Source organism: Toxotes jaculatrix, chromosome 12 (genome assembly GCF_017976425.1).
Source record: "Toxotes jaculatrix isolate fToxJac2 chromosome 12, fToxJac2.pri, whole genome shotgun sequence".
In the NCBI taxonomy this organism is placed as follows: Eukaryota; Metazoa; Chordata; class Actinopteri; family Toxotidae; genus Toxotes; species Toxotes jaculatrix.
The window spans coordinates 4,358,603-4,627,477 of NC_054405.1; the positions used below are offsets into that span (position 1 = coordinate 4,358,603).

The 268,875-nt window shown below is 41.2% G+C and overlaps 5 protein-coding genes across 5 annotated transcripts; 2 read left to right on the forward strand and 3 right to left on the reverse strand.

Moving 5' to 3' along the window:
* Positions 1–9,034: 9,034 nt before the first annotated feature.
* LOC121190428 (myb/SANT-like DNA-binding domain-containing protein 2) lies at positions 9,035–14,580 on the forward strand. Its single transcript, XM_041051143.1, has 4 exons — positions 9,035–9,481; positions 10,898–11,153; positions 11,243–11,306; positions 12,048–14,580. Exons 1-4 carry the CDS (start codon positions 9,050–9,052, stop codon positions 12,967–12,969), a joined length of 1,674 nt encoding a protein of 557 aa, XP_040907077.1. The 5' UTR covers positions 9,035–9,049; the 3' UTR covers positions 12,970–14,580.
* Positions 14,581–18,014: 3,434 nt separating this feature from the next.
* esama (endothelial cell adhesion molecule a) lies at positions 18,015–65,937 on the forward strand. The gene is made up of 7 exons (XM_041051142.1): positions 18,015–18,454; positions 59,571–59,722; positions 60,946–61,147; positions 61,247–61,402; positions 63,236–63,358; positions 63,570–63,702; positions 63,907–65,937. Exons 1-7 carry the CDS (start codon positions 18,388–18,390, stop codon positions 64,442–64,444), a joined length of 1,371 nt encoding a protein of 456 aa, XP_040907076.1. The 5' UTR covers positions 18,015–18,387; the 3' UTR covers positions 64,445–65,937.
* Positions 65,938–67,830: 1,893 nt separating this feature from the next.
* Positions 67,831–83,312, reverse strand: fez1 (fasciculation and elongation protein zeta 1 (zygin I)). Its single transcript, XM_041051648.1, has 10 exons — positions 83,122–83,312; positions 79,595–79,966; positions 76,214–76,301; positions 72,532–72,618; positions 71,225–71,390; positions 70,651–70,964; positions 69,957–70,037; positions 69,382–69,457; positions 69,217–69,282; positions 67,831–68,867 (listed from the first exon to the last, which is right to left on the reverse strand). The coding sequence occupies exons 2-10, from the start codon at positions 79,933–79,935 to the stop codon at positions 68,851–68,853; spliced, it is 1,236 nt and encodes a 411-aa protein (XP_040907582.1). The 5' UTR covers positions 79,936–79,966; positions 83,122–83,312; the 3' UTR covers positions 67,831–68,850.
* Positions 83,313–88,274: 4,962 nt separating this feature from the next.
* cfap58 (cilia and flagella associated protein 58) lies at positions 88,275–98,303 on the reverse strand. Its single transcript, XM_041051986.1, has 18 exons — positions 98,298–98,303; positions 97,619–97,888; positions 97,222–97,370; positions 96,976–97,126; positions 96,475–96,669; positions 95,995–96,132; positions 95,293–95,452; positions 94,060–94,142; positions 93,651–93,842; positions 93,370–93,531; positions 93,049–93,195; positions 92,687–92,827; positions 92,374–92,597; positions 91,886–91,994; positions 91,618–91,722; positions 91,140–91,259; positions 88,535–88,659; positions 88,275–88,386 (listed from the first exon to the last, which is right to left on the reverse strand). The coding sequence occupies exons 1-18, from the start codon at positions 98,301–98,303 to the stop codon at positions 88,275–88,277; spliced, it is 2,589 nt and encodes an 862-aa protein (XP_040907920.1).
* A 10,756-nt stretch (positions 98,304–109,059) lies between these two features.
* igsf9bb (immunoglobulin superfamily, member 9Bb) lies at positions 109,060–216,160 on the reverse strand. Its single transcript, XM_041051744.1, has 20 exons — positions 215,956–216,160; positions 188,767–188,958; positions 180,459–180,605; positions 169,448–169,599; positions 165,682–165,799; positions 154,679–154,820; positions 149,390–149,535; positions 144,965–145,107; positions 144,623–144,763; positions 144,354–144,470; positions 143,603–143,753; positions 140,972–141,083; positions 139,181–139,356; positions 135,635–135,861; positions 132,533–132,617; positions 129,216–129,380; positions 128,520–128,565; positions 119,064–120,701; positions 113,869–113,996; positions 109,060–109,274 (listed from the first exon to the last, which is right to left on the reverse strand). Exons 1-20 carry the CDS (start codon positions 216,017–216,019, stop codon positions 109,060–109,062), a joined length of 4,305 nt encoding a protein of 1,434 aa, XP_040907678.1. The 5' UTR covers positions 216,020–216,160.
* Between the last annotated feature and the right edge of the window lie 52,715 nt (positions 216,161–268,875).

The window sequence follows — 268,875 nt, forward strand, 5'->3', positions numbered from 1 at the left end:
CCTCTGCACCCAGTGCCTTTTAATTAGGCTCACAGCAGGGACCCTGCACCGACACACACGCCGCTCATCACTCACACACAGATGCATGCACGAACTCACATAAACTGACAGTCACATACATTTTTCTGCTTCATTATTCCAGCGTATGTGTCGTCTCCATTTTCTGTTAAATTAGGGGCTTGGATGTCAGGGGAGCTCAGAGGGTGTGTTCTGATTTTCTGTAACCTTTCTTTCAGGTAACCCTGCTCTGTCATGGGCTCTTTGTCTAACAAAGGGATTAGAGGTGTCATATATGTTCAGGGGCATCAATTTATGACCTCTAAGGTGTCTGTATTTAATATCCGCCTCCAAAATGTATGACTCTACATGTTTTAATTTAATTGCGGAGGACAAAGTGGAGAAATGATGATAAACATATTATTATCCCTACAGTGTAATCAGTTATTACACGGCAACAAGATATTGTTATTTGGATTTGTTCTGGTGATGCATGTGGCTGTAAGCTGGACATTACTTTACTTTATTTTGTGTTTATATTTTTTAAATTTTTCATAAGTGTTCTTTTTTTTACTTTTTGTGTTATTTATATGTGTGCCTTTAAGCCGGGAATCTCCGCAAAATTTTGCTATGCTTGCATAATGACAATAAAGAATATTGAATCTTGAATTGTGTCTGAGCTCATCTCATGCTCTTTTGTGTGCTGATTTCAGGAAGTTTGTGTTGTGTGTTTGTTAAAGAATTAATCATTAAAAACTGCAGATCAAATCTCAGCTCATTTCAGCAAGAATTCCTCATTTTTCCAGTCTAAAAAAAATCAAAAACAATCAAAAACCAAAATCACTAAAGTAGAAGTTCTAAATCTGTAATCCTTCGGGGGAAAATAACCACTTTGAATTTATCAAACCATCACAGCTGCACAATTTCAAACATAAACTTTAGTATCTTAGCTAATTAGATTTATTGACATGATCTTTCTTTTTTTTTTTTTTTTTTAACTGAGGCACTGAAATGCAGCTCGCCATCTGCCTGGACTCCTCTGTTTGCTGACATTTGGCCACTGACCTTTCACCTTGCATGGACATATCATGACACCAAGAATGAAACTGAAATGATAGGCCTTAGTTAATAAACTCCTAACTGCTAAAAAAAAAAAACATTCAAATTGACAGGATATTATTGGATCCAAATGTGTTGCCACACAAAAACAAAAACCTTCAACTGTGTGTAAGTTTGAGTAGTGCATGCCAGGTGCACACTTTATGTGAGCATTTATCAGCAATATAAATGACAGTGATGACAGTGAATAACTATGCAGGAAATGGAGAGAGGAGGGTCTTTGATACATGAAGGTCAAAAATAAGACAGTCTTACAGTCTTATCCATTTCATTTTAGTCACATTAAGACATTAAGGTAGGATTTAATATGAATGCCAAGGATATCATCAAAACTTTTTTTTTCAACCTGGGGTCTGAAAATAGTCCTTTGGTGAGCGGAATGTGAAAGTATATAACCACATTCACTCATCTGTGTAATTATAGCTAATTATGCTGAATAGTCTGTTATGCTGAGACTAAGGATCAGGCCAGGACCCAAAAGCAATAACCCCCAAGACAGGCTAGGAGTAACTTAAAGTCTTTTAATGAACCAAAAATCATCCACGAAGGAGAAAACCATTTAGGAACAAACTAAACGAAAATACAAAGTCCTTACTTGAAACAAAGGAAATCAAGGTAAGTCCATGAGGTGGGGAAAAAATGCAGGGCACAGGTATGAGAATGAACACAGGGAAGACATAGACTCAGGCAAGGAAACAGACTCGGGCGTGGAACACAGATGAATCGACAAGGACACAGGGAAATAACGTAACTTAAATACACCAGGCAATGGGCAACAGGTGAAACCAATTAGGGCGGGGCAGACAATCACAAAAGGAGGGCAACAAGACAAAGACAGGAACAGTGAACAAAACTTAACTAAACAAGAATCTGAAAAGGTCCAAATGTCCACAAAAGAGATCCAAACAAAACAAAAGGGTTCAAAGAACAGCCCCCTTAGGGGCTAGTCATGACATAGTCACTTTAACTGTTTTCACTTGTTACCTGTCAACTGACACATTTTTTAATTTAGTTCAAACTCAATCAGATCTTACACTTCAACATTTCAACTGCTCAGCGGCAGAATTTCAGCAGCAGGCTCACATACATTCATCATGTCTGAAGTGATGAAGATCTGCTGTGCAGAAAAAATATTTTTTCTCGGTTATATTACATAATTCTTTCCAGGGATCCATGTGGAAATCATAAAGAAGACATGAGAGACCTTTAAAATAAAACTACATGAACAATTTATACACTGCTCTGCCATTAAACTTTACCCAATAGCAGGCACCAATTACTGTGTCTTCCAGACTGGACGGTAGAGTTGGCCACACTGGTCAGGTCAGCTATATAGGCTAATGGTGTATTGAGCTGTGGACAGGCTGCGGGTCAAGAGGCCTTGGTGGTTCAGCTGCTCCACACCTGGGGTCCAGCAGTGATAGGTGGGGGTATGGGAGGGTGGGTGGCAGATCTCAGCACTCCTCTCCACCATGAAGAGGTACATTCATCTGTAATGAAGTCTATCTCTCCAACCTCCATCACCTCATGAATTAGCCTCCCCCAGAACAAAGCTCAGTGAGGGGGGCTGAGGATCAGGAGACAGTGATGACCATTAGCGATCCTTCAGTCACTTAAATCAGCTGTTTTCCTTTGTCTTTCCACTGATGTCTGACATTCAGGGAATAGCATACCAGTCCAGTCCCTCTCATATTGCTGACTGCAGGTGTACCTAAAGGGGGTGTTTGATCTGAGAGTGTGCATAAATCTCTTTATGAAATCAGCTTTATCTGTTTGCCAAGTTAACTCTGCATAAAATATCACAAACTGCGCTGTTTTGCGTTAAAAATCAAACAACTAGAACAAAAGCATCACATTCAGACTGGGATTTATGAATTTCCATTGTGATGACACGGCAAACTATAACATCAGCAACCAATTATTTGCATCTTGATTTAACATTCATGAGATGTTAATGAGCTGAGAAATGCTCCTAATTCAAAAAGCTGCCTGTGATATTGAGATTTAATTAGGTAATGGTACCCAGCTGCTGACCATTTTGGATGGCATGAAAACTTTCAGCTGCACTGGTGAGCTGGTTAGAAAATCAAACACCCCCCACTGCACCTCCAAGTCATGCAAAGTTATAAATAAGACAAATAAGGCAACATCTGCAGAAGAGGCTGATTTTGAAAGAGGTGGGGCAGATCATCTTTGGTAGTTTTTGGATAACACAAACTCAAGACACGGAAAATATGTGGTGATTTACAAACAAAGAGGCCTGAACCATGAATAAACCCAATTCACATGAGACCCACTAAAAAATCTGGATGGATTAGATTTAACGGATCCAGAGGACAAAGGATGCCTCTTCACTAAAGTATGCTGCCTTGTCACTGCCCTTTCTTCTCTTCTTCATACGTGCTTGAACTTGGATTCCCTCAGTCCCCTTCCACCTCCCTCAGAGGCAGGGAGGCGTGACATGACTTTGGCCCTGACCCTGGGCCATACCTGGATGTTTTGTTTTGGAGCGGGTGGAGATCAGATGTTTTTGGTCATTACACCATCTCTCATTAGGCCTCCCGTTTCGTCCAAATAAACCTAATGAGACATTGTTTAATGTCCACAGTCCCTCCCTGCCCCTGATATAAGGACGCTGTGTGTGTTAGGGCACGTCGAGCCAAATTACCCCTACGTCTCGCTCATTGATGGCACCTGGGCCCCTTTGTCGCTCAGGGGAAGGGGAATCAAGGAAGGGGAATCCACTGGGGGGAATTGGAGCCCAGCTGGAAGAAGTTAAAGAGCTAAATGCTGATTGGGGTTGCTTGAATGAGAGAGGTGTTTCGGCATCAGGAGAGTCAACGTGGGGCTCATGGGGGTTCTTTTGTTTGAGGACATGTGAGAGAATCCAACACAACCGTCCTGTGGAAAATTCCAGACTTGGGGTGAATGCGTTAATTTGGTGTTTTTTGCGAATGCACTATTTTGAAGTAGAATACAGAAGACTGTGAAAAATGTCTGAGGTAAATGTAATTACTAATGATAGAGACAAGAGCTGAAAAATTACTCAATGAATTTGTTATATTTACAAAAAATAAGCTGCAATAATTTTGATAATCAGTTAAGTTCTTTCTTTAACTTCATAGCAGCATGGCTCTAGGCACAGTGGCGTCCACTACTTTTGTCCAAATGGAATTTATTTTTCAATATGAAATTTTGTACAGACATTCACTGGCCTATCCTACCAACTTTGGTGATTCTCATGAATCATTGGTGGTTCTAGATGACTTTTCATCTAGAACCACCAATAGGTCATCATTTGTGGTTTTTGTGTGTGTTTTTTAGTGAAATATCTCGACAGCTACTGGATTTTATCAAATTTGGTACAGAACCTACTGTGTGATGTCCAGAGGATGAAGCCTAATGGTCTCATGACTTTTCCTGTAACACGTCTAGCAGGTAGAACAACAGTGATGCTGACATCTATGGTTTTGAGTGAAATATCTCAACAAATACTGAACGGACTGTCATGAAATTCGGGAGGATAGATTGTTTCAACTTTGCAGACACTTAATCCTTTAATAGCACCATCATCAGGTCCATGTTTCCACTTGTCCAATACTTTGGTTTATGACCAAAAACCTGTAAAGGTAATGATGTGCCATTTCATGCCTTTGATACACTTGTTAGGGAATAACACGTCCATGGTCAGACTTGGACCGGGGATGCTGCAGTTCAAGGTCAATACTTTAAATTTTCAAGCAACCAGAGTCCATTGCTTAATTTCTCCAGCAAAGCTGACAAACATTCACTTGTAAAATGTGAATATGTGCTAGTTTTTATTGGTCTTCTATAAAAGCAAAATTACATTTTTCAGCAAAAGAACCCAGTTTAAAAAAAAATGCAATCAACTACGTCACAGCTTCACAGCTTTCTTCCTTTTTTGATAGACTTCTCAGTCCTGTCTGAAGTCCTGGAGTGATGCCTGCTGAGAAGGCACAGAGACATGATTCCCACTGTGACTGCTCTTTTTCAGTCCGGTGTGCCTAAGATGACATGTCTACCGCAATCAGTATCAAGGAAGCAGCCCACGTAATGGCCATTTCACACCTATCTGGTAATGATCCAATCGGACCACAGAGATGATGGGAGTGAGATGACACTGAAATTGTTGGAGGATGTGAAAAGCCTTCTCTAAAACTGAGGGCTCATTTTCAAAGACTACATGAAAAACAGTAGAGAGAAAAGTCTGAACAACTGAATATGTTAGCACTTGTGTTATTTTAGCTTATAAGTGAAGTGTGTTCATTGCTTTTAGCACCATTTTGATATTGGATGAATTTTTAATGTGACAATACAGGAACAGACTGGGCTGCTAGGTTAAGAAAGCTTACAGATGATGTTGGGATACATTTTAGCGGAGTGGATCAATCTATTGATTAGTTAATCAATAAATCAAATCCATTTTGCAAACAATTAAGTGAGTGAAGTCAAATTCTAATTTCAATAATGCACTGCATCCAGGGCAGAGGAACCATTCTGGAATCAGTGTGCCTGATAAAGAGTTTCAAAGCAGCTCAAACAGTCAGTCCTGGCTAGCTTTATAACTGAGAACTTTCAGTTTTCAAGTCATTTTTGCACAGTTTTTCATGTTGCTTCAATTCATTGCCAAGCACAATTTGGACTGAATCCTTACAGAGACACACTGAAGTGCAAAAAGGATGAGAAGAACACCTGAGAAGTGAATATGATGAGTGAAGGTGTTTAGACATTTCTAATATATGAGTATTAGACTCCTGTGGAATCCTAATTGGACCGTGTTGGGCAGCTGCAGCAAAGAAATTATTCTACATTAAGACTTTTCAGCATGTATGGGAATACGGCTCCTGTATCAAATTCTGCTTTAAAGTGTCTGTACCACCCGATGACTTGTACCAAGTTGAACTAAGCAAACAAAAAAAAGGCCTGCAGATGCCTCCCAGATCATCTGATGGCAGACATCATCAAAACACCATCAAATTTAAGCTGACAGGCGGCACTTTAACTTCAGAATCGTCCTGTCACTTCACACATGTAAAGTAATGAGTCTGGAGCCATGAGTAGGACTGCACTCGGATACGCTAAAATGAAAACACTTGAGGGCATTCCTGGCACTGTCATTAATACTGAGGTTCATGGGTAACAGATGTGGCCCAATCAAAGATGAGCAAGGACCATCACCCAGCTGAAGGGGAAAATGAATGATGTTGCTGCCTTCGGCAATACAAAGGCTGCTTTTTAAACCTTCTTTCACAAATAAGCCTTAAATCTAACTTTATATGCAGTCTCAGACAAACAAAAACATCCCTCCCATTTGAAATTAAGCCACATAAACAATATTATGTAAACACTACACCAAAAGAAAGTCATCATTCAGCAACATAGAACTACTGGTATTCACACTAACATCCTCCTCCCTCCATCTCTGTCAAAGCCAATCTCTTAGCAATCATTTGCAGCCTGAAAAAGCAAATCGTCCCTCTGATGATAAGCCTGGGATTACGATCACAACCATTTTCTAATTATAAAAAGGAAAAGCTATTCTCAAACTTCAAATTCATGAGGCATCAGCAAAGCTGAAGGTACTAAAAGGTGAAGTCAGTGTCCTGAACATGTGCAAATAAAGTCCCATCTCATTAACTTTAAGTTATGTCTGTACATGTCCCCAGAATATAATGACGGTCTCTTGATGGTACATAGATTAACACAGATCCTCACTATTTTGTTCAGATGTGCTTTCTGGAATATTAAAACACAAATGAGGCCACAGAAGACTTGACCTTTCTGCTTTTGGATGTACCAGTGAAAAATCCGAGACCCACTTTTTAAAACCTTCATTTCTCACTGGGATCTCAGCTAATGTAAGCTTTAAGTAATTGCCCTGAGGATAAGCCATGTTAATTGTAATTAATTTAATTAATTTACAGTTTATTTAATTGTATAGTGAGAATTGGGATGAAATGAACTTTAAGAAAAAATACGTTATGACTTCAAGTTAAGAGCTGAACGCTAACATCAGCATACTCACCTGAAAATAATGACAATGCAAACATGTTGTTGCTTAGAAGATGTTTGCTATGTTCAGCATCTTAGTTTACTTTGTTAAGCGTTACTGAAATATTTTACTCTGAACCAAAGGAGGAAAAGTCAGAGGATTCATCCTCTGGGAAGGGTCAATATCTGTATCAAACATTGTGCCAGTCTTTGTAATTGATGTCAAGATGCTTTGCTGAATAAGTGAAAATAATTGCCAGCTGGGGGCGCTACAGGAAAGATCAAATAATCACCAAAGTCAGGAGAATTAATCCTCAGACCACCATGAATCTCTGTACTAAAATTCATCACAGTCGCCCCTATAGTTATCCTTTATATTTCACTACAAACCAGACATGTGGTGGCACTGGAGGAACAATCAAGGAATTACCAAAGTCAGCAGGACACCTCTGCCCCCCTAAAGCCATCCTGCTAGTGTGGCTAAAAATGGCTGGATAATAATTATAATTAAATCAGATGGGAACAATAGTTTTTAGCTAACGTTACTCAAATAGCACTAAGTACTGCATTTGTTAGGTGCTATTTTCAGACATGGATTAATGACTGTTTACAGCAGTAGGATGGTGTGTGTGCGACTGAGTCAAAATAAACTGCAGTGTGTGTGTGTTTGTGGTAATGAATGAACGTGTCACCCACTGCAACTGTGAGGCTCATTAATGGGTTTTTAATAGTTTCTGGAGAACCATGGAGCTCTATAGCACAGAGGAGTGACACTTAGGACACACACACTGTAGTTGTTAGGAAGATACATTCATTGTTGGCTTATTACTTGTTCACAATAAGAAACATAAAGAACATCACCAGACTTATTGTTTAATTTGAATCAGAGTATAAGCCACACTTTCAGAGACTTTTATCGAGTCTAAATGCAAATCCACTCATAAATGGTACTTTTCATCTCTTCCTGACAGCAGACGTGACAACTAATTGACAGCTGCAGTTTTGACATGTAAAGGTTAGACTGACCAGTGTTTCCTGTCTTTGACCTTTCTTGGACAGCCAGTGTGTCGACCTCATCCAAAAAGGATCCTACTGTCCCTTTTGGCCAGGTCAAGACCCACAAAACCCCAAACACGCACACCGCCAACCACCAGACAGATGGCAGATCAGGCTGGAATGACTTGTAGTCCCTGAAGGACACCAATCAAACACTGTCACAGAAAAGATGAAGTAAACAATGACACAATCCATCAATCGAGCCATCAAATGACCAATTATACACTGAAAATCCAATAAAAGGTCTCATTCACTGGCCACTGATGACTGTGTCCTGTTGGACTTTTCACCCTTGGTGCAGTAATGGGGAACAACACAGGGATTCAGCAATTGATATCAGACTTTCTGGAGTGATTCTTTTTGTGTGTTGTGATAGTTTTGTTTTGTTTTTTTGTTTTTTTGTAAAAACTGTAAATTCTGATTTGTCTTGTTAATGTGTGAGAGCAACCTGAATGTTGTGAGATGAGTTAGACATACTGTATGTATATGAGGACTTAATAAGGGCTGTTTTTTTAGTCTTTGTGTTGAGGTTGAGGAAACAAACACACTCCAGCATGTTGTTCATCCACCATGCTGCATTATTGTCTGCCACAGCGTACACCTCTGCACTACCACTGGCTTTGGGTGAAAAGCAGTTGACTGCTCTGAGGCGTGGTGGTGACCAGTCCTACGCCCCTGTATCTGTCTTAGGGTGCAGAAATGACTCTGAGGAGAGGTGCTGGTTTATTTGTTTACCTAAAACCCAACTCTTCCAGGATCCACCCTCGCAGCTCTGCTCGGATCCACGCCGTATTTTTCTCCACGCTTTCCAGCGTAAAGCCCCGAACGTCACAATCCCTCCCCTCCCCTTAGCAACAGAGGCAACATGGCGGCGTCCAGTAACGCGGAGCATTCTCCAGAGATATCGACGCCGTTAAAGATACCGAAAACCGAGGTGCCATCCCCCGAGTCGGAGGATTTGAGTGACAGTAATCAATACCACTCCAATCCCTCGACACCTAACCGCTTCTCGCCTTTGAACGTGGGCTCAGGGACCGCGGGCCGGACGGCGGCCTCATCCTCCTCCAACAGCTTCACCGCTTGCCGGGGGATGTCGTGGACCCCGTCGGAGACAAACGCCCTCATCGCGGTCTGGGGCAACGAGAGGCTGACGGAGGCGAGGATGCAGCAGCTGGAGGTCGCGGGGACCGTGTTCTCCGGTAAGGCCCCCGGTCCTGCCATGTACGAGCGGGTGTCCAGAGCCCTGTCGGAGCTGGGATACGAGAGGACCCCCTCCCAGTGCAGGGAGAGGATGAAGGTAAATAAGGTTATGAGGACACAACAATGGCTGGAGCGCTGCATGTTCATCCTCCATCACCAGGACCTCTACCTGTAGCTCTGAGACTTAGCTGGAGCTGCTAACAGTTGCTGTCACGCTTTGTTGTACGGGTTATAGACTCACAGGATCCGGAGAGGTTCAGAAAAAATAAATCAGATCACATTTTCTCATCCCCAGTTGCTGACCTGACATGCAGCTAAAACACACTGACAACACACTAAGCCAAAATCAAGCCTCCTAATAAGCCCAGAGTGTCAGTCTGTTGACACTGGGAAAAATAAATTTGATGGCAAACCTCACCTCTCAAGCAGGGATGCTGTGATCTCACTCAGATTAAACACTTTATAAAAGCCTGATGTGTTTTAATACTTATAATACTAAATAGTGACCAGGTTTAGTTAATATATGATGATCACCAGATGAATTAGCAATGTGGTTATGAATTAAATGTAATGACATTTTATTCTTCAAAATTGGAATCTGAATTGAAGCAAATAATCACTATATCTATTTATATTATCAAATTTCCCAGAAAATACTCAGTACTAATCCAGCTTCACATCTCAAAAATATGTTTTGCTTCTTGTTCCTTCACTCTTTCCTCTGCTTGAGCGTCCCTGTGCAGCAGGATGTATGTGCAGAGTTGGACACTAGAAGGCTGTTCTCACATTCATCTGCTCATTGATATTGGATTATTTAATTAGGGAGGAGGAGCAGAGGTGCTCACGAGTTTATTTAACTTGTCAAGCATTTATCAGACATAAAAAAACACAGAGATGATCATAGACTTCAAGAAAGAGTAGGAAACTGTCTCTTGAAATCACAGGAAACCAGTGAGTGATGTTAAATTTCATGACATTCTAGTCTCTGCAGGCCTTAAACAGAAAGCAACGATCACAAAACTGATAAGCAGGCTCATCATAGATTATGCTTTTTGCACAAACTCAAGAAAAGCTTTGGTTCAGTTTTCACCAAAAGACTCTGAACATGGTCAGAGATGATTCTCACCCAGCTGCTCCTCTCTGTGAGGAAATACCCTCTGGGAGGAGATTCAGAGCATTCTGTTTTATAACAGTTTAGTTGTGTTCTAACATGTGTAGGCTGTTTGACTTCTGAATTGCAAACTGGACAGCACATACAGGAAGTAACAGCAGCAGTGTTGTATTGAACGTGGATCTGAGATGTCTGACCAGTGTCTGCTCCACTCAGTAAAGTCAGTCTCACAGCGAGACTAATTCATTTGCTATTAAACATGAAAACTCCTCAGACTTGCTGTAAGTAACCAGGCTCTTTCTGTGAGTGTAGAACTGTCCCAGCAATGCTGAGTAATAACACTTTGCTTACAAACTCTAATATCAGCCTAAAATCACTGACTTATTCTCCCGTCTCGTACAGACGCTCCGGCGCTGTTACAGCCGTGTCAAGGAGCATGGCATCGGTAAAAGGAAGAGCAGCTACACTATAGAGCAGCTGGAGAAGGTGTTTGGTCAGGGAGGCTGGGACTCCCAGAGCTGTGCCCCAGTGCTGATCAACAGCAGCGGGCTGTATCAGGAGATGGAGTCTGATGGCAGCACCCTGGAAGACTTCTCCCAGGAGGACTGGTGCAACCAGGTGCTGGACTCGGCTTTCCAGGAGGGAGACATGGAGACTGGTGAGTCAGTGAGAAAGCAGTGATTTGATCACAGTAAATGACAAAGACTGGTGCGTTTGAACTCATTTTTGTTCTTGTTTTCCCTTCAGAAGAAATCCAGGTGCCTAAAAACAGAGCTCTACAGATTCAAGCAGAGCTGTCAGAACAAACCCAGTAAGTCACCGAGAACAAAGGCTCACTTCACTTTGTCTCTGTAAACTGAACATGTTTGATATAAAGCTTTGTAACTGTTGAAAAGCCTACAGTGTAATTTGAATGACATTACTCTGAATGGGATGTGCTTAGCAAAAGTCTTGTTGCAGTTATTGTTTCCATGTTCATTCTCATGTTGATAAAGTGATGAGGGAGAGATAAAGATGGTCTTAGTACATACATTTAATGATTCTCATATCTACAGTATGTGTCTGCAGTGCTGTCTACCACAGTGTCTTCTTTGATGCTACCACTGGGGGTCGCCAAAGTCTTAATTTTTCAGATCCTACTCACCGGGGCTAAAAGGAATCTCCATGTTACTTCCTGTTGTCTTTTTGTTTTAAAATTGTACTTTATTCCCTTTATCCCCTCCGTCAGACGGAGACACAGGAGACACAAACATTATCATATATTGAGAGACAAATTGATTTGTTTATCACCTGTAGAGATATTGGTGGATTAATATTTATTGAGGCTGTGATTTCTCTAAAACTGAGCTCTTATAACCCTCTGGTGGCCTGACAAAAATCAAAATCAACAAATGAGGCAGAGAGAACAGAAATATTTAAATCCACAGTAGCTCCAGAATCTAATAAGGAGCTGCTTGTTTTGTCCGGCATGTCTCCGCTTGTATAAAACTTTCTAATGTAGAAAACATGTTGTAGTGCTTTGTCCTTATTTTGTGTTTGGGGTTCTCTGCAGGAAAAGGGACATGATGCAGACTGTGATGCGTATCCTTGAGTCAGTGGAGCTGAAATGGGAACATTTCCAAACATGGACTGAGTTTTCACGGCTGCACCTCTCCAACAAACTGGCCATCTTTGGCGTGGGCTACAACACGCGCTGGCGCGAAGACGTGCGTTACCACTATGCTGAAATCAGCTCGCAGGTGCCGCTGGGCAAGAGGCTTCGCGAGTACTTCAACCCAGAGAAGCCCGAGGGCCGTATCATCATGACCAAAGTTCAAAAGATGAACTGGAAGAATGTCTACTACAAGTTCCTGGACATTACTATCAGCGAGGCGCGCTGCCTGGAGCTGCACATGGAGGTGGACTGGACCCCCGTATCCCAGTCCAAGACAGCAAGCTGCAGCAAAGGCACATCCCACTACCTCCTTCCTGGGGACATCCCCAAGGCGTATGGACTCTATGCTGTTGGCTATGAGGCTGTGTCGCCCTCTAACGACACCACTCAGACCTCTCCCCAGGGCGACAGTGAAGACCATAGCTTACCTCAGAGCGAGTCAGAAAATGCAACTCAGAGTCAGGCTGATGGAGAAGGAGCAGGGCAGGGTGACAGGACTGGGGCTAAAGTCACTTACTGCTACTTAGGCATAGCTGAGGATAGGACCATACAGCAGTGTCTCTTCCAGCACTTTCAGGGTTCTGGCAAACACTATGTCCACGGTGAACCGTCCGCTGTGACGCGTTTCCTGCAGGAGAACTGCCGCGGTGGCGTCACATGTCAGGATGGTGAGGGAGGTGGAAACTCATCTCAACGTTTTGCCATTTACATAAAATTCATTGAGGTGGAGCTGGACTTCCTCTCTGCAGGGTCCCTGGTGGAGTGCCTCGAAACCGCTGTGGGTTATTCCTTGAAATACAACAACAAAGAAACATCATAACTACGCACCACACTACAGTGTTAATGATTTGTATTCACAGACATAATTACCAAGTGTTACAGCCAGTAAGGCAACAAGAAAGGTGACCAGTTCTGTTACAAAGCATGGATGTGTGCAAGACTCCAGCATATTTTTGCAGTCTTTTCAGCTCCTTCGATCTGACGTTTCATTAGATCCTTCTTAAGTCTAAAAAGAATGACAGTGCACAATATGTCAATTATATTGTGTGGAAACATGGGAAAAGTAGCTTAACTCTTACAGAACTGCAACATCCGAGAGATATGTACTTGTTATTTTTAGGCTAATGTGCACTACGAAGGTTTCTGCTGCTTGTTTAGTGTAGATAAATATTGCCTCATCAGGGAGCATGGGGTTGGCAAGGTGACTACTGCAGTATGCGTCTGTCTACCTCAGTAGGATGTAGCAAACAAGGCAGCGAGGGGACCATAGTGTGTATTTATTCTGAAACTGCCTTTACTTTGACTGTTGAGGTCTGGACCTGAATTCGCAGAGCATCTAAGAGTAACGGTTGATTTATGTCTGGTGGTTTGCACGTGTAACTGGGCCGCAGCTAGAGATGCCTCTTTGCAATTTAAGGGACAAAAAGCAAAGAATCAGAATGGGTCAGTGTGGATACCTGTTTGTGCAGCAGTGTGAACATTGGATGCACTCTGTAACTCTGACCAGCACCGGACACGGTTTGTGCCAGATGGGTGTGATTTTCTCTCCATTTCTGCTCAGCACATGAAACAACACACGCTGCTTTAGCCAACCCATGCATGATCTCTTCTAACTCTAATACACATTCTAATGCTTGACTATGTTGGTAATGTTCAGAGTTTCTTTTTTCTCCTGCACAAACAAAATCTGCTGTATACAACACTGAATTTTGACTTTGTTAAATATTCTGAAGTACAGCCAGATCAGTAAGGATATAATTAATCTGCTATTTATGTGGTTTTGGTGTCACGCTATCAGCCAAAATAAGAAATCCCTGCTAATACACTGGAGAGTAAATATACTATAAATATATAAATTGGTGGCCTGTACTTTGGAGCATCTCTAGCTGCAGTTGTGAGGTTGTGTGTGTATCAATATATAGCTGTGCTTATGAATTACCAGCACCTCCCAGATACACTGGTATTTCAAATGCACCCGTCTCGCAGATGACACAGAATCAGCAGGCGTTTGTCTTAATCTGCTTACGTGCAGGTGTAAACCAGGCCTAAGAGCACTGATCTACGACTTCTAGTCAGGTTCAGACTATAAGCTGCAGAGGCGGACTTACTTTTGACCAATAATCAAACATGATTCCTGAGGTTATGTGCAATGTGCCAGGAAAGACTGTGTAGAGAAAAATCAAACAATGGAGAAGTCCATATTGAATCTATGTATATGAAATCTACCTTATATATCTAAAATATATATATTTAAGAATATCAATGTTCTCGAGCATTCCGGCTTTTGCAAACTTGCAATGTTCATTTGTTTGGGTATATACAGTATATAAAGATAAATATGATATTTTCTATTTTATTGGTTGACACAATGTCTTGTATGTGTCTGTTTTGAAGTCACCGTCTTGTATGTTTACATGTTTGAGAAACAATAAATGGGGGCACTCACTGTCATTTGCCACACAGTGGAAACGGGTTCGTGTGTGTTTGTCGGAGCCGTGGCTTGGCTTAAGTGCTGCAGCCTAAACGCTGTTAGATGTCTCATGTGCCTTTAGAATTTCAGAAATAGCTACAGATGAATCATGTTATGTCCTCAATAATGTAATGTACTAAAATATGCATATTAAACAAAAAAAAGGGGGGGGGGGGGGGAGTACTGAAATGCCAACAGGGGTTCCTCTAGATGAAGGAATGTGTGGTAGAAATAATGTCTCTGGAAACACTGTTAACACTGTTAGCCTGCTTATCATCAGCTTTGAAGCATCGCTGAAATTTCAGCGGCTGTCGACTGCAGCGGCTGAATGAGTGTGGATGAAGAACCAGAGGGTGTCATTTACCCATGTGGCCAGGAGATGGCCACAGACAGCCACTGTGGAAAATCCCTGCATGGTAATGTCGAAATGACTGGGAGCTATGGTCACTGAGAACTAAAATCTATCAAAGGCAGCTTAGAAAGGCGTTAATGTGTGATAAAATAAAAGAGCTGACTAATCTTAGGAAAGGGCCCCTGAGAGAGGCAGAGCCGCAACTGACACTGTCTGTGTGTGTCTGTGTCTGTGATGTGTGCGAGGAGACAACGCTACTGACCTTTTGGAAACCAGCTTTTGGAACTGAAACAAATATCTGCACATCCAAAAACAATATCATAGGAATTTAACTGGAAAACAAATGTGAAATTGATTTGGCTATTTTTAGATTTAATAGTATGTGCACTAAGACACTGACACTAGATAAAAAGGCGTGCACTGGATTCTGCTGTTAATAATTAATGCTACATTTTTCCATTCACTATTTTATTTACATTGTAGGTGCAAAATATTCCTGACTCAGTGAAGGAAATTACACATACATAGTCTACATAAATATTTCATTGTATCCTGCTGTTGTATATTTGATATTTACTTTTGTTCATAATGAATGTGTAATAGGTTTCTATTCACGCAGTACAACCTGCAGGAAACAACAGGAATTTTCTTTTTTGCAAAAAGAAAAAAAAAATTAATCATTAACCTTAGTGTTTTGTCATCAAAGCTTTAGACTGGATCTGCAGAAAATATTGAATTAAAATGTATTTTCTGTTGCAGTTTGGAGGTGAACCCTTTAAATGAGTCAGTCCACCATCACAAGCTGTGAACATATTCTACTGTAAATCCTGATTAAAAAAACAAAAATGTGACTTGAACTGATCAAAGTGTCCTCTGTTCTTCACCCTCTGTATGTATTTCTACTGTATGTCCAGAAATCAGAGGACAGGTCTTTGATCAGTGAGCAGGGGCCTGGATTTTATACCATCTCTACAGTATGTAGGGCAGTGATGAAAGCTGCTATAAGCCAATGATACTCTTCTACGGGTTTATGTAGATTTCACACATCTACCCTACAGAATTTAATCTCAGATAATCTGATCACAAAAACAATGCAGCCTATTGGTTTTTCATCTGCTTTATTCTTATCTTAAATATACTCACTTCTCACGAAATGTCAGTGTTGAATTACAGAATGTACATCATGGAGGGATGCAGGTGACACAGTGGTGTTAGACTGCAGGTCTAGTCCAGCTGAGATTTAGAAGAGCTTGTGTTGAATGACCAAACATCTCCAGATGACGCCAGCACTCCTGCCCCTCTACAGCCTGTGGGGAGTGCCAGTCTTAATGCACACACCCTAACTGCACAATGATGGCTGCTTGAATGTGGTATTTTCTCAGTGTAGAAATACAGAAAACAAGCTCCGAACAGGTATGATGGAAAGGTGACAGCACTCTGGGCTGTTCTCCATTCTACAAATATTGAACTACCATTACCAAGGTTTTTAATAAACGCCCTCACAATGTGCTATGTTTATATATATATATATATATATATATATATATATATATATATATATATATATATATATATATATATATATATATATATATATATATATATCTTTATTATATTATAAATCCTTCAGTAGATGATTTAGTGGTGTGAGCAATTTCTTTGTGGCCTCCAGGTGTCAGGTTTGCTCACTATTTGACCAGACTTCATTTTGTTTGTTTGGATTATGGCAGTCTAGTCCAGAATCCAGTATTAGCCTCTCTGCCCTGCTCAAATTATTTTTGCATCAAAATAAAAACAGGCCTGTTTTGACAGCTTTCCCCTGACTGCTGTAGATTTCAGTTGGAAGCTCAGATGCATTTTACAGCAACACAGCAAAATCTCATCCCCAGGAGGACTGGACCCTGCTTCTTTGGATTTAATCAGAGGAATAACCCTTGTTCACCTCTCATAATTGAGCAGTCCTCTTGCATTACCCTCACCCTTGTTGCTGCGGCAACAGGGCGTAGCCCGTCTATCCCCTATCTTCACTATGTAGACGGGGCCGTGAGTTCTCACATTTAATATGATAACTCTGGCTATCTTAATGTTATGGGTCTTGAGTCACTGTAGCAAACCTTAGAAAATGAAACAAAGGGGTCTGACCACCTCAGGGAGCACAGGTCAGTCCATATTTTTACATCAGGGGGGTGAGTTCACCTTGGGAATTCACGTCAAGCTGAGTCCAGTGTGTTTCTCTGCTTTCAGACCCACACCTTTTCACACATGACAGAACAGGAGCTGAGGATTTTCAGGGGAAGACTGGGGAAAACGTCGGAGCTTTAGTTGTGTGGGTTTGAAAATAGGCTTATTGTTGAAAAAGACTGGGCCAGGGTATTTGAAACGGGCAAGCTGCACGTGACTACGTCTGGCTGGATTTGTGTGAAACCTTTTTCTTTTTTTTGGGTCACATCAAGTCATTGGAGAGATATTATAGAACAGTTCTTATGAGGAAAGTATTTTATAATCAATTATTTTATTAGTGACATGAGGATCATTTTAAACCGCGTAGCTTACATTTCTGCCGTTTGATGTGTTTTTGTTGAGTGTGTGAAACAGTGTGGCCTGTGGTCAAGACACATTTCAGAAAACATTCTGACAATGAAGTGATGATAAATTCAAATCAAATATATTCAACAGTGTATCCGAAATTCTGTGTGGAAAACAGTGTTTACACCTGCACACACAGCGGCTAATCAGCGAACAGGTGTACCTAGTCATTTTATAACACGCAGGCGGAGAAATCCCGGATGTCAGTTAAAGTTTCTTTCAAAATAAAAGCGAGAGCGTCTGTCAAAGCGTTCACCAACACCGTGTTCGTGCACAGTGGGTTTTTCTTTTGAAAGCTCTTAACCGGAACTTATCACTGATATTGAGGCACACTTGATGCCTGCTCGCTCGCTCAGGCGACACCGCTCTCTCTCTCTCCTCTCTCTCTCCTTTCTCTCTGTAGGTCTCTCTCTCTCTCTCTCTCTCTCTCTCTCTCAGGAAAGGACACAGCATGACAACTTGCAGAGTTGTACTCGCCGCCGTGTCGATAAGGAGGGAATTGCAGATGCAGTCGAGTGTTAAGAGGAGGAGGAGAAGAGCCGCGGAGGGTCGTCGGTGTCGGAGGTCGTGATCCAGTTCACACTTCACTTTATTACCGTCTCAACGCAAAGTCAGGGAAGAGGATTCCTGTGGCTGTGGGATAAGACGGCTTCCACCTTTCCTCACCTGAAGTGTCCCTTACCTTCCCCGGCAAACGTCTCTGCTGCTGGCAGCCTGAAGGAAAGCCACTTGACAGACTTGAAGAGCTTTGCCTGAGGCGAAACAGAGCTCACAAAGCTGGGTGAAGGACATTAACCCGCTGAGAAGTGGAAACTGTGGCCGCATCAACCATGGAGGTCTATACTACTTCGAGGAAACTTACTCTGCTCTCATTTACCTTCATGTGGGGGCTCTCAGGTCAGTGAAGAGCTCGTTGTGACACATTTCCTAATGAACTCATAAGTGTGTATTCTTTTTTTTTTTTTTTTTCATACACCAAATAATACTCTACTTATAGAATATTGCAAATATTGGACCTAAATTTGGGCTAATGATGTGACATTCATTCAACATTTAGACTCATTTGACACTGGACACACATTTTCATCCTCTTTATCTGTAAATCAAAGCCGTAGTCCATCCTCCATGAGTTCTTTTAGGCATCAATATAAAAATATCCTCAGTCTTTCAGTTCTTAGATGAATGGCACTGAAACCATCCAGACATTAGTCATAATCATAACCTAGTAACTAATGGGAAAATGACAGAAAAGGTCTGTTTCTGGGGGTGGTGGTGGTGGTGGTAGGGGGGGTCTCTCATGTATGTGTGCCAGAGGATGAAGCGATGAATTTAAAGCCTAAACACCTGTTTGTTTTTCACGGGATTTGAAACAAGTGTGTTACACATGATTATGTCTTCCAGGGAAGAATAATCCCTTTATAGCTGCTGCAACATTGGCTCAGCCATCGGTCTCTCTAGCAATGTATTAAACTCCTACTTTCACTGATAGCTGTACAGTACATGCAGCCTACTTTTCCCCTGCCATCTCTTTGATTTTGAAATTGGGGCACGGTACAGCTGCACAAGTATTTTGCAAATGTTTTAAGAAATGAGAAGTTCTAAATGATTCATTCAGGTAAAAATTTGAACAGCGTTATCCAGAGGGGAGCGTCATTTTGCATTTTACAGGAGAATATTGTTAAGATCTTTCACGATTTTCCAAAAGATGCATAGTCAGATAGTTGTCTTCTTGAGACAAGTTTTGTATGGCTTCTTCCCACAAGGCAGAAACCTCAAGAAACATTTAGCCTCCATTAGACTGCATGAATGAAGGTCATATAAAGGCACATGCTTCTGATTTAAGGGAAAATCATCTTCCTTAAATAGTAACAAGGGATTGCTGTATGTTCAAATTCATCTGGTCATGAATTTTGAATCCTCATTTTTATGGTCCCTCTTGTCCTCGCTCAACTCTCAGCATCAACACAAACAGCATTTTTGTTGATGGCATTCAAACATTCAGGTCCTCTCACGAACCCGCCTGCTCTCATATGGAAAAAAAAAGAAAAAACAAAAAAACAGGAGATATCCATTTAAGTTAGAGGACTCCATCTGCTTCAGGTGAGTGCGTATTAGTTCCAAGAGAGAGGCTGGTGACTTTCATTTGGCCTGTGAGACATGACAGTCAGCACTAGCTTCACAATTTGCCTGAATTTGCTCTGGGTTTCCCAAAGCCCATGTGTGTTCTTCAGCGCTGTTGCCAAAACAATCACTTGCGCTGACGCTGGCAATCTCAGGCTTGCTTGTTACACCCTGAGGGTGGTGTATTACCTGAGAAGCACTACCATTTTACCACCCAGACCCCTGTGGTGACATTATATAGTTTAGGCACCTTGAAGACATTTCAAGCCATGATTGGTAGTAATGTTTCCTGGTGACTAATCTGGAGTTTTAAAAGCAGGCTGTGATTCAGTGTCACAGTACAACAGGACAATACAAGCACAGTAGCTGACCTTGACCTCAGCATTTAGCTCACCATCACTCACCCTGCAGGTGTGTCCTGAAAACACGGAGTGGTCAAGATACAGAGAGGAAACGTTCATGAATAGGGGCCTGTAGCAACAGGAAAGCCGTGGGCTCCTTGAGTCCCTGATGTAGCTGAGTGCGTTAGAGCAGGAAGTGAGAAAACGTCGTCCGACAAACAAGATAAGACCTCATTTGGTGTTTCAGTCAAAAATCAGAGCAGTGCTGAATGTAATCACAATGTCGGCGACAGAAGAAATCAATGAGTGATTGTGGACAAAAAAAAGTATGTGGATGTGTTTTTCAAATTAAGAGCTCTGCTGACTTTTGACTGTTTTGACATATGCAGCGAGTAGAGCTGGACAATTAATCTTTCAATGAATTGGCAGAAAATGAATTGGAAACTATTTCGATAATTGATTGATCATTTAGGTCGTTTTCCAAGCAGAGATGACAAACATTTAATCATTATCTGTTTGATTCATTGTTTCTTTGACTCTGTGTCCTCTCAGCAGTTTGTCTTCTTTTTTTTTTAGTTTTAAGCTTTTTGTTCATAATAGTTCACAGTGCTTCACATCATCACATGAACCCATTATAATTGTCTCAGTGAAGTTGTGTTTGGATCAGCTAATTTGATTACACTGGCTTCAATAGGCTTCAGGTTCAATAGGTGGTGTGCCTAATTATGTGCTGTATTCTGATTGCTTAAATGAATTTGCCCTCCTGTAATCTGTTCTTAGTTCACTCTTTCCAGTAAATGTGTGGAAGACGTTCTTTTCATCTGCAAGCAGGGTTTTATCCACGGTCATCTGATTGGTGTTATCTCAATCAGCCTGATTAGGAACATAAAAGTATTCACTGTCCAAATATGTGATACTTTTTGCTGACTCCAACACAAACTTGTTAGGAAAGTGGCGTGTGTGCCAGGACAGCTGTAAATGGTCTGAGCGATTGCATTGACACTTGGTCCCCTCAAGTGGAAATCTGGACAACCCCAATTTGTACTATTTTTAGATGGTCCCAGCTCCAATAAAATGGACACTGTGCAATGGAAAGAGGTACTTTTTTAGTCCTGGCATGAGCTCTGTGTTTTTGTGTGTGTGTGTGTGTGTACGTGTGTGAGATGTGATTGCATTTACATGGGCACATGTGGTAATCTTGAAACTAGACGTCCCTTATCAAAGGCCAGTTGTTCATGGCAGTAGTATATAAGCCATGCCTTATCTCTGAAGCAACCGCTTTACAATTATTCTTCTACCCTGGACACACCATCTGGCAAAAGAACATCTTCATTTGTTTTCCAGGTGGGTCTCACCATGGACTTTACTTATTTAACAAGGTCAATCCATACAAGCTTCAAAGGCTCCATTGGGATGGGGGGAGGAAGGCTGCTGCCATCGCTGATTTTCTATGTCAGTTCTCAGTGATTTAGAGTAGTGAGTGAGAGGGTTACAAGAATTATTTTTAGATAAATGTATTATTTTAACACACAGCCACTGAGGGCACTGACCCTTCCCCCATTATAACATAACATGTCTTAAAGCTTGGCATACTCATTTACTCTGTATACGACAACATGACAACATGGGTTTGTTTCCTGTTTCACTCCCTATTGTCACCCTGACAACACTTCATCCCAAAATATATTATATGTCCCATAAGACTGCCAAAGGGAGAGCCATGCAATGCAGTTCATCCAACTTACAACTATGGCCTTATCTCTAATTGCCTATTTCTTAGAATAATACCAAATGGATGTGCAGCAAAGCCCCTTTCCACTTTGAGCCGGGATTACAGCAGTTTGAAGCCCACAGTCCTCCATGTATGTGTCCCAAGCAACTGGTGCAATTTTGATTTGAAGAAGGAGATTGTGGGATTTATCAGTACATACGTAATGACACAGAAATACAACAGTGCACTTTTCCCTCCCCAGCGAGGCAGTTTGCTGTCCAATCATTAGTCTGTGCGAGTGCGCCAGTGCCTCTTGTAATCCTGTGTATTTACACCCACTGGCACTCTGTACAAGGCCCAGGAGAACAAGAACCTGAAGGGAGATTAGTGCAGGTTCAGCCTCACAGTGATGGATAAAGAGAGAGCCATCACTGTTCAAGAGATGTCATACGTAGTTGAAAAGTCCCTACCAGTACTTCTAGATTTCATTTTTTTCCCTCATATCCTTTGAAATACTACTTACTAGTAGTTTGTATGTATTTGTGGTTGCCTTGTGTCTTGTTGTCTTCATTTTCCATCTCTTTGTGGTCATTTTGACAGTCACTTCAGCAATAAAAGTTAACAGTCCCTGGTGTGAGGCTCTGGTATGTACATGGATACTTCAATCTTAGTTTGATTCTAAAAATACTGCACTTACTCCTGGGGTCATGTAAACACCTTAATATAATTATATTACCTTAATTAAAGTCACATTCACAGGATTAATGCTGTGATTAAAGAATGTGGAGCACTGCAGAATTAGCTGCATTTTTAAACACTGCTTTGACCTCTAAAGACCATGTTCAGGCTAACCATTAGAGGTTTGACCAGTTGCAACTCCTGCCCCACATTCACTGACTTACTACTGTAAGTAACAAGCATTCATACGTTTAGTGTCAGTGTGGGATAAACTGTGGGAAAGAGACAGACGAGTGACATAAGTAGTAATGTACAGAGTGTGACAGATGTGTGGGTGTGTTGTTGTCACAAAAATAGGAATTTATGAATTATCCTCCCAGCGACAGTGAGAACAGTAGTAAGAGTGTGCAGGTAAACGGAGACAGTGAGACCAGGTGTCTCACTCTTGTCCTCCATGCTGGGATGTGAGGATGTGTTGGATGTCCCTTTCCAGGGTTTTCTGTGACGTCCCATCTCTGTCCATGTAGCCAGGAGGAAGAAGGCCTCCTCTCAGGGGTCATGAGAAAGGCACTGGGCGACTTTCCCAACATTCGGCCCTAGCCTAGGGACTCTTAAAGGCACAGACACACTTACTTTCTTCCTCCATCTTTCTCCTTTTCTGTCTTTTTCTCACTATCTCTCCTCTTAAACCTTTCTTGAAAAGAAGGAAACACATAAGTAGCCTACACACACACAGGCAGAGTGATTGTATATGGGAGTTGATATTTATGCCACATGAGTGATTGATGCCTGGAAAGATGCCTGCAAGTTCTGATAGAAATCTCTCGTAGACAGTAAAACACGGTTTTGTCTATTGTTTTGAATATGGGCTACATAAACAGAGTTATTCTGAGCTGATGGTTGCCTCTGGCAATGTACAGGCAATAATAGTTTCCTTCAACAAGGCATTATGTATATAAATACATACAAGACATATATTCTATTTATAGAGACGCATGGGCTGATGAATTGCTCTTTACAAGGCAAGACTGCAGCGTCAGCCTCAACTCCAGTAACGTAGGGTTTCCAATGACGCTACTTTAGTCAGGCTTTGACACCGTACACTGGCTAGGAGCCGCAGGGAAATTTACAGGAGATGCTAATATTATGGCACTAACTCTGCATTGTGTTGTTTAGCAGCACTCTTCCAGGGCGTCTTTGAGCACTTTATTTCAGTCAGCATAACTTCCCGGCAAGTTTAGAGAAACAAAGCATTCATCAGATCTCTCGTGCATAAATGTTCTCTGTGCTGTCTCAAGGAGAAGTCCAGAATGAAATGGAGAAAAGAACATAATACGTACACAAATATTTGAAAAGATAAATACAGTTCTCATAAAAAAATAGGAATGTTTAAAGTCACATAGCAGCAGCTGAAGAGAAACTAAATATTCACAGGGTCTCCAAAACTGGATCTGTGCTCTTCGATTCTTACAATACAACAGACTCCTGACAAATCTATTCAGGGTCTATACTGTTATTTAATTTTAATTAGTTAAGTGATCTCTGCAGACAAGAGGAGGTAGAAAACTAACCCTTTTTTGTTGGTTTTAGTTGAACACTTATTACTGTTGTCTAATTCAGAAGGCCAAGGTTTCAGAATGTCCTCAACTCACAGGGGACCACAGTCACCAAAACTGGAGCTATAAAAGCCCTGATACTGTCTGCTAGCCAGCCAAGACAACACTGCTGTGAAACAAACACAGTTTGGTTTCAGTGCCGCGGACAGATGTTGCAGGCAGAAGTCAACAACAACCACAGCCGCACATCCTTCTGACCTGTCCTTCAAAAAAAAAAAAAAAAAAGTTAATAAAGCTGTGGACAGACGGGAATTGAGGGCATGGGCTTAGACAAGATAGGCTGTGTTAAATTATTCTTACTTGGAGGTACTTAGGTGGGGGTGGGGGTTAGAGCCTCATGCACTTATGACTTCAGGGACACTGACGTAATCCTGGTTTTCTTCTTGAAGTGTTTAGGCAGCTCATAATCACACACTGCCGATCAAATCTCCATTTGTGAGCTGTTGTGCTGTACAGAGCAGTCGCAGTAATACGTGTATTACCATTACAGGCAAAAGCTGCTCTATGGGTTAAATAGGAGTGTTTGTTTTCCTCAAGAAAGTGTCCACCAGCCAGAAAAGTGACTTTGATTTGTGATATTGCTGTGCTCAGGCATTTTAGTGGATTATAAAAACATTAACTAGTAGGATTCCCTCAGGACACTGGATAGCACCCCTGCCCCACCCCCTGTCCCCTGTAAATAAAATACAATACAATACAATAGTTCAGTACCCAGGGGGAGTGTTGGGCCAGTTAAAAGAAGCATTAGCTGCCTTTACTTGGTTTATCTTGATGACTGAGGATCTTCTCAGACTTTTTACTCTGTTTACTTACATGTTTATTGATGATGGATTTTGCGTTACTTGCCATGTGTTGACTGCTCCTCTCACAGACTTTCTTAAACAAGCAGCGATGCTTTTTAGTGCTACCAGAATATTCTATGGTACAGCTGCACATTTTGAAGGCAGCAGATATGATGTAAAGGTATCAGGCAGCTTTGTACGCGGTTGTCCGACATTTCTTTAAGCGTGTGAATGGTGTGGGTGTCTTAAAGCAGCGTGTGATTGGACGATCATAGCTGGCTAGCAGTTGCAGGGTGGTTTCCACACACTGATACACACTGAAGGCCCAGGAGTGCAGGGAGAGAGTTATTTATAAAGATCTTTTTTTTTACGACCATATTGATTTTTTCAGAATTGTGTGCAGAATTTGGTTTGGATCTGGAGCCGTGTGGTTGTCTCTCACTCTTGTAAAGGTTTTTCAGTACGCAGTGGTTAATTGTCACCCGTACTTTTCTCCTGACATTGTGAGCCGTTGCTCTGATTGATCACGTTGAAGCGAAAACGTGATCAATCAGTCACTTCCTGAGTCGAATCAGACGAATGCTGACACATCTCATTTTGCTATCGATGTAGTTACAAGATGACAGTTTAAACACTCATAAATTACATGGGCTTTTTTTTGTTAGAACTGGTGTTACTGTTAATCACAGAAGCTTAATAAACCTATTAAATTTATTTATATCGATATTCTTCAATTTTTATTTCATAAAATCCTTTCTTATTTTGATGTAAATGGAGCTGCTCTTTATTTGGGGCGACATGCTTCTGCCATAAAACACTGCAGGAAACCCTCAACTGATGTGGCAAGTAGCAAGAAGTTAAGTCACTTGTATGTGGAATGAGGTGAATCCATCACCTACTTAGGCCTACATTTATTTTAGTAGCAGCAAAGTGACAAACGTGAAGATAAGGGTCATATTAGGAAAACAGCTTTTTTCCGGTTGGTTTGTGAAGTATCAGGCCAATACAGCATGCCTGCACACACACACACACACACACACACACACACACACACACACACACACACACACACACACACACACACACACACACACAGAGTCACTTTCTTTTACATAGACAGGAACTGATTCCTCTGCAGTGAGAAAAAAAATTCTTTAACATTAGCAAAAGTACAATTGGCCCAGTGAAAGCCAGATGGAGTAATTGTGTATGAGGTGACAGTGGCAGCAGGCAGCTATGTGGAAAAAGTCATTATAGTCACACTATTAAGCCGAAGCCTTTAGGGCATCAGAGCTGTATTGGTGTTCTCAGTGAGGCAGAACAAGTGAAGAAGAGCCATTATAAAAGACCGTGGGAGACACAAGTAAGGTTTATGCATCTTGTCTCCTTCAGACATTGCTCGGGGAAAAATCCCTCTCACCTACTCACCTCTGACACTGCTAAATATCATTTATCTAGTGTGACATAGAATGATCTCCATGTCCAACAACACGCACACACTCATAGTCCCTCATTTGGTGTTTTAATGTCCAACACTTTAGTCCAGAATTGGATGGTAACTGCTTAATTGTACCATACAGTTCTTCTGTGTGGAAGCAGCATGCATGTTTCTCCACTCAGTTATTAAGGGTTTTCCTTTGATTTGTGACCCGTTTGTATTTATTTAGATGACACAGGCACACATGGAGGTACAGATGCTCAGTTTTGCTTTAGAATAATCGGAGAAGTTCAGAGATTGTCATGAAAAAGCAACAGCATAATGAGTATGTGACGAGCTATAGGGCAGTTTGATCAGAGTCGTGACTTCTGACAGTGACAAGAGTTAAAGGGACTGAACAAGAGACCTTATAGTGAAACTGTATGACACATGATATTACATGATATGAACTGAAAGTGGGAGGAACGGTGCGTTAAGGAGGATGTCAGTAATGATCAAGCAGTACAGTGCCATTTGGTGTCATGGATTACTGAGATGTGCGCTTCTATTGCCCTCCCACTCAGAAAAGGCCAAAGGCATACAGATCAAGGACTAGCTGAATTCAGATCTATTTTGGTGGTTTTCAAGCATAAAGATCACATTTAAAAACTTTTTGGAGATGAAGTGTCTGTAAATTAGTGCAGTGCAGATGCAAGCTAGGATCAGTCAGAGATGTTCAACATAGTTCACTTACTGTTCACCATTCCAGACCTTGACCCCCTCCTGCTGCTGTTATGATAAAATCAGTGTTATTCACTTTATCTGTGAGTGGTCCTTATGTTGATATGTCTTGATGAAGGACTGCACTGTTAATCCAGCTGATTTAAAAGCACAGTTTTGTGGCACACTGAAAAAAATGTTTCGTTGAATTTCCTCAATTTTTATGTTGAAAGTGGTTGCACGCAATACATTCATCTAAATCCAGACATATTTTTTAAGTTGGCTGTACTAGTAATTTCAAATAAATTATAGAAACACTTTCGGCACGAAAATTCTGAGTATTTGTTACTTTTTTGTATTTCCTTAGTAATTCTAACTAAACCCATGTTTAATTTACTTAAATTCATTATGTAATTCATATATTGTGGTTACTTAATTTGTTATTGTGCTTTAAATTAAATTGTTTTATTCTACATTATGTAAAATATGTTAATTCAATTCACAATTTTATTTAAAACAATCAAAATGCATATGTAGATGTGGGGGTGGCTGAGAAACCCGGTATACAACAATGGGTTGTGGCAGTCTGGAGCAATTCCCAATTCCATTTTATTTGACAAAATTAGAATCTTGTTCAAAAACTCCACAGTAAAAAATGCACATTGGGCCAACCAGAAAGATAAAAGTAAGCAAAAAGGGGGGAAAAATTCTCAAGAGCACTTCTCAAGAAGAATCAAAATAATTAAATTGTTTTATGCTACTGTGACAGGGAGACCCCGTGCACTAAAGTAAGGCACATGTGCTACACATGTGCCTTACATGTGCTCTTTCTCAGGTAGATTTTATCAGAATGTTGATCCTGGTGTGAAGTGCTGGTGGTGATGTGTGTGGTATGAACATTTGGAGGAGGGGGTGAAGGAGAGAAGTCACACTGTGATTGTGTATTTGATTTATTGAATTTAAATTTTGTTGACCTGTCTCCTTTGTTGCACTTCTTCCTCTGTCAGACCAGGAGCAGCCAAACCTGAGCTGGAGTGGTCCATTTGGTTAAATAGGGGGGTTCACAGGGGAAGAAACCAAGTGTGGTAGAGTGGGAGGGGTGTTTTGTCTTTTGTGGTGAAATGACCTGTATAAGTATCTTGTTTAAAAAGAAATATGTGTTTTTAAAGTAAGTTTAACTGAACTTCTATTTGATAATATGTTATTTAGTATTGGGATTATTGTAAGTGTGCTGGAAGAGATAATTGATATTGATTTCTTGGTGCAGTCCACCAGTATAAAAGTGAGGAGGCTGTGGTGGCCTGAGCCTAAAGGAGAGAAGCACAGCTCCTGAACACAGCTCCAGATTATAGCTCCTGCCATGGGCCCAAACTTTAAGGGTATAACCAGAAAGGCAGTTTAGAGCCAATTCTTTTGTTCTGTATTATTTTGATTCTTCTTGAGAAGAGCTCTTGAGAATTTTTTCCCCTTTTTTCTTACTTTTATCTTTCTGGTTGGCCCAATGTGCATTTTTTACTGTGGAGTTTTTGAACAAGACTCCATTTTATTTTGTCAAATAAAATGGAATTGGGAATTGCTCCAGACTGCCACAACTCATTGTTGTATACCGGGTTTCTCAGCCACCCCCACATCTACATATGCATTTTGATTGTTTTAAATAAAATTGAATTAAAATATTTTACATATGTAGAATAAAACAATTTAATTTAAAACACAATAACAAATTAGCTAACCACAATATATGAATTACATAATGAATTTAAGTAAATTAAACATGGGCTCAGTTAGAATTGCTAAGGAAATCAGAGTAACAAATACTCAGAATTTTTGTGCTGAAACTGCTTACATAATTTAATTGAAATTACTCAAAAATATAGTATAGTATTTTTAAGTTGGCTGTACTTTATAGTATAAAGTACAGCCAACTTAAAAAATATGTCTGGATTTAGACGAATGTACTGCGTGCAATTACTTTCAACAATAAAATTGAGGAAATTCACCGAAACATTTTTTTCAGTGTAGTTAGTCCAAGGTGAAGTTCTTCTACAGGAGACATACTGACTCCAACCTACACATCACAAACCATAGCAACAGATTCCACACCTCCAGAGCTCGGCTCACCTACACGTGATTTGAGATATGAATGAAACTGGAGCCTTTCATGAAGCACAGGGGTAAGCCAGGCTTTTCTGCAGTCTCAGTCCTTAAAGTCCCGTGCCCACCAGCATGAAAAACTGTCCGCTCCCCCGATCACATTATTTCAAAAGCTCATGTCTGTGATGTTCCACAGGGCAGGACCTCCTGTCACCTCAGCACTCACTGCATTAAATGGTTTTCTGTTCCATCATGCATCACAAGCCATTTCATTAATAACATTTGTTGTCATCGTTTATTGACAGAGTAAACTATCTCTTATCAATGCGTCTCCTCTTTCTTGTCTCTCTTACTTCCACTCTTTTTCTGCTCACACACATCTTCCCTGTCTTTTATCAACATTATTACATCTCTACCTCCCCCTCCTCTTCCACCTTGTCCTCTTCTTTTTCTCTTCATCTTCTCATGCATCCCTACTCCTCCTCCTCCTCCTCCTCCTCCTCTTCCTCGTCTCCTTCATCCCATCTCTCCTGAGGTCTGCAGCTCCAGCATCTCATCAACATCAGTGTCTCGGGTCAGCCGGGAGGGTTACAGCGAGAGGGCTTTGTTAAATCAGTGTGTGTGTGTGTGTGTGTTTGTGTTTTTTTGTGTTTTTTTGTGTGTAGAGTCCCTCATACATCAGACACACACACACACACACAGGCGTGTGTGTTTGCGTGTATTCAACCCTTCCTCTTCACTCCTCAGCCCCACACCACGTTTATGTGTTTACTCTTCTTACTTTCAAATCATTTCTCCCTCCACCTCTCTTCTCTCTTCACTGCTCCTTTCCTCCCAGGGTGGTGTATGTAACTATAAGCTCTTATCTATTTTTCTGTCACACGCAGCTACACTCTGGAGAGAGCTCAGTTGATGTCATTATCTCCGATAATGGCTCAGAGGTGCAGCGCCCCCCCCCCCCCCCCCCCCCCCCCCCAGCCCCATCACACAGCCCCCAATCCTCACCATGCTCCACCATATACAGTATAATTGCTATTTATTGAAAATATCTCCCACATCGCTGCCCTCCCCCCTGTACTCTCTTTTGGCTAATGCACCATGAGTCATGAGAGTGGATATGTTTTAATATGCTGCTAATATGCTCCTTTTTCAATATGCAGGGGGATCTCCGCCAACACTGTCATAATTGGATTTCTCTTTCTTCATTTTCGGTCCAAGTGACAACTGCCCTCAGAGAAAACATGCTTGCCGTCATCAGATTAAGTACCAAAGTGCTTTTAACAAACTAATACACAAATGGACAGTAATTATCCAGAACAAGACTCTAAATTAAACAAAAATAAGTTCTGTGTCTGGGTCCTCCATAACTCTCACAAATCACTGAGGTAAGGTTTGGTTACACAATACACATGCTGTGTAGCGTGTTAGCAAAGCAGCAGCAGCTTCAGTCCCTCCATCGCTATCTACACAGGATGTGTTCAAGCCCAGTACTGAGAGTAGGTCACTGGAGTTTTGGCAGTGTTCAGAGCCCAGCACATAATCACTTTAGTTACACAAGGAAATAGACTTGAAGTTTAAACATCCACTTTGGATCACAGTTACGTGCAGATAGCACGAGTGAAACATGAACTTTTGCACGGCCTATGTGAACAGCTGGACTGATTTAAACAAGAGCTGATCTGTTCTGAAAAATGCGGCTGAAAACACCTCTGTCGCTCAAACGTAAGAAACGACTGATGCTGCTGTTCTTCTCCAGAGGACAGTCAGTCTCCTTCTCAAAGTGGGCTGCTTCATTTGGAACAAACGGTTGTATTTCTGTCCTCGCAGGGACACTTCCCCTCGCAGTAAATCCCCTCACAAGGCATTGATATCCCCTCCTCTTGTCCAACTGTCCTCACATGCAACCATTGTTAATTGTGAAAGTCACCAAGGATCTGTGGCCCAGCGAAAGGCAACATCGGGTTCCTTGCAGCGCTTGTCTGACGTAATCTCTATTTTCTGACTCTTTAGCCAAGAACAATAACACATAAACTGATATGAAACCCTGAGACAGGAGAGTGCAAAGGAAATACTAACTTTTACAGAATGCTATGTGCTGTGTTGAATGCCAGCTTCCACCTAAATGTCACTGTTGCCTTTTCTGTGTCCCCTACTGCCACAGAAAGCACACAGGACCCCTCCTTCGTTCATTTGTCCTCTCGTGTATCTGCATGCAGCAGCACTACTGTACATGGGCTCTGAAGTACAGTACAGCAGAGGCACAGAAAGCCCCTATAATCTCCCCTGCACATGTGTTTGAAGAGGTGGAAGTCGCTCAGCTGAATGCTAAACAGGATCTATCAGGATTAAGTCTGGGTTTGAAGCAGTTTAGCTTATTGCTGACTCTGTTTCACAACTGGAAATTGGGAAAAGCTTGTCGCTTGAACCACAGAGCGACAGATTCCTCTCATGTCGCAGGCGGCGTCTCGCTGAGACGCTGTGGCAAACCTGGCTCTTTTTATTTTTTTAGCCTGCACCATCAGACAGAAAGCCTTTCAGCTGAGTATCATCATTGATGTTTTGAGCGTTCATTAGTGACTGGTCATTACGTTCACTGATTTCCTGAGGCCAACCATCCGTGAGAGCCCATTAACCTCAGACATTAAGAGTAATTAGGCAAAGTGCTCACTTTTTGTGCAGAAATTTTTGCTCGGCATATTGTTTATGTGGATATATGCATGAAGTCCTAAAGGCAATTGGCAATTTACATTAGAGAGGCAACTGACCTCTTAGCACTCCATTTATTCATTCCCAAGAAACTGGAGTTCATATAAGTTGTGATGTAGATTTGACTCTGTGAAAGAAAAGGATGTTAAAGGGGAAAAGGATGAAACTGTGTAGTTGTGGTAGTGAGAGGAGGGATCCTGTCATATGCTGTAGGCCGCATTCACATACACATATACACTGTACCTACATACATGCACACAAAGGCCTTATTAATCTTCATCACACTGTCATATGAAATGAAAATCCTCATTTAAATGCAACATGTTTTTGTCCCTCTTGGAGATCCTGAGCTTCGGTTCATTTCCCCCTGCTCTTGTTGTACACCCCCATACCATTTCCACAACACCCCCGCCAATTCCCTCGATGGGAACACTTTAATCATAGTGGCAGATCCATATGTCCCCACCCCCTCTATCCACGTGCTCACACACACACACACACACAGACACACACACGCACAATCACTCACTCACTTTAACACACATCCTCTGGGAGGACGAAGGGCGAGCCTTGTCTGATCCGTAATCGCTCCCACCCCCCCCCCGCCCCCCGCGTAACTCGTCCTATCACGATCATCAGGAAAATAACTTTACAGATTCCGTTTAATAACAGCACCGGCATGCACACGGAGCCCACAGAGGAATACTAGTTTCTGTCTCATCTTTCCTCCTGACACTACCTGTCAGTGAGCAAGACATCACACAGCAAGGCGCAGGAGAAACGATCAGAACTCCCCTTAACCGCCGAAAGTTGTCGCTCATCTGTCTTTTACCTCCTCCCCGCGTTAAAAATAGACCCTAGCTGTCAAATGCCAACCACAATTTTTTTCCTGTCTTTCTCTCCCTCTTTCCACCTCTTCCACTCACTTTCCCCAGCTGTTCATAATTCGCTGGCTTCAGCAGATTTGTTGGTCATTACCAGCAGCACGACAGGATCATGCATGGCTTGTCAATATAAACAGTTTTCCCATTTTTCTCCATGTCAGTCTCTGATAATGTGTGCACTTGTCAAGGCAAGGCGTGAACAACGAGATGAAAAACTGCTCAGAATATAAAGTGAACATAAAGGCAGCAGCGCGGACACATCCGTGACAGTGAATGTCAGTTAGGTTTCAGCTTTTAACAAAATCTTCCACATGTGAGTCGTCAAGGCAACATGGGACGACGTCCATCAGTGCTGCCGTCCTTTGGTGGCAGGTGTAGAGGTGAGAGTGTGATGTCATTTCCAGCCTAACAGTTGTGTTCTGCAAAAAGTTTAACAGCTTGTATCACAAATGTCCTGGGACTGCCTGACAGAAAGAGGTGATGCTGCTAATATGATTTTTAATATTTATATAAATGTGAGCCTATGTGTTTTACCTTTGCACATATGTGACAATAATCTATAATAAAAAGGACAGAGAGGACAAAACATCTACAGTATCTGAAACATGACACATCATTAATTACATGTCGAATAAAACATGACAAAGTAACCAAAGTTAGTGGTGCTCAGGCTGGACATAAAGATTTTATTTTTAGTGAATTTTTCAGTAGTTCTGAGTGAGTCAGCAGCAGCCGAGCTTCTTAAAAGTACATATATATATATATATATATATATATATATATATAGACACGCACACTCACACACATATATAACTGTTCGTCCAGCTGTAATACTGGTGTCATTTCCACACCAGTTTCAGTTTTAACTGATGAAAATATACATCCTTCAGTTTCTTCTTCTTAACATTAATGCGTACATTCATTTAAAATACAGCACTCATGCACAGATCCAGGGTAACGCCCCCTTTTCAGAATAGGTTCCTTTGTATATGTGTGTGGACCTGTTTAGCAATAGTGGACTCAAATTAGTTTAATTCTGTTTGACTCAGACATTAAAGGGTCACACACACAACCAATAAAATCACTTTTAAGAGATTCATTTTGTCTCGGCTGCAGCGTTAGTTTGCATCTGTTTAATTATGAGTGGATTGAGCCAAAGCAGGGAATCAAAGTGTGGGTGGAATGTCCACTGCTTTCATTATGACAGATGATGATTAGACTGTTGTCCTTCATCAAACTTTTGTTTATGTTTGTGAAGTTGTGTAATCAGCTACTGGTACAAGCAACATTTGGAGCATGTGATAAGACTGGAGACGTGTTCATGCTGGTGTACTTGTGAAGACCTCTGTGTAGCGGTAGTACACAGGTTCAAACTTGCAGGCTTACACATACACACACACACACATAAACAGAGAATTTTAATCTTTGATTGTTATCACTAATGGATGGCTCATTTATCTTCCCCTCAGTGTGTGATGAATGGTTTATGTAAACAGTCAGCAGAGCGAGCGTGTGTCTGCACGTCCAGATAGAGACGCTTCTGAAATTCACCCCTAGTGTCCCGGGTTTTATTTTAAAACATCACGTCTTCATTGTGTCAGGTCTTTAAAATGCAAAAACTAAATCCTTGCCTCAAAGGTGAAAAAAGTATAAACTAAAAGTATAATGTATTAAAACCAGATCACAGGACTTTTAAAAGCACATAACAGGAGAGCAGATTCAGAGAAAGTGCATCCACCGTCCTTTTCTGGTTTGTGGATGGGCTGAACCTTCAGACTGGTGAGAGTTCTCTCATTTGGCTGGTTCCTGAGGTCCATCTTCTCATTATCAGCCGACTAAGTGAGAGTGGAGTGACACTGAGTGCACTGAGGCTGATTTGTTCCAGCCTAGTTTAACTTGTACTCAGTGGGGTGATGTCAGCCCAAGGTTATGCACACTAAGGTGGTGCGTGACACCACCCAGTGCTTTTTAATAAATCATAAATCCACAGAGAAGAGAAAGGCTGGAGATGTGGTGTAAGAAAACAACTTAGAGCACATTAAATGTTACCACAGTGTTACAGCGGATGTGATAAAGGACAAGAGAATAGGTGGGATACCGTGAATGAAGTTTGGGTCTGTTGATCCAGAAACTGGACTTACAGGTGGAGGTGGCTCACCCTGTCAGGTGATGTGGGTCATGTTAATGCTCGGTGCTGCGCTTCAGAAAACCATTTTACCTACAGCCTGCAGCTGCACTTGGCGATGCATGAATTCATCCAAGTTGCATGTTAGAAAACAAGGTTCTCCACAAGTCTTAACTCACTGTGGAGAGCTGCAACAGAAGTGTTTAAAAAAACAATGTTGATGAAATGAAGTTAACTCTCCAGATTTTAACCACATCTCATGGCTTACTTTTTTTATATTTTCAAGAGACATGAGTCACTAAACTCATTGAAAGTCTAAGCTCCAGAACCTGTACAGTAGGATCTTTCTAAAGCTCCACAACAAGACCACTTTTTTACCAACTTACGGCTTCAGACTGCTCACATAAAGAGAGACGTGACTGGAAATGTAGAAAAAGATGGGGTTCTCTAAGAGTTTACCAAAAGTATCTCAAACCCATGTGAAGGTGACCTCATGCTTGAGGTCCAGTTCAGTTCAGGTTTAATCCAGAAGCCAGAGGGAAGATGTGACAGAGGCATGTCAGCAACGCTGAGGCTGAATGAGAGTGTATAAAAAAGACAGTGGAAAAATCAGTGGGAGAGCGCGCTGAAAGAGAAGAAGGCAAACGACGCAAAGAAGATAAAGAAGATTTTGTTGCGAGTCAAGAGGTGGAGGGGAGGGCATGGAAAGAGAGAGAAAGGAAGGGCAGGGAGAAAGTGGAGGAGAGCGAGCACAAATGAAGAGTGCAGCAGATAGAGCCAGATACTGAGCTGGAGATTTGGCTGCTTAATCGAGTCCGTGAGGATTAGAGCTGGATTATGGAGGAATTGCGATATAGCAGCAAATTAGCCTGGTAGCTTTAATCTGAGAGGCGGACAAAGCCAAAGTACTTGACCAGACAGCAGTGTGTGTGTGTGTGTGTGTGTGTGTGTGTGTGTTACACGTAAGTAATGAGGTGACACAGTTTGTGGTGTCTGTTAAAACACACCTTGTCAGAGGGTGCACTGACACAGACACACACACACACACAGATCCAACTCTCTCTTGCTGTATTGGGAAACAGCACTGTAATCATAACTTCACAGCCTATGACTGATTGCTGTAAAAAAAAAAAAAAAAAAAAAAGTTATATTTCCCGTACAAAGAGATTTTCAAAACAAATCCTCCATCTTAACACATTTAGGCTCCAGTTTTGACACTGAGTCTGGATTGGAGCTACAACAGCTACTCCAATATTTGACTGGTCGAAAAATTGGTGATTATTTTGATAATCAATTAATAATTTAAGTTATTATAAAAGGAAAAATGCCACTGTGCTGTTGATTGGACTGTATAAAAGATTCAAGGACGTCAGCGTGTGCTCATGGATACTGTGATGGATAATTTACACAGTTTTCTACTGATAATGAAAACAGTTGTATTTGCAGCCTTCTGGATTACAGTGCATAAGTAATAGAAGAAACAAGGTTACACTGCAATGATGAAATTAAAGATGTTGGGGGCTGCCATGACATATGGGTGTCATGGCAGCCTAATGGTTAAGGTGCATACCCTCTCTCTCTTCCCTAACATGACACCAGAGTACAAGGACTCTGATGCTTCTTATGCTAATTTACAAGCCACTTTTAACAAGCCTGGCATTTATATAAAGCTAATTTGCTTTAAGGATTTCTGCAGAAAATTCACCTCTAGAAGAAACATTTTTTTTGGAAGCTTTTCATAACCACTGAGCTGTAAATACACGGGGACAGCAGGAATTACCATCCAGTAAAGACCTGAGCTGAAGTGAATAATTCCAGTCCTGTGAGCAGTCCAGTCCAGATGAAACCTGATCAGAGCAGGTAGGTCAGGCACCCATGAAGGCACAAACGGTCCAGTGAGTCCTGCATGCGCAGTCTAATCAGCAGTGACACAACATGCACTTAAGCTCACACAGACTCACATCTGAGTGTGTCGCACAGTTAACACGCACTTTATGTAACACACACACACACACCTGGTACACTATAGCAGGTTTACTGGTGGTGGAAGAGGAAGAATTGCCTGCCACTCACCTCTGCCTAACTAACTCTGCACCTCGGTAAATGAGGATAGATGGGGTATAGAGGAGAGCAAAACATCTGACTTATGACTTATTAATGCTGCAAAGATGGGGGGGGTGAGGGTGGTGGTAGGTTGGATTATGGAGAACAGGATGAAGTTGCTTATATAAGAGTTCATTTCCAGCCTACAGTAGCACCTTGGATGTTTTTCCCTCCTACTTAGCTTCAGTCCTGTCCCTTGCCCCTGGAGTTGCGGCCGCCCTCGTGTCCACTTGAATCACTGTCCGTTCACTAGGACCCTGCGTCTTCGTTTCCCGCCCGAGCGCTCGGCAGGACTCACTAACAGGCTGCAGACATCGTCTCACATTTGCGCACGCCATGGCTCACACACACACACACACTTCACAGGGCTTGTTGGTAGTCGTTTTTTCCGTGCCAGACAAATGCTTGTGTTTGTTTGCTGCTCTTCTAACCCATTTTTCATCCTGTGTGGTGAGATGGGACCTGACAAAAAATGGGGGAAGCTACAAGAACAATCAGAGCTGCTCTTTGTTCGGTTCCCTTTGGGCTCTGAGCATTCACAGTATGTTAGGAAAAGAACAGCTAAATGTACTGAGGACGTCATCTGAAGATGTGATGGAGGCTCTTCCCTGTCCACAAACACTACATATGGTTTAATGTCATTATTTTTTATATGTGGCCAGCCAGAGATACTTTAACAGCCCCTAGATATTTCCAAGTGAAACCAAACATGTTTGTGAGGTAAAGTTACAGCAGCTTGTCACCTTAAATCTCATTTTATTACATACATTTATAGACATACACCACCAAGTTCATGATAAGTCACTCAAAAGTATAATACAGTAGGAGCAGGTGATTCTACAATTTGTAGAATTGACAGACAGTTTGTGCTGGTGAATAATACAGTGCGTTTATTGTGTGAATTTTCTGAACTAGCATGGTGATTTCTGTGCACATGACATGTACAGAACATCAGGCAGTGCGCTCAAACAGATCGTAGCTGGAAATGTAATATATAAACTCTCAAACATTATTTTGTTGTCATATATTTTACATGGAGAACACTTGGAACGTAGATTATTTCACTGTGTCTTTAATGAGTACAACTACCGAACATAAAGCACATTAAATAACCAGATGTCATCTCGTGGCTGTGATGGCCCAACATCTACTGCTTGTCTTTCTACATTGCTGATTTGTTTGTTTAACAATTAAACAACATGACAGAGTCATTACTGCCACCCGTGGGACTCACTGGGCAGATCAAGTGAGAACAAGTCACTTCTGAGACTGGAGCAGGATATCGCTATCACTACCGGCCATCACATAATTACAGCCCCTTATCCCAACGGACGCTCACTGTCACAGGATGATTGTTGTCTGTGAGGTGAGATGTACAAACTGTTAACACCACCCCCCCCCATCGGCAGTGACTGGCTTTTTAGGAGGGACAGCAACGTCCTGGAGAGTCCAGAGTGCTTGGTTCAGTGGAAGAAGAGCGTCTTGCATTATACATGGCGGTTGTTATTTTCATCACATGGTGCGGTCAGGCGTCATTGTCGTTCCTGCTCCGTCAGCACAAATTGCAGTGTGTTCACAGATTGCTGTTTTGGTGTCTACTCCAACCTGCTCAACCTTCTGACTCTCTCTTACTTCTCTTTACTTTCTCTGTGTTATGGAAATGGAGGCAGAGGACCCAGTGGGTTCCATTAACTGGTCCTGTCTCCAGAGTGGTGTGGATGCTGGTTTGAGGGAGTGGGGGTTGGGGGGGGGGGCTCTGAGTCGAGCTGGTTGTTGTGACAAAGCTGGCCCTCGCTGTCAGGCCACTCAGGAGAATGAGAGGGAGAAAGTGGCCCTGCTCTGGAGCCCATGCATTATTTCACACAGCAAGTGACAGCCCAGCACACAGGCACAAATGCCAACAGACGCCAGGGTGTCAGTGTGAGGTGTGTGTGTTGATGTGAGTGTTTGTATATATGTACTCACTGTGTATGTGTGTGTGTGTGTGTGTGTGTGTGTGTGTGTGTGTGTGTGTGTGTGTGTGTGTGTGTGTGTGTGTTTGAGTGCATGTTTTTCCGGCTCTATTCCACTGCTACACTGAAAGCTCATAGCATATACAGTATCCTTTTCAGCCAAATAACCCAGATTATGACCGGGCAGGATTTAGTGAAGTTGTTGGAAGTCTTTTGAGGCCGTGTCTGGTAAAAGATTAGTTACAAAATGAGCTGTTGTCAGGTCTCAGGGCTTTCCTTAACAAGGTGTAGATAGCTGAAAACACAAGACACAAGCTAGAAAGGCAGGCATTTTGAATTTCTTGCACTTTATGCAGTTATACTTTTACTTGTCATCCAGATTATTCAGATCCATCCACCTGCACTGCACTTGGTGTGTTTCTCATTGATGGTCGTCTTTTTTCTGTGTTTTCCTGAGCCGCTTATTATGTATTATGACCTTGATCCTCTGAGCTGTTTGTTCTGTGGCGTCTGTTTGTTCTGTAAAGGTTCATTGCCTGTAGAAGTTACTCATTCATTTGAAATGGGAAAATGATGCTTCATTAGACTGTGGCTGCTCACATTTCACACTACACTTGGATGGCAGCATTAGGTGACGTCGGCATCTGGTTAAATGGTTTAAGAAAACTCTTATTTTTACTTCATCAGGGGCTCACTGATCACTCTCATTTAACACCTCATATGGAGTAGATGGAGTTCAAGGTGCATCACAGGCTCAGGTTGTTTTAAAGCTGGTGGAAAGTCACCAAATACATTTACTCTTTCTAGTTAGTGTTTTCTAAAACTGGTTCCTGATCACTATACATTGTTACTGTACCATACTGTACACTTATATAAAAGAAATAGCCTTATAAACAATTGTTTCATAGGTGTAATGAACACACACATAGGAACCTGCTAAGATCAACCTGTGCACACAGTTCTCACGTGAAACCTATTTTATCCAGTTCTGTCGTTTTCCTTTAGTTTGATATTCAGCAGTCCTTGAGCATCCTAATGTTGCAGTTTCCCTCTTTGTCCCCTCATTCAATTTAAAAGCAGCTGATAAAGACACAGGGAAACAGGAAGAGAGAGAGAAGGAAAAGGAATCTGGAGATAGAGGAAATAAAATTGAAATCACAGAGAAAGATTGGAGTTGTCTGTCGCACTAGCGTTGCCGATTAGGCGGGAAAGGCTATGTGCTTGTGTGCAGGCGTGCTTGGATGTGTGTATTTGTGTGTAGCAGCCCATGTGTGTGTGTGTGTGTGTGTGTGTGTTTGCGTGTTACACCCTAGCCTACTTCCTCTTTCCCCTCCTGACATTCCACTTCCCGTCACAGCGGCCTGGTGCTCCCAGATAAGGCCTTCCAGTACATTCCTCCTTCCTGTCGTCGCTCTCCCTCTCCATCCAGCACCAATCCAGCCCACAGCGATCAATCCCACCGATAACAGCAGCCGACAAAATAAATAAATACATTCTGTCTTCTCCACATCTCAATACGAAGCTCGTGAGGTTGTTGGGGAATAGCAGCTTCTATTGTCGTAGCAGGGTGGAGTTAAAAAAAACAACAACCTGTCTTGGGGGATCTGGTGAAGAATGACACATGGAGAAGTGAGTGTGGCGTCTGCTGCTTTTATCATGTCGAGGTGGCAGAGACCTCAGCTGCTCAGAAAGCACAGATCAATACTTTGTAACCTTTTGTGGGTGATGGATATATTAAGGTGCTGGAATGTTTCTGTGCTGAAACTGGGCTAGTCCTCAATCGAAGAGGGATTGTTAACTTAGCCAGTGTGTTGTCGGCACCACGCCCTTCCTTCTTGCAACTGGATCCCTGCCGTGGTAGCTAGTGAAGGGACAAGGGGGGTGGTAGTGGGGGGGGGGGGGGGGGGGGGGTCTGAACTGTGTGAGTGTGTGTGACTTTCTGTCTCCTGTTTCTGCACAAGTGTACAGGTGCTGGGTAACTGGAGTCGGACCCCATTGTCCATTGTCCTGAGGGACTGTGGGTAGTGGAGCTTGGCTGTGGCTCACACAATCGCTTGATTTATAAAACGGAGGCTCTTACCTGGAAAGGAAGGGTATTGAGGTCTTTACTCCTGCTCCAGCACTGGATCAAACACCAGCTGCTTCTGAGGCTCTCAGTAACAGAGCAGTGAAGAGAGAGTTACTGAGAGAGGGAGAAACGTGTGGGAAAGAAAAGAAGATGATCAGTATCTAGCAGAAATGGATGGGAGGGTGTATAGTTAGCTTTTTCTCATTACATGCATGTGGGACAAACTTTCAAGCCATGAAACTACGTGCCTGACATTTAATGTAAACTGATTATTGTGAATTATTATACAGTAAATTGATGTCAGTAGTTCACAAATGCTGTGAAAGGCACAGCTTGTAATGGTGATGGAAATTGATGTTATTGAATCAGGTTTGGGCCGTAAATAGATTTGTATTTCTCAAATTAACCATGATATATATATATATATATATATATATATATATATATATATATATATATATATATATATATATATATATATATATATATATATATATATATATAAACACCTGCCACAGATGTGTGCACTGCTGCAGGATAGAGAACATCTCCACAGTGTCATGGTAGCTCATGTACAGAATGGTTTTTATGGGAAGATTTGTACACAACACTGGTCACTACATCTCTGAAACTTTCTTTAGTGCATGTTGACAGTATCTGTTGCTAGGGAGATTAGTGAGGTTTCATACCAGGTTACAAGGACAGCAGCCCACTTTACTTTATTCATCATACATCCTGCTGTTTACTGTCACAATATACCAGACGTTACATAGATGCCAGATGTCTAATGTTAATTGCGGAAACCTACATGACATCAACCTGATGAAACACCTGTCAAACTGATCACCAAAGCATTTATCAAGGGTCCTAAAAAAGTTTTACACTATACACATTTAACACAACAGTGTGAGCTGTCTTACCTTAAAACAGGTATATTAAAATCTAGCACTCTGACCAAATTGCCAAATGCTAAGAGCTGATTATCACCCAGAACCAGCAGGGAGCTTTCTTGTGTCTCAACAGATGGAAATCCATTAACATTATTAATTTTTATTATTTTTATTTCTTTGTCATTGCCCAAAACAATGACTTAGCTGCCTGAACTTCACAATAAATTACAGATATTACTTTGATGTTGTCAGGATGTTAAAGACAGTGGTATAGTCCTGTTTCATTCTAAAAAAAAAAAAAAAAAAGAGCCGTCTCCATGTTCTCACGTAGCAATGTGGGGAAAGTCATTCACATTTTGCCTGCTGCAGCTCAGTGCTCTTCCTTCAGACGCTGTGTGTTCAGGACACAGCAGCCAGAACGTCTGCTCATGCTGACAGAACAGATCACATCACACCAGTTCTCACAGAACCTCATGGGTTACTTGTTGGTCTCAGAGTTCACTGTAGGATTTAAAAGCTCAGGTTTTTATTTCAGACCTTTTTCCCCCACCATTGTTTCGGCCTTACTCTTTTGTGTGTGACCTTGTTTTTGTCTCCATTCAGAACTGACCTTCTGTTATATTAAAAAAAAATCTGAAATTTGGTACAAATATTCATGTCACCTTCAGGATGGTTTATGGTAACTGTATTAGATTTAGTTATACAAAAATCACATCAGTCACCTGAGTGTTACATCTAGCAAACATCTGTCCATTACCTATAGTGGATTAGACACTTTTTAAAGCATGGGTTGGTTTGACTCATGCATTTATGCATAAAAAGCTTCTTTGTGTAGCTTTAATCAATGATAACAGACGTTCACAATATGTTTAGTGCTCACCAATCGCTTCGTCTTTTCATTCCTCTTTTCTTTCATTTTCTTTTCCATTTTCATCCACCTCATTTCATTTCATCTCATTAAAAGTACGTCTCCTGGAGACAGGTTGACAGTTTGCCTGATGATTGATAACGCTTGACAACTGTGCAGCTCAGCTGTTGGTCTTCACTGTGGCAGTAGCTACTAATATTCCTCACCATGAGTTTGATTTCCACCAGTGACATATTTACTGTCAGTCACCTTTTTTATAGCTGGTAGACTCATCAGTTACATGTGTTAGCAGGTGGATGTCGGTGCACGGTTCGGTGTCGCCATATGTACGTCTCTGTCTCCCTGTCCGTCTGCTGCTTCCATCCCTCCACCTCAGCACCAGATGTGCTCGTCTCTTTGGGGAGCCTTACCTTTAGCACTGCCTTTGAACACTGATAGGATTAGGAGTGTTGAGGCTTAGCACAGTCCTCGCTGCTTCGCCATCTAACCCAATCAACTCTGAGTGCAGCAGAGATGAGATGGAGTACCGTGCTAACACCTCTGTCCACAGGCTTTTATGTTGTATCTCCTCTCAAAATACAGAATGCATTCCTACCCAGTGTGCTCAGAGCACAACAGCTCAGTCTTTTTTCTGTCAAATGTCCTCATGGTTTTGCTTCAAATGGATGTACTAATGTCTAAATCAAGACTGTGTCTATAGCACATGAACATTTGCTGGAGTCAAAGTGCCAAGATCGCCCCTCCCCCCGTACTCAAGACTAACTACGCGTTTGATGTTTTAGATGTGGACAGTGAAATTACTTAGAATAAAAAAAAGTAGACGGCTTAAAATTCTCCTGCAGCCTGAAGCTTTGTGATTGTTGTCTCACATGATCATGATTTCAACTTTGTATGTTGTCAGTTTCCATAGCTGGCCAAGAATTCCTCCTCTAATCTGTCTTGATTTAATTCTAACTCAATTAGGATTCAGGTGTAGCAACACTACTGTGCGTTCACTATTCTACGTAATTTGTTATTGTGCTTTAAATTAAATTTTTTATTCTACATTATGTAAAATATGTTAATTCAATTCACAGTTTTATTTAAAACAATCAAAATGTATATGTAGATGTGGGGGTGGCTGAGAAACCCGGTATACAACAATGAGTTGTGGCAGTGTGGAGCAATTCCCAATTCCTTTTTATTTGACAAAATTAGAGTCTTGTTCAAAAACTCCACAGTAAAAAATGCACATTGGGCCAACCAGAAAGATAAAAGTAAGCAAAAAGGGGGGAAAAATTCTCAAGAGCTCTTCTCAAGAAGAATCAAAATAATTAAATTGTTTTATGCTACTGTGACAGGGAGACCCCGTGCACTAAAGTAAGGCACATGTGCTACACATGTGCCTTACATGTGCTCTTTCTCAGGTAGATTTTATCAGAATGTTGATCCTGGTGTGAAGTGCTGGTGGTGATGTGTGTGGTATGAACATTTGGAGGAGGGGGTGAAGGAGAGAAGTCACACTGTGATCGTGTGTTTGATTTATTGAATTTAAATTGTGTTGACCTGTCTCCTTTGTTGCACTTCTTCCTCTGTCAGACCAGGAGCAGCCAAACCTGAGCTGGAGCGGTCCATTTGGTTAAATAGGGGGGTTCACAGGGGAAGAAACCAAGTGTGGTAGAGTGGGAGGGGTGTTTTGTCTTTTGTGGTGAAATGACCTGTATAAGTATCTTGTTTAAAAAGAAATATGTGTTTTTAAAGTAAGTTTAACTGAACTTCTATTTGATAATATGTTATTTAGTATTGGGATTATTGTAAGTGTGCTGGAAGATATAATTGATATTGATTTCTTGGTGCAGTCCACCAGTATAAAAGTGAGGAGGCTGTGGTGGCCGGAGCCTAAAGGAGAGAAGCACAGCTCCTGAACACAGCTCCAGATTATAGCTCCTGCCATGGGCCCAAACTTTAAGGGTATAACCAGAAAGGCAGTTTAGAGCCAATTCTTTTGTTCTGTATTATTTTGATTCTTCTTGAGAAGAGATCTTGAGAATTTTTTCCCCCCTTTTTGCTTACTTTTATCTTTCTGGTTCCCAAAATTGAGTAAATTCAGCAACATTTTTTTCAGTGTCCCTTACTAACAAGAGATCCAAGAGATCCTTCTGTAGTCAGTGATTTTAATGGCACATCTTCTGATGTGAATACTGGACATGTGTTCCTGGACAACATGTTGAGATATATGTGACATCAGTGTGGAAATTTCTGAGGACCAACCCAGGCTGTGTTTATTTTGGAAAAACATGGCGTACTTGACTGAAGTGTGTTTATACAGCAGAAGCCTCTATCAGACAGACCACAGGTCAGCTCACATATTGAAAGCAACAGATGACAGATGTCATCTGTATCTGGGCAGTTTCTCTGTTCTACCTGTTGTCACACCAGTTAGTAAATTTAAAAAGTACACATCTAAAAACTAGAGGAGCATTTCCTGAGGAAACTCCGAGTGACTAGCAACAAATGATTTCATAATAACATGAAAACTCATTGAGCTTAATGTATTGGATGAGCTAAAGATCCAACATAAACTGTGCTTGTTATCATAACAAACTGTTGTAACAATATTCAGAGAGCACTACTAAGCATTATGAAACATAAATGGACCTTATAGCTGAGATAGTAAACAGATGTCGCTGAGATTGTGTGACGTCTTGATAATTCAATCGGAATTTGATTTTAAAAAATTTAATTTTAAAAATAGCATAATTTATATGTACTCAAACAAAAACAGGACACACGTAAAAGTACACATTTTGATATGCCAGGGGTTTACAGCCTGTGTGCTGTATGGTGATCATATTAATGAACAGTCTATGAGTCTATGCTATGGCCGTAAACTGGAAACAAAGACAAGCTTACATTTTGTGACCTCAGTGAAAAACATTACAGATTCATTCAAACTCTTCCACTTGGCAGCCTTAACATAACACTAATCACTCAAACCATGCGATCAGAGGTTGTAAATCAAACTCACACAGAGAGTGATGATATAGTCTCGTAAAAGTCTTTTCCATTCATTGAGAGCAGCAAGACGATGAAGTCAGGGACTAAAGTGTTGGGCCCACTGTTATCAGTGTTAGTACTGTGTGTATTGCCATTAGTGTAGTAATGTCTAGCTTTCTGTCAGTGACAGGGGCTGTAGTAGGATAATTATCTTCAGTAACAACAACAATTACAGCATAAATATAGGTTTTCATTCTATACTGTATTCACACACTCCAGTTATAGCCACGCTGACCCAGCCCCCCCCCCCCCCCCCCGTGGGCCACACCATCTACAAGTAACCATGTAATTATGTGGCACAATTGCTATTATTATAATACATTTTTCATACAGTATGGCACGACCACTCATTATGACATGTGAGCCACACCTCGTTCCTGAACTCAGGCACTGGAGGACAAACAAAAGAGTTTTAGCTCTTGACTTCAAACATTATACAGTCAACACAGTTAAGCTTTATATTTATTGCCCAAATTATTTGTGACAGCCACAAAATCCCCCGGACACAGTGATAACATCAGATCGCTGTAGACAGACTGAGCCAGAGAGCAACAAAAGGGAATTTAGAGTGTGTTATGATTCTTTATGAGTCTGATTTACTCTTAATGAACCAGACAGGCAAGTTAAACACAGTGTCAGGAAATATTCTGGAGCTGTCATGATTTCTGTCCACAGTATGTGCCATAATACAGTCACACCGCACTGTAAAAATGAACACAGGCATTAGCAATTGAACAGTATGTTGTTGGTTGTGTTGGAACAATTTTTAGTTAAAACAGTGGTAGTTTTTATAATTTTTTTAATTTATAATACCATTTATGGCTATTTATGATAACATCCTTTGTTATGTTGGTAAAATCTTATCTGATAAGTTTCTTGTAACTACAGCTTCATATAAATATAATGGAGTAAAAAGTACACCATGTAGTAGAAAGGAGCATAAAATGAAAATACTTCAGTGAAAGCACCTTAAAATTTAAGTAACTTGAGTAAAGGTATTACCTTACGTAACACCACTGTCCAGCTTTTACTTTACTTTTCAACTCCTGATAACAAATGCTGGTCATAAAACATGTGTAGTTGTCAGTCATGTATACAATGGAGTAAAGTGAACTTTATACCTGTGGCCTGAAGGTGAGATTGGTACTAAATCCTCTGAGTGTGGAACGTGTCAGGTCAGGTTTTCCTTTGGAGCACTTGATGCATCTGCTCGTAGATTACAGGCTTCTTCTTTAGCTCTTAACTGTCACTTCCAAAGCCACAGGTACATTAAGATGCAAATAAATAGCACTTTTATCTCCGTTTTAAAGCTTTTATGAGGCTTGGCATGTTCGAAAAAAAAAAGACAGTTCCTTGCTGAAAGAAAATTATTCTCCAAATCAGGTTATGTTTTAACTTCATGGACATCGGTGCAGTGCCTTTTTTTGCTTGTATGTCACTTAAAAGAATCTAACAAGAGCTAAACCGTCTTAAACGTGCACCCGAGCTGCAAAATAAAGGAATGTTTTGTTGTTGTTTTTTTTTCATAAAGAGTAGCACACGCTTTAGATGGCCGTTTTTGCATATTTCTTTAACACAGACCGTTTGACGTTTCTATCTTTGGTCTAAGTTGTCGCTCCTGGCTCTCTGCCAACAGAAAGCTGACACTGAGAAAACTGGTATTTTTCCGTAAACAGCTCCTCTGAGTTCAGAGACTTAGCTTTATCAGAGACGGATGTCCTTCTGAATAATCCAAGCAGCTCTTTGATAGCTTGTCATAAACACACAAGGGACTGTTTCTCCTCTGTCTTCTTGCCGTCTCTTGAGGCTAATACTGAGCAAGAATACCAGCCATGCTGATTTACTGGCTCCATCCTCAGGTGTTTTATATATTTATTTATTTATTTATTTATTTTAATTTTATGGATGTCTCCATCTCCAACCCAAGATCCACTGTGGACAAAAAAAGGGACATTCCCCCTGCTCTCAGGCTGCAGGGGATATCAAAGACCAAACAGCAAAATAACCGTTTCCTCTGGAGACGGTGAACTTTGCCTTCCACTTCCCGCTTCTGAGAGGTGTTTTGTTTGTTTTCGATGCCCCTACCCCCCCACATGCTCTCTCTGGGATTGTGAGTTTGCTAATTAGGATATGCAGCATGTTCTGTTAGAAGGAGAGACAGGATGTTATCAGAGGATGCTGAAAAAACTGAAACGCAAAAGTCGAATTTCTTTTGTCAAAGCATGGAGCTGCCACACGCTGCTGTTCTTCATGCTAAGCTAAGCTAAACACCTCTCAGCTGTAGCCTCATATTTAACGGATACATATGAAAGTAGTATTGACTTTTTCATTTAAATCTCAGCAAGAAAGGGGATAAGCATATTCTCACAAATGTCAAAGTTTTTTTAATGCAAAGTAATCATGACATTTTTCTTTTTGTGTGTGTGTGTGTGTGTGTTTTTACCCAGAGTGCCACTTTAGTGCTGACTCACATGGCATGGCGTGGGAAAGCCACTAAACTTTTGGAGACTGTATCCTAATCCAGCTCCTCATGTGGGGCCTGTCTCATGCTCTGTGCCATGGCAGGTTTCATTTTACAACACGTCCCAGCTGACTGGAGCTTTTTTTTTTTTTTTTTTTTTTTTTTTTTAAGGAATCATCATCATTTTTTCACCATCTGTTTGCAACCACTGCTCCACCAGCGAGGATATAATCCAGAAAATACATTGCCATGTGTTTCTTTAATCACTGAAGGGGAAGGGGGCGGGCAGCTACTGTCATTAGATACTGTAGCGTAGCAACATATGATCACATTTAAAACTGAGGAAAGTTCCTCCCACATTCTTTCGTCACTGCTGTATCAAATCAGCATGTTAAGATGTTGGACATCTTCAATTAGCGCCACTACACGGCAGACGGCTTCATCCCCGCTCCTCTTCCAGTGCCCCAACTACCCCCCCTACAACTACCAATCCTATACGTTATCAGTCTTTGTGTCAAAACAAGATGAATGCCTCTCCCTCTCCCACTGCAGAGCCCTTATCTTTGATTCTAAGCGTCGTCCTCTTCTCTCCTTCCTCGCCTTGTTCAAGGGTATGCAAGACCGGGCTCTTAATTATGGAGAAACCCATTTTCAACAACAAAGAGTTACATCTTTAAAGATATGTGACACTTAATATACCAAAAAAAAAAAAGACGGAAGCTATAAATCCTAATAAGAGGAAGTCATCAGAATCTCAGCATCCTTTGGGAAATTAAATGAACTTGGAAGAAAAAGCAAATCAAGACTGAATTAGACTATGATGAGGAACCTGTGTCTTCACTGTACATTCACACACACCTGATTCCTCAAGTCTTTCTTCCTAATAAGGCATGTGAGTTTGTCTCTCTCACACAGACACACACACACACACACACACACTGATCTAACCATCCAAACATCAACATCTGCTGCCTCTAGTTCTGAAAGAGAGGAGGCGGACCGAACGCAGGGTGTGCATTGCACCATGGGAGGACCAAATGGCGTCATTATGGAGCTTGTCCGCTCCTTCAGTGCCAGACAAACTGCTTTCATCTCCCCAAAAACCAAGTCTTTCTTCCGCTCTTGTGTCTTTAAAGCGCATCTCTCCGCGGCTCGATGTTCCCCGAGGAGCGGTTGAATTCCTGTGCTTTTTGTGATGAAAGCGTTTTGTCAGAGAATCGAGTCGAGTTAAAACGAAAGTTTATGCTGATGATCACCGTCTCTAATCAGTTTTACCTCAGCCTGGCTTTGTGTTGGCTCAGAGCTCTGCACTCAAAGCTGGCCGCAGCACAAATGCATTATGGATCAAGTGTGATGTCGGGATAATACGGCAACTAAACACCCACAACACATGCTGTACATGAGATGGCATGTATTAGAGATACCCTGCATATCATAGTGCACACAGCTGCTTACTGCTCATCCATCCTGCACACTTCTACACAGCAATCACGTAGCTGTCCTCACTTCACTCATCTCTGGCAGAATCCCATGTCCCCTGTTTGACTTAACCCCCTGTCCACTTCCAAACATGCTACCACATCTCTTTAATGGCATCCACTGACAACACACACACACACACACATACTGGTGAGATCACATCTCTGTCCATCTTCCTTGACACAGCAGAGTCACTTGGTTCCATAATGTTTCCCATCTTTTGATTAAAGCGGAGGAATGAGACCCAAATTCCCAGATTGAAGGCTGCTGGGTTTCTGTGTCAACACACTCATTCTCTCTCATGTCAGGTCTTATTCTAATGGGAGGAGGGGAGTGTGGTAGAATAACCCTTGGCTGAATTCACCATGATCCAGTGGTGTCCTGAGAAGATCGTGTCACCTGTCATCTCTCCGTATTGTCCAGATTGATGTCTGCAGCTGTCAGTGGCTCCCTGGACAAATCAAGTCTTTACTGTATCTGTGTGTGTGTGTGTGTGTGTGTGTGTGTGTGTGTGTGTGTGTGTGTGTGTGTGTGTGTGTGTGTGTGAAATGTTCTGTTTTATGACACCGTGCAGTCACATCTTGCCTCACTCTTTGTTATTTACGCTCTTTTGGTTGCCTGGTGCTTTGTGGGTGCTGATTTTGCATAAAATCAGGAAATGTTGCCTCACACTTCCTGTGTTTTTCAGCTTGAGACTGATTAACCCCAGGGTGTCACTGCAGTTACAGGTCCAAGCACGGCAGCATATTTATCACTGATTGGTCCACATGGCGGATTTCGTGGTGCATGACATATTACCGCTTGCTTTGTTTTGTGCTGTATAATTCCACATTTGTGGATCACATAAGAAGAGTTACTGCGTTGTGCTGTATAGCTGTAACTGCTTGTTCATGGTTACTATGTGCCAGAGCCTTTCACATTCACATAACATTCACACATACATAACAGTGACGTGAAAGGCAAACGTCATGCTTTTGGTACGTCAGTGGACATTTCCCAGTCCACAGGGAGGAACTGTCAATGGTTTATTTTTGGAACTGTAGGCGTGGAGTAAACTTACAGTTCATTCTTCGTGGTATTAGCTCTTTATCCGTTGTACAATGTTGATGATAACATTACTATGAAGAGCAGTGACTCAGTATTCAAACGTTAGGGCAGTCAACAAGCAGAGAGTGTAAAGGCTGTTGGTGCCTCAGTGTGGGCTACTTCCTGTCTGACCCTGACTACTGGACTTCACTGTGTGACCAATACAAACAGGCTAATCCTGGAATAAGGCTCCATCACTGCACTATCAGGACGCCCAGCTTTTTCCGCTCTGGCATCATCCACACAATGCAGAGGAAGTGTGTATGTGTGTGTGTAGATGGATCTGAGGATGTCTTTGATTTTTGTTATAGACAATGTGAACTTTTGCTTCTTCTTCTTTTTTTTTTTCTTTTTTGTCCAGTCCCACTTTTAATCAACAAAAGCGTAGTTTTAGACTTTTACTGTCAAGTTAAGGCCAAGCCGGCAGGCATGACTTTTTTTTTTTTTTCCTGGTCTAAAGCTGGATTGGAATTGAGGTTCCATTGTTTCCGTCACCTGATAAGACTGATTGCGTCAGATGAACGTGGTTGGGTTTTTATCTGCAGCATGTGTTTAATAAGAGCTTCAGGCTCTGTCAATTGACAGATTTTTAGTAATTTCTCCTCTCTAACAGTTCCCATGATGTCTGGATCAGATGGAAGGAGGATCCAATTAACCAAAGCACTCTCTGTTCTTGCTAAAGGCTCAGCTGCTATCAGAAACCTGCACATCAGCCTGGAACATGAACACCACTGTGACAGAGATATGAGAATAAGAGCTGTGTTAAATGTCAAACACAAAAATGTGGAGAAATTTGTCTTCTTCAGGAGCTATAATGTCATCTGTCTCAGTGTGAGCATGAAGTGTAAACTCACCCAAAGTTAAAGCACTGACAGTATAATTCAACCACGGTCCTGCTCCTGACCCGAGCTGACCTGGTAAAGCTGCCTCTCACTGCTGGATTACTGCCAGATTAGATACAGTATTACGTTACTTATATTATTTTACTGAGAGACAACAACTGGCTGACATGTGTCACAGGACAACAAAGCTCCTTCATCGCAGACTTCATAATGTGACCTATCCAATGCAAACCTGTGAGTAAATGAAGCACACACCACTGGCTGACAGTTCAGCCACAGAGAGGTCTCACATGCCGGAGAGTGAACCTCTGGCAGTGTTTTACTGAAGACCACATTAAGGTGTGATTGATCAGGTACCAATAAGGAAGCAAAACCTCATTCAGAAATCCCACTGACATTTGTAACTGACCCAGCCTTGGAGCAGAACTGTTCTCAGTAGCAGATGCATGTTCACAGGAACTGAAGACAGCTGAGCTGTGAGCTGCTGCAATGAGCATCCAATCCATTTTTCATTTTCCACTCAGACTCATTGTTTATGAAATCAAATACTATCAGCAGGGAAGGAACTGTCATCTGATTGGCTAATGGCTGACGGTGATGAAAACCTCATCCATGGCCTCCATGTCCTCTCTGACAAACATGCTGACCCTCTGCCAGAACTTAACTTGCTCTGAACGTAGGTGGCTTCATACACATGGCCATTGTGAGCATGATAGATAAGTATATATATATATATATATATATAATATGTGCAAGGACAGCGGGGCCTTCCACACAGTGCAGCAGACTATAGACTCTACATATCATTCTGTATATTTAGCAGTCAGAGTACAGGATGAATTCAGACTCTGAAGCGTTCAGTATGCATCCCCAGACACATTTGCAGCAGTCGAGGGAGACAATAAGAGTCCAGCATTGGATTGGAGATGTGTATCGTAGGTAGATAGAAACGCACATACATATACATGTGAACACACATGCAGACTTCGACAGGTACAAACACACACACACTGCTGACCCTCCTGGCCTCACACTATCTGTTCCCCCAATTAAGCAGATGCTTCCCTCCTCCTCTCCTCCCTCCCTCCCTCTCTCTCTCTCTCTCTCTCTCTCTCTCTCTCGATGTACCCAGCTGATGAGTGGCTGGTAGTTTTGCTGCTCGAGGACAGCGATGACACATTCTTCTCTCCAAGAGTCCCACCGCTGTGTCTCTACTTTAATTATACTGGAAGGAGCGGCACACTCGCACAGTTATCAGATGATGGGCTCTGCCTCGCTCTCCAGCCCCGAGTCCTCTCTGTGAAGGAGAAGCTGTGTGTGTGTGTGTGTGTGTGTGTGTGTGTGCGTGTGCGTGTGTGCGTGCGTGCGTGCGTGCGTGCGTGCGTGCGTGCGTGCGTGCGTTTGAGTACTCTTGTACTGTTTTTTTGGGTTTTTTTTTATTTTTTGTCCTCACAGCAACAGTAAGATACAGAAAAACCTCTAAAGTGATTTTTTTGATTCTCACTGTATTGAGTGTATGCAACAACACAACACTGTATTGGTTTATTTCTGTGTGTGTGGGGAGTCAGACCATGGATTGGGAGAAAATTTGGATCAGTGCAACCATGGTCTGTGTCAAATGCTCACCACCTTTACTTACAATACACGAACACTTTGAATTTGATTGGTCTTGAATGGAAAGGCTTTTTGCAGTTTCCAGGTTTGTTTCAGTATTCACCTTCATTCCCTCTGAAAGTATTTTAGCATCAGAGTGTAGATATAAAAGCTTCAGTCTAAAATGGAGCTTGGAGAGCTGTTTGCTCTAACTGATTTTAAAGCAGATGTTTGGACTCGATTTGATTGTACGTGGACTGGGCCACAGTTTCACGAGTGCGTCTTTTTTCCTCTGCTCTCACTTTTCTCCCATCAATTATTCATGATGAAATGCTTTTGTTCTGTCTGTGTGTAAATGTGCTGCTAATGTTGCACTTGACAACAAAAAAATGCTGGATCCCAGTGGAACTAACCTGCTCTACTCTTAAATTCACTCTGAAAATGTCGTCTTTTCTGTCTCAGTGAGTTTGACATGTCTTGACACAACAATGCATCGCTCCACTAAATGATATTAACTATAAATTTGAAAGTTCGCATTGAAGACAAATTTTGAATGTAATCTAGTTTTAAGGCTTATTACCTAATTACATTATATCCACCCTTGGAATTGTACCTATAATCAGTGCTTATTGGTTTGTTTTCTCTAAATATGAACTAATAAATGTTCACATATTTTTACATGTTAGAGGTGATGGGTGACACTGAAAGCATTTTCTACATGTGTTTCAGCAGTGGATGTGTGACTAAATAATTTAGCGACGAATATAAAAGATATTTCTGTGACTAATGTTCAGTCCATAAGGTACTACTGTACTGTGCGTGAGTGGTTGGAAATGTGTGTGCAGTACAACAGATAAAAAAAGTAATAAATCAGTGATGTAGTAGGGATATATACATGAACAGGTAACAGTAGCCACGTTTTTACAGTAGTACTGCAGTAGCACTGGAAGTCATTCACTTTTTTTGCTCAGACAAGTTTTTACACACATTTTACTGACAAATCAAACAAACAGGTACAGTAGCCTGTCAATGAGAAACAACTCTCAGGCTTTGTTTGTGAGACAATGAAGCTCTTCCACCTCAGAGTAATGTCAGCTTCTTGACACAGGCAAACACGAAACTCCCACATGCCAACATTCGTCTAAACGGCGTGGCGTGTTTTTGTCATCTGAGTTTAACTCCTGATAGCTGCTCGTGCATGTGTGCTCCTGCTTTGATGACAGAGGAATCACCGATCCAGAGTCAGATCTGGAGGAATGCGGTTGAGTTGGTTCGGTAGTTTATCTCCATGAGAGAGCACAGCGTCACATCTCCACCCAGCCTCCAGAGAGAGGACTCAGTTGCCCTCCATGGGGACATAATTTCAAACTGAACTACTTCTCACCTCTGATCGTCCGGATCACATCATCTTCTCCTCCTCCTCTCTCTGACTTTAATCACTTGTTCTCATCCTGTCATCATCTCGTCTCTTCCCTCTCATTCTTTAATGAGGCTGTTAGTTTTTAGATTTTTTTTTTTTTCTGAAGCTTCTCCTTCACACATAACACCATCAAGAGATGTTTGAAATTAGGATTTAGAAAGAAACCTCACGACATCTTACCTGTGGCATTCTTATTTTTCATTTCCATCTCCACCTCACCCGCTGTACAAGTTTACTCAAATTAGTTGATAACGCTCTCAGAGGAAGCGACCGACCCACCCCACCCATCTTTTTAACATGAAAGATGCTTGTTAAGGTCATCCTCATCAAAGGCTGCTTGGCTTCTGTTTTATCTACAGTGAGGCCATGGAAGTAAACAGGCTCAATCTAAACTGTTTCCTGTAATTAGGAGGATTGAACATACAGAACCACACAAACACACACAGCAAACTATCATCAAGGGAAAGAACAAGCACTGTTGTGCCTCCTTAGTGTGCAGAGGAATGCCAGCCAACTCATGTGTACAATATACACTTGGCTCTGAGGCTCAAACGCTGAAGCGAGGAATCTGATGACAGTTTCATCGGATTTGTTCAGCACTCAGATGCTGGCTCTTGTCCTACCCATACACTTGTTCTGTGAAACTGTGGTGAATTCAACACATGCTGACGCATGAATAATGCGTGGCCAACGTCCTCTCTGGTTGTTTTTCCAAAGGAAAAGGAAAAGCTCCAGCACGATCAGGAACCTCAGCACAGTAACGTCTCGGAAATGACCGAGACTGTTCGAAATGAGGCAGAAAACCGCGTGTCATGGAGGAGCTCACTGCTCAGAGTTAGCACCTGAGTGAGAAGACAGAGCCTTTAATGAGATTAGATACTAAGATGGTGGAATGGACTTATTCTGTTATTCTTTAGGCTGATGAAGCAAATGTTTTCTGTCACTAAATGATACGGTGGTGACTTTAAGTTTTACACATAATGCATGCACGCATTATTTTGAATGTTTTGTACCTTAATCCTACTGTGATTTGTTTTAAAGTGTTGGGCCTTCAAGTCCTGTTACGAGTACATAGTCAGCTCTAAAGGCAGAGAGGTGAATAAAGGCTTGTCCACCTAACCATGAAACACCTTGTTAAATCAGACTTAGTGAAATTCCCTCATCACACCCAGTGAGACCCATCCAGACCTCATTACTCCCTTCATTCTCTTCACACTGAGCGAACTGGCTCCCATCTGCCTTGCCATCAGTCACCATGGAATATTTAAAGCCAGTCGTCCTGGAGCGTGCAGACTGGATTTCAGACCTGCCACAGTGGGAAAGATTAAGCCTCACTGACCAAATTAAGAGTGAAGAGTGAATGTTATGAATGTGATCCCCGTGGCTTTGTTCTTTTCTCTATTTATCCCTCCCTTTTCCATCTCTCCATACATTCATTCATCGTTTCCTCTGGTGTGGCGCACTCTCATCGGAATCAGGGAGGATTTCTGACAGGAAATCTTCTTAAAGCAGCACTTGGCAAGATTTTTATGGAAAAAAATAAAATAAAATATGCCCATCTGATCAAGCTAAATCATGAAGAGCAGCCCATCCACACTAATGAAGAGCTGAAGATTTGGCCCATTTTCTCCAATGAAATGTTGGTGTGTGTGGGAAGTCTTGTTTGTACACCACGGGTCTTAAATTGCAGTTTAAGAACAAAATACATTTTATTTTCCACAGGAGTGAGTAAGCACCTTATCCCTGCAAAGCTGTTAAAGGGACAGACTGGTACATTACCCCCGAATTAAACAAACAGATAAAAACGTGCTAATTAGTGAGCTTTAGAGGTGCTGGTGGGTGGATGTAGTTATGTTTGGGTTAGCTTTCCACCCCTGTGTCTTGTCTTTATGCTAAGCTAAGCTAACCAGCTGTAGGATTGAACTAGTGAGGAGAAATGAATAGCTGTATTTCCCAAAGTGTCAGACTTCCTGTCATTCTGACCAGGCATTGCATTCATTCAAGTCTCACAAGTTCATATACAGGTCAGTCTTCAGTCTTCCTTGTCCCAGAGATTCTTAGTTTATATCAGTACATACATCTTACCCATCCATTCATCCGTCCTTTTCTCTAACTAGCAGCAGCCTCTGAGTGGAGCCTGTTACAGACTTACTGCAATCATCGGAGAGCTGCTCCACAGTGACTCATTGCATTTATGTTTAAGCCTCTTTCTCTCATCTCTACATGTCCACCGATCCAACCGTGCACCCATCAGTCAGCACCTCTCCACACAAGAGGTCTGGCTCTCACTGCAGCAGCAAATCTTCTTAAGGTCTAAAGAGCAATTGACACAGTGACTCTCTTCGTGCTGTTGGCCGTCTCTTGTCCTTCCTTTTTCCTCTTATTTTGTCTTTTCTCCTTCCACTAAGGTTCCTTTCTTTCCTTTACTCCATATCGTAATGACTTCATTAGTATGAGTCTTTATTAAAAACAATGTTCCCAGAGGAGTATAGCCTACACATTCTCCCTCTCTCATCACTGTCACTTATCTGCTCCATCTGTCTCCACGGTGACAGAGAAACTGATATCTACACCTCCCTCTGTAGGGATCTCTTTACGTGGTGTGTTGTTGCAGCTCTAATTTCACCTGTGCTGAGAAAGTATAAGAGGTGTTCATCAGAAATCTCATTCTTCACAGCAGGATTTTACTTAAAGCCACAGGGGAAAAAAAAGGTTTTAAGCGTTATAATACTTTGCTGATATTCTGCAGGTTCAAATGCAAGATTGTATTTTGTTTGTATTTATTACATGAATACATTTTGTTTTATTTTAGACATTTCAAATCATCCATCCACCATCCAATATTCTGTTTCAGAGGGAAACAGATTAACCTAGAAGGACGCTTCTAAAATGCAGTTTCATTGAGACTTTAAAGCAGCACCAGGGAACTTTGCAAGTTTCTGGCCCCAAATGGCAGCAAGCCTGAGGCAACTATCTGAATACTGGGGACTTCAATACCCACAAGTCATGTACCATGAGATTAGCAGACCAAGTTACTTCTTTGTAGTGTCCAGCTGGTGCAGAGGTAGTGCAGAGGTTCAGCTGTCACTGATGAGTCTGGACAGAACCTTTTGCTCAGCTCAGAAAAAAAAAACACTTTTGGGTGCGACTTAGCACTTACATTTAATTGCATCACTTCCTGTGCATGGAGAAATATTCGGGTTAGTGACAAACAATGGGACTAATTAGTAGGAATGTCTTGCTGAAGCAGACTAATACAGTATGCATGGTGCATGCTTGTGTTTGTGCACGCGAGTGGATGTCATTAGCTAGATTTCCCTGTTTTGAAAGGTCATCGATCATAGTGGTTAGCGCGCACACACACACACAGACACACTCACACACCACATACCATCATTTAAAATAAATAAATAAATAAATAAAATGAGGGTACCTGCCACATTTCTACATGGCATGTTTTCTGATGAACAGACACACACATGCGTACACACTCTGAGCTGGCAGCTATGTGAGAGTGATCAAACACTGCTCGGGTACACCTCTCCTCGATGTTGGATTTGTTAAAAAAAGAAAATCATTTGAGGGGAAAAGACTGACACACAAAGAGAGATCCTGTCTGGAGGAAAGGTGGAAAGGGAGAGAAAGAGAGAACACCAGGGGAGAGGCTATGAGAGGGGAGAGGGATGGAGAAGAGAAAGGGATAAAAAAAAAAAAAGGAAAAATAAAAGTCGCCCTGCTGTGTGTATCATCTTCCTGCTATATTCATCTTCTTTTGTTGTGTCTCTGCCTCTCATGTTTGCTGCTGTGGACATAAGTAAAAAGGGGAGATGCGTTGTTTTCTGTTGACTAACAACATGATGCGATTCATCTTTTCTCACCATTCATCTTTATTTGAGAAAATCCTTAATTAGAGTAAACGAATGAAGCACAGTCAGCCACCGAGCATCACCAGACACCGTCTCTGCCAAACAGCTACAGCACATCTACTCATTTTTAGTGGATATCACACTATAAAATGATTTATGACAACAAACATGAAACAGAAACATAGGGGGAAAAAAATGTATTTCACGTGTTTCTAAGGAACAGCAGTGCTTTGACTGTCTGCTGCCCCCCTCTGGCTATAAACACACACTACACTTTACTCTGCCAATGTGCACTTAGTAGTTCATTTCAGGCCAAACTAGATAAACTAACTTTGTCTTCTGACTTTGCCACTTCACAGCCTCAGGCAGGTGGTTCTTTACTGTTTATTTTATATAGCTTTTAACCTTGAATTGAGTTTCTTAATGCAATAATCAACATCATCATGTTCATGTAATTAGAGATGCCTTTACTTTGCAGTAATGAGCATAATCCTTATTCATTACTGGCTTCCCCTATGATCAAACAAACATGCACCACTGACAGACAAAGATCACATCTAAGTGATCAGTGGTGAGGCCACTAAATACTTTGACATTGTAGGTAAGAGTGTGTTTGTGAGGGGATCCTTGCACTCACAGTTAATATCTGTTAATAGCAGCTCAGTCACAAATATTTCCCTTTGTCTTTGCATTTTTACATCTACTATGCATTTAAGCTCCAAATGAGATCTCAGCTGTTCTTCCTGTTGCTTTCATATCAACGTCACATGTAATCCCCGTATATGAAATCCTTTTGGGGATGACACCGCTGAAAGCTCCTGTAGGTATACAGGTTGCTAGAGTGGCCTGACAGATGCTGAGGTTGTTTGAGTCGATGTCCTGGAATGTGTTTCTGCTCGACTGGTCAGTGGCTCGAAGACAAACATCATCTCACAAGATGTGTACGTGTGCAGTTGGGACATTTTTACATGACATATGATGCATCTAGTTTTAGTGAAAGCCGCAAGCGAATGTGTAATGACGTGGTACGAAACACAAAACAGTCAGCTGTGCAGGTTTTCAGCACAGATTCATGAGAGTACTGACTATAACCTGATCAGGTTTGCAGAAGGTTCATACTGACAGTTTGCTTTTCTCCATTTTTCTCTGTCCAGGCATTTTAGCTGAGATCCAGATGCCTCAGACCAGTATGGATGTGATCAAGGGTCAGATGGTGGTGCTGAGGGCCTCATACACCATGGATACGCCCACTGACCTAAGCACCAACACTGTTCTGTGGAACCTTGTCTCTAACAACACCCAGCTGGTAAGGAAGTGGGGGGGGGGGGTCCAACAGGCATATTTTATTGAAGTGATACCTACAGTATCTACAACCAGCCAGTAAAATCTTTTTACTTTGCCATCTGTGGCTATAATATCTGGGATTACAGTTATGAAGGATATTTGCTTGTTCTTATACTGTTAATCTGGCAAAGCTCCTCTTTTGTAAACCCTTAGAAATTAATCCAAGACAAAAAAGGCTTAAAGCTTTTATACAAGCACTGTAGTATTTCTTTAGTGCTTTAATACACCATACTGTTTTTTTTTTTTTTTGTATTAGGACATTAAAGCTAAGGTAGACATGTTTTTCCAAATCAGATTATTTGTGAAATCACTGTTGCGGTAAAACATTAAATGAAGCAGAGGAATTTTGTGTAAGTCCAGCTGAACAGCCCCCTCCTCAACCCCATATTGTTTTTTACACGTTATCTGGGGACGTGGCTGCGGCACAGCTTACGTATCTGCCTCCGTCAGATTATTGGGCTGTACAGATGGACGACCCAAAAGAGGATCACAATCAAAAAGAAAACAGGGGAAAAGAGAACTGGAGAGAGCTGGAAAAGACTCAATTGATTAAAAGTGATGCTTTTTTTTTTTTTTTCAAACGCCTGGACAGCCATCCAGTGTCTCACTCTGCTTTACCTTCATTTGTGGCCAAAAAGATGAATTAAAAAGAACAAAATCTCTCTGCCTCAAAGCTCTCTCACAGTCTCTGCAGAGAGCACAGTCAGATCAGCACAGTCCACAACACAGTTCAGCAGCTAATCAGAGGTAACTGCCTCTGACTATAAAAAAAAATACTTATATACTTAAACACTTTTCCACTGAAATACACTTTTTCTGACTGGATCCTAATGGTGCCTGACTTGAATGTTTTTGTTGTGTGTCTGGTGTCGGTTGAGGTTGAGTTGGGACTAACTATTGCAGGTTGATGGAGTCTGTGAGAAGACTTTATCAGTGGAGTACAAACTGTGTTCCATGTACCTCAGTTTCCTCTGTAATGTATTCCAGAAATGCTGATCAAGAGAAGTCAGGATTAAACATCCCTCTGATTCTTTTGGTCCAGGATAACCACAAAAACACAATCACACTGACATGAATCTGAATGAAACCGGTTCCTCTGTTGTGCACTGATATGGACAAGTACATGTTCTCACAAGCCTCCTTTATTTCCTGTTTCTTTATGCGTGACACTGGTCTCTTGTCCAGATCATCTCCTACACCAAAGGGTCCATGAGCGTGGGGAGCTCCCAGTTTAAGGGACGGGTTGGCTTCATTGCTAACATGCCCTCACTGGACATATCGCTGTACATCAACAACACCCAGGAGTCTGACTCAGGACGCTACTTATGCCAGGTCATCATTCCTGATAACCCTGGCCTCACCGCTGAGCTCAGTCTGGACGTGAAGGGTAACATACAGATCCTGCTAAAGAAAAACTGGATCACACACATTATGTTGTGTAATCTGACACAGTAAATGTTTTGTGATCTTCTCGTCTTCCCCTCAGTCCCTCCTGCTGTTCCTAAGTGCTCTCTATCAGGGAAACCAGTCCTGAAAGGAAATGTGACCCTGAGCTGCAAGTCCAGCTCTGGGAAACCCCTTCCTCTGTACAAGTGGAGGAAAACCAGTCCCACCTCTGAGGTCTTCTTTTCTCCCATGCTCAGTGAGTGGAGCCTGCTCAGTAACTACACTGAAAAAAATGTTGAATTTACTCAATTTTAATGTTAAAAGTGGTTGCACGCAATACATTCATCTAAATCCAGACATATTTTTTAAGTTGGCTGTACTTAATATTTTTGAGTAATTTCAAATAAATTATGTAAGCAGTTTCAGCACAAAAATTCTGAGTATTTGTTACTCTGATTTCCTTAGTAATTCTAACTAAGCCCATGTTTAATTTACTTAAATTCATTATGTAATTCATATATTGTGGTTACATAATTTGTCATTGTGTTTTAAATTAAATTGTTTTATTCTACATATGTAAAATATTTGAATTCAATTCACAATTTTATTTAAAACAATCAAAATGCATATGTAGATGTGGGGGTGGCTGAGAAACCCGGTATACAACAATGAGTTGTGGCAGTCTGGAGCAATTCCCAATTCCATTTTATTTGACAAAATAAAATGGAGTCTTGTTCAAAAACTCCACAGTAAAAAATGCACATTGGGCCAACCAGAAAGATAAAAGTAAGCAAAAAGGGGGGAAAAATTCTCAAGAGCTCTTCTCAAGAAGAATCAAAATAATACAGAACAAAAGAATTGGCTCTAAACTGCCTTTCTGGTTATACCCTTAAAGTTTGGGCCCATGGCAGGAGCTATAATCTGGAGCTGTGCTTCTCTCCTTTAGGCTCCGGCCACCACAGCCTCCTCACTTTTATACTGGTGGACTGCACCAAGAAATCAATATCAATTATCTCTTCCAGCACACTTACAATAATCCCAATACTAAATAACATATTATCAAATAGAAGTTCAGTTAAACTTACTTTAAAAACACATATTTCTTTTTAAACAAGATACTTATACAGGTCATTTCACCACAAAAGACAAAACACCCCTCCCACTCTACCACACTTGGTTTCTTCCCCTGTGAACCCCCCTATTTAACCAAATGGACCGCTCCAGCTCTGGTTTGGCTGCTCCTGGTCTGACAGAGGAAGAAGTGCAACAAAGGAGACAGGTCAACAAAATTTAAATTCAATAAATCAAACACACGATCACAGTGTGACTTCTCTCCTTCACCCCCTCCTCCAAATGTTCATACCACACACATCACCACCAGCACTTCACACCAGGATCAACATTCTGATCAAATCTACCTGAGAAAGAGCACATGTAAGGCACATGTGTAGCACATGTGCCTTACTTTAGTGCACGGGGTCTCCCTGTGACAGTAGCATAAAACAATTTAATTATTTTGATTCTTCTTGAGAAGTGCTCTTGAGAATTTTTCCCCCCTTTTTTCTTACTTTTATCTTTCTGGTTGGCCCAATGTGCATTTTTTACTGTGGAGTTTTTGAACAAGATTCTAATTTTGTCAAATAAAATGGAATTGGGAATTGCTCCAGACTGCCACAACTCATTGTTGTATACCGGGTTTCTCAGCCACCCCCACATCTACAAATGCATTTTGATTGTTTTAAATAAAATTGTGAATTGAATTAACATATTTTACATAATGTAGAATAAAACTAATTTAAAGCACAATAACAAATTAGCTAACCACAATATATGAATTACATAATGAATTTAAGTAAATTAAACATGGGCTTAGTTAGAATTACTAAGGAAATCAGAGTAACAAATACTCAGAATTTTTGTGCTGAAACTGCTTACATAATTTATTTGAAATTACTCAAAAATATTAAGTACAGCCAACTTAAAAATATGTCTGGATTTAGATGAATTTAGATTTGCCTGCAAGTGCACAATGAACAACATGTATGTGTGCATGCTTAACCATAGTCCTCCATGTTCAATGCTGTTCTAGATGAGAAGACCGGCACTCTGAAGCTGAGCAACCTGAGCAGTAACATGTCGGGGAAGTACGTATGCTCGGCTTTCAACGCAGCCGGCTCAGAGAGCTGCTTCATCAACCTGGAGATCGTCACCTGTGCGTACCACACAAAGACAACAACACAAACAACAATAACAACTATCATGTTTGGAAAAATAGGAAATGATCATAGTTGGAATCAGACTTTTCTTCATTCAGCTATTGTTTTCCATCCCCAAGAACAATACAGTTTGTATGTCATTTATGTGTATGTAACACATAATTATGTGTTTTGGTGATGTGATAATTGTGTGTTCTCTGATAACAGCAACCAATGTGGGCATGATTGTTGGAGCCACAGTGGGCTCAGTGGTCGGCTTCATCTTCCTCCTCCTCATCTGCCTCGTTTTCGTGGTGAAGAGGCGACGAGAAAGTGAGGACGACATGGCCAACGAAATCAAGTGAGTTCATGTGGTCACAGCAGCTATGAAGGAGTTAGTGTTTAAAACCGTTTGCTCTGGTTGCCAAATACGTCTGAACAGAGATGCTTATAGATCTATGGGTAAACAGTGCACATATGGGGATAATAAATGGCAGTAGAAAAAAGAAAGAATGAAACAGTTAAAGCATGATGCTTTAAACCCCTCTGACCTCTCCACCTCCAGGGAGGATGCTCAGGCTCCCAAGCGTGTATCCTGGGCTAAGAGCGGCATGGGTTCAGACATCATCTCCAAGAATGGCACCCTGTCATCCATTGCCTCCAGCCCGCACCACAAAGAGCCCTCCCACCACCACAACAACCACCACCACCACCTGCAGCAGTACCCCCAGCGCCCACCCTCAGACACCGCCTCCATCATCACCGCCACTGGCAGCATGGCCGGCTACCGGCCATCCCGCCATCACGGAGCCTCTACGCCCACCCACTACAGCTACAACAACAACATCACCCTGCCACGTGGACAGCCCGCCTCCCCTGAGGCCAACAGCAATGGGAGCTCCCTAACCAGACCAGAGCGCTACACCCAGCTGCCCCAGGCCCAAGCGATGCCCCAGACCTACAGCCAGCCCCAGCTACAGCTCCAGGCCGCTCCCGCCCCACCACCGCTGCCCACCTCCACTGTAACCACCTCTAACATCGCCCGTATGGGAGGGGTACCCATCATGGTGCCTGCACAGAACCAAGCTGGATCTCTGGTCTAATGCCAGCCAGCGTTGGCAAAACAGTGCTGTTGACAAAAAAAAAAACAGTGGAGTACTGTCCCTTCACACTCTCCAACAGGGTCAGCTGCTGATTTTTTTTTTTAAGGGAACGCTTTAACTACTATTTAGGAAAGAATTACAGTAGATGACTAAATTCACTTATGCCAAGAAGCTTTCATGGCAAGACTTTCAGACACAGACTGTTTACTTGCTTTAAAGTATACTTAAATCTTTTATATTCTGTATGCACTGTATACATTGCAAACTATAGACATGACATTTGTCCAGTATCCTCTTTTCTACTTTATCAATGCATTTCTAATGTTTTTTTTGTTTAATTTGTCTTTTAAATGGTGTAATTTCTTCCAGAAAAGTTATTTTCTTCCTCCTGCCATACCAGTTACACAAAGTGAAGGGCGAGTGACTCATTACTGGGGGGCTTTTAAATGTATGCGAGTCTCACAGATGAATCCAGATGAAATAAGAGGAGGGTGATTCAGGTCTGCTCTACTTTGTCATCTTTACTTCAAAACTTACCTAAAGGAGGACTCATCAAGACCAAAATAGGTGTAAGCACATTATATCAGTACTATTCAGAGGAGAGAATGTTACTCTAAGTCCAGACAGTGATTTTGGGTGTAATATCCATGTGTGAAGATCTGTGTGTTAGTGACTATACTTCTGAGGCAGACTTATGGAAAGAAAGACAACATTATATATATAATGAAAAAGATCTGCATTGCAAAATATCCTAATCCTTTTTGGGCTTCATTTCTGTTGGTGGTTCAGCTTATAAAATACTCTTAGACTCAATTCTTCAAACACAGATTAGCAAAAGCTTCTTATAATATTGAGCACTATTCAGAACTGCAGTATGATGACTTTGCTAATACACGAGTCCACACTTGGGTTGTAATAATTTAAAGTTGCCTGCAGCATTGAAACTGTAAATATGATATTTATTTCCTGATAAATGTGTGACAGAGAGCAAAGCATATTGTTGGCCACGGCTTGTATGGAACATATGATAAAGGTAACATGTTTGCCCACAACACTGGATACTGAACCAAAGACATACAGTATGTATCACTCCATTTTGTCACCATGCTCTCTTTATACGGTCAGTAGGGAGACATGATGTGATTCACTGCCGTAATCTACAGGCTTTATGTTTTTAGACAAACCGTCTTTACCATCTGATTAACAACAAAAAGCTTATATGAGTTTCTCTGTATTTAAAACATTTATGTGAAGGTGCCTAGTTAGTGATCTTCTACTATTTCCTATCATGAGAGGAAGAGGGGAAGATACACTATATAAATTTACTAAGTTAACAATGTTGCTTTAGTTTTTACATTCATAAGGTCTTTGTTGTGGAGTCACAGTGGATCATGCGCAACATGGTGGGTTAGTTGCGCATGTAGTGGTATTGAATCAATTTTTCTTTACAACGTGGGCATTGAAACCTGAATATAGTTTTTAATTGTGACTTTTTAAAAAAATCATTCCAGCCACTTTCAAGTTAGAGAAAAAGAAAAAACATATATACTTATAACGATAGTGATGTACATCACGTTCTGTTTTGCTGTATTGTCGTTTCACTGGAGCATATGTTTAATTTGCCTTTTTTTTTTTCTTAGTGTACACAGCAAAGGTGACACCTGGTAACAACATCCATTCTGAATGAGTGCTGTGAAAGGCAGTGATGATGAAAGAAAACATTTGAGCTTCCTTCACAGACTCATTCTGAATATTGCCATCTGTTTGACACAAAGCTTGACAGGACGGTGACAGCAAAACGTAGCTGTATCTGGAAGCTGTGATGGTTTTGTATTGTTCTGAAAACATTAGAGCAAAAGGGAAAGATTTGATGTGGGAAGCTGAAAGTGCTGAGGAATTTATTTTGACGGGCAGGACTCATTACAGTCTTTACAGCTACAGTTAATAGACTCACTGTTAACTTGTGAATGAGTCTTTTAAAAAAGTGTACATGATGAATATTAAAAATGTATTCAAGACAAACCTTTATTTTTATACAGTAATGTATGAAAGCACATGAGCAGAATTTATTAATAGTAAATGTTGATAGTTTTATGAACTAAAAAAGTGCTCACTGTTGGTGAGTTGTCAGCCATGATGGATTGTATTACTACTGTGGACAAACTGGTGACCAAACGTGCTTATTTATACAGTAGGCCTAAACTGTGGACATTAATGTGCAGTGCGCACTTGTATCCTTCATATTTATGTTCATGGAAAATGCTTTGTATAATATTTTCAATTAAATTACAAATGACCAGGTGTGTGTGTGTGTGCGCGAGTGTGTGTGTTTTCAAAACTTTCCAAAATGTCCATTTTTAAAATAATTTAGTCTGATAGACGTACAGCTTGGAGGTCCTGTATACTTAATATATATTTCACTTGAGTTTACTGTTTGACTTTCTTACACACTCCCAGAGGTGAGCTTAAGATTGGAACTTAGCCACTAGAGGGCAGCAAAGTTGGTCTAAGTCAGACAGAGGTACAATAAAGGAACAATCCTAGTGTTAAACTGAACCCTCTAACACCACTCACCTGATGCAACACATACTTTTTCTGACAATTCTAATAATAAATATTTTAAATTTGACACATTTTACCAATGATAAAACCTGAGGAGCTGAAGAAGAATGATGTGGTATTGTAGGGTGGGACACCCCTTTCAGGAAGGAGACTGCTAATAGCACAGTGCCACAAGAGGAAAAGATAAATGTGCGTAACGCATCATGTGCATGAATTTCATCAAAAGCATAACTGATTATTCAGAGACATGTTTTATTTTTAAATCTATTCCAAAACTGTTTTTACATTTGTTGCCTCAATGTCCTGCAGTTATTAGGACAATACGCACAATGCTCAGTGACGGAGATGTACTGTGAAGCAAAATGATGACCCTGGTCGCCATGGTACTTTCACTGGTCAACAAATGTGGAAAGGATCAGATCAAGCATTCGGGTCTCTTTACTTTTGGGACATCAATATATAACTTATTAAAGTGTGATTTGGAAATTCAAAGCCTTCAGGTCACAAACCCTAAGAATGGACTTTATAGCAAAGTAGGACACAAGTTTAGTTTAGTCATTAAACTTTTGAAATGTACATTGTTACCCTGAATCTGTGAATGTTTGCACATTCACAGATTCAGGGTTTTTCATTGAGGGGGCGTAGATTTCATTTTAAGAATGTTTAACTGGTCAGTTGAACATTTTTGTGGTAAAAACATATCAGACACAAATCATTATTCCAACTGATTGATTTTATGTGTGCTAACATATGTATGTTCAACTTTTCACCTGATAAAGACAGAAAGAAACTCGTGCACACATTTGGGTAGAATGTTTATTAGAATTTGCGATTAGCGATGTAACATTCACCTACATGGCGCAAAGGAAGTCATAAATATGCTAATATGCAAATATGCACGCCTTTTATTGAAATGAGCTCATCTCATCAGGGGATGATATATCCAAGGAAACTCAGTGATACACCTCCACGTGGCTGAACAGGGTGGAATGCACAGAAGCCTGTTGCTCTGATGACAGTAAATAAAATAGAAAATCGGTAACAGAGTTTATATCAAATAGTTAGATACAAATCAAAAGAAATTACAAAAAAGTCAGAAGAGCACTGGATATCAGATAGTGAAACAAAAAGTAAAGGAAACAAAACAAAAAAACAGCTCTGTAATGCACTGCACCCGTAATAGTTGTGTGTTTCTTTTCTATTCACATGGAGCTACAGTACTAAGTTGGCAGAAAAAGGTGCATGGCTTTTGTATTCAAATGAATCATTTTCATCTGAAACGGTACAGGAAGATGATCGTTGTAGATGCAGTATGGCATTTCTCATTTATCTAACTGTGTGGTCCTGATGAATCAATGAGAAAAACAATCAACTCTGGTTAAAAGGGTCAGTTCGTGAGTAATAATAAAAAACTTGGCAACATTGAAATTTTGTTAGAGGAAACAAAGAAAAGGAAAGAAAGAAGGAGAGAAATGAAGGAAAAGAAAGCAGTGATAACACTGTATCCCTGTAACAAAGTGGTGTTGTGATCATTAACAACATGTCATGCTCCATTAGTGAAGTCCTTCGAAATTGGACTGACCATCCCACTTGTTTAAGTATTCAGATGGCAGCCGTTCTGGGGGTCTGGCCTGAACTTAATGTGCAGGAAGGGGAGACGGTGAGCTCAGCAAAAGGCAGTAGTCGTAGTTGAGGTGAATACGATAATGTCGATGGTGAGGATCCATGGTTGATAATGGTAAAAGAGGGGACGTCATGCAGCTTGGGCCAGAGGCGAGGAGGGTTGGAAAGGTCCTCAGGGAAGAATTCTCCGTCACACTGTGGCCCCCTGGCATGTCGGTGCTTTAGGTAGGACACAAAACTAGACAGGAAAAAAACAGTGGAGGATGATGTTACATCTCTACTGGATTAGATATAACAAAGTTACATTAATGTAGTGATTCTCACAGCAAAATGAGGAAGTTCATTTTCACAATAACTGAATTACTGGACAATATTCCAATTAGAGACCAAAACCTTGACTGTTGTGATTGTGTTTGCTTAATTCTCATCTTCCCCTGTTGTGTGTAATAAGCTACACCAGTCAGCAGAAGAGCTGGGTTTTGTTCAGTTAACTAAAAAGAACTGAAACCTGTTTGGTTGTTGAACCACTGACTGTTTCTTCACCAGTCACTTTGTAAAAGCAGCAAAACCTGTGTTGTTGTGTTTACCTTTCAATATGTAGTCAGTTAGCAGTGTAGGCACCTTCTCACTGTCTTCCTTCATGGCATAAAGAACTAGGTGGAAGAAACACAAAATGAGTCAGCTCTGGATAGACACTTTTTTTTCTGACCAGTAGTAATTATTACCACAAATGTTGTGGAGTGGACACTTACTTTTTGTGAGCATCTGCAGGTCATCAACAGATGGAGGGGTCCCTTTCTTCTCATATGGAATAACTGTGTTTAGATACTGAAAATAAAGTCAAGGCTCAGAGGATTTAAGAGGAAACTGGGATGTTTAAATGTGACGTTGTAAGTGTAATGATCTGGTTTTATTTATGTGGTAACGTGTTATTCAAAAGCAGATTGCTATCACTGTTAATGGTACAGCACAGGCTCAAAGGACTTAAAGCGATATGCATTTGCTTTAATATCCTGAGTTAGATGACTCATGTCTGTCCTTCAAATACGGAGCTGGACGCAGGAGACAATTAACTTAAAAGGACAAAACATAAAAAAAATATCCAGTATGAATTAAACAAAGATATAAGACATTGTCAGCTAAGAGGTGCTGGTTTATGTGGATTTTATTTTCCTTTGGGCAGAGCCTGTTTACAGTGGCAGTTCTTGGCAAGAAAGTGTAACAGTTACCTTAAAAGTCAATGGACGGTCTGTCCACTGCAAACAACTGAGCTGTTTTCACTGAGTAACAAATTAACACAAAGCACTATTTTGACCTTTGACCTTACCTGTTTCTCATTCCCTGTGCTTCCAAACGTCTGTCTGATGCCCGTCTGCAGGATGCTGGACAGTCCCTCCATGCTGAAACGCTGCAGGTCGCAACACACACACCCACATATTTCAGCATTTCACACAAACCATGCTGGTGATCAACTTTTAGTCTTATTGTTTATGTTGCGTCTGCATCATTATGTCATCTGTACATTCACATTACTTCAGTAATGCAGCCTCAGGTACCCAGGAGTCACCAGCATTGCGGCTGTGATTTATATGGAGGCAAAATCCATTAGGTTGTTTCTCTGTTACTGGACAGGAGTGGAATGGACTGGCCTGTTACTGTATGAAGACAATGGGTCACCTCCACTTTAGGATCTTTCCTGGAAGATACTTTAGAGGCTAATGGACCTGAGATCCATTATGCTAACAGTCAGAGGAAGAGGGAAGAGGGAAAGCTGTCAGACACTGTGGTTTCACCTTTCTCTAATTTCCACTGGAGGGATTAAACATGGAGGTTTTAGGCAAACCTAATGGAGGCAGACACATACATTTTGGCATAATTACCTCTGGAGTTGCGACACTGATGAGAGTGAAAGTTTGTGAGACTGTGTGAAAGGGCCTAAGTTTATGGCACACACAGACACACATGCACTCATATAATGTAAATAATTAAAAAGTGGCCATCCTTCCCTCGCTCCCTCTCACCTTGACAGGCATGCTCCCTGTCTTCTCCGTGCGTCCCGTGGAGCCTGTGGTCCCTGCGTTGACAGGTTGCGTCCCTCCACCCTGCAGGCTCAGGGCCTTGTCTCGGCGTCGGCGTTTGCTGCTGTCTCTTTGCTCCTTCTGCCTGTTCTGCACCTCCATCAGGGCTGTGATGAACGTGTTCTTCACCTCTTTTTCAAACTCCAGCTCGTCACGCCGAGCCAGCTGGCTGACCAGCTCCTCTGAGTACTCACGGATGGCGGCCTCCACCCGGTGCAGCAGCTCGACCAGTGCAGAGCTGGGCATCAGGCTCAGGCCTGCCGAACAGATGAATGGGGAGTGAGGGACAGCTGGGTGTTGCATTTTTTGGCTACTCAGTTGGCTGAAGTGAGCGTGGCTACTGAAATAACATTTAATATTTGTCATTGACCATGGTGTCAATGTACTCATCATAACCAGCCCTCCTGTTAGCTCTTGCTGTTGTTGTTGCCTGTTTACATCCTGCACAGCAGGAGTGAACAAGTTGCTCTTAACAGCTGCTGCCAAAGTGTCAGGAATTTGCATTAATCAGTTTTACCTTCATAGGAGCAGTTGTTGTTGGAGGCCTGTGACAGCTGCCTGATCTCCTCCAGCAGGGAGGGGCTGGTCCTGGGGGAGCAGTGGCTGCTCTCCTCCTCATCTTCCTCCTCAGTTTCTCCAGGATCTGGAGAGTTCTCCATCATCTCAACTATCTCCTCAATGACCTACGAAAGTGAGAGAGAGAGAGAGAGAGAGAGTTAGATGGAGGGATGTAGGGAGACGGGTGAATGGACAGGAAAGTGATTAGGAGACAGAAGTAAAAACACACATCCATAACCGTCCATTTGTCAGTAGAGTGTGGCCAGTTAAATGCCAAAAGCCTCCTCTATACGTGTACATATCACTCTTGAATCCATTAGTGATGTCTACACAGGCTGAGTTGGATTTTGGCAGGCATCTGTTTAAACTCCTATATCAGCATGATGTAAGGAGCATCCAGCACTCCACGCTTTCATACATGCTTTCATGAATAGATTTTTTGGACTTGATAAAAAAGAAGTCATCCAAACATTGGTCCATGTGCTCTCTACAGTGACTGTTCCTTCTAAAGCTGCTACAGGCCACAGCTGGAAAAACATTTCAGCCTTATGCTTCTGATCTGTTATGGTTAAGGTTTGGTTAGGTTTAGGGAAAGATAATGGTTTACTGAGGTAATGGAAACACTGTGGTTTGGGTTCAAATTACAGAACTACTTTGTTGAGGTTAGGGGACCTTAGTCGCCGTGGTGGTTACGTGTGGTTAAGGTTAGGGAACAAATGCGGTCATGGTTAAAAGAAACCAACATTGACTTGAGGTAGGAAACAGGAAACAAACCACATTAAAGTCTGATGTTTTATTCACTCATTCACCCCAACCTCCTCCCTCTGTAGAATTCGTGGGTCCATAATAATGTCACTTGATTTTTTCACCTGGCAGACAACAGTCATTATTCCTCTGGCCACTAGGGGGCTCCCAAAGCAGCTTGTAAACAACAAAGATTGCAAAAATACATAATAGTAGTCTGAAAAATGTGATATAAATAGATGAATCCACGTTGTTAAACTATGTAAAAACTCCTAAAAGTATATCATGGTAAATCCAACAAACAAAATAACTGTGAACAAAAATGCACCAAGGTGTGAAAAGTGAAGAGGACCCAACAACATTCTCAGAACAGGCTCATGTTACTGCTCTTTTTTTCTCCTCATCAAAAACAGGACACAGACAAACTGCTGTTTGATCGGAAACACACACACACACACAGGCACACACACGCATGCACACACACACACACACACACACACACACACACACACACACACACACCTGATCAGCTGTGATGAGAGGCTCTTCATTCAGGCATTTGGCATTGTCGTTCTTCTCGTTCATCTCTTCCTCCTCTTTTTCGTGGATCTGCAGAATGTGGGATGAAACATAAGACAACAACCAAACAACAAAGAAAAGGACTACTACAGTCATGTTTCACTAAAAACTGGAATGAAAAACTAAATCCATAATAACTTTCAGATCAGTCTGGGATTGCACGTCTTTGGAAGGATCATGCTCAAATATTTGAAAGGTTTGAAATTATTTATTATTTTAAACAATTAACCATTCTAGATATAAAATTGTTTCAGTGCATACTTTATTTATGTACTTGTCTGCAATATTTGACTTTGATACAGTTTTGATGGTGATGTTAACTGTAAGATGAAGAAACGTGACAGTGGGTCTAGTGATAGCAGTGGCAGATGTTTGGTTCAGACTGAAAAATCTAATCAACTCCTCTATTGGATGAAATTTACAGCAGACATTCTTGTTCCATTCAGGATGAATCTAAATCCCTTTGGTGATATTAATATATATACCTCTGATATTAATATACTTATACTTATACCATCATTAGGTCAATAGTTTAGTTTTTTTGCAAATGTTAGCATACCAATTTGCTGAGATGATGAACATGATTAATATTATACACAGAAAAAATGTTTCATTGAATTTACTCAATTTTAATGTTGAAAGTGGTTGCACGCAATACATTCATCTAAATCTAGACATATTTTTTAAGTTGGCTGTACTAGTAATTTCAAATAAATTATAGAAGCACTTTTGGCACAAAAATTCTGAGCATTTGTTACTTTTTTGTATTTCCTTAGTAATTCTAACTAAGCCCATGTTTAATTTACTTAAATTCATTATGTAATTCATATATTGTGGTTACATAATTTGTTATTGTGCTTTAAATTAAATTGTTTTATTCTACATTATGTAAAATATTTTAATTCAATTCACAATTTTATTTAAAACTATCAAAATGCATATGTAGATGTGGGGGTGGCCGAGAAACCCGGTATACAACAATGAGTTGTGGCAGTCTGGAGCAATTCCCAATTCCATTTTATTTGACAAAAAAAAAATGGAGTCTTGTTCAAAAACTCCACAGTAAAAAATGCACATTGGGCCAACCAGAAAGATAAAAGTAAGCAAAAAGGGGGGAAAAAATTCTCAAGAGCACTTCTCAAGAAGAATCAAAATAATTAAATTGTTTTATGCTACTGTCACAGGGAGACCCCGTGCACTAAAGTAAGGCACATGTGCTACACGTGTGCCTTACATGTGCTCTTTCTCAGGTAGATTTTATCAGAATGTTGATCCTGGTGTGAAGTGCTGGTGGTGATGTGTGTGGTATGAACATTTGGAGGAAGGGGTGAAGGAGAGAAGTCACACTGTGATCGTGTGTTTGATTTATTGAATTTAAATTGTGTTGACCTGTCTCCTTTGTTGCACTTCTTCCTCTGTCAGACCAGGAACAGCCAAACCTGAGCTGGAGCGGTCCATTTGGTTAAATAGGGGGGTTCACAGGGGAAGAAACCAAGTGTGGTAGAGTGGGAGGGGTGTTTTTGTCTTTTGTGGTGAAATGACCTGTATAAGTATCTTGTTTAAAAAGAAATATGTGTTTTTAAAGTAAGTTTAACTGAACTTCTATTTGATAATATGTTTTTTAGTATTGGGATTATTGTAAGTGTGCTGGAAGAGATAATTGATATTGATTTCTTGGTGCAGTCCACCAGTATAAAAGCGAGGAGGCTGTGGTGGCCGGAGCCTAAAGGAGAGAAGCACAGCTCCTGAACACAGCTCCAGATTATAGCTCCTGCCATGGGCCCAAACTTTAAGGGTATAACCAGAAAGGCAGTTTAGAGCCAATTCTTTTGTTCTGTATTATTTTGATTCTTCTTGAGAAGAGCTCTTGAGAATTTTTTTTTTCCCTTTTTTGCTTACTTTTATCTTTCTGGTTGGCCCAATGTGCATTTTTTACTGTGGAGTTTTTGAACAAGACTCCATTTTATTTTGTCAAATAAAATGGAATTGGGAATTGCTCCAGACTGCCACAACTCATTGTTGTATACCGGGTTTCTCAGCTACCCCCACATCTACATATGCATTTTGATTGTTTGAAATAAAATTGTGAATTGAATTAAAATATTTTACATATGTAGAATAAAACAATTTAATTTAAAGCACAATAACAAATTAGCTAACCACAATATATGAATTACATAATGAATTTAAGTAAATTAAACATGGGTTTAGTTAGAATTACTAAGGAAATCAGAGTAACAAATACTCAGAATTTTTGTGCTGAAACTGCTTACATAATTTATTTGAAATTACTAAAAAATATTAAGTACAGCCAACTTAAAAAATATGTCTAGATTTAGATGAATGTATTGTGTGCAACCACTTTCAACAATAAAATTGAGTAAATTCAACAAAACATTTTTTTCAGTGTACACTCTAAACTTCAGCATGTTACTGTGGGCATGTTAGCAAGGCTATAGAGTCTTAGTCCTATTATGAAAGTGCCCACAGAGCTCATCTCTGCTGCTAATTATTGACACAGAACGATAGTGAGACAGTTCATGAAACATTTGCTGAAAAATCCACAGCTCACAGGAAGCAGACATATTCTGTGTCTCTGTTATGTTTGAAACAAATAGAATAACCTTGTTAGAACAGGCAGTTAAGGGCAATGTGGCAGATGATTGTACAATATCCACAGAAATAAAGAAAATGCCTTCATCTGAATGGAGGTACTGTAATTTGTGAAATATTTATTTTTAAACAAGGGAGACTTCGAGCAAATGGAATGAAACTGGAGTTAAAACATGAATACTATGGTGCATTCTCACAACAACCTTCTCCCTCTGGGACGAAAACGTCTGCTCTGGCCTTGACCAGTCCAAACATGGCCTAGACTGCTAAGTGCCTGCTGTAGAGTAGTATGTGACAGCCAATTAAGGGAGAGGAGGAAGAGGCAGACCTCTGCTGAATGGCAGACCAGTCAAGGTTGGTCAAGCATGTCTTCAAGTGTGAGCATGAGATTAAGCATGAGAAAGAATGAGCCAGTGAGCTGCTCAGTTTACCACCTCAACATGAAAAACAATGACACATTGTTTTAGTCCTTTCATTCACACATATCTAAACCCACAGCAAGAGAATCTGTTAAACTAGAGGAACAGACATTAGTGAACATTTATTCAACCATTTGTATCCAGTGGAATAAAAGATAAGTGCTGAAATGCCTCCTTATCTAAAAATACAGATTACAGTGGATCTCAGAATCAGTTGTCCATTTATGGTCAGTTGCTTTTGAGGCACAGTTTCATGCCAACTAAATAATATCACATTGTACAGAATGTTTTTTCAACATTCATATGGTTTGTACAACAATAGTACTAAACTACTTCTGAGGACATGTAAATTGAATGCAAACCAAACATAAGTGAGTTGGATAAAAGAATGAAAAGGAATAGGAAATTAAATGTCAGTAAGAGAGGCATTTTAAAACATGTCACTTTTTGTTAGGTAAAGAAAATCATGTTTAATTCACATGTCCAAAATCAAAAGGGAAGTTTACTTACTGGTGATTGATTTTTTTTAATTACAGGCCTAATTGCACATTTCCCAGATATAAACCACACAGAAAGATGTGGATGACATTTACCTCCTGGTCAGAAAGATTGCCGTTGAGTCCCTCTGAGTCGGGGCCGTCCCAGGTGGAGATGTAGTTGTCAGTTAGAGCATCCCACACACTGAAATTACACACAAACACATACATGTACACATGTAGGTAAGTGAGGCAACATTCAGGTACCACAAACAAACATCAAAAAGAAGCACCAAAAAAACCCCCCACTATTTTTGGCCTTAGCTTTAAAGGCTGTCTGCTATTTTAAGCTGGTGGATCCACACATGATGTGGTTAGACCGTTATATAATAACATTAGACCAGAGTTTGGTGTGTTGTTTTATCTCCCTGCTTATAAAGGCGGTCTACTCAGCCCTGTCTTCAGCAGCCTGCAACTCAGTCAATATTTCAATGTGACAAGTCAATGATGTTGGTCAATGTGCAGAGCTGGAGGCTGCAGAGGAACAATGCACAACAGAAAAAAAAACACAGCTTACTACTCGTTAAAAGGTATCCTTAGCAGAGATTTAGATAAAGCTTCTCACATCATTGTGCCAGTGGTCTCTGACTGCAACCGGAGCAAGTGTCTGTCTGAGTAGGAATGACATAAAACTGGAAGAGAAGTCTCCTTTGTCTCAAAGCCTTTGTGTTTTTTTTTTCTTCCTCCAGTCAGAGGCTGGTTCAGGCCTGCTCTGCTCCCAGTGGCACTGCCCACACCCGGTCACACAGTGGACGCCATTGAGTTCACATCTTACCTCACCAGCCATGTCTGCGTGCCACAGATGCAAGCACCAGCACATAAACAGGCTCAGAGTTTCAATACACTTAAGCCTAAGTAAGTTAAACTAAGCAATACAACATGTAGGCAGTCACCAGAGTGAAATAAATGACTCTATAAACTCTATAAAATGCTTTTTCCTCTTTTATGTGTGAGATGTTAGACCAGAGAATTAATTTTGTGCTAAGATTTGTTTTGCCTGATTAGACAAGATGATCACATCCTGTAAACAGACTATTGTTTGGCTGCCATGTATCCAGAGGAACCTGCCAATGCCATCGTCATATGCACACTGAAAAAAAGCTGTCAGATAACACAGACACTGAGAGGTACAGCAGCTGGTCTGAATTTCTTGTTTTTCTCTTGTAATCTTTTACTCCCCTGTAGTGCAGTTTAAACTGCATTTGCATGAAGCTATGGTAAACAAAAGAACTTGAACTTAAATTCAGAATACTGCTGAGCTTGAAGATGTATATGTTTAGCACCATAAAATCCAATTTACATTAGTCTAGGATTTATTTTTAAAAAAAAATGCATGTAACACACAGCACAGCTGATAATACAAAATAAACTTCTATCATGACACTTTTTTTTTTACATAAATGTCAAACGTCCTTCAAATGAAACTGATCAATAACATATAACTGACCAAAACACCTCAGTGCAAACTACAACAGCACATGAACACCACACGCTGCCTGCGTGACACAGGGACACGATTTGGTCATCTGGCTGGCAGGAACTGGAGCTCCGTGTTACAAAGCAGTCCTGCTGTGTTTGTTGGCCTGCAGCAACCGAAGAGAAATCCTTCTGTTTAATATTCTAGTTCTGTAACAGCTTGTGGGACTCGCTCATATCTGGGTTTTTAATCAGGCAGGGATTAAGCCAAAATGTGTGACAGACTGTTTTAAACCTAACTGCAGATTTAGATTTTGAGAATATTCTGTGGGTCTGTGTCCTTCCTGATTTAAATGAGTCATTTTAAATCAGACTCCTCCACTGAAAGGAGATCATTTTCCTATGTTCCGTAAAAAAACACAAGGTCCTCAGTGTTATGAACATCAGTACTGTCTAACTTTCTATTAATAGCTGCTTGTATTGTGTGTCAGAGTGGCACTGAGGTGAATAAATATTTAGTGAATGAGACTCACTTCATTTGAAATCACAGCATGGAGTGTTGGTGCAAGAACTGTTATGAAAAAGGAGGAACAATGAGGAGGAACAATGAGACATTGTTAACGGGACAAAGAGTCCAGAGGAGACTGGAGCAGTCGGTATGTTTGGCTGGAATATTTCTGTACTGGTTTCCTTATGTGTGTCACAGCTGTGTCTTAGGTTTATGTCTGAGTCATAACATGCAGATTAGTGTAGTCCTGTCAAACTCTATCCACCCACAGTCCTGTGTCCGCTGCTCAATAATCAGTCAAAGCATGAAGACGGGTTTCATTTTTACCAGCAATACATATATTGTTTGAGAAATCATGTCATTCCTCTCCAAAAACTCTCCACTCACACCTACAATCAGCCTATTTTTAGCCACACAGTGTGAGGACGTTTGTGTTTCCACCTCAGAGCCTGCGAGCAAAAGGAGGAGGATCTGGCAGTCAGCTGGTGGAGAGGCAGAGACAGAGACAGACCCACAGAGCCAAAGCCAACTGAGGCATACAACACTGCACAGTGAATAATTCAGCATGCAGCCCGACTGTTGGAGCTGGGGAGGGTGGGGTCATGCTGCTGATTGACTGGTTGTTTGGTATGTTGCCGTCTGTGTGTGGAAATATTTTGGCTTTTGTCGTGTGGGTCGCGCTGGGCTGCTGTTTTGGCCTCGACTGTGTGTGTGTGTGTGTGTGTGTGTGTGTGTTATAAATGGCAGCATAATGAGTAGGCTGGTGTGCGATTAACATAAAGAGCTGGAAGAGGAATAGGTTCTCGTTTCTGTGTGCTGAGAGTCTGGCTGTGGTATTTCATTATGTCACTATATTTGTTTTTCTTTTTTATCACTTTATTATTCTTCTCTTTGGCCATTGCTAACTTTGCAGCTTCCAGCAGCACCTCCTCTCTATCTCTCTATTTTACTGAGGCTAACACCCCTCCACCTCCTCCCTCACCTTCCTTGGATTAATGATGGCCCGGAGGTTGCAGAGAAGACCTGCTGTCCACATAACTCACCTTACTTCAGCCTCATCTTAACACGTCTGCCAATCGCTAATGAACAGGCTTGCTCCCCATGAGGGTGCTACCGGCGGGGTTTTGACCTGTGATGGGCCAGCACACTCCCGAGGGTCTGGGGTCATCCCCAAGATAATTTAACATCATAGGCTAAATGTAAACATGAAGATAATATTGATACAACTGGACCAAATCCAGCTGTTGTTTAAGACCGTGGGCCTGTTATTTCTCACATGGTATCTCTTTTTCTCTCTATAGAACACACACACACACACACACACACACACACACACACACACACACACTAATTCACAGTTACTCAGCGTCTTAGAAGGTTGAACCCTCTGTATCAGATCCATTACGACTTCAGTTGTGCACAGTGCAGGTCTGCTGATGAAGGCTGAAAGCCCCAGAACACTGGGCCTCATGGAAACAGTTTTGTGTTGCACAGTATTAACAGTGGTCACTCACTCTTCATCCTGCAGCCGCTCCTCATCCTCCTGGTTGTGCGACTGGTTGCGTATGGGTGCCAGGCCCTCCGTCTTGGTGTTGTAATTGTGGAAGCAGACATTGAGCTTCTCGTCAAACTCGTTGACCAGATCCTCCATCGACTTGAAGCTCATCATCTCGGAGAAGTTCTCCAGCTCAGAGAAGTCCTCCCGGGTGATGGAGGCCAGAGGGACGGTGGTGGTAGTGATGGTGGTGGTGGTGGAGTAAGAGGAGTGATCCAGCTCTGGTTGGTCCAGCTCATCCATCCGACAGGGCCGGAGATCCTCAAACTCCTCATCCAAACACACAAGAGGGGCTTCCATGGCGTCCCCCTGTCAGGTCAATGTCCGAGCCCTGCACAGAACAGAGAGGTGGTGAAGTGTTTAACGTATGGAGTCTGCTAAATCAGCACAGCTTATAAAACTGATGCATTAAGTTTCATCAGCATTTCCTCCATTAGACAAGGCCACTGCTGCAGTAAATGTGTTACATGTTTAAAGGAAAAGACCAGATCAGTCAAAGCACAAAAGTCTGTCACGATTTTTGTCTGTCCCCATCTGCTAAATTCACCAATATCCCAGAAGGGTTTATCTGGCGTCTCCTCAATCATGCCTGCCTCACCTCATGTGGAATGGCACCATGTTGTCTAGACAAAGAGGGGATAGAGGTAGATGTGCCAGAAGGGGACCAGGTCCCACAGGGAACCCAACCAGTTGGCTTTACTGGTAAACCACAGTTAATTAAGTGCCTCTACTGGGATTTAAATGATGAGGTTTCCAAGATTCTGGGACATGAAATTATAGTAAGCTTTGTCAAAGCACATCATGTTTGACAGTAAGGCTATTTTATAAAGCTGGTAAAGGGTTTTCTTTAGGGTTTTTGATGCTTACCTTTAGCTTCACTAAACACTGCCCTGAGAACAGCTTTCAACTTTCAGTGTCACTGTCACTGCCATTGTGTCCTTTGTGTCTTTGGTTTAGCCTGTCAAATAAGACAGCTTGGCACACCACTGAGGAGAGTGTCACCAAAGCTTGGTGCTTACAAGATGATGTATATTCAAATATTCCCTTTTAAAAACATTAAGCCTAAATGTGGTATCAGTTTGTTCTGTGTGTCAGAAAAATCTGATGTCCCCTCTGAGTTATTCTCAGTTTCCTTTGGTCAATAATTCTAGTTTATTAACTGGTGGAAAGTCTTTTGCTGTCCCACAGAGAGCTGAGAAATTAGCTCATACACTCTCTACAAAACACACAAGCCTCTTCTTTTTTTTCCTCTCTCTCTCTCTTTTTACAATTAAGGTCTTCAGTATGGTGACCCATGGCAAAAAATATTTACCATTATATCAATAAAATTGTATGTACCAGGAAAAAAATAAATAAATAATGCAATTTATTTTGAAAGCTCTTAAAACTGTTAAGACTTCAGACAGCCTGGAGTCTGAATATACTTTCTACCTTTTAATACTTCAATCAACTGGAGTAGTTTTGGAAAACCAATAAACTCACAAAACAGAATGCCTTCCTAATCCTTTTACACAATTCTCTTTAATCATAAGACACTGATAACAAAAGAAGAAGAACCTCTATTCTCACAGTATTTATTCAGAACAAGAAGCAGCCAGGAAACATGGGGTTTATGTTTCATGTAGTATGGAATATACTAAGAAATCAAATCACAGTAACTGTAGAAAAGTATGTTGGTTTTACGATAATACAAACCTTAAATGTACATTTTCAGCCTATGGATAAAACAATGTACCTGAAAAGCTTTGCTGGAGCTCATGAGAGCCAAACTGCCATCAGTTAATGAAAACTGAAATCTAATTTCATAAAACAGTGGGAAATAAAGGGTGTAGTCCTGTTAAAAAAAAAAAAAAAAAAAAAAAAAAGAAGCATCACTCGTCGCTCTGGTGGACTTAATGCTGCAGTGAGACTTTTAAGAGAAGTTGTGCTGCAGGTCAGGCCGTCTGACGCAGTGTAATTACAGTAGTGAGGCCTAAATTTCAGCCTGTGTGCTTTGCTGGACCGTGGCCTGGCGTAAGTGGGTGAGCACAGAGGAGTCCATTTAAAAACAAGCTTGTGCAAGCCTCTTCCTCCTCACCACAGCACTCAGCAAAGTGCTGCTCCCTCTACAGCCGGATATTGTTTTTCACAATCTCATCCTCTCTCTCTACAGCTTTCTTTTCTCTATATGTGTGTGTGTGTGTGTGTGTGTGTGTGTGTCCCTGCCATGTTTTTCTTTGTCTGTGTTTTTTTTAAACTGCATCCTTTACTGGCTTTCCTCTCACAGTATTTTTTAATTTGTAGACATGATTCATGCCCCGCCTCCTTTATGTGACAGTCACTGACAACTTGTGTCTGTCAAAAGATAGTTAACTTAAGGTCATTTGGTGTGCAACTTGAACATGGAGATCAGTAGCTGACTCTAACCTTGCCACAGGGACTCTTTGCCAGAGGTACCGGTGCACTGCTGCTTGAAAATTTGCCACGGAGAAAAAAAAAATCACGAATTCAATTTCCCCAACAGCACTTTCCAGTCATCCTGTGGCCGCTTTCTGTTTACTGCTGGGTCCATTTAGCAAAATGGACGCTGAAAATGCTGGAATATTTTTGTTCTAACAGAAGTGAGATGTGAAATCACAGCAGCCACGTTGCTGATGGGTGGTGTGGAGGTGTTTGAGATGTGCAGGTATACAGCATGTATTGAACATCTGCATAGTGTGTGTGTGTGTTTGGGATGTGTGTCAGCCTTTTTTGTATGTGACCTTCACAGAGAGAGGTGGTGGTGGACTCAGGTGCATTTCCCTCCTGTACAAGGATACAGGTATGAAAAAGAGCCAATCACAGGAGCTGATCAGAGGTCATTGACTGCCCCCATTTTACTGTGGGGAGGGATGACCACAACCATCACATCAAAAACTCACTGAACAAAAATTCTATTGCAGATTTTTAAAGCATATTTTTCTATTTTTTTCTCGGACGTGATAATGCTTGTCAATTTCTTGTACAGTGGTTTATTTAATATTTTGGACAAGAACAATGCCAACACGTCATATGCTATTAAAAAGAAAGCCTGATGTGGATCAGGAATATGAAATAACGTTACTGCTCATACCTGTCGTGGTCTGTGGCTCACTCACTGTCACACAGCAGGTATTTTTATTCATATTTGTATTGATAGTAGCTGTTAAATAGTTCAGTTTTTGTCCCACGTACATATAAGTGAAGAGCATCGGACTCAAATCAATATTCAGGCGGCCGTGGCAGAAATGGAAATCATTCAATCAGCAAGTCCATGTCATCAGCTCATCAGAGGAAGAAAAAAGAGGAGAGTGGGGGAGGGAGAGAAGAGCAGTGAGGAGAGAGGAAGGAGAGATGGAGGAAACCATGGTTACAAGGCAAGGATGGAGGGAAGACGATGCACAGCCAGGACCTCAGAGAGGTCAGGACTGAGAACGGGCATGGAAGAATGAACGGCAGGATGATAGGAAGAGTAAGAAGACAGATTACCTGCAGTGGACGAGCCGCTGTTTGCTATGGCTTGGTGTGTAGGCAGGACCCTCTTAGACGAGGAGAATCTGTGCCTAAGCCTTCCTTCGCAGCGACGGATGAGCAGCAGCAGTTACATTCATTCCACGGTGAAAGAGAGGAAAGAAAGACCAGGGAAGTAAAGATGGCAGCGTGGTCTGAGCTTTGGTCTGGATCCCTTCCCTCACCCGTTAGCCCACAGCCACCCTTATCTGTCCTCCCACAGCCCGTTGTTTTCCAATCAATAGGCATCCAGCCCAGCTCACACAGAGCCTGCGCACTGCCGGGCCTCTGACGATATCAGCTCACCCCTCCCTCCCTCCTTCCTTTCTTCCCTCACCATCCTCTCTTTCTCCCTTTGTCCCTGCCCCCTCCTCCCTCCCTCCCCGTATGCATTAATTCCCCAATATTCATGAGGAAAGAGGAGGAGGGGGAGGAGGAGCAGGAGGTTTGGGGGGAAGGAGATGGTTCTGTAGCAAGGTAGCACATTGTGTGTCTGCCTACCTTATACTTGTGCTATGTGACCAGCTTTTCCCCTGTTGTCTGCTTAGTCATTCTGCCACACACCTGAATGGAGTAAGAAGAGAATGGATTCTTTTGAACCATGTGCACAGAGAGAGAGAGAGAAAACACTTAGTGTACTGATTTAACTCTGTTGTACTCTAATAAACATTATATATCAGCTGAGGGGGACTCATCTTACACACCCAATCAGTGCAATACAGTAGTATTTATATAGCACCATATCATTACATACATTATCGGAGCACACTTTATAGAGTAAGGTCAAGACTTTAAAATATTATAGAGAGAAAACCAAAGGTTCCATCCGTAATAACAGCAATGATAGCTGTGTGCTGCTAAGCAGAGGTACTGTGATCTTAAAAGCCTGTGGTACATAGCCTGTTCATAAAGATACAGTTATCAGATCTAACATTAAAGTAAAAACACATCTGTGCCAGTTGTGGGGAGGAGGTAATGAATTTTCTCTACGTTAAAACTTTATTTGTAAAGAAGCTCACAAAGTCTGCACCACTGAGAGTTAAAGGAATACATGGCTCAACAGAGCTATGGCTTTTAGAACTGTAGAGTGCCAATTCCTTTCCAGCTTTTGCAATCTCTGCTTTAAAACATGCATTTGTGAATTGTACCACGGAGCCTCCTCTGATTCACTGTCTTCTTTTTCAGAGGGTGGACTGTGAGACTGGAGCTCTATCAACAACATCTTCAGCCTGTGAGGGGGGTACAGTTGAGATCAACACATGGCATTTAAGTAAATAACAGTGGAATTCCTTCCTTAAATTTACATTCTGAGAAAAGCCAGTTGAGTCTAAGAGTGAATTCAATGCAGAACTTCAGGCTGTTGCTGTCAGCATCCACATGAATGTTGAAATCACCCACTATAATGACTTTATCTGCACTAAACACAACAACACAAAGTGATTTATTTAGTATCAAACAGAACTTAACACCAAGTCTGGTTGTCTCTGTGAACATTCTCACTGCAGGCTTTATAAATCATAAGCTATTTATGGTATATGTCATTCATCACTTCCTTGTTGAGAGTTCATACTAAGATTTAAAAAAAAAAAAAAAAAATCAACTTTCTGCCACTTTTGTTTTAGAGTTGAGCTCCTAATAAAGCCTCTATGATTTGTGTACACTCCAAGCTGGTGATTAACACATGACTGAAAATGATCAGTGAAAAAATGATTTGTCTTCCCAAAATAGGTCATTTTAGAAATTGGCAAGCAGATACAAGCAGGCAAAGACAGACTGCTGCGGACTGAAGACGTCAGTGCACAGGAGGAGCAGTGCCTGCAGTTACACACTATGAAAAATAAAATCCAAAATCCAAAATCCTGTACTTACTACGCCTACATATCGAAGACCACACACACACACACACACAAGCGTGCACTGTGTGTCTGAACACACAATATGCAGTGCATGCCGTGTGTGTGTGTACAGACATTTCATCATCAGTGTGAAACACATCTTGGAAGCATCATGGCCAAATCAGCCAACACACACCAACTTCACTGGTCTCTGTGAGCAGCTGCTTCTCCCTCACTCGCACAACAAGAGAAAGGGGAGAAAAGGAAGAAAGGAGATCTGGCCTGTCAGAGGCCTCCCATTACTACAGCAACGTCGCTCACACAGCCCAGCATTGCATAGACGCTGGTTGCCATGGTTATGCTGTAATTGCACTGGCAAAGGAATTACTCCACAAGCAACAGGGGGAATAAGAAGGAGATAAATTTCATTTTCAACTACTGTATACACACCAGAGATGGCAGCTGCACATTCCTCCTAATATCTGCAGTGACAATTTGGTTATTAACGTGTTACATATTATTATTTAAATTGGCTGTGGTGAGTCATTGTCACAATATCTAACCAGTATCCACATCCAGCAATATAACATGGGTGGTTTATAACAACTGGTTGTAATTTGGATGGAAACAGATTAGGTGTGAGTTCAGGTGTCATTCCACTCAAACACTTCATTATCTGATTAGCATACCTTCAACCTGCTAACAAGCTTCTGCTGTGTTGCCCAAAACACTGGAACAGTAGCTGGGATTCTGAATTAAGCCTTCAAGAAAGGTGTTCCCTGCTTGTAAATCCCACATTTTGTAAGGATTAGAAGAGAACAGCAGCTCTGGCTTTACTTTACTTTACTGTGAACCTCAGCTGAGACACAAAAATCCCTTTATTCCGTTCTGAGGCCACAGTGTTACAGGAGTGACACTGACCTAGATTCATGTGCATTTGTCGCTGTGTCTTAACCTGACAAAGGATGGCAAAAAGAGAGGAAGTAAACAGATTAAAGAACACACACTCACACTGCAGCTGATGGTCTCCTGAGATTCACTCAGTTTGAGTTTACAGTACATTACATCCTTTATTGTGGCTGAATATTTTAGATAAACTTTAGCATGCAACAAAAATATAAAATGTAAATATGAAACTAGTATTTACATCCATGTGTGTCAGTAGGTGCACACTGTTTTTGTCCTGCCTTGTCAGTCTGTACTTTGCTGACATCTAGTGGTGATTACAGGGACATGATGTCGGACATGTCACTTTTTTCTTCCGCTGATGGAGGGAAAAAAAGAAAAGGAAAGAAAGAAAATACATACACTGCTAATTGTGTCTGCTACAGATCTTTCTAAATTCCTTCACAACACTCTGCAGATAGACTCATTATTTCCATAATGATCGTAAAGTCCTTCACTAAGTCAGAGAGCTGCTGCCTCCCTTTAACTTCTACTTATCTAGGTTTCATTAATTAAAAAAAAGAATATTAGTTTACAAAATAAGGAATAACTAGCCTTGTTCAGCTCCCACACCCAACATGAACAGCTTACTGGTTGTTTATAACTATCGACTATTTACAAAGTGCTTTCCAAATGTAAGCAAACAGGTATTTGATTCAGTGTTTGTACAAATAACAAACAAAACTATCAACAAAAAAAAAAAAAAAAACGCACCTCCACCAGCTCCTAAGAACAGCGAAGCCATGAGAAGATCAGGGCCACAAGCATTCAAACATTCATGTGGCCGGACGAATCATAAAAACATTACTGCTCCTTATTAGCACGGCCGCGCCAGCAGCCAATCAGCAGCCGCATCTGGTGTGGTCCTCCAATCACCTCCTCGTTCTGGCGCATTCGTATTTGCATTCAGACGCTCACATTTTCACCTGACGCGAGTCTTCGAGATTTACAACAGGTCTATCATTAGACGGTTTTTAAATGTCCATAACACTGTCTAACCAAATATTTAAAGCTGAGGTTTGAACAAAGGACAACAGCAGAGACAGTCCTCTCTTTATAGTAGAGTGTCCTGGATTAATACACGTAAGCTTCAGCCTTTGGACATCTTTAGAGACTTATGAGTCAAATACAGCATGATGTATGAATAATAGAGCCCAGAAGGAAACTGCAGCGCAAAACTTGTTCTTTACTCAGTAAGCAGGCAGACTGGTCAGTGAACAGGGCACTGCTGTGCACAGGTGTGATAACTGATAGAATATCACAGTTGGGTTATGTAATATATTTAACACTACAATGGTGAGAACTCTGTGGAAAAGCTTAAGTATGAGGGATCAGTACTATTTATTTATTTATTTTCCTTTTAAATTCACTGACTGTGCCACATTAAAAGTAAAGAAACTGAATATTTAAACTACTTAGTGGTCTGGGATAAATATTTGAACGGTCAAATGTAGAACTGACAAAACCCAGTCAGATCTGTTCTAGTGCTGTGTTCATAGAACCCTGAGCAAACTGGAGAATTGACAACAATGTACAGCACATCACACTGGATAATTACAATAACAGGCTATGACCTGTTCTACCTGTAGATCCAATTGTCTTGACTGAGGATAATAAACCTATTTTTTTTTTCTGCAGAATGATCTGTGAATGAAACTGATCATTTGTGGTGTTATAAGTCATTTTTCCTGCCTGGCTTTGCTTGGTGACTCCTTGCATTTGAAAAAAATATCTATTTCTGGATATTGGTCAGATCTGTCTGTATTTGTTACGTTTGTATTTACTGTAGATATATAAGTATTTGTACAGTACCACGTGTTGAAATGCACAGCAGCACACCACTGTTTAAAAAAGTCCCTTCCAACACTACAAAGCTTCTTTTAAGTGTCTTTTGCATTTCACATCAAAGATGGATGGATGAGCCTCCCTGACCCCCATTTAGAACCCATCATATAGTCCAGAGGGCTATTTATACTCAGTTTGTAGTGTTGAAGATGCAGTGTGTCAAATGTTAGTATCTGCACCTAATAAAAAGTAATAAAAGTAAAAAGAAATCTGTTCTTTACCACATATGGTTGTGATCTAGAGCAGCAGGTGTTTACTCAGGATGAATAACTGATTTCAGAACACAATGAGAGACAACAGACTGTAATTTTTTATATTTTTTAAAGCTGGATCGAACATGATAAGGACACAATCAGGTCCTCAAGGTTTTTTTTCCCCAAAACTATATTGTATTTGTTTCAGAGAGGTCATGGTTGATGGTGATATGTGGTTATAGATAGTTTTCATTTCAAATGATTTAAAAGGTGTTAAATAGATTCATTATAAAACATTCTCCAGCAATGGCCATCATCTTCTCACAGGGTTGTCGATCCTGAAACCTCCTCCAGTGAAGTGAGGTTTGCTGCTCAGCTGAGGCAGTGGTTCCAGCTGTTCCACTTTGGTCTTAGTCCTCTGCTCACTAGGGGACAGACATAGCACCATGTCATCACAGTGAACACAACTATCATGTGCCCCCTGCATATAATATATATATATATGGACCCATCACTACCACTCAGTGTTACAGCAGAGAGAAAAGGGAAAACAAACCAGCAGACTAGCCTCACCTGTGGAGCTTCTTCTGACTGAGGTACTTCTTCTTGGTGTTTGCGAGCTCATTGGCCAATCTTTGATTTTCACTTTTGTACTCATTCATCTTTGAGTCAAGCATTCTCAGCTCTGCTATCAACATCTGTGAAATCAGGAAGAAAAAAAACATATGTATAGTTAAACAGTTCAGAGATGAATTTGCCTCTGAGCCTGGACAGATCAGCATCATTGAGGGGGCATGAAGGGAAGTGAAGTGAAGTTTATCAAGGTATCTTACAGGGTAATGTCAGGGTGGCTGTCACCAGCTGAAGCAGAAGTTGGGTGACGCAGCAGGAAAATGACCCTACACTGAAAAAAATGTTTCGTTGAATTGACTCAATTTTAATGTTGAAAGTGGTTGCACACAAAACATTCATCTAAATCCAGACATATTTTTAAAGTTGGCTGTACTTAATATTTTTGCGTAATTTCAATTAAATTATGTAAGCAGTTTCAGCACAAAAATTCTGAGTATTTGTTACTCTGATTTCCTTAGTAATTCTAACTAAGCCCATGTTTAATTTACTTAAATTCATTATGTAATTCATATATTGTGGTTAGCTAATTTGTTATTGTGTTTTAAATTAAATAGTTTTATTCTACATATGTAAAATATTTGAATTCAATTCACAATTTTATTTAAAACAATCAAAATGCATATGTAGATGTGGGGGTGGCTGAGAAACCCGGTATACAACAATGAGTTGTGGCAGTCTGGAGCAATTCCCAATTCCATTTTATTTGACAAAATAAAATGGAGTCTTGTTCAAAAGCTCCACAGTAAAAAATGCACATTGGGCCAACCAGAAAGATAAAAGTAAGAAAAAAGGGGGGAAAAAATTCTCAAGAGCTCTTCTCAAGAAGAATCAAAATAATACAGAACAAAAGAATTGGCTCTAAACTGCCTTTCTGGTTATACCCTTAAAGTTTGGGCCCATGGCAGGAGCTATAATCTGGAGCTGTGTTCAGGAGCTGTGCTTCTCTCCTTTAGGCTCCGGCCACCACAGCCTCCTCACTTTTATACTGGTGGACTGCACCAAGAAATCAATATCAATTATCTCTTCCAGCCCACTTACAATAATCCCAATACTAAATAACATATTATCAGATAGAAGTTCAGTTAAACTTACTTTAAAAACACATATTTCTTTTTAAACAAGATACTTATACAGGTCATTTCACCACAAAAGACAAAACACCCCTCCCACTCTACCACACTTGGTTTCTTCCCCTGTGAACCCCCCTATTTAACCAAATGGACCGCTCCAGCTCAGGTTTGGCTGCTCCTGGTCTGACAGAGGAAGAAGTGCAACAAAGGAGACAGGTCAACACAATTTAAATTCAATAAATCAAATACACGATCACAGAGTGACTTCTCTCCTTCACCCCCTCCTCCAAATGTTCATACCACACACATCACCACCAGCACTTCACACCAGGATCAACATTCGGATAAAATCTACCTGAGAAAGAGCACATGTAAGGCACACGTGTAGCACATGTGCCTTACTTTAGTGCACGGGGTCTCCCTGTCACAGTAGCATAAAACAATTTAATTATTTTGATTCTTCTTGAGAAGAGCTCTTGAGAATTTTTCCCCCCTTTTTGCTTACTTTTATCTTTCTGGTTGGTTCAATGTGCATTTTTACTGTGGAGTTTTTGAACAAGACTCTAATTTTGTCAAATAAAATGGAATTGGGAATTGCTCCAGACTGCCACAACTCATTGTTGTATACCGGGTTTCTCGGCCACCCCCACATCTACATATGCATTTTGATTGTTTTAAATAAAACTGTGAATTGAATTCAAATATTTTACATATGTAGAATAAAACAATTTAATTTAAGGCACAATAACAAATTATGTAACCACAATATATGAATTACATAATGAATTTAAGTAAATTAAACATGGGTTTAGTTAGAATTACTAAGGAAATCAGAGTAACAAATACTCAGAATTTTTGTGCAGAAAGTGCTTCTATAATTTATTTGAAATTACTAGTACAGCCAACTTAAAAAATATGTCTGGATTTAGATGAATGTATTGCGTGCAACCACTTTCAACATTAAAATTGAGTAAATTCAATTTAACATTTTTTTCAGTGTAAACATCAAAGTAAATCTACTACAGAATAACTTCACAAAGAAAATCCACCTTTTGGAGTCAGAGCTCAGACTTTAACCCAACAGAGAGGCTGTGGAACGAGCTCAGAGAGAAGTACCTCTGTGGGAAGAATGATATAAAGTCTCTCCTGAGCAGTGAGCTGGTCTGATCCACAGCCACAAAGGAGATTCAGCTAGTTATTAATCCCAGGGTTCGTTTACTTTCAGCTCTACTTCTGGTTATTAGCTTAAGCAGATTGTGTTCATCAGTACTTGTGACTTTGATGAAGATCAGATCACATTTAATGACAAATTGATGCAGAAAACCAGGTCATTCCAAAGGGTTCACATTTTTGTTGCCACTGTAGTTGACTTTGGAAAACCAGAATCTGATGGAGTCAAATATAAAAAATAAGAAAACACCAAGGAGTGGAACAACAACATGAAGCAGGGAAACATAAAATGAGAAACTGTGGACCTTGAGCTTTTTGGTTCTCTCTCTCATGATCCACTGACACTGCTGGAGCTGCTCAGCTGCCTCTGGACCAGGCTGCCGGGCCAGAATGTGCTTCAGCTCCACATACAGCTTCTCCTTCTCCTTGGTGGAGAAACAGGAAGAAAGGACAATTTATAGATGAGAGAGAGGGTCGTTGAGAACAAGAGAATGAGTGTGTGAGTTTACATGCTGTGTAAATTAAAACATCTCTATTAATATAGTGAGAAAGGAAAAGGTACCACAGCATATATGTACATGTTCCTGCTGTGTCTCCATTCAACACTAGATTTGTGGAAAAATCAAACAGTGCCAGTAACAGTGGTCACGCTGATTTGAACACATTCATTATCAGTGTCCTGGGGTCAGATCCACATCACTCCGTCATGAGGATAAGAATTATTAATCCAAAGAGTGTGTGTGCTTGTGTGAACACATTGAGGAGGCAGTGTCATGTGTTTACCTGCAGCAGGAGTTCGTGTTCCTCGAGCTTTTCGGTCTTGGCAATGAGTCGTTTCTGTAAGGACTGAATCTTCTGGATGAGTTCATATTTGCCGGGGTCACTGCCCTGCAGGGTCGAGTCAGTTACAAGATGTTAACGGCCTGACCTTTTCCTCTTTGAATAACAAGGTTTACTCTGCTTAAAGAGTTTGAGGGGTCCTTTACATAAACCCATATAAGAATGAAGCTTTAGGCTAAACCACACAGACACTCCTTAACACGTCCTTCACCTCCAGTCGTCTCCAGCGGTGAATATTGATGGGCTTCAGCTGCTCCTCGAGGACGCTGTTTCTCGTCCTTTCTTTGAGCAGCTCCCTCTGCAGGTGGAACAGCTCCCGCCTGCAACACAGCAGCTCAGTGGTGATTCCTGCAGCTCTTACATACAGCTACACACAATCTGTAACTATCTAAGGTAATGAATGGAGTGGATACAGTCTGACTGCAATCTGTAAGGAGGCTTTCCTGCAGAAATATTTTTTAGTTTTAATAGAATAGAGTTCACTATGATTTTGGAAGCTAGAGGTTCAAAGGAGGTTATTTGTACCTCTTACCTGGATCTGACTCCACTTTCCTTCTTCTCTCTTTGTGTACTTCTATTCTAAATCCCACACTTTGTAGGTCAAGTCATTCTTCATTCTCCATCCTGCTCTCTGTGCTCAGTGCTCGTGTCCTGCCTCTCCTCGTCTACTCTAAATTCTTCTCTTTCCTCTTTTTTTACCTCAGGTCCTCAGTGTTGGGAACAGTCTTGTCCAGGATGCTCTTCTTGCGCCGGAGCCTCTTGATCTCCAGCTTGAGCAGACGGATGTCTTCCATCCGCTGGTTGTAGTGGAAGTCGCCTTTGCTCAGGATTGATTGCTGGATCCTGATCTTCTCATACAGCAGGGCACGCTCGTCATTGCGGTGTAGCAGCTGCTTTCCCAGGCTGTCCCGCTCCCTGGTCACCTGGAGAGAAGTTTCACCAACAAATAATCAGACAATAGTCTCTGTCTTTGTCTCTACCTCTTCATGTCCACCTCCTTCTCCTTCTTTACCTGTTCCAGTTGTTTCTTCTGTTGGATCTGCTCAGCATCAGCATCAGCTATGATCTTCTGCAGTTTTTGCTGTTCTGCTTTTTGACTGTCCACACGCTGCTTTGTTTCTTCTAGCTGCAGTTTAAGCAGCTGCAGCTCCCCCTGCAGCAGGACACAGACATGGGTACACATGCATATAAATTAGTCATAACAGATACTGGTAATGTACATGGAAGGTAGGCATAAAAAGTGTCAAACCACTCTGAGTGGCTGCCTTTTAGGGTTTTACCACTAGCCCAGGCTGAATAAATATTAACGATCCAAATGATGGTGAGGATCTCAGAACCAAACCCCCTGAGACCCCCTGAGACAGACTACATTACCTTGAGGGACTCGTTATCCTTCTCTAGGTGCTTGTACTCCTGCTGATCTTTGGCGAGGGCCAGCTCCTTCCCAGTGATCTCATCCCTCAGCCGGGTGACCTGGTTGTTCATGGTCTTCATCTTCCTCTTGATCTCTGCAATCTCTTCCTGAAGCAGAGGGAGACATGCTTTTCAAACACAAGAAACTACAGAAATTAATAAAAAAAAAAGCATAAACTTAATCCAAACTTTTAATGCATACTGTCAGCATGACTCACTATCAAACTGACTCCTCACTACCTGACTGATCATCTGTGGCTGACAGGAACACGTCACTCTTACCTGAGCCTCGATGAGGTTTTTGCTGTAGAGGTTCCTTTCAGACACAACAGACTCCAGCAGGTTCTCTTGCTGTTTGAGTTTGCACTCTGCCTCGGTGACTTTCTTCCTCCAATCAAATATCTCCATCTCTCTTACTTCGACGTCATTCATTTTTTGTTGCACCTGTGGAAAAGAGAACACTTCCACTTAAGACAGGCCAAGGTCGAAGGCAGGTTTTCCAGCAATGTCTAAATGAATTCAAATAACAGAATCCATTAGACTAACTCTCCTGCATAACCTGCCTTCTGCATGAGGCCGCTGGTCTCATTGATGTAGCGGTCACGTTCTTTCTCCAGCTGCTGGATGATCTTGCGTTGCTTCTGGGCCTCCTGGCGGTATCCACTGATCTCGTGTTCCAGAGTCTTCTTGTCCTGCTCCAGGAGCTTCACAAGGTTCTGCTGTTTCTCAGTCGACTGTGCAGCTTTGATCATGTTCTGTTGACGAGGAAACAAGCGCAACCATAAGTTGTGGAACATGAGGAAATAAATGTTAATTCTGGTTTTGAATGTGTATGGAAAAGCATTAACTAACTGACCCCGAGAATCAGGAACTGTAGTTTACACCACATTTATTTTGCACAAATGAGAAATGTGTGCTGAAGAGGATTAGGATACAGCATGAATACCCTGTGGGTTAAGGTGCAGCGCTTGCCTTATTTAAGATGTCTCTCTCTCGGATCAGCTCATCTATGGCTTTCTTGTCTGTTTCAACTTGCTTTTGGGACGATTCAAGATCTGTGGGGACAGAGACAGAGGCAGTTTATCTTGATGGTCAAAGCCAGTTGTGTTAGATTATGTTATATTGACTAATTCTCTTCAGTGAGCGTGCCAAGTCATTTACCAGATCTGAAGTCTTTAATGAAGCTTGAGTAACACGCAATATAGACCAGAATGAAGTACATACAAGGACATACAAATATCTGAGACTAGCTGTGAACTATAAATGTAAGAGAAAGAAAATGGTAGAAGAAAGAGCTAAAGTAAGAGACGTAGAGAATAAATATGAAGGAAAAAGACAATCTGAGAAAGGCATCTCTGTGTCAGTGTTTACAGTGTGTCTGTGATTGGAAACGGCCATTTGTTGTTCTCCTCTCAGTTACCACATAACGCTGCTGCTGATAGCTGAGCTGATAGCTCCAGGACTCTATCATCACCCTGTGGCCTCTGCTTATGTAACAGTGCATTTTTAGCTCCTACATCCCAACTTCCACCCTGATGATAATGTTTAGGGAACTGGATTTTCAGCAGCTTCTATTTCAGGTCTATTTCCACAGTTTCCATTGAGACAGACTCTGATATGTTGAGTGTATCGGTGCATGCATACATATGTGTATTTAGATGTATTTAGACTGGCTTGTGAATGAATCTTGTTGCTTGAAGCATCTTGGCTATGGTTGTGGGAGGTGGGTAGGAGAAATGATCTGCAGTGCTATTTACAGCATGATGCAATACAGTCCATCAATATTATGTGGTATATTGAAATTAACAGATTTATAGAGCATGGATGATATATAACAGGTTTATATTAATTAAGACTGTATTAAAACAATACTCACATGCTTATATTGTATGTATATTTGGTTACTGTCCATATTTCTGTGAAGAAATGCCTCAGAAAAAATCAATATATTCTTGAAGTATTGCAGCTGCAAGGTTTTTTTTTTTTTAATTTATTATTGGCTAATTGTCTATGTGATCATCATGCCTTGTACTTTTATTAATTAGGGATGAAAGTTTAGTTTTCATCCTCAGAAGCCAGTCATTTTAGTGTGAGACTGATAAGCTCATAGCAGTGAGGGAGACACAGACTGGGAGCCCAGATGGTCATCATCTATGTCAGTATGCATGTGTGCGTGTCAGCGATACACAAGGCAAGCTCTGTTACCTTTCTCCAGACCAGCTATCTGAGCTTTCAGCGTCTCCCTCTGCACGTCCACATCAGCTTTCTGATCCTCCATCTGGTGGAACTTCTTCTGGATGGCTTCTCTCATCTTTGTTTGTTTGGCAATCTCCTGACGCATCTGAGCCACCTCCTCCTCTCTCATCTGGCAGCATAACACAGGAGTAACAGGGCGGAGAAAGGAGAGGGGATAACATATGAGACTGTGCACGGAGGGAAATAACTCTAAATACATTTGGTCTGCCTCTCTGACCACAACACTCAGATAACTGCTCCAAAGTACCCAAGACAAAAACAATACCCCCTTTCTCTCTTTTTGCTGACTTTGCTTTGAATACAGTTCAAAACAGTGGACCTGATTCAGACCTGCTCATTACATCTCAGAGCAGCGCCCCCTTGTGGTTTAACAGGAATCACATTATCTGTAATCAGGCACCATTCCCCTACTGTAGATTAGAGGAAAATGCCAAATCTTATTCTCTCTTGCCTTAAAAAACAAAAATAAATAGAACTGTGACCTTTTCATTAAATAAGGTACACAGCACAGCACCACTCTCTCTTTCCCATTCACATTCAAAATCACACAGGCACTCACAAACATTGCAAACAAACACACAACCCGTCAGGGAGGCAGAAGTGTCTGCGTTGCTCAGGTGTGTTTGTGTGTGTCGGTGGACAAATGTTTACCTTGAGCTCATTTGCGTTTTGCTGATTTTCCAAGGACAGATGTTCTTTGACGGATGAGAGCTGCTCACACTCCTGCTGCAGCTTGGTGTTCTTCACCTGCATCTGCTCCAGCTCCTTGGTGGTTCGCTCATTCAGGATCTGTCATAGTCGGGGGTGGGGTTGAGGTGTAGGAAGAAACTGTTTATTGCATACTGTAGTATAGCAACTGTATGTTATTAACCTCACAATTACATATACATTGGTTTTATAAAGTTATTATTAACCATCCTAAATAATAAAATAGGTGAAGCTTTTTAGAGCTGTGTGCTGACCAAACACCTTACTATGGTAAATTTAGTAAGTTAGTTTTATGTTTTATGTTTAATGTTTGTTGTTGTTATGCTTTGCCCACCTTAGGAGTAGGTGTATTCAGTTTCTATATTGTATATGGTTTCCCAATTAGTACATTATAAAGAGCATGCATCCCAGTCCACTGTTCACCTTTAGCTCTTTCAGCTGCTGCTCCAGTCTCTGCTGCTCCTCTTTGGCCCTTTGTCCCTGCAGATTCAGAGCTTTGATGTCCCCCATCTTGGCCTCCATGTCAGTGTGCAGCTGCTTCACCTCCTTGTCCAGCTTCTCCTTCAGCCTCATCTCCCGAGAAATCTCATTCTGCTGTACCTGGAGCTCCTGCTGGAGCTACATTTAGACACACCGACAGGCAGCAAGTAGGCATCAGAGCTGGACTGAATTTCATTTAATCTGAGCAGATCTTCACTGGAGCTTCTCTGGAGCTATGCACATGTTAGCATCAGGGCTGTCCACAAGAACTGAGTCCACTTGAACATTGTACTCAAATGAAAATTTACTTTAAATTATATACTCAGTTTAATGCATAGCTGCAGGCACAATCTCTCATGAAAGTAGAGACATAAAGCCAGCTGCAGACTCACTGATGTGGTTTTCTGTTGCCAGTTTTCTGTCAATGAGAATTTCCATACTTACCTGAGAGATATTCTCTAAGGCACTCTGTCTTTGAGCCTCTATCTCCTGCTGGGTTGCAATGGCCTTGTTTAGTTTTTCTCTCAGACCCTCTGCAGTTTGCAGCAGATGATCTCTCTCCTTTGTCAGCTCTTCATTCATTTTTAGTAGATCACTGAAAAAACAGAAACCAGTTGGTTCCACTCATTTTACCCACAATATCCACACAGTAGGTTATTAAGATCATGGGAAAGAGGACAGTTGGTTCACCTCTGCTCTTGGTTCACAGAGAAGCCGGTTTGTTGTTCTGCAGTTTCTGTTAGGTTGGTGACTTCTTCTTTTAAATTCCTGATGGTCTCTTTGTCCCTCTTCTCTTTATCATGAGCAGCATCGACCATTTTCCAAGCTTTATCCAGCTCCTACAGTGTAGGCAGAGAAAACCTCGTTGAATTAACATAATCTGAGATAAAACATCACTAAAATACTTTCTATAGCAAACTTTGCATGCTCCATTAACTGATACATACATACATCCTTTAACTTTACACAGTCCATATATAACATAAGCTCCATATCTGGAATCATGTCAGAGCTGAGCCATAATCAAACAGGTGATAAATAAGACATGCTACATTATACTGTAGCCTCTCATGTTCTGGCCTTGTACCCTCTTTAGTGAGGCTATTGTTGTCTCATCTTCTTGGGAGAGTTTCAGGGCAGCTGTGACTTTAGTTGAGGTGGACACAATCTCTGCATTCAGCTCCCTGCATTTGGACATCAGTCTCTTCTCATTGTCTCTGGACTTCTTCAGTGCATGGATGAGCTTTTCGTACTCCACCCGGATCTTGTCCATGCTCTTGTCCCCAACCAGCTCACTGAGCACCATCTGGAACTCCTCCAAAGACTCAAAGGAGTCCTCTCCTCCTGGTCCTGTCTCCTGGAAGAACAGCAGAGCCACAGGGAGCAAGAGAAAATTTGTCTGGGAGAGACAGTGACACACATACTGTACATAACACATTACACTTGCAGCCTTATGCTAAGTTATCACACCTGAAACGACTTAACTTTTAACCCCCTGTTATGAATAATAAATGAATATTTGATTCTTTAACAGCAGGTTAAAGTCAATACAAATAGCAGACTGGCATTAAATCAACATTAGCAAACATGCTAATTTAACAGTCCACTGTCACGCGGGCTAATAGACGTCAGATTTGCCAATTTTCAACAGCTGTATTGACAGTGACAGTAACCGTCGTTATTTTAAATGTATAATGTTCAGTTTAACATAACGTTAAACTGCCGTGTGAACCTTTTGAGACCAGAGTCTTAGGAACAGTACTTACCTCCATTATATAAACTGAAAAGTCAACAGTTAATAGTTAATCCACACAGGTGGCGTAGCCGTGGTGTTAATTTTATCAATAGGAGTGTTGTCGTCGGTTGCTAAGCAACCACAGATCTCGCGAGAGAAGGAGCCCCCTGTCCGCAGTTGGAGATCGTCACTGAACAATATACATAGTAACACTGTACCTACAAGCATTGCTACAGAGTAAAGCAACGATACTAGGGTATTATTATAACTGACGTCAAAGTTAGAAACAGTGATAGGTCTTTACAACACTTTTTTACTGCATGTAACAGTAAAAATGTGTGGATTTTTTTACTGTTACATGCTCATGACTTTATGATGGCTCTGATTTATTACGTATGCCAGTAAGGATGCACAATACTGGAGTCCTGGAAGTTGAAAAGCTAATTCATATTTTTGGTTACACCTCTCTGACAGGCCAAAATGTTGAGAATGTTGTTTTTGTTTACTTATTGATAACAGAACATACTGCATATTTTATCTTTAACAGAAATGTGTGGTCATTCGCTGTAAAGTGTGGCAGCATAGTTTCAGCTCAGACAGCCTGCACCATGTAGATGTCTATTAATCATCACATTGGGTCCTAAAAACCCAATGCGAACATGAATATCCAAGCTTTATAAAGTGACTTTCCCTCTGACTTAGCAAGCTAGTTTCCAGCCACAATTATTAACACTTAATAACAACATACCTGCAGAATGAGGATTTGTCTGTTCCAAATGCTGAGACGCTTTAGCTCCACCTGGAACCTCTGATTCATCTACAGTACTAATTGTACTTGAACAAATTTGAACTTACATGATGTGCTACTGATCCACAAAGGTAACTCAGGTAACACACCCAGAGGTACAGAGAGATGAGATTCAACTTCAGACTTCTAAAGCTGGATCACATCGATTGCCAAAGGACAGGAGAGATACATGTGGACATCAGGGCCTTTTCTGTTCATTTCACTCTCTGTTAAAGGTGTAATAATGTTATTGAGTGACCAGTGCATCATGGGAAACCAAAGATTTTAGGATCCATACTGTATACCATATAAACTTCGGAATAATTTAGTGACATCATTTTAAGATGAAATGACGAAGACCACTTTACTCAGTAACACGAAAAGTCATCTTAGAAAATTTAAACATTTTAATAAATAAAAACTGATGTAATATACACCATTATGAATATACAACTACAACAAGCATACCAAGACATCTGAAATACAAAAAACCGACAGTTCAATTTACTTTTGCTTTAAAAGCTTCAATTTTTAGGAAGAGTGGGGGGTGAGCAGGAATTACAATAGCCATACATTCTTGTTTGAGATTGTGCCAACAAATATAAAAAGCATCATGAGTACTGACTTCTCAGAGATGGTCAACATAAAAAAAAACACACAAAAAAAACAACAAAAAACGTAATAATTACATATTTGGAGTAAAGATTTCCATGAAGAGACATTTTGAGGTACTGAGTTGTCTACGCCTGTAACTAACAGTGAACACATGTTTGTTGTTTTCCAGAAGGTTGTAGTAACAAAAACCCTTGAAAAATGAAATCTGTAACTCAAGCCGGTTCTACACATCTCAGGAAGACCGAACAATTAAGAGGAGACGATGAGTTCACTTTGTTCTTCTTCCACTTGTATTGCATTTTGTGATTAAAAAAAAAAAAAGAAAAAGAAAAGGGATAATCAGCTTCATGTAGCTTGTACATAGTTTTCATGTGTAGAGGCTCCAAAAAGTTGAGTTGAGTGTTTGCAGCAAATATTTTTTTTTTAAAACTAATTTAAGACAGAATCTTTATGAGACAATATCTAGATGCTTTCTCTGGTCTGCAAACATAGTAACACCACAGGTCCCTTACACACAAGAACCTCCATGGGTTTGGGAGTAGTTTGGTTCCATAAAAAATCAGTCCTATTGACCTGAAGGTAGGTGGAAGTCTTCATTTTACTCCCTACTATGCAAGGGTACCTGCAGGGGGAGTTAGTATGTTTACTCAACCTTATAGAAAGACTATAGAAGAATTTAAATGTCTAAGATGAATACCGTATCAAAGGTCGTGGTGAATATAATATAATAATATCTGATCACTCAGCACCAAACACAATGTGTGCATACTATTTGCAACCACCAATACATTTTAGACTTTGAAGCACTGTGAAGTTCAACCCAAAAAGAACAAGACAATTGTAAACTCAATCCCAAGAAAATCATTATGACACATGTTTTCAAATTAATGTCCTATTAAATTTCCTTGCTTTAAAATTTGCCACTCAAAATGTAAGTCCTATCTGATCTGTGTATTCCCTGAAACAACAGCAGTCAAAGAAAACCGTCTGAAACATGTGACCAAACCGGGTCAAATGATGACTTTACTGGCCAAACAGCAACCTACAGTACAGTACAGGATTGTGTAGCTACATTTTGTCTGAAGCAAGGAAATAACTAACTTAAAAAAAGCACCACAGATGTTATTAAATAGCACCAGTTGTCAGAATGTATATGATGTGTTTTTGGCAATGTACAGCACTGAATTGAATGTCACCAAGGTCAGGAGTAACTTTTAGCAGCTGCTGCAATGCTCAACCTCCACTTTTAAGCGAAAGGCAAGAGAACGTTCATCGCATTAACTTGCACGTGCTTTAGTTTACAACCGAAAACAAACCAAAATCAAACATTTGGATCCCCTTATGTCAGCTCGAAGCAGCATCATGAAGCACTGTGTCTGTTACATACATACTGTAAATATACGCTGTAAAACATTTCTAACTGCACAGTTTGTAAATTAGATGACTATACATTTATATTTCTGTGCTCTGCTGTGATACAGATTGCAAAGGAGCACCATAGTAGGGAAAAAAAAAGATTCTCACCATTCTTTCATGCCAAAGCATATTTGAAAAGATGAATGTGTTGACTGCAGAAGCCAGCCCGGTGATTGACCAAAATAAATCAAACAATAAACCAGCGAGGAGCTAAATCACTGTCCCCCTAAAGAACAAATGAGCAGTGTGATAAGATGATGGCCCACATATAATTCAAAAATCACATTTGCTATTCACACCAAAACATTGCTATAAAAACTAGTTTGCTGTCTCCTTCTCTGAGAGCCTGTGTGAAATAGACAGTGAGATATACAGTACAGTGACAGCCATTTTGGTGCACCATTCTCTTTTGTTTTTGTACACAGCTGAAAACCTCAGACAGATGTTATATTTCTCTACTTTGTGTAAGATTCTGCATTGCTACAGTATAAAGCAACAAATGGATATAAAAATAATAGAATATAGACTTATACATTCTTGAAAACAAGTACTGTTCAAATATAGATACTCATATAACCATTTTGGTTCCATGACTCTATTTATATATATATTTATATATATATATGTTTCATGAGCAAATTTGCTCATAAAACATATGTGTGTATTTTTTCCTCTATATTCATTAAATTCTTAAACTATTTTCTAGCATTTAGAAGATCTCCATTACTCACATACAGTATAGACATTGGTCTGTTACGCCATGTTATAATGTGTCACTGAAGCAGACCCTACACTACTCAGTTCCCACTCAATCTTCAGTATAGATGATGTGCATCATATTTTCTTCTACAAAAAATATATATGACAAGGTATGCTTATTTGAGATATTATTTACACAGTGTAACTAAACTTTTTTTTGTTGTTGTTGTTAAATCTCAAATCTTTAATGCCTTTTTGTACACTCAAGTTTGGACAAAAGTTGGTAATATCTCAATACTTTCCTCCATGTTGCTGTATGGATGGGATGTATCGATGGCAAGTATCATAAAGAGTGATTTTAAATAAGCTTGGCTATGGTCTGTGTCAGTTTAGATTAAGGTCTCTGCCTGTATGCATCCTTCTGCTGTGGTCTCACAGTAAAAGGTGATATTTCTGTAATTAGCTCTTGCTTATGTTTGTTGTGTAACTTTTCAACATTTCAGCCTAGAGCTCCTGGAAAATGTACCTATTATAATATCCCATCTTAGCATGTTCTTGGCAATGAAGCAAATGGCCCACCAAAAAAATAAATAAATAAAAAAATCTTATGACAGGTTAAAATTGTAGGGGAAGTTACTGGCCTGTGAGATATAATCTCAAAGGTTATTTGTGATGTATTACACTGCACTTTGCTGTTACAGTTTATGGCCAAATTGTCAGGATAATATTGTGAGCAGTATGTCAGGTCTGACCATGAATCAAAAATACCAACATGTCTATTTATTTAAATGAATCTCACTGATCTCAACGATATAATCCAACTCTGCACCACAACAGGTGTATACTTTAGGCTCAAATTTGCTTCAAAAAAACAAAACAAAAAAAAACAGTTTAATTTTTTTCCCCCATTTTTTTGAGGAAACAGAATGATATGGCAGTTTTAGGTTTCAGATACTGTGAGCTCAGAGGGCAGAGAGGTGCATTTCAAGAGCAAATCTACACGGTCCATTAAATACTATTTAAAAAAAAGAAACTTGCGTGGCATGTGTTAGCACCAGAGATCCTCCACTCTTAGCAAATGGGATAAAAGCCTGTTCAACATGTCAAAAATATGAATATCTGCGACTATACGATGAGAAGTCTCTTAATTCATCTCCAAATATGCAAAGCCACAGAGCCAGACTCTACTTCTTCTTCTCAGCTGAAGAGCCAAGTGTGATACAGTACTGAGATATTCTTTATAAATTGTCTTTTAATGAGTGATAAAAAAAGTGTGATTTTTGTTTTCTTTTCTTCAGACACCACAAACACAGATAATTATAAGCTATTTCAGAGTCTTGTACTATACCACCAACTGCATATCATCACTGTTATCTCAGAATGTGTAGAACTACTGGGGCCTCATATGACAAAGTTACAGTATATATGTGAATCATATGCAGAGTTACCCTCAGGTATATGAACCATCATAACTCTGAGCTGGGTATTTCACAAAGAATCCATCATTTTCTACGGTTACATCTATGAACTGTACTGAACACAAGAGAGACGGCAATTCGACAAACAGAGCATCAAAACTGATTTCTTTTCTATTTACTCCAGACTACTGTTTGTGAGGTAATGTTCACCAAACATGTACTATAAAAATATCAATCGATAGACATCACAGAAGTAGTAAAGAGCAAACCTACCAGCACCTAATTACCAAATCATCTAGAGACAACTCAGGGTGTTGTAACGGTATCAAATCCACTGGACCTATCTAATGGCATGTGCTTTTATTGCATCTCAGCACGAATGGAGCAAAACTGTCTTTAGTGTCAAATTATTTTAAAATTTGGACCTTGCTGAAATTTAAATGTAGTTTCATTGTCAGCCAGAATGAGTGTACAGCAGTGTTATTGTTCAGAGCAACAAATCCAGTGGGTGGTTTTACTGAATTGGTTTTCCTTTTTCTTTCTTTTTTTTTTTTTCTTCTCTGGAAAACAGTGTTTTTTATATTCAGTTAAATACCTTATGACCTGCTTTGACCTTCAGGTAAGCAGAGCCTCTTCTCTGGCTTTAGCTTCAATATTTGGGACTAAACAGATCCAAGCTCTTCCTGCACATAACATCTACAGACTGTTCTCATAGTGGTGATTCCCCATTTCTGTCAGCGGCATTCAAACCATGCAAATAATATCTTTCACTATACACTATATACACGGACACATTGTTCTGTGGCACATTAAGAGGTATACAGTACTTCTTCTGACCTCGCCCTCAGCCTTGTTAAGATGTCTCACACTGTCCTCACTTCACATCAGTCTCATTAAAGCCCTTGGTGATGAAACAACTGCACGGCTGCACAAAGCTACAATTTCCCACCACCGCTGGTTCAAGGAGCTGTCCTGTGACTTTTCATGTGATTCTCGCCATGTTAAAAAATAAAAAAAGAAAACATATAAAAACAAAATAATACCACTGAACCTTCACTGTGTATGTGTTTCAGTGCTGTAGTGGAGTTAGTTTCGTTTAGTTCTCCCATGTACAGGCTCACCCACTGTGTCTGACTCCACTGTGCTGTGAGGGAAACTTTACTCAAAGCTAAAGAGTTTGGAAACTACATATTCTGGCTTTGTGAACACAGTCACAGCAGCATCTACATAAAAACTATATCCATATTCAAATAAAAAACGGGAATATATTTTATATGAATTTATCTAACTGCATGCATATTAGTGACCGATTTTAATAAAATATGCAATTTATTATTTTACAATATATAGACTAATTATATCTACAAATTTCAATAAAGAATCTTTTGTATAATTTAGGTACTTTTCCACATCTGTCAGCTCCAGTTTCTTTTAAATGTGGGATAATTACATAATGAAACAATATGTTCAGTGTTAAACTGGCAAAGTGCATCAGTTATGATTTTGAAGATACAATATATGTAATTAATTGTTAAATTAATTCCTCAACAGAAACGTTATAATAGGTGTGTATATTGGGACAATATGTTGGTGAAGTATGTACATTAGAAACTATCATTTTTAATACAGTACAAATTTTGTTTTAAATCCTTGATTTAAACTCTTTAAAGGAAGTTCCAGGACTTGAGTGTCTGTTCTACTGATCTAATATTGATTCCATTCCACAGCCTTATATCATTGGTATGAAACAGTGATTGTTTTGAAAGGATGTGTTAGAAATGCACTGCCAGTATCGAGTAATGTCACATTCCCAAATTTACCGAACAGCCGAATGTCTTACTAATTTCTTAGCAGCTTAAATAGAGTCATTAAAGTCCTAGTAGAGGAATTAATTGCCAGTTGGTTGCTATCACACTGCCCCCTTTAGTGTGTGTACCTTGTCTTTTCATACACAGTGTAATATGCAATGACTTCTCTGTTGTGCAGGCCTAGAAAGAACAAGTCTTTCAACAAAACAAACCCAGCGCCATCGTTCACTCAGTTAATTCCCTCTTTTTGCTAAAAGGACCCACAGCAACACAAACATCAGCAGGAAAAACATTCAATGAACCAAAATACCTTCTGAAAGGAAACTACAGGTACTCCTCCTCTTATATTTAACATAAATACCTTCCTAAAGATGGCATAAAAACAAAGTCAACAGCAGCAATTGTACATTTGACTTCTTGAACATTATGCATCAGACTGTTTGTATGCCATCATAAAGGCTTTTATAGAAGAAGAGGTCCCTGTTTCTCTTTCAGCGTGATTTTGAATCCAACCACCACTCCAACAAGTGCCTTCTAAGCACAGATTTATTTAACCAGGCAGCAGAGCAGCCTTTTCTCTTTTCTCCGCATTAAAAAAAAAAAAAAAATGCAGAGATACAGTGATTACATGGTTGTGAAAATGGAAGCGGCATTTGTAATCATTTATGGAGGAGTCACTCATCAGTATAGCATTACTTCATGGTTTGCTTAGCACCTCAGGCTGCAAGAAGATCCTGTGTTTGACACCACTGCTAAAGCACCTATGATGAGATGGCTTCTTCACTGATATGTCTTACATCAGTTAGTACTTCACAAAGAATGTAAAAACAATGTTGGTGTTACATGGTAGTTCCTTGCTCCCATTCTCTTTTATCCAGGTAAGCTAAGCTATTGTGTGTGTGCAGCCCTTCAAACACCATGGGACTGACAGCAGTGGGCAGCAGCTCTCGTCAATAAAAGGCTGCAGTGGGTTAGGTAGTGGATTTTTCAGTGAAGATCTGGATGTTCTACGTGCATTTTCATGCCACTGAAATTATTCATGCTGACTTTGTTACCTTTAGAAGCAGAGGCTGTTAACTGATGTTAACTTTCCATTTCATAAACTGTATTGACACAGACTCAATACATAACTGTTAGCCACCAAATCCTCCAACCTTGGAGACAAACTAATTCCATCACAAATAAAGGCACTAGCTTCTTTACTAAGTGTTTTTTTTTTTAATTACCGCCCCAGTAGTAGGGTTCCTATGCTGGATATGGTCGTGAGTCAGGACACTTTAACGAAAAAAAAAATTATAAGTATAAATTGCTCTCAGGGGACTTAGGATTCTCTTTTTAATTGAACAGAGGTAAATGAAAAGTGAAAAATGCATCTCCTCTTCACTCCTTCTGCACTCTGGAATATGAGAGGAGAGGTGAGTTGTCAGAGCAGAATGTTTGAAACCTCAGTCCTGCCCCTCTTGCAAGCATTCATTGCGGAAATATCTTCAAGCAACCAAATTTAGTCACTTACAAATGTGGCTAGTTTTAGAAGACTATGTTGGAGTTGCAGCTGTGTCAGAATCTGCTCAAAATCACAATAATAAAAAAAAAAAAAAAAAAAAAAACACAAATAAACCAATAAACATAAAAACTGCACATCACCACTGAACATACCTATGAGCAACACCACTCCAAACAAACACACTTCATCAGAGCATGAACTCTGCCTTCTTTTCACATTAGGAGCCCAAGATATGTTAACATCTACAAGAGAACACATCCTTTGAATAGACTGAGCACCTTTTGAGCAAAACTAACAAAAAGAAAAAAACAAAACAAAAAACAAAACAGCAACAAAAGGTTGAACTGTTACAACACACATCCTCTGTTGATTGTAATATATGACTAAGCTGCAGCATGTGTAATGTGTGATATAGCTGAATTTCTGATGTTATGGCACTTCTATCACTCATCCAATAAAAATTTGTTTTAGCCCCTCAGGATCCACACGTCTCTGTCAGTTACACCGGCAAATTTAAACACCTCAGTCACTGGAATCTGTCCATATAAAACTGAGCAACAGGTGAACAAACCTGCTTTTACATGTACAACAACAACTTTTGGCTCGCTTTGTTATTATCTTCAATGCCACGCACTGTTTTCTTAAAGAATGACTGTACTCTCAGTGTGTCCATTTTCAATGGCAAGCACAAAAAGAAACAAAATACAAAAGGCTATGAGTAGAAAATGGCCAAAAGAGGCCGGTACTTACACAACTGCGCACAAACACACAAAAAAAAAAAAAATGTAAATAGAAATAAAAATTAGACACAAGTGATGTGGGGAACCAACCAGAAGCTCCATTAAGGCCAAACAATTGTTTTTTTGTTTGCTTTTTTTATACCCTCTAATATGTACGAAAAAAAATACTATCATATACTATGGCACAAAATCCTATCCTCCAATATGTATGCTTTGTTCTTTTCTTTAACTGGATCGTTTTTGGCATGACTGTAGTTCTCTCTGAATAGGATACGGAGCCCTCTAAATGACCTACAGTAGCAGAATTAGAGAAGGAGATGTAAAGAAACAGACACACATCAACTGAAATGGACAAGATTTTGCTCCAGTGCAAACCGTTTTGAGACGTGAGAAGCTAAAGACAGAGCTGGAGAGTGGTCATTTGGAGCAATCAAAGAACTTTATACTGAATCCAATGGTTTTCTCCAAGTTTCTCAGTAATGTCATTTAACTGAATATTAACTGAATTACCACTTTTCACTGTGCCTGTTAATAGTTAGACTTGTGTGTGTGAAATGCAAATGTAAGCCACTGGTGAAACCCTGTAAGATTCACTGCTGAATGACATCTGTCCAATAAGAAATTACATCTGGCGTCAATCTAAAGAATTCCTTCTGTAATTCCTCCTTCACTCAAGTAAAGTGAGTAGGTTTGTGTTTCACGCCCAATTCCTGATCAACATCCTTCTGTGACAAAATGATTCTTTTGCAAGAAAAAATGAACTAAATGAAGTCAGCGTATGTACATCTAACAAACTAGCAGAAGCACATACATGAATGGGAAAGTAGAAAACGTTTTTTATAAGAAAAGCAAATAGAGAAGAGCAAAGACTAAAGAGATGAAAAAAAAAGCTAATTTTGTTCTGCTGGCTGATCCTGGTGGTTGTGTGGTCTCGTGTCCTGTGCTCTGAGGTATACTTTGTAGGAAGTGAGAACACCCATATTTGTGAGGCGAGTTTCTCGGCAGAAAAGAGACGTTGCTGGCGGAGAGGATCCGGTGAGAGGTGCTGTAAACAGAGACCTGCAGGGCGTTTTGAAGGGGGATTGGCTCAGCACAAGAAACATGACCCAAACCTGGAGAAGTATTTCAAATTAAAAACGGTAACACTGGAGATTTAAATGAAAATAGGAAAAATGGGAATTGACAATCAGGTATTGCCTCTTTTTGAATTAATCCTTTGCACTGGAGTAAATCTTTGGAAAACTGGCAGCTATCATTTTTTGATTTGAATCCCTAGTAGTCTAAACACATTTTTAAAAGGGAATACTACTTGATTTAAGCATACACAGAACATTCTTGTGCCTTTGAGCATCCCAATCAGTAAAACTAAAACAAACATTTTCAGAGGGAAAGCCTCAGGACCGGGACTTCAGTCTGTGATGGCATTCAAACTGGCTGCTGTTTCATTGACAGAAAGCTGAAACCAGAATTTTAGTCACAATCATTATCTGTAATAAATGTTTTTTTTGGGGGGGGTTGTTGATCTGATTTCTGATTTGTCCTGGTACATCTGGAGTCTTCACAGATTAGCTCATGAGCGTGGCTGAATGCTTTCTAATACAGACTGAACTGACCAAGGGCGTAGTAAGAATATACCAGATCTGAATGCTGAAATTTAGTGCTATTCCCCTTTATAGATAATAAACCACAAACATCTTTAACTAATAGTGTTGGGTTTTTTTTCCATCTGGGACATAGCTATCGTTAGCTAGTGTTACTTTGGGATGGGGGCATATTGCACGGTTGTGACCTTGTCCTCAAGGACTTTCAGAGGAGAGTGGCATGGTCTAGGTCTATGTTGTCCATGCTTGCCAAAATAGCCTTCTGGTCCTCCCGAGGGGGGCGACGGTACAGCAGAGCAGAAAAGCGAGTATATGGGTCATGGAGAATGGGCCGTTTCCTCTTCTTGCGGAGGTAGAGAGCTTCTTCGGGCTGGAGTACCTGAGAGGTGTAGGCCTGCTGGGTCTGAGAGGTGGAGACACCTGGAGGAGGGGAGATGAATGACAGGTCGTTGCCATCAGAACTCATGGAGGTGAAGTTTACAGGCGAGTCTACACAGCACTATAGTAGTTGTTTCCTGTCCCACCACTATCTGATTATAGCATGTGATGTGAAGTCATGAGTCTGCTCTACCTCATTGAAATGTATTAAAGATAAAAATGTAACTGATACAGCACATAATTCCATGAAGTAATGCCATTACTTCTGCATGAGATACAGGAGTTCAGTGCACAAAGTTAGCTAAGCTTAGCACAAAGACTGGAAGCAGAGGGAAACAACAAGCCTGGATCTCTCCAAAGGTAACAAAATCCACCTACCAGGATCTCTGGTACCCCATTGTGATCTGTATCTGGATACATTCACTGGATAAGGGTTAAGACATGTTAATGCACGATGTAAATGCATGCAGAACATGTCAGACAACATTTGGAGGTGGTCAGGCTCGTATTGTGGTCAGATCTCAGCCAGGTGTATATGCAATCCATACAGCATGACCACACTCCTAAGAAATATCAGCCCAGCAAGATTCCCTCGACCTTGGAGGCACCTTGTCTATTGACAAGCACCATCGAGATTACTTTATTTAATACCCAGTGTAAATGCAGAGACCTGTGGATTAGATGTTATTATCAAGATAAAGTATCAAGATACAGATCACATGTTAATACCAGGTGTAAATGGGGCTTTTGGTTCACTGATGCCCAAAGTCTCCGCTGGTTGCAATGCAACCACATAGTGACGACAAGGCTCCAGGAAGTCACTACACCTGGCCAAGAAATAGTTCCAGCAGGTAACTAACCGTAAAAACAATTAACTTCTGTTCATAGAAACAGATAAAACAAATGAGATCCTTGACAGACTGTTCCTTTAAGCATGATGAAAACACCAATATCAGCACTGTACCCTTTACTGTCTTCTCCTCATAGTTTCACCTTAGTCCACGAAGACCATGGTCAGTGAGACTTCATGCAGACACTGCTGTATACGTGATAACTCTGGTCGCTATTGATGAGGAAGATGTTAAACTGAATGGGTCAGACATACTTTAAATTTGGAAACACACATCCACATTTATGGGCAGGTCATATGACACGACAGCACTAATTAAACCGCAGATAGCAGATTTAAAAAGATGATCTTTGGTGCAGTTACCTTCCTACCTGGCTCAGCTAGTTTACTGAGCGTCTCAGGACATTCACTTCGTGTTTCCAAGGTGAAAGACTGCAAGACCACTGAAGGTTAACTTATCAGTACAATGATGCTTATGATGGTTATTGTTGGTAATTTAAGTTATTTACTTTATTTGAGGTTATAACTAAAGGTCACTAGCCTACATCATAAACCAGCTGATTTTTGTTTTGTTGGTCTGGAAGCTGATTTATGAGTATGAATTAAAATACGACAATTGCAAATTTTATACATTTAAATGTTAAAATAATTTGATTATAAATTTATTTTAAATTAGAAAATGATTTTAATAAACTATTTAATTCAACTGACAACCTTCAAAATTTACATTATAGAATAAAACTGTTCAGATATTTGCTAAAATGGCAAAGTAAATCTGCACAATACAACACATCCCCACTTCTAGAAGTGGGGATGTGTTGCACAATACAACACATCCCCACTTCTAGTGTGGACAGGAAGTTAAAAGATTAAATTACAAAGCTGGAGCATTTCCTTCTTACTGAAACACGTCAAGGCAACAGACCTAGTTTCGTACTGAACTAAACTCTGAATCAGCACTCACAGCCATATAAACAGTGATGAGTTCAGTCACTGTTGTGTGTATTAAAGTGCATTTGAATGGTGATGTAAAGGCTTAGATTAGAAAAAAAATTAACAAACTACGGACTGTAAATCTCTGAACTGAACCAAACCAAACAATTCAAAGCAGTAAATACAGCTCTGTGGTTCCCTCTGTCAGACACTGTGCACTGTAGTACAGGCTTTGTGTGCTTTTGTTTGAATGGCTGAATATCAGTGTATGTCCCCATCAAGTTTAATGATGGTGGGTATGTTTTCGCAGCCTTTCATCTCTGCAAACAAGCCACAGTAGAAACAGAATTATGAAATATTCACTGTCAAGGTAAAGTCTTACTTTAATGCTTTACATTTTAATGTTTCTTCTTATTTACTAATCATGGAATTATCTTGCAGTAATGTGGGCAAAAGAATTCTGAAGGACTAGAGGCATCAACATTTCTTATGACTTTAAACTGTGTGGCAGAGCTGAAAGTTTAAAACCATAAAAGGTAATATACACATTTTATTACCACACCTGAGATGTGACATATGTTTGCTGAATTTATTGGGGCACTTCACCGATTTTACAGTTCAGTTTATCTGTGATCTCTTTATCATGGAGTACTACTCAGCCAGTCAGAGGAGCTGTCTGATGCCCTCTGAAGGACCCTGATCATGTTATCAGGGCTGTCTTGGGCTTGAATCTTTACATTTTTGACAGAAAGTCTACAATGTAAACTGAAGGTGTGGGCATTAATGAAGCAGAGGGGTCTAATGAATGATGATATTGGGGTGCATTATGCACTGAAAAAAATGTTTCATTGAATTTACTCAATTTTAATGTTGAAAAAAATTCTCAAGAAGAATCAAAATAATTAAATTGTTTTATGCTACTGTGACAGGGAGACCCCGTGCACTAAAGTAAGGCACATGTGCTACACATGTGCCTTACATGTGCTCTTTCTCAGGTAGATTTTATCAGAATGTTGATCCTGGTGTGAAGTGCTGGTGGTGATGTGTGTGGTATGAACATTTGGAGGAGGGGGTGAAGGAGAGAAGTCACACTGTGATCGTGTATTTGATTTATTGAATTTAAATTTTGTTGACCTGTCTCCTTTGTTGCACTTCTTCCTCTGTCAGACCAGGAACAGCCAAACCTGAGCTGGAGCGGTCCATTTGGTTAAATAGGGGGGTTCACAGGGGAAGAAACCAAGTGGGCTAGAGTAGGAGGGGTGTTTTGTCTTTTGTGGTGAAATGACCTGTATAAGTATCTTGTTTAAAAAGAAATATGTGTTTTAAAGTAAGTTTAACTTAACTTCAATTTGATAATATGTTATTTAGTATTGGGATTATTGTAAGTGTGCTGGAAGAGATAATTGATATTGATTTCTTGGTGCAGTCCACCAGTATAAAAGTGAGGAGGCTGTGGTGGCCGGAGCCTAAAGGAGAGAAGCACAGCTCCTGAACACAGCTCCAGATGATAGCTCCTGCCATGGGCCCAAACTTTAAGGGTATAACCAGAAAGGCAGTTTAGAGCCAATTCTTTTGTTCTGTATTATTTTGATTCTTCTTGAGAAGAGCTCTTGAGAATTTTTCCCCCCCTTTTTGCTTGCTTTTATCTTTCTGGTTGGCCCAATGTGCATTTTTTACCGTGGAGTTTTTTTTAACAAGACTCCATTTTATTTTCAAATAAAATGGAATTGGGAATTGCTCCAGACTGCCACAACTTATTGTTGTATACAGGGTTTCTCAGCCACCCCTACATCTACATATGCATTTTGATTTGATTTTAAATAAAATTGTGAATTGAATCAAAATATTTTACATATGTAGAATCAAACAATTTAATTTAAAGCACAATAACAAATTAGTTAACCACAATATATGAATTACATAATGAATTTAAGTAAATTAAACATGGGCTTAGTTAGAATTACTAAGGAGTAACAAATACGAATTTTTGTGCTGAAACTACTTACATAATTTATTTGATTTATTAAGTACAGCCAACTTAAAAAATATGTCTAGATTTAGATGAATGTATTGCGTGCAACCACTTTCAACATTAAAATTGAGTAAATTCAACAAAACATTTTTTTCAGTGTGGGAAATAGGTAGGATACAGAGCTTCTGGAGCTTGAGCAACACTAATCAGGACAGATTTGGCACAGCTGCTGTGATTGTGACCATTATTAACCTGTCTCTTGTGAGCCCCACGACTTTATGGAATTCCAATGATAAATCACAGCAGCATTTCTTTTAGCACTGACCACAGCCTGTTTAACTGAGTCTTCACTGGAGTTTTGCCTCTCTTATACACTGTCGCCCATAAAGTTGGAACAATTTTGTTTTCAGACACATTCCTCCTTTTATTCCTATTTATACACAATAGTAATCACATTGGAAGAGATTGATCCATAAATTTTTGAGAAGATATACACTTTATCCATCAAGAATAAATCCCATTGTCACAATCATTTCATGAGAAGAGGTAAATATATATTTTATTCCAACTTTATGGGCAACAATTTATCTACTGACACAAAAATTACACTTCATTATGTATAGTGTTACCATTGTTAGTGTGGAAACTGCTTTGTCCTCTGCCAAATGACTGTGGAAGAAAATTCAGTTTGAACCTTTCTGCCAAGAGTTTTGTGCAAATTAATTTCACTGATTTTTAGATTTCCTGCTTACAGTTACACACACAGACATACGAAAAGCAAAACCCAAAAAAAAAGCATTTTGTCTGTGGTGATCATGATGTAGTAAGTTTTAAAAATATCAGTGCTTAAAGAGAGAGCATAGAGAGAACAGAGTTCACACCTGCTTTCTTTCTGGTCTTGGAGTTATTGTTGTTCATTGTCATCTTCTTGGCCTTTTTAATACGTTGGTATCTTAGTGCATCAATCCTCTCAGACCCTGAAAGGGTACTCGGCGCACCTCGACGTTTTCTGGATAAAGAAGAGAGAGAGGGGAAAACGGGTAACTCCAGGCCAAAAGTAGTCAGTGGACTGTGTTTCTGCACTACGGAGCGCAACAAAACCAGAAACCCGCACAATCTCAAAACAGCACTGCTCGTGCTAAGCCAGAGGTGCAGCACATTGCCAAAGGATCAATGTGAGACACCTAAAAAGAGCTGTACTCTGAAATCCAGCAAAAGATATTTTTTGTTTTCAAAGGTTTGAGGAACAATGTGTATGAGACTACAATGAGTAGTTCTACTGCTTCCATAACCATCTGCATCATCTGGATTTACTAACATTCATGTTTAGGTAAATGGTGATTATGTTATGTTTTAGAAAATTGGTCCTTAAATCCAGATTTTATATGGAATTGTACATCTTGAAATTCCATTACCCTTCAGAGATATTTAGGATATTTTGCTCAAATTGATCCAAACATCTTTATCTAAAGAAAACAAAGCATTAGACGATCCCTGAAACCATTTGTGTACCTCATGGTCCAGATTTAGACAGTGAGTAAAGGTTTTGAGAAGATACAATGTTTAAAAAGACTTGCACTGTTGTTTTCAGAGGAAAATTCTGCAAAACTCAACAATATTTTCAATTTTCAAGACTTCAATTGTTGACATGTTTGCAGATTGGGTAAGTCTTCTACAAACAAATCTGTCCCACTCTGAAAATAACAGATGCAAATGTTTTCTCAGGAGTGGAGTGGAGTGTATATTTCTCAGTTTATTGTGATTGTATCTACCGACCTCCCTCCCATTCATGGAGGCACTTATGACCTGGCAGCCCACAGATTTCTGCCACAAACAGACACTTGGTTCTCTCAAGGCACAGAAAACAAATAGCATTACAGAGAGGCCATCTTCCCATCGTGGCTGCAGAGAGAAACCGAAGTTCATTAGTAGAGGGGAAGAATCACAGCTGAGCAACAAAGCATCATCAATATGTATTCATAGACATGGATACTGTCTACAATGGGCTTCACCATGCTGACAGGGGGAGAGATGGCGGGAGGGGAAAATGACTACTCGGGAACAGTCACATAATGAAAAATAAGCCAAAGAAAAGCGAAGCACTAGGACAACAAATGTAACAAGAATTTATCCATATAATTGTTTCTTTTTTTGAAACGGAAGAGCAATATTTAGCGATGGCATGCATGGCAGTTTGCACATGGAACATGACTTTAAAGGGGAATACATTCAAAAGCACTTCATTGGCCAGTTCACTCAAACATAAGGGGGTTCTCAATACCCCCCCAAGTGTGCCCTCCCTGCAAGCCCTTGGCAAAATATTTGTTCCTTAGGATAAAAAGAAGTGCATAAGCTGATTTGACAGGGCACTTGCTTCGTATGGCAGTAAGAACTGTTCTGCAGTCCAAACTTGCAAGTGCAATTGTATACTTAGATGGTTTGACTCATGCTACAGATGCTTTATACAGGGGATTAAGGCCATGTGTCCACCAGGAATCTTTTAAGTTATTCAGGCTAAAGAGATGCTTGCGGGAAGTGCTGGTCATGGCTCCTGCTATTACTCTGTGGCTGTTCAAAACCTGCAAGGAATCCAGTGCATTTCTGTTAAAAGCTGGAATACTTGTTTTACCTCTTGAAACAGGTGTGCTGAGAATTTTACGCATGCTAAGCTTTCATCACTGCCAGGAACATGCAACAGCATTTCAGCTGAGCTGTTAATGCAGAAAGAGCTGTGAATGACGGCTCCCAGTGGACACACAGCTTAAGGTAACGTCATAACGCCAATCTTACAAAATATTTCTTGGAGATTGGGGTCCAAAATATTTTCAGTTGGTGTCATACAACATAAGCATCTGTAAAATATAAATGGCAGAATGTGTCACGCTTGAGGAGAATGCTAAGAGTACTTTTTACAAAGTGATCATCTGAGAGTAAAAACGTCTATGTGGAAGAAAATCCACATAGACAACCGTTTCATAAATACACTGTATGCCACACCTTGTAATAAAATATTAAGTACAAAAATAAACAACAGAATTAAGTGCTGATCATATTTATAATGAAAAATCAACATTACCTGGATGTAACTCCAGTTCTATGACTACGGGTGTGACCATCTAATGGACTTCACTATTGGTTATTTTTGGATAAAGGATGTAGTTGGACAACAGCTTTACTATAAGCAGGACTCTGCTGGCCCCTGACCAGGGGTCAAAGGGCAAGTGAGGCTGGTCTTCCAAACCTGTACTTGGCACATCTTCAGACTGAAAGGGAGGAGGGAGGCAGGAGTACCTGGAGTAGCTGGTCTTCATTTCAACATATTGCTGGATGTTGTGTTCAAATAAAGACTGGGAGGAACGGCATATTTAGGAGTGCTCCTGTAGCACCAAAAGGCTCACCCACAGATGCCTGGTTCCAACTGACTGTATGTAGTCCACATGGTTCTCTAGTGGCTGAGAACAAAGACCAGAACATCCTGGCAAAGGCTGTATTGTAAGCCTTGACCATCTCTTTGGCAATTAGTTCAGTCTTGTGGTGGGTGAGACAGGCAAAGGAGAAGACGACAAGGCTAGAGCTGCACCATGAGCAGCATTAGCTTATATGAAATTGGACGGGTCTGAGCAGCAACTGATTCCATCCGGATGAAAATGGACAAATAGGAGAGAAGGCTTACTCATTCAACTTGTTTTCATGTGAAATTCCTCAGTCTGACTGTTGGGCCTTGACCAGTAAGCCACTTGGCTTGGATGTGAAGCTGGTGGTAAAGTCATCCACAAGTGGAGGAGGAAGAGGGATCACTATTCCACAGCAGCTGCCTGGAGCAGATAGTTACGTTGTAGTAAGTTGGTAGTGGTAAGTCAAAGAAAGTGAGTGGGTCTTCCTTAAACTCAATGGCACTGAGCTGGTGTAGTGGGAGGAGGCAGACTTATTGAAGTGCAGCAGAAGCAAGTTGAGTGGGGGTCTTGAGCAAACATGGGAGCAGAGAAGATGTAAAAGGTCTTGTCCAGGAGGATATCTTGATTGACACTGTCATTTTCGAAAAGTGCTTTGCACTGACACAAGGTGAAATGAGAGAGATCTACGCTAAAGGCATTCTACAACCTTACTGGGTCTCGAGTTCATTAATCTGTCTCAGGGTGACGAAGCACAACCTTGTAAGGGTAATTCAATAGAGAAGTCCGTAGAGGGCTGAACTTGTACAAAATACAATCAACCTACAATACACTGTCAAAAAATTAAAGGGGGCTTTTATAAGGGCTTGCTTCTGCACTGAAAAGCATTTAACTTTTGGCTGATGTCAAACCCATGACATGTACAGTAGAACACAACTGAAGTGTGGTTCATGTTTGTGCGTAGATACATGTCTCATAACCATTCATCTGGAGAATAGTCCAGTTTGGCCTTTCACAGATGTGTTCTTTGGCTTTTGCACCAAATACTATCCTGAAATGAATTACATACCTTGACCTTGGCTGAATTCAATTTCAGAACAATGAACCACGTAACCAGTAAATACTTGAAAAAATAAATATTTAAACCGAGTTGAGGCTGATGAGATTACTATTGTCTAACTTATTTCTAAGCCTGAGGCAGATTTATCTGTGCTGAAGTATTCTTATTAACAGATTAAAAAAAAGCTGCATGTGAATGTGGTCAGTTAGCAAACCACTCAAGCATGAAATCATGTTGGTGATACATCTCGGACCTAATCTATTAGCTAATAGATGGCATATGCATATCAGTCAGAATGCATAATGTACTAAAGACTGCAGAACTTAAAATGCATAGCCACTTCAAGAAAAAGGAAAAAAGAAAGAACTGAAATGAACTTCACGTGTCGACTGAAGGAAGGAACAAATCAAACAAAGACTCAGAGTCTTGTATTCCCCTTTAAAGGACGAGGTGATCAAAAAAGTCCCACCTGCTAACCCCCCCCTTTCAGACATGGATCCAACCCTTACCTATTGCGGTGTAGAGGACCTGGTCACAACAACGCTGCCCAGATAGCTGAGATCAATCAAAAACAAAGCAGGTAAGACTCCAGGAGCCATCAAGAACCACCATACTGCCCCTAATTCATAATGATGGAAACATTGCAGTACATGAGAAGCGGACAGGCCCTGTGACACACTTTGCCCAACAACCTTTCCTTGGTAGTCAGACCTGGGGGAGTCCTGGGGGCAATTAAAGGGGTTGGGGAGAGGAGGGTTACAGAAAGGGAAGGGGAGGTAGGGTAGGAAAAAGTCTGAAGGAAAGGGAGAATTGGTCATGCACTCAGGTTACTAAGGCCGAGGATGGGCCGCAGGGCCTGCCAAGATGAACTCTTCTTAAAGCATCCCTCTGCATGATTAAGGCATCTTCAAAGGCTTGGAGCTAGACAATGGGTGTTTGTTTTGTCTGGGGAATCAATTGGATGAATATTATGGGATTCCTCCTGTTAGGTGAAAGCAGGGAAACGCATGATACAGATGGAAAAACAGGGACCCTGAGGTGATGTCTGCAGATTCCCAGGCTTTTAGGGGCTTGTGCCAAACAAATTACACACTGCAATAACAATAGGATTTTTCATCTGGATTGACTGTAGCCCCAAAAGGTCTGAAATGTAATCTGTGAAGCAAATGCATTTGTCAAGTCAACAAATAATTATCTTTCACAATTTATACTTTTTGGTCTTTTCACTTAAAAATGCTATGTGTTTTTTCAAAGCCATAATTTTGGAACAATGCTTCACAGATGCAGTGGGTGAACACCTCTAACTTGATGTTTGACATGAAAAGCAGCATTGACCAAACTGAAACTAAGCTGAAAACGTCCAGAACTTGTCAAATGAATTACCACATCAAAATGGTTTTCCTTCAACCATACGGTATATATTTTTCATATAAAGGTGTTAACAAATGAAATAAGCATAAACTAAACTTTCAAACTAATTTGCCACAGAGATGATTTTAAAACTGATGGATATTAGACAGCACTTCAGTAACCAAAATGTTAGAGCAAATTCACACATCAAAGCATTATGGGTTGGGGCAGATGACTCAAATGGTATCCCTCTCTATATGCCTAATGCACCTACCCTGAAGCTGACAACTGGGGTGGAGAGGGCTCAGATGGAAGGATCTCCTCCTCAGTCCTCCTCTGAGATGGCATCTGCCCAAATACGTTGCTGCTTTCCATGGGGGGTGACGGGGACTGGGAGGCTGGGTAGCTGGTTGCAGAGGTGGCAAAGGCCATGTGGGAACGGTAGCTGGGGCTTGCTCTCCTGCTACCCTGGCCTTGGGCAGGTGAGGAGGAAGGGGAAGATCTCCTTGAGAAGCTGGCTGTGGAAGGAGGGAGGAGGGTAATCTCAGACATCTCTGGGGGTATGGGAGGTTGGACAATGCTGGGACGTGGCCTGGGACGTACTACAATCTCTGGGGAGCCCTCATGAGAGCTAAGCGGGCTTTGGGTGAGGGGTGAGAGTCGAGAGGGCTGGAGAACCACCTGATGAATGCCAGAATCCATCCTACGAGCCTGTCTGGGACTGAAACGAGGGGTGGTTTCAAACCATCGTGTGTCCAGGCTACTGAATGTGCTAGGGACAATGTGGGCCATTGGATCGGTGTAAGGCAAAACCGGCACACCCATACCGTGGCTTGCGTGTCTTAGCTGCCCTAAATGTGCCTCTTGCATAGCTAAATGCTTGGCTGGGGAGCCATGAGGCTTGGCCTTGCTGGGAGACTTGCTTGAGTGGCTCTTTGGGGCCTCCAGTGGCAGGACAGCTGGGTAAGTGGGCATTGGTAGGGAGGAGGGCTGGAAAGCACTAAGGGGAAGAACATGAGGTGGAGGAGGGTAGGGAGAGTCGTGGCGGAGATGCAAAGGGTGATGTGGTGGAAAAATGAATTGGGGCCCCTCCAGACTTGCAAAGGTGAAATCCAGTCCCTGCCAAATCTCCGGTGAACGAGAGGAAGAGGTGAGTGTCAGAGGAAGCGGGAAACCAGAGACAGCATATTGTGGGAAATCACCCTCCCCCATTTCTTCAGGAATCATGGGGTGACCAAAAGGACCTTCAGCAAGATATGGAGGGGAGGACATGACAGAGCTGAGAGGGCTGGTATCAGGCATGTAAAAAGGAGGTGGGGGATCGTGATCCCCAGGGGGGCCTAGATAGCCATAGAAAGCCCTGTGGTGGAGAGAGCCTCGGATCTGCCCTGTGGCCTGGAGTCGACTGCTCTCCATGATGGTCATACCTTCGAAGGGCCTGTGGAAACGAGGGCTGTAGGCTGGAGGTTGCAGGTAGGATTCCTGACTGGAGATGGGGGAAATCTGGTGAGGCCGAAGGGGGGCCATAACTGGTGGCAGAGGCCTGGGATCGTCATTCTCTTCATCTGACTGCCGGAATTCAGGATAGAGGTCTGATTCTTCCACAAAGGGAAAGCCCTCAATTCGCCGGGGCTTAACAGACATTTCTGCATCAGTGGGATCAATGACAAAGCGTCCATCAGGGCCTCGGCTGATGAGTTCAATGGGTGTTGTTGCTTCAGCTTCATGCTTGGAGATGCCGTACTTCTTGCTTGTTATTGCTCTTTTGGTCTTCTTGTATAAAGACAATTCCTCCTTCTTCCCTGGACTCGGGGGTGGTTTCTTCCCACGCTGGTCATGACTATCTTCAGATGATTCCGATGGGGATGCCTTTGAACGAACACTCTCTGGGCTCACCTTTCCTGAAGATGACCTACGAAAAACAATACAGAAGTAGTGAATATTCAAAAATCAAAAAAATCCAGTCATCTGCAAAACGATGCTGATCATTCTGAAGACATCCAGCTACATTAGAATGAAAATGACAACATCTCACCAAAACATCAGTTTGATCATAAATCATTAGTGAACAAAGATAGCCTGCAAAATATGTTGCCTGTTAATTTTAAATCCCTACAATAAAGAACAAAGATGTGAATGCCATGAATCTTCGTTGTCTCAAAAATGAACATGAAATTATGAATAGTAAATTACAAAGAATAATGACTCCTCATTAACAGCCTCTGCTTTCCTTACCTACTAGTTAACTTAGCCTACGCTTTTTTTTTATTCTGTCAGGAAGGTGCACACAAGGAGGGGGATATCACATACTAAACGAAACACTAAAAGGACCAGTGTGAACCTTTAACATATATTAAATTCATGCATAATTCACAAAGAAGTACAAAACAAACTGACAACAACGACAAACTGGTTTGTTAGTACCAACACAGAGTGTGAAAATACCTCCCCTGCAGGATCTTTGACAGAACAGATTCAGTTATTTCAGTCATTGCAGTAAATGATTGAACACGAGACTTTGATTTGAAACTAAACAATTAAGTATTTTCAGTTAATTTTCAGTAGTTTTATTTCTTAAGGGCTCAACACTCTGAATCAGCTAATGTGCTGCAGGACTGTGTGTGTGTGTGTGCTTGGTGTGTGTGTGGTTTGATTAAAAATGACTGACAGTGAAGAAACACACCAACTGTCATCTGACTGTGTTTCAGTAGCTAAAGTCTGACGGGTGCCCTAAAGTACATGACATCATTTTTTTTTAACTGAGCCCTGTGTATTTCAAATGAGTGAGAGCAGCACAGAAAAAATCCTCTGAGTGAAATACCAAAAACTATTGCAACTAAAAAGAAAATAGTCTGTTCACAAAGAACACACTCAAATTGAAGTTCAAAGTGAGCAATTCTGTTATTTTCTTTTTTGATAAAGCCTGTAAAATGGATGTGTCTCTGTGCCTGGCACACGCCTGCTCTGTGCTGTTTGAAAGGACACACTCAGATATTCAGTAACAGGGGGAGAAAGCCTCTAACAGAAGCTCTCTCCACACTTTGAGTTACTCGATGCTCTAGATGAATATGTTGGGATGAAAATGTCTGGAGTCAATCTGAGAGTCAAGCTTGGGAGAAACAAAGCTTGCTACACCATGTCAATGACAAAAACTGGCCATGACTGTGTCAAAAGAAGAAGTTTTATACAAGATTTGAGCAACACTGTAGCAATAAGGTTGAGGTCCTTGGCATCAACAGCAATGTAATCCTCTGTTACAGTAGCCAGGTGTAACTGGCAGGTGGGGAAGAAGATCAAAGACACCTACAAAAACAGTAAGAGTATATTACCAATCCTTATTTAAAGTGATACTGACTGTTGTACCAAGACCTGTCAAAACCAGCTCAAAAGTCAGTCCAACCATGAAAGCTAGCTGAAATGACCCAACTGGGGCAACTGCCTTGTAGGCAGATTTGGGTTTGAGAATTCTGTGTGGCATCTATCCTTCATTATTATGACTGAAGCATCCTGCCGAGACTCACCACTATCAGCAAGTTCAGGAGTTCTACAACTGCGATCAAAACATAACACACTTTAACATTCATGATATGGACTTAAGTTCCCATCTGTATATGATATTCTTGTTAAAAATTACTATAACAAGTGTTTTAACAGGAAGGAGGAAATGAAACCATGATTTTCTTTGGAACCACAAATCACTTTATTTAGTGGTAAAATGAAACATGAAGCCAATCCTCAGTGGAATCACTAAGGCTTGTGCCTGTAATGTCTGAGTTATGAATAGAGTTATATGCAGCTGCCAAAAAAAAAAAAAAAAAACACTGTGACATGTGATAGAGATAAGGATTGTTTCCAGGGTGCAGAGCCTTGTCAGATGTACTTCCTGTGAAAAAAATCACCTCTGCTTTAAGAAGCTACAAAACACAATTCATTTAATCATTCATCTTTTGTTATTTTTGTAGATTTGACCATCATTCCTATTGGTTACAAAAAGATTTTAATCAATTTGTCTGGACAACAGGCTGTAACTGGACTGCTTTTACAGCTTTATGGTTGCTTTTATTTATAAAAAACATTTAGAATTTTTTTTATTGAGCTGTTTGTGATGATGCTATTGTGTCACTGTTTCTCTTGAAAAATGGGGACTACAACCATAAGGAATAGTGGCCAAAATGATAAAATACAGACTATATAATTCAATAATCTGCCCATAATGTGCTTAGCACACACACACACAGACAGAGTAAAAAATACTGCTGATGGTCTTCAAACTTGCTTTATCATTTCTAAATACAAAGTAAGGAAATACAGCAATTACTGCCTCATTAAACAGCCACTGAATGAAGATTCAGTGATCACTGCTGATGCTGTAAAAATATAGCTCTTTCAAATTCACTTGCACTGTATCATTATACAGTTAGATAAAATACAGGATTTTCACAATGTTTTCCATAAGCTTACACATTACATCATAAGCAGCAGTAGGCACTAATGTGGCTGTTACAAGCTAAAACTACAGAGTAACAAGTAAAACACTTGGTTTTCAATCAGTGGAACAAGGTGTATTAACAGAGTGAAGAATAAGTGTGACTGTGAGAGCATCAGAGAGGGGAAAAAACAGTGATGAAGTCTATAGACTCAGGAGTGCCAAAAAGAAAGTGTTTCAGGTCACGTGGAGGTGGAATAGTGCTTTAAAGGGGTTAGTGGTGGGGACACAGTCACATACAGATCAAACCACAAAAATAGTCACAAAGCATAAGCAGAGTACTGTGCAGAAAAAAGGAACAAGGTACACTTATACGCTTTATGACTGACAAATGAGAAGGCTGACATCACTCTTATATCTTTATACATAAGGCTATAGCCAGCAGCCTGTTAGCTTAAGACTGGAAACAGAGGGAGACAGCTAGCTCCAGCCAATAGTGACAAAATATACCTACCAACGTCTTTAATTCACTTTACAGCATGTTTATTTCATACAAAAGCTGAAGTATAATGAAGCACCAGTAGGGAGATTTTGTTACTTAATACACCAGTCTAGCTGTTCCCGCTATTTCTAGTCTTTGTGCTAAGCTAGGCTAAGCAGCTGCTAGCTATAGCTTCCACCTTCTCATTCCAATGCTCTGTCAGAAAACAAATAAGTGCATTTCCCAGGACATTTAACTATTCTTCTAACAAACAGAGTAAAGTACTGTAAAGAACATCTCTAGAATGGTCTCACTGCTCTGGAAATAAGTGTCTCAACTTTTAGATATTAACTTCTGACAAAATCAGCAACATATGACTCGCATCTAAAACAGTAAGAATGTCTCTGGAGAGTATGATATTATTCCCCGCAGTAAAACAGGGTTCAGTGAATGAATCATCATTAATGTTCTGTGAATTATCTTTATACTGTATGGAGTTGATCTCATTGTCTGAAATCTTGATTATTTAAAGGAGTAGTTCAACTTTTTGGGAAATATTCTTACTTACTTCTGGCCAAGAGTTGGATGAGAAGATTGATACCAGTCTTACTGTATGTCTGTGCACTAAATATGATGCCAGGGACAAGGAACAGTTAGCTTTGCTTAGCATTAAGACTGGAAGCAAGGGAAAACAACTAGCCTGGCTCATGCAAAATGCTAAAAGCTCACAAATTAATTTGAAACACTTAAAGTGCAAAACCTTTTGTAGTTTTAAGGGTAGTTCTTGGTCAGGAGCAGTGATGTTTAGGTCTATGCTAAGCTAACGTCCCATCACCTAACACCACATTTAGTGTACAGACATGAGGGGATATCAATCCTGATTTAACTAAGAGGAATGAGAAGAGGCACATTTCCCAACATGTCAAACTGTGAAATTAAAGTGAGGATTATATGTCCCATTATCTACTCCTGTAGGTATAAGAGTTAAGGTGAGAGAAATGCTGATTTTGTCATCCTCTTTTAATCTTGTTCTGCATTTAAAATTTAAAAACATTTTAAAATTCCCTCATCCTTCATCTTCTGATGATGAAGATCCTTCACCCTTCATGTATGAAAGACCATGACCAGTATTGTTGTTGCCTGGTGGGGGACATTTGGCCAGAAGCATGCAGCCAGGTCAGGAGTCTGAGGGACTGGGGCTGAACCCAAGTGCAAAGGGGTGTATACAGTGTGCAAGAACAGGGGGACAATGGTTGGCACACTCACTGAGGACTGGAAGGTTGGGGCCTGTACCTGCTTGCGTCCAGCCCCTCCCAGTAGGGCTCAATGCTGGGAATGAAGCTAAGAGGACTCCTGTAGAAGTGGGGAGATCAGACAGTGAGAAGTGGGGAGAATAGGGGGGTAAACAGGAAACCTGTCAACGAAAGGTATGTTCATAAAAAGCAACAGAAATTGAGAGAAATTAGCTTTATAGTTTAATGGGTTGAAAAAGACAGAAATGGTATGAAATTGTAGTGACTTAAGGAAGGTCTGAGAGGAAGAAATGTCAGAGGAGAGAAAAAGCTTGGAGACAAGAGAAGCTATCATGGAGCAACAGGAGGCAGGTAAAAGTAAGAGAGAGGAAAGGAATATTAGTGCACTTTGAGATAGTTCTGCATTTATTGACTCTAAAGGTGTTTGGCCAAAATCCCACACACTCAGACCTAGAACATTAGTCATATGATGGAGCACAGATTCCTCCAGGTTTGTTTTGTTTTAATTCCTACCACCCAAGACAGGAAACTGGAGGAGGGACGATGATGGAGAAATCAAGGAAATGTGCATTTTGTAAAATGAGACGTCCTTTACAGTCGTCACATGCTGATAACAGCTACAAAGCTGTGGCACCACTCTGTAGCATGTCTGTAGCCTTGGAGTTTTGAAACATCAGGAAATTTTAGCGTACACTCGTCATACAATCCATACTAGTCCACACATCCACAGCCAACCTGTATCTGGACCGTACAGATGTGTGAAACCAAGTTAATCTTATGTGTTTAGTTCAAGCCCCTATGTGTAGATATTGTGTGTGATTCTTTCAGGTCTTTCAGAAATGTTCAAATTCTAAACATGGGGGCTTTGATTGATAGAAAACGGTTTCTTTGTCCTTATATCTACACGTCAAAGATAAGGCTGCTGATTTTTTATGTTTTCTAGATGTCAACAAATGACCAAACCCAAAAAAAGCCTCTCTGTCTGTGGCTCTCGGCCCCAAGCCAATAGGTTCCTACTGAAGGTGTAAATTTTATGCTTTACTTGGTATAATTTGATACTTTCTAGGCTAAGTCATTTCCCCAAACAGCTGGTCACTGTAGTTTTTGCAAATATTCAAACAGGGAGAAATAATTTCAGATATGGATTTCAGCCATAGTGGGCCTGCTACTGTTTCTTGCAGTAAGTACATTGTATAACTCAACAATGGAGCTCACACACGCACGCACGCACGCACGCACACACACACACAGTACTTATTAGCATACATTCATTGTTGGTTTTGGTCCTCACATGGGATTTGTTGACAAGAGAAATATAGAACAGCAGACTTGTCCTTTAACACACATCAGATTACAGTGGCTTCAGGACAGGCTTCAGTTTACTCTCAATAATCCATAATGATAAAGTGAAAGCATGTGAAACCATTTAGAAATGGTTTTATACCGTTTCTCTGATCTATACCTCACCACAACTTTTATTATGGAGTTTTCTGGACTTGGTTTTTGTCCTGACATACAGTGTGAATTGTAAGACCTTATATACACAGGTGTGAGCATTTCTAAAGTATGCCCAATCAATTCAGTTTTCAATAGGTAAGTTCAAGACACATCGCAAGGATAATTAAAGCAAACACTAAGCACAAGACCACAATGCAAAGCAAAGGGTCTGAATACTTTTGGAAATGAGAGATTTCAGTTTTGGATTTTTCATTAAGTTGCAGAAATTTCTAAAAACATGTTTTCACTTTGTCATAATGAGTTATTGAGAGTAGGCTGATCATCCATTTCAAGGGAAATCTACAACACAATAATGTGGGGACAAAAGTGAAGGGGTCTGTATACTTTCTGAAGCCACTGGAGTTCAACAAGCTAATGAATCAGAAAATAAATACAGAAAATGACATTAATGTTGTTATTTGTCCACACCAGAGATATAAAAACTGCATTTTCGTAACAATGTCACCTCAGAACAGCATTCAGTATACAGTCCTTTAAAAATAACCAGCAGAGGAGTGTGTCCTGAAAAGAGCCCACCTGGGATGGTCACACATTTTCTTCCTCAGAACAGACCTTTGTCAGGGTAAACACTTTGACTTGTTTAATATAGTTGTAACATCATGATGGATACTATCTATTTAGATGTGTCAGTGCTAAGGCTCTAGACTGTTCATGCAAGCTCAGCGGCATGACTTACTTGAGCCATGATTAATGTTATTAGTTCCACCTGTGCTCTTCCTGCTATGATGTGAAAATGTCTGTGAAGGGACCTAAAATGTCCTTAATGGTGGCAGATTGGACTGATTTCAGGGTCACACAAGGACAGAGCTGCTGAGCTCTGTTCAATAATGCATGAGGGGTTTCCCATTTAAAGGATATTTACTGGGAAAATTTCCAGTTTCATTTCCATTTTTAAACAGGAGATGTCCATTATCCTGTTGTTCTGTAAGCAGCTGTCATTTGTTGTAAAATGGAAACACAGCTCTTAGCTCTGAGACACTCTAGTGGCAGGCTGACCAGCCTTATAGACAAAATGTAATCTATTTGCAACTGTCAATCTTGCATTAGAGCGGTCTAAGAGCAAACAGAGGACTGACTGTACAGACTTCACTCTGTGAGGTACTAAAGGTTCATCTTGAAGGAAACAGGCAACACTAGGAGAAATGAAGTGACATTCTCTTTTTATACTCTTTTCTTAGAGTTAGTAATAGTATACATGGAACGTCTGAAGTGAGTAAACAATATGATCCAGTTATATTTAGTTCAGTGAAAAGTATTTGTCAGACTTATTACCTGAATATCATGTCAAAAGGGAAGTGGTTGATTTCCATTTATCACCTTAATTAGTCAGAAATCTTGCAAAGATTTCTGCAAGAAATCTTCACAAGAGTTCATCCCTTCCTGACTATCTCTAGGTCCAGTTAAATTCAGCATGTTTTCATTCACCTTCATAAACCAGCCTTTAAATACACTTTTCTACCTTAGGGTGAGCAGCTTGTATTTGGGACAGACTAAATCCACAGAAGAACTGTGGCAAGTTCTCCAAGATTCTTGGGTGCTTGTACCGAGGAGAACTGGAGCTGTTTTAAAGGCAAAGGGTCATACCAAATACTGATGTGATTTATTTTTTTTCTGTTTATATATTTGCCTGTTTATATACAGTATATGTAGAGTAATGATGTGAAATTATCATGTAGGTGTCAACAGGATATAATAATCAGGATACAGGATATAATAAAAATATATAATACTTTTTTTTGCTAAATACAGTACGAATATGTATTCAGTTAATGTTATAACATACCTTGTGTTGTATGTTAGCAACAGCATTAATGTTCCTAAATAATGTGAATATTGTTACTGTTCAGATCCTATGGTTCCAAAGTACTGTATAAACCTTACTGCCTGCTTTGATTTGCTGAATGCAGGTGTATTTGGCTCAGAGAAAACAATGAATCCCAACTATTGTGCTCTTTGATTAGGATTTTGTCACAGAGTGCTGTGCAGTGCTGCTCTTGGGAAAGGTAACCAGTGAATTATGTTGTGTGTTAAATTGCAGTAGGGGTTACTTACGGAGTTTCCATGCTTTTTCTGCAGTGGGTGATGGACAGAGGGGGGTCTGGAAAATGAAAAAGGAAAAAGGACCATTATTGCCTGTACATGTTCACTTATTATACATGAAAATCACTACAATGGCATCAGTCACTCTCAGAACCATCTATCAGAACTATCTCTATCAGGTCAATCAACAGCTTTCAAATTATTTACAGTAAGAGAAATGCCACTTTTGTATCCAACACTGATCCATGACATTTACATAAAAGGTTCATAAGAGCTTGATTTCCCAAACACAACAGTGCTGCTGCTGCTGCCTAGGACAGAAACTGAAACCCAATGACAGAATAACAGTAAAAAGTCACTTTAACAAAAACCATAAAATATAATGACTTTGACATGGCTACTTTCTGAAGGGTCATTAAGCCACTTTTAGATTTTATTCTAAATCAAACCATAAAATTAATTCTTCCTGTTTGAACATGGAGTTAGTTCTGAAGCTAAAGGGAAATGGCTCATATAAAACAGTTCTACTGGACAAGTCGGTTAAATGTGTCACAGTGAAATTTTTCCATTAATGTGTTCCATCAATGTTCCAAACTAATATAATGATAAAAGACCCAACTAATGTTAAGACTCCTTGAAATTACAAATACAACATTATACATAGAAACCTCTCCTGCTATGTTCTGTGCTTAGTGGCTTTCCCCTCACCTTTTTTCCTCTTGAGCTTCCGCCGGCGCTGTTTGTTGACGAAGCAGGCGGCCATTGTACTGAACAGGACAGCTGCTGCCAGGAAACAGATGGTGGCCACAATGCCAGCCACCACAGGCCGTGCCAGTCCACGCTCCTCCACCACCTCTGGAGGAGGGAAGAAGTCTGTGATGTGAGGAGGGAACAGTCAGGGATGTAAAGGCTGTAGCAAAAAGTGCCTAACAGCAAAACGCGAGACGAAAAGGACGTAAAAAAACAAAAAGCGGGGCACATCAGTTCACAGTTGTGAATGTGTAAACATAGAGGTGGCGTACCCATGGTGAGGGAAATGAATGATTAATGCAGAGAGACGGAACATTTGTTAAATACAGCGTGAAGCGAAGAAACAACGGTAAAACTTCAGTTTGCTCACTAGACTTCTGCCATGGCACTCCTCAAGATTAATGCTAATGTCAACATTCATTTTCTGGCTCTGAAACGGGGGGCAATATTTACTATGAGATTACCATGCAGATGTGAGCCCACTGAAAAAGAATGCAGTGTCTCCTGCAAGAAAACGCCATGCTCTGACTGGGCGGCTTTTTAATGATGTGAGTTCATAGACTTAATCAGGATTTTCTGATGTTTTCTTGGGAGTGTACACCAGTGCCCCTTTGCCATTTCCTCACTAGCCTCATGCTCTCTGCCACACTCTTTAAACAAGCCCAGTCCACTCAGCTGTATGTGTCTGCAGGTGATCCTGTGGGCCAATGAAGCTAAGGTCCTGCCATTTCCAATGAGATTCAGATATGCTAGAGCTGACCTTTACTACTGAAAGAGTCTTCAAAATGGGAATTTCTGCAGGCTATATGCCATGATGACTTAGCAGAATGTAAACTTTCTTCCAAAAGTATCTGCACTCAAAACTTACTGAAAAAAAAGCAAAGGCAAGTAATGTTTTACTCGCAACATAAACTCTGAGATGATGGAAATAAAGCTACATGTGCACTATAAGCTGTAAAGCTGCAAGTCTCCACATCACATTTGTGTAAGTTGTAGACTGGACCACGACTGGTCACCAAACTAATTGTGACAAAATCATCTTGAACTGAGATTTGAGGTGAGAGCACAGACAGATGTTCCTCCTTCAGCAGCTTCCAGTGTCAAACTCAACACAAACATTATTCTGCACATGGAAGCTCAAACATTACAGCCAACATCATTTTGACTTGATAGCAACACACCATGACACAATGGAAAACCAGCTGTAACCTCAACCCATGTTGAATGTCAACCCATGAATGTTTGTTCCTCGGGTGAACATTCATAACATGAGCCAACAGTGTTCGCAGAACTTCCACAGAGTACGCACAGCACTGTACCATATCCTAATGCTGCATTTCTATCTCAACATGGCTGCAATCTTCAGCTTGTTACAGTAACACATGCCTCACAGCCAGAATTAATGCCCCAACAGCTCATCATCACTATGATAAAGAGAAACCAGTCAATGTCCTGGCTCTGCTGTGCAGCTGCTTTAACTCCTGCGACAGAGAGACCAACTTTTAGAACTGTCCTCATTTATTAATGCTGGAGTTGCTACATGTTAATGCATCGCTCAGTGAGGACTAGGAGGTATAATGTGTCAACATTTGTTATGAACTAGTCTGAACGGTTTGTGTGCTGCAGGGGAGCATGATACAGCAAAATGCAAAGTATTGACCTACCGACAGTATTGGAATCTGAAACAAGCACTGATCAACCAAAAAACACCATTATCATGTTGGAAAGAACAGGGTGGACCCACGCCATGTTTTTAGCATATATATTCTCTGCATATCTCTGTCTTCTCTATGCACAGAGAAAGCTGTCAAACTAATACCATCAACAGACAAACGAGCAGGAGCCTTTGATCACCACATTACACAGCTCTCCAGCTTCACCAGTAGGGGGCAGCAGAGTACTTTCACAGACCTAAAGGTTCCTGAGCAAATCTTCTCTATAAATGCCACCAACAGCTGATGTGTACTCAGTGACCTCTGCATGAGGAGCAGCATCCCATTTTGAGAGCTTTCATTTCAGATTCAAAACAGACTTTCAGTACCATCACCAAAAAAAGACTGGCTTTAATGAATCTCTTTTTAGAACCGAGCAGCCCAGTGCAATCAGCCGGAGACAGGCAGAAAGATGATGTCATACTTTTCAGGATGCTACAGAGCAGCGTGCATGTAAAGCGAGCTTAAATTTAATAGTGCTGAATGGGCAAAATGTAAAGTTGGAGATGCTGCGTGTGCAATACATCTACAGCCCCTCCTCAGCTCAGAAATGTTCAGATGTTAAGGCTGAGGTTCGTGATGCAGGTCACGGCCAGAGGTTGTCGGGTTGAATCCCAGCATTGACATGAAAAGCTCTTCTGAATTCAAGTCAACAAGCAGAGTTACAACCAGCAGCTCGGCCCTTTTACTCTTTCAGCCTCATTTTTACACACTGAAAAATGTACCAGGGTTTGTACATCACATATTTGTACTTGTACTGTAAATGATGACCACGGGTGAAATCATTGCACAGCACACACTACCACCAAAAGTTTTAGAACGCCTCAGAACAAATATAAAATAAAGATTAAAAACAAAAAAAAAACAATCATGGAATCTTAAATCCTAAATTTAATCAAATTTTTGACTCATTCAGCAACTGAACAGACTTGTGTCGTTCTTTCTATAATGGAAATCAAATATTGTTCAGAAAGTTTGTCTCAACACTGCTGCAGAAGTTCCCTCAAATGTGTTGCACTTGTAGTTTGTTTTGTTTTCACCTTCTGTCCAGTTCATTCCAAACCAGCTCCATGTGGTTTAGGTCTGGAGACTGTGCTGGTCTTCATCAGGTGAAGCCTCCTGCTGTGGGATGAATCTCTGACCAACCAGCTCTGTTTTCCTGTGTTACTTGTCTTTTTCTCTCCATTCTCATAGAAACATATAGAACTACTTCCTGCAGTAAAGCATTGTCTTAATAAAGCATCAGAGGGTGTAGTAACATAGTTTGTTCCAACACTGCCTTTGTACACACAGAGGGTTTGGAAGTTGGGTCATCTGTGTGAACTGTTCACATTAACTTTTAAGGCTTCATTTACTTCCACTGCTGCAGGAAACATGTAAGTTAACCAGTTTTTTCATTCCTGAAAAAGACCTGTTTCTATGACTTTTACATGATTTTTCAGTTTTTTGTGACCTAAACCTTTTTTTTTTTTTTTTACCGTGGGCCGTCACTGCTTAACTGCATAACAACTGGAAAATAGGGGTGTTTGGCTTGTGTATAAACTATATGATTTGATGGCTTACCTGTGCTGGACACTCCTACTACATTACTGGGCTCGCTGATCAGGTCATCCATGACAGCCATTACACGGAACTCATACCACGCCTCCTGGGAGCAGAAGAACAGAGATCAGCATTAAGAAGGTAAAGCATGAGGATCTCATTTCAGAAAGGTTCCATCAGGCTGTAGGATTCTCCAAAGATCAGCCAGCTGAGATGCCAAGGCTGTGGAAATAAATACTGCAGATCAGTTCGACTATACTATACTATTATACTATACTATTTAGTTTTAGTACCACAATTTGTGAGATTTGAAAGGCTTAAAAGGTACCCCCCCCCCCCCCCCCAAAAAAAACCAAAAAACAAAACCCTGATTATGTCATAGTGATGTCAGTAGGGTCATCCTGGATTAGGAAGGTCTTACAGAAGATGCTAGCAATTTGCATTAAGCTAAATGTAGGATCCAGTACTTTTAGAGCTTTTAGTACTTTTAGTTTCCCTTTAATAAAAATTCCACCAATTTTATGTATCAGAGTGTGTCTAAAAAGTTGTATAAAGCCTTCTGAGTCTCCAGAGGGAGCTGTGTGAAGTCTGATAAATGTCCTCAAGTGATGTCACTTGAATCAGTATCAGTTGGGTCTGAAGACTACGCCTCTGAAAATATCTGGGGGTGTGGAGATAGAAGGTGAGCTTTCTAGACCTCTGCAGCCTGCTCCTCATCTCTGCCTGAGGCTGGAGGCAGCAGGCTACATTAAGCAGTGTTATGCCATTAACTAGCATAACACACCTGACAGTGACTGCGTGATTGCAATGTGCGTTGCACGTGGATGAAAAATATGTGGAATAAAAAAGACAATATCTCTGCTTCTGCTGTATCGATTTTGCATTGGTGAGTCCAACTGTGTTGTAGAGGTGCAATGACAAATCAGTGAAGTACTCAAAAAAAGGGGGAGGGGGTGGGGGGGCAGTTTACTGATCTAAATTAACTTTTTTATTTTTTTCAAGCAGCAGAAGAATCTAAACTTTAAAAAACAGAAGCAAATGAGCTGCAATTGTCTTCAAATCAATATTGTGCACATATGAAGAGGTTGTGTGATGATGCAAACAATATGGGAATAAGAAATAAGTCTGATAAACATGACAAGAATCTCAACAGAAAGTGAATGAAGTGATTATCTGAAGATCATCGTGAATAATTGATGTGGCTAAGAATGATAAATCACCTGTGACTGAGTCATTATGAAAAGACATATTAAACCTCTTAGAATCTCTCTTTCATTGCTGTGGTGCTGGCTGTGCTCTCCAGAGTGCAGGGTCAGACAGAACAGCAGCTCTAGAGATGGTAGAGATTCAGTCAGTTTGCTCAAGGACACTTCAGCAGGGTGCAATACCTACTCAGCTGTACTGCTGGTATAACACTCAGAAACCTTCCGATCCATATGCTGTGGGCTGAGCTCAGTTAGTTAATACACTCTCAGAAAAGACTGAGGATTTGAATATTGAGAAGTGTGTGACAACAAACCTCCCACCAAATGCCCACTGAAACACAAATTCACATATGGTGACGACTAAACAGACGATCACTCCTGGTGAAATGACCTCAACTGATGCAGTAAGAAGTTTGCAGGAGAAAAGTTATACAAGCTAGGTATAGCGTGTGTGTGTGTGTGTGTGTGTGGCGAGAGAGCTGGAGAGAAGTGTGTGTGGGTGTTTGCTGTGCAATGGAAGGAGAGATGAAAGCATCTGCATGGAGCTGAAAGTGGTGGTTAGATTAAAGAACGAAGCTCAAACATGTCACGGCAGGAGAATTAGCCCACATGAGCGAGATGTGAAACGCTGAAAAAGAAGCATTGTGTCAGAACTCATAAATCAGTAAAGATATATTGATTTTCCTTTGCTGTAGGGAAAATGGCTCTAGGAAATTTATTGTCCTCTAAAAAGCACATTGTATTCATAATTTATATTGAGACAGTGTATCTGATTTCATGCTTCGGCACAAGAGACGTGCAGGCCAGTAGAGGTAAAAGCTGATGTGTGCTCTGCACGCTAGATAGGAAATAAAATCAAGAGCCAAAAAAAAAAAGAAATGGCAAGAGTTTCCTGGCTTCACAGTAAAACCCACAGAGATGGTCAGAAAGTGAGCCTAGTCAGCGTGTGAACACCTGCACTGTTACTATGACAACCAAGGTGGAAACAGGAGCACATTATTATACATATGCAGGATCTAATTTGGGTGCATGTAATTTATAGCATTAACAGCAGAGTTCGGCAAGTTCATTAAACAAATCAAATAAGATCAGAAGTGTTGGAGGACGGTGGTGCGAGTGGTTTGTCACCTCACAGCAAGAAGCTTCCAGGTTGGAACCTGTTGACCAGCTAAGCCTTTGTGTGAGGAGTCCAAAGACATGCAGGTTAGGTTAACAGGTGACTTTAAACTGCCCACGGGCGTGCATGTGAGAGTGAATGTCTAGTTCTAGTTCTCTCTGTGTCAGCCTTGTATTAGACTGGTGATCTGTCCAGGGTGTACCCTGCCTCTGACCCAGTGTCAGCTGGGATTGGCTCCAGGATCTGCATTGTATTTTGTGGTATTACAGGGAAATGAGTCTTCTTCTCATAGTTGTGTTCAGTCTAACAATAACTCTGCACTCATCACCTCTGTTGTAGATTGGCAAAACAAGGTAAAGTGGAGCTATAAAGCTTTCCAAATTAACTTTCATTTTACACACATCATTTCAAACACCTGTCTGTACAATTGTAGGTCACTGCACATGGACTGCACTGGTCTGGACTCAGACCTTGTTTATTTAAAAGAGTACACAGATGAGGAGCTACATTAAAATGAAAGAGAAAAGTTGAAAAATGAAGACAGGATGGCAGCGGAGGACCGTCCCCCAAGACAACACACCTCAGCAGAGTGGTGTTCCTGCTGTCACCGCTGTCCACAGCTGAGTGACGAGGACAACCTTCCTGTTTAGGGGGGACTTGTTGGCAGCCTTGGAAAATCTAAATGTGTCCACACATGGAAGTGATTCCGTCTTTGTTTATCTCATTTGAAGTAGATTGATTGTATTTATGAAAGGTGTAACACTGTGTGTAAAGTCTACAGTCCCCCGTCCTATCTTTTACCTGAATGAGGTCTCGGGCAAGCAACTCCGTCTCCCCAGCAGGAATGCTGTCGTCCAAGACCTCCCATCGTTCCCCCAGGCGAAACTCCATGACATAATGCTGGATAGGTGCTGTGTGATTGGCAGGCGGGATCCAGGTGAGCAGGACTCCCTGCTGCGTGCGATTGGCTGTGAGGCACCGTGGTGGGGTAAGCAGCACCAATGGTTCAGGGGTACTTATAGGAAATACTGAAAGAGCACATTAGGGTTCAGAAGATGTGAGTTACATATTTAGCGAGTAGCTCCACCAGCATGAAAGTGAATCAACTCTCCCTTACACTTTGACACTGACATGTGCAAGTATCTTCAACTAGACTGTGAATAGATGTGATTAAGCTTTTATACCAAATGCATCTCTTGCATGCATAAACTTCACACTTCCCATTGCTTCATCTCTGAATCCTTGCATCCATTTCATAAACATTTCATCTCGCTGGCTCGTATTCCAGCTTCCCACATTTATAACTGCTATATAACACACTCCGCATTCTCTGATCACATATTAGCAACTATTTTTTCACTGAAAGAAGATTGAGCTCTAAGTGATGTGGCAGGACATCTGACTTGCAAATGAACGGTGGAGGACGCTGTTAAAAGGGGTTTTAAAGGAGAAAGAGACAACAATGAGCCCCTGGGCTGAATGCTCTTTGTTTCTGCTCCCAGGCTGACACAGAAGGTGATGCAGCGTGAATGGTTATCCCAATTTTCAGCATGTCACTTATCTTTAAGTAATAATCTGTGACAGCTTCATTTACACTTAATAAATGTCCCCTGTCCTCACCGCTGTAAGGAATGATATAATGCATAATGATTCAACCAAAGCCCACTTAAAGCTTTTACAACATAGCCCTTACTTTGCATTTCTGATCATCACCACCAATCTTTGGCCTTTTAGGCTTATCTGTGATACTATACAACAGGGCTGAACAATTAACTGCTGTGTCTTAACAAGATGGAGACGGTGAACTACTGAACCGGTGTGGGAAACCACTGCTGATTTCATGGCCTATGAAAACAACCATCAGTGGGGAATTTGCTCAGCATAGTTAGTCATATTTAATGTGTCAATTCTGTACGTTCGTGAAACAACACACTGAAAAAAATGTTTCGTTGAATTTACTCAATTTTAATGTTGAAAGAGGTTGCACGCAAAATGCCCAATTCCATTTTATTTGACAAAATTAGAGTCTTGTTCAAAAACTCCACAATAAAAAATGCACATTGGGCCAACCAGAAAGATAAAAGTAAGCAAAAAGCAAAAATTGTTTTATGCTACTGTCACAGGGAGACCCCGTGCACTAAAGTAAGGCACATGTGCTACACATGTGCCTTACATGTGCTCTTTCTCAGGTAGATTTTATCAGAATGTTGATCCTGGTGTGAAGTGCTGGTGGTGGTGTGTGTGGTATGAACATTTGGAGGAGGGGGTGAAGGAGAGAAGTCACACTGTGATCGTGTGTTTGATTTATTGAATTTAAATTTTGTTGACCTGTCTCCTTTGTTGCACTTCTTCCTCTGTCAGACCAGGAACAGCCAAACCAGAGCTGGAGCGGTCCATTTGGTTAAATAGGGGGGATCACAGGGGAAGAAACCAAGTGTGGTAGAGTGGGAGGGGTGTTTTGTCTTTTGTGGTGAAATGACCTGTATAAGTATCTTGTTTAAAAAGAAATATGTGTTTTTAAAGTAAGTTTAACTGAACTTCTATTTGATAATATGTTATTTAGTATTGGGATTATTGTAAATGTGCTGGAAGAGATAATTGATATTGATTTCTTGGTGCAGTCCACCAGTATAAAAGTGAGGAGGCTGTGGTGGCCGGAGCCTAAAGGAGAGAAGCACAGCTCCTGAACACAGCTCCAGATTATAGCTCCTGCCATGGGCCCAAACTTTAAGGGTATAACCAGAAAGGCAGTTTAGAGTGAATTCTTTTGTTCTGTATTATTTTGATTCTTCTTGAGAAGAGCTCTTGAGAATTTTTTCCCCCCTTTTTGCTTACTTTTATCTTTCTGGTTGGCCCAATGTGCATTTTTTACTGTGGAGTTTTTGAACAAGACTCCATTTTATTTTGTCAAATAAAATGGAATTGGGAATTGCTCCAGACTGCCACAACTCATTGTTGTATACCGGGTTTCTCAGCCACCCCCACATCTACATATGCGTTTTGACTGTTTTAAATAAAATTGTGAATTGAATTAAAATATTTTACATATGTAGAATAAAACAATTTAATTTAAAGCACAATAACAAATAACCACAATATATGAATTACATAATGAATTTAAGTAAATTAAACATGGGCTTAGTTAGAATTACTAAGGAAATCAGAGTAACAAATACTCAGAATTTTTGTGCTGAAACTGCTTACATAATTTAATTGAAATTACTCAAAAATTTTAAGTACAGCCAACTTAAAAAATATGTCTGGATTTAGATGAATGTATTGCGTGCAACCACTTTCAACATTAAAATTGAGTAAATTCAACGAAACATTTTTTTCAGTGCATGAAAAAAATCTTGGATGTTGTATTATTAATAGGTCCTTTATAAAATAAAAGTTTTCTGCACATAAATGATCTAGCAGGTCGTGACACAGGTAGCTGTTATCAATAAATATAAGATCTCATGATGTTATAATCTAACTTAGTGATGTCAGACCATGTTACACTTTGTCTTTTCTCTCACTGCCTGGTTTTAACAAAAAGAAGCTCTGTTTTATCTTCTGTTTTATCATAATCTAAAATGCGAAAATCACAATTAGAGATTTTCTATAACTGCTTACTTCAGCCTGACAGTTTAAGATTTTATTCACTTTGGAGGTGAAGCACCTTATTAAGACTAGAAAATGTTCACTAATTCCTATGCTCATTACTCACTGATTGCATCCCATAGTGGCTAATGGGAGGGTTAAGTGAACCTGAATCATTCACTGCCTCCTCTTTGAACACTCCTCAGCTATGTTTGGAGTATGTTTTGCATTTTTGTTTCTGCTGATATTTTCTGACTGAGCACCTGTTGACATGGAGGTAATATGAAAACGAAAGCTTCTAAAACATCTGCACGCTCCTCTACAGCTGAGGTGTGTGAAACATCACACCCACCAGCGCTCACACAGAGGGTGTCGCTGAAACGTGAACCTGTCAGACTTCATTTACAGCACAGAACTTTCTAAAATTACTGCTCTGTCTCTGAAGCCCTAATCATATCTGGAACATGAAGTTCATCAAAACAAGTGGAAATTTTTCATGAACTGATTATTCAAATTGTTGATATGAAAAATTAGAATTAGGAGACCTCTCTAAAACTGAACATGACGATCCAAAAAAATTTAATTTAGCATAAAAAAGATTTAAATATGAAAAAGATTCTAGTAGAAGCAGAAATGATTCCTTTGTGGTTTTCTTTTTGTTCTAAGTAAACAGTCTTTCCAGTCACTGTAGCTGCATGGCTGCCAAAGACGTTTTATTATTGGATCCCTCTGTCCTGGTCGAGCAGTACTGAGTATACTCACCTAGTGTGTTCACAGTGACAACCTCGCTGAAGGGGCCTGTGCCAAGCTTGTTTTGGGCCAGGACGCTGAACTGGTATGTTGTCTCTGGCTCCAAACCAGGCACCAGCATCCAGTCGTGGCCTCCAGGCACGGGTATGGAGAGCCAGTCATGTGGACCTAAATGCTCCCTCTTCAGCCTGTATGGGAGTCAGGATGAGAGGTCAGCAGACAGAAGGGAAAGATTTAGATAAATAAATTGGGATGTTTAGAGGTAGATAATAGGAGTGTCTTGCTCTTTTTTTTTTTTTTTTTTTTTTTTTTTTTTTTTATCAGGTAAAAGCTGATTCATGTTCAAAGATATAAACTAAAGCTGTGTCTTTTCTCAGCATCATTCTCATCACACAGTTTAACACACTACAATGTAACATTATGTTACACAGTTTCATTTTAATTCCATATATTTTGACCGGTCACACCACACAACTTTCACTGATGGTAATAAGCCCATGCTGCGCTCAGCTTTGCAGTTTGCTGTTTGCCCATGCCACACATTCAGCGTCGACTGCACCCGACCACCGAACAAAGCAGAAAACTCTACACATGCAACAGCTGCAACACTGTACACACTACTGTAAATGCACAGAGTAACACCGTAATGTAGCAGTTAACGCAGCTGTAACACAGAGCCCAGCAGGTTAGTTTCTTGTTGATTGTCTCATTGAAAATGAAAAACCATTATTATAAACTGTGTGTGGAGTGGCACACTATCTCACCTCATACACCACTTCATACAGGAATTACTTCATATATGAACAGGAAAATGTTAAAGCTCATTTTCTTTTTAGCAGTTTTTATGTGAATGTGTACATGAGTGTGTGTGCTGTATGTCAGGGATCCTAAGGAAGAGACTAGAAGGCTGAATGAAGTATGGTGGAACCCAGGTGTAGTTTACTTTGTATTCCTCTAACAGGAACCAGTTGGGCCATTATAAGACAAGCCTGACAGAGACAGAGAAGAATCAAACCCCTGAATTCAAGAACCAGCATCTTCACACAGTCTGAAATCCACATTAGTGGCAGCAGAACTGTTATCAATATTACATGTATTCAATATTTCCTGCTTCATGTCTGATAATGAGATTAGCTGCTGCATCTTCAAATGAACTCTTATAGAGGAGTTTGTTAGTCTAAAAGCAAAGAACAAGCCCCCGCCCACTGAAAATACATATATAAGTCCACAAGCCTTTGATGAACACTTAGTTGCATAGCATGGCAGCATCCTGTAAACTTCTGTTTTCACTACTTGTTCTTGATCTTGTGCTATAAGAAACTCTGCACCACTCTGCATCCACCAAACTTTTCTCTTTCTTTTGACATCTAATGGCTCCACTCTCACTCCCATCAGCCAAAATGCATCTGGGTTATGTTAGTGAGTGAAAAATCACTTCAGAGTGATTAAAATTATACTGTACCAGTCATGGCTAAAATCTCAAGTAGTCAAATAAATGAGACAGTTCAACCCAGGCCTTTTCCGAAGTCAGGCGGCGGCAAAGCAGCAGCAGCAGCAGCAGGACAGAGAACTTCGGGTCATGTTCAGTTTAGTTGCAACTGTTTTTAAGCGTTCCTCCAGAAACTCCAAGATTAGAGATGAAAACTCACTCACACTGGATCGCCATGTGTTTCCATCTCTATGTTTTCACAACTGTTCTGAACACAACCCTGGAAAAGACATTTTCAGAAACAACAGAGGAAGTATTGGAAGAAGAAAAAGCAGGAAGCAAAGCATGCTGGGATGACTCACACATAGCCATACCAGACTGAGAATGTCTGCTGAAAGCCTCCATCATAGCCCGCCTCCCAGGACACATTGGCCCAGGTGGAGGATGCCACCACATGGACGCTGGTGGGGGCGTGGGGGCTTGTGCCTGCGAGGAGGGAAAGCAGTGAGAAGGGTGTTGTTAAAATGGCACATTATTCACTGAGAGGCCCTGCTGTGATACATTACATTCATTTTACTTGTCAAAGAAATTTACTGTGAGCTGGACCCAGTAATGTGTTTTTCAGCGGCCAGCAACCCAACACAACGTTAATAATAAAAGTAAAACAGCTAAGAATAATTTATACCTGCCAAAATTCTTAATATGCATTTTTATAGAAAAAAAATAGTCATTTGCAGTTTCATTGTTTAGATACTGTACATGAGCCAAAGGAACAGGAAACCAATTAGGAGTCAGTTCAATAGAGTCATTGTATTGCTCTGACTTGAGCGGCTCACATCCAGAGGGGAAGTACAGTGGTCAGCAAGGACAAAGGCAGACAGAGAAGGTCTAATATTTTAGAAAGTCAACATTTCATAACTAATTCATGCTAAATGATTTTCTTCCAGGGCAGCTTGTAGTGTGTAGTTAGTGTGTTTGAGTTGCAGGATGCCAGAGTAATAATAAAGAGGATAGCAGAGAGACTCTGTCCTGGATCTGTTCCAAAAAAAAAAAAGGGTTTCTTAAAGAAACACAACACTAACTCTCTGCAAGACTGCAAGTAAGCTTGTTTCCCAAAATGTTGGACTATCCCTTTAAAAATAAAAGAATAACTGTCTCTCTCCAATGGTGAAACTTTGCACTAATGTGAAGGAAGAAGTTGAACCTAACCATGATGATGATGACCAGTGTGAACAGTAGAGAGTGAGGCTACTCTATATATCTAAAAAAAACATTAAGGATTCCCCTTTAGGCATAAATCATCAATCTGTTTTATCTTTGATGTCTAATGACGTGTTCATGTTATAAGTGCTCTCCCATCCAAAGTGGCATTATTTGACCACAAACACTCAGAGCTTTCTGTCTGGAGCTCCTCTCAAAACCAGGAGGCGATTCAGAAACAAGGCAGAGGGTTAAGAAGGAGAAGTTAGACTGGGCCACTGTTTTCTCTATAACCCTGCCTCCTGATTCAGAGTGCCCTTGACTGGTTTTTGAGTAGAAGTAGTGGGGTCAAGGAGTTGTAGTGGGACAGGGTGTCATACAGACTCGCCTCTACACCGTCTCCATAATGTGCTTCAAAAGAGGGTCAGAACGAGACGAGAGGCAACTCAAAGGCAACTCATTTGTTTCCTACTGGCCCTGAATCCAAACCAACATCTGACCTTCCTCCTCTTCCTGCGTCCTGATGACAAAGTGAGTCTTGTGTTTCACAGATGACCTACCTTAGCTGTTACGAGCTCCCTGAGAACCACCTCTGCTCGTTCTGCCATATGTCATATAATTATGATGCACTGTGCATCATTCACACACCACACAAAACTTTACACACTTAATTATTGTGTGTTCAATGACTCAGCACTCAGTAAAGTCTGCATGTAGGCAAAGTCCAGTTAAATATTCTTTTTATGTCTAAGATCACTGCTTTGTGTCTCCTCTAATTTCTTAACTGAATTATTTGTCTTTGTGTTATCTCTATGTGCATGTATACTGTTTTTATCACTGCTGTTATAACACGATACAGCAGGTATCAGCATCTGCTGTGCTGCTATGTGTCAAACTCCTGAATAACTGACTGTTCACTAATCCATGCCCTGAACAGTTACTGTCCAATCACAGCTTAGCAACTGTAACTATGCAAAACAGACCTGCCAGCCTCTGAATTTCTTCACTCGTTGAAGCGGTGAACATGGGGCTGTATTGAGAGCCATACTCCACATACCAAGAGTTGTGCAGGGTGGTGCCTTTTTTTTCTCGCTTTTGTAAAACTAAAAGCACAAAAGCTAAAGTGTAAGAAATAAATTAAGCAGTGTGTATTTGTGTTCAAGTGTTGGCTGCTAATAAATGGATAACTAGCTCAGTGCCTACAATGGTAAACCAATGTTACTTCCAAGACTGAGAAACATTTCATACTACATCAGATTGAAAGGGTTACAGGGGATAGCACGGCAGAGATGATGTTATACCACAACACACTGGTTACTCCTCCTTCTAAAAGCTCTTTCTATTGTAATGTTTAAAATGACATATACTACCAGGTATCTGAAGGAAGAACAATAAAGCATGAATGTAAGCTGTGTCTTGACTGTCCAAGTGTGTAAGCTAATGTTAGAACAAAAAAGGAGTCTGATCTTACATTTCTCCTTACTATACTTCATTTATAGAATACCAGGACTAACTAGCTCTGCACTACAGGACACTGACCTGTTAGCTTTAGCCTCAGTCTTTTAGCAGAAAATAATGTAATCTAAGTCAGGTCAAATCAGCTTTTGTCTACCTGTGTCTGAAATAAAAGGACCTATTGTTTAAAATGCCCCTGTTTGGTGCTGTGCGAGAATGGAGAACTGGAAAGGTGTAGAAACAGCAACCAAGGGGGAGGGGCTTATGTCCAGCGTAGATGTAATGTACAACATATGTTTATGTATGCTTCTATATGCATGTGTGTGCGTTCATGTGCATGTGTTGGGTACCTATGACTTGGATGTGCGTGCTGGCAGTGATGCTCGTGGCAACGTTGGTGGCGACACACTCCCACTCCCCGTGGTCCTCCTTAGTGAGTGACTTCAACTGTAAGCTGCCTCGGGGCAGAACATTGTGCTTGCTTTTACTGGGCTTCCCTACCTGCAGTCCACCCAGGCATGGAGGGACAGAGTCAGCCGGGGAAAGAGAGACAGAGGGGCACAAGAGTTTCGCACATGCAATGAAAAAATTCACATCTTTGAAGAAACACACAGGACACACACACAAACTGTTTACCACCAGTTTACCACTAAAAATAACAATCAACCTCAAATCTACTCCAATAATATTATATTGCTTTCAATATCTAATTTCAGGATCAAATTATACAGAAGGATGAGTTATGAATTTCATAAGTGGGAGAAAAAAAACAATAGCTCATCACATGGTAGTCAATGACCAAGATTAAACATGCCTCATAATCAAGCAAACAATTGAGTGAATCTAATATGTTCCCTTGATTGCATATTTTATAGACATCATTAAAATGTGATTAAAATGACATACAGAAGTTTGCATAATTAAAATCCGAGCGCACGGTACAGGCACAGGTTTCAGAAATGAAGGTTTCTCAATGGAAAACACTGAACGTAACATAGAACAGTATGAAGCACTGATGAGTAAACGGCTTTAAACAGAAAATTTGGAGGCCAAATTATAAACAGCAGAGAGGGAGTGTAGAGTGTTGAGAGGGTATCTTACCTTCCTCCATGTGATGTTGGGAAAGGGGTCTCCCTCCGCCTCACAGGGGATGATCAGTTCTCTCCCAGCCTCCTGCCTGTACTCCCCTCCAGGAACCACTGAGAATTTGGGAGGGTCCTGCCCAGAGGGAAGCATACAAAATGGGGTTAGGGATAATAAAGGAAAAAAAACTGATGAGCTGCATAGATGAACTTTCACTTTCTCCTGAATGCATCAGAGATGTTTTGCTAATTTGAAATAATTTAAATGCACAATGACTATGCATGTACCTTTAGCACCAGGGGAGCGGGAGGGGACCATCCCATGGAACCCAGGGCATTGTAAGGCATGCAGGTATAGGTGCCCAGAGAGTCCTCTGTCACCTCTGCCACACGGATGCTCCCATCGTCCATTTGGCTCCAACCAGGGTACTGTGGAGAAGTCAAGGACATTGTGTCAGCAAGTGTAATGCTTTGTCACAGGCCAATAATAACCAGCTGCTCTTGTCAATAACTCACATTTGGAAATTAATAAAAAAGAAGATGGATGAACGGATGAACCAAAGAAATAGTACACCTGTTTCCAATCTGATGTGGGGTAAAGTGAGTGGAACCAAAGCTGCAGCAGCTCACCTTATCTATCCGGAGAGGGAGGCCATCTTTCTTCCACTTAACCAGAGTTACAGGGGGGTTGGCATCTACAGGACAGCGAATGAAGCCAGGTAGACCAATGGCCACATAGATGACAGATGGCATGTTTACCACACGGGCAGGATCTGGTGAGAAACACCGAGAGGAAAACGAGTGGTGAAACATGTCTGTGCAGCTCGGGAAGTCTGGTGCCTGGTGACTGTAATAGCTGTGCAGAGGAGACTGGGAAATCACCATTTATGGGAAGTGGGCTCATCATAAAATGATAAATGAATTTATGTGGAGCACAGCTGGTCTCAGAGCAGCATTTGTGTGTTTGTAACACAAACACACTCCCAGCACATCAGGTTTATTTGTTGACTGGAATTAAATGAGCAGCATAGTGCACATAACGGCACATATAGTGAACCAAACAAGATTTTAACAAGGATCAAATTTGACTACAACCTGCTTTCTACACTGTCTTCCATCATACTTAAACTGTCCCTATTCGCTGCACTTTGCTTGAAAAAAAAACAAAAAACTGTGATCGTCAAGTCAAAGTCAAGTCAAAATGAATGGTATAATAAGAGTGAGAGAGAGAAGAAAGCAGTTAGTTAAAGTTATAAACACTTTGAAGCATTAAATGCATTTAAAAAATCTCAAAAACTTTATTTGTAACTTTGGAGCCCAAATAAACAAATTCCATGGCTCCAGAAAGGATCTATTAAAACTGAGTTTACAGCCATGCTAGCACCGCTGTGAGACTGTACTTAGCCACAGCGCCTGCTTTGAGCTAACGCCAGCATGCTAACATGATCACAATGCCATTGCTAACATTTGCCAACAAGCACTAATGTCACTGAATGTACTACAGAATGTCATTGGTTTGCAGGTATTTGGTTATAAATCAAAGTATTGAACAATTTCAAAGTTTGACCTGATGGTGGAGCTAGAGGAAAAGATACAGGATCATCAAAGTTTTTAGATTTCATCCTGAAGAGGACATTAATGTCTGCACCAAATTTCATGACAATCCATCCATCACTTGATGAGACAAGTGACCAACTCTGCCATCCACTGAGCCATGCCACCAGCATGGCTAAAAATAATCATTAGTTATAAGTAATAATAAGTAGGCCTAATGAGTAATCTAAGAAATCAAATAAGATGAATATTGTGGAAAATATACAGTATAACAATAATTCTTCTACAACCTAAAGGTTATGTTCAAAATTTCAGCTCACATCCTGGACAATTTTGACCAAGTGTGTCTTGTAATACTGAGATTAAGTCATCTTACAGTAAGAATTGAAAAATCCAATCAAAATTGGATCAAAGGGATTGTTTTATGTGCTTATTCGCTTTGTTGCTGAGAGTTAAATGAGCAAATTGACTGATTTAATCTGAGCTGATATGATGTTAACATCTGACAGTGAAATATGGAGCCAGTTATGTTTCCATAAGGGAGCCTGTCAAAGATATGTCTGTATAACCTGCTCATTAAATATTCATATCTTAACCAAATGTAACTACTGTCATAGTTATATGAAAAATCACATTACATCATACCTGAACCTCCTCACCTCAATCAGTCTAATCTGATCAGCTCTCATTTATTTCAGTATATTAGTATATCTGCTCCACATTACTGGAAATCCATTCACATTTTCCCTCTGTATTTTAAATGACTAGGATTTGATATGGTCAAGCTGCAGCCTTTGGGCGCAGACACACAAGAAAAAGTCCATCCATCCATCTGATAGGGGAAAGGGACTAAGAGGAGGAAAAGGAGGAGGAAAAAAAAGGAGCAGCTAAAACTTCTCCTTCTTAAATGTTGAATTCTGAGGGGGGTGAGGACAGCGTGGTGCCTAAATGAGGTCAAGGAGGACAGCTTCAAAGCAGGCACTGAGTGATAAGGAGGAGAAATGGTGTGAGTGAGAGGAGGAGGGGTGAGTGCTATCAGCGGAGCGATAGAGGAAGGATGAGCGAGGCTGAGCATGAGCGTGGGAAAGAGGACAGGTGAGAGAGAGAGAGAGAGAGGGGGAGAGATGTGACTGGATGACGTAAGGTGGAGAGGAGCTGGTGGGAGAGAGAGGAGGACGAGGCAGTGTGACTGTGAATAAAATAAAACAGGCTAAAGTCATTCGTTTGGCATTGCAAAGGAGAGATGACCGAGTGAACGAAGGACTGTGTGACATGGTGAGATGGCGGGACCGTAACACGGAGAGAGGTTGTTTGACCGCACTGTTGCCAGAACAACTCTAAACTACAACTGCTGTCCTCCCAAGTCCTAACCACCGGCCTGGCAGCGCTCCGCCACAAAGAGCCCAGAGGAGCAGCGCCACCAGCACCACAGACAAGAGTATCAGCCAAGTTTCTAAATATAGCCCTCAGACAGCGCTATCGCTCACGACACGCTGGTTCCCACTGCAAGATGCTTTAGGGAAGTTATTCACTGGCAAGCACTTCAGGGAGAAAGACAGAGGGAGGACAGAGAGGAAAAGAGAGTGTGGGAGAGAGATTTAAGCAGGATGAGGCAGAAGTGAGAAAAAGGGCATGAAACAAATGGGAGAGGAGCAGATGTCGAGGACTGAGAGAAGGGGATAAAGAGAGGAAGAGGGAACAAAAGGAAAAGATGAAAATAAGAGGAGAGAATAGGGCAGAGAGATGGAGAGAGCCCTCTGCAGTCTGACAGAGAGCAGTCCCCGGTCTTACAGCAATGATGTAATCCCCTCCCTCTCACTTCTCCCTCCCTCTCATGGCTGGTGTTGCCTGCCTCTGTTCGTCACACACGCTCACACACACGCACACACACTCACACACACACAAACTCACACTCACACAGCCCGCACAATCTAATGTACAGCTATCGAAGGAGGCAGGAGAGCGAGGGAATGCAAAATGTCTGTTGCCTTGACTACTGCCAGTGGCCGGTCACCGCTCGACGAGGCTAGAATCTCAAAGCCGGTCCCGCTTCTGCCTGTCTGCTCCAAATAACAGCCAGATGCTTTTCTGAAGTGACAAATTCACCAAGCCTCATGTTGTTACAGCTGGAAGTGACTGATAGAGTGAGCAAGTGTTTTATGGGAGGAGAGAATAAGGAGGGAGAACCCGTGATGGAGACAGAGGGAGGGAGAGGCAGAGATGTATTGGTGTGTATATGATGATATATACATGTATGGGAAGTAAAGATAGGGAGGGAAGAGAGAGAGGAAGAGGGAGAGTCAGAAAACAAACGTGAAAAAGAGAAAAGTGTATTTGAGGAAGCAAACGTGTGTTTGGGTGGGTTTAGGTGTTTGGCTGAGAGGCGGAACGGAGTTAGCCTGCAGACTGGTAGAGTCTCCAAATCAATTCCACAGAGCAGAGGATGAACCGAGCACATTTCCATCCCAAATTAGAAGGTCTGTGGACACGAAGCTCTACAGCAGAGTCAGGCTGAGCAGGAAATCATGCTGCTACACACCAAATGCATAGAAACACCCATTTATGGTTAAGTCTTTGGTTTGAAGTGTAAAGGTAAAGACAGGTCATCTCAGACGTCAGACATCGTTCAAGCTGGAGCAATCTGTCGATAAAATCCTGTTTGATTTCCTTTCATTTAGAGAACTTATTCAGCAGCACACCACTCTGAGAAGCCTTAAATGCTGCAGGATGTCCTACTTTCTTGAATAGAAGCCTTCAGATGTGGAGTTATTATTGGACCTGTCTGAGCTTATTGTGAAGTCTAACAATTTCATGTTAGTACAGACAGGCATGGCAGCCAGGCTACACCGAATCTTCCTCGTATTTTTTTTTATATACAGGGCAATGATAACAATTATTTGTTTCGTTTCTAAACATGATTTTTTTGGCATCACATCGATGATATTATATTATCATAACTGAATGGGACACAAACAAAGTAAAAGCTGAGGAAAATAAAGTATTAAGAGTATGCATGCCTGGGAGTACATGCATCCATGACATCGCTCATTTTTTTCCCCCAAATTAGCTCCTCCCACTTCAAGAAGTGAGACTTTAGTGGAAAAGTTTGCGTTCAACACGGCTGTGAAAGAAAGTGGGATGAGCTATTTGCTTTCAGAAACTAGTAATAACATGCAGTAACCTTGGCTTTTCCCAACTGGTACATAGTACAACGGAAAAATTATTTCTTGACTTTTTTTTTTTATAATCTCTACACACAGGAAAGATTTATTTTACAGCATCTCCTCCTCTACACTCTCTGCCCAGTTTCTTTCCTTTTGAACCCCAAGCAATGATTAGCCCTTAGGCTGGGTATAAATGATAAGAAAGCTGAGGTGGCCTTGGCTTACACATCTAAAAGGTCATAAAGAGGAACGGTTCCAAAGTACCAGAGCAGGATTTAAAGTTTAGCACACAGAACCAATAGAAATTCAAAGTGTAAAAAAAAGACAGGACACTCACATTGCACTGTGAGGTAGGCAGAGGCAGTCGGTGGTCGACCCAAGCTGTTGCTAGGAGCACAGGTGTATTTCCCAGCATCCTCTGGCTTGACTTGAGCAATGATGAGGGAGCCGTCGATGAGAATACTGACTCTGCGCTTCAGGTCACTGTGAAAATGAAGAGGAGGGAAACGTCAGGGTTAGGCTCAGTAAACCAGGTGTGTTTGAGCTGACATCATCGCCGAAATCAGTGTGCAACAGCCATCTTTCACTCTGAAGCGTCACTTTTGTTTTTCTTAGTACGAAAAGTTTACTGAGAAAGTATTTCAACACATTTTTTTCAGTCATCCACTGCAGAATACTTTCGATAGATGTACATGTATACTGTCGCTGCCATATGATGCAATACTCCTATGAAGATGACAGTGCCACAATTTCTTGCTCTTTTTTTGCTCATATCCCAGTGGATAGCTCTGACTTTCATATAAATGATGTTCGGTACGCAGCTTGATTCATGATTCAGAGCAGGACAGTTGGTTGCAGAGTCTACAGGCTTGAAAAGTGGCTGAAAATCACAGAACACGTTTTCCTCTGCTTGTTAGTTACTGCCATACAGCACAGAACATTCGAACATGCCACTGTGTGGTTAAGAGATTTACTGATAACAATGATAACTTTGCCAGGTGCAGAGATTTCAGACTTTAGAAATCTCTGTAACCCATCCAGTCTGAGGGCTCTGCGTCGGCACAGCAGAAGGGGATCACAGAGATCCTGGTTCATGTTTGACTTAGCGTCACGCACCGTGCCTGCAGATTTTTCAGCAGCACATTCATCCTGCAAAAATCCTATTTTTGTGGGATGAGTAGGTGAGGTGTGCTGTTATGGTGAGGTCTGGGGTGTGAAGGCCTCTGGAGAGCTAAACTCACCATTGTGTTCCTGTCACTAGCTTCAAGTGCAACATTTAAATATCCATTTAAATAGAGTAATAGACTGTCACTGTGAAGGAACTGAATTTCAAAGGCAAAAATTACACTACATTAATGTGACAGCTGGAGTTACTGGGCAGGCTACTGTGCAGAAAAAAGAAAAACATATGACAGACTAATAAAATCCAATACTTTAACAGTGTGTAGTTAAAGGTCAAACCAGTGCTTCTTTGTAGCCAAAGCAGTTTACTTTTTCTAGTTTTGGAAAATCCCTCCAGAGCCACAGAAGCCATTAAACAACTGGTAAAATAACATGCATGTGTAAAATGGATGGATTGCCCCTTTAAAATACAACATAACAGAATTAAACATACAACACACAATGCATGTTATCCAGTGTATTTACTCTAGTTCTGTCGACAGTTTCCAGGGAAGACATCGCTGCTCAACATTACAAGATGGTGTTTCTCCTTCAGACGTGTGTTTTTATTTGGAGACAGGGAGCTGGAATGAGTTTGGAGGCAGCCCTGAGATTTGGGTCTGCTGACTGATGACCGGCCACTTGCAGTAGTCAAGGCAACAGATATTTTGCATTCCTTTCGCTTTGCTCCCTCCAATTTCAGATCAGACTGAGTGCAATGAAAAAATGACATCATCCATGACAAAGACAATACATTTGGTAACCAGTGTTCCTGTCTCACTTTCACAGGACACTTTTTTTGCAAAGCAGTATTTCTGTTGACCGACTGTACTGTAGAAAATGAGACTCTGAACAGCCAAAAACATCTGAGCAGAGAACATCTGCAAAGCTGATCATAATCACTGCTTCCAAATGAAACTAACAAGAAGATTTTGAAAGAGATCTGCCATGAAAAAGACTAGAAATGGCACATTTCAGAGGGCTGGTAATGCTACTCTGACTGAAACATAAGGAGAAAACAGATGTCAAATTTAAGGTATCTGCTGGCAGAGGTGATCTTTAATCAAACTACACCGTTTAGTCCTCAGACACTACAGTCATTAAAAACATGAGAAGTGTTCGAGTTAAACTGAACCTTTTTTAGAACCTCATAGCACAAAGAATGAAATTTAACAGCTTTTTCATGATCGAAAGAATGACGGAAAACAAGTAGGGACAATAAAACCTATGACTATTTACTAAGTACATGAATGTGCTGATGTTTATATCATATAATTCTGTACTTTCTAGCAGTACATAATAATTCTTAGTAAGCTATAACAACTAGAATGGCACTCAGTGGAGTGCATATCTCTCTTTTCTTTAAATGCAAAGAAAGTGCGTAATCCTGCTGACAAACAAACAAACCAACAAACCTCCTTGGTTGGAGGTAATGAATCCATTTAACACTACTACTACTACTGTATACAGCAGGACCTCTAAGGCCTATATTGAAGAGACAAAAGACTTTTCAAAACCTTCGGATTTTCTGCAGGAGCAACAGAATCTGCATCACTTCCCCTGTCTGGAGGCACTGAGACAAAAAGAAAGGTTTCATGTGGAAATCTTCGCTTTTATCCCCCCACTCTTTTAAAAATACCAGTCTCCAGTCAAATATGACTGAAATAAAAACTGATAAGCATTACAAATTAATTACTCGGCTCTAACAGCATGCATCTGGTGGGTCTCCCTCCTGGAGAATATAAGCTCTGCAGTTTCAGTGGGCAACAAACTGGAACATGTTTAATTTATCCTCAGCTTTACTTATGGTCGAACTCTCTACTCATCTTTTTCTTGTTGTTTTATTCATTTTTTTCCATGTTTTTTTTTTTGGTTATTTTGCTTTTATGTGTTTTCTTCCTCCTGTGGTTGATGTATAACTGTTTTTTTGCTCTTGCCAAATGTATTCACATATGTATCTACCATCCATCACTGAACTACTGAGAGCAAGAACTCGTGTTATTGTTGCTAACCTGAGGTGAGTCAGGTCCTCCGCCTCAGCCTGTCACCAGTGTTACACTGTATTCTGTCAGATTCTGTGACCTGTAGCAGAGTTCAGGTATGTCATGCATCTTACATGCAGTGAAATCTGACATTTATTTACAGTAGTTCATTTACTGGATGACAAAGGAGAATTAAAGTTATTTATTTTTACTTCTACAGCTGCAGTACAGCCCCTCAGCAAGAGGCAAAGGCAACACAGGGCAAAACGATTCCGGACGGGGTTAATGAATGTCACAGACATGCCCTGCATCCTTTCAGCACCTTAGAATCACTGTGGTTTAGGTACAATACTGAGTGATTTTTATTTTTTTTTGCTAAGAAATGTCTTCAATCCCCACCAAACAAACTAGCTAAAAAAGATTCAGTGAGGGATTTAAAAGGATTCAGATTTGATAAGCAGACTCAGAACTGGACTCAGATTTGATAAAATGCTATTGAACCTCACACCTACTGTTGATGATACTGCAGACCCGAGAGGTGATGAAGCTCTCTGATGTTTTTTCTGCCTGTTTATTCAGACTTAGAGATGAAACTTTCTGATATCACAAAAAAAATCCTGTTCTTTATTTTCTGTGATCTTGTTAAGTACTTTAAACCACAACTACGTCCTAAAATAACTTATGGAGAAATTTGTTTTCTCAGTGAGCCTTACCTTACCACTGTATCACACAGAATGAAATAATAATAATATAATAAAAGCTGTTAGGCTAAAACATCAAAAAACAAATGAAACAGAAATACATTCATTTCTCCAATTTACATTTCAGGGTGTTATTTAAACTTTTGAACTATCTCATATATCTTAGTATCTCAACTCTAGAAAATAAAATAGCAATTTTACCTTCAAACTTTCTTTGTTTTACCTTTTTCAGACTTCCCATTTCTGCATGGACCTTACAGGATATGCTGCGAAGACTATTTTCATCTAATATAATTAAATATAATTAAATGATATGACTTATATTCTTGCTTGAAATGGCAATACCAGTAAAACGGAGTAAAAAGCTACCCTCTGTTCAACATCTGCAGTATAGCTGGGTTCATCCCTGTCTACTCTATCGTGTTCAGATGGAGTGCACTGAGGCAGACGTTGATGTAATATGAAGAAATGTGAATGTGCATCATAAACTGAAGTTAACTTCAAGCTTTGGTGGCTGCGGGGCACTTTATGGTTAAGCAGAATGGACAAGTGCATTGTCTCTGTCCGAACAGCTTCCAAGCATCAACAGTGGAAATGTCATCGCTTGTGGCCACAGAGAGGGAGATGTGCCCACTGACTAACATTTGTGGAGATCCATCTCGCAAGATGAGTGATACGCTTTGCATTATTAAGTTTATTTACTTTAAATAACATGGATCTTCAACCATGGAGATGTCTGTCTGTAAAAACCCGCTCAGCATCATTAGGCTCCGTCTTTTCTCAGCATGAAATGACTTTTCCAAAACGATACGAGCGTGGATGCATGTACAGACACAAACAGAGCCTGCACGCACACATTGTTTATACAATATACATGTACATACGTACTTATGTTGGGGTGATATGTGGCTCCTGATGAACCAGATGAAGTGGTATCACTGCTGGAAATCAATCATTTTCTCTCAGTCTGCATCACTGATGGATTTTAAAACGTATTTTTCCGTTGAAGCCTTAATTAATGACTGTCGTTAGTGCGATGGACACTGGGCCCCGCTTCTCTCTAGTGAATCTCTTAATAAATTTTCTCATCACATTTATCATTAAATGGAGATGCTGCCCACTTTCACATGTCCACTGCACAAGCACAGAATGGCAAGGCTTAGGTTGGGACTCACGCTGTATGCAAAGTGTTTTGGTAGATATTCATTTATTCATTCATGCAGCTGGAAGCAATGAAAGCTGAGGGAGGGAGTGCTGGTCTGATTATTACTGTGGTTCTACGAGGATGGTTTTTTAAACTCTTCTTTGGACTCTCACAACCACTGGAAAACTTAACATTCGATGAACGTGAACCAGAACATGAGTTTTACGTGATTAACCAGCAAACACAAGTCAATAAACTTCTGACTGTTTGGGACTCTGAAGGACGGTTTTTTGCCCTGAGTTTCATCTCTGAGGCTTAATATAGTCCGCCCTGTACTGTTAGTAGGGCTGGTTAGGGCTGAAAGACAAAGAGAGAATGTTTAATCTATACTTATATTTACAGTTAATATTCATGTTTACTTTCCCCGATTGGGTCTGTTCATGTGTTCACGATGCAGATGCTAAAATTTTGAAGAGGTTTGACGAATGTCTTTTGTTTTTGGTTATGCCATTTCTGTCTGGTACGTATCCACCACAAATACAGCAACACAACACAGGACTCTTGACAGCGGCTTGTGAACAGTAGGAAGACAGGTGACGTGATATGGCAGACAATAATGAACCCGATCATAACTTTACTTCTTGAAGAAGACGTTGTCCTCCTCCCAGAACCAGGTGTAGGTTAAGTTGCGAGGGTAGGCCTCCGCCTGGCAGGTGAAGAAGGCATCCTGCGAGATGTTCACTGTAATATTCTCCGGTGGTAATACAATGAACGGAGGGCCTGGTGGAGAAAAACACAGAACCAGTCTTTAAATTTTAAAGACTTAAATTTCTTTTAAACTTGCTTTGTACCATAATATACTCAAATTGTATAAGTAACAGGTGATGGAGACTTGATTGTTGTGACTTGACTGTGTTTACTGACACTGATTGTGGCTCAGGAGCTGGAGCCCATCATCTGCTAATCACATACTTTCACCATCTATAGGCTGAAACTAATAAGTCTGAAGTTATACTGTCCTGAAATGTAAATGATCATATTGTCCTCACGGGGAAAATGGGTCAGTGTGACATCTCACAGATGTGGGTGACTCAACCACGTCACACACAACACAGGATTTAATTAACATACTGGACAAGGATCATGTGTACTATTCATGGCCGTGCACACATACTGTTTAGACACAGGGGTTAACACCGGTCCATCCACTCTAAAGTCTTTCTTAGATTCGTCACAGACCTCAAAGTCATATCACATACTTATTTTGCACTCAGTAAAGGATTATTAGAATTTATTGAGTGATCCTTGCTGTGCCAGATGGATAATCCTTCGTGCTTGCATGGATATATTTATACCATGATCCTTGATTTGCAGTCATTTCCTACCTCTGACCATAACCATATCTGTAACAATATGAGTTTGGTCTGGATGCTATAAACAGCCTTTTTTACCTTAATCTGCTGTCAGGTACTTAACACACACTGGGTGCTGGATTTATCTAAGAGCAGCACCACTCAAAACTTCAGTGTGAGAGTATGCAGCAGTAACACCCAAAATAGGACATACTACACTTAAGCAGCACCTATAAAAGCTGGGCGTTTGTGTGTGGAAGACCTCATCTGAACATGTGTAGTCCTGCATGACAAGATAAAGACTTTCTAATGTGTGGATTTAATTCTTTGAAACCGAATATCAAATTTCATGGGAAGTGGCATAATTGAAATTCAATGAGGTTCAATGAGAAGATGGCAGGAAGAAAATCTCAGTGTGACTCTGCTGGAGAGGGAGCATGTATTGATGGACCTGAACGCCACAGAGATCTTTCTCTGAGCTCCTAAACTGACCGGAGAGAGGATGCTGAGGAGTAAACAACAGGAAGAGACTCAAACACTTGTACTCAGGACCTGGAATGGGTCAAAAAAAGACAAGCTATCCCACCAGACCCTAAATACCCAGGCCCAGAGGAGAACTGGTGATGAAGAGATTGATCAACTGATCAACTGATCAACTGCAGAGTCATCAGTTAAACCCAGCTGATCCTGGAGCAGAAGAAGCTGCAGGGTGCAGTTAATGGAAAAGACCAGAAAATGAAAGAGGGTAAAGAACTGATGTTCAGGATCTGCTGAGTTTTATTTCTTTCTGTTTATCAGATTAATAAAGTAAAAAACATGGTACTATGTGCACCTTGTGACAAACTGGGCCACATGCTAAAAGGTGATGAATGCCACCTGTTTGTGAGAAGATAATTATTTTTTTAATGGCATATGCCAGAATATGCCATTAAAAATATAAATAAATAAATAAATATAAATTAAAAAAAATAATCTATCTATATATATAAAATTGCTGAACCTCTCTGTAAACTATCAAGTCATGATGGCAATACTATTTTGCATTAAGTTTACCTTTTTATTTTAGTTTTGATAAAATACTTAACTCAGATTAAGGTTAGTTATCATTATTAAGGCAAACAAGTGTTTTCTCCCTGTAAAGAAAGACAGACTTTCTCTTCATGATTTGAACGACTGGTCTGGAACACTCATTAAAAGTTCAAGAAAACTGGTAAATGCCACAAGTTGTCATAAATCATAAATCACCACTTAACAACAAATCTGTTCATATGACTGTTTCAGTGAACATGCCAACACCAAATACCATCTAATGATTTTTCAGAGTAAAACTTCATTCTGCAGAGCTCTGGTGGTACAGGGGTTAAGGCTCTGAGGATTTGCTGCTTTTCCTGTTATTAACTTTAATCATTTTGAGGTTTGGACAATCGGTTGGACAAAACAAGCTCTGAGACGTTTTTACTCTGGCAGCAGTCTTCCATCTAGCATGGATGTGAAGAAAGTGAGTTATGGGAATTTCTCACTATTTTCTGAATTTTTACAAAGCAAACAAACTGTTCAGTCAAGAAAACAGTCAGGATTTTAATCCATAATGAAAATCACTGGTTTCAGCCTATTAAAAAATATATGCAGTCATACAGTATGATCTCATTTTATATGAATCCATGGATTCAACTCTGATTGAACTCACGTACCCACTTTTTGGTATTTTTTTGGTACAATTTTATCACATCCCTTACGTACTGTATAGTTCTAACTGAGCACACAGGCAGCAGTGCCTCTTCCAATTAGGATGACTGCGAGGAACATTATAAAACAGAACAGAACGCTGTCAGTAACGGACGGAGCCCCTCTCTTTGGTATTGCTGTCATCTGATCCCTCTCAACACCAGTCTCTGAATATGACCCAGACTGTCAGATATAAATACAAACAGCCTGCATCAACATCCAGCTGTGAGACAGCAGCTACAAGAGGCTGGTACTTAATAGTCTTTGAACTAAGCACTTTCTCCTGGCGATGGATGTACACACACACACACCACATACACACACACACACACACACACACACACACACACGTTCATTTATCCACATATTTCTTCCAATTTGTTCAGAACTTTTGGCCCACAGAAATATTAACCTAAAATAACACACCCTCACACACAGAAACACACACTCAGATACACATGTACAGAGGAGCTGAGCCAGTGTTGCAGCTATAAACTGTTAGTCCCATATGTTAGTCCTGATCTGTAGCCCACGGTCTGATCCTTTAACAGGCAGAACATTTCCATCTGCCAGCCCCTTAGCAGGACAACCAGGACTAGTGCTGGATGACTGTGTTGTTGGTGTTTGAGTGGGTGTGTGTGAGCGACTGTGTGTGTTTGCGTGTGTTTGTGTGTGTGTGTGTGTGCCAACCCGCCCTATTTTGGACCAGCTGAGTGCTGGAGATTTGTTGGCACTGTAGTCTCTTAGCTGATCTGCTGCTCAGTGGCTTTCCAGGAGGGCCTCTATTAATCCGTCTCACCAATAAATTATACAGGACGGGTCAAACAACCGCTCTGGCTCAGTCCCGGCTTTGTGCTCGGTTGCAAAAAGAAACACGTACGTGATCTCTGTGAACATGTTCACCGTCTGTCCTCCGATGAATGAAAGCTACTGACAAATAACATATACTGTACACCAGACAGACATCTTTTATCTACCACTGATCTGATTGAAGTGAGCTGACAAAAAACATCAAATCAAATCGATCTGTAATTTTTGCAAAGTTACATACGTATATAACAGTTCTGATTTTTTCTGTCACATTCAAAAACGTTTTAGTGGAGTTTCATTTTGAAATGACTACCTTGTGTCTGTGTCTTCCTGCCCTTGTGTGCTTCCTGCCTTTGCAAATGCCCACCCCCGCCCCAATCAGTTGTTCCCAATCACCCTTGCCATCCTTGTGTATTTAGTCTCTGTGTTTCCCTCACTCTTTATCAGTTTGTCTGCTTTTGTTTCCAGGACAAATTTAAAGTCATTACAGTTCACTCTGGGAGAGATTCTAATATCTGCACCAAACTTCGTGGCGATTCATCCAGTGGCTGTTGAGACATTTCACTCAAAGCCTTAAATGTCAACCTCATAGTGGCACAAGATGAAATGTCAGAGGATCACCAAAGCTATTAGGATACATTGTCTGAGGATCATGAATGTGAATTCATCTGTTAGACGTTGTGATATTTAGCAGGATAAATGTAAACTTTAATCCAATCGCTCAGAGGACCCTGTGCTCGCTGTGTCTCAGTCAAGACTCCTCTCTGCTCTGGCTCCACACTGAAAAAAATGTTTCGTTGAATTTCCTCAATTTTAATGTTGAAAGTGGTTGCATGCAATACATTCATCTAAATCCAGACATATTTTTTAAGTTGGCTGTACAAGTAATAAATGTTCAAATAAATTATAGAAGCACTTTCGGCATGAAAATTCTGAGTATTTGTTACTTTTTTGTATTTCCTTAGTAATTCTAACTAAACCCATGTTTAATTTACTTAAATTCATTATGTAATTCATATATTGTGGTTACATAATTTGTTATTGTACTTTAAATTAAATTGTTTTATTCTACATTATGTAAAATATGTTAATTCAATTCACAATTTTATTTAAAACAATCAAAATGCATATGTAGATGTGGGGGTGGCCGAGAAACCCAGTATACAACAATGAGTTGTGGCAGTCTGGAGCAATTCCCAATTCCATTTTATTTGACAAAATTAGAGTCTTGTTCAAAAACTCCACAGTAAAAATGCACATTGGGCCAACCAGAAAGATAAAAGTAAGAAAAAAGGGGGGAAAAAATTCTCAAGAGCTCTTCTCAAGAAGAATCAAAATAATTAAATTGTTTTATGCTACTGTCACAGGGAGACCCCGTGCACTAAAGTAAGGCACATGTGCTACACATGTGCCTTACATGTGCTCTTTCTCAGGTAGATTTTATCAGAATGTTGATCCTGGTGTGAAGTGCTGGTGGTGATGTGTGTGGTATGAACATTTGGAGGAGGGGGTGAAGGAGAGAAGTCACACTGTGATCGTGTTTTTGATTTATTGAATTTAAATTTTGTTGACCTGTCTCCTTTGTTGCACTTCTTCCTCTGTCAGACCAGGAACAGCCAAACCAGAGCTGGAGCGGTCCATTTGGTTAAATAGGGGGGTTCACAGGGGAAGAAACCAAGCGTGGTAGAGTGGGAGGGGTGTTTTGTCTTTTGTGGTGAAATGACCTGTATAAGTATCTTGTTTAAAAAGAAATATGTGTTTTTAAAGTAAGTTTAACTGAACTTCTATTTGATAATATGTTATTTAGTATTGGGATTATTGTAAGTGTGCTGGAAGAGATAATTGATATTGATTTCTTGGTGCAGTCCACCAGTATAAAAGTGAGGAGGCTGTGGTGGCCGGAGCCTAAAGGAGAGAAGCACAGCTCCTGAACACAGCTCCAGATTATAGCTCCTGCCATGGGCCCAAACTTTAAGGGTATAACCAGAAAGGCAGTTTAGAGCCAATTCTTTTGTTCTGTATTATTTTGATTCTTCTTGAGAATCAAGAAGAACTTTTATCAGTGAACAGAGAGAGGAAACAAAGAACTTTTATCTTTCTGGTTGGCCCAATGTGCATTTTTACTGTGGAGTTTTTGAACAAGACTCTAATTTTGTCAAATAAAATGGAATTGGGAATTGCTCCAGACTGCCACAACTTATTGTTGTATACCGGGTTTCTCAGTCACCCCCACATCTACATATGCATTTTGATTGTTTTAAATTAAATTGTGAATTGAATTAAAATATTTTACATATGTAGAATAAAACAATTTAATTTAAAACACAATAACAAATTAGCTAACCACAATATATGAATTACATAATGAATTTAAGTAAATTAAACATGGGTTTAGTTAGAATTACTAAGGAAATCAGAGTAACAAATACTCAGAATTTTTGAGCTGAAACTGCTTACATGATTTAATTGAAATTACTCAAAATTATTAAGTACAGCCAACTTAAAATATATGTCTGGATTTAGATGAATGTATTGCGTGCAACCACTTTCAACATTAAAATTGAGTAAATTCAACGAAACTTTTTTTCAGTGCACAGTGGTAGAATGAAGTCAGGACAGCAGAGTCACTGCCTGTCTTCTGCCTCAGGATAAATCCCCACCTTTTCAGACCACACTTCAACAACCCTTGCTTCCACATACTTATGTCACAAAAATGTGAGTCACTTTCACTGCAGGTCATCCGGAGTAAATCTCCGGCTGACACTTAGCTTCAGGTCACATGGCTGAGTCTCGATTAGAACTTTTTCTGATATCAAAGTTATTCTAGATACTCAACTGGCATTTACAGAGAGCCAACCGGACCATACTGGTTCTGTCCCAGAAGTAAGAAAGCTGTCATGTGGCTCTCTTTATATATTTGAATATGGACAGTACTTTTTATAATAAAATACTGAGCTAATTGTCTGGCTAATGTTTTTTAGCTACTTTTAGTGACCATCATTTCCTATGAGGTATGAACTTTCATGAGCTAAACCTCATGGCTTTGCTAAAGAGGTGAGTCCATCAGCCAGCCAAGGGGAAACGGCTACTAACTCTCTCTGTTCAAAGTTAAAGGTTTCATTGGCTTATAGCAACTGTTATAGTGGATGGCAATTTGTTTTATTTTAGAATAATGGAAACTGAACGCCAAAAACATGCTGAATGAAAGACAGATGAAAGAAAAGCTGAATGAGAGTTTGCATTAAGTTACTGAGGCTCGTGGAACAGAGGCTCGCCCAGTGGGGACGTCAGGACTTCAGCTTTCCTAAATGAAGTGAACATGCTGCTTTGTTGACTTTCCACAAGAATGATAGAAATCGATCAGGTGAAAACTGAAAATGTTTCGGTTGGAGATTGAGCCTCCACTCCCTCAGTTTAGATGAGGTCACGACCACTCAGCTGTGTTCATCTGGGGCAGCAATCTTTAAATTACACGACCTGGAATGCCATGTTCGCTGCTTTATCATTTATCCTCTCTGGTGAGGCGTATCAAATCTAAGGTTGTGGCACAGACACCCAATGGATACTGTGTTTACTTTCAATTTGTGGAAAAAAGAAAAAAATAAAACAACTAGTGACTTTGAGTACTGATGTGTGCACGGTGTGGCACATTGAGGACAATAAAAGATTCATTTGCTAAATGTGTCTTGATTCTGTGGTGGAGTGTGGACTGATACAGACAGATTGCTTTAGTTACAGACACTGACACTTCATTTAGAGCTGGAGCCTAAAAGCTCTCCCATCCTCTGATTCTTTTCTTTTCTTTGGGCCTCTATAAATAATAAACCGTCCAATTGGACATATACAATTGTTAAGCTCCAGATAATCTTAAATGCTCCGAACTTAAAATGGAGTTTTTAGTGATTTAGTCCCAGTTTCAAACGCACTTCTGCATCATAGACTATTTACACCCTATTCAGCCTGTTGAGCGAGTGGATGTGATGGTGGGCTTGTAGGATCAGCTGATATCACATAGAGAAAAACAAAAACTTATACTGTTTTACTGTTGACAAATCATCACTACATCAGCTGCCACTAGAAACTGAAACTTGCACTCTGATTACTTGGTGAAAAAACAAAACCCTACGAGCCCTACATGCAGCCCAGGGACTTGAATCACAGTAGCTTGGTTTTGTCCATATCCAGAAAACAGAGCAGCTTCTCTTCATTTGATCATTTTTCTAGTTGTAATCTAAACTCTTCTGCAGTGGGCGTATGGGGTATTGTGTTTGTTAAAGGCTGCTAAAACACTGAATACACAACGATTTTAGGTCATTTTCCAAAATATTACCATCATTATCTAGACATATGAAGCCAGACACAAAATACAAAGCCGTTCCAAGGCTGCATTTATGGCATACTTACAGAGTCAGTGAATAAGGTTCTTCTTACTTCTGGGACAGAACCAAATGATCCAGTTTCACTTCAGCTCTCTATTAGTGACTCTCTACGAGAGAGAGGAGATAAGGTCTACCCAGAACGTTTTTGGATTTGTCAGGGTCTAAATCTAGCGAGAAAGTTGGTAACACTGCTGTAAAATTACAGATCCTGTTCTATGTCCTCGCTGGTGTAAAGGTCTGCCAGCTTGCCATGTATTTTATTGATTTATTTGAAACAACATTTCCAGTGGTAAATAGCACATCCAGAAATGTGCTCAATTCTTCTTGATTACAGACACAATTGCTCTTTGTTTCCTCTCTCTGTTCACTGCTGCTCTACCAAACCTCTCCATCCTACAGCTGACATCCTCCTCCTTTTTCCTTAGCTGCTGTTCTTCCCAGCTGCACTTACAGTAGTTTCATTATGTTGCACGTGGAACTGTTGCACATATCACTGCCTTTTAAATTAGTTTCATGTCAGTTATAACAGAAAGGAATTCGTTTCCTCTTTACATGCTAATTCAACATTATTTGCTCCTAAACTCATAGTGTGCATTGTATTCCTAATGTTAGGTTTGCTGTGTATTTGTCCAGTGACTCTGCAGCTGTGGGAGAAAAACAGGTTTCTCCAGCAGAGCTGTCCCAGACTCTGCTCCTGGCTCATTAAACTGTCTGCTGCCTTTTAAAGGGGATGAGAGGAGCTGATGTGATTGGCCATTACTGAAGCCTGTCCTCTTCCACTGATACTGCATTCCTCCCACATACCCACAGCAATGTATTCATCCTGATTCATCCAACAAAGGCGACGCATCACTTGGTGGGATTTTTAGCAAAAGTTGTGTACATGCTATGGATGGGTTTAGCCTATTGTACAGCAGCAGCTATTAGCCCTGTGTTAGTCACCTCAGTTTATAACATCACAGTTACACCAGGTTATTCAACCAGATCATTCCTGTGGAGATGATAAATTTCTCTTTCACAAGAAGCTGACACCAAAAACCAATATTGTGACAAACTTAAAAGGTACAGTCAGCACAAAAAATGTAAAAATACACAGTCAAAAGAACAAAGATAGAACGAAAGCCGTGTATCACATCCTGATAAAAGGAAAGTCACATAAAAGAACGACCGAAATAAAAATTCCCTAAATAGGCACAACAGCACTATTCCCCTAAAATATTCATTTATCTCTCAGAGCACTTCTCCTTAAAATCACATTCATTCCCACCAGAAAGTTACAAGTTCCTGTGTTTTAGTCCAACCTGTATGTATATGACTGTATGACGAGAAGGTGCCAGCCACTGCTTTGCTGACAAAACATCACAAGTAGCAAGCGAACCTCTAAAATGTGGCCAAAAATAAAACTGAATTAAATCTCTTTCCAAGAGGTGGGCAAATAAAACTTTCCTGAGAGCAGAGTGGAGCTACAACTGCAAACATACCAGAAAATCTTTAAAACATCAATAAGTAAAGGGGAAGTTGGTGCTCGGTGTCAGTTAATGCCAGCTATATTTCATGATGTCTGAGAAGCGTTGGAGGGAAGAACAACTTGAATAAAAAACTGAAGAACTCCAGGTCACGCTACACTGTCACGCTTACTGCTGCATTATTTATTCATTTACAGTTTCGCTCCGTTAGACCTTAAGCAGATATGTGGGGAAGTATCGCAACGCTCCCACATATAAACACTGAGGTTGCTCCAATTATCCAATCAGAGAACCACAGAAATCAAACCGGTGACTGAAGCACCTCGAACGGACACACACATTTTCAATGTCAGAAGGATTAGAAAATTACACAAAGGGCAGAAAAGCCAGTTCATTATAAATCTCACAGTGTTGCCATCTATTCAACAACGCAGCAACGTCCATGCTGCACCAGATCATCCACGGCTCTAAAGCTGACAATAGGTGAATAATGGCTCTGGAGCCAGTTCATTATAAATCTGACACTATCATCAGGCATTAAACAGTATAACAACATTCATATAATTTAGATGACATGGACAATATTAGACCATTAGAAAAACAATTCAGAGACATGATTCTGAAGAGGGCCTCTACTCTAAATACCACAAATGCATGTCACCCACAAAATGCTCTGTCCAAACAATATTAATAAAGGAGACAGATAATGGCTATGTTACTACAGGTTTATTAAGAGAGTTTCCAGAGAGAGTTTTCACCTGGAGTGGGTAATAAACCAGCCAGACAAACACAGTTCATCATTTAATCTCTTGGGAGACAAGGTCTATAAGGTAAATATCCAGCAGGCTCCCCTTCTTTTGAGCAGTAAATCATGATCTCCACCCCTAGGTGGCATTTCAACCTGCTCAGTGCCACAAAATCAGAGGGAAGCCATTTATCATTGAAGTTTGGCTGCCACAGGATAATCCCTGTCATTTCGGCAGATTGCAATCTTATGTTCTTTGGTCTAATTTTTTTTAGAGGTCACAGGGGCAACGTATCATACATATGATGTTAGTTAAAGTGCATGTAACAGTGTTTTAATAGGATATGTTTTCCTGTGAGTGGATGATAGAATTGTGCTTTGTTTTCAAAGGGTTATGGCGCTGTGTGCAGTAGTTCCCATTTAAGAGAAGACTTAAAATTTATTGCGACCTACAACTGATCTGACTGTTGTTATAGGAAAGATTTGTGTGGACCCATCACCTCTGGGATAATTCAGGGTCCAAAATTCGGAGCCTGTATGATTGTGTGAGATTTATAGCACCATTATTCACCTACTGTCTGCTTTTGAATGGTGGATGATCTGGTGCAGTATGGATGTTGCTGCGTTGTTGAATGGATGACAACACTGTAAGAATTCTAATGAACTGGCTTTTGTGTTAATCCTTTTGACATTGAATGTGATGTTGTGATGTTGTGTGTGTGTGTGTGTGTGTGTGTGTGTGTGTGTGTGTGTGTGTGTGTGTGTGTGTGTGTGTGTGTGTGTGTGTGTGTGTGTGTGTGTGTGTGTGTGTGTGTCCGTTCAAGGTGCTTCAGTCACCGGTTTGATTTCTGTGGTTCTCTGATTGGATAATTGGGGCAACCTCAGTGTTTATATGTGGGAGTGTTGTGATACTTCCCCAGATACCTGATGAAGGTCTAACAGACCACAGCGCTGTAAATGAATAAATGCTGTCTGAGGATGAAAACACAAGGGATGATGGATGTTATAAAAATCAACTGCCTGCACATGTTCCATCAAACCACAGCCACAACCACTTTATCAAATCATCTCCTTTATGAAAAACATATAAAAATAGATCAGAACATATAAAAATACTTTGCACTTCTTACAGTGGGACGCAGCAGCACATAAACATGTACCTACCTTGTACTAGCAGCCGTGTGGTGTGAATGGCCTCTCCCTGGGGACTGAAGGCTCGACATGTGTAGGCCCCACGATCCTCCCGGGTGATGGATAGCACCGTCAAACTCCCATCAGACACCTGAATACACACACAAACATTTAACTATTTAAAGCCTGCTTTGGAAAAACAGGGCCTGCCATGGAAATTACTGTTTTTAAAAGAAAAAGGCAGAAATACAGGCATGTAAATGTTTCCACATATTTGAACATCATGATGGATGGAACAGGATTTCACTCCTGTAAGGAGGCAACTTTAATTTAAAAACAAAGGTTAGTGGCAAATATATTTTGGCACAATTTTCATTAACAAAAACACTGTGAACATTACTGCACCCTTAACAGGAAAATGAAATTTTTAGCTATATTTTATACCATATGAACAGTTTCTCTTAACTTTTCCCCCTCAAATTATTATTCAGTCAATAAAAGCTTACATCTAGTAATCTACGAGAAGATAATGTATGTTTAATTTCATCCACTTTGACTTCATGGCAAATAAGGAAATAACAAGTAATGTTGAAACTGAAGTGGCTGAATCTCTCCCTCTGTATCTGCCAGGCAGTTAATGCATTAATCTTTACAGCTTCTTATTGGAAAAGGTCACTTTATTCATAACTGTCACAAAACAATACTCACATATGTACACTGAAACACGTTTCCTTTCTATGAAAGATTCTTTTCTTCCTTTACTGTAGATACTCACTTTAAATCAAGGCCTATTTTTTGCAGATGCTTCTCAAAAACAAAACCATATTTCTATGGTAAGCACGTCACATCAAATAAATACAGCTGGAGTCAAATCTCTTGAGCCTTTGACTTCCCTTCCCACAAGATTTATCCTCTCAGCACAAGATGTAAATTCATTTTTCAATCCATTTCCTCCAAGTAAACCTTTACATCTGACAGCAGAAAGCCTGGCATGATGCCGCAGCTTCCAGTCCGAATGTGACTGGAAAATTTTTTCTTTTTAAGAAAATAAAAAGTTGGTTTGCTTGTGTTTTCACATTTAATCAAAATCAAACAGTGTTTCCCACTCAAATCCTGCTTTATATTTATTCACATAAAAGAGATGAGCGCACACTTTCATACTAAAACCACAGTTATTCACATTTAAATATCATCTAAGCCTTCAGTCAGTATAGAGCACACATGCATATGTGCAGATCTACAGGTTTTGCAGTTGCTCACATGTCTATAGAAGAATACTGTAAAGTCTTGTGACTTAGGGAAGACTGCAGCAGAAGACAGGGGCAAATATAGTGTGTAACAATCCTATGAACAAAGCTCAGTCATTTAAATAATTGATCTAATGTGGGGGAGTCATTTCCTTTCTTACATGTGGGACTGAGTAGCAGATTGTACAGCATACACTAATAACACAAATGCCTCTTTTAACATTAAACACAAATTCTAACTCAAATCAAACTCTGTAATAGTGAGTTTAAAGGGAGTACAAATGATCTCAACCGCACTAAATGTATTCACTTAGGTATCAGACTTAACAGTAAATCCCACAAGTACTAGCTGATCAGTATACAAAAGTGATATGTCAGAAATTATTAAGAAAAAAACATATTAAAAGGAGTAACAAGTCCACTGCAGATCATGGAAAAGCAAGGAAGAAGTCAACCTGAAGGCATGAGCTCAGGGGTCATTGCGCAAGAAGTTGGCCACTCAAGTCACAGTATGCCAAAAACCCAACCCTTACTGGGCCTATAATCAATATTTTATATTTACAATTGATCACATTAATACATGTACTTGACTCCAAACAAACGACAGCGTGGCTGGATGTTTGAAGAAGCAACCGATTGCTAACAAGTTCAACTCATCATGGAGTCAAGTTGAATTGTACCAGTGTGTAAAGATGATAAGAACAAGTGACTCACTGAAGTGACAGATCACTGCAGATTTACCAAGAGTTGCACTGCTGCTCCACAGGTGGATGAGGGAGTGAAAAACTAAAACCTTCTATCCATTTGTACGACATAGAGCTGGGAGCTTCCTGTGCCGATGGTTGAAGCTGAATGCTGCACACAGGTGAGACAGTCGCTGTCGTGCTGGCTCTGATTTGTAATTAGAGCTGACAAAGTCCAAAATAACTATAATTTGTTTAGGTAACTAAGTCAACTTTACCAAAGCTAAAGATAGCTGATGTATGTGTTACTGTAAGCTCAGCACACAGAGGCGTTATTGGTGGTGACCAGCAGTACTGTCACTGCAGCTCCAGCCAAAACTCACTGCCCCAACTGCTGGTGCCTGCACAGGGGGACAGAGGACGACAGAGGACTGGTACCTTTGTCACTCAGCCATCAAAAGTAAAACAAAGTAGTGGAGAGGTCTGTGGGACTGTTGTGAATAAGTAAGTGAATAAGTATGTTTTATTATATGATTCAAATAGTTTCCTCATTACACACATTTTTAGTTACCCTGTGCAATCTTGTTTGTAACAGTAATGTTACAGTATACTATGGTCTATTTTCAATATAATCTGCATATAAAGGATTCCTCTTGTATTTATAAAGAAAATGTGAGATGTAATAATTGTGTTTTGTTAGTCTCAATTATCTTGTGTTCAGTTTTTATTAGACCACTTCATGTCATGAACAAACAAATATAGATAAGTCGTCAGTGCATATTGTCTGAAAAGTGTGAACAGCTACACATGAGCGTTTAAACTCATGACAGTTAGAGCAGCACAGGGACAGAGCCACAGAGACGTGAGTGATAGAAAATGTATGTATATGATAAACAATAATCAAACAAAGTCCCCTTTGCTGTTCAGTATTTTCTGCCTCTTAGGTTTTCGCACAAAGGCTTTCATCCAAAAAATAAATCAATAAAAAAAGAAGCGGTGAAGTTTGTTTTAGTGCGGTGATCCAATTTTGTCTCCATCAGTGTGAATCTGCAGCACAGACATCACCAGTGTCCGCAGAGCGAGCCAGTCCAGCTGCAGGGCCTCTCTCTCTCTCAGCTGCAGCTGTCATGAAGTTGTGGCAGCATCTTCCTCCTCCATACGCTGTTGGTTCAAACTCTGTATTCCACCTTGTAACAGCGGCACCAAATATCTGATTCAAACATTACACCAAGACGCTTGTTTTCTTCCCATGTGTGTTGGTATTTTAATTTTAGCATCAGCTTTGTTGTCCATACAGGTTAAAACTCTACCCGAGCCACCCCGGCTGCAGGGCCTCTCTTTTGGTTGCAGTTATAATGAAGCTCCAGCATGCTGCCTCCTCTTCCATACTCTGGGGTCTCTGGTGTCTGATCCCACAGCTCTATATTCGGCCTCATTAGACTCCTTGTTTTTTCTTTGTTCGACTTACCTTTTGCCTTCTCCCTTTTTCTCCTCGCCTTCGTTGCCTTCCCCTTGTCGACCTCTGCTGACTTCACCCCTCGCCATTCCTCCTCACCCGCTTTTCCTGCATTACCTTTCTAATGAAGGTGAACTGTTTGAACCTTCGCACAGTGTCTCTGAGGCGTGCGTTTGAGTCCAGTGTTTTTCTGAGCAGTGAAAAATGGTAGGGGCAAGTTTCCTCAGATACTGGTGAGCGGATGATAAACTATCCAGGCAGTGTAGTTTGAAAGCTCAGTAGACAGAGAAATCGTTTCTTCCTCTGTCTCAGTAATCACTAAGTAAACAGTCAAATTAAGCCATTCATGTTAATCTATCAAGTGTGCTTTCACATATGCTACTACTTGGGTCTGAACATGGACATGAACATACCTTATACTTGGCACTGCTGACCATGAGACTGCCTTCCCGCAGCCAGCTGACCGAGGGTTTGGGGTTGCCGAAGGCCGTGCAGGTCAAAGTGATGCTCCCCCCTTCCTTGGCCTCTACATACTGAGGTGGCGTATCTGTGAATGTGGGGGGGGCTAAGGAGTCAGAGGACAGGGAGAAAGTGGGAGAGAAAAAGAGTGGAAAGAGACAAGTTAATGAGGATCAAGCACAGGCAGAACAGGGACCCAACATAAACTGGATTAGTTTCCAACTGTTCCAACTGAGTTGTTCTGAGTACACAGGTTCCTTTGGAGTATAGATTGTTGGCAATAAGATTTGAAGAGTCACTGCAGATATCAGCCTAGTCAACATTCACTCTCAAAATCTCATTATAATATTATAGTAGGTATAAAATGAAACCAATACTTAATTGGTTAAATGTTTTACTCTGTCCTGTTCTGTGTACGATGACTCTGATTTGTCTGTGGTATGCTGTCCCACAAGTGTGCAAGTATAACTGACAGCAAAAAGGAAGAGACTGTCTGATTACACGCTGCAGTAAATAAACACAAACACAAACACAGACCAGTCCAGTGACAGCTACATGACTGCTGCTGGAACCCTTACTGAAGCAGGTTTCACCAGCACTTAAGAGTACAGACACCTCTCTGTTTAGAAAAATAAAGCCACACTCTGACAGGTCAGCTGAACAAAGTCACCAGTTCTCTGGTTAGAATTGGGCAAATATTCTGAATTATACACCTGCTCTGCTGCCTCAGTCTAGTTACAGGTGCAATCCTTTCCCGTACGTTCTTGCTCTCTTTTGTTTATTGTTAAGAACTGATTAGTTGCACTGCACAGTGAGTGAGCTTTACTCAGAGCATTCGACGCCCTGGGCTAAATTCCAACAAATTAATACAAAACTGCATTGGTAGCTTAATGTAGCTGCATTAACACATATAATAACATGCATTAACAAAAGATTTATCTCTGTTATATCACATATGGTATATTGTGGGTGCAGGGAGACTGTTCTACACTTGATGAACATTAGAGCCAGACCGATATAGCAGTTGGCCGATTGAGATCTATTGATATATCAGTATCAGCGCAGACAGTGGTGTGGAGTTAAACAGTAAGTTGCTAACTACTTTGTAAATTACATTGGTGGAAAGTTAATAAACAAGAACTGCATCATTTTCCTTTTTCAATATAACTCTAACATACATGTATAAATATATACGTCTATACAGAATATCAGCCAATATATCAACATCAGTAGATTTAACACACCCAATAGACTGGCCGATCAAACAAGTTACCAAGACCCTGCTCAGTACTGCACATGTGTAAACCTTCACCTGGCTTTGCCTTTGCTATCTGGTTGGTTGAACATGTCCCACAACTTTAGATGTGCTTGTCACAACAGGAAGAAGAGCTGAAGACCAAGCATGGAAGGGTTTCACTGCTTGTGCTGTAAGTACACATACACCAACAGAACACGCTCATGCATTTATATGCATAACAGACACTCACAAGAAGTCCATGAAAGCCTGTCTGCAATCTTAAAGACCTACGCACGGGAACACCTGTCCTTATCTCGCAAAGAGAGAGACAGGTCTGACATTTTCTGAGGCAACAGCATTGTTTTAACAAACAGGAAAACTTTTCTTGTCTTTTTTCCAAAGACGTGACTTTATTGAAGTTGGAGCTCCAAAGCTGTTTCACCATTCATGATCATACCTCAAAATATATATATATGATGAAGGCTGATAAATTAATATGTCTTAATATCTCATCATTAATCCATGGCAACAAAATAAACTACAAAAAAAAAAAAAAATGTTCACCTTGCCTTTCAGGGCTTTTCCACTTCAGTCGAGTGTGAAGATGGCGAGTGATGTGCCAGGAATGTTACATTTTTGTAAAACCATTTTTCAAAATCCTCTTTGGCTCAAAGGCTGTGTAGATTAAGGGAAGGGATGATCATACAAGACAATTGGCACATCTTCCTACCAAAGCATGCTTAAGCTGTGTTTTCTGACCTTTCCACCCCATTTAACCCAAAACAACTCTGTTCTATCCACACACACATGCTGACATTGTCAGTGATTCAATACAGATTTGCTTTCGCCATAATTCCTGTTTTGATATTCTCAATCTAATCACTTTAGGACTGAAGCTGATCTGCTTACATGTGTAATCCTGTAGCCTCTCAGTTGCTAACATGTCATTCCATCTGCAGTCATAAGCCAGGCCATAATGCTAATTCTACACCACACGCTCTGCCACGCCACAGAGACTGTAGCTATGAAAGTGCCGCAACCATGCAGCTTGTTACAGACGTTTATCTCCACCGATTCATTTAATGTTTTGAGTGAAAATGAGAAAAAGGCAAATGTGTTGGAAGTCCCTGCATGCCAGTCAAAATGGCTCTGTGTCTAAAAACCTAGTTGTTTAGTTTTTCAGTTGTGGCTGTTTATTTCATGAAGTCTGTTCCAGAGTCGGGGGTCCCTGCTGACAACCGGTCTGCTCCCAACGCCATTGTCTTGGCCGACAACAACCAGCCAGATTATAGGACTGCCTGCCCCCATGTTCCAGTTACCAACCTCAATAATGCATCTGGTTCTCTGTTTTATCTTTTGGCCTGTCCAGCTACCCCCAAGCCACTGGTCGCCTATTCTGGACCCCAGTTCCTCACTCGTCCTCCAGAGAGGACCCACCTTCACCCCCTTTCTCATCCAGCAGAGGGGTTTTGCATTTGTCCCTGCCTTTGCTGACACCCACTGGATCGGTTTTGTTTGTTTGCACTGCCTCTGAGCCATCTTCCAGTGGGTTATGCCTGTCTGTCCAACCCCAAGCGTACAGACTGAACGTCTTCAGCTGGATGTCTTCAGCCTTCCTGCTCTCCAGCCCCCCAACTGTTCATCTGAGGCATCCTGCTCTTTGTCATCATCATGTCACCATCTGCCCAAAGTTTCCTGCTCCACCAGTTCCTTGGTGGATCATCTGATTATGTCTGTGTGTGTTATTTCAGTGTTCCTGTTGCTTTCATGTTGTAACCTATTGTATGCACCTGTCTGTCTGCCTGTCCACCCATCAGTCTGTAAGCCTGGTTTTCTTCAGTTTATACCATTAAAATAACCTCACTTCAGCTGCTTGCCTGTGTGTCTGTGTTTGGATCCTCCCTGCCTGTGCTTCTGCCAGCAGTCATGGCACTTACATGTCTATCAAAGATGTTTCTGTTGCTGTTAAAGCAGTCACAGCAGTGACACATGACACATGAACAAATATTCTTTAATATCTACTGTGAAAATAACCTTGCCTTTGTGAGCGTTCTGTTCTCCAAGCTTGTTACTGTTGTTCAATAAACCAGAACTGGACTGACATACAGTAAAAGAGCTGTCAGTATTCCCTTTGGCCATTATTTGATAGGTGTGCAATGAGCAACCGCAGCCGTTCAGGCTGTGCTGACATGGTGCCAGTGTTTTCCTCTGGACTGTGAGGCAGGTAAAAGACATGTTGGAGGTGTGTTGGTTTGCACAAACCACAGTAACGTCTGTCGCTGGCAGCTTTTCATCTAACAGCTCACTGTGGCTGCTTCTGTTTGTACTATTCCTCCCTGCAACACTTAACACCCATCCACTGACCAAACAGTGCTGAATATCTTCCACATCTTATTGTGTAAACTAGTCTGCAATGCATTTCCTGTAGCTGCTTCAGAATAAAAGCCTTCCGGCAGGAGGAATTATCCGTTTGTGATTGTTGTAAACTCAGAGCTAAACAATGACAGAAAACAGAGCTTTCACCATAGTCTCCAGCAGAGAGACTAAGAGTGGGGGCGCAGGAGAGCTGCTCTGTAATTCATTGGGGAGACCTCTCCAGGACTGTTTGGCCACATGTGTTCAGGAAGTAAGGCTGCAGGACATCTGGACCAAAATTCATTTAGAAACTGCTTATTAACATTTACAACTGCAGACTTGTTATCATAACCATTCATGATTATTACATATTATTTGATAACCTGTTCATTTGCATGCAAAAACGTACACATTAAACGTGACGTGTTCAAGAGGTATTCTTATTTCAAGGTCTTATTTAAATCAAGTAGCAGCAATAAAGAGGCTGGTGCACTGCACTGTGCTCCTGGAGAATGTGTTTCATTATGCTGATACAGTATCACAGTACCTCTCTCCATGTCACCACAGTCAGCATCACATTGGGCCACCCAAATACCAAACATGTGCAGGTGTGGCAAAAAATGCCTACACAAGGCATCTACAATTCCCCACACACACCAACAAAGGGGAGGAATTATTATTCTGTAATTTCTTAGTCTACCTGGGCTCACTGTCCTTCAAAACAATGCTATAGGTGAAATGTTCTTATAGTTGGGGAAATAGGTGTATAAGCTTTTCAGATTTTAAGAGGATGATATTTTTTTAATGCAGCATTTTGTCTTGGTGGTTTGGATTCTCCATGCAGTTGTTAATCCTGTGTGGGATAAGCAGTGGCCAGTGGTCATGTGTAAATCTGTTTTTAGGCCATGACAGGGAGGGGGCACAGTGACATTTTTATCCCCTTTTCCTCAAAGACTTCAACCTGTGCTGAGGTAAAGTGTGTGTGTGTGTGTTTGCAAGTATTTGCAAGTGCCAAACAGCTTTAAAACAAAAAAGATGAGGAAAGAGAGGTGGGGAGAGACAGAAAGGCAGAGGCAAAAGAGGGAAAGAATGGGAAAAAGACATCAAGAGGGAGGAAAAAGAGAGAGCGGGGCGGTTGTGCAGCATGCAGGCACTGCAGAGTTCTGCTGCAGAGTACAGGGATGGCAAGCGGGAGGGTGTGTTGAAGCTATTTTAGGGGGAGCAGTTGAAGACTAACCCTGGGAGATATGAACCTTGCTTCTTTGGCATCACCTCATGCTGGATTGGGGCCTGCACTGTGAGGGAGAACGGGATAACAGTGGGAGACTAAATCATCTTAGAGGGAAAAAAAAAAAAAGTGGACAGTCATGTCCCAAGAAGCTGGAAACTGGGATACTTCCCACTGGGATGTGTGAAGTTACAGTGATCCTCTTCACACTTCCATCTATCCATACATGCAAGTAAAACAGTGCATGTGTCAAAGAACTGCAGTAACTTGCAACAGAAGAAGTAGAAGTATATGAGTTCAAAACCTAATTCCATGCAATACCTGGCCTCGCATTTCCTTCACCTAAAATTTCAAAATTATTCAAGCAAATGGCTTGCACAATAATTACATCACTCCAACCAGCACATACTGCCTCCCTGCTCTTCCTGTTCTCCACTCACTCAGTATGGAAGGAGTTGGAGGGTGATATAAGTTCACAGGAATGAAACAGAGGTGTCAATTTGGAGAGGAAAAGCATGAGCGTGATATAGCACTCGCACCCAGAATCTATATGCATCACTTACTTCTTCAGTGCCAACAAGGCTGACAGCTAAAGTGCTCAGAGTAATCACTGACAACCACTGATGTTTGACAATGATAGGAGGGAGAGGTGGATTGCAAATGGGGGACTATAAATAGAGGACTGCACTGCTGGAGCTTCATCCAGCATGGGTATGTGGCAAGATCCTGAACCTGAAAGACTCTGTGACTTCAATTCCTAAAAGTGTCAACCACAATTTTTAAATATGCTGCTGAAACACACAGTTAGACATTCAACACACTCATGACACCAATGTCCAGGTAGTGAGAGCTACTCATAGGCATGATGGGAGTTGCAGGTGTTAACACTGAAGGGCCAGTGTTGTATGGTACTTGCTGGTTCGCTGTGATTACATAATATCTACAGTCAATACAGTATTACTCACCATATTGACAGAAACGTGTATGTTGGATGTGAAGCTTGGGTGGATTCATCTACTATAGATGACATCTCATTGATCACATTAGACCCCATACAAATATTTTTTTTTTTTTTTTTTAAGTTTTTTTTTTTTTTTATCCTTAATTTTTTTCAGCTCTATTTCACACAGGCTTCACTGCCTAATGGAGCTTGGCCTTAAGGACCTGACCACTCATCTTCTGAATGCTATGATCTGCCTGTACACACTCAGTCACCACAGAGGAGCTGGATCTGTATTTATCAAAGGGATAAAAGTAAAATCTTGGACTTAAGGAAGCTACAAAGGTCTTTTCAGCTGGTTAAGAGTAAACTCTCAATGACTTCTGGTCTGATAGTGTGATCATGTTGTTCTGTACATACATGTCTAACATCACTGCTATGACAGACTCGCACCCAGCTTATAATAGTGCATCTGCCAAGGTGCAGGACGCACCACTGCTGCCATCAAAAGGCTCATCCTGCCTGGACTGCTTCATCCTGCCAGACAGGCAGAGGTGGGAGATTTTTTTTTCCTGTGGGGGGGTGTATGTGGATGACATCAGCAATCAGGAAGGCAGCAGGGACTCCTGGCAGCCCTGGTCCCCTGACCGTGCCACACCACTCCCCTGCTATACACCTCGGCATCAAAGGAGGAGGAAGACTACTTTCACCTTTATTTCACCCTGCAAGCTTCACTGGCTTCAGCAACCTCAACTTCCCTGTCACACTGAAAAAAATGTTTCGTTGAATTGACTCAATTTTAATGTTGAAAGTGGTTGCACGCAATACATTCATCTAAATACACATATTTTTTAAGTTGGCTGTACTTAATATTTTTGAGTAATTTCAGTTAAATTATGTAAGCAGTTTCAGCACAAAAATTCTGAGTATTTGTTACTCTGATTTCCTTAGTAATTCTAACTAAGCCCATGTTTAATTTACTTAAATTCATTATGTAATTCAGCCGCCTGGTTAGCTCAGTTGGTAGAGCATGAGACTCAACCTCTCAGGGTCGTGGGTTTGAATCTCACTCCAGGTGGCACCATCTCCCATGGGCTCACCACCCGTGGAGGTGCCATAGGACTTCGGTGCATTGTGAATTGGGCGGGAGCTGCCCCCGCGACCTGGGCCTGGACCCAGATAAACGGCAGATGATGACATGACATTATGTATTTCATATATTGTGGTTAGCTAATTTGTTATTGTGTTTTAAATTAAATTGTTTTATTCTGCATATGTAAAAGATTTTAATTCAATTCACAATTTTATTGAAAACAATCAAAATGCATATGTAGATGTGGGGGTGGCTGAGAAACCCGGTATACAACAATGAGTTGTGGCAGTCTGGAGCAATTCCCAATTCCATTTTATTTGACAAAATTAGAATCTTGTTCAAAAACTCCACAGTAAAAAATGCACATTGGGCCAACCAGAAAGATAAAAGTAAGCAAAAAGGGGGGAAAAAATTCTCAAGAGCTCTTCTCAAGAAGAATCAAAATAATACAGAACAAAAGAATTGGCTCTAAACTGCCTTTCTGGTTATACCCTTAAAGTTTGGGCCCATGGCAGGAGCTATAATCTGGAGCTGTGTTCAGGAGCTGTGCTTCTGTCCTTTAGGCTCCGGCCACCACAGCCTCCTCACTTTTATACTGGTGGACTGCACCAAGAAATCAAAATCAATTATCTCTTCCAGCACACTTACAATAATCCCAATACTAAATAACATATTATCAAATAGAAGTTCAGTTAAACTTACTTTAAAAACACATATTTCTTTTTAAACAAGATACTTATACAGGTCATTTCACCATAAAAGACAAAACACCCCTCCCACTCTACCACGCTTGGTTTCTTCCCCTGTGAACCCCCCTATTTAACCAAATGGACCGCTCCAGCTCAGGTTTGGCTGCTCCTGGTCTGACAGAGGAAGAAGTGCAACAAAGGAGACAGGTCAACAAAATTTAAATTCAATAAATCAAATACACGATCACAGTGTGACTTCTCTCCTTCACCCCCTCCTCCAAATGTTCATACCACACACATCACCACCAGCACTTCACACCAGGATCAACATTCTGATAAAATCTACCTGAGAAAGAGCACATGTAAGGCACATGTGTAGCACATGTGCCTTACTTTAGTGCACGGGGTCTCCCTGTGACAGTAGCATAAAACAATTTAATTATTTTGATTCTTCTTGAGAAGTGCTCTTGAGAATTTTTTCCCCCCCTTTTTGCTTACTTTTATCTTTCTAGTTGGCCCAATGTGCATTTTTTACTGTGGAGTTTTTGAACAAGACTCTAATTTTGTCAAATAAAATGGAATTGGGAATTGCTCGAGACTGCCACACCTCATTGTTGTATACCGGGTTTCTCGGCCACCCCCACATCTACATATGCATTTTGATTGTTTGAAATAAAATTGTGAATTGAATTAACATATTTTACATAATGTAGAATAAAACAATTTAATTTAAAGCACAATAACAAATTATGTAACCACAATATATGAATTACATAATGAATTTAAGTAAATTAAACATGGGTTTAGTTAGAATTACTAAGGAAATACAAAAAAGTAACAAATACTCAGAATTTTTGTGCAGAAAGTGCTTCTATAATTTATTTGAAATTACTAGTACAGCCAACTTAAAAAATATGTCTGGATTTAGATGAATGTATTGCGTGCAACCACTTTCAACATTAAAATTGAGGAAATTCAACGAAACATTTTTTTCAGTGCAGGGAATCAGGTGATCACTCAATACAGTGGCTGTCAAATAAGGCGCTCCCATGCCACCTCCTGCCCTCCATGTGAACTTCTGCCTCCTCAAAAAGCCTGACTGCTGAGTGGTCACCAACCCCCCCACCCCCCGACCCGGCTGCTTGTGTACACACAGATATTCAGTGCACCACTCAGCAAAGATGAGTCTTCCACTGTCATCCACCAGGCAATTCCACAACACACCATCTTATAGGCTACTGTTTTTGATCCAACCTAGCTCTAATTTTTACTGTTAAGAGTTTCCCCCCCTTATTGACCTCCACCCACACTTTGTCTTTGCTTTGTCTTTCTTACCTTAGTGAAAAACTGAAACACTAGAAACTCCAACGGAATGTATTTAATTTCACAACTACCTCATCACATGAACATATTCCCTATTCAACAAAAAGGACATAGTGATTAAGATGTATAGAACATCACATTTGTGAAACTTCGTAGTGGGATCATGTTTCAAAACAGGACTGAATGCAGTATATATATATATATATATATATATATATATATATATATATATATATATATATATATATATATATATATATATAGAGAGAGAGAGAGAGAGAGAGAGAGAGAGAGAGAGAGAGAGAGAGATAGTAATACTGACAATGATCTTCTGGTCTGATATTCCTAAATACACATAGTTTGAATTATAGACTGAAAAACTCTAGTTTGTCTATTTTTAGAACTGACCACAGTTCACCTTCTACATTTTTGTAAAAAAGCAGTTCAGTCAGCTGTGTCCTGTACAACATCGCTGTCTGACTACTACAACTGATAAAACTGCTGCAGCTCATGTCTAATGTGACAACAAGGCAATAAAGGACAGTGGAGGAGTGATGGACATGAAGACAAACAGAAAAGAGGCAGCCTGGGGCCTTTCAGCTCTTCTGGGAGAGCGAGGAGAGGTGAGGCGAAGTCAAACAGAACAAGAGCAGCGCTGATGAAACTGAGCTAATGTGCCGTAACCACGAGCAGGAGGTGGGGTCTGTGGTGTGTCTGTTACCACAGCAACTAGCGTCATCACATGCTGTCTGATTAAGTGACTCGATAAATGCTTGAGCTACTGTACCAAGAGAGGGTGAGAATATTTCTGTGAGAGAGTCCTGTTATTTTACACTCAGGTGTTTGTCTTATCAGTGACACAGCATTTAGCAGCTTCCGTGTTTTCCTGTGGGACGATGTTGTCCTTGTCCAAAGGTACTTTGGACTTCTTAATAAGAGGACTGAATCTGCCCAGCTCACCACTGTTTGAAAATTAGACACTTGTGTCCAAAAAAGAGGAATTTACCTTTAAATCCTAATTTAATATCAGTGTAAGTTCAATATATTTGGGTTTTAGACTAAAAAATTTTTTGGACATTTAAGTCTTTATTATTGACAGCAGAGAGACGAAGGGAAATGAGGGAGAAAAAGATGCAACAAAGGAGTCGAATCAGGGTGTTGTGATCTGTAGTCAGCTACTTACCCTCTAAGCTACAGGTGAATCCCTTGTAGCAGAACAGTTCATTAGGATTTTAGACAAACAATCAACAGATTAATTGGTAATGACAGTATTTGTTGGTTGCAGCCCAAACTGCGAAACTAGCGTAACAGTACGACTAATGAGTGGAAGAAATACAGCCAGTGCAGCAGCAGCAGGACCCATGGGTCTGTGAGGGCACCCAGGTCTCTCACAGTTCTGCATTTATGGATCTTAATTGGTCCAATCAGCTTAGCACACCATTGGACCAAAGCAGTTTATACACCTTCAGATAAGCTAACCAGTGTCTGTCATCAGCACTAATACATTTCTAATCCATGTGTATGTGAGTGTTCAATTTTAGCAGGAGAAAACAAATTAACTGCTGTTTTTCTGTTATAATATTCCATTGATAGTTCATTTGTACGTGCCAGCCTCACAGTGCTTCAGGTCAATTGAGAATTAATTTAATTTCCATTGATAACAGACGGTCTAATAATCGAATAATTGAATTTGCTGTGATTTGAACGTTCGTCACCCACATGGTCCTAAAATCCTGCAGAATCACACACTGTGCAACACTGCAGAGTCACATCTTTACAACGAACAACAAATCTAATGGTTTACAACTTCACACTTTTTCTGCAATACTGCAGTAGTTTTTTTTTTTCTAAGTTTATCTAAATTTATTTTCCTGCGAATAAGAAATGTTATTGTGAAAGCCTGACCTTTCAAATCCCAGTTGTCTGTAATAGTGTGCGCGCGCATGCAAGTGTTTGTATCTGCACTGAATGTGTGCACGTCTCAAGGTGAAAAAGGCCCTTAAAAAAACACATACATCTGTTTCTCCACCACCATCTTTCCATTTTATCATCTGATGTGTATATTGAACGGTTTGAATAATAGATGCTGATGGTCCTTACCATTGACGGTCAGATGCACCCAGCTACCATTGTGGAAGGTGTCATACTGCTGCTCCAGCATCAGCACCTTACACTCATACCAGCCCTGGTCGTCTGAACGCACATTCTCTATCCGCAGGGAGGACTTGCCGTGCAGAGTGGCCCGGCCTGGGCCCCCGGAGACAGACGGAGATGCGGCGTCAGCAGGAAGGGACACAGAGGTGAGAAGGACGGGTGGATTGAATTCAATGAAGGAAATGAAGGGAGGGAAGAAACAGGTGACAGGCGAACGAACAAAGAGAAGAGAGAAGAGAAACACCAGGTGAATGTTAAAGAGAGAATCAACCTTTGAACAGCTGAGATATAAATATGCAGGGATCATGGAGTGCCCTGTGATGTGTTAGTGTGGGTGTCTCACGGTAACATCACAGCACATAGGACCTGTTTCTAAAGAGAGGCACTGCAGCACTGGTAATGTGCAGCACAACATCAAAGTAGGATACCAACTGTAGTTGTATATGCACAGTGAAATCTGTCACTTAAGCCTCAGTGCGGCTGAGATGTCCTCATCTCCCTGCGTGGCGGTCTATTTTGGAGATGCACTGAGGCAAGGACAGGTCATTACTTCCTTTGAGGAGTGGGAAGTGGCCAACATGATAACATGACAACAGAGAACCCCTCAGGGTTACACGGGACTCACCATCCATCATGACAGATATCGGCTTTTGACTTGGTGAGCACGGAGTCAGGAATAGCTGCATTTTACTTTTACAGATCAAAAGCTCAAAGAGGGGGATTGATGATGTTGCTCCAGGCAATCTGGCAACTAGATCATAACAGATGGCAACTGGCAATAAGGGCTGAACAAAGTGCTTTCAGGGAGCAAACGCCGGCTCAAAACGTCAGCGTTATCAAACCTTTCCTATCCCTCATTAATTCCCTCACTCTCGCCCATCGTCTCCATGTCATGGGCATTCCTGGATTATTTTTTTTGTTTGCCTTCCTAAATCCCTTCTTTAGCATGACGCACCAGGTAAATATATGAACTGCGCTGGCGGCTGTCTCAGCGAGTTAAGGTAGACAGTCAAAGTGGTGTTTGTTCCCTAGCCTGTGTGTGTGTGCGCGTGTGTGTGTGTGTGTGAGGTGTGTGAGTATGTGGGTGTCCTGGTTAGGCTATTTATATATCAGATTATATTTGTCCAGCTTCCAACCATGTCTGTCTCCTGTCTTGGCTGACTGGAAGGAACTGTGAAAGAGACTCCATGTTACTTAGTGAGTGTGAGCTATGGAGTTAATATATACTGTATACAATATCTGTGGAACCTTCACCATCCACTTGCTCACTCAGCATCGGTCCACTTCTGTTTCTCCTTGTCTGAGAGTCAACAATCTGTCCTGACAGTTTACTGAATGTCCTTTTTGGATGTGATGAATTTGAGTATTAAAGTCCATGAACAGGAAATCATGCATGATTGTGTCTGTGTGACACATTTGAACTTCACTTACAGTATGAGAGCAAAGTGCTGCTTAATTTCCCTATGAACCCTTTGATTGGACTGCTGTAATCCTGGATACACCCCGTGTTCATGTTTCTGTATATTAACATATGCTTCACAGAAAAGTCCATTTCAAACTTAACTGAAGACTGAAGTGTAAATCTATCCCATCTGCCTGTTTGGAACTGTTTGAAAAGCTTCTACCTACAGTGGCTTCAGAAAGTATTCAGACCGCTCCACTTTTATGTTGAAGGTTTAGTTGTAAATGGGAAAAACTGCCATTTTTTGTCAGTTTCTGTCTGCTGCCAGGTCACCATGGTGTCAGGCTTCAATGTCCACAGTGTGTGGAACGTCAGTCACTTTATCTTTTATCACTGCACAACATCTGGTGAAGACTTACTGAGGATGAGCTTTGCTGAATATTTGATTATCACACTTATAACTATATGCACCTCCATGTTTTTAGCCTTTTATTTGTTTACATTTTGTCAGATCTGCATCATGGAAACACCTGCTGTTAATATTTCTTGTTCAGACCATACAGACAACAACCAGCTACTGTGATACTAAAGAAATTCAGATGTTGTTCGCATCTGTTTGCAGAACATTATCTGGTCATACCCAAACAATGTATTTGTTTACGTCCCTAGTTTGAAGTAATGTTAAATGAAATGTGTGCAGTGCAGGAGAGCCTCAATACGAAACACATTCTTTCTGTTCAGTGTACAGTTTTCTACATTTAAGTCAGTGACAGGTCGTGGTGGAAATCATTTCATCTTGTCAGTCAGAGATATGTTGGCAGGGGGGTTGCAGCACTCATACTTGCATTACTTCATCTCTGTACAAAATGGAGATTCATCCTGCCAATTGACAAACTGTCACTTTGAGTAATTAATGAAAAACAGATGTTTGACAGTGTGGGGATTAATTAAACTGTGTGAGCTGTACCATCCACAAATATTCATGTTTAGCTGTACCAAATAATCCACTACATGATTCCTGGAATCACCAGCTAAAATTGAGAATCTCTTAATGTGCACTTAGAATAGAAATGTCAAAAGACTGGTGTTATTCTGTCAACTCCTTATACCGACACACAGGAAACAGAAAAATATACTGCAATGTCAAACATCATCATATACCACAACACTGATAATGATGTATGTTTCATTTACTACCAGTTACTGCTATGACCTCCACGCTTTGTGACTTCTAAGGTCACATCCTACTCAATTACCACAGCAAATCTCTGCAGTCCTCACTGATGCTGAGATCTATTCTGGATATGACCAATACAAGGTTTCCCCTTGTTTTCACATCAGTAATTTATCATTTACCTTACAGCCTGTGCTTCTGCTGAAAGTTAAGGTAAAGGTAAGTAAACACAGGCTGGAGAAAAAGCATAAGAGTTATCACGGTCAGTCACATCAATTAACTGCATAATAAGGTACACCAGGGTGCCCACATTTTATTTTCTAGTTCAATCATTTCAACTTTTCAACAGCACCAATGATGAAAATTGTGACATTTTAGAATTTTCCTGCATTCTTCTTCCTGCATTCTTCTTCCTTGTAAAAATCTGGTGCCTACATTACCCAAAGTGCCACAGACAGCTGGTTAGAGATTTGGGTGTGTTAGGCCAGGAGCGGCTGTATGTATCCTGACATCAAGCAGAGATGAGGAGCAGGCTACAGAGATCTGTTAAGCTCACTTCTTTCTGACGCCACACCCACAGATTTTTTTTTTTTTTTTTCTTTTCAAACTTGTAGACCTCAGACCCAACGGACACATACTCAAGTGACACCACTTCACGCAGCTCCCTGTGGAGACAGAAAATGAAGCAGTACTCCTCAAAAACCATAAAACCACCAGCTTTATCCTTTAACCTTTGTTCCCTATGAATCCACAAGCGGTTCCTGTGCTCAGAAACACATCTAAGGGTCACTGGGATATCATTTGACAAAGGGAAAACAAAGGGACAACAAAGGAAAGCCTCCCCACACACACACACACACACACACACACACACACACACACACACACACACACACACAACATACCACAAATCTTCATGTTCTTCCTTTGTTAGAATTCTGTATAATGAAATGCCACAGATGAGAAGGGCATCAGAGCAGGCTGACTACATCACAGCAGATGTTTACAGGGACCTCCACTGTAAAACATTTAGTCCATTTAGAAGAGAATAAAACCTGTGATACACATGGCTTTACTGTGGCTGAGCAGTGTGTCTTCTCATCAAAACCATCTTTGTGCCAGTCTTTATATCTGAAGCATGGATGATGCCATTACCATGCAATCCAGCCACGGCAGATTAGCTTCTGAAACTACAGTGAGGAAGAGGAGCCTACATGGAGCCTAATATATGCCGCCCTGGTACTTGTAGTTCTTATTTATTTAAACTAAACCATGCAGAGGAATGTTATTGACTGCCTCTTGATAAATTAGGTCCATTCTTCTACTGTTATATCCTGTGGAGCATTGACAGTGTGTCAGTGTGTTGTTATTAAGCCCTGCAGAGGAATTTCCCTGTTAATGGTTTTAATAACAGTCAGTTCCTCAGCGGGGTTATTTCACACATAAATCTCTGGGGAGGAGTCCCAATTTTTTCAGGAGCCAACAACACTCCCATGTAGCCTCTCACTGTACACCACAAGTCATGACCCCCAAGCTTTCAGTCATAAACAGGAATGGGAACTGATAAGATTTTATTGATACCAGTGCCAGTATTGATTAGATTAGTGTATCTGTCCAATTCTGAATTGATTCTTAGTCCACAAACAGCCAATTAAACGCATGGTTTCCCCACAAAGCTGTTCAACCCCACAGGTGTGGTGGGCTTCCAGTTTTTTTCCAGTTAGTAAAACAAGCCCCCACACACACACAAAGACTCAGAAGGTGAAAACTCAGCCATGCAGTTACAACTGGTAATGACACTTAACTTAACGTGTTTAGAACGTGACTGGAGTCTATCTGTGGAAAACTGAATTGACTGAAGAATTCACAAAGTAATCAAAACTCTTATTTAACTGCCTGTTCAGTTCACAGTTGGATTGTACAGTGTGTTACAGCCCAGACTGAACCGTGTCCACACAGTGATGTTAGACGTGAAGAGAACAGCATCCCTAAGGCGGCAAAAGCAACACTCAGCAGGACTTTTGCTCATTGCAGTAATTATGACTCGAGTCCAGCTGTTTTTCCGAGCTCGTTCTGTTTGGTCAGTGTGGCTCCACTTCACGTCTCCTCTCTCAGCTGCTCTCAGCTTCCTGCAGCCAAACACATGGCAGTCTGTCACTGAGCTCCACTCCTCATGATTGGCGTTAACTGTGATAACATAAAAAGGACGTTGCTTCTGCTGTGGGTTGACTTGCTACCACTGCAGTAGTGCTCATCGAAGGGAATGCTACTGACATACTGTAGACTGCACAGGCTCTCAGAGGAACCCTGTTTTAAGTTTATTTGTCCAGTTTAAGAATGAGTGCTGCAGAACAATCTGAACTGTCTGTTTGACTGTACTGGTTTTAGAAGAAGTTTTCAACTGGATGAGCTAATTTAGCCCCAAAATATTCTGCATAACTATAAATCAGCAGAAGAGCGAAGCTGATTTATTAGAAAGTCAGAAAATGTCTGTTGGGGTAAGCCATTTTTAATTTTCACCATTCTTCTGGACCGGCTAAGAGATCTTCCACGACGACTGGCAACAATTCAACAATGTAATCCAGAGTTCCCTTCATCTCTGTTCCTCCATTTCCAGCTTCATCTTCATTTTCTATCACTCTCTTCCTGCCTGCCTAACAATGTACGTCTATTTCTTCCTCTATTTACTTCCCCATGGAAATGTTTTATATTCATCTGCCTCTTTTACTGTCACAGATGTTTTCTCCCTCTCCTCTCTGTAAAAAAAAAAAATAAGACAACGGCTTGTTTGAGACCGAGGGCAGACGGGTATCTAGGAAACAGTGCCCCTGTGGTTGGGCTCGACTCATTAACCCTCGACATCTAAAGAGGGCACAATGTAAGCCTCTGTGCATCTCTGCAGCTCCCGTCCGTGACCTGCGACTTTACCCAATGATGCAATGTCAAGGTCACATTGAGGCACGGAGGGAGGCTGGCGTCAGCCTGCATCCGGCTATAGAACTACAGATATTTCAGCTCTGCACTTTGAAACAAAGACAAATCATGGACTCAATGGAAAAATGCAGCGAGTTATGATGGAGACAGGAGTTTAAAACAGAACAGAGGCTGAGCAGAGGAGGGACCCACTGTCCCTAAAGACTGGGATTTATTAAGCTCCGACGCTAACAGATCTCTTACTGAACATTTTAGCCATGCTGGCGGTGTGGCTGTAGGAATGGCAATGTCAGTCTGCCCTGTGACTTATTCTGACTCACTAACTGGGTTTACAGTACATACAGTACACTCACTTCTACACTTTCTGGCTTGTCTCATAACAAAAGATCATTGCACATATGTAAATTCAGTTTTTCCTGATGAGGTTTCATATGGGATTCAAAAAGAATTCAGTTCAGACAGAGAACATAATGATATGATATGTGACTAAATAAAATGACTGGCATACAAGCCAGCACCAATGAAATAGTGACGTGAACAGTCTGGGGTCTCAGTCCTCAGTCCTACTATAGAGACTATAGTTAATGATGTAACTGTTGTCTTCTACAGTGACTCTGGATTACATTCATATCCTGCTGGTCTTTTTACTGTGGTCAGGACGGTGTAACTCTGTAACCGTAGCTTCTGAAACTCTGCAGTCTTTCCTGTCAGGTATTTGTGCTCAGTGATCTGATCAATGAAGACATGTGAGGATGCAGAAAGATTATACATGGTTTCTGTATTTTTGCCACCATCTTCAAGTCTGTCAGACTATTTTTCACCCTGCTGCAGGAGGCAGCTGGGATAAGGGACACTTAAAAAAAAAAAAAACTTTTCCTGTATCTGATGCAGACAGCAGCGGATCAATCAGCTGGCTTTCAAACAGATGTGGAGATTAGTATTTGCCATGTTAATGGCTAAACATTTCTAATTAGGGTAAATCTGTTTTTGACCACATTTGCAGCTTGCAAATTTGTTTCTACAAAATATTTAATATATATATATATATTCTAATTTGCTGTGTCTTAAAACAGATAAATACCAACTACACATATTATATCATACTTGAGTCTATGAGACCAAATCAAAACTGTTTTACACTAAAAAACATGAAAGAACCCATCTTCTACTAATCTTGTACTACACTAATGTTAACACACAGCTAAATAATGACCACAGTAACGTCTCCTAATCTTCTAACTCCAAACCTTAACAAGATCCTGCAAAGCTGAGCTGATCAGATAATCACAACACCAAAGCATCTGAGAGGCACACTGTGGATATATTTATTAATTACCAACAAAGACATGGCTGTTTGTCAACCGCCATAATCTACAACAACAACAAATCTAAGGGCTTTCCTGTTAGCTTGCCACTCAAGCAATGGGCGGAGAGACGCACCGATAAATGCAAGTTTTCACTCATCCTGTTTGTTTGCTTGTCATTTATTTACAGGTATCACAGAGATGTAAGCCTGGAAGTCTCGTTGTTCTTTTAACACAGCGAATGGTTTTGTTATTTTATCTCCGGCTAGTGTTTGCATGTGTCATTCAGGGTTTCTCCTGTTCTTGTTCCAATATCTAGACTCAAAGAGAAAGGTGAGCACTCTTCTTCAATTCTGCAGTTTAATTTGGGTGATGGCTATCATTGCTAACTCTAATGATCATTAAATTGTTATCAACATATAAAAAGGCCAATGCAGTTCAACTCTTTTGATTATCCAAAATGTGTGTGGATGATAGTTGCACTGACTCCTCCTCACACTGGGGAAACTCACATTTAATTTATGACATGAATGAATGCATGATAAAAGCTCTTTGAATTAAAGGCATACCAGGAAGGGGGATTAGTTCTGAAATTCAATGATCAGAGGAAAGGAAATCAAAAGCAGGCAAGGGGAAAATCCCTCTCACCTCCTCAGTAAACTTCACATTGAACACAACACCCAAAGAATGTGGGGTGGAAGGAGCTGCTGCCTCCAAAGGTAAAGTCATCTCATTAAAGCTGTCTACGTTCATTAGTAAACATATTTATTGGGGTCTACACTAGTAAGCACAGCACTGATCAAAGAGAGTCACTCTGTTTTGAACCAAATCAGAGAGGAAGAAAAAAAAAACAACTGAAACAATCTGATTCAGTGAAGGAAGATGTTCAGCCAGCAGGAGACTCTTGAGTTTAAACACAGTTCACATATTACGGAGGTGGGGCCTGTACACAATGCACAAGGCAGAAGGTGCCATTCTGATGTGTGGTTAATAAGAAAGCAGATCAGGTGGGTGGTGGAGTGGTGGAGGGCGAAATAGGCAAGAGCAGGAGCAGGAGTGGCAGCATGATCACTCCTTATTCTCCAACGTGCTGAGCTGTGGGAGTGGCGGGGTGAGAGGCTAGATGCCAACTATCACTCTCAGTATATAATCATGTCATAAAACTATTCTGACTGAACTGGAGTTGTCTTGTGTGGTAAATGAAACAGTTAAGAATGACAGGGAGAACCAAACAGTAGAAGAAAGATTTAAGAAATACTGAAGACATACAAAAATGATTTATATGAGTATTCTGTGGCATCACTGTTGGATGTGGTTACAGGTGTAACAGAGGACACCTCTGACCATACCCAACAACACTTTAAACCAGAGGGAGCTGCTTTACCGCCGGGTATCAAGTTACTTTTTAACCTCTGAATGTGACAGCAGTCACAGTCTTACCAGCATATTCTGGGTCCACGTGAGGAGGGTAGAAGCGAAAGTTGATGAAGAAGGGGATGGGCATTCCATACTTGAACCATTCCACCACATAGGGCTGGCCGTTCAGGGGGTGGGACACGTCGCATCCCAGGATGACGTTCTCTCCTGCACGTGCCGTCACAAACTGGGGCTCCTCTCGCACTCCGTGGGCACCTGGTTAAAAAAAACGTGAGCACGGGTCAGCCGGGTCGACGGTTCTAGGTCACCTACAGTCTGTGGCTAAACAGCCCACTTTAAGCCTCCACACGGAGCTACAGATGACATTTTAAAGCAAAACAATGCTTCAGTATTTAATGTGAGTACGAGTGCTTTCCAGTATTTCACACAATTACATTTAAATTTCTTTTCACATGAAGCTGACACTCGCACGTTAACCAGCAGTCACATCCAAGCCATTTTCAAGCTGCTGCTAAAATCCTGCTTTCATAAAGCACGACGTCGTCTGACAGAATCACCACACACAGAAGTTACAGACAACAGCTGCGCTGTGATTTCAGCTTTATTTGCTTGTAAAATGATCACTCAGAGAGAAAGACAGAAACACATAGAGAGGTGTGCATGTGGAGGGGAAGCCTGACCTCGTGCTAACAAGGGAATACTGGCAACACTCTTTGAAGGAAAGCAGCTAAGGTTTGTCCAAAAAGTCACTATATTTGTGATTTCTTTTGAAAACAAAATCGCTAAAGGGTCTGAAAAGTCTAAATCTAGCGACAAAGGCGCTAAGTTGGCAACACTGTCTATAAACACCCCCCTGCTGACGTAGCAGCAGGAGGAGCTTTTATTTTGAAAAAGAAACGTCTGACGGCGAAACACCAACAGTCACTCACTCAACCCGATCGCTCTCTCACTCACGGACATTCAGGGATGCAGCAATGGGCCGTGGCCCGGTGCAGCCGAAAAGATATACAGGCAGACAGACAAACAGACGCAGTGACAATCTCAGTTAACATCTGTATGTATGTACAATATATCGGAATTTGTTACTCTCTAAAATCAGGAAAGGCCTCAAAAATCCAGCACTGGCTTGCAGTCTTTATGCTAAGCTAAGATAATCTAACTGGCAGCTGGCTGTAGTCTTACATTTAACAGACAGATCCTGAGAGTAGTGGCTATCTTCTCATCTAACTCTTCACCAGAAATATCTCCCATAATGTTTGGGTTAGTGTTCTAGTATTTGAGGCATCGGGAAAATCCATCTGTTCACCTGCAGCCATGAATTTTTTTTGAGCCAGTGTTGACGCTCCCTCCTTCGCCTTTCATTGACAAGCTTGCTGCTTTCAATCCTCAGACTATCGTGACATCAGTCATTTTGAAGTAAACAACGCAGGAGTCCCGTAAGCTGATTCCACTAGTTTAAGAGAAAAGCCAGCACGCACATTAAAGATGGCTCAGATTAGAAAGAAATTCAGAAAGGAGGTCTTTAGAAAGCATTAGAAAATTCACCTAGGAATTAAGTGTTTGTGTGTGAGAACACAAACGTGCTAAGCTACAAGTTCCATCAATCAGGATGGCAGAGACTGCCAGTGACAAATCCAATACAAAGCCAAGGCCAATGGGTTGGGAAGAGCATGATTAACGGCACTGGCAGACACATGAATGAGATCTATCTGGACACAAGCTTTTCATCTCGTTTGTCTGACAGAATGTGGGCAGACAAAAACATGACAGAGGCAATGTGACAGTAATGCACCTGATGTTCAATAATATCTGGACCTTTAACCTTTTTCTTCAAAGAATTCACTCTGCTAGCTCAGTGATGGACCAATTCCAGTGAAACTGTGTGTCTGTGGGCCTGCTGCTGGACAGCCACATCGATCCCAGGCTAATTACTATGTAGCTTGGCTTTATGAGCGGAAACCTGGTGCGGTAGCATTTTACCAGTCGATATGGCTAATCAGATGTACTCACTGCTCGTCCCTCTGTGGCCTGTAAGGAAGCCAGGCAGGCAGATAGGTTCTTCTGCACATAGAGGACAGTCTACTGCCTGTCCTGTCTCTCATTAGTGAAAGCAAACAGTGTAAGGAAATGTATCAATTTGTGTGCATCGGGAACCAACGGGACCTCATCGATTACACGTGCAAATAACTAAGACGAGGACAAATCACTAGTTTTGCTGTGGTATTCCATAGAAAGCAGAGCACAGCAAAACAGTGAGTCAGTAGTAATATATTCAAATTACTGTCAGATCAGAAACCATGAGCTGAAAGATTAGCTAAAAATATTCCTGCAGCCAAGTGAGGATGTTTCCAAACCACTGCTGTGAACAGCATCAGTTCTCCTCTGAACACCTGCACACAGATTTTCAGGTACTTGGCAGGTAAGTTGGTCCAGCGTCTTGGAGAACTCGCCTCAGTTCTTCTGTGGATTTAGGCCTTCTCGGCGTGGGAGTTGATTACATACATACGCTGTTGCTCTCATGCACACACCGAATGTCAGGCGCACAGAGAGGGCTGAGAAACAGGGCCCGTAAAAACTTTATGGATTTTTTTTTCACCGTCCACCAGCACCACCAATGCGGCGGCCCACTGGGATCTGTCCCGGTGTGCCTGTAACACCACTGCTTGACATTATTTTATTATGACACTGAAAATCAGATTTATTTACTTATTAACTGAAGGAGCCAGAACACCATGAAGTGAAACAATGGAGGAAAAACAAAACTGACCTAAGATATGCCATTTGAATGTTCATACCTTGGAGCCCAAATGTTATATTGAGGCTCTGGTCACTGACTCAACTGTCTTATTGTCACAATGTGACAGTTGCCATAAATAAAAGATGTATTCAGTCAAATCAAAAAAAAATAATGTCCAATGCAGAATTCAACCATCAACATCCAACATACAAATGTCACAGTGTCACTGTCTTTCTTTTCAGTCGGGGGAAAAAAATGGGATGATGCAATAATCTATGTCCTAGAAGTGCTTGGAGAAACAGTGGGAGGAAGATAAACACGAGTCACTGACAGCAGAGTGAGACAGTGAGACAGTAATGTTTTGGGCTATCTTAGTCTACGTTTCCTTCAGCAGAGGTTCTATGTGCAACAGCAAGGACAAAGGTCAGGAAAAAACATCTTGCTAAAAACACAATTACTCAGTGGACGACATTCTGCTGAGCTTCAGTCCCAACACTGGATGTTTCTCCATTCTGCAATTAGCAGAAAGTGCTCGCTGCACAACAGACCAAACAAATTACATTGCTGTAATAATTGAATATCCATTCAAGGCCACCCGTAAATTCTCAACAGTGTTAACCCAAATTATCCATCTTCACTTGACAGCCTGAGCTTTCAAACGCATATTAAGGCTGCAGCAAAGCCCAGGCCTCCACGGTCACCTTGAACTGAGGTCAACACGAAAAAGCAACAAATTATCTCTGCTTTGGCCTAAACAGTCAAAGTTTACCTTATAATTAGGCCTAATTGTGAATGTCAGTCTAATGGAAGTGAAATGCAAATAAACAAACAGCAGGAGAGCTGCGCTGCAGCCAAACCAACAGCTGTGCAGATACAGCACACATTCAGCCTTTCATCAGAACACTGCAGTCACTTTGTGAAATACAACGCACAATATGGAATATCTCTGAGCACATGATTACCCTCAGCCCCTTCATGTGCCATGTATGGAGTATCTCTATACTACATCACTGAGAGGCTGCGTGTATCAGAGGAAGCCTGTGGATTTGTCATTTGATGTGCGTGTGTGCTCTCAGGCTCGCTGGCAGAACCAGATAATAACTGAGCAAGTGTGCTTTTCCCAGTGGTGAACCCCCACCTCCCCCAACACACACACACACACACACATCCGCACACACGCATACGTACGCACACCACCTCAAGCAGCACTACGTGTTGATTGGCTGCTGGTGACATCATCGCAGATAGCACAAAAACAGGCCCCTTGGAAGGTATGACTTCACTGTTTATAACTGATGAGATGGAGAGGGAGCGAGAGAGCGAGAGAGCGGGAGACAGAGAGGAGAAGCAGAGCTGATTTGCTCATCCTCCTCCAAACCCCCCCTCCCTCACCACCTCTCCATAAGGGTTTAGCTCATTTACAATCAAAGACCCCAGGGAGGGCACCATCGCAAGGTATAACCACTGAGGTGCACTCAAATATACACACACACACACACACACACACACACACACAACCAAGAGTATAAGCTAGGTGGAAGAGAAGGAGTGAGGGGGGGGGGGGGGGGGGGGGGGGGTCAAGATCAAGTCACAGATTCCAAAAGCCAAATTTCCTATATAGTTAATAACAGTCCATTGTAGCTCTGTCACTTTTTATTTCAAATTCAAACATCCATCCAAACATGGGGAAAATCTAATTATCAAATTATTCTCAAACTGTGACAGAGATGTAAAAGGTGGGGCAGTCTGAATGCCTTGACTGGTTGACAAAAATGTACCATTTATCCACACTGATCACTGATAACACCTGAGAGGATACTGTGAGGAGGAAATTAGAATAATATCTGGCTTCCTGTTTGAACTTCCACTGTAATCTTTTTTATTTAAAACAGGCTGGTTTAGGAGGACATGGAGTTTTGTGTAAGCATTTACTCACTTCACTTCTTTTTCTCCTTTTGTTTTTTTCTCATTTTCCAAGAAAAAAGAAACAGAACGTGATATCTGAGTTTAGAGAGTACTCCGTTCTGATTCATAATGTTCTAGCACAATGCAATTAAAAATCCAGTGTGATTTACAACTGATATGTGTTTCCAGGTCCCTGGCGTGTCAAAGATAAACTCTTCCTCTCTTATGTGACAGTATAATACTGTTCTGAGAGAGCACACGAGCTTATTTTCACATTGAAGCCTCGCAGAAAACTGCACTGCTATATTTATACGAAGTGACAAATGAAACCGTGCATTAAGATTCAGTGAGACGCAATAAATAAACAATACAAGAACGGCACAAAACACTCTAGCATACTATTTCATCTGAGACTCTGCGCTGGCACTTAAAACAGAGAATATACTCGAGCTTCCCCCCCGTCCCTGTCTCAGCTGGTCCCCTGGCTCATTCCTGGCACCGTCTAGAAGTGACAACTGGCCCACTCTGCTAAGTGCCGACCAAAATGAAAAATAAATGAGATTTTTACACAATACAACATAAATTATTGATAACTAAAGCAAGACCAGTGCATTATCATACAGCCTATCAATTCGTGCACCTGCACTTATTCTTCCTGTATCTTATTCCAAAGTTGAACTCATACTGTGCTGGTAATAAAACGACAGCCCTGTGAAATTAATGGAGGCATTAATAATGTTGCCAGCGTAGCCCACTAAGCCAAGAGGGTGTACCATGCTTCGGGGGGGATATACAGCAAATGGTCACAACATTTTGAACTACACTTCTCTGAGCTTCATCTCTCTTTCATTGTACATGTGCTTCAGCTGGCACCGGTCAACACAGCGCAGGACAGGTCAGCTGATCAGCCCGGTCAGCCAGTCCACGTCAGGCTCACTTCAATCCCTTTACCAAAACTAGTTCAAGTTGGTGCATAAAAACTGAGACTGTCATGTCTCTGCAGCAGAGCCTTCTCCTTCTCCTTCTGTCACTTGGCCTCTAAACTTCACCATTTGCTAACAAAATCCTGAGGCTTATATCTTGAGACTCAAAGTTATGTAGTGGCTACAATGGCAGCAATTCGCAGCACACAGCAAGTTGCAAATGTCAAACAGAAAACAGTGGTACCGCTTAAGCTTAAACTAAGATGGATTTCCTTTGTTTGAAATGCTAACATTTACATGTGTGTCACCAGAGGACCAAACATTCTATGTTTCACCAGGTTTTACTCTGGGATGCGTCTCAGTACAAGTGACAAGACTCAGAGTCTACAGCCGTGCTAACAGCTCTGTGAGGCTGTGCCAATATGTTGGACAAACTGAAACTGATTTTGACCTGATGCTGGCGCTAGAGGAAATGTCAAGGGCTCGCCAAACTTATTAGAACTCATCATGAGCAGACTTGAACGTCTGCACCAGATTTCATGACAGTGCATTCAACAGTTGACAAGCCATTTCAATCTAAACCACCAAGTGTCAACCTCATGGTGGTATAAGAGGAGAAGTCAGGGGATGAACAAAGCCAGTAGGATCAATCCTCTGGGGACCATTGATGTCTGTACAAGATTTGATGCCAATCCATCTAATAGTTGTAGAGACATGTCAGTCTGTTGGACTGACAGACCGTCCAGCAATGCCATCCCTCCAGCCCTGCAGCTAGCTTGAGTTTGAATGTAAAAGCTGACTAATTCACAGTCTACAGTCCACTGTTGAACATTTCCTCCTGTCTTTCTGTCACTTGGCCTCTAAACTCCACCATCTGCCCACAAAATCTCGAGGCTTAATTCTTAGGGGCTCACAGTTATGCACAAAGAAACCCTTTCACAGCACACAGTGCTCTGCAAAATGGCAAACAGTACACAATGAAACTAAGATGCATTTGCTTGGTTTGAAAATGCTGATGTTTGTCTGTGTGCCGCCAGATGATAAAAACTATTCAGGCATTCATTTCATCAGGTTTTACTCTCATCTTAGAGCCAGAAAATCTGGCACTTACAAATTGCTGTGCTGATCAGCCAAAACACAACACGCCCTGATACTATACATTAAAAATAAAAGCTAAAATAAAGACATACTATTATTAAGATGACTGAACACCAAAACAACAAAACATAAGTTCAAAGAGGGAATTAAAAAAAAAAAAAGACATCAAAATAGTTTCCTAACCAAAAAGCATTAGAAGAGACCATTAAGAGCTTCTATTCCCCTGTGTGAGATCAAACACAACTACATTACAGTTTTAGATCAATAAAGCAAAATGTGCAAACCATGCAAACTGCAGTATCTTCACTGTGCAAATACTTCTTTCAGGAAGAAAAGAATCCGTTTGGATGGAGCAGTGAGTGAGAATATATCATGAACAGTGGCGTGTTTGAAGCAAAGACTCAGTTTAAATGAGGAGAAAAACAGAACGCCACATTCAGAAAGTCAAAACATTTTGCCTGTGAGCTTAGGGAAATTGCATTGCTCATTTGTGTTTGTCAGCTTGTGCTACAATCCTCAGATATACCAGGGTGGCTTAAAACACTAATACTACACCAAAGGGTGGGAGACTTGACCTAATTCTGGTTTCCTCCTCTCAAGTAAGCATCCCTCATCATTTGGAATTCAAAGGAGATCTTTCTAGGGTGTAGCATCTGATCCTTCCTGCATCACATGGACTGAGGCAAAGAAAAGCCACAAGTTACAATGTTGCTAGCTTTTATATTGCTGCACTGCAAAAAAAAATTAGGGAGCAGTCTGCACAACAAGATAACAAAGTTGAATTTCAAAGGCATTTAATCCTGGATGTAATTTCCATTTGTTGTTAGTTCATGCAAAGAGCCAAAGCCAATGGGTCAAGGTCACTCCCTCTGGTTTCTGTCAGACAACGATCAGATCAGCCGGTTCTATCATGGCACTGCTGTCAACAAAATGTCCACTAAGTATTCTGTCCATTAATCCTGTCCTTCTCCCGTGACCCACTTTTACTGGTGCTGACACTTATCATCAACGTCCTGGCAAATTCCAGAGTGAAATTCAGATTTGAGTGTTTCCTGTCACAGTGCAGAGGCTTCCACGGATCCTACAATTGAATCCGAACAGCCGCTGCTTCTTAAGGCGTGCTGATGATTCTCCTTAAGCTGTACAGCAGTTCAGTATTACAGATATTGCTGCTGACAGCTTTTACTGGCATCTCCTTGGCCCTTTGCCCTCTAGGTTTACCCTGCAGTTCCCTTTGCCTCCTTCCTTTCCCCACCAGAGATGTCCTATAATTGAAATTCATTGCCTGTGACATTCTTTGTGGCTGCAGGACATTCAGACGAAGCAGATGGTTCAGACAAGAGAAGGTGAGAAAAGGCAAAGTCGAACTTCCTTTGGCCATTTTGTTGATGTGGCAGCCAGGGAGCAAAGTTCACCCAGCTGTTTGAACTTCTTAGTAAATTGTCTTAATTGGGTAAAAATATATAGTAATCTATACGCACATTTACTAAGATTCACATGGAACAAAATATGTGTTTGCATTACATTTTAGGTTATTAGTGCAGTGATTTTATCAGTATTTCATACGTGCACAAGCAGGCACACAAGGACATGGGTGAATACAACAGAATATGCATTGCAGGGTGAGGGGTATAAATTCAGGCCAGCAGGGGTATTCTGAAATGTAATGTCTGCATTAACATTGAAAGAGGTGTCTCGTTCAGACATTGTTCCATATATGAAGCATTTACATATAAAAAATAATGTAAATCATAGTAATTTTACTACTTTTCTTAGTCCAGTTACTGAAAGACATATACTTAGCTTTTCCAACTATACTGTCCCAAGAGACTGTTCCAGTAGGAGAGCGTTATAAAAAAGGGGTTGTTTTAAGAAAAATGGTGCTTCAACTCGTGAACCTGTTGCAGGCTCCTACCTACTGTAAGACTCTTAGATTTTGCCATGAAGAGTCTGTGAGGAGGACAAAGAAGTGTTTTGAGCCTCTTACCTCCTGCTGACTGGCTGGAATTAAGGTCAGATGGCTGAGGGTGGATCAGCGGACACTCAAGTTCAAGAATACTCACAAAGAAGCAAAGGAAACTCGATGACTGAAATAAAACCAGTATTTGACTCTGCACAGTATTTGATGAGCAAGCCTCTGTTAGTGTTAGTGATAGCTACAACTTAAATGAAATGCATGTGATTTCTCTATCATTAAAATAAGTTACATTATTTTGCACTGTGCGGCTTTGGTTAAAATGACATAGGCTGCTTAAATGTGTTGCACTGTGTATTTAAACTGTTTAGATGAAGGTTCTGTGTTGTCTTCTTGCAGCGCGGCAGGTGTGAAAGCACCTGCTATGTTGCAATTGAATCAAACTCTGCCACATCGACACCCTCCGCACAATTCATTTGGGAAGGTGAGAACGCCCTAATGAAACTCCGGGCTGCTGCAGAGAGGTAGACTTGGAGCACTTCCAAGCGAAGCCTGGAACATTATGTGAGGGAAAACTAATCAGAATAAATGCTGCATATTATAGGCTGACTATGTGGCGATGCATTCTTGTCAGGAATGGTGCACGCAGACATTTTGCATCTGTTCAGCTGTCAGCGTGTGTTACAAGCTTCGGCTCGCTTCGCTTGTTTTCCCTCTAAAGAAAACGGGAACAGGTCATGATAACGTTCCACCACTTCCAGTATCCCTTTTGCATTCTGCTGTGTGATAGCAGCCCACCATTTTTATTTAGAACATAGGTATAAATACACATTGACATTCACACTCGCGGCGTCTACCAGATGCTCTTAGCCAGCGTGACTAACAATACTGCTCAGTATTTATTACTGAGGCAGCATGGTCCTTTCAAATGAACATAGGAATTTGGTCATAAACAGATCAACACGGTGATTAGTTGAACTGGAGAATGTCTCCAATTACAAGCTGAGCAAAGAGATTTATTCTTGACCTTGGGGACATGTATCTGTGTGTTCTCCAGCCAGTACAGTCAAGAGCTCAGAGAATAGCTAAGGCAGTTGATCCTGCACCTAGATAGATATCAGCACAGCTATAGTGACAGTACAGACTGCCAGCTGCCAGCTGCCAGCACCATAGCTGCAGTGGTATAGTCACACCAAATAGTTTTACTGACACAGATGGTTGGATTGGCAGTCGGCTCTTTGAGGGTATCCTATGTGTAAGAAAGCCGTTATTTTTATACTCCCATTGAATCCAATGATTTGGAAAGCAACTGGATGTGACTGAGGCCTCTCATTCATTACTGCTGCTGTCTCTGCAGTGAGTGGATGACCTGCTCCTCCTCCTGAGCCATTTACACCTTGTTCTTCCAGTTAGATCCACTGGTCTTTCACCATGACATGACAATCACATCATTTAGGGCATAGTGAACACTTTATTCATCTCTACACCTGTCCATTGTTCCATATTATTAAGGCATGCATGAGCACTGAGCTGAACAAAATGCTCATGCAGCTAACAAAGACTGTCTGTCATGTCTGACCCACCAGTTACACACTATCCTACGAGAGTGAACCGTTTTACTGGCCTGGATGAATCATCTGTCATTTATATCTCAGCTATTCATCGAATTACATTAAACAAGTTAAAACATCTGTCACTTTGGATTGTTACTATGGTAACACTTCCACTGCATTACAACATAATGTCTACAAAATACACAGGAGACCCTATATTTAAGTAAAGTGCCATACAGCAACATACTATCATTATTTTGCATATCATAAATCTCATCAATAATCAATCCTGCTGCTGATGGGGGCAAACCTATTTAAATACTTCAGCCTCATTCTGATGGCATTCATAGTGAGTACACAAATTCAAGATCATGAATTCCTTGAGTTGTGAGTAAACTGTGTTGCAATACACCAGTCAGCACAAAGCCTGATCACATTTATTAATGAGTCAGGCTCCTTATTCCACAGAATGGCCACACCCCCTGATAACCTACCTGACAGTCCACAGTCCAGTGGCTGGGTGTTCGGCTGAGTTATAACTGAGACAGTTCAGTTGTTTCAAGTCTTGTATATACAGCATGTCACAGACTCTCCAGAAGGCTGTCAACAACAACTATGCAGGACTCTGGCCCACACACAGGCCATGATAGTTGTTCGACAAAACTCGAATGGTCATTCAGCAAGTCTAGTGAATGTCCACAGCACCAGCAGGGACACTCATTCCCCCTGCAGCAGGTGCAGTGTGCAGTTCATAATAGAGGCGGATAAATGCCCCTTCTGGACAGAGCTCAGGATTGCACATTTTGCCAACCTGACGATATGTGTAAAAAGTACATACTGTACAATGTGTAAAAAGTCATGTGAGAGGCAGACTCGCCAAGACTCTTCTGCATTAGCTTACAGCAGGTCCAGGACTCTGTCTCCTAGAGTTCCTGGAGATCCTGGGTATGTCATATGGCCCATGGCTAACAGTTCAGTGACAAACCCACTGCCTGTTTTCTTTCCACTCCCAGATTTATTCCTGTCTGCCCAAACCGTCTGAAGGCCGTCAGTGGTAGAGATGGGATCCAGAGTTCCTTCCCGAAGCCATGTCTCTGTGAAACACATGACACTACACTCACAAGTCCCCTCCAATTCCTCACTAAGGCCACTAGCTCGTCCATCTTATTGTCCAGCGATCTCAGTTTGCCCATGATTGCCCATTTCTGTGTTAAACCTTTTATAAACAGGTACAATCAGAGAAAATAATATGAAGAAGAGCCTCCTGAAAATGAATCAGATTTATTCAGTAACTCTCCCTGGTGCTATTAACTGCTGTGTCAATGACAATGACAGACAAATCAGCACATCAGAAAACACACTACAGCAGCAGACTGACAATAACTACAGCAGGAGCAGCTGACATTCCTACATGCTTTTTTCCCAATGTATTTGTGCCATTATATAACTCTTATCTTAGTTATAATGGACTTTACTTGGGGGCCCAGCTGGTGTCCTGTATTTTCAGTGAAAACCACTGGCTGTCTTTTTTTTTTTTTTGGCTGCTTCTGAAGATTACTTTAAGACTTGATATAAGCTTTGATCAAAATCCTCCAGCACACTGGTTGTAGATGTAGTTACAAATCAATGGTACCAGCTTGTACATCTCTTCAGTGATAGTTCATTTTCTCCCTCATCATTAAAATGTCTCATCATACTGTGTCTTCCCATGATGATGCGAGTTCTCTAATGTAAGCAAATCACTTAGCGCTGGTCTACAGTTAAAGGTCAGACCTGAGGCAGGTCTGACTGTCTGATGCTTTGTGCTGATCCACAGCTTCATTCTGAAAGAAATCATTAGCGTTCAGTTTTCCGCAGCACCACTGGGCCGTGAAACAAGAGACCCACACACACACACAATTAACCTATATCTACTGTAGACAGGAGGACAGTCAACTCGACTCCTATTAACAATGGTAGTTTGGTGGGGGGTTTTTCACACTGGCCCTGTTCAGGCTTTAACATGCATCTCTAGTCATCTGATCACAAGCGGACAGCTCTAAGTACATCAGCTCACGCCTGGCATTAAAATGCGCCTCCACATGCATCTCAACTAAGCATGTGTGATTGTTATTTGTGCCGAGCATCCATTCTGAGGAGAAACTTCAGAGCAGGCAGAGGTCAAGCTCGAAAAAACGCCATTTTTATTAGCTCTCCGGCATGACAAAAACTGTGTCTGCGGTTTGACGAGGTCATGGCATCAGGTGACACCAGACGAAAAGACGCCATGAAACTACAATAGATGAACCTAAAGTTTATACTGAAACAGACAATAATGACATAATAAACTCCTCTAACTTTATCTCTGTCGTGGTATAAAGTGAATCTTATACCCAGAGATATTCAGTCATAATAGACTGGACACTTCATTACTTAACAGAAGAGATCAGGAGAAGAAAGGGAGGATGTGCAAACATTACAGCTGTAGCAGATACTGAATAACATACTCTGATGAGATTATAAAGTAGAATTTATGGCAGATGCAGGACACAGATCCTGTATTGTTTGCAAAATGCTCCAGTCTAATCTTCAGAGTAAGCAAATTTTACCTTGTGGTGGAGGATATACAATGCCAGCTCCCCTAATATGTCTCTATTTACACATGACAGCTATTCCCTGCTCACTTCATGTCCACTGTGCTCTCTGGCTGCTCTGAACACAGATACTTTTCCTCTGCCTCTTCCCAAAAAGCTTGCCGTTTCCCATTTCTCTGCACAATCTACCTCTCCTGTAGATAAAAACCCAGACACTGTCCCTTTACGCACAGTCTCAGCTGCGGCGTGATATTTACTGTATTTCAGGGAATTAGCAGTGCTCTTCACTGATGCCTCGTGTGTCTGTACTGTTTCTTAGGTGCACAAAAGTGATGTGACCTTTTGATGGGAAGATTAAGAACAGTTCATGTCAGCAGTACGCTAAGTAAGTTGTTACTCGACACCTTGAAAGCAGCCATAGAGACAAGCGGGTTGATCCTCACCCTTCAGGGGTGACGGAGAGCCATGGAGGCTGCCGTGGGCACATGGACTGAAACAGCTGCACATACGGTTGTATGATGAGAAGAACACAGCTATTTTAAAGGCCCTGAAAACTATGAGTACAGCATCATACATGAATAAGAGTCCTTTCTGCAAAAGATAGATTTGCTTTGGTTATTTGTGATCAGGAATTTCTGTTGTGCTTTTGTCAGTTGTTTGAAGTGGGTGGCATTTGATGATATTTGGTGGGTTGTTAGTTCATCAGTGAGTTTTTGAGTGTTTAACTATTCAACTATTCAACTATTTTTAATTATATAATGTAGAATTTGTTGGCTGTTGGCTGTACTAGTAATTTCAAATAAATTATAGAAGCACTTTCGGCAGGAAAATTCTGAGTATTTGTTACTTTTTTGTATTTCCTTAGTAATTCTAACTAAACCCATGTTTAATTTACGTAAATTCATTATGTAATTCATATATTGTGGTTACATAATTTGTTATTGTGCTTTAAATTCAATTGTTTTATTCTACATTATGTAAAATATGTTAATTCAGTTCACAAAAAAAAATTCTCAAGAGCACTTCTCAAGAAGAATCAAAATAATTAAATTGTTTTATGCTACTGTGACAGGGAGACCCCGTGCACTAAAGTAAGGCACATGTGCTACACATGTGCCTTACATGTGCTCTTTCTCAGGTAGATTTTATCAGAATGTTGATCCTGGTGTGAAGTGCTGGTGGTGATGTGTGTGGTATGAACATTTGGAGGAGGGGGTGAAGGAGAGAAGTCACTCTGTGATCGTGTATTTGATTTATTGAATTTAAATTTTGTTGACCTGTCTCCTTTGTTGCACTTCTTCCTCTGTCAGACCAGGAACAGCCAAACCTGAGCTGGAGCGGTCCATTTGGTTAAATAGGGGGGTTCACAGGGGAAGAAACCAAGTGTGGTAGAGTGGGAGGGGTGTTTTGTCTTTTGTGGTGAAATGACCTGTATAAGTATCTTGTTTAAAAAGAAATATGTGTTTTTAAAGTAAGTTTAACTGAACTTCTATTTGATAATATGTTATTTAGTATTGGGATTATTGTAAGTGTGCTGGAAGAGATAATTGATATTGATTTCTTGGTGCAGTCCACCAGTATAAAAGTGAGGAGGCTGTGGTGGCCGGAGCCTAAAGGAGAGAAGCACAGCTCCTGAACACAGCTCCAGATTATAGCTCCTGCCATGGGCCCAAACTTTAAGGGTATAACCAGAAAGGCAGTTTAGAGCCAATTCTTTTGTTCTGTATTATTTTGATTCTTCTTGAGAAGAGCTCTTGAGAATTTTTTCTCAAGAGGTTTGCTGCTTTTTTTTTTCCCTGCTTTGTTTTTCACTCAGTGCTCATTATTAGTACATCTTGTGAATATGTGAGCTGAAAGGTGGTGACATGGTGGATGATGTGATCTCTTACACCTCCTCTGCAAGTACAGATAAATGAAAAGGAAACATCCTGTTAATCATTAGGGCCTGTTTTTTGGGGGTCTAATTACTGGTAACCACAACAGTCACTTATCTGTGGCATCCACTGAAAGTTGTATCTGTCCATGTGCTCCAACGCTGCTGCCATACGGCAGGGAGGGGATCATGTGTCATACACTGTGGCACAAAGGCCAAACTCCAACATAATCCATCAGTTTGTCTGCTGCATGGATTTTCTACTGCTTCTCTTACATGCAGCCATGCTTATAGAATATGTCCATCTGTTTGCAGTATCAGGGTTAGAGTGTAAAGCTAAGATCTTAGGCTGAATTTAGAGTAGCACAGCTGAGGCTATGGTGGGTGAGGTATCTTATGCCCCTATCCAATGAATGTTTAATGGGTCTGGAGAAGTCGACGTGGAGGAAGCTGACTGTGCTGCATCAGTGGGCCAGGCTGTAAAATGAGACAGGGGAGGAAGCCAGCCAGCTCAGGATGGCTGGAGGAGAGGGGAGGGAAGTTGGGGGAGTGTAATGGAGTATAGTATTCAGAGAAAGTACACAGACAGAGCAACCGAGATGTATGTTAGCAGGAAGCCATTACCAAAAACCACACTGCTGCGCTAAAAACCCTCCAAATGAAAATGGTATGGGTGTGAATCATATAATTTCAGAAACACTCCATTCAAAACTTGCTCTGAAATCAGGGTTATTTAAGGAAAAACACACTCCACACGGTATTAACTTCAACTTCTTTACACTGCCAAGTGCAAGTGAGCCACGCTGCTGTCTGGTAAAAGGAATATACTTTAGCCACTCATCCATCTAACTGCTTCCACTGCCTGACAGTGCCAGTGAACATGTGTCCATGTCTGTAACACTGGCAGTGAGTGAGCACAGCAGTAAAGAAGCACAGTACTGAGGACAGTGGGACCTCTAAGCAGGAGATCAGGAATGCACTGCCAACTCAAGAGAAGGCTTTCCTTTGAGCACTCTGGACAAATCTGACTGCAAACACAAACTGGAAGCAGAAAGCATTACCACTGCCTATAAACAATGTCAGGATTTAACTTCAAAGGTTTATTTCAATGTCATAATAGTAAAGTTAAAAAGCCAACGGATATGACAAGTCTTGTGAGAGAGCCCAGACCTGCCATGCCATGACTCGATGGCTGCAGGATCTTGGGATCGTAGGAGGCTTCAGGGGGAGAACAGGAGAGTTGACAGATACGGTGACGTCAGGGCCGCCCAAACCCTGCATCATCTACAGCAACACTGAGACCAGGCATCTGCACTTCGATGTGTGAAAGTGTCTGTATCTAAACCACCGGCAGAATGCATGGAGTGAGGCCTTCAGCCAAGCAAGAAACGTCATTAATATTTCTCATGCTCCTGAACTACGTCCTTCACAGTCCCTCCCTAATCACTGATTGGAAAAAAAAAGCTTCCGCTGCCCATCAGGGACTGCGTTACTGTGTACATCTGTCTATCCATATGCCCAACTGCAAAGCCCCCACGCAGCTATGAACAATGTGCTAATGAGGCCTATAATCTCCAGGACATACCAGGGAAAAATGTATTCTACCTCATAAAGAAGAGCTTCTCCCTCTCACAACCTGAAGCTAGAAAACTGAACAAACTTCACAATGATAGCATGATACCACAGCCCTCTGAGTAGGAAGATGTCTGAACTGGTTACTGAGTGGCTGAGGGTTTTATTTTGCCCTTCATCTGAACGGCTTCATCATTTCTGCTGTCAGGTATGTTTGAAGCTAACCACTAACAACATCAGACACAACATGAGGACATTAGAACTCTAATCCTGAGGTTTTAATTTCACATTTACTGCATTAAAACATGTAACATGTACCATGTTTGGGGCCCCTGTGGTCTTGATTGGCAATAACCAATCATGAGCCACCTGTCACCTGTAATTAATGTGATACTTCAAGGGCATAACAACGAGCTGAAAAACAGTTCCCACAGTCATGTATGGGATCATAGTGATGGTACTGTGTGTTTTATTATTTAGCAGCCCAACTTTAACATGCAAGCTGCTATTATATGCTTTGATATTTTGATTACAAAGTACTGTTTGAACTATGAGGCTAATAAGACCAGTCACCAACGCTGCATGTCGGCAGTAATAAAATTCAGCAAAGCGTCTCTAATTAAGGGGTTTCTTGTTCCACATCAGTCTGTCCATTATATGGAGCACAAATGCAGCCTAGTATGGATGGTGTGGTTTATATATCAAGCCCTGCCATCAGGCCAAGGGCAGTCATATCAGTGCCTGGAGAGAAGGACCTAATGCTGCTGGCTTGGCAAAATCTCTGGGAAACACAACTCTGGATACTTGTTAAACTAAACTAAAATGTAAATTTAATCTGTTTAGAATCCCGTTCACTAAACATCTGACCCTGGACCACATTTAGGAACTCGTCAATATCATCTTTTCTGTAACTCCAAACCAAACTGATGTCCCAAACAAGTTTTGGTTTTTTTTTTTTAGCCCCGATCATGATCCAAGTCCTTTAACAAGGTGTATCTGCCCATTCACAGCCTGAGCTGATATTTATATTTATCTTTATTCATTTGCCACACCTCATTTCTCACAAGCTACTTTACGCAAATACTCACAGTCCTGATTAAGGTTGTAAGCTTAAAATATGAATATGACAATGAAAGTTTAAATTTGAGAATGTGAACCCTGAAAGTAACGTGATGTGATCCACAAGAGAAAGACACTAAGAGGTGTCATTTTATTCTGAAAATCCTGTCATCATCAGCATGAGCAACACAGACACATGGGCAGGTGAGCTGCAGGCGCTCAGGTGAGCTCTGATGTCCTAGTGAAAGATCTCCCCCAAAGTTCAGGAGCTGACAGCAGAGAGTTGGCTCAAACAGAGCAGCACACTGCTTCCAGGCTTTCATATACTTATTTTCTTGTAACACTGTCTTGAAAATCTATCATGTCAAGATTTCTGTTAATTAAAAAAATGTTAAACACATTTTCAATTCAAGGAAACGTTCTCCAGAGTCAAGGTCCTTATGTGTGTGAGCACACGTGTGTATAAAAGAGAAAAAAGAAGTGAAGAGCAAACGTGAATATTATTTTCACCATCTGACAAAAATAAATATCCTTAACAAAGATAAAGCCAAACCTATGCCTCTGTCATGTTCCCACACTAATCAAAGAAATTAAACGAAAATAAAATCGCCCTCCCGTGTCTCATACCACCTAATGTACACATCGCAGTGGCACTACAAGACATCAATACAACTGGACAAAGTTTTGATGATGTGCCCGTTCTGTGTACCCTGACTTCAGCATAAGGGCTACAGCAATCACTAGCTGGGTAGCTTTAAGATGAGTCAGCTACACTGGTACAGTATATTCAGAGCAAATACCAGAGAGCAATGCCCTCGTGAAGTGCTGCGCTGCGAGGGCTGCTCCGAGTCAACTACTTCATCGTGATCAGTGTACCATACACACACTTATCTGTAACCACCACAATCTATTTTAGTCCCTCACAGATCTGAAGGGGAGCTGTGAGGGAGTTAGACGTAAGTTTTGAATAAAACAGCGCAGTTGTCTTTATGTGAGCCAAGAGACAACTCCAGATAGTGTCTTTATCCATGCTGAACTACACCAGTGGACCCAAACATTCTTCTCTGCTAGCTCTCTGCTCCTTTCAAGAGTGATATATAATTGAAGTTACACAGGAAGGCAATACTAGATAAGCAAACCCCCCCCCCCCCCCCCCCCCCCCCCCGGTGCTCTCCTGGAAAGAATTAAGTGACAACCCCAGGACACTGAGTGATGGTGCAGACAAATCCAAATGCACAACACTCAGCGCTACTAACTGAAAGCCTGAGGCTAAATCAGCTGTTAGGTTTAGTTTCTGTAAGAACAAAAAAAAAAAAAAAAAAGATTATTAAAGCTACTTAGGATGGGAAGTCTTATCTATAAACACTTCTAAAGGCCTATTAAACAGAAACATCCCTCTCAGAAAACCTGAAACAACTGGACGACAGCGGTGACAGGTGAGGCTGTTAGCAGTCTGTCTGCCACACAACAGCATTAACAGGCATGTTGTAAACAGGTGTGTTTCTGGATTGACTGGACGTGAAGAGAAACACACTGACAGCTCTGTGGACTGCTCACATTTAAGTGACAGACATTTACAACAATCCAAAACTACACATGAAGCATCTCTTTTCCATCCGTTCATCCAGCCAAACACCGCTAACAGACTGGATCACTGAACCAAAAATGGAGGCTGCTGGGAGCTTGGGGGGGTGGTGGTGGTGGCGGCGGGGGGGGGGGGGGGTCTGAGAGCAGCCGCCAGTCACTGTTCGTGGCCCAAATACCAGGCTGATTGACATCTAAAGGTTGATGACTTTCATGAAGTGTGCCACTTGCTCCAGGCAGCGGGGGTGCTACTTTTCATTAAGCTCAGTGGGAGAGAAGGCTTCCCCTGTACATGGAGCAGGAGCTGTCCACCGCACATCATACTGCACGACACGAAGCATGAGTACAGACATTTGAAAACATGCTGTAACATCACTTTAACTGATTCCACTTCCATTTTCCATTTGCTTTTTTTTTTTTTTAAATCTACTTTTTAAAATGAAGGATTTTTGATACAGTCCATTTAAACAGTTGTGTCTTTGGTGATTTTTGATGAAATTCTAATCAAGACTGATGTTCAACCACTGCTGTGTCAGTGTGTCTTTAGTGCCAGTCACTGATGAGCATGATTACAGGTACATGTGTGACTGACAGTAAGGATAGACAATACGATATCAATGGAAAAGTCCCTTGATTAGAAAGTTAGAAACCTTAAAATACAGTAAATCACACTGCTTGACAACATACTAATAACCCAATCTTAAGACAAAAACAAGCTATTTTCACTCAGTCATATCATAAGACAGTGTTTTAGCAATGAGCTGCAAAGACTTGTCAACTGATTAAAAAACTACAGGACAGAAAAGAGTAGCTCGACAGTAACAGCAAACAAACGAATTGGATGAGTCAGTCTCAGAGTTTACTTACAGTTCGACATGACACAGACGGGTGATAAACAATGAAGGCAGAAAGTTGCTGTTTTCCCACACTAATCCAGGGTTTCTCTGTAAAGCACTCGTCTGAGAGAAAAGGGAAGATTATTTTCATTGTATCCAAACATTCTAATTGGAAACCAAATAAATAAGAGACACCGGCTATTACTGGGTCTTCCATATATTCAAAGTAGTATGGAAATTATCTAGCCTCAGTGTGAACAACAACAACAAATGCTCAAGAATGCTGGCTCAGCATGAAGGTAAAAGTAGGAAAATGACGTCTACAAATAACAACCAACTGCCCCCCCCCAAAAAAAAAATGTTGAGGGGGTTTTTATTTGGACAGCATTGGCTCAGTGTGCAGGAAGCTTTCAGCCTGAGATGCATCCTCTGATTTTAACAGGATGTGTGACCTCAATCCAGGAAGTTGAATGTTGGAATTAGAGAAACACTTTATCGGAAGCCACAGAGATCAGTGTATGCCATCTTACTCTGATCTGAATTTAGATCAGCAAGAAGCAATGCACACCTACAACATAATATCCAAACGGGTAGATAGTCTGAGAGGATGAACAAGCAGAAAGGAAATAAGCCTGTTGGAAGTTCTGAGCACATGAAAACAGGCTGATAGAGGCAGGGCTGTCATGGTGCCTTGGTAGGTGGGTATACTGTAGCTTCAATGGACCTAAGCCCTCAGTCCCTACACTCCCTGGTCAACCCCTAACTACATAATGTACATTACATTACCTTAATTTGAAGGTAATGTAAATGTATGCCTCTGCGTCTGGGGAATATTAAACTTTTTACTCCACAACATTTCCTTTACAGCACAAGAGCAGACTACACTGCCCATCAGTGTACAAAACAAAGTGAAAATGTATGTCCTTTACTCACAGTGGAGTACATTTATATGCAGTACAGCAACTTTCTGGATCTAAATACTTCCTCCAGGGCTGATCATCACACTCCTCCCATGATGCCGTGGTATAATGTTGTAATCTAACATTATATAATTCCCATCCTCTCCTTCTGGAGATGCTGCTCCTTACAGATGGTTGTCAGATAGTTTTTACTCCATAGTTTGCTCCATATTTGCAGCTGCGTGAGCTGTGGAGCTCACAGGTTATGGTACGGTCAGATTCTGATGCTGAAATACGTTGAGCAATTTAGTCATTAACGGCAGTGATCGGCGTCAGATCAATAAAAGCCCTGACTGATGGATTCCTAATGAAAAGAACACAGAGCAGTCAACACACAGGTCCTTCAGTGAGAAAACGCTGAACACCCACAGGATTTAAATCCATGCTGTAAATGAGATACAAGTCTCCCTTTTCTTGGTCAGCAGCTTTGTTTTTGCCAGACAGCCACCCACTTACAGGGAGAACACTCATTAAGTGATCATACTGTAGGGATCATCAAAAAAACAGGGATACGAGGAAAGTTTCTGGGAATAAAATTAATTAGACACCAGCGCTCAGTGCCAGCTCCATTTACACACACAGTTTACCCAAAAATACACATGCTCTGACTTGGGAGGCGACAGCAGCAGCACTGAATCACAAACACAAGTTAGAAAGTTTTCTGGAGCTTCAGAGTTTCAGATTAATCTCATTTCACTCAAACAGACACGGAGCTGCACGGAGCCTGAAGGATCAGACTGTGATCAGTCAGGGCGAAAACATATCCAGGTGTAAATACAGCCAAGAAGCATTCAGGATCCAATCATCCACCTGCACAGGTGGTCAGAGATGCAGATACAACACTTTTCCTCTCAGTTTAGAGGATCATCACAAATAAAAACTTCATCGCATGGACAGAACTGAACGGATGTCTCTGTAGCATTCTCCTCGAGGACAGGTGTAATGGATTCTCATGGACAATGACTCTCATGGACGTAATTAGTGTGTTAGAAGAGGAATTACTGTCTGGGTAAGGCAGTTTTAAGTGTAGATATATTTTAGTGCGGAGTGTAACTAATCTGGCTAAATCCAATTTCAATGCAGATCTAAACGTGCTCTCAGACAGCGAGAGGTCACCACCACAGCCTCCGCTCTGACCAACGTAAGCACAACGGCAGCCAAGGCAGCAGCGAGGAGCAAGAGGACAGCAGATGCTGGCGTGTGTGCTCAGTTATAAGCCGCTGATGGTGGGACTTTTTCAGCCTGCCGCCATGATTCATCACTGACCATGGCAATCACAGAAACAATACAGGAGCTAATTACACCACTGAGTACCTTCAATTATTCACATCTTCACCAGCAGCCAAAAAAACAAAAAAAACCACACATCTGGTGTCTGCGGTTTGTTGGTTCACGCTCCTTCTTTAAATGGATAAACCATTTACATGACATGTGAAGCACGTCATTATGCATTACAATTTCAGTTTTGGATTTTTAATACATTTTCAAAAGTGTCTAAAAACATATTTTCTATCATTGAGTGAGTTATTGAATGAAGGGTAGAAATGGCAGTTTTATCCATTTAAAACTGAATCTACTGCACAGATATACGCGCAAAAAGAGGTCTGAATACTTTTTGGAGCCACTGTATGTTATTTATATTTTTATTTTATATATTTTTTTATATAAAAACAAGACATTTTAATGTCTTTGTTCATCAACTGAGGTGTGAAAAGGTGAGATTTCCACACAGAGACAGTAAAAGTTGGCGTCTTGCTCATGGCTCAGTTATGAAATCCTACCGCACAGTGAAGTGTCTCTCCTGCCGGGATGCTGACAGCGCTGTCAGCCGGACACCGGAGCTGAGAGTATCGGAGCAGCCAACAGAAACACGTCGTGCTGCTCTGCCTTGTGCTGTCTGGCATTGTGCTGCCCTCCATTTTCATCACCTGCCTCTCTGCATGGCGAGTCAACTCACAAAACTTTCAGAGGACAGCCCTACTGGTAAATAAATAGTAAATAGCAATAGTAATAGTATTACTATTATTACTGAATAGTAATAACTATGTTTTAATTTATCTGCTCTGGTGTCATAAAGAGCTCACCATGAAATCACTGGGTTAAAAACCCAACACAGAGGGGTACAAATCCACCCAAAACAAAGGTCTGATCCAGTAACCTGATCATAAAATAAAAAATAACTCTACACTGGATGAAAACAACCTCTCAGTACCTTTGTAAATTTAACCCAGTACCGTCGGTGCTACACTGACCCACACTAGGTCAGTTTTATAACCTTGTGATTTTTCATCAAAACTGCAGCTTGACTTTGCAGTGACAAACTCACAGAAACAGAACAGAAAAAAAGAGTAGAAAAAGCAAAGACATTTTTATATCATATTACAGATATACTGCAGTTACTGTATAGTCACTATGTTTCACTCACTCCTTACTGAGGAGCTATTAAAATAATCAGAATAGGACATAAACACAACACACCTAAGTTAACTCCTTTCACTGTCTGGAGTATGGGAAACCCCCCACACATCTGCTGATGACCATATGTGGTTACCATGGCTACCAGATAGCCAGCATAAATATGGGTAATACATTCCTTATAGTCTATACATCGGGAGAACAAACTCTTACAAGTGGATGAATTTAACAGTAGCAGTCACTGACACCTGCTGACCACTGACACTAAATGACAACAGAGAGAAAACATGGCTCATAATCTGTGGTTTGCCAACTCTGCTGTGCAGTGAGTGATGAGAAGGAGATTTCAGAGAGTAACCAGTAACCTCACAGTAACCTGTCAGTCACCTTCTTTAGTCTGACCTGACTGATGAGTTAGCATCAGACTATGACTGAGTCCCGTCACATTCAGAAGCCACAGCAGCTCAGCTCTGCTGCAGGTCTGCACTGCACTGAGATGTGATGCTGCTGCTGCTGGAAGTGTAATGTATTGTTACACTCTTTACTGGATTCACCCACTTAAATGTCCTGAAGCTGCTGCATTTTTCCACAAGGCAGAAATGTTCTGCTGGAGAGAACCGAGCTGAGTGGTTTGAAGTCAGAGCTCAGGCAGTCTTAATTTACCCAGAATTCATGGCAAATTAGTCATACTTAACATGGTCAAGAAGTAGACAGGTCTGTGCAATAGATTAAATGAGTTGTTCCATCTGAAGTCTGTTAGTTAAATCTAAGCCATGGTCAAAGTCCATCTTTGTGAAACTAACCACAGAGTCCACTTGGAAGCGGACTGAGACTCTCCTTTTCAGATGGTCTCAGCCTGACCCTTCACATCATACCATTTAAACTGTAATTAGGAGCAGCCCAGTGCAAATAAACATTCACATCAGCAGCCAACTTGCAAGTGTCTCACTCTGATGATAACTCCCACTACAGACATGTCAACATAGTGTTGGCAGAACATCAGTGAATGCACCACTGTGGGTAGTTACATCAAGGTAAAATCTAATATGAACACTAATACAACCAGTTCATCTTATTTCATATTAGTTACACAGCGTTTGAATCTGGTTTCACTTGGTCCTGAAATGCTACAAATACATATCACCACTATAGAAGTTAATTTAAGGCTAACCACCTTGACATAATGTATAAGTATAGTATAAATGATGCTTTTCTTCTTCTTCTTCTAACTAATTCTGCCAACACTGTGTGATTTCTCCACACCACAGTTCAAATGACAGCATTCACATCAGCCTGAATGAACCAAACCCACCGCACAAACACAGCAGAGTCCAGCTGAACCAAACCAAACAGCATCCATGTGAACGCTCCCTCAGTGTAAAGATGGTTCATCGCTTTCAGTGCTCAAACACTAAACATGAAAACGCTCTTCGTGATTTTTTTCTCCATTGTTTCTATCCACTATACTTCAAACAACATCCCCCTCACATATACACCCCCATTCCCACCTCCTCCCCCCTCCGCCCCCATCAGTCCCCAGCCCTCTTGGCATGTTGTGGCATATGTATTTATCAAGAAACTGAGTGGCATTTATCTCACAGCTTAGTCATAATTAGTCCAACTTAGTCTGGGGCAGACAGCCTGTTAGTGGGCATATGTTCACATCCTGGTTAAAGACACACTGCTCCCCGAGGGGATGGCGGCGTGTTGACGTGTGTGTGTGTGCGTGTGTGTGTGTGTGAGTAGGGGTAACAAGTGTGTCTGCATATGGCAACAGACGGTTGCTGTGGAGCGCGCCCTGAGCCTCCATTAACACAACCCACCATGTTCCCTTCCCTCGGCTACCCAGCCATGCTGAGAGAGGCTACTTGAAACCTGGAGGGAAGCAAGTTCATCCGAGTGTGCGGAAGACGGAGAGGACAGGACGGAGCGGGAGAGGAGAGACGGCGAGAGGAGGGGCGGGTGACAAGGACCTGAGTCAGATGGGAAAAGAGAGGGAAGGGAGGGATGAGACAAGGTAAGGAAGAGAGGAAACCAGTGAGGAGGGGAGAACCGACAGAAAGAGAGGCAGTCTGGCTCTGGTCCAGGGTTATCACTGGCAAAAGTCAAGCCATTTGCCAGCTGCCAGCTTGAGACAGCAGCACTCAGCCAGAAGGATGCCGCCCTGTGCAGCTTCTGCTGGCTGATGTGTTTGTCTGTGTTTGCGTGTCCGTGTGCACACGCATGAATGCTGCACAGCAACGAGAGCTCCATCGAAGTGTTAAAGCGCAGGACGAGGACCATATGCACAACCAGCTAGACCGACTGATGGGACAGTCTTTACAAAACACAAACAAAGTCCAGTCACAGTCGCTCCTCCTCTGCCATCCAGAAGTTAGTGCTCATTTCTGCCAAGTTGCCTGCTTTCCCAGCCGTGGAGGAGAAGGCAGAAGCCGCTTAAAAACATCTCCCTAAGTCTCCTTCTTTTGGCAGACGATGCTTAAGCGTATCCTCTTTAGACAGGACATTACATAACTGTTTGCCGTGTGGCCGGCCATGCCCAGTCACATGCCAGAGGAATGTCGACCAAAAAGAAATACAAATAAAGCCGCGCCATTCTGTGTCAAAAGTTTAACGCTCAGCGATCGGAAACTTTATATCATCAAGAGCTGCTTTCTTCATCATCTCATCAGTGATGCTGAAGCACAGGCGCTGTCCCAGTTTCCTCCTCCTCACCTCTCACTTGAAGATGGAGGGGAAGGAGGGGGGTGGGAGGTGGGGGTGGGGGGGGGTAGCAGGGATTCCATTTTATTTTAGGGTACAGCGATTCTGCTGCAGCTTCACTCCCTCACCACGCCTCCTTTGTCATATATGTGAGAGAAGCTCACATGTACACAATACACACACACACACACACAGACACAATTACATGTGGTTCCACTGTCTAGAGCATGATGTCATCTATAGATCCAGCTGGAATCAACAGTATCAATCATTATGGTCTTATTTTCTGTTTTCTTACAGTAATCTGAACCTTTGGGTTTTGGACTCTTGGTCAGACAAAAGAAGCAGAATGAACATGTCAGTGTGGGCTCTGGGAAACTGTGGTAGCCATTTTTTATTTTACTATTTTCTGACATTTTAAAAACCATGTGAATAGTCAGTTGATTGATAGGTGAATCCACTGTATTAAGGTGCTTTCTGAATGACACCCACAGATTTGATATCAGTGTGACTCTGCTTTGTAATTACGACATTTAACCTAACAGGGAAAGCCTCTTATCTCTTTCACCCCCTCCACAGAGAGGTCAGAGGTTAGCTGCAGGTAACTGACCACACCTGTCACCCAGGAAGCCGTCACGTCGCACAGGACAGCCTACAGCCAAACAATATGTATGTCCAAACAGGTTTAAGCTCACATGAGGAAAGTTGCATTACACATGACTGGCTGAAAAGGAGCCTCAGTGAGATACAGGAGCCTTTTAAATGCACCCTAATACAGCGCTGGCTCATACGGCGCTCCCTCTAGCGGACAACACAGGTAATGACTGGGCTTCAGCAGGAATAGCTCCCTAGGAAGAGGTTAATCCACTCATAGCATTTTAATGACATCTACACCAGCGCACCATACTAATCACATTTGCCTTCACGTTTCACCAAACGCTGGCAGCCGGCGTAGAGCTCCGTGAGTCCGGCTGCTGCAGCCCAGCGGCTACCCGCAAAAAACGTCCTGGAGCTCCAGGACAGCACTCACACATCTTGGGAGGAATATGTCAGCCCAGATAGACTGCGAAATCTATCACTGTGAAGCCTCAAACGTCGCAACTCCGATAGTGCCGTTTATCACTGAAAACCAGCCCTCTCCGTGATGTATCACAGGGGGAATAAGCCGCTTGTCCTGCTCTAAAATAGGTTTAACCAAATGAGTTAGGACACTTTAGTTTTTTAGCTGTTTTTTTCTTTCTCCTCTCTGTGCTACAGCTCTGTTATCATTCATTTCAGGGTGAACCGGTCCGTCTCTCTCTCTCTCTGTCTCTCTCTGTCTCTCTCTCGGCCGGTGCCGGCCCGGCTCCGTTCAGGTGCGGTGCTGAACACACGTAGGAAGTTCATGACGTAAAGTGTGACATTTTTAACATGCGAGTGACATGTTCAAAGTTAGAGGAGAGAGGAGCGAAAGGAGGCTCACTACAGAGGCAAAAAAAAAAACATGCACAGCAGTGGAAACTTGAGCAAAAGGCGCCGGAGGATTCAGATACTGCACTTCGACTCACCTTGAGCGGCCGTTCCTCGGGTGCTGAATACACTTGCTATCAAAGTGGCCACATACCAAATCATAGTACTATTGCCGACCAGAAATAAACCTCATCATATCTCAAAGTGCCCCTTTCGGTGAATCTCTCATCGCCGAGCGGCCCAGGACAAACTGAAGCGGGCCGGTATCCTGTTCTCTTGTTAACCGAGCCCTGGACACTTTTCCATCGGCGCTTTCCCCTCTCTCTTCCCCTCTCCTCCGCTCTCCTCTCGCATCCTGAGACGGAACACCTGCGCCAATGGGACGAGAGCAGACGACGCTGTGAAACCAAGCGCGAGCCTTTAGATAACCGCGGTCCCGCCTCTGCACTCGTTTCATTGATGGGCGTGGGAGGGCTCCGGCTGCTGATTGGTTACCTGCGCTGTCGGTTTCCCAGCTGGATTGATATGTTTAAGGTATATGGTAATACTCGGAGATTCCCAACTTCAGTTGAAAGACGGGAGACAGCCTGCTTGTCCAGAATAAGCCTTTATCGACTTTAACGCACATAAATTTCCAATAAGATCGATAATATCAAAGGAAATAATGTTATTTGTAATGATGTAAATAATGTTATTTTTTTTATAACGGAGTTAGAAGCAAAAGCCTTTCTAGGCCACAGCAAGCTGATGTGAGCCAGGCAAAAATACCAGTCATTAAACAAGTGGATAAAAAAGATCGTCGTGCATATACATACAGTACATCATTATATGTAAACTTTTGTGGTGATATTGTAACTTTTAAAGTTAACTAAGTTAAGTATCTTATAAGGACTGAATAAGACTTAAACTTTCTATTACAAAGACGAGAGGCCCCTTCATGATTTTTAATGAATGAGTTCATTGTTTACAGCCGGTTACTGCACTGTCACAGTCCCAAACACAGATTGCAAAACTCAACAAGTGGTTGCCCTGTTTGACAAAAGGGGTGAAAAATCATTCCTGTTTGTCTAAAAGACACTAAAACTACCGCTAGGTGTTCATGCGTGACCCACAGTTTATCTGGATCTATCCACAAAACAGCAACTTGCTAACTTCTGAGTAGTGACAGGATTATTACATCTTCCCGTTTTTCTCTGAGGGCTTGAATGCAGCACTTGGGGAGGGGGGGGGGGGGGGGGGGGGGGGGGGGGTCGTTTCAAGGTGGGTTGGAGTGTGAAACCGTAGCGGAGCTGCAGTATCATCCTGCGCAATAAGACGAGAGGGATCCTCCAGCCTGTGCATCACCACATCACTGCCATCCACACATTCAGATCCTGTCTGAACTGTGAGGGACTGTGTTTGTGAAGCTGCTCACTATGAGTAAATGCACTGGCTGTGGGCTGGTTATGTTTAAAAAGACTTGCCAGGAAGGCCACTGCTATTAAGGAACACTGACTAAATCAATTTGCAATTCTTACTACACCGTCTGAATTCAGCACGATTCATCTATACTGATGCAGTGATTCAGTCCGTGAGGGTTTGAAATTCAACTGACTCAGTCTGCCTTCCCAAATCTGCTCCACCTCCAGGTCTACAGACCCCTACTGCTCCTTCAGCAGGAGGTTCCAGTAATAGTAATAGCCCTCTCACAATTCATTTGAAGTTATTTAGGGTCATTCTATTTAAGACAAACCCGTGTTCCTCTCATTTGCCATTTATCGCTTAAATCCATTTTTTTTCCAACTTGTGTTTCACCCACAACGTTTCCCCAAAGAGATCAACCAGAGTTAACCTCACAGCACAGAAGCGGTTGATGCTGATGTCTTCTTTAGATATGAAGCCTTTCAGAAACACTGTCGTGCCTGTAGGTCTTCTGCAGTTCAAGATTATACACGGGGTAAATAAATCATTCCAAACTGGCCAAATGATGACAAATGTGACAGATGCTACAACTCGTCTGTCATTTGTTTTCATCTTCTCGACAGCAGAAGATATATTGGGACTGCTTTTTAAAAGCCTTGTCTTTGAACATTTCTTCCCCAGCACTGTCAGCTAATTGTATTTTTTGCTGTTTATGAAACCTGTGTTGTTATACTAAGACACAAAGAGACTTAATAGCTTTTACGTTGTTTATAACACACTGAAGAACCTGATGTTCTTGGAGATCTCCTACGCCTTTTTGCCTCCCTCTTCCTCTCAGTGACTTGGAGAGCTGATTATTTTTCATTCATCTGGAGAAAATCTCATTTTCTTTGCAGAGTAATTAGACACTTTTCTTTCTAAATAGCAAACTAGCTTGTTTTATCAACTTGCCAGGCAGCACTTTCTCTGCTGTGGTTATAACTTGGGCTGAATTCATGACTGTTTTCAGTTAATCAATTATTTGATTAACTGAGGGAGTTTGCTTTAGAAAATGTATGGAACTATTGTAAAAGGGCACCTCCAAATTACAAGCGTTGGGGAAATGTTTAAGTCCCCTGAATGCTAAGAGCCACATTGCCAGCGTGGCTCTAAGGATTGCTACTGACTTTAATTATCCTATGATTTTTTTCCCTAAGCTCCACCATGAGGTTGGGGTTTGTAGTTTTAACTAAGTCTCCAGAATTACCGGATGTATTGCCGTGAATTTTGCTTTTCCTGTCGGGCTGAACCATAAAAAAGTTTGGTAAGCCTTTAACTTTTTCTCTTGCAGTATCATCAGGTCAAAATGTTAGTGTGTTTACCACTAAATACCTTCTAACTAAACTAACAGTCCTATCAGTATCTGTAGGCTACTTTGTGTTAAGTATTAACATGAACAAAGAGTGACAGACTGAAAAAAACATCTCATTGGCCAAGGGGAAAGACTCGAACTGGGTTTCACTGCTCCAAACTTTATTATTTTCCTTCATATAAACCCTATTACCCTCTTCTCTTCTTTATGAGTGATGGACATGTTAACATAAAGTAATATTTTGAGGCAAACATCCAGGTACAAAACAACCACTCTCACTCTCTGTCACACCATCTGCCTCCCTTTCCTGGGGCTGCCTCGATCTCCATCTCTCCTCTAACTGACACAGCCTGTGAGGCCTCAGTCACTTGTGTTGGCTCGTCAATAGGCAGCAGCCAGGAGAGTGTGGCACGTCAAGCCCCGGCACGTCAGCGTCTCTGACAGAGACATCACTGGCTACAGATGCAGCTGAAGGCCCTTTTTTCCTGATGCTCAAAAAGCCATTCCGGTCACTGTGGTGATGGGAGCACAGCTAACTGTCACATGGAGCACTGTGCTTTAAAAGAGCCGTGTGAAGTGCAAATGGTCAATTCAAATTCAGCTTTCATCGAGCTCTGTGATCCACACCGTCGCGCTCAACTCCAATCAGGTTTCCGTTCCTCCCTGCTCCTAAATGAGCCAGTCTCAGCAGAATGTGTTTGTTTGATAATCAATTACATTGCAAAGTTGCTGAAAATTCCCTGGTTTCAGTTTCTCAGATGTAAATATTAGTTTTCACACAGAGTAAACTGAGTATCTGTGTGCTTTGGACGGTTGGGCAAAACAAGACATGTGGGCATGTTGACTCAGGCTCTAGAAACTGTGATGTGTAATGTGTGTCACAGAAACGTCACCATTTTCTGATGTTTCTGAGAAATGACGTTATTCAGTGGTTCATACAGGGACATCAGAGCACTGCTCACTGAAAAGCAGACTCATGTTTTGAAAAATGAAAGAAAATGAATAATATGTGCTGAGTGAAAGGCAGCACTACCAATTCAACACTGCCTCAAGAAAGCACTTTTTAAAACGACGGTGACACACAACCCCGTTTTTACTGCTCACGTGCTGCTCATGTCTACGATGAAGTGCAATCAGTGTTTATCCTGTATTTACACTGTTCAGGGAACAGTGGCTTCTTCTTCTTTTTCAACACCTTTGTGTTGAAAAATTGAACTGATTTTGTCAGTTCTCTTTTTTTTTTTTTTTTACAAAAAACCAAAAGCACAGTACAACAATGTTGTTTGACAACCACAACAACATCCAGACACCAAACATTATATATTATGTATCATGAACAGGGTGTTTTTAAACAACACTACATAATTCTCCTTTAAGTTTCCATGACTGTCAGAGAAAACAGCAGAATGAAGGTATTTCTCATTCCTACAAATACATTATCCATCTTACAATCTTGCAACATCTTGCAATGGACAAGGGTCACACAATAGTGTGAGGCTCTATTTTACCAACAAACAAGTGAAACGGCTTTAAATAAGTTATTAGGACCAATAAAATAACTACTGACAGGATCCCCTAAGCTAAGATAAATAAAAGAGAGCCACTTGGGCTGGAATCACCACAATGAACCCAGATACAGGACGTCAAGAGTCTGAAAATAAAAACAAAGCACTATTAATGAATGTCCTTCAGGGGGCAATGCCACAGTCCACATACCTCTACAAGGTAATACAAGTGTTCAGGAAGAGGAGTGTTCACACAAATAGAGACACACACACACACTCATTGCAGGCTTTGAACCACGTCTGTCAAGGCATCTGTCGTCTCCTGTTATTCCTCCTGGCATATTGTCCCAATAAAGTGGCATGCATGTCAAAGAAATCTGCCGTCCGAGAACACACTGCATGATTCCCCTAATGCTTTCCCAAAATAAGTAGTTGTATCTTTGGGCAGCTCCGAAAAATGTGGTGGTGTTTTGCCACAAATAGTCCATCGATGTAGAACAACCAGTCAGGTGCTTCATGTCAGCCGCCACATGCAGGTCTCTCTGCTCAAAACTCTGTTCCAATTCACCGTCAACTAGATGCAGAACTTCAAAGTACTGTGTCCTATAATGCTCCACCGGGCTCTGGAATATGTGTGTGTGGGCTCTCCAGCACCAAATTTTGCATGGTGTTTCTGTTGCCTGGGCAACACAGGGGCATCTGTAAGGTCTTTTGAGTCCTCTTCCAGTTACTTGTAGACCTCATCAAAGGCGTGTTCTGACCCCTTTAGCTGAATAAAGTTTTTATGTTCTGAACATGAGCCAAATATATCGAGAGGATCTAAAAGTGTAGGAAGCCATTCGTCCGAATTACTGATGTACAGCAAAATCTTCAGGGTACGCAGTTAGTATTGTTTTTAGTTTTGTTTGTTTTAATCCTGTCAATTCACTTTTCAGCAAAGTCTAAACACTTCAAGGCCAAAAACAAATATTCCCAACTAACACAGCATTTGTCTTTCATTTTCCTGATGTTTTTTAAGAAATGAAGAGAATCTGTTTGCCATCCCGAGACAAAACCTGTTTACTCACTGTCACTTAGCTCAGGAATAGGAGGAGTCTAGTCTCCTGGACAAAATGGATGCACACAGGTTGTAATTCTGATCACATTTCATTTTATTCTGACACGACACTCAACTGAAAGACCATCACTTTTTATTTATTTATTTATTTATTTATGTATTCAGTGCAGTCTCCAAAAACAGGAAGGTTGTGTGCAAACAAGACCACTTTTCCTTCAGAAGCAATCGTCTTTGCTTAAGCTGTTTCAAGTCTCTAGTTTTTATTTTTATTTAAATTTAACCAGAATGGGTCTTGAGGTTCTTCACAAATACCTGTTTTCTTACTTGGTTTAGTAATAGTGTTCAGGACCTGTCACTGTAATCTCATGTTCCATTAGCTTTCTGTCACTGTACAATATAAAAAACACAGAGTGGAGTCTGTTCCCTCTGCAGTCCATTATGTGCAGTGTTACTGTCTGAGGACAATGGGAAAATCTGACAGGAAACAGCCGTTTTCACATAAAGTATCAGAGGGCGGTGATGTTGTGCAGTTTTCCATTAAGACACACACCAGCATCCTAACATCATTATGACATACTGAACAAATATTTGTGACTTTGTCAAAAAAAAAAAAACATGACAATAATCAGTGTGTGTGTGTGTGTGTGTGTGTAAACCCAGGAGTGTGTTGCTGTCTGAGACGTGTCCCATTCTGAAACAGCTGGTCAGGAACACCAGCACGCTGTTCTCAGCTGTGTGGTATGTTGTTAGCTTTCCACTAGTCTGAGAGTCCTGCTGAGGGAGCTAGCTGATGTGGAAACAGGTTTATCATGCGCCTGGGAGCACTCGGTCTGGAACACGGAGGAGATCAATGACCCCCTTGTAGCAGTTTGTCAATATGGCTCCAAATGGTAACAACCCAGCACAGGGAGACTCCCCTTTTTCACGACCTCAATAGTGCCCCAGTACTACCTCCAGTACATGTTCTATCATGTTGGACAATGGTCAGATGTTTGATCCTCAAAATGATGACTGTGCCTTTGTTGGATGTGCAGTGAAGAAGCCATTTAGCAGCGTGGCTCCATGGGTGGTAATGTTGGTCTGGCTGTCTGTCCACCATGTTGATCCTGGCTTGCTCATTTTTTCATCTTTGTTCACCTCAACATATGATAAAATAAAATCTCACAGGTGAGCTGACCTGTTGCTTAATGCATCCTTATCAACTGTGGTATAATGCCACACATCTATTTATGCTTGATGGCCTTTACCCACCTACATCAGAAGAGTTTATCATGTTGTAACCTTTCTGATATGGGTTGCTGAAGACTGTCATTCTGACGCCACCCTCTGTCCAGTTATTACATTCATTTCACAACAACTGCTAAAGATCAAAAACTCATTTTGGACCTCACCTTTTATCTGTGGTTGTCTTTACAAAGGTACTGTTTACTGATACTGGGGAATGTTCTGAACATCTTACGTCTGCAGTTACCACTGAGCTCAAGGTGAGACTTTGAGTCATTGTGCACTAAACCCAGGAGTGAAAAGAAAGCACACAACGTTAAATGTTCCAGGACACTGTGCTGCTGTTTTTGTTGTCTCTGTCTACTTCCTCAACACCTACAGGGCCTTTACAGGTGCCGACTTCAGTCACAGGCCTTTCCGGGGTAGACAGCTCATCAAGCCAAATAACAGACGTTACATGGTGGGGGACTTGAACAACTCAGGGCTACAAAGACCCAGTTACCTCTACAGGGGGAAAGTTGCTGCTTTTGGTCAGTGTAGGTTTGTGTGAGTGCATCATCCCACCTGCCTATAGAACAGGAGGTAATGAAAGTGAAGCTCTTGATTTACAAATTTGATCAGAGCTTCACTTTTAACTTTTGAATATGAAACCACTGCACTGTGAACGTGCACTGATGAAATTCCACTCAACTTCTGACAGCACATTAGCCTGACTAATGACAGCACAGTGGGATGGTAAATCCTGAATGAAATCCTTTTTTTTTTCTAATCTGAAGCAGATTTTAAAAAATATATAATTACTCATAAAATGCAACAGAAGGACTGAAAAAGATGTGAATGAATATGTTGGACTTAATCCAGGAGAGTCTACAATGAGAGCTTGACAGCAGGTGGTAGGATGCTGTGCAGAGCCTGAATCAGAGAATGGATGTGGGTCTGTTTACAGGCAGTGATGATGAAACAGCTCTGGGATCCAGGCTTGATATTGCCCCAAACAGCTTAATAATGTTTTTTCAACCAAAGAAAGAAAGAAAGAAAGAAAGAATCTTCCAACCGTTCTGTTTCTGATATAAGAGTTTCAAAACCAACAAATGGTGGGAAAAGCTGAAATGGTCTCAGAGGATTGTCTCTGTCAGCTCAGAGGCACAGCAGCTTCACAAGAGCAAAACAGCAGCAGGTTTGTCCTGGGGAGGACGTCAGCTCACCACCATGATGGGGCTGGCTCCCACTTTCTCACAAAGCACACGTTACAAAGGGTCTGAAAGTTGTTACCAGTGACTTGATCAATTCTTCACAACCAGCCATTAGGAACGAAACGTTTTTGGTTTCCAGGTTGTGAAAAATCCATTTAGATGTTGCAAAACTTCCTTCAGCACAACTGGATTTGACTTTTTAGTTAATTTAGAGTTAATTCTTTATTTATTAGGGAAACACCTCCAGCAGATGGTTGTCCAAACACATACTTTTTAGAAAAGGGCTGAAGATCACTGAGACACAACCTTTTAATGAAACGAGGCCGAGTGATAGATCTACTGAGCAGGAGCCTTCACCCAGCCAAGCCAAAATGCTGAAAGCTGCTGTAATCAATATTTTTACATTACTGTAACAATGGATCACATGACTCCACAATCCAAAGATCAGACTACCCAGACTGCCCTGCTTTTTCCACTCTGATTGAGATCTTGATTTTGAACCTACCCTCATACTGTAAGACACCACACTGTCCCGATGGAAGTGAAAGCTGTTTGAACCAGACCTTGTTGGTTATGCTCAGCTTCCTAAAAAAACCACTGAACAAACCCCACGGCTCAAAATACTGGCTTGAATTAGTGCAGAACATGTGCCAATACCCACTGGGGGCATGACACCAATCAACCTATGGGGTTACTGCAGAGGCAGGTCCACTCTACTGAGACTGAGAAGTAGCAACAGAGAGAGTGCCAGGGCGTTGGGGAGCCTTGTTTGTGGCACAGGCGGATGTTTTTTTTGGGTTCCCATGAGGCACCACAGAGTGTGGACCCATGGGAGCTGAGAGAGGGAAATTGTGGAGAGCTGCAGCTTCAGGAGCAAAGACAACAGAGCAGGGTGAGGTTGTGAGGAGCCTGTTTCTGAGCATTTCAGATTTTTGTAAACTTGTAATTTTAATCACTGTCTTTCCACAGCTCAGGTTCATCCACCACCACCCTGGCGATTCATTAGATTTCATACTGCATTTGGTCTCTTTTAATGAGCTCAAACATCACATTCCTCAGTCTGTGTCCTCTGGGTCTGCAGGGCACATGACCAGGGGACAGACCAGTTGGGATGGAGGGGCTCAGTTAGGGATGTCAGGCCAGCCTCGCTCTTTTTCTCACACATGCATATTGTGTCTCCTCACTGAACCTTTCCCTGAAACCCAGGAGAGCTGAAGGTCCAGCTGGCATGCAGCCCAGGCCATGCCTCCTCCCCCTTAGACCACCACCATGGGGAGTGAACCAAAAACCACAATGATATCCAGGTCACCACACAACTGTGGCAAGACATGAAAGAGGCACACTGATGCACATAGTGAAATTGTACTTTTACTTCACATAATTGGGGGTAAGCTGATGTTTGTCATTTTAAACTGTTACTGTGTGGTAGTTATAAGGTGGAAAGGATAATACTAAAATCATCTTCCGTTTGTTTGAGTTAAAAACCTGTCCATAACATGCTTATAAAGCCCTCAAATGTAGGCAGTCATATAAACATTACAGTTAGTGTTACAAATGTTGATCTGCCAATCAGAGAGAAATGAAATGAGAAATGAAATACCACTCTGTGATTCCCTCTGTGTATTGAAATGTCTGTTTAAGATTTAAAGATGTAAAATAAATAAATAAATAAATAGTCAAGCAAGTCAAGTCAAGCAAGGCTAAAATAAAAACTCACATCATCTGTTGCTTGAATAATCAGTTTATGTATGCTTAATATTATCTTGAACCTAAAAAACATCTAAGCCAGCTAAAGCATTAAGGTGTTAAAACCAGGCTGGACAAGCGGATCAAATATGGAGGAAACACAGCCACTGGTCAAAGAGCTGCTTTTGATGCCAAGAATAAATGGGCCAGTGGCTCTGACCTCTTTTAGTTGTGTGTTTAATTCAAATATAAAACAAAGAAATAAAATACAAAGAGATTTCCAGAGTTTGTTCATGAGAGAGAAACAGATGACATCATGTTATCAGATGAGCATAAATATTCACATCACTAATATTTAGCATTTAACATTAGGCTGATTTATAATCCATTTATCTCTAAATACAAAAGTGAGAACCTTTGTCTTTCTGCTGAGCTCAGTGTTGTGTTGATGTTCTCTCCAGTGTACACAGATGGGCACCTCTTGTTATGTGTATTTAAATGTATGATCCTGAATGACCTGAACATCCATACATACAGAGGATGGGTTTGTCATGTCATCTCTCCTCAGACCACTCTCACATTTATTAGCCTTTATTCCATGTCATTAACTCTGTGTCCTCTCTGTCCTGTAGTCCTGTGATTGTCTCTCTGTCTCTGTACCTTTCTGCAGGTGTCTCTGGCTGCATGTTCTCTGTCTGTGGTCCTGGCTCCACCCACCTGCTGCTGTTTGTTCTCTACAATGATCCATTTCTAACACATTACTATGTTTAATGTTCCACTCTGCTACAGATACATTTTGGATTAATATTCTATGCAGACTGTAATGTAAATAATTACCAATCATGACAGCTTTTTGCTTCTGTGCTCTGTTTCCTATCATAACTGTAATCTGCTGAGCACACAGTATTCACTAACTGTTCTGTAATCTGAATGCTGGCCCTCTAACATTGTCCAATGCCAACCCTGTTTGTGTCATGTTTTGTGCTGCATGTCCTTCTCCTCCTTTCACCCAGCCTGTCCATCAGCAGGAGGGTCCCTCCATATGAGGCAGGTTCTGCTAAAGGGAGTTTTTCCTTGCCACACCGTAAGTGCTTGCTCTGGGGTCAGGCTCTGGGTCTCTGTAAAGCGCTTTGAGACAATTTTGATTGCGGAAGGCGCTATATAAATACAATTGAATTGAACTGAGTCATGTGCCGCTTAAGGTTAGGTTAGGTTAGGTTAGGTTAAAAGCAGTTGCTCAGATTTCCTGTATCTGTGGGAATGTCATGAGAACAGAGTACAGAAACAGAATGGTTCAGCGGCGTGTGGACAGGTGATCCTACAGGAACAGGATACAAATAAGGTGAGCACCAAAATGTTCGGCAGGAATCAAAACTAAGGTAACTTTTCTACAGCTTCCTGAGCCAACGTATCTACTGTGGACGTGGTCAGACGAACTAGCGAAGACAGGACAGAATAACAGGCTTAAAACATGAAGTGAAGATGGGTGGACTGATGGCTCATTCAGAACAGCTGTGCCAGTGACTGGCAAACGTGACGTCCCCACACTCCATCCTGGCAAGAGAGAGCCACACACACACACACCACCACAGACCAAACAGACAAACGGGGACAAACAACACACACAAGGCAGGGAACATAAAGGATACAAAGGGAGAAGGAGGGAAACCCAAACTAGTCCTTAACAGCATTATGTGACATATGATGGTGGCTGTTGGCTCAGTCCCTGTGTTTGTGTTGATTCCATGTAGGTCTCACTAAGCAGGAGGAAACAGACATGTTCCTCATGGTCCCAGTGCTGGTCAGTGTTTTATGCTTTTATGATTTTTTATTTTTTTAAAGCCTAAGGAAACGATTTTGAATGATGATGAAATTTGCCATGGGAACAGATGAGGATAAAGGTGTAATACATCCACTGAAGGCCGAAAGTGTGAGTGAATGATTTAACACTCCGAAGAAAATCTCTGTTCTTTCTCTTTCTGAAGACACAGCTTAAGGAAACTATTCAGAAAGGTGTTTAAAGATACTGAAGTAAATGGTTCAGTCAGTGTTCCACTGTATCTGTTTCCCAAACTGATTGTACTGGATTTGTGTACATTGTGTATATAAGGAAGCCACAGTGTCTGCAGTCACGTCACTGTTGTTTTCTGCTGCCAAGTGAAGTCCTTATTTTCGGCCTGTGTTGGTTTTAGTTAAATGCAAGGCTAATGTTCTTCCCATTTACAGGAGGATTGTGGGAGAAGCAAATCCTTCCAAACGTCTACGCGTAACTCAGCTACACCACACAGCTCGATTTAACTCCAGTCTTCAAACTTCGAGAGGCTGTTCTGCTTTCACACACACACCTCTGACTCAGAATGACGTCTCCGCTCAACATTTATTCTTTTTCAGTTTCACAACGCAGATTACAGCAGCTGTTAAAGTTCAGACTATGCGATGGTGCCACAGCAGCTTTTAGATGCAATTCACTCCACGTACAAACAAACAAACAGCTGCCCGGGCTCCTGGTTGATGTGTTGCGGTGGTGGTGTGTGTGCATGCCCTTTCTTGTTTCATGACTAACCTTACATGTCTAACATCGTGTCTGGTACATGCCTGTTGTCTTTTTTTGTTTTTTCAGATCAACAATTAGAAATGCTGTTTATTTGAATAGCATTTCTTTCCCATTGTGCCGTCATCTGTAGTACAGAAGCTTGACTGGATCTGCGTGACTGACCTGACAGGTCATCAGTGGCGTGCTGTTGATCTTCGTTGTTTTTCAGCCTGGTTTCTGTACGAGACGTAGAAAGTAAGATGCAAAATTCATATCTGAGTTGGAGTACAACTCAAAAAAGATCAGAGGAGCGAAGATCTCGTCCTTCAGCTGGCTTTCAACCCTCTGTACTGTTCCAGCGACGTGAAGGATGGAGTTCTATATGCTCATGTTTTTTCATAGACCCATTCACAGTTTCGTGCCTTTATGAAAGTCTCTTTATTTTTTATAAAGCTCATGTATTTATTAGGAGGATGGCATTATACACTCAGCCTCTTTTAAGTACTCCTTTGAAAGCTTAAGTACAGGAGAACAACCATCTTTCAAACCCTTCAAACCGCTCTGTGTACTGTAAGAGTTTTATTTGTACTAATACATTTGTATTATTTATCGACTGCCACAGTCCATTTCAGTCACAGGTGAAAAACACAGGTGGCCAGACCACTAAAACTAAACAACCTTCAATATTCTTAAATAACCCAAAAAATAAAATAAAATAAAATAAAATAAAGGAATTTTGTCTTAAGGAGGTGTGACAGGACTCCTCTGTCATTATGGCCACATGTCTCACAGCCGTCCTTGACTATCATTACTATCATAATTATTTAAGTAGAAAAAGGAGGGAATTGTTTGTTTGTTCCTTGGGCAGATTTGAATCAGTGTGTCATGACTAGCCCCTAAGGGGGCTGTTCTTTGAACCCTTTTGTTTTGTTTGGATCTCTTTTGTGGACATTTGGACCTTTTCAGATTCTTGTTTAGTTTGTTAAGTTTTGTTCACTGTTCCTGTTTTATTTTGAAATCATGGCCCTTGTGTATCTTGTCTTGTTCTACTTCCTGTCTTTGTCTTGTTTCCCTCCTTTTGTGATTGTCTGCCCCGCCCTAATTGCTTTCACCTGTTGCCCATTGTGCCCAGTGTATTTAAGTCTCGTTATTGCCCTGTGTTCTTGTTGGTTTGTCTGTGTTCCATGCCCGAGTCTGTTTCCTTGCCTCAGTGTGTGTCTTCCCCGTGTTCGTTCCCATACCTGTGCCCTGCTTTTTTTCCCCACCTCATGGACCTTCGTGGATGATTTTTGGTTCATTAAAAGACTTTAAGTTACTCCTAGCCTGTCTTGGGGGTTATTGCTTTTGGATCCTGGTCTGATCCTTAGTCTCAACACAACACAGCGATCTCACACTTCTGTGGCAGTGTACGTATGTGCCATGTCCTACTGAGCCTTATGGACACCTTTCTGTCTGGTGATCACGCCAGTATGACAGATGAAAGTGATAAACAGGAGACTGCAGACAAAGTCTCCAGGAGAACAAAGTCCTCTGCTTTTCAAGTGGTTTGGACTGTGCTGTTGACTGTGATGATGATGAAATCCAGTGTCCAGTGTAATGATGACTCTGTATAATCCCTGGATAAATTGATTCTCCAAAACAGAAAACATGGAAATGATTTCTAGTGGTTTTGAAGGACGAGGCCAGAGGTTCACTAAAATTAGTAGTAATTCAGAGAATTGAGGTCATAGCTGTGGGCCTGTATTTAACAAACTTCTATGAATTACACTTACAGTTTCTCTGAATAACCAAGTCGCTCTCAGCTGCATGATCCTGATTAATCTTGGGTCTGCACAGAGCAGAAATAGTGAATCAGAGACAAGGATTTAACCCACATCTGCACCATTGTTCATCCTTAAAAAGGCCTACTCCTTTTACTCAGTGACATGTTTTCCTACAAAAAGTCCAATGTCCAATTAACAAATGGTGCACAAATACACACAAATCAAGTAGTGGGGCCACAAGGAGCAGTTTTAGGTTTGATTTTTATGTTGTTCCATATGAGTGCAGCCAAATAACCCAGCCAATTTTCTGAAATACTAAAAAAAAAAACCTACAGATTAGAAATGAAAGATGACAAATATCAGCTGTGATACTTTTGTGTAACAGAAAAAAACTGATGATTAGACAGATACAGCTTGTTTTTAGTTTTGTTTTTTTGGAGCTGCTCCCCACAGCCTTTCATGCTTTCATGTATATACCAACAGAGCCTGGTGTTTTCCCACCAACCGCCACTTTTATCACAGTACAGTGGAATACTACAGCGATAGCAGATTCTCTCATTGGAAATTAATGGACTGACACTGGAGAGCAATGCAATCAAGGCATGAAGTGTCATCCTGGTGTAAGAGCCACTCCAGTCCTCCAGAGGGACCACGGGCTGCCCACGCTGAACCTTATATCTCTTAGCACTTAGAGGAGGAACAGTGTAATGAACCTACAGCAACTATTAATTAGCTTCCATTCTCCAGCATGGCCTGATTTCACAGCTGCCGGTGTCCCTGTGAAGGATAGAAGGATAGATCTATAACATTTGAAAGACTGATCCAGCAATATCGTCAACATGGTTAAAGTCCTGCACTTCACAGGAATGCTGGAAAGGAAAGCGTGATGTACAGTGGACCTTTCAGACAGTTCCAGGTCTAATTTTATCAATTTCCCTACCGCTGTCAGGCTGGAGCCCCTGTTCCCCTGTGTGAGGACACATCTGGACAGATGGGTTGTCACTCAGTTTGTCTGCTCTGGCACATACCACTCAGCTCACCTATGCCCCCTAGTGGCTGTGTTACTTAAAAAAAGTGGCAATTGAAATGATTAGAATCATAACTTCACACAGAGGGACAGGTTCATTTTTTTTTTTTTTTTTCTGGTCTGTCCTAATCCAGTACTCGCATGCTATGTGCACTGTCCATCTTGGCTGTGAAGAGATCCCCTTGTGCTGAGACTACACTGTAAGTGATGGGAAACAAAAATGCTCATCTGGAGCTGATATGAAGCCTCTGCAGTCTGAGCCAAACTGAGCGGAAATGTTCACTAGTGATATTTTTCCAGTGAACAAATGCTTTGTTCTGCACTTCTTACTAATAGTAGGCAGGCAGTCAGAGTGGATGATGTTAAACACAGATCAGTTGCAGTTAGGCTCAGGCAGTGAAAGAAAAACATTTTGGTTGAATCCCAGGGACAGGTCCTGATTTTGTAAATGTTACTAGCAGCTATAATCGATATTGTCATATTTTTGTGGACAGTAGATGAACAGTAGCAGGAGTAATCATCCACCTTTGCAAAATAAGCTTTAAAAAAAATGCCCCTATAATCCAAGGGGACTGGGGCAGGCCAGCTTGTCCTCTGAGTTGGCAGAACACGCAACCACCTGGTTGCATGTCACAAAGGCCTGAGTTCATGCCAAAGGCACACACAAACTGTGTTCAGAGGAAATTTGATTGTTTTGCTAATAACAAAGGAGACAGAGAAAAAAAGCATCCAACAAAAAGGACTAGACTTATGAATTACAGTCTGGGCATGTGAAGTCTTCAGGCCACATCAGGTCACCAGGTAAACTCTATTGTTTTATGTATAGATAAAACAAGCACAGTGTAGTGAACCTGAGCTGTGTGTTGTTGTCCAAATTAACCAGAGCACTAAGAGGATTTAAGCTCGAGGACAGGAAGCAATGCCACTGGGCCTCCATCAGTATGAAATATTGGAGAGGATCAATAGTACACAGAGATCCTTACAGTGTACGACATTTCCTCAATGGAAAAATCAACATCCAGTTTACTGGAGCTCTCCACAACCTCAACCTTCAAGAACCTGAAGCCTGAGTCAGAAGAATCTGGAGGCTGGAAGAAGCAAATATTAAAATACAGTGATGTAGCGTTTGGTCACACTTGACTACACTACACTACTACAAGGTCAAGGGCACGGACACATGAGCAGAACATGTATAACTACAAGCAAAACAGAGCTGCAAACACACACACTGTATGTTAATACAGAACAGTAAGTATAAGTCTTTAAAAACAACTGTCTTTCTGACACAACTTTCATACACTAAACCCAGTAAATGTGGGATACTTCCTACATTTGATCATCCATCTGTTCATACAGTACATACTGTATATGCCATCTCTGCCATCTGAAGAGACACTTCCCTGGGCTTCGTGCGTGACGACTTAATGGTCTTGGCATGTCAGGTACTGCTTATTCCCATCTGCCAGTGCGATCCCAGAGCTCGCCTTGCTCCTAGAGCTGCTACTCTCTGCTGTCGTGAGAATCAAGAAGCTCTCACATGTATGTGTTTTTACACTGTTGCCGTTAACATGCAAACTTTGCTGTCCTTTACACATTGCTGCCCCTTTCTTCTCACAGAAGCAGCAGCGACACTCCAGCAGCACACCTCTGAAAGAGCAGATGGGCTGGAGACAATGTTTTTCCACTACAAACACAAATAGCGTGGGAAGAGCAGGAGCCCATGACACATTGAATAATCCAGAACACTTCTGTGGACCCAAGTTAAAGCGATGCTGGCACACTGACTGTGTTTTTCACCAGGGTGGGATCACATCAGTGAACACTGAACAAATACATTTTTATTTCATTTAAAAAATGTTTCCCTTTCTACACGTAGCAGCTACTATATGGTTGAGGTTAGGGAAAGACAATGGGCACTTGTCTCCTACGTAACAGTCACACACGCTCACTACATATAGAACACATTACACCCTGCACTGGCACGAAATGTTGGCGCTGGACATATGTCCGAGATGAGGACTTGTCCTATATGGACCTAATTCTAGTGGATACTAAGGTTGTATGGTGGCCCTGAGAGCTCAGTTCACTGCAGCTTAAGAAAACAACATGCCAAATAGACAAAACCCATGCAAATACAGACACGCTACACGTAGCACAGACAATTTTTCCAGGGGACACTAAAAAGTGACAAACAGTCATGAGACACAGGGACCATGCGTGTTGTTGCCATGGTGATTCATGAAGTTGGGGTAGGGTTAGAAGTCAACTATCCGGCAGTGGTGTTGGAGAATGAGCTAACATGAGATTTTTAAAACATTTTGATTCAAATGTTAGTCTGGATCTGTGCTGTTCACCAGGCAGATGCTAACAACCTGAAACTGCTTCATCATTTACCCAGGTAGGATTCATTTAACCAAGTAGATATCTGTCATGTAAATACACTGAATGATGCTTTTAGTGCAAACACGGAAACTAAAATGGTAACAAGTCTTCAGACAAGCACTGCCAAACACACGCAAAGAGAACAGATGTCTCTTGTTACACTCTTGGTGGCAGCACTACTTTGACACTTCCACATGCAGGGCTGTTATCCCCCCCCTCCTCCATCCAGAAGCACAACTTTGCATATCAACAAGAAACCAAAAAAAAACTGCACAGCAGAAGACTGGGAGGAGAAAGGAGGAGCTGGATGATGCACAGATCAGATATAGAGGTGAGTGAAGAGCAGGAAAAGAGACAGATGTGCTGTGGATGGAGAAGGAAGGAAGTGTTAGATGTAATCTGTGGCCTGAAAGTGTGTTCTAGCTTAGTGATGGGACACATGGATGGTGTGGATGGTGTGGTGTGTCTGGAAAAGATTTGAACACCTGAGTGGTTCAAATGAAAGATGATCATTGGCTGATAAGATGGTTTGATCGCACTTTGCCCAAAAACATGATGTGTGTTCTCAGGAACTCATGACCTTTAATCAGCATCTCCACCTTTATTAATACACTCAGCATTTAGCTGAAAGACATTATTCTGCAGGAGGCTGAGCTGTTTTCTTTCTTCTCTTCTTTCCTGCAGGATTTCCCTGTATTTTGCTTCACTCGTTCTACCCTCTGCCCTCATAAGCATTCCAGGGCCTGCTCCATCACAAGCACTGCCACAGCACAATGTTACTACCACCATTCTCCACACTGGGGACGGTGTGTTTATGATGAGGTGCAGTGTAAAATTTAAGCTGAAAGTGAAAAAGCTCAATTTAGGTTTCATTAGATGACAGAACCTTCTTGAAGCTGAAGTCAGACTCTCCCATGTGCTTTTTGTCAAACTGTGGTTATATGTCAGTAGCAGTTTCACTGAGTATGTTACTGTAGAAGAAATGAAATGAACAGAGAGAAGACAAACCACAGGGTCCAGTTAGAATGACAGCAGGAATGCTTTCTTTATTGGCGTCCGTTTCTGTCCCTCTCTCTGATTCATCTTTCTCAAATTCAGTTCTTCTTCCGCTCCATCTTCACATTTCCTCATATCCAGATCTTTCCCCTTTTATCATCCTCTGTTTCTCTTGCTTCTGACTCCTGCTCCCCTCTTTCATCTCTCTCCACCTCCTCCTCCTGGACAGCCTTCAGCATTTTTTTTTCCGTCAGCTGGAGATACACGCTCTTTTCCCTTTCCTATGCATTTCCTGTGAGGAGGCCAGTCCAGTGAGTGCTCCTTTGTCCTCATGGTGTAGGCTTTGCCGTGATACTGACTATGGAAGTGAATAATGGCCATAAAGATTTGAATCTCACAAGCACCTGAAAGCCCTATTGTAAAATGTATTTAATCAGTGTTCAGTGGTGATTAAATATCATTTATAGCACTGAAATACATTACTTCAAAAAGCTGTCTGAACTGAAGTGGTTTGAATTCCTCTCTCAGTTACTTTGATTAACTTGGTCAAATTCACAAATTAGAATTTAAGATATAAAATTAAAAAAAAAAAAGAACATCCAGAATACCAAAGGAAAAGCAAGCAGGAACAGATCATTCATAACGTTTGACTGTCCTACAGATGGATTTATACTACAGCCAATTTAAGCCCCTTGACTACACAAGGGTGTAGTCAAGGGGCTTGTTTAACTAATTATGTGATTTCTAAAACAACTGCAAACATGAAATCACTTGTTTTCAGAGGATCTTTCTCTGTTGATCGGTGCCTTCGCCTCAATATTTGGTTCAGTGTTGTAGAACTGACTAAATTGAAACTTCAAAGGGTGGGGGGGGGGCGGGGGGGTAACACTTTTTATAGGCACTGTAATTATAGGGACATTAGTGGGATTAGTGTATTTGCCATTGGCTCTTTAATGCACTAATGAACATAATGATTCATTTCACAATAAAACTCATTTGCCCATAGATGTATTACACAAAACCTGTAAACATATCAGCTGAACATGCTCTCAGAAGACAGCAGCTTGAACACAGGGTACATTGAAGCCAGATGGCAACTGCTGGTTAATTGCTAAATAATCTTCCCAAACACTGGATTGTGTTTTTTTTTAGGTGTAATCCAGCATTTCCAGACTGCATGCTGGGAGATCAGAACGTAAGACTCATCTGCAGGGGAAATTTCTCAGTGGGGCCTCTGCTGTTTTAAAGCAGATTATGGCTGTGAGACTCAGGCAGTGTGGCGCTGCCTCGTCACCCTTGTTTTTGCTATCATTTACAATAAAGAGCTGTTGTAGAGACTAGCCAAGTACATTTACTCAACTGCTGTACTTGGCTTTACCACAGTTTTGATATATCCATACATCTCATTCACTCCATTTGAGAGGGAAATATTTTACTGTTTACTTTGCAACATTAATTCAATATCAACAGTTACTAATTACTGTGATTTTACATACAAATATTTGATCATGTTGTAAAATGTGATGTATTATTATGGATTAAAAAGCCCTGCATGCTCACATGCACTTACAATGCTGATTAGGCCTGGCCAGGCTGAGGATGTGCAACATAAAGTGTCTCAGTAAGGTGTTGGGCCACCATGTGCTGCCAGAACAGCTTCAGTGTGCTCTGGCATTGATTCTCCAAGTCTCTGGACTCTACTGGAGGGATGGACACCATTCTTCAAAAAGATATTCCCGGATTTTGTATTTTGATGATGGTGGTGGAGACTGATGTCTTACACCCAGCATAACAGAGCTACCGGATACCCTCCCTGTGGGGGTGGAGCCTGAACTGTTCTCTTGGTGTAAACCACACATGCTGTGGACCACTTGGTGAGAACATGATGAAGGATGACTCATCTCAGCATACCACTTTTTTCCCAGGTCTCTGTTAAACCAGGGCCTCTGGTTTTTGTACCACTCAGCTCTCAGATGTTCATTCATCTCCGTAATAATCACAGTAATACAGGAGCATCACGGTCATCAGATGTTCCACCACAGTCTCTGACCCTGTTTACTGACGTCTGTCCCATAGAGCTAAATGCAGATGTCACTGTTGTCACTGTTCCTGAAGCTGCTGTCGTCTGTGGCCCAACAATGACCCTCGTCCAGAGTCACTTAGATCTTTTCCTCCTCTTCCATCTTGATACAACATCAGAATCATCGGCCTGCTCAGCATTTTTATACACAGAGCATGATTGGATGGTAACTGCTTAATTCGTCAGGTTTCTCCGCTCAGTTATTCAGGGTTTTTCCTTTGATTTCTAACCTATCTGTACACACAACAACTTGTCCTATAACAAAAATAATGGGAGAGAGAGAGAGAGAGGTGTTAAATAAAGTCCAGTCTGTACACTCCCACACGGCCCTGAGAAAAGGTCTCATCATGCATTATAAGTGAAAACACCTGTGGGGGTGGACCGTGGATGTGCTGGAGCTTTAAACTAACAACAGTTTATAAAACAGTTCAAATTAGGTCCACTTCAACCAGTCAGATTAAAATGCTGCTTACGCTTAACACATAATAATAAGAATCTACTAATGTTGTAGATTTAAAATAAAAAAAGTCCAGGAAATAAAACCCATGTCAGTAGCTCTGTGAGGCTTCCTCCTCCGGGGATCATTTCTTGCCAATCCCATCATTAGTTGCTGCTTTTACTTAAACTGACATAAAAATAACCAAGCCTTTGCATATATCTCTTCAGAATGTGTGAGTGGCTGTGTACGGTAGTACCGTACCATTTGTTTGTCTGTGTGCAGCCATGAGAAATCTCTCAGGTAAGTAGCATTGATTTATGAAACACCTCAGCTCCCCCCACATACAAATGATCCCAGCTGGACTGGGTCTTGAAGGGAACTGATGAATAGTGAGCTGGATGGGAGAAATACGTCAACCTTACCCACCACCACCCAGCACTATGACTCACTACTATGACTTTAGTCCTCCCCATCCATTCAGGCCTGTTCTTACATCTTGAACCTCTGTGAGAGAGCTGCTCATTCATTATCATCCTGAAACCTTGATGAAAAGTAGATGCGTGATAGATGACGTGTGTGAGTGGTGGATTATGATGGTAGTTTTAGAGTTTTATTAACTCTTACTTTTCATTACCTTACTTACCTCACTGACATGTAGGCTGTTGCTTTTAGATATAATCTATAATGTCCACACACTTCAGGACCTGTCCAGATACATACATAATCAATCATACATAATACACATTTTTTATATAACTAAAGGAGTTCAGCTTCAACTACAGCAGTCTGCAACTGTCCTGAAGACATTAACTTGTAAAACAGGGAACACAGTATCTCCCAGTGGACCATAGTCCATTAGTTAGTACAATGTCTCTGTGTCCCAGGCTCATTAATGAGCTTATAACTCAGCAAAAACATTGGTCATGTAGGGACCTGTAGATGTGGCAATGCTATGACCTATATTTTATGTTAGTAATAGTTCTAAAGATGATGTATAGTGAAAGATGTAATGTAGTGATGAACCCCCCCCCCCCCCCCCCCCCCCCCACTCCACCCCCCCCCCCCCCCCCCCACCCCCAAGAACCCACATTCACCTGCAGTTCTCCCTAGCTCCATGCAGAATTTTAGCCTCTTTAAGCTCCTTGTTTTGGTTTTATTTTGAACTTGTATTCATCAGTGTATAAATCATATATTTTTACTTTACTACTGGATATTAAAACAAAAAAAAAGCAGAGTTACTTACAATTGTTAATGCAACCTGATCAGCTCATAGGTACAAGATTTCAACAGGAAAACAAAAATAAATCATGAGAAGCAGGTGATACAATATGTAAATGAACCGTGTATAAAATGCCCAATTCAAGTTTTGATTGACAAATAACATATTCTGAAACCTTCTTCTGCTTCCTCCTTCAAGTCTATAACTTCACAACATCTCCAGGACACATGCATGCATACATCCAGCCTCCATGCTGGCTTGTAGCCAGCGTGAAACTTAACATGACTCAGTGGTTGATATTTCCATGTGTGGGCTCTAACTGTGAATAATCATGACTAACGTTAATGACCTTTCTGGTCTAGCCAACACCACGTACCGTACAGCATTATTCCCTCTGACATCATCTGTTCAGCAGCCACCCACCAACACCTGATGCAAGCGAGCGGCCTGTCACTGATGTCCTTCGAGCATTGTCATCAAGATCTTGCCTCTCATCGGTCGCTCACATGCCTCGTACACCGTGTCCGCTGTGTGTGTGTGTGTGTGGTGATCAGGGGGAGAACATGAATGAGTCATCCACCTTTCTGTCCCCCTCATCTGCTCCTACATGTTGTTTTTTTTTCTATTGACAGTATGTATGAGCGAAGGGGAGCTGGGTTTTCTCAGGGTGACTCACTACTGAAACTCCAGCTTCAGATTCCCACTGGGTCTGTGAGTGAGCAGGAACACAGCCAGTCTGTGTTCGTGGCCATGAACCAAGACTCACTGAAGTTCACTCAAGGCTGATTTCACTCCAGAAAAAAAAGCTACATTTTGATTAAATTCTCAGCCTTTCAAACTAAATAACTGGCTGTATTATGTAATATTACAATTCTGGATGCAAACATCATTAATCTAGGAAAAACACATAAGTAGTCCTCTATAATAGGCCTATTTTATGATATGCTTATTTTTCTTCTTTTCCTTCCTTTTATCCCTAAAGGATAAATCCATCAATGAGCCCTTGCTTTCTTATTGCACATAATAGTAGATTTTGCTACCAGGGAGGTAATGTGCACTAAGAATAATGCAGTAGAATAATGTTTTTATGTCCGGCACTGCTGCGGTTTCCTGCCTTATTACTGTATATTGTTGTGATGTAAAGGACTTCCCAAGTTCTGCTTCTCTGCTTCTGTAGGTTTTTTAATGCATTGTGCTGCTGAACCACCTACAGTACATCAGCTTACGTCAACATGCACTGTTAGCTTATGGTAAGCTTACAGTGGCAGCAGGCAGGGTGACTGTGCAACAAGCTGAGGTTACTTTCTATGCTGGAAACAGATGAGTCAAGAATGTCAGTGTATTTGAACTAAAATGCTTAAATGTGTTTGTATTCTACAAAAACAACTGTAGGCAGACATGCAGCACTAACATTATGTGATATTGCATCAGCATGCTTCAAGGAGATGTACTGGAAATGAGAATAAAGTTGCAGCATGTTTGTTGTAAGTGTAGCCGAGCCTTATATCAGGGGAGGAGTGCTGCAATCAAGCCAGACCCAACACACACTTATGTAAAAGTGCAAATCAGTGAGTTAATCACCCTGGGTTTAGTTTTTAAATCTGACCCCTATTCATTATCAATTCTAAATGAATGAATTTACAATTCATTGTCTCAAACAGTTTACTGCTTCCTAATTGGGCAGTGGAGCATAATTTAGTGGTGTAATACTGTTTTGGACCAAGCCAGCTGAGCTTGGATTGACCCTCATGTTAATTCATTAGTTCCTGTTGGCGGCGCGGACTGCAGGCTGCCGCATGCCCGACAGGCAAAGACAACTCACAGAGAAAAGGCTGTAAAAACACCATTTTCAACCATTTTCATTTTCAAGCTTCACATTAGGAATTAAGCGACTGCATCTATTTTCAGTATAGCTGCCAGGTGGCCATGGTCAGTGTTTTGACACCGAGGTAAAGGTTGTACCAGTGTGAGCATGTGTTCACAGCATCAGTACCTACGCACTTTGGATCATGTTAGGTGAGAAATGATACAGGGAACACTCACTGTGTCATGTGATCACAGCTTTCAGAGCTAACTGGTCTGACGTCCTCTCAGTGTGTGAGCTTTTACATTCCTGGAATCATTGTGAAGACAAATTGTTCTGCTGTGTGCGGCAGTATATTGACAAAGGTTTGTGAGACAAAACCAGATGGTGGGGATTAAACACTGGATGTAGGTAATAGAGCAATAAATCAGTCAGGCTGATACTGTATGTCAGCTGATAGTAGCTTAATGTAGATGTATCAGCATTGCTGTATGAATTATAGACTTTAATAAGAGGCACCTGTACCACAGAATGCCAAACTAGGTGTGAGGTAATTTAAGAACAGTGTCTCCATCATGGACTGTCAGGTGTTGTGCAGCCAGGAACATGAGGGAAAGAGGACCCACATGCAGAAAACCAAAACGGACAGATGAGTGAATATAAAGGCATACACCTCCGCCCCCCACTCGGACACTCACAACCTCGTCCATCTGCTCCCTGAATACACACCCGACAGAGAGGAGCAGAGGAGAGTTCAACATGAACTCAAATATAAGATCAGGCGGGCCAAGACCAGCTACAAGAACAAGCTGGAGGAGCGGCTGGAGTAGAACAACGCAAGGGACGTGTGGAGGGGCCTGAGGACCATCTCTGGATATGGACAGAGGGGAGACAGAGGGACAGCCAATGGAGACCATCGCTGGGCCAACAAGTTAAATCTGTTCTTCAACAGATTTGACTCCAACCCCACTCCCTCTGCCACCCATCCTCCCCCCTCTTCACACTTCCCTAGTTCAGCGGTTCAAGGGGAGCTCCACCTTCTGAGGAGACTGAGGTCCTTTGGAGTGTGCAGGCCTCTGTCTAAAGACATTCTATGACTCTGTGGTAGCTTCCGCTGTCCATTATGCCATGGTCTGCTGGGGAGCGGGCAGCACAGACTGAGACAGGAAGAGACTGAACAAGCCGGTCAGGAGGGCCAGCTCTGTCTTGGGCTGCCCTCAGGACACTGTGGGGGAGGTGGGTGAGAGGAGGATGTTAGCTAAGCTGACATCCATTATGGACAACACCTCTCACCTCCTACACCAGACTGTGGAGGCACTGAGCAGCTCCTTCAGCAGCAGACTTCGACATCCACAGTGTAAGAAGGAGCACTACCGCAGGTAAAACTCTGGTCTGGCCTAACTTTTCATCTGTCTATGGCAGAATTGTGCAATATTTTTTTCTTTCTTACAGTATCTTACTTATCACTTCTCCATAATCGTGTAAATTTGTATATAGCCACTAAATTTCCCCAATGTGGGATCAATAAAGTCTTATCATCATCATCATCATCATCATCATCATCATCATCATAGTGTGTTGGAGGGGATGGAGCTGTGCAGTGGTGACTCTGGGCAGCTGAGACTCAAGGTCACATTCTCTATACACAAGAGAATCATTAGTTTGGAGTCATGAGTCCTGAGGAACATAAGATTAATTTTCACCCTTTTTGGTCTCCACCAGCTCCTGAGGCAAATACTTGCTGCTGCTGCTGCTAGATGTTGACCTGCTGGCTGCTAACTCTGTTTTCTCGAAAATGACATTGAGAGCACCGACACTGAATTAGAAAAGTGAGACTGTGGATTGTTAAAGCAAAACAATGTGCTAAAAGTGACTAAAATACTCTGCAGAGCTGTGGAGAGCCTGGTGCTGATTCTCCGTGGGTTCATCAGTTCAGCCCCTCTCACACTGAAGCAGTCACTGTAAAAAGATTGATTAAAACTGCTTTCATTAGATCCTAATATCATTCACATCTGATATGAATACTACAGCAATCAGCCAAATCCACTAACAGTTTTGATGCTGTGTTTACAGTCCAGTCACCCTGATGGGGAGGTGCAATAACAGGTTCATAAAGGATGAAAACATATTTTTAATGTAGATATAAAGGAACTAGTGCTTTGGATGACCTGTTCTCCGCTCACCATCCGGCCCATTCCACCTGCTGCAGTCATTAAAACTGAAACAAGCAGTGAGTCCATAAAGATGGGCTTCAGATCGGTTTACAGTGCAGCAGAGATTAGTGTATAATTAGCTGTGGGAGGGAGCTGTTAAATGAATGACTGGACTGTCTGAGATTACAGGAAGAGCAGGTGAATCTGTGTAGGTTTTACTACTTTGACGCAAAGCGCCTGCTTCTCAGAAAAGCAAATGACTGAAAGAAAAGACATTTCAGTTCGTTCTACTTCAGTTTCATCACAGTTATTCATCTTTCTTGAGTTTTTTTTTGTGGTGACCTACAACATGAATAAACTAAGCTGTCTGGCTCATTCTAATTAACATTTCATGTAGTCTGCTTTGAAAATGCTATTTTCATTAAGTTTCTAGTGGCAGTCTCATGATTAACACAGTACTGCAGATAACTTATTTAAACAATCCATATTAGATGGGGAGTCAGTTAAAGAGAGATGTTTTTCATTTACAGTGTTTAACACAAAGTGTCCAAACTTACCAGGATATCCAATTATGTGTGAGACTGTGTGTGCGCGCATGCAACTGGGTTTAGAGTATCATGCCTACATGAGATTAGATCATACATTCTAACAAATGGTCACAATCATGAACCACTGGTATCTGCCCATGGCAAACAGAATAAAAGTGAAACCAGCAGCAGAGTGCAGCACAAAGATGAGCACAAACAGCATTATTTGGAGATAAGCATTTCATTTTCAGTCTCCATAACCTGCTGCAGTAATGGTTCAGTCATGTACTGAGGGCTTTGTCAGACCTGTACATCACCCAAACATCCCATCTATGCTGTTTAACCTGCACACACACACACACACACACATGCAGTAAATGAGGAATTGGCGTCAGGAAACAACTTATCGCTCTGAGACATGTCCACTTAAAAATACTGTAAACAGCCATCCGGTCAAACTAAAGTCATACAGTTTTGAATGCAGCTGAAATCTGTTCTCATTTTGTCTTGTCGTCACAGGGGGGTGCTGTTGTCTCCCTGTTGTTTGTTAAACCACTTCTCAAGTTCACAAACCCCAATAACACACAAAAAATCACTGCTGTTGATAGTTGTTTGTTAAGGCTTAGGTTTAGTGTGAGTTGTTATTAAACTGAATTATTTTTAGTGCTGCAATTAAGTTTAATTTGTATAGTTTGAAACAGAAAAAGTACATGGACAGGAGTCATGGTAACAGACTGAGTTATATATTGGTTTGATAAAAATAAACTCTTCAGTGAAACTCAACTATAATTTCATTGTGATAGTGGTGGATGTGTGAAACCATGACATATTGTATGGCAGCACCTTTTTCATAAAGTATGTATTCATTTTCTTATTATTGTAAGATATGAAGCCTTTAGGTTTTTTCAATTGTATTTATATAGCACCTTCCACAATCAAAACTGTCTCAAAGCGCTTTACAGAGACCCAGAGCCTGACCCCAGAGCAAGCACTTAAGGCGACAGTGGCAAGGAAAAACTCCTTTTAACAGGAAGAAACCTTGAGCAGAAGCTGGCTTATATGGGGGCCCTTCTGCTGATGGCCAGGCTGGGTGAAAGGAGGAAAAGGAGGAAGGCAGGACAGCTGGGAATGGAGGAGAGGAGGAGAAGGACATGCAGCATAAAACATGATACAAACAGGGTTGGCAGTGGACAATGTTAGAGGGTCAGCATTCAAATTACAGAACAGTTAGTGGATACTGTGTGCTCAGCAGATTACAGTTATGATAGGAAACAAGTCCATTTAATTTATCTCACAATAACCAGATAAAAGTTCAGAGCCAGGGAACAAAACTAAACAACTAAAAATCATCCAAAATGGAGAAAAACTATTATTTTTGGCAGAAGATAACAGAAGAGATATGTCTGTGCAAGTTCTCATTCATCCAGGTCATCGTATCCTAAGGGCTGATTGAAGACAACTGGACTTGTTTGAAGCTTGAAGATGTTTCAGGTTTGTATAACATTCTTTTCGTAGGTTCTGCTGGGGCCTTGTTTTAGCGGCTTGTATGTGGTTTTGTCATTGAGAAGTGCGGAAATCTTGGAGCAGTAGTCGGTTGTGTTGAGTACAACTGTGTATCTCCCTTTGTCAGCTGGTAGTATGGTAATAGTGTTGTCTGCTCAGGGATGTGATGGCCTTCCTTTCCTGGTGTGTGATGTTGGAAGGCGGTATCTTAGCACTGGAGAGCGCTGCCGACACCTTCAGTCTGAGTGGTTCTGCTTCTGCTTGGCCTAAGCTGCTGTGTTTTATGGCTGATCCCGTGGCAGTGATCAGGCCCATGATGGGAAGCTGATGTGGTGTCAGACTGGATCCTCACCCCACCACATCAACTCCCCATTGTGGACATGATCACCTGAGACAACAATATTACTCTAGGACATATACCAGTCTTCAGAGGAGTCGTCCTCAGAACGTTCAGTGATGTAGTTTACGTGCTGAGAGGAGCCACCTGAGGGGAAAAAGTTAAAGCACCTGAAAACTTGATTTCACAACTTAAAGGATGTCTCACAACATCAACTCTCTGAGACAGAATCAAGAATCAAAGTTAAAGTAAGAAAAAGTCACTGTGTAACCATTATGTTGCTACAGCTGCACCGTGTGTGTTACAAGCTCCCTGTGACAAACCAACACACAAACTACAACCTGTTATTTTGATTTTATCTGCATAAATTACAGATACATTTTCACATAATGGTTTATTAGTTTAAGTTACAGATAAAAAAAATCAACTCTTTTGTGTCTCAAAACTAAACATGACTGAAAGTATCAGCCTGCATTTGAACATATGTAGACACTGATGTACACAACACTTTTTAAATCATCAAGCACCCCTATAAGATCAAATCCCCACTGTGAGGAAGTAAACAAAATGAAGGATGCAATGTGCTCCTCATAATGTTGAGAGCATCTTCAAATCAGCTGGTTTTGACAGCACACAGCTGAATGATCACTGGGCTGGACTGTGGTGAATAAGCACGGTGGAAATATCACAACTCACGTGAATCAGAATATTTAGTGACTGAAAAAAGGTTTTAGTGTTGAGCAGGTCTTTTCTCTTCCACTGCCACTTCGATTTACATAATTTACATCTGCATCTGCTTTGATACTGAGGGAGCTTTAAATGACTTTAGGGAGATATATTACTCAATTTATCACAAAGAAAACACTGCAAGGTGAGTGTCCAACTCCAATCAGCAGCTGTCCCTCACTGAGCAGTGACCTGCCATTATCATGTTTCTAGGTTTTCCATAGAAGTTCAGTAATCCAGAGGTTTTGTTTGGGAACAAGATCTAGTGTCCAGTGTGTTTAATGCTCCAAAGGTTTCCAAGAGTTAGCGTCCACAGTCTGGGTCTACAGCAGGTCAGTTGGGGTCAGAGTCCAAGTCCAGGAGTCACAGTGAGAACAGAGAACCTTCCTTACCTGAGAAACAAACAAATAAATAATTTAAATTAAAAAGACAGACTTGTAATTTGTGAGTTACATTAGTTGTCAATTTTTAGGACCATGAATTGTTCAGCTGTTGGAAGGGAGAGATGTACTGGTGGTGGAAGACACATCTAAATAAAAGCAGAAAAAATGTCCTAAAAACATGTCAAATGTATTGAACTACAAGTATAAACTTGCATAAAATAGAAATACTTATGTACAATAAGTTCAACTGCCACAAAGTTGAGAAACCTACTTAGTAGCTGTCCACTGAAATCTACCAGGGATGAGCCATTGTGCAGGATAAAAAATTCATTATCTTAATTTGTTGGTTTCAGTTTCATCCCAGTTAGTGCACCAGCTCTTGGACCAGTGATCATTAGCTCCCCTGACTCAACAGCCATGTTTCATTTTAATCAAGTTAAAACAGAAAACCCCACTCTGCTGTCTGCATACAAGCAGCCAGCTTCATGCCTTTAGTCTGCATACATTTCACTGCTCATTCAAAATCTATGCATGGATGTATGCATTAAATCTCCTTTTCATCTTTCTAAGCAATAAGCATGACAAAGACATTAGGAACCTTTCTGCATGTTGAACAGTCCAAATGTGCCAAAGGGATCTGGTTTTGTGCTGGTCTGAGGCAGGACTCCCTGACAGGGTAGAGGGAGGGACTGAGCATTATGCTGTCGTTTCTGTGGTTAATCCACCCAGCAGGTACAGCAGGACTCAGGCTTTTTCCTGAACCCTTTTTGTTATGTCTGGAACTCTTTTGTGGACATTTTCAGTCTTGTTTAGTTTGTTAAGTTTTGTTTAGAGTTCCTGATTTATTTTAAAATCATAGCCCTTGTGTATATTGTCTTGTTCGACTTCCTGTCTTTGTCTTATTTCCCTCCTTTTGTGATTGTCTGCCCCGCCCTAATTGGTTTCACCTGTTGCCCATTGCCTTGTGTATTTAAGTCTCGTTTCCCCTGTGTTCTTGTCAGTTCGTCTGTTTCGATACCCAAGTCTGTACCTGAGTCTGTGTCTTCCCTGTGTTTGTTCCTGTACCTGTGCCCACCTCATGGATTTACCATGGTTTCCTGTTTTCAAGTAGGAACTTTTGTATTTTGGTTTAGTTTTGTTCCTAAGTGTTTTATCCCCCATGCAGATAATTTTTGGTTATTTGAGTTTTGTTCCTTGACCCTGGACACTTCCAGTGTTTTTTGTTTTTTTGGAAAGACTTTTAGTTCTCCCACTCTGCCTGTCTTTGGGGTTTTTGCGTTTGGGTCCAAGTCCTTGCCCCCCACCTCTCCCCAACCCCCCTGTGACAGGCAGTCAGCTGAAAGCTGCATCCTTTGGTCCACCAACACTGTGCACAATTCAGTTTCCTATCATAGCATTGCTATCAATATTATTTCTAGTCTTTCATTAGCTTCAGTTAATTCAGATGCATGTGGGTGAAAAAGAGAAAAATTATGTTAAATGGAAACAAAACCAAACAAAACCTCCATAAAACATTCACAGAATTGACAAACTAATAGAGTGAGTCTGTCCAGGTATCTGTCATTGTGTATATAGTGTGTGAGCATATCAACCTGTGTTATGTTGTGAAAATGTTTTAAAATGGATTCTTGAAGCCTTGAGCTAACAAAAAACAACAACAAACAAAATAAGGTAATCATGGTCAACAATTATTATAATATAACCATTTGTGAGTGAAGTAAACATCTTCACTGTGCATCAGCAGATAAGACTTAATACTCCATTAGGACAGAATGAGTGAGGAGCAGACAATAGAACTGGCTCAGTGGCAGACTTTGACCACCAGAGAGCAGCATTTCACCACAAATTTTACCACAACGTTTCTGTCTCCTGCTGACAGTTGGAAACATGCTACACGAGTGAAACATACTTTTCCGAAAAGTAAATCTTGTGTATGGCATTATAGTGTATAATGTTAACAGTCTATTGAGATTTGAAATGTAGAAAATGTACTTGGCTGCGTGCTGTCTGTCATGTGTATGCAGAAGTAAGCACAGGTGTTATTTATGTCGAGTGTCACAGTCCTAAAAACAAATGACTGCACTCACGAGGCCCCAGAGAGGTAGAGGTGTGTGTGTGTGTTTGTGAGAGAGAGAGAGAGGAAAAAGCAATCTGATGATACGTATGGTTCACCTGCAGTTTTAAAGTGAGACACTGTTTTATGGGACCAGGAGCAATAACACTAAAGAGGCAAAAAAGAGGAGAGACAGAGAGGCAGTAAATCTTGACGGATATTACACAGTGTCAGAGGCAGCTGCCAGTAAAACTGCAGCTTGGCTCTTTTCTTCGATGATTCTTCTTGCTGTCAGGGCCAATTTACACGGACCCCAGTGAAACCCCCCCCCCCCCCCCTCTCCTTTCATTTCATCCAGGACAGACTGCCAGTGATTTGGCTGAGGGCAGGTGTATTACACTAACAGGTAGCCTGTGAGCTTCCACTGACCTGACAGAGCAATTAAATCACTTTCACAGGGTTTGCTGTGTGCACCCGCGGGCTACGACTGTCATTTGAGCATTTAGCAAAAGGCGAGTGTGTGTTGTGCTGAGAGGGGTGAGGAGGGAGTCGGGGGGTGGAGAGAGCGGCAGCATGGTTTGTTCTCTGGCGTTCAGGCTGCGAGTGGCTGAAAACAGTGGATTAAGAGAAGGGTCATGGCCTTGCTGACGGGATTTTTCTGAAAATATAGCCATGCCCCCACAGCAGTGTTTTCCTTTCAATATATAAATAATGTTTGACATCGTTGGAGCACTATTAACAGTGGAGGACGGCGCAGTTTATGTTTCCTCTGTAACTTTCTCAGGATGAAATTTAAAGCTTTCAGCTGAGCATTAGAGAATGAGGAACACAACAAAAACAAATGGATTATATAGTAACGAAATCTAAATGACAACAGAAAAATCAGGGCAGAAGTTGTGACATGGGAAATAAACACAAAAATAAAATGTCTCCAGTGCTTTGCATAATCAGTGGAGTGGAGTTTTTTCTGCCAGTAACTGGTAAACAATAAGTATCAATGTGTGTGTGTGTGTGTGTAAAGATAAAACAACCACCACCACTCGTTTCTTAATACTATTCAGGCCACAGAGCTTCAGAAACTGGACTCTGTGAATAAAAAGGAGGGTAAACTGAGCTTAAGGCTTCAGTCCACTGGAACCAGCAGAGCTTTACCCTCCTTGCACCTCTTGCTCTGTAGTCTATATTTAATACTGTTGTGAGATGTAAAGCTGGAGCATTGTATCACGTGACAACAGATAATCCACGGATCCTATAGATATGTTGTGTTCACGTGGAAACAGAGAAAAAGAAGCTGTCTGAATTTTCTTTGTGTCTTATCCTTCGTCATGTCACATCTGGACGCTGACTGAACAACTGACTTGTACAATGAAAAATAAAAAAACCTTTTGGCTGTGACTCACATAAAAACACAATGGATGAATTCAAAAGTTTAGGTTTAATTACAATGTTAGGATGAAAACTGGCAGCGGTGGAATGTGACCAGATACCCAAGAGTCCTGTACTTCAGAAACAATTTGAGATGCTTTACTAGATCAGTCCATTTTAAGCTGAAGGTTTTGCCGTTAACTTCTCTACATTTATCTGACAACTGTAAACAGCTCATCATTGACAACTTTAAAATGCTGCCTGCACATTCATGCATCAGAAATAATATTCCAATCATATATGCGATATCAGTCTTTATACTTTGAGCACATTTTCCTTCTTTTTCCATACAAACTGTATCAGCAGCTTCTAAAACACAAACATTGCTCAGAAAAAAATTATTCAATAGTATGTAAAATAGAATTAGTTCCATCATGGTGAGACACACAACATGTTGCTTATATACATAAATGTATCACTAATAATAGGTAATAAATCATAATAGCCTAACACAGAGATGCCTTTCTGCACAATGTGTTCTTTAACATTTTAGTGATTATTTACTTATTTTCCAGTAGTTTATTAAAGTAACATCTTTAAAGTTGAACTGGGATTTGCAATAAAGTATTTTTAAAGCAGACACTCTGGTTTCATCAAATGACAGATCATTGAAAAGAGCAGATGTTTGAATATAGAAATCTTTCTCCAAACTGTAAAATGAGCTCAAGACAAACTTGAGTCTCATGAAAATTTAAAGACAAAACCTTGAAAACCTCGGCACAAATGGTTTAAATAGGTATTTTCAAGATATACAGAGAACAGTTCTTGTCATCTGATTTAAAATTTAAAAACAAATTACTATTTCAATGTTTAATTCATTCGTGGATTACTTCTTAAGTTTTTCAGAAGTGGTATCGGTGCTTCATATCTCTGCTAATCATAGACGTTTTGCAGCTCATATAACGTTAAAGCATACATTTTCCTTACAGGAATATTGTATTATTTCTGCATAACTGTCACTTTAGCCATATTTATGCAACACAATGTCACAACATGTCAAACTCCAGACACACTCTCCATGAATATGAAATGAAATCTAATCTTGAAACTAACGACAAACAGTGAACTGAATTTCTAATGATTTCAAACAGTATATGATACCTGTTGGACACAGCTTCAAAGAGCAGGAAAGACAGGGAGTAAGTGGCTGCATGTTGATCGTGGAGCCTCTGTTTAAATTGTCAGGAGCTAAAAATTGTGCAGAAAATCCTCTCAAGATCCACAATGGAGACTGGCCTGGACCGCCGGCATTCCTCCATAATCTCAGCCCCGCACACACCCTCAACATTTGTTCACATTCACTCTTCCTTTCTTACCCTATCACACATCTCTAACCTCCACCATCCTCTGTAGTATTACCGAGTCAAATAAAAAAACACAGGCTGGTCGTTGCATCTGCTTTAGGTTAGCGCTCCTTCAAAAATGTTACGTGTTGGAACAGATTCACAAACTAAGTGAGGACAGTTTCATCGTGGAAAGGGCAGACGTGTGGACAGAAATAGAAAGGAATGGGGGAGGTTGGTGTTTGAAGGAAAAAGCCTTCAGGGATGTCTACACTTTCACAAAGAGGATATCAATGAAAGCAACTGTAAGAATTCAGAGCGCCCACAGAAGCTTTTAAACAGACCTCATACTGTTGTTTTCATTTCGTACAACTCAGAGTCAAGCATCACGGGATGTTCTGTGGAGCCGCTTAAATAAGAATCAGTGTTACACTCAGTTTGTGGATTCATCTATAGCCACATGATTCTTTATACACAAATAACTGTCATTCTGTTTTCTCTTCAGTCTGCACAAAGCAAAGTGATGTGGGATTAACCTGCTTGTTAGAAGCTCAGTGTAATTTAATTACTTCCAGCACAATGCTTACACTATTCTTTACATATAAATGAGTTGGAGTGCAACAATATTATATCCTCTTTAAACTATGAATTACCATCATAGTTAAAGCTAGCTGACTAGCATCTGAGCTACTTAATGAGCTGACATAAAATCAGTGAGACACTGTGAAAACTCAGCACTGACATAAAGCACATACAGATAACAACTAGGCAAACAGCAGTCAGCAATACAAGAAAAAAATGCAGTTACACTGTGGCAAGAGCTGCTAAATGGGTTCTAAGAGAAGAATGATCTCAAACACAAACACAAACACAAAGACAAGGAAGCATCACAACAACTGATAAACAAGGAAGGTAACTTCAAAATAAAACAGAAAATCAAAGAAACCACACAAGAGTTCAAAAACAGTCACTGGAGGTAAATGATCTGGATACTTCTCCCTTCCCTGTTAGGGAAAGCGTAATGATAAAACCTGATCAGCCTTGAAGGTGGACTCACCTTTAAGGTTGATCACGACCTGTGAGGGCGCTAAAAGTGTAAATAACTTGGATTCACATTGGCACCCATAACAAACTAAGACAAATTAAGGCCTGAGAACACAGCTATGTGTTCTGATTGTTGTGTTTCTGTAGAAAGAGCAGTGTTATTCAGGACATAAAATTAAAGCAATTACAGAATATATGAAAATAAGGTCTAAAGGGACAGTTTTAAAAAATGTCATTTACACATACGTGTACAATATAATAGAATACTTTGTTGTCCCCTCAGGGAAATTATTCCTGGGCTGGTGTCAGTGCATTTAACACGTCATTCTGTTTTTTTACATGCAGAACATGCACACTCGTTTTCATTTATACATTCATGGCACAAGTCGCCATTAGTAAAAACTTGAAAATAACATAAGGCACAGCTTTAAAACAACATGGCACAGCTCATCCATCCCAGCAAAGTCCCTTTGGAGACTATGGCCTCTGTGGCTCATTCATCCTTAACCCGCTCTCATGACACTGAAGCCTTAGTAGAACAGAAGATTAGCTTTTCATCGGTCTTGAGGCGCTTTTTAGTGACGGACAAGTAGCTTTCCTATACAATATTTGCTGCCACAATGTAAGAGCTATAGTTTATATATGAAACAATTTGGTCTTGACACTAAGCAACATCATTAAATTATGTACGTTCATGATGGTTCATCTCTGTGAGAGATAGTTCACAGTCTTCCAGGCCTTAAAAATTAATGAAATCTGAACACATGCATGCACACAGAGAGAGGGAGAGAGGGAGAGGGAGAGAGAGAGAGAGAGAGAGAGAGAGAGAGAGAGAGAGAGAGAGTCTGCTTTGCATTGGAAGCATTTTAAATAGGTCTGTGGCTTTTAATTAGGCTAGAGATTACTTGTGCTCTTTGATTTTGTTTTATTTATTTATTTTTTACACAGGGGCATGGATCATTTCCATCTTTGTTACAAGTGGTGAGTAGAGGTAGGCGTATGAGATGGTTTTAGATAAATGATGTCCCTTTTTCGTGATTGTAAATGTCCAAATGGTCATTGTCTTACAAAAAAAAAAAAAAACAACAACCCTGCTGTGCTTTTATCTAATGGAATGTTCAGATTCATCATGCTGGCCTGTGCAGAGAGAAACTTCGCCAAAAACCCAGCAGACAGAGGAAGAGAGAGCAATGTCAAAATACCTGCTTTATTACTGTTCCTGAGCTGTTATTTCCAGTGGTGGTGATGAAGTTAGTTATTGTGCACCACTGGTTCTGTCTTGTGTGATGTTTTGAAACTAAAAGGTTGCAGTATAAAGGCACCCTGCATTTCAAATGACTCATAAATGTGATTAACTTTAATGCTGTTTAAATGTATCATGATGTTTTACACTGCACAGTCTTTCCTGAGTTACAGAGGGTCACGGCTTTTTTGTTTGCTAGTCTCTGTGATAGTATCATCACGTCTAACCCTGAGATCGAGCACATTGCCCACAGAACCGTTCTGCAGATCAATGTATCAGCACATCATATCTGATTTATCGCTGTATTAGAGTGATGAAACTGCTGGAGAAATCATGAAATACCTCAAAGCTTTATCTGTTCAGGTCACCTTGGAGGAAAAGGTGAGCTTGTTTGATGAAATCAAGAACAGCAGCCAGATGCAATCGAGTCCCAATCCATATTAATTAGCGTTAGATCGGCGAGCGCCTCGCCTCATCAGGAGTAAACAGAGGGGGGCAGAGCTGAAGCAGTGGAGCACACTGAGGTGAGACATCTGGAAGGATGGCACAGAGCCAGTGCATCTTTCTCTTTTTTGTTCATGTTTGAAGCTGACTCATGTTTCTGTACAGATGTTGGCACATTAGGGACACGTAAGTGAGGTCAGCAGGCAGAAGTAGGGGACCAAATCAGTCCTGATACCAGCATCGTGCCACACTGGACGTGCCAGGGGATCACTCCGTCACTGAGACGTGCTCCCTCCGACCCAACCAACCGGGGCAATTTGCTGGCCTGAGCATCCTGTGTACCATGCATGCCAGGCATGCTGAGATTTGTGACAGCTGTGGGCAGAGAGCAGAGACATTCGGTCAGTCTTGGCAACTGGAAAGGAGGGACAGGTGGAGCAGAGCTCATCCGATTGAGTCTTGCATGCGTGAGGGGGCTGAGCGAGCCAAAGCCTCATATTATCATCATAATGCAGAAATCCAGTACATGACCCCTATCAGGGCTGCATGTTGATGCCTGAAAAGAGTAAACACACTGGAAAAACACTGACCGAAGAGGACACACAGCATTACTCAGTTCACTGTCAACTCCAGCCCTCCAGTGGCTTGCTTATTTAATAAATCATTTCATAACAATTAATAATGTAATAATGGAAGAGCTGCAAAATACCAGCCTAAAAGGTAACAACCACATGGACAAACAAAACAGCTCTGTGGTGAAAAAGAAATACTGGAGACAAGTTTTGTCCAAGAATTTCCTGAAGAGATATAATGAGTTCCACTTTCACTAATAAAGAAAGGAAATAAAAGCTCCTTTGAGAAAAGACGCATCATTACTACCACCTGAGCATTACAATACTTGTGTTATACTTAGGTCACGTGTACAGAGTACATGGGAGATGTATTTGTATTCTAACGCTCTGCACCTCTGATTAATTCTGACCTTGGGTGGTGCATCAAAAGTTTTTAATTAATCCATTTCCACTCCCTTCAACCCCAGGGGTGCCAGGTTTCATTATCAGAGAGGCTGAGAAACAGTTAGTCTAAATGTCTTTCCTGCATCTCCTTTAAAGGTCCCATACTGTGGAAAGTGAGATTTGATTATAAAGCAGGCTTAGGTGCAATAGGTGCAATGTAAATACTGTGAAGGTATCAAAACTTTCAATCCATGGAGAAATGCACACAGCTCATATTCAGAAACCATGCCTGTAAACGATCCGTCGTTGTAATGTCACAACTATAGAGTCACCGCCGACAGCCCCGCCCCCAGCATGGCTCACCGGAACCCACCATCCAATCTTTTTTTTTTTTTTTTATTGTTTTGGTGTTTTAACTTTGTTAACAACACCACACAGTCATTCCAGTGGTGAGCTATGGCTGGATGTCAGGGAGCCAATATATCATTGCACAGCCTTCCCAAGCATAGTAATATTAGAGACCAGCGGCTAAAGTTCATTTGGGTTTCACCAAGCTATCCATGGTTTTTATCTCATGGACATCAAAACTTCAAATAAAACACTGGAGAGGTGTAAAATATGGGACCTTCAACAGAGCATTTGACTCAAACTGCACAAAACCTGCTTTCAAAATCTTTGTAGTTGAAGTAAAATGAAGACTTGGTATTTGTTAAGAATGATATGCAAAAGAAAATCAACTTTATGTACTATATTAGAAGTAATGAATGTGAAAGTGAAATGTGAATAGTATTTCTTGGCCGTCACTGGATTGGAAGAGGCTGTGCAAGTGCTGTTTGCTAATTATACGAAAACAACTATGTAATAAATCAGAACAACATGCAAAGCTTTCAAAGAGTGAGCTCATTACTATCACTGTTTGACACCAGCCCTGAGCATGTGTCATCATTTATAAAGTTAATATTTTGCAGCTGATTGGCAGCATTTTCATTCATGTTTCACAATCACTGGCAGACTCACCAGCTGTGTGGTTATCAGCTGACTACTGACTTCCAGTCATAATTATACAGGTGCACAGGGAATCCTGGTACATCTTTTATACTTCAAACAACTGGTGTGTGATAGATAACCGGCTTCTTCTTTATGTAGTTTTTTAAAGCTAAATAAAAATAAAGGTTAAGCTGTGTGAAATGCTTGTTGTAGTGTATACAGTATTTATAAAGACCACCTTAAAAATTCAACATCTTAATTCACCACCAGTGGCTGTTTTAAGATGGGGGTGGGTGACTTTCACAGGGTTTGACAGTGCTGACACTGACAGGATTGACAGAACACTGTAGATGCAGGACAGACCACAGGAGGGCTTCACATGCTGGGCTGACAAAATGCGCTGTATAGAAGAAGAGTAGGAGACGGACAGAGGAGGTAGTTACACGGCATCATGCTCACAGACTGGACAAGATGCAGAGACGACAGATGTGAAAAATTCGCCTAGACTGACTGACTTAAATTATGAGCAGATTAGCAGGGTTCATTCAGTCTGTCAGTGCAGGGTTATGTATGCTAGTGTGTGTGTGAAAGAGAGAGAGCATGTGCTTGACAGGCTGGTTGTTCAGGATGACTGACATTTTATCTATGACACAGAATTCTGAACATATGAAAGTGTGCTGTTTAGAAACTGAAGCCACTGGACTGCAGCCACATTCATCCTCATCTGGACCTGAGGTGAACTCTGCTGGCATGTGGCCCCCTTTGGTTAAACTTTTGTTGAATAAAAATGGAAAAAAGTAACCGTCCCTGCCAGGCCATCCTCGCTCTGACAATCGGTTTCCTCTCACCTTCACTGCAGCCTCTTCTGTTTGTTGCGAACTCTCATTCACAGCAGCATCATTTTTTCCATGCATTTACAGATGCTTCTTCGTTTACAGACGTTCCTTCCCTCCTCTCCCGCTCACATATTTCTCATTCTTCCTGACTCTCCTCACCACTATTAATTTTTGATTGTAGTGTAACCATCTTCCTTCATCTCCCAGAGACCTTGGGTCAAGGAGCCTATGAAATGCAGCCTGTAAAGACCCATCCAGCCTTCCCCTCTGGCTCTGAGTCCACGTGTGGCTCGCTCATGCCTGCTGTCAGCTCCCATTACCTAATTGGAATTGAGATGCATCTGGCCTGCGTTTTTGTCTGCACTGCACTCCTGGTGGAGATACCCTCCGAACCTCCCCCAGCAACTCACCCTCCTTTACTAGGACTCTTTTTCATGCCGTCCCACTGGGAGGGGCATTTTTTTTTTCCCCCTGATATGTGGTCAAATAGTCGTTTGCATGGCTGAAAAAAGAGAGATGGCACCGAGCAGATCACAGCTGACTGCAGGAAGCCAACTCCTGCGGTTCACTACAGTTAATAAGAGCACTGTTTAATTCATGAGATCTGTCATGCTACAGTGGGTTCATCCTCACTGTTGGTAAAAATTACAGCAGCTTCTGTGCTTCAAACTCTTCATCTGTCAGGATCAGTGACCTTGCATGTCCGGGTCATAGATCCATGCCGACATTTCTGCAGCCACGCTGGATGTAAGCTGGATGTAAGCTGGATGTGCTATATCACCAGGCATGAGAAAAGCTTGAATCACATTATTGATAGTAATTTTCTCTTCGCCATAGCCCAGGCAGAATGATTCCTCCTTCCATGGGGGGCAATATTAGTAGCCTGTCACACGAAATGGATTATGGCTCATTAATATCCATTAACTTAGCAGAGAAACTACAGGCAAATGACCCACATTTGAAAGTGTCTGAGGACAGTTTTTATAAGAAAATGAGAGCTCCAGAACAAAAGGAAGAGTTAATTGTGAGAGATAACTTCGTTCCACTCTTCAGCTCGTCTCTCATATTCAGTTTACTGTTACCTTTTTATTTTTCGCTAAAATTCAAATGATGGTAAACCTGAAAGAGATTCATTATCATTCAATAGCTGGAGGGAAATTGTTTATTGGTTTAAAGTCCTCCTTGCTTTAGAAAAGCTGCAGGAGTTGTGTTTAAAAGAGTTTTGAGAGGTTAGAGAGTTTGTCCTCTCCTGCTATTACTCTTCACTACACTCGTTTTCTTTCCTATAAACAGGCAAATCTCTTCTGTCTCTTCTGAGACAAATAAAGGTCATGTAAGAGCAGGTAGTTAGATTCTTCCTCATCCCTGAGGTGCTGGTTTTAGCCATTTTTCTTAACATAAAGGAGCCTAAAATACTTTCACAGGCGTAATACAGACAGCTTTAGCTAGATTTACAGCCTCGCCTTGAATACTGAAGGCTCCTCAGTTCTCAGAGTGATATGCTGAAGGAGCAGAGAGGGATAGCTGATATCTGACTTTCTTTTTCCCTGAGAACAAATGAGCAGCCCTTCTGTGAGAAGACCAAAAGACCAACATAATTTATCTGACACAAAAGGCTGAATAGCACTCAATCTGGCCCTCAGAGAAGCTGAACACTCGTCCGTTCACAGCAGCAGTGGCATGAATTTTGGAAGATAATGCACATTGGAGCTGGACTTAGACACTGCCATACATTACCAGTACCTCAGCAGGGCTGGATGACTTTAAAGGATCATTTTTAATAAGTTGGAATCTTTAGTTGCTGTTGCTGTCCCTGCTTAATGACAGGATATGAGAAGCCCACAGTTGGTTGCGGAGCCATGAAAAGCAGATTTGCGTCGGATGACGTACGGAGGAAAGGAACTTTGGTGGAGAGGTAATTCATCTGGATGAAGTCCAGGCTGATTACATACAGGGGCAACTGACAGCCGCAGCAGAAATATATTAATGACTTCCATATGTAAACAAAATCTATGACAAGCATTTATCACGATCACTATCATAAATAACCACCTACTTTGTGGTGTTGATTACTCCAAAGCTGTTGTAACAATAATGTGTTACAACATTTTGAAACAAAAATGTTTAAACAGAAGAAAATCGCATCTGTGGTGTTCCTGGTCATTAAGGTTCACAATCTGTCGATCAGTCAGCCAGTGCATGGTGGTTACCTCATATATGTGTGTGCTCATGCACATGACTGAAAACATGTGATTGTTTTTAAATGTGCCTCACATATAAATGTGTTGTATTTTAGGCATATGCAGCTGGTTGTCTTCCTTTTGTCTCTTTTTTCTGTGTGGGTTGCAGAGCTCAGTCCTGGCTCTTGCATGTGTCTTATCAGTCCAGCAGACGCTGGTGTTTGAGGAAGGCGTTGGCGCCTTTGAATGAGAGACATCACCTTTTTTTTTTTTTTTTACTTCATCAGATCTACAGGTGCAGAGCAGGATCTGAGTTATTGATCCAGGGTGGTGTACCTTGTCTGCATCCTGATAACACTCTCAGCTGACAGTCTCCCTCTCCTCTCAGATGGAGATGAAGACCTGGACAAACTCTGATTCTGTAACTGTAGCTGTCATCACGTGATTGCTCCTCGCCGGTTGTCTCAGGGTCTGGATCATGTTCTGTGCTGTATTCCACTTCCTCCTCTAATGCATCTTCACTGTCAGTTTCATCCTGTCCTCTCTCCTCCTCACCAGTGTCATGATCAAAGATCTGATCAAGGTCTTCAAGATCAGCACTCACTCAATTTCTTCTGTTTTTGTACAAACCTGTTTCCATACATTTAAAAAAGAAGTGAGTGAGTCAAACTTCAGCAGAGTACTTCAACTAGTGCAGGTTATTTTGAGGCTCCCTCTACCTCTGGTTTCTGTCAGAGAAATCCATTTATCCAGAGGTGAGGCCTGAGTTTCCATTTTCTCACTGGTCATCACTGTAATGTGGACAGTGTGGTGTCTGTGGACAGCAGCAGCAGCTCATCATTACCCAAGGCCTGACTCAGTCACTGTGAGCACTGTGCAAGATTTACAGAGCTTTGAGTTTCAAAGTTTGGTGCAGGTAGCTGCACTTTGAAACACGCACACAAACAGTGACCACACATTACTTTCATGCTCTTTTACGTGTGTCATGCTCAGTTTCCTGTACAGGTTTCTATGGTAATGAGCTCCTGTGGTGTCTCAATAGTATGGTGAGTGGGGAAGGTATATGCAGACTGCAGAGGAGTTTGAACCACATGAGGGACTGAGTTTATCAGTCAAAGCCAGTGTCATTTTGAATGGTTTTACTTTGACACTGTGTGTCCATCCTCACTTATTTGCTGTTTCACAGGAACATGGTGCAGGCTTGGGTGAGGGGCTTAGAAAACTAAACCTGATTAAAGACTTAGATTTAAACACCCGGCATTTCCTGAAAAGGCAGCTGTGCCTCGTTTCAGCACGCTCCTTGTTCTTCCTCTGTGGTCATGACTTGTCTTGTGCGAGAGGGTAAATGTGTGTGCGCATGGATGATCTCACGTAAGCTCACTGAGGGGGCGCTTCACCCGCTTCATCCGCGCTGACCACCTCCCACAGTGCCATCTGGCACCCTTTTTCAGATGACGGAGGCCGACTCTCTATCTGCTGCTTGTTTATTTGAGTGAGTGCGTGTGAATGCTTGACTCTGCCTGTGTTGTGTGCACTGAACGGAGTAGGCAGTTCTCCGGTACAAAACATATAAACCCTCCTATTCCGTGATGTATTGACCTCACCTTTTATCAAGCAGTGCAGTCTCTGGCTGCTCCAGCGATCCAGGCTGCACATTTTTCACCAGCCTCGATTTATTCATTTGTTGATTTATTTTGACAGGTAAACAAATGTGGGAAACCCTCCTCCCAGATGGAAGCAGTGTTTCCATTTGTTTGCCGTGTCAACAAATACTCACACAGATGTGTGTTATTGAATCATTTATAGGGCTATAAATATTCCCTGATGATTATCTAGGATTATTCCTCAATGATGAATTAGAAAAATTCCCAGCTATGTCTATGCTGCAATGAATATTTCAAGCACTAACAGCCCCTGATGTGCTTTGGTTTGTGGGCGTAGCTTCAATCCAGCATGAAAATAACCTTTACACAATACAGGCATGGTTGTTGTGTTAAGGTCTACCACTTCACACTCAGTTTGCAGGTCTAATTTTAGCCCTGACTTGCTTTTTCCCCCTTGAGGATCAAGGTTTTGCCTTGGGGGTGATGGTAGTAAAAATAGTGCTAAGTACAGTAGTTAAGCTTCTGTATGATAACAACATGGCAGCGTCATTCCTGATGCTTCCGTGACAGATTTGCTAAGCATTAGAAATGATTACTTGAGACACATTGTGTCCCCCTGAGAAAAACTGTCCTGTGTCTTTGATCTGAATTTATTCTATACTTTCTATTTCTTTTCTTGGCCCAGGCTTTTGATTCCCCCCGAGCCTGACATTATGGGGCCTGAGAGGGAAGAACTAAGACTGGAGTAAAACTATTATTAACCCACAGAAATCCAAAAGCCAAAAGAAATCCGTCTATGCCTCAGATTATTTTTTCTGTTTTTTTTTTTTTTTTAACTTTGGGGGAAGGAGGGGCACGGGGCAAGATGCTGCCATGGAGAATTTTGTGTGACAGAAGCTTTCAGTTTGCCTGTCTATCACTTTGTAAGATGTGAGACATGAGGGATATAAATACACTGCCTGGATACCCCATGTCTTCATCCTTCACCAATCCTCTCTCACGTGGTCCCTCTGATTGCACACTGCTCGCCTCCCTTGGCCCTTCATGGAGGCTGGATGTCCGTCTGAGTGCTGGGAGTGCTTCGCCCTCCACGACTCTGATAACGACCTCAAAATAGCAAAAGCCTCCATCATTCTCAAATTGGCCATCCACTGCAACGCAATGAGCAAAGCCACAGACAGGACACATCCAGTGCTTTTATTGCATTAGTCTTGTCTTCATTTCTGTGTGGGGACGTGCACCGAGACGACATGTCAAACCTGGAAAAAGGCAGGCCGGCTGGTGCGCGGGCGGATTAATTTGATTGATTATAGGAATTATACCTTTCAGGAGAGACGTGACGTCGCAGCACAGAGTTGTTCAATTCGGTCTCTGCATCTATGTCTAGTCCGCCAGTCAAACAAATGTCTTGGTTGTGTAGACAGACAAGCTGAGCCGCACACGTCCATGCAGTGACCCAGATCAAACACCTGGGGCCATAGGGGAAAAGGCTGCACACAAAATAAATACCTCTTTTATAAAGAGTGGGAGGGGGCTGGATATTATAGGTTGGCCATTTTAGATTTTTATGCTGCAGTTTTTTTAATACATTTGAAAGAAGTGTGTATAAATGTGGCATTAGTAGAAATAATTTTGGACATGCTGTACATTTTGAACTGCTATGATTTTGATTTTGAGTGACACGATTCCTTATTGTCACTGACACCAGTAGAAGTTCTAAATGCTTCATTATCTGAAACAATCACCAAAAGCTGATGAATTATACATGTTGTTGTAATAAGAATCAATCACTGTATAATCATCATCACTAATTCAGTAAAGTATTTTTTCTGCCAGTTGTTTCCTGTGTTGAATTTTAAGTAAAAATGAGCTGAATTTAAAAACAGAACAGGCAAATGTGGTGAAATATTAAAATGCAAAGCCGATTGTAGGCGCATGCATGTATGACTGCAGTTAACCCATACAGCTACCAACAGTGCATCCAGATATATATATATATGGCAAAAATCAGCACACAGTATACACTTATTGAATCTGAAGCAGTAATGTGCATTTGAATGGTGTTGGTGCTGTTATAAAGTCCTGTCTGTGACTATTATGAGTCTTACAAACAGTTTTTTTTGGCATCTGATAAAATCTTATCTGTTTTTCCAAGTGGAATTCCTGGATCATATTTCACTGTCTCACCAGCACCATCCACACCCAGGGATGTTCAACGCTGCGCTGTTTTATCACAGGTCTGATTTTGGTCTGAATCCCTGTTCAGTCTTGTTGAATTGTCAACCATTGGGACATTGAATTATTAGAGCCTGGAACGTTTTAATTTCATCCGTCCTGCAACTTCAAAGAAATCTGTGCTGAAATCTGTCACTGAAGAGTTTGTCTCTCTGTAAAGTTTGAGGTATTTGCAGAGTATATTACGCTGGTGTGGTTGCACTACATAAACTCAACATCTTTCTGCAGTGTTTCATGCTTTTGTTTGCATGTTATCGTGGTCTACAGGGCAGGTTCAGCAAAACCAAACCTGGTCACTGAAGCTCATTTTCTCCATGAAGCTAAATGTTTTCACTTGTCACAGTTCTCCCTCTGCTGTCTTGTGAGCTAAAGTGGTCTCCCTTTGTCGCATTATGTGTCTGCCTTTACCCGCCCTTAGTCAAATTACTTCAAAACATCATGACACAATACAAGGAGGAAAAAGAGACACATTATAATATGTAAAACTATCAATTTTTCAATACACCCTGCAACACAATCTCCGACAAACCACAAGAGAAGCAATAAATTAAATGAAATTGAGATCTGGCAGACACACGCCTGGATAACTGTCAACTTCACTCCCTCAGGCATAAACCCAGAGGAAAGGTTTCACTTTTCACAAAAATATGCTTGCTGAGTGCAAAATGTCCTGAAGTATTAATGTGTGGTGCAAAAATGACAGTACGCTTTCAGAGTCAGAGCAGTAAGCCAAACATTTAGAAAATGAATCAGGCCATGCAGCTGGTTGACTGGCACATTTTAGTGTTGGACTATGGGGTAAGCACATCGTACACTATACCTCTGAGGGTAGGAGACACGGAGTGAAACTGCATAATGTGTAAAAGCACGTCAGCCTGAGTTAACATATGAGGGAATCACTCAGCTGCTGAATCTTTATCAATCAGGGGGATCTCTGGCTGCGTGATGAGCTGGATCAGCACAAGTCCACGGGGCTCTGAGGGCCGACGCTGCTGTCTGCTCCTTTATTAGCACTCCAATGGCTTCAGAGCAGAACCAATCGATAACAGCTAAACTTTAGAGGCGTATATTACTCTCTCAGCCTGCTCCTCAGCTTCGCCCATCCACGCAGTGTTGCTTATACCTGTAGAAATACATCTCTGACATTCATTGACTTCATAGTGCTTCTAGAGAGACACTGGAGCTTCAACCATAGTCAGTTATTTTCCAGAGAAATGAGCAGCATGATGACAGAGGTATAAATATGACTTTTAGAAGTCAGCTTGCTTTACTGAACCTTTCTGTGCCATTTACTTCTTTTGGCGATGTGTCAAATTTTTATTTATTTATTTGTTTTTTTATATATAGTTATTGTAGATTTAGATGATGTCCATGTAAAAAACACTTTCAGGTGAAAACAGTTACTTCAGATTCTCCTGCTGGATTTCTTTGATATGAATATGAGGTACAGTAAGTTATCATGTGTGTGAACCATATGTAGTTTGAGTACCAGATGCATTTCAGATGAAAGTGAGCTAAGATTTACAGGCATGTGCTGAACATCACCACCTCTGCACGTCTGACCAGATGTGCCATCACATTCCTGCCATAGATTGTTCAAAAAACAAAAATGAAAAAACCAAATAAGACCTAACTAATATGGGTTTGCTGATGATATGAGGTGCAGAGCTCTGGAAATTTATTTAAGAACTTAATTAAACCATTTGGCTCATGAACAAATATCTGCACAACAAATGACATTCCCATCAGTCTCAGCTGCACCGCACCACGTTATCGGAAATTGTCTGTGGTGTGGAGACGTTTCTTTACAAACACTTAATGGCAGGATGAAAACACGGAATGCAACCTGAGCCAGATTTACACCTGAATAAACACACTGGTGTAAATGTTTGTTTTCATGGTACAGCTGAAGAAGGTCTGATTCATTGAAATGTTGCACAGCAACAGTAAATAAAAAGTCTTGTGGGAGCAGAGAACAGTGTGTGGATTCGACTTTTTGCTGCTGTTTAATCAAGCACCCATTGAAGAGTTCTTTGGATGTTGATACTTTTTTCCCTCCCTGACATACCACATGATGAAATGACTAATTCAACATGTACTTATATTTAACGTATCATCAGCTGCTTGCACACCTCTAGTATTTATCAGCGTCTCTCTTGGTCAGTAAATATTCATACTGGTTCACTTCATAACCATAATGACATGATAGGCTCTCCACCATGGCCTAAGGACACATCTGAACTCCCTGATCTTGTGGAAACATGCTATAAACGTTGCTGCAGATCCTAAGACCCTGCACAGTTCTGGTGAATGTTGACCCTCATGGAGCCAAACAAGCAGAGGGGGATTTCTGTTCCTCTCCTTGTGAACGGACCAACTTGTCCATCTGGTATTTGAAAAGCTGCGCAGCCAAACTGTGGGTCCAACCACAATATTGCAATGTGTTCGATTTCTGTGGGAACTTCCAAGTGGAGGCGCAAGATGTAGGCTAGTGTGAGATGAGAAACAAATGGTTTGCCTGAGGTGAGAGAGCAGCAGAAGGCTTTGCTTGTGAGCAGTCTGGTGGTACACGTGTCTGGGTTTGGTTGTAATGAGGACACAGAGTCACAGTTTGAAGTGTTTACAGAGGCTGGTGCACCTCAAGGCCACTGAGAGCTAAAGCAGACAACTGGAAGTTCCTCCGCAAGTAAATATTTTGTCTTTATCTACTCACATGTACATCGGTGAAGACACTGTGTGTGAATTTCCACACACAGTGATACATACCAAGTTATCAGTTACATAAGCAACCTGTGCAGCATAATCACATTTTCTGATGCTAAATAATTTGGCTTCTTGATGTATGCACCTGATCAAGCTTCCCAGTACTTCACATTTTTTCTGTTTCCCAGAGAAGGGTTGTGTGTTGCTTTCAGTTACAGACGGACAAAAATCAATACATTGCCTTTTATACAAGAGGTGGGCAATGTATTGATTTCTCAGCACTGAAAATGTAATATTACTTTCTATCTGTGGAGCAATTATCAGCGCTACAAACAGTGCAATCAGTTATGTGACATTTCAGGTTGACCTTGGAAGATTTTAGTACAAATTGTCCCTTAATTAACATGTTTGTGTCAATCGACAGCTACAAGAAAAATCAGAAAATCAGTTCCTGTGAAGGGAAATATTAAATATTTTATGGAAAATGGTGAAGTAGAAAGAAATAAGCAAAATAATTATTGTGCTTGACATAGACGATGCATATTTTCTAACTTGCTAAGGGAACATAATATTACTGTATTTTTGTTGAAAAGGCGCAAGAGATGATCCTCAAATACCCTCACTGTTGATTTATTAATTCCCAGGTTAATGCGTTGCTCAACATCTCTTACTCCCTCTGTCCGCGTGCAATTAAAGAGAAAGCTCAGATAAGTAAGAAGGGAAAAAAAAAAAGATTTGCAAACACTATATAGGCTTCCTGCCGACGGCCTGAGTTTTGACTGAATGGAGAAAGGGGGAGTGTTGTTCTAAGTGCTGGAAGTAAATCTGAGAATTCAGTAAGTCTCTAGCCACTTCTATTATTCAAAAGACACCAGGAACACAATGAAAACAAAAGAGGCAATGTAGTGTGTATGTACGTGGGAGTGGGAATCTGAGTGTGTGTGTGTGTGTGTGTGTGTGTGTGTGTGTGTGTGTGTGTGTGTGTGTGTGTGTGTGTGTGTGTGTGTTGCAGAGTTCTACTTCCTTTTATCCACATCACAGTGGAAAACCTGATGCATTTGGTGCATAATTCAGTTGTGTCGTATCTGTCTACACTCCGTGGAACATAACATCGTTGTTCTATGGAAATAACTGAACTGTAAGGAGTACATGTGCAGTTGTGTTCCTTGCTGGGTAGATGTCTCATGGTCCTCCAGTCCCCATGAGCAGACAGACTGTTAAAGTATAGTCCTCCCTCAACTTTTGGCATACTTTGTTTCTGCCATAAAATTAGCTCGAAAGATCCTTGTTTGGAATTTATGTAGCTTTTTTTTTTTGTCAGTGCAAAATGATAAAAGCTGATCCAGAATAAGCTGAATAATGATTTAGTTTAGTACTGTTTGGACATATAGGAAGTTCATGAAAGTTTTTAGCCACACTAGCAGCTGCAACCAAGCCTCCAGCCTCTGACAGATTGTTATAGAATTTTGTACAGACCTCTATGGTCCCCAGAGCATGATTCTTATTGACCTTCCTCAAGCGCCACGGGCAGGTCAGAGTTTTTACCTATTTGGTCAATTATCTCACCACCTGATTGATGGATTGACAACAGTGTTTTCTTCAAAAATAGATGTGGTCCCCTGACCTTTTCTATGTCAACACCATGAGGCTGGCATATGGTTTTGAGTGAGCGACACATTCATGTTCCTCTCAGGGTGCACCTTATGCATAACACCCACGTCAGCCCAAACATTACTCTCAAGTACATTACTCTTTGAGTAGAGACAGAGTAGAGAAAGGACAAGGACATTTCAGCAGCTGGCACAGATGTTTTCCACAGCAGCAGGAGTTTGTTTGGAATAAATATCACTGGATAGTCAGCATCAGCTGTGACTGAAAAGACAAAGAAAAGAGCCCCACCCAGACTTCACCATGCATCAACAGAACATCAGAGGGAGAAGACAGCACTGTGACGCCCACAGGTTTACTCAATATGTAGGAGGTGTTATGATCTCACAGATTACAACATCAAAGAGGAGTATGAATTGCTTTAACTTATAAACTATATGATTTACTAATGAGTCATGTTATTGTTCAGAGGGTTTGTTCCTCATCATCTTAATAAGAATGTAAGTTGTAAATGTTCTCTCTCAGTCAGTGAGGGACTCATGATGCAGACTGAACCCCTGAACTGTAACATATTCAGGTCCAGGCTGGATTGTATGGCAGGTATATATATATATGACATGGAATTTGTCACACTGCTGTAGAATGTAACACACCACAAGCCATTTTGTGAAGCTCATGTTCTGATTATTTTTGCTGCATGGTTATCTCCAGAGCCTGGAACACGATCTCCAGACTAACACAGTTTTAATCATGATTCACTGAAAGAAAACAGTCTTGGAGGGTGTTAACTCAGCCCTGTCACTGTCTCTGACTCGATGGCAGTAATGTCTGCATCTGGCGGTGATGATAGCAGCCTCTCTGAATAGCTGCACAAAGTTTCTTGACTTTTAGCCACATTTCATTTGCACAACAATAACTTTTCGCTTCGAGCTGTTAGAAAATAGATTTTTTTTTGTACATTCGGGGAGGGGGGAATAAGAATTACATCTAATTGACCTGCACAATGCAATGTGAATGTATTTCTCCTCTAGTGCTCTAAAGACAAAAATGTGCATGTATTGTACACTGACTTGCAGTTTAGCCGTACTGAAGGTGCTGCCATCCCATGTTCATAGTGCAGGATTAACTTGGCATGACAGCAATAAAAGACTAGGGCTGGAAATTCAGGTCCTTTGGGATGCCATCAGATATTACCATCTGGCTGGTTGATCCATGAATGACTGTCTGTACAGAGATGCAGCCACCATGCAGGGGCTGGCTCTGGCCACCAAAGGGATTTATTACAGCTGAATGGGAGAAATAAGAACCAAAAACTGCCATTCAAAAAGCACCCAAACCAGGAAGTTTGATTGATGACATATTTTTCAGTGGGACGTTCTTCAACGTGTCAATGCAAAAACAAATGAGCTCGTCTGTAATTTATTAAACCAAGTAGTTTTATTGGGATTTAATTAAAAACTCTTCTCTTCTGCATTTTTAACTGTTAAGAAAGACTTGGCCAAGAAATAAGTATAATGCCAGGCACCACAGTTGTACACACTTAGCCTGATGACATAAATATTAATGAGCAAAAACACAATTAGTGTCAAGGCTCATGCAGGTAAATTCTCAGTCAAACGCCACAATGGGAACAGTCAAGGGACAGCAGTGCAACAGCAGATCAGCAGGAACAGGAAACAAGCTGAAATAGATTTAAGCTCAACAATGAATAAACAGCCTCTTATTGAATCTGCCTTGACATCCTTCATAATCTTTTTAAACTCGCTCAGAGAGACCAGCTCTTTCAGTTTTCCATCATTTCCCCATGGGCTGTGGGAGCAGAGAACATGAAAGCCCTTTGGTCTAATTCTGTTTGCCTCAACGAGATGAACAGAAAAAAAAAAAAAAAAACTTCCATGATCACACACAGTTATTTTCAACCAGGTTTCACACACACGCACAGAAGAACCACAAACACAGAGGCAGACCTAACCTACACAGAACTGTTCCACTTAACAAGTCTGCAAGATTCCAAGGAGCAATGACAGCTGAGATGTTCAGTGTCAGTAATAAACCTCAGTGCACAATGACACTGGGAGGAAGTATGTGTAAATCAAACAATGTTTTAATGAAGAACAGACACAAAGGTCTCCCTCGAATCCACAACAGAATAACTAAAACACGTGTTGCAGAAGTAAAAATCCAAATTCATCTTCTGTCTTTTTGTTTTTTGGAATTTTTAACATGTGCAGCAGGAAAAGCACAGCTCTAATTAATAACATTAATCACCTGCCACTGTGCTCATTAGTTCTACAAAGCCAGTCATTAGTAACACCTGTGCTGCCTCTGCCACGACAAATCAGAACATGTGAAATGCCACCGTATGCATTAGGACACCTTACAGAGGATGTATTTCATCACAGAGTTCACCCTTAAATGCCATTATCATATTGCAGGTTGATTTTAAATGTGCCTCTATTACAACCTCCTGCAAATAAAAATGATTGAAAGCAGTGATGCACAGGACCACGTTGCTACATGTTTAGGTTGCGCCAAATATTACAGAATGGCTGAAAGGTAATGTAGAAACAACAGATATTAATTATTTATTGGGGCACGTTTTTGTTCATTTGAAATGCTGTTTCAAGTGACTGGATTAAGCTTTCAAATAAATAAATAAATACTGAAAAGTATAAATAAACTGCACACTGTGGAAGTGGAACAGTCAAGGCTAAACCCTGCTTTATCCCACCAACTGCTAAAACGGCAGAATCATTTGTGATTGACAGTGCTGCTCTACGAGACAAACTTTTTTATGAACATATGCAGCCCATTTTATCCAAGGCTATACTGAGAACTGAATGATAATTCTGTGCTTCTGCTTTAGGACTCCGGCTTGTTTTTACAAACACATGCAGTATCTGCCTACACACAGTGTGTGTGTGTTTATTGCTAATTCATGAGGCTGAAATTTTCTGTAGTTTTATGTAACTTTGCAATTTTGAGATGCTTTTAAGAAAGATACACCTTGAAGAAAACAGCCAGTCACTGGATTCATCAATTAATTATATGTTCAGATTTATATTCAGATTAATTATTTGTAATCATGATGTTGCTGAACATGTTATTTCAGGTTTCTTTCTGTAAAT

Bases quoted from the DNA above. Each gene is read 5' to 3' on its own strand.
- LOC121190428 (XM_041051143.1), top strand. From the start codon at position 9,050: ATGGCGGCGTCCAGTAACGCGGAGCATTCTCCAGAGATATCGACGCCG. The intron at 11,154-11,242 runs GTGAGTCAGTGA...TTTTCCCTTCAG, and splicing joins GGAGGGAGACATGGAGACTG to AAGAAATCCAGGTGCCTAAA. The intron at 11,307-12,047 runs GTAAGTCACCGA...GGTTCTCTGCAG, and splicing joins GAGCTGTCAGAACAAACCCA to GAAAAGGGACATGATGCAGA.
- esama (XM_041051142.1), top strand. From the start codon at position 18,388: ATGGAGGTCTATACTACTTCGAGGAAACTTACTCTGCTCTCATTTACC. The intron at 18,455-59,570 runs GTCAGTGAAGAG...TTCTCTGTCCAG, and splicing joins CTTCATGTGGGGGCTCTCAG to GCATTTTAGCTGAGATCCAG. The intron at 63,359-63,569 runs GTGCGTACCACA...CTCTGATAACAG, and splicing joins CAACCTGGAGATCGTCACCT to CAACCAATGTGGGCATGATT.
- fez1 (XM_041051648.1), bottom strand. From the start codon at position 79,935: ATGGAAGCCCCTCTTGTGTGTTTGGATGAGGAGTTTGAGGATCTCCGG. The intron at 71,391-72,531 runs GTGTGTGTGTGT...TCACTTTCGTAG, and splicing joins CTCTCATCACAGCTGATCAG to GTCATTGAGGAGATAGTTGA. The intron at 70,038-70,650 runs GTGAGAGGGAGC...TGCGACCTGCAG, and splicing joins CAGGGAGCATGCCTGTCAAG to CGTTTCAGCATGGAGGGACT.
- cfap58 (XM_041051986.1), bottom strand. The intron at 97,371-97,618 runs GTACAAGGCCAG...CCTACACTGTAG, and splicing joins CAATAGCCTCACTAAAGAGG to GAGCTGGATAAAGCTTGGAA. The intron at 93,843-94,059 runs GCAAGCGCTGCA...CCTCGTCAACAG, and splicing joins AGAGAGACATCTTAAATAAG to AACATGATCAAAGCTGCACA.
- igsf9bb (XM_041051744.1), bottom strand. From the start codon at position 216,019: ATGATTTGGTATGTGGCCACTTTGATAGCAAGTGTATTCAGCACCCGA. The intron at 139,357-140,971 runs GTATGGCTATGT...ACTCCCATACAG, and splicing joins CAGCAGACATTCTCAGTCTG to GCTGAAGAGGGAGCATTTAG. The intron at 132,618-135,634 runs GTAAAAGATAGG...TTCTGCTCCCAG, and splicing joins TTGCCCGAGACCTCATTCAG to GAGGCGTGGTATGAGTTCCG.